This window comes from Drosophila erecta, unplaced genomic scaffold, assembly GCF_003286155.1.
Source record: "Drosophila erecta strain 14021-0224.00,06,07 unplaced genomic scaffold, DereRS2 tig00000126-arrow-pilon, whole genome shotgun sequence".
In the NCBI taxonomy this organism is placed as follows: domain Eukaryota; kingdom Metazoa; phylum Arthropoda; class Insecta; order Diptera; family Drosophilidae; genus Drosophila; species Drosophila erecta.
In genome coordinates this window covers 6479396-6745849 of record NW_020825209.1, presented here as the reverse complement: position 1 = coordinate 6745849, position 266454 = coordinate 6479396, and the positions used below count along the sequence as shown (strand labels likewise).

The 266454-nt window shown below is 44.9% G+C and overlaps 22 protein-coding genes and 1 long non-coding RNA gene across 35 annotated transcripts; 8 read left to right on the top strand and 15 right to left on the bottom strand.

The window, feature by feature from the left end:
- Nucleotides 1-24445: 24445 nt before the first annotated feature.
- On the bottom strand, nucleotides 24446-107921 carry LOC6550466 (midnolin homolog). The gene is made up of 7 exons (XM_001977692.3): nucleotides 107190-107921; nucleotides 101403-101563; nucleotides 61178-61252; nucleotides 44471-44526; nucleotides 37757-38501; nucleotides 36077-37687; nucleotides 24446-24512 (listed from the first exon to the last, which is right to left on the bottom strand). The coding sequence occupies exons 5-6, from the start codon at nucleotides 38372-38374 to the stop codon at nucleotides 36128-36130; spliced, it is 2178 nt and encodes a 725-aa protein (XP_001977728.3). The 5' UTR covers nucleotides 38375-38501; nucleotides 44471-44526; nucleotides 61178-61252; nucleotides 101403-101563; nucleotides 107190-107921; the 3' UTR covers nucleotides 24446-24512; nucleotides 36077-36127.
- LOC113564479 lies at nucleotides 74815-76606 on the top strand. The gene is made up of 2 exons (XR_003408004.1): nucleotides 74815-75116; nucleotides 76520-76606. It is a non-coding gene; the product is annotated as an uncharacterized LOC113564479 (long non-coding RNA).
- Nucleotides 107922-128650: 20729 nt separating the features above from the next.
- LOC6550465 (dual specificity protein phosphatase 3) lies at nucleotides 128651-137597 on the bottom strand. Of its 2 annotated transcripts, XM_015155652.2 has the most exons (7): nucleotides 137418-137597; nucleotides 137035-137255; nucleotides 132019-132078; nucleotides 130544-130713; nucleotides 130359-130487; nucleotides 129854-129951; nucleotides 128651-129788 (listed from the first exon to the last, which is right to left on the bottom strand). In XM_015155652.2, the coding sequence occupies exons 2-7, from the start codon at nucleotides 137050-137052 to the stop codon at nucleotides 129583-129585; spliced, it is 681 nt and encodes a 226-aa protein (XP_015011138.1). In that variant the 5' UTR covers nucleotides 137053-137255; nucleotides 137418-137597; the 3' UTR covers nucleotides 128651-129582. The 2 variants fall into 2 exon arrangements, with proteins under 2 accessions (XP_015011138.1, XP_001977727.1); XM_001977691.3 differs by lacking the exon at nucleotides 132019-132078.
- A 3958-nt stretch (nucleotides 137598-141555) lies between these two features.
- LOC6550215 (succinate dehydrogenase [ubiquinone] iron-sulfur subunit) lies at nucleotides 141556-143551 on the bottom strand. Its single transcript, XM_026981979.1, has 3 exons — nucleotides 142901-143551; nucleotides 141996-142785; nucleotides 141556-141941 (listed from the first exon to the last, which is right to left on the bottom strand). The coding sequence occupies exons 1-3, from the start codon at nucleotides 143139-143141 to the stop codon at nucleotides 141734-141736; spliced, it is 1239 nt and encodes a 412-aa protein (XP_026837780.1). The 5' UTR covers nucleotides 143142-143551; the 3' UTR covers nucleotides 141556-141733.
- Nucleotides 143552-143806: 255 nt separating this feature from the next.
- Nucleotides 143807-148601, top strand: LOC6550214 (fl(2)d-associated complex component). 2 transcript variants are annotated; one of them, XM_026981978.1, is made up of 5 exons: nucleotides 143807-144750; nucleotides 144883-145525; nucleotides 145714-146839; nucleotides 147099-147513; nucleotides 147717-148601. In XM_026981978.1, exons 1-5 carry the CDS (start codon nucleotides 144066-144068, stop codon nucleotides 148307-148309), a joined length of 3462 nt encoding a protein of 1153 aa, XP_026837779.1. In that variant the 5' UTR covers nucleotides 143807-144065; the 3' UTR covers nucleotides 148310-148601. The 2 variants fall into 2 exon arrangements, with proteins under 2 accessions (XP_026837779.1, XP_001977725.1); XM_001977689.3 differs by having other exon boundaries at nucleotides 143807-144771.
- A 755-nt stretch (nucleotides 148602-149356) lies between these two features.
- On the bottom strand, nucleotides 149357-153288 carry LOC6550213 (ubiquitin carboxyl-terminal hydrolase MINDY-3 homolog). Its single transcript, XM_001977688.3, has 6 exons — nucleotides 152544-153288; nucleotides 151596-151729; nucleotides 150815-151538; nucleotides 150556-150715; nucleotides 150340-150499; nucleotides 149357-150259 (listed from the first exon to the last, which is right to left on the bottom strand). The coding sequence occupies exons 1-6, from the start codon at nucleotides 152920-152922 to the stop codon at nucleotides 150113-150115; spliced, it is 1704 nt and encodes a 567-aa protein (XP_001977724.1). The 5' UTR covers nucleotides 152923-153288; the 3' UTR covers nucleotides 149357-150112.
- A 6188-nt stretch (nucleotides 153289-159476) lies between these two features.
- Nucleotides 159477-173491, bottom strand: LOC6550211 (zinc finger SWIM domain-containing protein 8). 2 transcript variants are annotated; one of them, XM_001977686.3, is made up of 8 exons: nucleotides 171701-173491; nucleotides 165754-165996; nucleotides 165529-165692; nucleotides 165090-165400; nucleotides 160262-165022; nucleotides 159845-160183; nucleotides 159629-159778; nucleotides 159477-159561 (listed from the first exon to the last, which is right to left on the bottom strand). In XM_001977686.3, exons 1-8 carry the CDS (start codon nucleotides 171978-171980, stop codon nucleotides 159495-159497), a joined length of 6315 nt encoding a protein of 2104 aa, XP_001977722.2. In that variant the 5' UTR covers nucleotides 171981-173491; the 3' UTR covers nucleotides 159477-159494. The 2 variants fall into 2 exon arrangements, with proteins under 2 accessions (XP_001977722.2, XP_015011137.1); XM_015155651.2 differs by having other exon boundaries at nucleotides 165754-165993.
- Nucleotides 173492-173593: 102 nt separating this feature from the next.
- Nucleotides 173594-175844, top strand: LOC6550209. The gene has a single exon (XM_001977684.3). It carries the CDS (start codon nucleotides 173728-173730, stop codon nucleotides 175195-175197), a length of 1470 nt encoding a protein of 489 aa, XP_001977720.1. The 5' UTR covers nucleotides 173594-173727; the 3' UTR covers nucleotides 175198-175844.
- Nucleotides 175845-176170: 326 nt separating this feature from the next.
- On the bottom strand, nucleotides 176171-177433 carry LOC6550208. The gene is made up of 3 exons (XM_026981944.1): nucleotides 177430-177433; nucleotides 176970-177247; nucleotides 176171-176916 (listed from the first exon to the last, which is right to left on the bottom strand). Exons 1-3 carry the CDS (start codon nucleotides 177431-177433, stop codon nucleotides 176515-176517), a joined length of 684 nt encoding a protein of 227 aa, XP_026837745.1. The 3' UTR covers nucleotides 176171-176514.
- On the bottom strand, nucleotides 177405-179318 carry LOC6550207 (U4/U6.U5 tri-snRNP-associated protein 2). 2 transcript variants are annotated; one of them, XM_026981771.1, is made up of 4 exons: nucleotides 179163-179318; nucleotides 179049-179099; nucleotides 177838-178990; nucleotides 177405-177780 (listed from the first exon to the last, which is right to left on the bottom strand). In XM_026981771.1, the coding sequence occupies exons 1-4, from the start codon at nucleotides 179182-179184 to the stop codon at nucleotides 177525-177527; spliced, it is 1482 nt and encodes a 493-aa protein (XP_026837572.1). In that variant the 5' UTR covers nucleotides 179185-179318; the 3' UTR covers nucleotides 177405-177524. The 2 variants fall into 2 exon arrangements, with proteins under 2 accessions (XP_026837572.1, XP_001977718.1); XM_001977682.3 differs by having other exon boundaries at nucleotides 179049-179102; nucleotides 179163-179312.
- Nucleotides 179319-179782: 464 nt separating this feature from the next.
- Nucleotides 179783-181660, top strand: LOC6550266 (L-xylulose reductase). Its single transcript, XM_001977681.3, has 2 exons — nucleotides 179783-180447; nucleotides 181145-181660. The coding sequence occupies exons 1-2, from the start codon at nucleotides 180140-180142 to the stop codon at nucleotides 181563-181565; spliced, it is 729 nt and encodes a 242-aa protein (XP_001977717.1). The 5' UTR covers nucleotides 179783-180139; the 3' UTR covers nucleotides 181566-181660.
- On the bottom strand, nucleotides 181617-193890 carry LOC6550265 (mucin-19). 3 transcript variants are annotated; one of them, XM_015155650.2, is made up of 5 exons: nucleotides 193463-193890; nucleotides 191014-192883; nucleotides 182499-187616; nucleotides 182215-182430; nucleotides 181617-182150 (listed from the first exon to the last, which is right to left on the bottom strand). In XM_015155650.2, the coding sequence occupies exons 1-5, from the start codon at nucleotides 193466-193468 to the stop codon at nucleotides 181960-181962; spliced, it is 7401 nt and encodes a 2466-aa protein (XP_015011136.1). In that variant the 5' UTR covers nucleotides 193469-193890; the 3' UTR covers nucleotides 181617-181959. The 3 variants fall into 3 exon arrangements, with proteins under 3 accessions (XP_015011136.1, XP_001977716.2, XP_026838322.1); XM_001977680.3 differs by lacking the exons at nucleotides 191014-192883; nucleotides 193463-193890 and adding an exon at nucleotides 188253-188529; XM_026982521.1 differs by lacking the exons at nucleotides 191014-192883; nucleotides 193463-193890 and adding an exon at nucleotides 187841-188007.
- LOC6550264 (probable sulfite oxidase, mitochondrial) lies at nucleotides 188803-190921 on the top strand. The gene is made up of 2 exons (XM_001977679.3): nucleotides 188803-190009; nucleotides 190070-190921. Exons 1-2 carry the CDS (start codon nucleotides 189109-189111, stop codon nucleotides 190882-190884), a joined length of 1716 nt encoding a protein of 571 aa, XP_001977715.1. The 5' UTR covers nucleotides 188803-189108; the 3' UTR covers nucleotides 190885-190921.
- A 269-nt stretch (nucleotides 193891-194159) lies between the features above and the next one.
- On the bottom strand, nucleotides 194160-204381 carry LOC6550262 (vascular endothelial growth factor C). 3 transcript variants are annotated; one of them, XM_001977677.3, is made up of 6 exons: nucleotides 203907-204381; nucleotides 198673-199041; nucleotides 196540-196621; nucleotides 196450-196476; nucleotides 195881-196371; nucleotides 194160-194840 (listed from the first exon to the last, which is right to left on the bottom strand). In XM_001977677.3, exons 2-6 carry the CDS (start codon nucleotides 198991-198993, stop codon nucleotides 194748-194750), a joined length of 1014 nt encoding a protein of 337 aa, XP_001977713.1. In that variant the 5' UTR covers nucleotides 198994-199041; nucleotides 203907-204381; the 3' UTR covers nucleotides 194160-194747. The 3 variants fall into 3 exon arrangements, with proteins under 3 accessions (XP_001977713.1, XP_026838046.1, XP_026838047.1); XM_026982245.1 differs by lacking the exon at nucleotides 203907-204381 and adding an exon at nucleotides 200183-200201; XM_026982246.1 differs by lacking the exon at nucleotides 203907-204381 and adding an exon at nucleotides 199298-199316.
- A 271-nt stretch (nucleotides 204382-204652) lies between these two features.
- On the bottom strand, nucleotides 204653-206197 carry LOC6550261 (zinc finger protein 16). Its single transcript, XM_001977676.3, has 2 exons — nucleotides 205592-206197; nucleotides 204653-205512 (listed from the first exon to the last, which is right to left on the bottom strand). Exons 1-2 carry the CDS (start codon nucleotides 206070-206072, stop codon nucleotides 204935-204937), a joined length of 1059 nt encoding a protein of 352 aa, XP_001977712.1. The 5' UTR covers nucleotides 206073-206197; the 3' UTR covers nucleotides 204653-204934.
- A 315-nt stretch (nucleotides 206198-206512) lies between these two features.
- LOC6550259 lies at nucleotides 206513-222751 on the bottom strand. 2 transcript variants are annotated; one of them, XM_001977674.3, is made up of 11 exons: nucleotides 222052-222751; nucleotides 216506-216777; nucleotides 215211-216220; nucleotides 215043-215139; nucleotides 214070-214985; nucleotides 213497-214000; nucleotides 213032-213139; nucleotides 211756-212019; nucleotides 211538-211690; nucleotides 210389-211474; nucleotides 206513-210302 (listed from the first exon to the last, which is right to left on the bottom strand). In XM_001977674.3, exons 3-11 carry the CDS (start codon nucleotides 215880-215882, stop codon nucleotides 210242-210244), a joined length of 3861 nt encoding a protein of 1286 aa, XP_001977710.2. In that variant the 5' UTR covers nucleotides 215883-216220; nucleotides 216506-216777; nucleotides 222052-222751; the 3' UTR covers nucleotides 206513-210241. The 2 variants fall into 2 exon arrangements, with proteins under 2 accessions (XP_001977710.2, XP_026837399.1); XM_026981598.1 differs by lacking the exon at nucleotides 213032-213139 and having other exon boundaries at nucleotides 222052-222750.
- Nucleotides 222752-223438: 687 nt separating this feature from the next.
- LOC6550128 lies at nucleotides 223439-228788 on the bottom strand. Its single transcript, XM_001977673.3, has 13 exons — nucleotides 228351-228788; nucleotides 228224-228273; nucleotides 227969-228164; nucleotides 226892-227897; nucleotides 226695-226829; nucleotides 226429-226640; nucleotides 226296-226367; nucleotides 225955-226232; nucleotides 225720-225900; nucleotides 225416-225664; nucleotides 224907-225356; nucleotides 224673-224849; nucleotides 223439-224613 (listed from the first exon to the last, which is right to left on the bottom strand). Exons 1-13 carry the CDS (start codon nucleotides 228384-228386, stop codon nucleotides 224461-224463), a joined length of 3195 nt encoding a protein of 1064 aa, XP_001977709.1. The 5' UTR covers nucleotides 228387-228788; the 3' UTR covers nucleotides 223439-224460.
- A 707-nt stretch (nucleotides 228789-229495) lies between these two features.
- LOC6550126 (serine/threonine-protein kinase S6KL) lies at nucleotides 229496-246328 on the bottom strand. Of its 3 annotated transcripts, none has more exons than XM_001977671.3 (9): nucleotides 245704-246328; nucleotides 244187-244296; nucleotides 243908-244124; nucleotides 243723-243846; nucleotides 243560-243658; nucleotides 243345-243503; nucleotides 240969-241057; nucleotides 229887-230174; nucleotides 229496-229830 (listed from the first exon to the last, which is right to left on the bottom strand). In XM_001977671.3, the coding sequence occupies exons 1-9, from the start codon at nucleotides 245968-245970 to the stop codon at nucleotides 229723-229725; spliced, it is 1461 nt and encodes a 486-aa protein (XP_001977707.1). In that variant the 5' UTR covers nucleotides 245971-246328; the 3' UTR covers nucleotides 229496-229722. The 3 variants fall into 3 exon arrangements, with proteins under 3 accessions (XP_001977707.1, XP_015011134.1, XP_015011135.1); XM_015155648.2 differs by having other exon boundaries at nucleotides 244187-244290; XM_015155649.2 differs by lacking the exon at nucleotides 245704-246328 and adding an exon at nucleotides 244504-244648.
- Nucleotides 237123-240557, top strand: LOC6550127 (protein bangles and beads). Its single transcript, XM_001977672.3, has 3 exons — nucleotides 237123-237224; nucleotides 237394-237530; nucleotides 238504-240557. The coding sequence occupies exon 3, from the start codon at nucleotides 238505-238507 to the stop codon at nucleotides 239849-239851; it is 1347 nt and encodes a 448-aa protein (XP_001977708.1). The 5' UTR covers nucleotides 237123-237224; nucleotides 237394-237530; nucleotide 238504; the 3' UTR covers nucleotides 239852-240557.
- LOC26526357 (autophagy-related protein 101) lies at nucleotides 241625-243346 on the bottom strand. Its single transcript, XM_015155968.2, has one exon. The coding sequence runs from the start codon at nucleotides 242930-242932 to the stop codon at nucleotides 242276-242278; it is 657 nt and encodes a 218-aa protein (XP_015011454.1). The 5' UTR covers nucleotides 242933-243346; the 3' UTR covers nucleotides 241625-242275.
- Nucleotides 246329-247645: 1317 nt separating the features above from the next.
- LOC6550125 lies at nucleotides 247646-250000 on the top strand. Its single transcript, XM_001977670.3, has 4 exons — nucleotides 247646-247945; nucleotides 248008-248528; nucleotides 248585-249326; nucleotides 249383-250000. The coding sequence occupies exons 1-4, from the start codon at nucleotides 247866-247868 to the stop codon at nucleotides 249462-249464; spliced, it is 1425 nt and encodes a 474-aa protein (XP_001977706.1). The 5' UTR covers nucleotides 247646-247865; the 3' UTR covers nucleotides 249465-250000.
- Nucleotides 249946-255971, bottom strand: LOC6550124 (coactosin-like protein). Its single transcript, XM_001977669.3, has 3 exons — nucleotides 255611-255971; nucleotides 250291-250614; nucleotides 249946-250219 (listed from the first exon to the last, which is right to left on the bottom strand). Exons 1-3 carry the CDS (start codon nucleotides 255659-255661, stop codon nucleotides 250103-250105), a joined length of 492 nt encoding a protein of 163 aa, XP_001977705.1. The 5' UTR covers nucleotides 255662-255971; the 3' UTR covers nucleotides 249946-250102.
- A 975-nt stretch (nucleotides 255972-256946) lies between these two features.
- On the top strand, nucleotides 256947-264973 carry LOC6550123 (cholecystokinin receptor type A). Of its 2 annotated transcripts, none has more exons than XM_001977668.2 (5): nucleotides 256947-257786; nucleotides 263255-263455; nucleotides 263515-263796; nucleotides 264126-264327; nucleotides 264401-264973. In XM_001977668.2, the coding sequence occupies exons 1-5, from the start codon at nucleotides 257219-257221 to the stop codon at nucleotides 264924-264926; spliced, it is 1779 nt and encodes a 592-aa protein (XP_001977704.1). In that variant the 5' UTR covers nucleotides 256947-257218; the 3' UTR covers nucleotides 264927-264973. The 2 variants fall into 2 exon arrangements, with proteins under 2 accessions (XP_001977704.1, XP_026837592.1); XM_026981791.1 differs by having other exon boundaries at nucleotides 263515-263811.
- The last annotated feature ends 1481 nt before the right edge of the window (nucleotides 264974-266454 follow it).

The window sequence follows — 266454 nt, the reverse complement described above, 5'->3', positions numbered from 1 at the left end:
ATGTGCATTTACTGAACTTCCAACCATTCAATTCGAACAATTATTTCATCTTATTTGCGTTTATTGTAAAGTATTTCAGTTCTTTATATTTTTCTCTCTTTTTCGTTTTTTTCGCAGCAATATTATCAAATTTCAAGGGTATCATTTTCATTAAGCAAATACTAAGCTAAAAATTAAATAATGCTCCGTTATAGATTAAGTTATAAATAAACTATTTGTAAACTCGAAATGTACGCTTTCTAATTTCTAAGTCATTTGAATTTTTCTGCTTAAATCAGCATTTTTTATAAGCGAGTTTTGAATAATCGCCGTTTCAATATAATATTGTAAGTATTATTTATGCTTATACCAGTTCGCAGTAGATACAATCAGTATATCCGATACGTAAATGTATAGCTTTGTCAATTCTACAATAGGCTTTTCTCTCACTGTTGGCGATGGCTATGGCCGAGTGACCAAAGGATGCCCAACAGGATCCCTCGGCTCCTTGGAGGAGGGCCTGGGAAATGTCCTTGGGCGTATAATTTTATTGTGATGAACTGATAATGTGACATTATTGTAACTCATTTGTCAACAAATTACGGCCTCTTGAGGTGGGCGTGGTCCTGTCCCGAGCCTATGTATCAATCAGTGTGCACAAGGATATCCGCACCTCCACCCCCACCCCCACTTCCCCTCCCAGCACGCACACAGCAAAGGAGGGACGCACACCAATACATAATAAATGAATCGTGCATGCATTGGAAAAGATCAAAAGTGTCAATAAAACAAAGGCGGGCAAACAAAACCCAAAGCGAACTGAATCGAACCCCAAAGGGGAAAACAAACATGGGGGTCCGGAGTCCGGAGTCCGGAATGGCATGGAATAGAATGGAATGGAGCCGAGCCAAATGACAAAAGTGGCAAACGTGGCATAAATTACACAACCACCACCCACTTGGGTGGGCTAGTTGGAAAAAAGGCGGCCAGCGGATATAGGAAACCGCGATACGAATCTTACCATTCCCTGTATTCCAATGCCAAGGACGACTAGGCATTAATGATATACTTACGTATTATTATCCCAGAGTGACAAGTATACATGTACAAGCCCTGCTCCATATGTATGTAGATTTGTGACACATATTTCCCGTTGACTGTGTGGCCGTGACTATAGCAATGCATAGCCCTGCAGGGTATCAAAGCACAGGACATCGGAGGAGCACTGGAAATTCCCGCTTAACAAGTGGTCTCCAGTGATGCGCGATAGAACTTCACATGGCCAGCGGGAATAGGGAGCGCCATGGTGAATCGGAATAGAAACGGGAAAGGGAACGTCCACATTTGACAAAGTAAATCAGGGAAAATTAAATGAATTATTGCCGCAATAAATGTGGGCGGATGACAATATAAATTGTGTATGTCGCCACTTGAAAGAGCGAAATAAATGCCAAACTCGAGCTGGAGACGCAGATGGAGTTGGGGACAGGGATTGCAGATGGAATGGAGTTTTCCGACCAGAAACTCAATTCAGATTATCTCGCTCCACAACTGGCAGACTGAAGACTGCCCTTTAAATTTGCGCACCAATTCAAAAGAAATTGTGGGCGTCTTTAAAACGCATTGAATGCAATTTGTGCTTGCACAAAAACTCAAAGGCTTCTCCCGGGAAATTAATTAATTTTATGCACACCTCGCTCTCGGCAGGTGCACAAATACCTGGAGTGTCACAGGCAGCAATAATCCAAAAGCTAAAACAATATCCCGCCCCAAGCCCCCCTTCACTGCCACTTGAGAAAGGACCTTTGTCAGGGCTGCTTTTTATATAGGGCATTTTTTATTTGCCATTTGGACTTTGATTTATTTCAATTGCTTATAATTTCCTGCACGAGTTTTCCGCTTTCCCTCGCCCCCCTTTTTTTCGGCCGGGTGCTCGCGCATAAGTAGAAATAAATAAAAATAGATTAATGGCCGGCTTGAGTATCCACACAATAAATCGCAGGGAGCTGGGGAAAGGCTAAACTATTTGCCTGGACTTTGGTGCACGCAGAGAAAATACAGTGCCTACTGCAGCCAGCATACAGAGGCTTTTCTCTCAGTGCACTGAGTGGCTGACTGCTACAGTTATGGTTCATTTAGCCTTGTCAGCCTCTGAGCTGTGACACCATTTTTGCAGCGCAACGGGCAATCGCTCCTGCAGGATACGCCCAGCCACGCCCCCAGCCCACCCCCGCCCACCTCGAACTGACAACAAAGCAATGCTCACAAAATATCACAACAATAACAACAGGAAGGGGAGCAGCAACGAAAGCTTTTAAGGCCGCATACATTTTTAATGAAACGAAATGCGGCCATTAAACATTCCAGAGACTGACTTCGGAGACGCTCGCTGTCAAGGCATCCGCACTCGCATCCGCACTCGCATCCGCATCCGCACTCGCATCCGCATCCGCATCCTGCACGCCCCGCTCTGCCCGCTGGCCAATGTCCCCCTCACGCCCCCTGCCGTTAGCAACAATTTAAACTTTTATTAATTTTACATACAGCCGAACAGCCAGACAGCCATTGTTGTGGCGGGTTATTAAAAAACAAGCTGCCTGAAAATCTTTTCTTAAATTAATATTTCGTATTCCCCCTCCCCACCCCCCTGGGGTGGGGGAATCGAAACTGAAACTGAAACTGAAAAATGAAGGAAAGCGCAGGAAAGGAAGCTGGCCGACGACTTTTCCGCCGCCTTTGAAGCGGCTCTCCATTTATTTTCCCCACCTCAATCGCGCGTAAGACGGGGCGTATACTTAATGTCGAGTCAACTCCACGGCGGCGTCCTTGGGAGCCAAAGGGGGTCGCTGGGTGAGCCCCTGTAATTGGAAGACTACGGGTAATTCTTCTCCTTATGCACGGGCACGGGCTTAAAACTCTCAACATCTCGACATTCGTTTGAAGTTGCACATGCCAAGCGGCTGTTCTGATGAGCAGGATAATGCGAAGCTGCTGCGGAGGGCTCCGGCTCCGTTCGATGAGGATTCGTTTTCAAGTGTATTCCTTTCCAGGGCATTAGAGTGCGAGAAGCTATGGGCAACTGCACCAGCTCGCTCAAGCTGAAGTCACCTTGAATGTACCGTCCATAGTATCAAAGTATCTCATTTTGCAGTTGGAATCTGTGAGCTACTGTTCAGCTTGAACTATCATAACTTATGCACAATATTAAACACGTTCAAGCTGAGCAAGAGCCCCAGGAATCCCTAGAACGGAGCTACGAAAATGTTCCAGTTTTTCCCAGCATTTCCCGGAACTATCGGATGGTTTCTTTTTGGGGAACGGACAATCCCATATCGTTTTGCTTTCCGCACGTTCAGTTTGAGCTGATGGTTCTTCCTGCAACTCGCCCCCATTTTCCATGACTTTGGCTGCCCAGCCCAGTTCGAGGCATGTCCTCCCATTCCCTGTCCCGTCCTGAATGTGGTCCTTTGTCTTCTTTTTTCCGGGCAGCGGAGAAAAACAACTATTTGTTATCCCTTGTAATTTGCATGGGCGCACCCGAAAACGTCAGTCAGTTGGGAAACGGGGGCCACTTTGACACATGGACGACGTCTCCATCGAGAATGAAGAAAAACCACCCACTTGTGCCACTTTTACTTTCTCACTTTCGCCCTCAACTTTCGCGTTTCATTTTTGGGGTTTTTTTGCCTTAATTGATTTCGCTTAAGTCTCATAATCGTGACACTTTGGCGCCTTTTAATTTGATTTTATTGGCCCTCAGCATGCCACGGCCCGCAGGACCTTCGCAGGACCATTCCAGGACACCCGGACACCAGGACACCAGAGGGGTCTGGAAAAGGGTTCTCGACCAGTTGACCCGCGTCAATTGGCGCATTTTATGACGGCGACCTCCACGAACTTGATTATTTTGTAAAAACAAGACAAGGAACAAAAAATGCGGAAAAACGAGTTTGACACGGAAAAGCGGGAAAAGCGGAGGCTGAAGGGCTGGAATGGGGTGGGGCAAATGAAAATAGGAAAAGGACGCTGTTACTTATTACTCTTTTAAGATATTTTATGCCCATTTAGGTTCTGTTTTTGTTTTGAGCTGCTCGCTTGGGCTCAGTTTCCCTTAGCAGCGCCACATTCTCGTTTTAATTTGCGTAATTGAGTGGCTCGTTTTAATTTGCATTTCCTTTTTAGCGACTTCCCTTCTTTCCGCTGCTCGCTGGGTATCAAGAGTTTTCCAGGCAAAAGGATGTGTTCGGCACGTCAATTTTAGATATTACACGTGTATGCAGTTCGATATTTTATTTTCCCGGACTAGATTCATAACCTTCTCTTACAAGATCAAGTAAAATATGGGTAATCCCCGGCTGGTATACTTCACAAACATTACTGCAAAGCCAAGTGAATGCGGCAAGGAAAAACTGCGGCTTATTAAGTTGCTGCCCCAGTCCCAATGAAAATGACAAGCTGCCAATTGAGTTAATGTGCCATTAATGTTAAGTCCCTCAAAGAAGGGATCTTCCAAGCTAAGTGCCCTGCACTTTCGACATATGGATTTGAATGGAGAGTGCATGGTTTCACTAACACCAGACCCAAAGTTGACTCCACCATGTGCAGCCGGTGGACATTTGGCAGGAGTGCTGGCCACAAAACGGCCAGGGACAAATTAGATTTAATTTAATTCGCCCCACCCACCTGGCCACCCATCCGTCCATGGATCCACCTATCACTCAATGCCCGGGCGGAGCACTCGAGCATTCGGCCATCCATCAGTGGGAGACCGACTGCTCCGGCACATAGCCGATGATGAAGCTGCTCACTGAAGCGCCAACGAGCACTAGTCAATGGCATTGATGATGTCCCTCCATTCCTTGTTGCCCACTCCTCAGTCTGGAGTCCGGGAGTCCGGGAGTCCGGAACAATGCGAGTCCGAGCTGGCAGGATATTTAATTTATTAAAGAATTTGTAAAGCAATAAGTTTGTAGCCAGTTCCAGATCCACTCGTGCCACTCCCACTCCCACTCCCATTTCCATCTATCCGATTGCTGAATCCCTTTGTGCCGAGTCGATAATCGTTTTCATTAAGCCGAGCGACAGGGGGCGCCAGCGTGCAGCGCGGCGGCTTAATTGCTGAAATGCCCCCCCACCCCCTCACCCCCTCATCCCACAGCCCCGCCCATCAGTCAAATGGACAGTCGCACTAAGCGACACTTTTTAATTAAAACGCAAGAACAAAGCGGGAGTGGAAAACTGCTGAGCGGGGGATGGGCGGGAAAATCTCTGGGCGCCTTCAAGAAAATCAACTCATCTGGAGGCGGGGACTTGAGGCCACAAAAATTCAATCAAATCACGGCCCAATCCCTCTCCCTTCCTTTGAACTTCGCCGAGCGGGAAGCGGGAATCCTGTTTGGAGTGGACATAGAATCTATCTTGTTCCACTGGATTGGGTATTTAAGTTGAGGGATTAGTGCACAGGAGTTCTGTATATATTAATACTAATTATGATGTTACATCAAGCTTCAGGATTTTGCAGTCTTTTCGCCACCTCCCAATGTCCAGTCAGCTTGCCCCGGCTTTTTTGGCCACAGATTCAGATTCCTCGACCGCAGCAATCCAATCAAACATTAACCCTCCCACTGATCCCTTGCCCATTTCCTTGGTTGCCCCACTTGCCATCCAATCTCTTGGCCAGGGATCATTAGGCCCTGAGTGGTGGAGCGGGAGGAGCGCTGGGGCAAGGGTTCAGCCGCACTGCAACTCGCTTACACTGCGAGAAAGAGCACCCTTTTCAGCTTAAGCAGTACATAAATCCAGCTGCCACTCGGCTTCCGAATAAATTGCTGCCCCCAGCACAGCTTTCAATTTGAAGCTACTGCCGCCAACTGTAACCTTTTTTTTCAGTGCACATCCGCATAAGGAAGCCATCACCTTCGTGCTGCGGCTGCTCATTTGCGTAATGCACAAATTTAATTTACCAAAACGCAGCCCAAGAAGAAGACGCCCCCGCTCCGCGAACTTTCGCCACGGAACATCAACGGCGAAAGTTGCTTATCCGCAACGCATTCAGTGCGGTCCGCCGTCCGCTGTCCGCCCGCCATTTTCCGGCCCACCCACAACCTTCGCCACCGCCCTTTTGCCAGGATTTTCGAGGGAAAGCTCACGTTAATTGTGTGTATCCTCCAGCTGCGCGCCGTGCGTTGCAAGTGGCGCCTCCCTTGCCCAACTGCGGGGGGCGGGGCTTCAAATGGGGCTTCAAATGGGGCTTCATTGGTGACCCCCAGCGGTGGGGTGGTGGGGGTGGTGCGGCCCACGAGCCGGGCTCATTTTAATCAATTTTTAATTTAAATTTAATAGAGTAACACGCTTGGCGGGCCGACGAAATGGCGAGAGACACGGAGAAAGTGGGAAAGGGAGAAAGGGAGAAAGGGAGAAAGGGGGGAAGGGGGAAAGGGAGAAAGGGGGAAGTGGGGAAGCGGCATCGCAATACATTGGTGTCATTTTACACGCATTCCTAGGTAAATAATCTCCAGAGCGGCACTAATGCGATGACTTTGTGGCGTTCTCTCCAACGGCGAAGGGTGAAAAAGGGGCCAAGGGGGGTTAAGGGGGCCGAAAGGGGGTGGCAGTGTAAATTTGCGCGTCATTGCGGTTCGTGGGGCAAATGTGGGTTAAGGTGTCACAGAGCAGCGAGCGGCGATATTTAAAGGATTAAGTGATTTCCCCGAAATTAACACAAGTAAGAGCGTGGCTCCCATCGATTTGGCCTTGCTGTGGGTGGTGGGTGGTGGGCGTTGGGCGGTGGGTGGTTGGGGGTGGCGCTGTTCGAGTAGCCGTTTCTGTGGGCGGTTGGCCGCCCTTTTTTGGGGCGTTTTGCGGGCAGCCGGCAAATTGCGTGTTATTTTGACCATTATGCTTGGGGCTTAACGTAATTCAATTTATGGCCTTGGTAAGACCCCCCCCCCCTGCCGTTGCTCGCCGCCACTGTCAATTGGTTATTTATGCGCTCCTTTTAGATTTTAGCGGTTAATTAAAGCACATTACGCCTTAATTGCTAGATTAAAATGCTGCTCCTTTTGCCCAGCAGCTTCTTTTTCGTTTTTTCCCCCGTTTTTTTGGTTTTTCGGGAGGTCAAGCTGCGAAGCGCGCGGCGCTGACCTTTTGCCGCATTTTTAGGTGCTTTTTAATGACTCGCAATTAGTAGCAAATTAAAATGAGTGCCGAACAGCAAGTTGCTTCTGCCAATTGAGGCTTCATTTTGAGTCACAGGGAAAAAGTGTGGATTTATTAAGCTATTTTTTAATCAGAACCCCTGAACTTTGGCCGGCGTATTTCAATTATAACGCAATTTGCTTGAATAAACACTTGGTATTTAGTTTTTGTAAGTCAAATGTCATTTAGCATCTACCTTGAATCGCATTCACCGCAAACATTTCCTGAGTGCAGTTCCATCTAAACCAGGAATTTCCTCGAGCACTCGTAGATGGTTAAAAGTGGCCTACGGACGGGGGGCGGTGGGTGGTGGGTGGTTGGTTGGTGGGTGGTGCGGCCAGGTGACTTTGAGTGGCCGTGCACCTGTCATTTGTCAGTTGGAGTCGCACCTTTGATGGGCTGCGTTTGGGGCACGAATGCATTCGGCATTCTGCATTCGGCATTTGGCATTTGGCAGCAAACTGCATTTGTCCATTTTGATTGTCATAATTGCATTTCTTTGTGTGTGTGTGCGTGTGCCGCGAGTGCGCGTGTGTTGGTGCCCAGCCTGCATTGTGTGTACGTGACAGGAAGTCAGGCCGGAGATAGCCATGCACTGGCAGAAAAAGTGTCCACTTCAGCTTGGAGAAACGCACAAGTGACGAAAGGTAAGCCGATGGATAAAACATATTATTTCTCATTATTTTATGCACATTTACTGATTGTTGGTAGCGTATTTCCCAGTGCACGAGTACAAAGGCTGTGCTGTCACAGCCGTCAGCACGCATTCAAGGGGGGAAGGGGGGAAGGGGGGAAGGGGGGAAGGGGGAGTGGTGGGTGGGGCTGGGAGCGGATCCAGAGCAGCGCCAGCCAGCGTATAATGATATTAGTCCGGACTAATGTATGCAAGCTTCTCTAATAAGCGCACTGCACATTATTAGTTATTAATTAGTCAGGTGAATTGCCCAGGAGGCCCGAGCACCCACACACACACACCCACACCCACACACACTTGCCATAAGTGTAGTTTATGGGGCTACATGGGTGCGACTTTTGTTGTAATCGCCCGACCGCATTGAACTCCACATGCAACTGCAGCTTTGTGGGTTTGACTAGAATGGCCGACGGTGTTTTTCGGCTGCTGCCTCAGCTTCCTGAATTATTAGAAGGGAGCTAATTGAAAAACTCATGGCGCCCCACACACACACACACACACACACACACACACGCACACCCACGTAATGGCGTAATTCATCACGTAACGTGAGATGTAAATTGACAGCTAACAAGCTCAGCGCCGCCAAATGCGCAAATCTAGAGCACGGAAAGCCCCAAGTCCTGGAGCCAAGCGATTGGATGACTAATTACCGCACTTGGGCAGAACGGGTTGCCCAAGGCGCATCCGCGGAGCTGAGCTATATTGGGTTTTCGAGTACTCCCAGTACTCCATTCGGACTGGAACTTATTTGGCACTGGATGTGGAATCAAGAGCAAGCTGCTGCACGGCATGCAATAGCTTGCAACAAGGCGTTGCATGCTCTTCGACGCGTTTGTAAGCCAACAACGAGTAGCCGCTGGACGAAGCAGCGCCTCAGGTACGTAACAGCGTAATCTGCGATCCTAATCAGCCACGTAAGCAGCAACAAGCACAGGTGACCAGCGTGGGTTGTGCAACAAGCCCAGTTCATCCGGCTGCTGGGGTTACGCAAAGCCAGTGGCGGGTAGCCATTTGCCAGCGAAGCTTTTGTTTGGCGCGAATATATGGAAACCGCAATTCCGATGCTGCGCCAGAAGTTATAATGACCTTTTCGGGGCGACTCCAGTCCGGAGTCGCAGTCCCCAGACCAATTTCACTGCCAAGCCAATCTGCGCGCCCAATCCCTTTCAGTCCGGTCCGAGTCGCCGTCCAGAAGTCCATTCCCAATCCCAATCCGAATCAGAATCCGACTGCGACTGCAGCTTAGCGCGTAATTTTCTATGAATGCAGCCATGGCTCCGGACCGCAGGAGGTCCGCCGGGCGACTGGAGCCGGGAGACGGACCAAGAGGAGCGGGATGCTGCCACATGTATGGCAAATTAACACCCGCCCCGCCGCCCGCTGCTGCACCGCAAGAAAAGGTGCCCGAATGCAACCAAATGCTTATCAAAAAGCTGCAACTTTGGTGGCAAGTAAACAGCTCAGTTTAAGTGCAGAGCAAATCGCACGGGGTCAGCAGACAGCAAGACAACCCAAGTCCAGTTTCCTTTTTCTGCCAGTGTAGCTGCAACTGTCGCATATTGAAACGTTAATCGCATACCTCCTTGCATTTTCCCGGCAGGACTCCAACTTCAGCTCGAATGCTGGTCAGCGGACGCAGGGTTGGAGCTAAGACCGTCATATTTAGTTTTCCTTGACGCTCGCAGCTCACCCAGCAGGATGTCCTTGCAGGCGCCACCTGCCCCACCCCCATTTCCATTTCCACGTCCATTTCCATGTCCGTGTCCGTGGCCGTGTCCGTGTCCGTGTCCACTCCCCCGGCAGTTCCATGCCCGCCCCGAGCAGCGTTTGCGATGATTACTTTTGGTGGTTGGCCACTGCCGCACCCGCCGCCCTCCGCCCTCCGCCCCTGCGCCACCCCCCGCAACGCCCCTTTGTTGTTCGCCTTGTGGTCAATGACATTTGCTCGGCGGCAGCAGCAACAAATTCAGCAGCAAAGCGAATTCAGCGAAAAATCAATGCAGTTTCTGAGACGCCCACCACCCACCACCCACGACCGCCCCGCCCCCTTTTGGGCCATTTAACCGGATGCCGCGGAGGACTTTTCCCACCTGCAGGCCGCCAAAAAGGAAAATAGGAGGAAAAACAAAACGGAAAAACCAAAAGCGAAGCAACACAGAGCGCTCTTTCAGTCGGCTGTTTTGGCCACATATTTCACAATTATCATAAATTTCTAGGCCAGGCACTTTCCTTTAAACTGGAAATTTATAGGCATAGTTGTGCCGATAATTGGATTTCGGAGTGCCCAGGATTGCCGGCAATTGAGTTGATGGCATCGAAACGCTCCGGGAAAAGCCTTTAATAAGTTCAAGCATTCACAAACTGCCGCCCGTTTATTATCTACCAACTGGCATTCAATGGCAACAAACACAGCCCCATTATAACAATAATTGGACAAGTAGAAATAGTTCCCTTATAGATTCAGTTTACCTTTAATGCCCAGCAACACAGCTATACTTAATGAGCAAAACGCTCTTGCCACAAGATTTTCCACAGTCCAGAGTGTGTATTTTTAATTGAGGGGTTGAGGGCAGGCAGAATCCCCTTGAGTCTTTGCAACCACACGTTGCGCATTCCACTTGCCGCTAATTTCCTTCTGGCTGCCAGATATTGGCTGGTATTCTGCGGCAACTCACCTGCGAGCAAATCAAATTCCAGACATTGTCCGAAGCTTTTCTCGCACTTGTCTCGCCGGAGCGAGGTGGCACATTGCGGTGGCAACAAGTCCGCCAATTAGCCGCGTGCCTCGAGTTTCTCCGCCACTCCACTCCCCCTTTCCCCCTTTAACCCCATAACCCCTTTACACGCAAATCGTGGCACTGGCGCGTTATTTGGCTATCATAATTGACCAAAAAGGACCCAAAACTGCCATTCCCCAGGTTTTATTTGCTCGCATTTTAAGCTCAAAGCCTGTGCATTTCTCTAAGTGCATTCGAGCAAGCCACTGGGCTCAAAATAATAAGCATCTTGCTGTTAGTTTTCAACTCGAAAGTAAACTGACGCACTCATTTTCGGTTCTTAAACAGATTTCAGTTGAATGTAAGGTTCTAGCAAGCTAGCTTTCTTTGGGATTGGCAACTGCAGCTGACTCTTCCGGACATTTTCACATTCGCATTCGGGCTCGGATTCGAGCCGGGCTAAAACAGTGCGAGCTGGCCGAGACGCAGCACCGATGTTGGTGCATCCAATTAGGCGGGCAATTAGCGAGCAGCAGCGCCTCAAAGGAACTGCAAGTCACTCCACGGAGCGGAGCTTCAGGTGGCTGACAGGCAGGTTCGAGAAACTCCTTCCGGGGACTCGTTGCTAACGAGGAAGCTGGGATTAGGGCGGAGGAAATGCGATTGGACAACTGCAATTGAGCTCACTGCAAGGGTAATGCGAGCCACACTTTGCAATTCAACACTCGGCAAAAAGGGGGCACAGTGTACTCTATTCGATAAAAATTGAAGCATTTAAGGGCATTAAAGTCGGTAGAAGTCAATATAAGCTGCAACTGATCTGCAAAGTTGCAAGCGCTGAAATGTTACGCCTTAGTGCCACAAAATGTATTTTCCACTGACCGGAGTTTTTACGCGTCGCAATTAACTCGGTGTTTTTCCACTCATGGGTCGCAAAACGCCGCCCTCTTTGTCATTTAAAGCGATATTTATCATCGTTGTCCACTCCCAGGCTCATTTGCATTTGCCACAAGCGTGCGGGGCGTGGGGGCGTGGCGGAGTGGCAATTTCCATCCGTGTGGCAGGAACGATAAGTTGGCCCTGTTTTTATGGCCCGCACGCTCTGGGCCAAGTTGTTTGTGACCGCTTCGCACTCGCTTCGTTTTCATTTCATCAATTAACCAAAAGGCAGCAAAAATGTGTTTTCGCCCTCTAATTAGCATCTACATAAACAGAGGGAAATCCTCTTAGCATCCGCATCCCGCTCATTACCCTTCCTCGACGAAGTTGTGTAAAAATACAAAGCAACTAAGAAACAAGCAGCCGTAAATGCTTTGGGGCTTATGTGGGCGCGATCGCTAAAACTGCAGTCTTTTCCAGGGGATTTGTGCCTTACCCTTATTCCAAGATTTTACACAAATTAATTGACCTGTGCTGGCTTGAATGCAAGAATGCAATAAGCCCTTGTTTTGGGCACCAAGGTGCGGTCACAATGGGCTCCATCTCGCACCAAACTCGCAGTGTGAAGCCTTCGCCACCTGGCTAATATTGCGAGAATTCTTCTTGGACTGCGGTGACAAAAGAATCTGACTGTGTGGCACCTCGTCATCGCACATGGCAGTTGGGCTGCTGTGTCAACGCCGGAGTTCAATTGCCAGCTCTCCTTGGTCCTGCTCCTGCTTTGCTCCTGCTTTGCTCCTGGCTGGGTGTCCATTGTGCCCACGACCACTTCACGCAGTCCCCGAGTGCCGTGCCAGCCCCGAACGCCAGTTTCAGTTCCACTTCCAGATACGCATCCTGTGGATGCCTTGGAGACCCCCGCTTGTTCGCACGGTACTCCAGGGTTTTACCCTTCGACCTGGTTCCCGCAAATATACGTTTGAAAAACATTTCCCCTGTCAAATGGGCCAACTATGCACTGAGGGAAAAACAAGGGAAAATGCTCATTAATGATAATAAATACCATATTTGATAATAAGTAATGGGGGCTTTGCTCTAAGGCAAAGGCTGAATTCTCAGTGCGAGCCTGCTCTGTTTTGGGTATCTGTTAGTCGAGTCAGCCCCGTGTGCGCACCTAAATGTGTCCATATGCCTCAGATACGGGATACCAAAGCCAATTACCTGTGCGTCAGTCCCCCCCAAAGTGAAAGGGAGAAGTGCGGATGTGGGGGGTGGAAATGGGGAATTGCTGGAATTGGGGGCCAAGGAGGGGGAGTTGTCTGGGCCTGCGGCTGCTGTGGAAAACACACAACTGGCGCTGGGGCATAGTCTCCGTGGGCCAAGCGACAAATTTGACTTTTATGCTTTTGAGAATTGCCTGTGACACAGATACAGATGCGGATACAGATACAGAGATACGGGAACGCGCACGGCTGCCAACGGATACAGATACAAGGATACAAGATACACACACACACACGCGCACGCACACCCATCTATGTGCGATGCAATTACAACAGGTACAAAAACCCAGCGAGGCACTTGATTCGACTCTGATGATGATGATTCTCGGCGGAGGATCGCAATAATGATGATGCTGATAGAGTGTGCCAATGCACTGAGGGAAAAGCCGGTGGGCCGTCCGTATCCGTATCCGTATCCGTGTCCGTGTCCGTATCCGTGTCCGTATCCGTGTCCGCCAGCTGAAATGGACGCCGCACACAACAACAAATTGTTTGCCGGGTAATGCGAGAACTTTTTCGGGGTAAATAAGTGGATGGCCCTCGGCTAGGAGTCTGCAACGGAACGCTCGCAACGCACATCCTGCGCACAGCCCCCACCCAGATGGTGCACTGAGAGAAATGAGCCAAGCTGAAAGATCATTCTTGCAAATACAGCATCACAACGTGGTGATGGATACAATGGTTGGAACCACTACATCATGTGCACTCTGAACGGCAGTTTCCTAAAAAGCAATAAGAACGTTAGTAGTGGAAATTCCTCACCGTGTATGGCCACCCCCACTTGGTGGTGGATCTGTCCGAAAGCAGAGAATTAAAATTCAAATTCCAATTCATCAAGATAATCGCATTTCAGAACTTTTATTTGCCCCCGCACAGAAGTCACATGTGCGAGTGAGAGGCGGCTCTCGTGCGTGCCTCTCGTTTCCACCCACCGCCGCCCACCGCCGCCCACAATTACACACACTCACAGAAGTGTCCGTTCGCGTGCGTGTGTGTGTTTAATTGTGCTGGTGTTCGGTTTTGTTTGTGCAGAACGGGCAGCGGATGTTGTAAATATTTGCAAATAGCCGTCACAGTTCCCAGACCGAAACCCGACCCCAAGAGTCCTGGTTACTCCGGCCATCGTGGGCCATCCTGGGCCATCCTGGGCCGTCCTATCCCAAATCCACGCCCACCGTCCACTGCGAAAAGGGGTTTTTAGGGCCAATTATTATTAATTGCTTTACAGATACAGAACAGTGCTGAACAGTACCGAACAGCCGACTCGCAATTTCCCAGCGAAACACACGACGGGAATAAAACGGCAGGAAAACAGCAAGAAAATCTAGACCAGGAAACGCAGCTTTAATTACCCCGTCAGCTACTTTTGGCACCCCGATGTTTATTAACAGCTCCATTCGGGAAAGTTGTTTCGGTGCCTATTGGTTCCATAGAATCTGAACAATGGCTAACATTTTGTGGGGTATTTTCGATAGTTGGTAGTGCTTGCACGCGAATATTATAATCATAATTAGAATAGATATTATTGACACCCATTCCCAGTGAGCATCATATGATTATACTTAATATCCATCCAGCGATCCAGAGTTGCTCCAAGATACTTTACAGTTTTATATGAGAATCGCATTTTCGTATAAGGGGAATCATGTAGTATAAGAAACTGTTGGATTAACTGTTGATTAACTTAAAAATGAAGATTCAACTATGAAAATAACCTCTTTATACAGCTACTTACGATTCCATTTACCTTCTGACGGCTTTGGGGTTTTAAGGTTGATTTCACTCATCAATCGCATTTTTAAGCACAGTTCGATTGGGAATTGAAATACGAGCTCAATGAGAAATGGCATTCGACATTCAGTTATTATTTTTTAAGTTGTGGCCAAAAAACTGATTATTTTATGTCGGAAAAGCGGAAAAACGACTTTGCCAAATATTCGATATTTCCAATGGGAGTTTTCTTCATAACTTCCATAAAAATGATCACAAAGATGAAAGAATAACAGTTTTGAGCAGCTAATTACCAACGCCAACCATCCCCATCACTTTTTGATGGACTTGGAAAAAATATTTTTTTTTGTTATTTTTGGTAATTTTTTAAGGACTAACATCATCAAAATTTGCAAAAAATAAAAAAAAAATAGAATTCCCATTTTTTAACACAGTTCGGTTGGGAATTCAAATACGAGTTCAACGATGTATAACATTTCATATTCAGACAATTATTTTTAAAGTTGTGGGCAAAAAACTGATTATTTAATGTCGGAAAATCGGAAAAACGACTTTTGCCAAATATTCGATATTTCCAATGGGAGTTTTCGTCATAACTTCCATAAAAATGATCACTAAGATGAAAGAATAACAGTTTTGAGCAGCTAATTACCAACGCTAACCATCCCCATCACTTTTTGATGGATTTGGAAAAAATAATTTTTTTGTGTTTTTTTGTCCTTTTTTTAAGGACTAACATCATCAAAATTTAAAAAAAATGGCAAAAAAATAGAATTCCCATTTTTGAACACAGTTCGGTTGGGAATTCAAATACGAGTTCAACGATGTATAACATTTTATATTCAGACAATTATTTTTATAGTTGTGGCCAAAAAACTGATTATTTTATGTAGGAAAATCGGAAAAACGACTTTTGCCAAATATTCGATATTTCCAATGGCAGTTTTCGTCATAACTTCCATAAAAATGGTCACTAAGATGAAAGAATAACAGTTTTGAGCAGCTAATTACCAACGCAAACCATCCCCATCACTTTTTGATGGATTTGGAAAAAATAATTTTTTTGTGTTTTTTTGTCCTTTTTTTAAGGACTAACATCATCAAAATTTGCAAAAAATATAAAAAAAATAGAATTCCCATTTTTTAACACAGTTCGTTTGGGAATTTAAATACGAGTTCAACGATGTATAACATTTCATATTCAGACAATTATTTTTAAAGTTGTGGGCAAAAAACTGATTATTTAATGTCGGAAAATCGGAAAAACGACTTTGGACAAATATTCGATATTTCCAATGGCAGTTTTCGTCATAACTTCCATAAAAATGATCACTAAGATGAAAGAATAACAGTTTGGAGCAGCTAATTACCAACGCAAACCATCCCCATCACTTTTTGATGGATTTGGAAAAAATAATTTTGTTGTGTTTTTTTGTCCTTTTTTTAAGGACTAACATCATCAAAATTTAAAAAAAATGGCAAAAAAATAGAATTCCCATTTTTGAACACAGTTCGGTTGGGAATTCAAATACGAGTTCAACGATGTATAACATTTCATATTCAGACAATTATTTTTAAAGTTGTGGGCAAAAAACTGATTATTTAATGTCGGAAAATCGGAAAAACGACTTTGGACAAATATTCGATATTTCCAATGGCAGTTTTCGTCATAACTTCCATAAAAATGATCACTAAGATGAAAGAATAACAGTTTTGAGCAGCTAATTACCAACGCAAACCATCCCCATCACTTTTTGATGGATTTGGAAAAAATAATTTTTTTGTGTTTTTTTGTCCTTTTTTTAAGGACTAACATCATCAAAATTTGCAAAAAATATAAAAAAAATAGAATTCCCATTTTTTAACACAGTTCGTTTGGGAATTTAAATACGAGTTCAACGATGTATAACATTTCATATTCAGACAATTATTTTTATAGTTGTGGCCAAAAAACTGATTATTTTATGTCGGAAAATCGGAAAAACGACTTTGGACAAATATTCGATATTTCCAATGGCAGTTTTCGTCATAACTTCCATAAAAATGATCACTAAGATGAAAGAATAACAGTTTTGAGCAGCTAATTACCAACGCAAACCATCCCCATCACTTTTTGATGGATTTGGAAAAAATAATTTTTTTGTGTTTTTTTGTCCTTTTTTTAAGGACTAACATCATCAAAATTTAAAAAAAATGGCAAAAAAAATAGAAATCCCATTTTTGAACACAGTTCGGTTGGGAATTCAAATACGAGTTCAACGATGTATAACATTTTATATTCAGACAATTATTTTTATAGTTGTGGCCAAAAAACTGATTATTTTATGTCGGAAAATCGGAAAAACGACTTTTGCCAAATATTCGATATTTCCAATGGGAGTTTTCGTCATAACTTCCATAAAAATGATCACTAAGATGAAAGAATAACAGTTTTGAGCAGCTAATTACCAACGCAAACCATCCCCATCACTTTTTGATGGATTTGGAAAAAATAATTTTGTTGTGTTTTTTTGTCCTTTTTTTAAGGACTAACATCATCAAAATTTAAAAAAAATGGCAAAAAAAATAGAAATCCCATTTTTGAACACAGTTCGGTTGGGAATTCAAATACGAGTTCAACGATGTATAACATTTCATATTCAGACAATTATTTTTAAAGTTGTGGGCAAAAAACTGATTATTTAATGTCGGAAAATCGGAAAAACGACTTTGGACAAATATTCGATATTTCCAATGGCAGTTTTCGTCATAACTTCCATAAAAATGATCACTAAGATGAAAGAATAACAGTTTTGAGCAGCTAATTACCAACGCAAACCATCCCCATCACTTTTTGATGGATTTGGAAAAAATAATTTTTTTGTGTTTTTTTGTCCTTTTTTTAAGGACTAACATCATCAAAATTTAAAAAAAATGGCAAAAAAAATAGAATTCCCATTTTTGAACACAGTTCGGTTGGGAATTCAAATACGAGTTCAACGATGTATAACATTTTATATTCAGACAATTATTTTTATAGTTGTGGCCAAAAAACTGATTATTTTATGTCGGAAAATCGGAAAAACGACTTTTGCCAAATATTCGATATTTCCAATGGGAGTTTTCGTCATAACTTCCATAAAAATGATCACTAAGATGAAAGAATAACAGTTTTGAGCAGCTAATTACCAACGCAAACCATCCCCATCACTTTTTGATGGATTTGGAAAAAATAATTTTTTTGTGTTTTTTTGTCCTTTTTTTAAGGACTAACATCATCAAAATTTAAAAAAAATGGCAAAAAAAATAGAAATCCCATTTTTGAACACAGTTCGTTTGGGAATTCAAATACGAGTTCAACGATGTATAACATTTTATATTCAGACAATTATTTTTATAGTTGTGGCCAAAAAACTGATTATTTTATGTCGGAAAATCGGAAAAACGACTTTTGCCAAATATTCGATATTTCCAATGGCAGTTTTCGTCATAACTTCCATAAAAATGGTCACTAAGATGAAAGAATAACAGTTTTGAGCAGCTAATTACCAACGCAAACCATCCCCATCACTTTTTGATGGATTTGGAAAAAATAATTTTTTTGTGTTTTTTTGTCCTTTTTTTAAGGACTAACATCATCAAAATTTGCAAAAAATATAAAAAAAATAGAATTCCCATTTTTTAACACAGTTCGTTTGGGAATTTAAATACGAGTTCAACGATGTATAACATTTCATATTCAGACAATTATTTTTAAAGTTGTGGGCAAAAAACTGATTATTTAATGTCGGAAAATCGGAAAAACGACTTTGGACAAATATTCGATATTTCCAATGGCAGTTTTCGTCATAACTTCCATAAAAATGATCACTAAGATGAAAGAATAACAGTTTGGAGCAGCTAATTACCAACGCAAACCATCCCCATCACTTTTTGATGGATTTGGAAAAAATAATTTTGTTGTGTTTTTTTGTCCTTTTTTTAAGGACTAACATCATCAAAATTTAAAAAAAATGGCAAAAAAATAGAATTCCCATTTTTGAACACAGTTCGGTTGGGAATTCAAATACGAGTTCAACGATGTATAACATTTCATATTCAGACAATTATTTTTAAAGTTGTGGGCAAAAAACTGATTATTTAATGTCGGAAAATCGGAAAAACGACTTTTGCCAAATATTCGATATTTCCAATGGGAGTTTTCGTCATAACTTCCATAAAAATGATCACTAAGATGAAAGAATAACAGTTTTGAGCAGCTAATTACCAACGCAAACCATCCCCATCACTTTTTGATGGATTTGGAAAAAATAATTTTGTTGTGTTTTTTTGTCCTTTTTTTAAGGACTAACATCATCAAAATTTAAAAAAAATGGCAAAAAAAATAGAATTCCCATTTTTGAACACAGTTCGGTTGGGAATTCAAATACGAGTTCAACGATGTATAACATTTTATATTCAGACAATTATTTTTATAGTTGTGGCCAAAAAACTGATTATTTTATGTCGGAAAATCGGAAAAAACGACTTTTGCCAAATATTCGATATTTCCAATGGGAGTTTTCGTCATAACTTCCATAAAAATGATCACTAAGATGAAAGAATAACAGTTTTGAGCAGCTAATTACCAACGCAAACCATCCCCATCACTTTTTGATGGATTTGGAAAAAATAATTTTTTTGTGTTTTTTTGTCCTTTTTTTAAGGACTAACATCATCAAAATTTAAAAAAAATGGCAAAAAAAATAGAAATCCCATTTTTGAACACAGTTCGGTTGGGAATTCAAATACGAGTTCAACGATGTATAACATTTTATATTCAGACAATTATTTTTATAGTTGTGGCCAAAAAACTGATTATTTTATGTCGGAAAATCGGAAAAACGACTTTTGCCAAATATTCGATATTTCCAATGGGAGTTTTCGTCATAACTTCCATAAAAATGATCACTAAGATGAAAGAATAACAGTTTTGAGCAGCTAATTACCAACGCAAACCATCCCCATCACTTTTTGATGGATTTGGAAAAAATAATTTTGTTGTGTTTTTTTGTCCTTTTTTTAAGGACTAACATCATCAAAATTTAAAAAAAATGGCAAAAAAAATAGAATTCCCATTTTTGAACACAGTTCGGTTGGGAATTCAAATACGAGTTCAACGATGTATAACATTTTATATTCAGACAATTATTTTTATAGTTGTGGCCAAAAAACTGATTATTTTATGTCGGAAAATCGGAAAAACGACTTTTGCCAAATATTCGATATTTCTAATGGGAGTTTTCTTCATAACTTCCATAAAAATGATCACTTAAATGAAAGAATAACAGTTTTGAGCAGCTAATTACCAACGCAAACCATCCCCATCACTTTTTGATGGATTTGGAAAAATTAATTTTTTTGTGTTTTTTTGTCCTTTTTTTAAGGACTAACATCATCAAAATTTGCAAAAAATATAAAAAAAATAGAATTCCCATTTTTTAGCACAGTTCGTTTGGGAATTTAAATACGAGTTCAACGATGTATAACATTTCATATTCAGACAATTATTTTTAAAGTTGTGGGCAAAAAACTGATTATTTTATGTAGGAAAATCGGAAAAACGACTTTTGCCAAATATTCGATATTTCCAATGGCAGTTTTCGTCATAACTTCCATAAAAATGGTCACTAAGATGAAAGAATAACAGTTTTGAGCAGCTAATTACCAACGCAAACCATCCCCATCACTTTTTGATGGACTTGGAAAAAATATTTTTTTTTGTTATTTTTGGTAATTTTTTAAGGACTAACATCATCAAAATTAGCAAAAATAATGGAAACGAATTTGATATTCAACTTTCGAATACTGTTCGATTGGAAACTTAAACATTTTCATACAACGGGCTTAGAAAACATGTGGCATACTCTTGGGCAAAGTCTGAAGTGGCAGAGCGGCGACTTGAAGTGGGCTTAAGCCCACTTGGCAGATGAAACCCATGCCATGGCATCCTGCAGATGGGGAGTCGAGCCGAGTCGAGTGGAGATGGGTTCTGCAAAAAGTGGCACACAAAAAGCGGCAATAATAATAACAATAAACCAGGGGCAGTAATGGGAATGGAGCCCAAGTGCAAGCTGTTGCATAATGCCGTTGCTCCACAGTTGCCACTGACTCGACTCGGACTAACTGGATGGATGGATATTTGGACGGATGGCCGGGCACTTGGCTCATGGCTCATGGCTCATGGCTCATAGCTCTTGGCAATTGCCAAGCGGATTTTCCGCTCCAGAGCGCTTTTCCAGCCGCCAGAAAAGTCTTGGTAGATCTAAAAGCAGCGTTGCTGAGAAAACTCGGAAAATGCGAGCGACGCACTCAAGCGTTCAATTTTTAATCATAATATTTTAAACAATATAATTGCAGGACTAACAAAAGATGCAGTAAGCAAATGATGATGCACAAATTGCCAATACTTGTGAAAATTGTGAAAATTTCGCAACTGATTGAATCAATTGATAAATTGCCAAATTGGATTATTCCTCTATGAACAGTGGCACGGAGAACAATATGAATTCCTCTTAGATTAGTGCAAGCTTAAAGAAGTTTTAAGAAAATAAATAATATTTGTAGGCAGCATTCAAGAGATGAATAATGTAACTACATTTAAATGACTTCCAAGTAAAAGGATTTGGTGTTTCACAGCTTTGAAGCTGATTGCTTATAGTTCAGTTTCTTGGGGCTGTATCTTATTCAAGCTGCACTACTTAGTAACACATATTATTAACTGGGTTGGTCGCTTTCAAATACGATTGGATTTCTTACCTTTTACCAAATTTTATACCAATTAATTGATCCTCAATAGCAAAGATCCCACCCAACTCGCGGTTGCAGAGGAGACTCCAACCCATGCGAGCGGCTTAAATCAACAAGTCCCGCCGGCCCAAAAGTATGCAATGCGTGTTCGATCGAACGTGCTGCGCACGCAACACGCAACTGCAACGGGGCTGCATGCAACGGCATGATAGAACATGTTCGAGATCCAAGCGGTCCACTGTGTGGATGGCAAGTGAAGAAAAGGTTCGTTTCTTTTGGGGTTTTTCGTTTTGCATTAGATCTTTATTTAATTCTTTTGCGCTTTTCTCGTTTCTAGGCCAAGTTTTTCGCCAAGTTCCACTTTTAGACTTAAAACGTTGTTCTCTGGTAATAATTAATATGAATAACGTTACTTACAGTTTCGCTTAACTTAGTATAATAATATTTAATTCATACAATACAATAATTAATCATAATAAGGTGTAAACTACCCTCGTTTAAATGCCCGTTGTTGTTGGTATCGGTATCGGTATCGGTATCCTATCGGTTGTCTATATAGTTCTGTGCTGCGTTCTTTCGTTATGTTCTTATTAGTTTTTATAAAATATCACATTTTAAGCTTTTTGTTTGTGGGAAATCAAAGTTTCGAACGAAAAATTCACTGGCAAAGCAAAATCGGGCGATGGCAGAAGCAAAGCAAATCTAGTGAGACCCAAAGAACGCCAGCACTCTTGATCGAAATCGAAATCATGATCGGTCTTGGGATCGGGATCTTTATGCCCATATTCGATATACTCGTACATATACTTGGTTGTGGTGCTAAAACTTTGCTTTATTTTACGATTTATCCAATATCTAATGCGCCTTTCTGCGTTACTTCACGTTTAATATTTTATGTAGACATTTAAAAGTCTGCAAAGTGCAGCTTGGGAATTTAAAATTGTAATTTCTTCTTGTAATTCGTATATGCATGTCTGTCTGAGTGTGTTTTCATTTTCTCTGTTACTGTGTGCGTGGTGGAAAGTGCGCCTGCGTTGGGCGCCACTTTCGACAATCGGATTTTCCATTGTTGCTACAACTTGATTCTAGAATTTCCCCTATAGTGCTTCGCCTCCTCATCTTCGTTTGCTTCTAATTGTGGACTGGAAATAGACAGGACTTGGAAAGTGCACGGAAAGTTCTCAAGGCGACCCAGCTCGATTCAGAATATTTCCAGGATACTGAATTTGTAATCTTTGATTTTAACGTTTACTTTAAAAAAAAAAAACCAACTTTTCTATTTAAAATCACCAGAAGAAACTTATTGTGTGCTGTGCTTCAACCTACAAAGTACAAAACATAGCATACTTTCGGACCTTTTTTAGAGGTTTTAAATGGACAAGGAATGATATTCCAGAACTAAACGAAATACTGGGGGATTTTTATCATATCAGCCTCCCTGGTCCGCTGTTTTCAGGAAAACATTTGTGGACGATGCCTGAGGTCTTGCAGTTGGCATTTTAAGAGCTCTTTCATTGTTAAAGTTGATTCGGTGAAAATGGACTTTTGTTTGGCTGGGGAAAGTTTTAGAAATGAAGATGAAATTCTGACAATGTTTCTCTTTAGCTGCGCCTGCTGTGTGGATGTGTGGAGGTGTACATTTACCATTTATCATTAGTATACACATAGGTATATATGGGCTTATATATGCATTTGCTTAAGACACATTTTCAATAAGTAAGTGGAACAACTCGCCAACTGTTTCGGTTTCAACTACATGCACATAAATTACAGATTTACTTTTGTAGGGTTTTTAAATGCTTTTCCATCGATTTGGGTTTCTTTTCGCGCTTTTGGCGCTACTCGATCGTATGCAAAAAGTTGACAGGCATTGACAAATATATTTCGTTTTTGTTTTTATCCATTTCTTGGCTTTTGTTTTTACCCTTTCTTTTATGGGTTGTGCGTCAATTAAATTGTTTATGTGTCCAAATTTATTTACAATTCGTTTAACACTCAGAGCATAGGTTACCAAAAAAAAAAAACACGTTTTATTAAATATTCCTTTTTTTTATTAATATTAATATTCGTATAGTTATAATCCACAATCTTTACTCTATGTACAAGCATTGCTAGGTTATAAATAATAAAAAAAAATCGTATATATTTAGATTTATATATAATTAATGATCATGTTTGCTTTACGCGCAGACAACATGGTGGTGCAATCTTCTAGATCTATTCTCCACGTTCATCCACAAAAAAATTATCGCGCTCACGTATTTCTAGTCGGATGCAATAAAAAAAATTGGCTTTAACATAGTTCGTATGTACATGAATAAATATATATATATATATATCTTTATATATTTGTATGTGGTTGTGTGTGCTTGTGTCTGTGTTTGTGTTTGTGTTTGCGTGTGGAGAGTGCGGGTGGTTACATATATTCTATATGGATATATGCCTAACATACAGTTAATTAGCGGTGCCATATCTGCCAGATGGTTAATAATACATATATTTTGAATATATATATCAATCAATTCTGTGCTTAGTAACGATTAGTTTAAAATGTTCATCGGCCGCCAGGAAAAAAACGTTGGTATACATCTATTCAACATGCGCAACTCGTTCATCGGATATCGATTATCGCTTTTTCGTTAATCGTTAATCGTAATCGCCAATCGCTATAATCGTTTACTTTCTGCATTTCAGGGGGACTCTCGTTCATTCTCTCCATACGTGCTAATTCTCCTTGCTTCATACTCGTTTCCTATTTCATGCATTTCTCTTTTAGTTACTTTGTTGTAGGTACCTTGCGTTTCGCTTTAAAGTGATTCCGTATCTGTATCCTCTTCCCCCTTACAACATGTCCGCTACGGAGCCGTAGTGCTGCTCCTGGCAAATCGGACGACGGCACTCCTCCACGGCGTCGTACTTATAGTGACGCCTCCAGTTCATCTGGCTCCTCTGATAGTAACTTCTCCCTGGCTCCTCCACCTCCTCCTCCTCCTCCTGTTCGTTATCCTCCTCCTCCTCCTTAGTACCCAACTCTCCGGGATCGCAGATATCCAGCTGGAAGGGATTCAGGCGATCCTGGACGAGGGAGTAGCGATGCTGGGGCGGCTGCAGTGATGATGTGGACGATGACGTTGACGCTGATGACGTCAGCTGCTGGTGCTGATGGTGACGACGGCTACTGTAGTTGCTGTAGCTGCTGCCGCTGTTGGGTTGGTGGTAGTAGTGGATGGCATGGCATGAGGCAGTCTTTGTATTGTATTCCTGAAAGGGAGAGCGAAGCAATTTGTCAGGTTTCACATCAATTGATTCATTTATCTTAGACTTATACATAACTACGGCATGTTGTAAATATAATGTTTTAAGAGTTTTGCCTTCTTTTTAAGGTGCACTATGAACCCTTTGAGATAATCGACTGTCTAAACTAGTGAAAGTGTGCTTTTGTGCTGTTAAAATATAGAAGCCAAGCCGAAATAAATATTCTGCAAGCTATGTGGAATGCTCTGAATTAAAATCACTCTGGTGTAAAACTAGTTTTCGCTCGTGTCGAACTTGATTTAAATAACTTTCGTATTTTGTAACTGACCGTTGATGTGAGGGTTTTTTTTGTATTTCAATACTGTAAACTGTCGCTACGTTTTGTGAATTTCATAGCATTTATTCAGCTGCATTTTGGCTTTGAATTTCAGTTCGAATTGAAACCTTTACCGATTGAACTGTGATGCCATACAAGGTTCAACAAGTTCGGGCTTTTGGTCAAGTTAAGTGAGGAGATTCCTGCAATTGACATTTGGCAGCTCCTGCTTTTATCCACCATACCACCCTTGCTACGAGCATGTACTCACTTCCCTTTGCTCGACTTTTCCTAAACCAACTGAATATTGTCTGCGCTAAAATTTGTTGCCACAATTTGTGCAACAAATTTTGTGCTCCAGCTTTTGCTTTTGCTACCTCGACATCTGTGGCCAAGTGTGTGTGTGTGTGTGTGTGTGAGGAGTGTGTGTGTAAATAACCAACATAATGGTTGGAAAGGTCGCATTCTCATAAAGTTGCCGCTGACTTTCAGGGGTTTCCCCCGTCCCCCTGCACTCCTTTGCCTCCCTGCGCGTCGTCCTTCCTGTGCCCCGCATATTATCAATAAATTGCATCTGACTGCCAAGCAGACAACAAAACGGTAGCCCTATCTGCAGACCCGCCCCAAGTGCCGCCCGCCGCCCACCTGACTAACCCTTTATTAAGCGACAGCTTAAACACTGGGCAAATTGCCAAAAAGTGCACCAAACCAAGAAGGCAACTTATATTCCAGTCGCAACTTCAAATGCCTACCTTATAGAACAACATACTAACTTATAGAACATCATATTTGGTGAAGCACCATTCCCAAAGATGTCTAGAAGTATTATCTAGAAGAATTATAGTATTTTCAAAACTTTTGTCCCATTTTACTGCTTATCCCTTTAAACCAGCTTTCTCTCAGTGTACACGTTATATGGGCTTGGGCCCTGTCACACCGCACCTTGTTCTAATTTATTTATTGTTGCATGCATGTGCCTCCATTGGGCGTCCTCCAAGTGGAGAAGGGGTCGGGTCCGGGTTCCACTCCCCCCATTTAACCGCAAAATTTTGGGGGCCAGCGGACCAGCGGACTGGACTTTAACAATTATGTTGTGCCGGGTTGTTCGGTGCGTCCAAAGTCAACAGTGGGCGAGAATGTCTGACAATTTGATGCACTTGTCGCCGGGCAGGCCATTTGGTGCCAAAGTTATTAAGCACATTTTGGGCATGCCAAATGGGGTGGAGGTTAAACCGGGCTGAGCTGACCCAAAACTGGACTGAGTTTTAAAATCGGCTTAAGCAGGCAAATGTATTTCGAATAGGCCACACACACACACACACACAGCCCATTCATGCAGGAACCACTCTGGGACTCTCCCTTCCCTTCCCTTGCCACCTTTTGGCCTTCTTGTTTCGAGTTTATTGATATCGACGTGGGTTTTCATGCCTCGCCAGAGGGTCGGGCCACATGGGCAGGGACATGGGTGCAGACTCGTCTGCAACGTGACAAAACCCATTATAGATGCGACCGCAAAGATAACACTCGCCTTTCGGTCCAGACTCGACTTCTGATGGATGCCCAAACACAAGTGTCAAGCCTTCGGTTTGGCCGGGGCTTTTTGGCTGGTTCTCTGGCTGCGGGCACAGGTGTGTGGGTATGCCAGTGATGCTGCTGGAAAGGAGAGGGCATTATCCTAGCCATCCTATGCGTCGTAATATTCCAGCTTAAAGGCATATGTACCTACATATATGATTCTGTAAAGCTGCGAATAAATGCCACGTGAGTTGTGCTCTTTCTAACTGCTAACTCTAAACTCTGATTAGGTACACAGTACATAAGAGTGGTGTACCTTATAATTCTTTTACGTCATTTGCACCTCTAAAGTCAGCCAGTAATGATTGTCTCGCCAAGCGAAATTCATTAGAATATATATAGATATATAAATAGCAACAAACGGTGGGTAATTTGTGGTACCTCTGCGAATTTGAAAGTACCTACATGCACGTGTACCTAAATGCGGCGCATCACTGGCGGTTCGGTCGGGAAAAGTGCGAAAGTTTCCATAAATTTCATTTTGTAACCATCACAAAGTTAAGTCAACGATAAATTGAATGGCTGCATGATTGACTGAATGAGTGAATGAGAGGCTGTGTTGCAAGTGGGTGGTGGTGGGTGGTGGGTGGTGCTGCGGCTGCCAGTTGCTTGTCGGTCATTGTGTGGCTCGTTGCGTTTCGGCCAGACATCAAAATCCACAAGCGGTCGCAAAAAGTTGGCAAAAACATGAGAGTGCCGAAGAGATAAATGGAGTCAGGGCTAGAAAAAGTGCCTACAATGGTGGCAAAAAAATAGCACAGCACAGGGTGCTAAAAAATAGCTTAGCTCTAATACTTCGATGTTGAGTGAAAATTTGCGGCGGTCTGCCGGAAAACGCCGAAAACACATTGCATTCTGGGTTCCCTTAAAGCTTACACTTTTATTATTAAGTACATTTGGCAAACACATCCTTAGCATATTGTTTATGGCCAGTTTTCCACAAAAAGCGCACAACGTTGGATGCATTAACATAAATGTCGCATACACATACACTTTCAGACTTAAACGGACAATTAACGAAATTATGCAGTGGCTTTGGGCGCAGCGAAAAAAAGCAATCATCAAATGAGCTTATGAAATTGAAATAGATCAGCCGGAATAGACCACAACTATTAAATTGACCTCGGCTGTCTCTGTGCGTAAAAAAGCGTCAATATAAATACAAAGCCGGCGACAACAACAATGCCAAAAAGTCAGAAGGCATCATTCGGCCCAAAGGGGCGTGTCGGGGGCGGGGCCGCCCCATCCGCCCTTTGGCCAAAGGCGTGGCACAGGCATGTGACATATGCCCCCACCTTTGACCCCGTGCTCCAGGTGAAAGGGGAGTGGCTGGGGGGGGATAGGAAGCACCTGCCCAGTTGACAATAGTGCGGAAATATTAAATCTGCGCGTCAGACGAATGGAAGGCGAGAGAAACAATTTCGGGCAAGTGAAAATATTCAGCTAACAAAAGGGGCCGCCTCGCACACAAAGGGGCGTCAAATCACAGAGGGTGAGAGGTCAAGTCAGCGACCTTATATAAAAATGCAATAACCAGGAAGGCAGGAGGCGAACTTAAAACTGATTATGTATTGATGGCACCATCTGCCCCTTTTGCTGACAATAGATCATTTTGAGAGCTTGGGGGAAATGGGAATTTGATTGGGACAATCATTGCAGGTGGTCAAGTGGGGCTGGCCAAAGGGCTTGCAGGCCTTGTAAAATATTAATTCAGTTACTACTGCAGCAGAAACTCAATTGAGTTGGGTGCAAGCTAAATAGGCAGCTCAACCATTCCACATTCTAAGCTCTTATGGGGGGTAAAATATAACGAGCTATCTATTATACTGTCTTCGACTTTTAAGCAGGCAGCGCGTTTAAACTTTATTAATGCCTCTAAATGGGGACACCTGGTGGGTGGGTCAGTTCTTGCAACACCGGCAACGAGCAGAAAGTGTTGCCTACTTTTTGGGGCCGCGCACTTACAGTCGCTTCAAGGCGCCGTCGACGGCGTTGTGTTGGGAAATTTCTGACAGGTCATAAATTGGCGCAGCGGGCGGTCTTGCCACACCCCCTTTTCTCCAGGGGGTGGCAGGCAGGGCACTGGAATGCCTTGCCAAGCCCAAACGCACACAGCCATCCGCCCATCGGGCGATATGTTATATGTATATTCTGATGACCAATTGTCGGCGTTGTCGACGTTGTTTGCTCGCTGCTGCCCGGCAAACAAAAGCAGACCAAACGAAATGAAAACGCATTCCCCACAAATACAAGCGCAAACGCAAATGCAAATGCAAACGCAAGTACACATACCAATGCCAATGCCAATACAAATAAAGGTGTGAAGCGGCACGGCGCAACAACAGTGGCCATTATAATGGCAAGAACAACGAAAAACCAAGTGCCATTCCGCCGACCGCCTTCATTTGCATTCATACATACGACGTGTTTTTTTACAGTTAATGAAGCGACCAAGGACCGGCGACCAAAGTACGCCAACAAAAAAAAACAACAACAGCAGCGGCCAAAGCAAACAGGGAATGCCAATTGCACTCGGAAAAATAAGGGGACCGTCTAGGCAATTTGCAGGAAACTCGGGTAATTGCTAGCAACGCGAAATCTATGAGACGCGAAATCATTGGTATTCGATATTTAATATATTAATATGAAATATTCATTTCATTTGAATATTTTTATGGAACAATATTTCAGTTTGGTCTTTACTAAAATGATATATGTATGATATAAGTTATCATTAGGCAAATCCTGATAGCAATCCAGTTACTTAATAGCCTGCTTTGTAACAACTTTTGCATGAATAAGTGACGTATATGTATATAGTATGCATATATTTTTGATCAGTGCACTTTGGCCAGTGCAGAACCAACGCTTTGGCACCCCTGGCTCCCCAATTTTCCCGCCTCGCACTTCGTTTGCAGCGCTTGTTTATTAGCCAACGCCGTGCAACAGCAGCAGCAGCAGCAGCAGCAACAAAATCAGCTGCAGAGACATGGCCAAAATGGCCGCCGCCGCCGCCGCCGCCGCCGCGCTTAATTGTGCGGCCAGCGACCGGAAACGGAAACTGATTGTGCGGTCTGGCAACTGCTTTGCCCCCGCCCTCGCCCTCGCCCTCCTCGCTACCTTAGCCCCATTGATTTGCAGCAAATCTCATTCACATTAGCGCGGCGCGATTTGCCAGCGTTTTTAGTCGCGCTGGCGGCTTTCCAATCAACGCATTTGACATTTCACCAGCCATTTCCATTTCCCCGCTGGCACCGCTTTCACCGCTTTCCCCGCTTTCCCTCGTTTTCCAGCGCCACCACCACACATTGATTAAGCAAAGGAAAAAAGGGCATGGGGTTTTAATTTTTTTTTGTTGGTTTTTAGGGGCCTACGTCAATCGGTTTGTTTGTTTGCCAAAAAATTGACTTTGAGATTCTATTTGTTTTTTTAGTTTTTTTTTCTGCATTTTTGCTGTTTTTGTGAGCGTTCTGGTCCTGATTGATGGGCCAAGATAAAGCTATGGCTGGGCGTTTTGGCTGTTTTGGTTGGAGGATCTGTCGTTTGCATTTAGCAGTGCTCGCTACTACGCTCCATCTTGGCCAAAAAGCCAAAAAGCCAAAAAGGAGCAAAAGCCGGAATAAAGGACAACGAGTCGCGTTCAATTGAAGCTGCGCCCCGTTTTTCCCATCTTTCCACCCTTCGCCGTAATTGATGTGTCTGCGTTGCGTTTTGTTTTCCGTTTTCACTTACAAGTTTTGCACTTCCTATTTTACTTTTTTATTCGCCGTGGTTTTCTTCTCTTTTTTGCGCAAGCTGATCTGCAAAATTCCGACGAGTTGTGCATACAGCTCTATTATAACTTTCATGGCACGACGATAGGAGCAGAAATAAAGATTATCCAAAGGAGGTCCATTAGCTATTTTTCCATACACGCAGGAAGTATAAGCCGATGCAAAACTGGGCCATTTCAATCGGATTTAAAGTCAATTAACATGCACATTCCACAGCCATCAAAAGGAGTATAGGGAAAAAGGAAGTTATGAGGTCGCTGAAAGCAGCAAGGCTTCGAGTTTTAGACATGAAATTGATATTCTATAAATCATACCTTTTCGCACACCTTTTATCGCCATGAATACTGAATTACTGCATACTCAGTTCAGTAAGTTGCATACGTATAACCAATTCACTGGCCCTTAAATCAACTCGAACCATGAGCACCAGGTGGCGAATGCCAAGTATTAAATGATAGTTCGCTAATCCACATCAATTACGAGCGGTGGCCAGTGAGCCCTTCAATGGCAACGGAGACTGCATAAACCATTTGACAACTGCGTCTCATTTGGCAGTCGAATTGATTGCGCAACAAATGTTCCATCATCCCAGCCGAGTTCATCTCATCTGGCATTATCAATTGCTCTTCACGCACGTTTGCCCGTTGTTAATGTTAATGCAGTCATCAGCTTAAGGCCGCCGAACAATGCCCCAATTGCTATTCCCACTACCCACTACCCAGTACCCAGTAGCCAGTTCCTAGATTTTGGTCCAAAGGTCCAACCCTCGATATGAAACCACGCACAACAACACCAGCTGTGGGCGCAGCGAACCTCAAGTCGATAATTTAATGGTCTCTGCCATTTAATCTGCATTGAATTTATTATCTTGGAAAAAATTAATCTTGATATGTGGCCGGCTTATGGCGGCGACGAGGAACGAACTCCCATTTCCCGGACTGACGAAAATAGCTAAAAAGCCGCGACAAGCACGCGCCACACCCCCTTTTCGCAGCGCCCCCGCAACGCCACCGCCTCGAATATCTCATAAAAATTTGCAATTGTGCGGGTGGAGTGTCTCTAAATCTTTAAAGAATTATTTACTACAGTTCTCGTCTTAGACGGCGAGTGGTGGGTGATTTTGGTTAGACAACCCCCGAAAGCCAAGGAGTACTCAGACTCTTTGTGTGTGCACTGAGAAAAATTGCGTTAACCTCAGGATGCGGATTGTGTTTACTGTATCAGAAATCTTTACTCTTCAAGAAATACTGTATTATACTGTATTAAGCCTCAGCTCTAAGTAGGTGTCTCTTTTTCTCCCAGTGCACTCATACACGAGCGAGCATGAAGGGGAACGCAGGCGGACAATGTCACCACCAGCTACCGTTAGCCACCCCCAAAATTCGGTGTGTGTTATTGCTCTACGCCTGGCATTGTGCTCCGGGTCTGCCGTTACGCCATCACCCCTGTCCGTCCGTTTGTCCGTATGTCCGTATGTCCGTCCGCTTGTCCGTATGTCCTGCTGCTCGCCCGTAGCCATTCCCCTGGACCTGGATCTGATCCGCTGGCTTGGCGCCTTGCCAATGAAAGCAGCAGACGACCAAGAACCAGACCAAACGGGTCCTTGTCCTTGCAAATTTATTGTGCCACCCACGCGACTTTGGCGCCAGCGGGTTAAGATTTTGCTTGCCTTTCTTCCACTCAGCTACACTCGCAGAAATACTGCGCATTGGATTTGGGGATGTCTGTCGGTTAAATGAGACGCGAATAAAAGCTGTAAATGTCGAAGGGGCATTAGGAGCAAGGCGCAATTTACATTAACATGGAAACACTGTACTGGGAGCAACATGGAATAAATGGATGGCCAGTGTTTGTGGTTAGAAACTATCGATTTAGTTTGCACCTGCTTTCTTCCCAATATTAAAAATTTGTTGCCATACGTACGGTCTGTTGGCCTACAAAGTTTTAATTACTTTTGAATGGTTTTGCCACTGAGAGCTGCATTTAAATTGACCGAATAATTGCATTTGTTCAGATGCTACAGCAAATAACGTGCCGTTTTAGTTATAAATAATAAAAATAACTGCAAATACTTGGGGCTTTCCAACTAAATGAATCTGTTCGATTTTCGTCATACATTCACTCTAGTTTTCAAACTTCAGCTTTCTCTTTCCGTGTTCCAAGTGTTGTATGTTGTATAAGAATAAGGCATAATGGCTTTCCTCGGCAGCCCCCTACATTTTCGCACAAGGACTTCGGGGCAAGTTTAACAATTTCAATGTGAGCGTCAGCGTCTCGGGGCCTTCATCATTCAATTTTTAATCAGTCGGGCGCAATCTAGCTGGAGAAAAGTCAACTAGGCACCGGGAACTGGGAACCGGGCTTCATTCAGCCAAACTTCAGACAAATTCCAAATTTCCAGCTTGGCCCCGAGCGGAGTGATGACCCCTGACCCCTGTCCCCTGTTTAAATAGAAATGTTGTTCATTTGAGTACTTTGTGTGCGGCTTGGCTTTTATTACGGCTAAGTGAATGTTTATGCCCGATTTCCCCAGCACATGTGCCATTCAGCCCCAATCCTTCCTTTGGCTCCTTTGACTCCTTCGGCTCCTTCCTTTTCATCCTTATCTCCATTGTCCGGCATTGGAATCCCCAAATCGTCGTCGTTCTTGGCGAGATCCATTTTCATATTTGCCCATAGCTAAAAAGCAGACGTTTCCCCCATTTTCCCATTTCAATGTGGCTCTGATTTCATTTCAAGTTCCTTTTCCTCGTTTTTCTCGTTTTCCACTTTTTTCGCTCCTTTCCCTTTTTGCTTTATTAGCCGGCGCAAGTTTAAAATGTTTTATTATTGTTGGCAACATTTAAACGATTCTCGGCGCAAAGGGAAATGGGAAATGGGTTACAGAGCTACCACCCCCCACCCCACCCCAGAAAATAATAATAAAAGGGGGGAAATGGAAAGCAACTGACTGACTGACTGTCAAATCGAGTGTGCACAAATCGTTTCCAGATAGACTTGCCCAAGGACTAGTTTTGGGTCACATGTATGGGAAAAGGGCCCAAAAAACGGAGGATGCGGATGCGTTGGGGAGTCAGAGGGCTGGGGTCAAGGGTTAAATTCTAATACCGATGATGATGATGAGATGTCTGGGCTGGTAGCCAAACTTGTGTCTGGACACCCAGAAACGAATGCCATCTACAAAGTCGTCTTGAATAATTGAAAGCGGACCCAAGTGCTTAGAAACGAAAAGTTTCACCTTAAACAAATGTTTAACGAATGTTGAGTCAGAGTATAAGTTTATATTTAAGAACGGAAAATGTGGGCATTTATCGCCTTTAATAAACCCAATTCAAGGTGAATGCTAGGTTTCGCATGAATGGCAGAAAGCTAAGTGAATGGGGTTTTGAATGAATGGGAATGCTCGCATTCTTGGCCGATTTCATAAATGACTCCGGAAACTCTCCGCATAAATACGCTGTATAAGCAGCGATTGAATAAGGAGTGCCACATACACACACTCTCGTATGTAGATAGCTCATATGGCATATATTGCCGGGTCCTTATGATCCGCACACTCGCACTCGGTCACTTATTCATGGAGCGGCAATGGACCATTCACACACACTCGTTCGCTGCCTATCATGCTGCCATTCATCCAAACGGCATTGAATGCAGCCGAGCCGAGAGTTTCCCTTTTCAGCGCTTTCCCAACCACCCAGCGCCCAGTTTTCCCTGCACACTCTCCAGTGTTTGGCTTTCTCCCGTTGCGTTTATTTCGCATGCTACTTAACACCCGAGGCAAATTAGTTGCGCCTCGGCGCAGTTTCGAATATAAATCAACACGCGGACAACAGCGAAGGAAGTGGATGCGCAACCAAGGGAATCGATGCACTTGCTACCCTGGAATAAGTTCACCTTCAACTACCGGAACCACTTGATAATGGAATATCACGCATAATCGCCTGTAGAACATTTAATCGAACAGCTCAGTTCCAAGACGAACCAACTTTCCATATTCCTATCTGTGTAATTGGCGTGATCGACTATGGCATACCATAGACGATAAGCTGTACCATCTTCAGTGTATCTCGACTTTATGTGCTAGCCATCATAGCGCCAATAATACCCAGTAAAAATAGTTTCGCCTTCGGAGCCATTTCCGAGCATTCGCAAACGGTTTTTTATGGCAGCCGCCGAAATGCGAGAAGCGCAGGAAGAGCGGAAGGAACGCGAGGAGCGTGCACCCTGCGGCTGCCACACATGTGCGACCCTGCCCTCGAGGGCTGAAGTGTGTTGCCCTCCCACTCCCCACTCCCCACACTCTGCTTTCCACCCCCCGAGCTGCACCCCTTGCGCACCCCGTCGAATTGCATAAAGCAAAAAGCATCCTGCACTCAGAGAAAGAATTGTGCATTAGCAACCCAATTGAACCGAAATACTGCAAGGTACAAACAGCAACAATCAGTGAATTAAGGTAAATAATTCTAAATACACGTTATTTCTAAGTAAAAATTAAAGAAAGATATTATACCAACATAAGCAATGGAACTCCATAGACTTTTCTGAAACATTTTCCCACTTTTAAAGACGATATTCCGTTCTCAGTTTCGATTTCTCTTTGTAGTGAATCTTTGGCTTGTACGCACAATTGTGCAAATTGACAGATTTATAACAAAATGCAATGAATAATGGTATTATTCACACACCGCGTAATGGGGCAAGTGGAGTGAGCGGATTTAAGGGGGTGTTAGAGAGATGGTATGGATTGGTATGGTATGGTATGGTATGGTATGGATTGGTATGGTATGGTGTGGTATGGGTGCATCTCTGGGTCTGCGGACATTTCAACAGGCGCCTTAATGTTCGCCACTCCACTCCCCCCTCGACAGCCATTACTTCCCTTTGCTAACCATGCTCATCGGGGTATTCGGGGTAATCCCCGTGACCATTACAAAAATGGGGGCATATGTGGCCCCGGAGTATCTGCAGCGCTTCCCACAACCAAAAAAAAAAATATATATATAGGCAAGAGAGGAGAAAGAATTGATGAGCGATGCGGATTAGCCCAGTTTCAGTTATAAATGAATTTTTCGTATTTTTCGGTCAGAGCAAGATACAAAAAGTACTGGGTGTGCATGTATGTATGTATTGGGGGAGGAAATCTATGAAGTTCAATCAGTTTTAATTGATTCATTTCGGCGGCGAAGGGATGAAAACATTTTGCCCGCTTCTGCCGGATAATGATGATGTCGGGCCGCTCAGTTAATAAATTTATTATCTTGGGAATGCGGATAGTCTTCAACAATCCCACCCCCCACCCCCCAACACCCAACACCCCCTGCGTCCACTATCCAGGCGTATATATACCTATATCTGACGCGGATCTGCTTCCTCTCCAGCGGAAGTATCTCGTTGATTGTGAAATGGAGCTATAAGCTATGGCCGTGGCCGTGGCTGGAAAACAGGGCCACAAATTTATTATGATTAAAGTTGAAAAGTTGAAATTGATGCCCAAAAGCAGTCGGGATATGGAAGCGAAGGCAGTGGGAAGTGAGATTGGGGTTTCGGGGTTTCGGGGCTTGGGATTGAGTGGAGGGGGTGGGAATATCGTGATGGCGACGGCGATAATCATGCCAGATGATCTTAAATGACAAAATGGCCATAAAAAGTAATCAACTATTGAAAGGGGTTAACACAATCGCAATCACGGCGCTGCGGATGAAATGGACGCCTGGGTATGTGATTTTGTGTGGGAAGTGCCTAGTGATTGATAAAAAAATAAACTTGATGAAATATGTGTTTTCATCTCTTGTACTAGCACCCAAAGTAATAGGAAAACAAACTATTAGATACAAGGATTGGATATAAAGGTATTAGATACAGGATTAAACTTAATCAAGTCAAATTATTTTGGTTGCACTCACCATAACAATAGTCCATTTCTTGTAAATGTGACGCAGCGCCTTTTTGTAGCATCACGGTTTCATGGTCCAGAAGTTCTTCTTGGGTTTCGTGCCCGTGGAAAGGGCTACGTTGCTGCTGCTGCACATGCTCATGCTACCGCCGCCCACGGCCACGCCCACGCCGGGTCCAACGCCCACGCCGGAGGCTATCGATCTGCCCGAGGCGCGCTGCTGGTCCGCGGAGCAGCGGCGTGGATAGTTGAAGGGCGACAATGAACCAGCGCCCCCGCCGCCGGCTCCCTCGTGCATGGGCGTCATCATGCCACCGCCGCCGCCCACAGCCAAGGTCATGCCGATGCCCTGATCCTCGCCACAACTGGCCATGCTGCTCTTCGATGTGGAAGTGCCCGAGGCCGTGGAGGATCGGCAGCTGCGCAGGTTGTGCGGCAAGGTGTTGTTGTTCAGGCTGTGGTGGTGCAGCGCCTGCTGCTGCTGGTGGTTGTGATGGTGGTGCAGCTGTCCGGTGGGCGTGGCGGACTTGTAGTACCGCAGGCTCTCGTTGTAGCTGGCGCCGCTGCTGCTGCCGCTGCCACTGAAGCCGGAGTCGAGGTCCCCCTCATCGAACTCCGGATTGATGCAGCTACTGTGGCCATGATCCTTGAGCTCCATGCTGTTCAGGGTGCTCGACAGATTCTCGAGGCTGGCGTGCGAGGCGGAGCTCGAGTTCGAGGTGCCCCCTGCCCCAGCCGCGCCGCCCAGGAGACCGCCGCGCCTGGGTCTTTGGGCCGTCTTCGAGGGTCCCGCCACCACGCTGGACACCGCCGATCCGCCCACTGCACCACCGGCGGCGGACATCGAGGTGCTTGGCTCATCGGCGCCCATGGCGTGACTGGGACTGACGTCCGGCGGCGTGGGCGGCATTATTAGGGCCTCCAGCGAGAGATTGAGCTCGTCGAGCACCCTAAAGTGGTTGTGCTGCACCCGGCGCTGCTCCTCCTTAACATTGCCCGCACTGGAGCCACTGGCGATGCGGTTGTCGGACAGCACCTTGCGTATCTTCTGATCGCTGACCTCCTCGTACAGGTTCTCGGTGGTGCCGTAGCGCGTGGTGTACGTATGGCGATCCCGCTCCTCGGCGCTCGGCGAACTGGAGGTCGACTGTCCACCATGGTTGGTGCTGCTCTTCGAGCGGAAGCTCTTGGCCAGCAGGGCGCGTATCGAGTTTCGCGGCGGACTCTTCGACTGCACCTGGTGGGCCTGACCCTGTCCAGGACCAACTCCTTGGGCGGCGGGCACGTTGGTGTGACACTTGGCTGCGCCCGGCTCGTAGTAGGCATACGAATAAACGTGATTGAAGGGCGCCGCCGGTGCAGCTGCTCCCGAGCCGCCACTGGCTCCCGATGTCGAGGCAGAGCCACCGCCCACTGCTCCACCGCCTCCGTTGAAGGCGACGTGCAGCGAGGGATTGGAGGCGCCACCGCCATGCGAGGCTGTGGCACTGCTGCCACTGGGCGTCATCACGCCGGCTGCAAATCCATAGTCCAGCGATGAAGTGGACGACGAGGACTGTGTGTTGGGCGTGGGCTCGAAGCGTTCCATTGTGGCGGCGATGTTCTTGCGAGACCACTTCACCTGAGGTTTAGGGAAGCGATATGGATGAGAGCTGTGAAACCAAACCCTTGTCGTCGCCCCCAGACTTACCTGCTGCTCCACATCCATCTTGTGATTGCTGCGCCGGCTGTGTCCCCTCCTTCGGCGCTCCGTGAACGCCTCGCCGTGATTGCTGCCCAAGAGCAACTGTTCTCCGACCCCAAGGCCGTTCTGCGAGGAGGCGGACGAGGAGGAGGGCGCCGCCGGCATGCAGAACTCGATGCTGTCCATGTCGTCGGGAAAGATCAGATGCGAGCCCACATGTCCGTGGCTGCTGCTGCTGCTGCTGTTGTTGTGCGAATGCGAATGTGGATGCCCCAGGGTGGCTGCCGCATGTCCATGGTTGTGCGCCATGCCCATGCCCATGCCCATGCCGTGGTTGTGGCCCATGCCGCCGTGGTTCAGGGTCATCTGACTGGGATGCTGATGGGCCGAGGCCGAGGCCGTCGCCCGCTGGCCGTGACGCATGGACATGGACCCACCGCTGGCTATGGAGCCACCACTCACTCCGGGCGGGGCACTGTGCACCGCCACCGATGTCGTCTGGTGCGGATGCTGGTGCGGATGTGGGTGCGGATAGTCGCTTGCAAACTGCGGCGATCCGCAGCGATTCTGGAACTTGGCAGCGGTCGCTGCACTGCCTCCTCCACTGCCGCTGGCCGGATACATTGTGGATTCAATATCAAAGTCGATCGGAGTTTCGCTCTGCTCAGCTGTGTCAGCTTTCCCAGCTTTCTCAGCTTTCTCGGTGAGAAATTCGGCGTATTTAGCAGCAGCAACAGGAGTCGGGCATCATCTGTGGAGTACGGAAAGCCATTAATCAGTGCGCACAGTAAGGAATGGTCAGGGTGCCAAGGAGCATTGGGTAGTGCTCCTAAAGTGCGACGGCGGGGGATGCAGAGATGCATGACTGACATGCCATGCCAAAATCCCACAAATAAAAGCTGGAATTATGAGCACCGCACAGCTCCAAGACGCGCACCCGCTCCCTCAGTCGATTCCAATTTATTTATGCGCAAACATTGTTGCCACACTAAGTGGCGGCCGCGATGCACTGCGCGAAGTGACCAGGTAGCAACAGGAGAAGATTCAGCGTTCCCACTCGAGTAAGTCATTCTACGCGCAATTCCTGGTTAAATATTTTCATATTTTCTTGGAGTGTTCGAAAGGCACGCATGTAAAACATTTGGCGCTGGCATGCGTTTCGGTTCCACTGCCAGATCCCAATGTGTAAAGCTCCACCCCCTTGCCCCATCTCCTTGCCCCACTAAACTGTGGCCCTTTCTCCACGAAATGCCATAAAACAGCATTAAAGCTATTAACAGCCGAAGGAGAAATGAGCCAGCCGGGAAGGAAAGCCGGGCCAAGAAGTGGTAGGAAAAAAGCTAGTGACGAGAGCCACCCTTAGCCCCCACTCCCTTCCACTCTTCTCCGCATCCCTTACCCCCTTACGTTTGGGGGGAAAACATAAATCAATCAGAGTGGCCAGGCCGCCCTTTATGAGTGCCCCAGCGTGTGGCCAAGATAATCCTAGGAACAGACTGACAAAACCGGAACGCACAGATGTACATATATGTATGTATATAAAAATATATCCATCGTATGTAATACATATGTAGAGGAGTACATATGAGCACTTGCACATGTGGAGTCGGCTCAAGGCCAATTTTTTGGGGGTCGGAAAAGGGAACGGCTATTAACGGACACAATATAATAAAACCATATCAAATATCGACTTAAGATGCCATGGTTATGTGTGCGTTTGTTTGTTTGTGGATGTTATTAAGACGTCAAAGTCCTTATTTACCATACAGCCAGAATTAATAGCCTCAAAGCAGTAAAAACCAGAAAAACAAGCCATAAAATCAATCTCCTATTGGAAACAACATTTTCGAAAGCTATATTTACCGTCAGGCACCTCAACTAAGCAACGTGGCAGTTTAAAACGAATCGTTGTGATCCGTAGATGATGTATTTTATGCCAAAGGCTCGGCAACTATGTATTAAAATAGGCTTGCCACTCTTGATAATAAAAAAAAATACTGATTTGTAACTAAAACTAATTATTATCTTACCGAAACTCTTTCGTCGAACGGCCCCGCCGCCCTCCGTGGGCGTGGCAGCAGCGTACAAAAGCCAAATGAATTTCCCTTCCTCTTGGCTGCATTTTATTCGTGCTTTTCACTTTTGGCCCTCACTCTGATTGATATATCAAATTGATAGCCATCCGCTGCTATATAGCCGAGTGCTCTTGTTGCTGTTTCACTGTAGAAATACCCAATTTCCATTGCCCCATAGATATTTCTATTCCAACCCCACCAATCCGCCAAACGCCGCCAACACCGGACCCGGAAAAGTCTAACGCTATCTCGCTTTTATGTCCATCCCTCTTCCACTTAACAAAGCTCCGACATGTTTGTGCCTGCGTATTTGTCTTTTTTGTTTTCACCTTTTTGTGTTATGTTCGCTTGGCTCAGAGATGAGCGCGTGACGAATCACGAGCTACTCACGCCAGCAAACACTTGCACTAACGTGTAAAAAACCCAACATTTCGACACCCAGAAACACGGAATTGTTAGATTCTAGTTGTGGCAATTTTCTTACAAACAAAAAAAAGTTTTATATCTAACCATTCCAGATGCCAATAAAAGCGACCGCCACGAGCCCATCTTTGGCCAAACATTTTCTTTGATTTTTCCACAGTTTTTCCTCCTTTTTTGCGTTGGCTATTTTCCTCTTTCAGCTTTGCTTTTTGTTTTGGCCGATTGCATTGCACATGCAAATTCTAACGAGTTGTTTGTGGTCTTGTCGAGGCGTTGCCAACAAAAGTAACAACAATTGCGACGAAAAAACAATGATAACACGGCAACAACAATGGCAACTATATGCCGTTTATTTGCTGCATTTTTGCAACATTTTGATTTGCCTGATTGAGTTGGATTGAGATAAAGGAAATAAAAACGAAAAACGATAAACAAAAAACAGAAATTAAAAGAATAGCTTCAAATGGAAACAACGGCCAGTATCGCATATTGATATTCATTTTTCAATTAAGCTTTTGGCCAAAATGCGTTTAAAACACACACCCCTTTACTGCCATGTGTTCTTAAAAATATATAAAAATCGCACTGAAATGCAATACTAATTCGGAGTAATAGATAGGAATTATGTTTATTTTTCGCTGGCTTCCCCAAGTTCTTGGAGCGAATTAAATGGTTTCTCCCTTGAAAACAAAACAGAAACAGATATCTTTATGGATCGATCTGGGTAGTGAAAACAATTCTTCCTCTTCGTGGAAGGCAACCAACCACTTGCCTAATGCAATTTTCGAATGCAATGCCATAAAAATATCTATTTTAATCGAACACTTTGTAGAACTCTTTTGGCAGCAGCTATTTTTTCTATTTTTTCCTCATTTTTTTTTATTTTCCTTATTTTTTTAGCCAGGTGAAAGGGGGCGGCAAAAGCAATTTAAAGTCTGCTGAATCTTGGGTTCATCCTCTTCCTGTTCGTTCTTGAAAAGGCAGCAGCTGCAGACCAGGCCCAGAATGTATCTTATGGATACTGCTCCTGCTCCTCCTGCTCCTCCTGCTCCGCCTGCTCCGCTTCTCATCCATTTTTGCTCTCTGCATTTGAATGCCTCAGCTGCCTGCTGGCAATTCGATTTCATGCTGCAATTTAATTTGCTTCACTCTGGCCACGGCATCGGAGCATCGATTGGAAAAGCAAAAGTAACTCAAGTTGTGCGGTGCTTGGTGCGACTCCCCCAATTGCCACGCCCCCTGTGGGAGTAGCGCACCTGGGGGAAAAAGGGCAACAGGTACAGCGGGCGGTACTCATTAGGAGGCGATCGAGTTCTAGGAAAGAACTCATGAATCGTCGGCAGTCGGTTGCGTTTGTCATTAACACATTTTGTGCATGTTGTGCATCATTAGAGCATCAGACGAGATGAGAGGCGATGAGGATGAGGATGATGTGTGGTGGTGGCTGGTGGCCCCTGTCGATGGACGAACCAATACACTGCCACAAATACCAGCTAGCCGCAGGCAAGCGATTTACACCATCAAAAATAGCACCATACTTTAGGGAACAAATTTTGTTTGATGTTTCATTTAAGCCATTAAAACTTCTGCAAGAGGATTGCATTTATTGGGTTAGTATGAAATATCTTTTGAGAAGCTATAGATTATTCTTCTGTTCTGCGCAAGCACACAGCGTTTCTTGCAGTGCAGCCCTCTCAGATGTTTCGACACGTGGCGCCTGCAGTTGGGCCACACACCGAACACACCCATTTCGGTTGCCCTTCGCTCTGCCAACTGAAATTATTCATTGATGTCAATGCCAAACAGGAGATCTTCCTTGCCATTTTTCCCCCTACCCCCTTCCCCTTTCCCATGCCCCTCCCCCCGTTGCAGCACACCCCTGTCCCCCCGTTGCCTTGAACTCGGCAGCTGTTGCTCCTGCTTTTCAGCTCCTGCCTTTGCTGCTTGGCATGCATATGAAAATTGGCCAATTTGGCGCAGCGTTTGGCTTCACTTTGTAGTTGTTGTTCCAGTTGTTCTTGCTACGTGTGTGTGCGCCTGCCCCACCACCCCAAATCCAACTCCCCACCCGCACAGAGCGCCGGTATCATTATGCACAGCGAAAAATTATCATACTAACATGCTCGGTAGCTCTTTTCTGTTTGTCTTATTTTAACTTCCTATTTCCAAAACTTACTGACGCTTGGCTTTCATTTTTCATAAATTAAATGTGCATCATCAACCCAAAATTATACCATTACACCATAATTGTTCTCGTATTAAATATCCTGCGAGTGAGTTTTGTATTTTTCTGCTGTGCGCAATTCGCAGCCGCTCGCCATTTTGGCTTTTGTTTCCTTTTTGGTGGCGTCCTTCACGTAATGACTTTAATTAATATACACACACACAAAACTTTTCGAGGCACAAGGGGGCGTGGCTGGCCAAGAGAGGTCGGCGTGGCCAAAATGGGGCACGGACAGGTGGGGGATCACTCAAGTGTTAGCTGTTTTGGCCGAGAGAGCCGAGAGCAGCAGCGGCAAAAACAGCCAGAATGTGGGCCACAACTTGGTGGCCAATTGCAGCTGCAACAACAAATTGATGAGCAGCAGCAGCAACAACAGCAACAAGCACTTAATGAAAGGGAAATGCATTCGGCCATTTGTTTTTCTTTCCCTTCAAGTGGGACTGACTCGACTACATGGGACAACATTGAGTGTTGACCAAATGAGTGTGAAAATTAATTAATAACATGGAACAATATCTACTCCTTTGGTTCAGCAAATTGGGTGACCCCGATCCATTGAAACTAAGGCGCGCAAAAGACCCAAGTTTGATTTTCTTTTACCCCATTAAAGACAGCTTTTATTGTTAAAATTGTTTCTGTCCCGAAATTGATTTATTCTAGCAACGGCTATTTGGTGACCCAAGCACACACATTACTCAGTGCCCAGTGCAGGCAAGTTGAAGCTCAGTGATGGTACAAGATGTCATTCGGGCTCACAGGGAAGCCTCAGTTCAACACTCCATAATCGCCTCGATATTTCTTTCGCCCATACCCAGCCCATTTGGGCCACCTGTAATTCATACAACTCATCGAATATTTGATTTCCGGGCTCCTTCATCAAGTCGACTCCCCAGTGGCCACTTGCACCATGAACTCCTGCCCACAACTTCACTTCCTTTCCACCTTTGCGCCCTTCCCATGCCCTTACCCCCTTTTTCCCTTTTTCCACCCACTCAGGCAAATCTAACCAAATGCCAACACAAATTTTGTTTGCCTTTTGTATTAGGTTGACAAAAATCAACAGCCAACCGGGAAAACAGGAGCCAAAAGATGAGCAGGAAAATGCTGGTAGCGGGAAAAGTCGGGTGTGGGGATGGCAGATTGTTGAAGAGATTTATGTTGGCACTACGCCCACAGTAGAACGAGATATGGCCAAGATATGGGGCGGGGGAGCCGAGCTGTTTGTCTTTCGCAAATGTTGGGCAATATTTTGCGGTAAAAGGTGAATTTATTAGCACTAGAAAGTGTGCCAAGGAAAACTCGCTACTACTCCCTGCACATAGCTTATTTTAATCTCACTAGAACTGATACTTGGGCACCACTAAGGAAAATATCTACAAATTTATAGGAAAGTGCAAGAAATCATATCAATTCAGCGAAAGAATCCCTTAAATTTTAAAACACATTTTTCCGGCCCTAAGATCTTGACAAATCATAAACAAAACGCTCGACGGACGACGGCCAGCTGCAGATACGTTTTATATCTTTCCAAAAAAAAAAAAAAGAAAACCTCTTACTCCCAATCACAATAAAAAGCCACACACACGCACACACAGGAGATGCATATCGAAAATATTGAGCTGAAGATGCTGATGAAGAGACAGTTAAGCACACGCACACTGCTAGAAAAATTTGGGATGGGGGGCTTATTTGGGGGACCACAAGATACGCATCTCTCGGATTGTTGCTCTTCGAATTTCCCTTTCTGTTTGCGCTTTAAGCCGATTTCTGGATTGTCTTTTTGTGTGTCTGTTGCGACATAAAACACAATAAAAGTGAAATAAGAAAAATCTGGATGATGACACAGACGGCGGCGGTGGCAGGGGGGTCAAAGAAACTTTCATGTCAGCGCTATCATTTTCGAAATTCCAATAAGTTTAGTATCGACCGAGAGCTGATAGGTTATATTGGATACAAAATTTCCCCAATCATAGGGGCTCCTCTGCACATTCCACTTACCGAAATTTTTGAAGAAGTTTTCCAGTAACGCTTGTTGCTCTCCAACCTTCTGGAATCTGTAAATACAAACACGAAACGAAAAAATATTAGTCAGAGTTGGGATTTAATTAGTATGCGTTTACTTTCCAAGTGGACTGCAGGAGCAAAGTACCCCAAACAAAATAAAAGATACAAAAAAAAAGAAAAAGGAAAAACTCCATCAATGATGGAAATTCTACAGGAATCGGCCAGCAGCAGTATTGTACATCAAATGTGACTTACAATGTCAGAGCAAATGAAATTTTCCCCTGGCTTTCCTTTTCCTTTTAGCTTTAGCATTTTCATCATTTCAAAGTCAAATGTTGGATAAATAAAACTGTTTTCCGTAGTTTTTCCCTCTCCTGCTCAATTTTTGTGTGTGCTTGGCTTCTTTTCTTTTTTTGTAGCTTTTCTCAGAATTCATAATTGAATGTTTCTCTCAACTTTGTGGGGATGATATGGGATTTGCAATCGAATTAAATTCTGATGCCGTTTGTCCATGGAACTTTTGCTCGGCTTCTCCCGATTGGCCTCGGATTTCTGGGATTCTCGTTTTCTGATTGAGATTTCTTGCAGTAAGCAAGGATAATTGTGGCCAGTTGGAGGCCAAATGAGTTTTCCACTTTTCTATTGGTGTTGTGACCAGAGTTTTTTGTAGTTAAAGTTGGCTTTTTGGTAGCAGGCATTTCTAAGACTTTCTAACCTTATTACTTCTATGAACCGAAATACCAAAAGAGCGTGAATTCTTCATTTCCTAATCCGGCTTGGATGACAGCGAATGTCTATATTTTATGCTTGGGGCTATGACCTTTAAGCTCACATTGAATATGTTTTCAAATGCCCAACATATTTCTAGCGCTTCGATGTATCCAAGTGCTCTTTGCCTTTTCCTCTTCATGATGAAATATCTTTTTTACCGGGAAACCCCAAACAGGTATATCAACCAAATTGCTTTCACTGCAACCCCGCAAAACGCTCGGTAATAAAAAAATTTCCTTAAGCCGAATCTACAAAAAAATATGGCAAAAATTGTAAATGGTAAATGGTAATAGAAACCCAAATGGGGAGCGGCTGGTCACAAAAGTCCGACTTTTTCTAGTCCTCCAGTCAAACCGCACAAATGTCATTGCAAAATGTTTTAATTGAGCCAAGAATGAAGCCCAAGAACGACAAAAAGAGGATAAAATAAGTGAAAGCATTTTGCACAATACAAATAAAATAGAATTTTAAACCGCAAGCAAACGTGCGTTATTCATTTTTGAATTTATAACACAATTGGGAGGAATGCGAATGAATGTCGCCGAGAAAATGGAGAAAGAGAATGGAGAATGGAAAATGGGGTGAAGCACTGAAGGAGTGAAAATGCGCAGCAAAAATAACTGCTTGCCTTTTGCCATTTTATTTTCCCTTTTCGGTTTCAGTTTGCTACCGTTTCTGTTATTCCCTGGTTTTGTTGTATTTTCTCTTTTTTTCTCTCTTTTTGGTACTTTTTATTCCTCCCATGCACATAAAAAAAAAGGAATAAATAGAGATGTGTTGTGGTTGGGGAACGGGGAAAAGTCAAAGGAAATCGTGTCGCGGCAAATGTGACAGGCTGCTACCGTTGCCTTTAAGCACCACATCACTCCCACTTCGCCGGGTTTCCCGGCTTTTCCGGCCCTCCTTCAGAATTTTCCACACACAAATGACTTGAGTTCGCGGTAAATTGACAAAAATGTAAAAAGAAAGCAGGCGAAAGGAATAAGCTCCTAAGAAGTTGAGTGTAACCTCTGCAAATGATGATAATGATCATCGTGACGATGCCGCTGCTAAAGATAATGAGCGGCGGCATGTTGCCAGTTGAGTTTTCCAGCACTCACATCTTTGTGCATTTTAAAGTCACCTTTCAGTCAAAGGCGGAGTTAGGTATATTAGTACAAGTATAGATAGTATAACATACGAAACAATAATAAGTTAAAAAGGTTCTCAAAACAATGAGCTATTTATTTGAAACCCCACTTTGAACAAAAGTTCCCCGCTTTTCTCTTCGGCCTACTCTTGCAACCCCCAATCAATGGCCAATTGTTAATCAATGATCTGTGCACCAAATTAATCGTCAAAGAAACCGCCACCGAGCTGAAGTCCTACAGGCAAAGGTCTCATTCGATTCTCCTTTTTTCATACTTTTAGTTTCCGATGTCGGAAGACCCGCAGCTGAGAATCGAGAGCAACCCTTTCTGCGAGCTGCTCTGTGTCATGAGTCATGTTCTTCTGCTGGAAGGGGTTTCTGTTTGCCCACAGATAAACAAACTTGCAGCCCAGCAAGGCATTCCGCTATAAAAAACACACAGCCAAGGTCGAGGCAATAGGAATCCCGAAATTATAAGCAGCTGGTAAATATGAAATTATGCTAAAACCCCACAGACATCACATGAACACCACAAGCGAATACCCTTTTCAGAAAAGGTCTGTTTCTATTATTTTGTGTGTCAACGTAAAGGGGAAGTCGCCTACACTCTTCTTCCCTCCTCGTTTCCACTACAATCAACCAAGACGACCTTGTAGGGGGAAAATAAAATGGGAAAAAAAAAAATTATTGAACACACACTCGGCCACCGTATGAGTGTGCAAATATGTGTGAAATTTATTTGCCACAGCCCGCGCCGTCCCAGGGGTTTAAGGTTGGGTTTCTGTGTACCGCCCGTATCCGTGGTAAGTATGTATATCACCGACAACCCTTTCGCCACGTCCCAGGGGCTACTACTGCGACCCCCAACCGCCGGCAAACCCCCTGGAAAACCCCTTCCGTTTGCTTGTTTAAAAATCACTTGATTGCACAAATGCTCATTGAGCTAATTTTATTTCGTGTACGGGGAGGAATAAAAAACCAGAAGGCGATGGCGATGGCGATGGCGATTGCGAAGGCAACTTGAGCCACGCTTACATTTTATGGGATTCCGATTTCCATATGCCCAGCTAGGGGAAGAAACACGTTGAAGCCGTACTGGCTGACTTAGTCCCAACTTAACAAAATTATTAGCCGGCCACCTCTGACCGCTCGAAAAAGTGCTCAGCAATGTGGAAAAATGTGTTATGTCCTAAAAACAAAAGGAAAAGGGACTGGGGCAGGTGAGCGGGATGGGTGCTGGGCACAGCAAGTTGATCAAATTACCAGACAAGCCCGAATGGTCCTCCGACTTTGATGCACTTGAGCCGTGTCAGAAGTAGTCACAAAGTAAGCAGCAGTACTCGTGTACTGTCCCTTTTTGCTGGCTTTGGCTTTGTTGTTGACCTTTCCCGGGGTCGCTTTAATTAATTACACGAAATGAGTTTTTCTGCGGCCGGAGCAGGGGTGGCCAAATTACATGGCGGAATGGTGGCTGCAGAAGGGACCGCCCTGTAATGGAAGCCCGAAGATGGTTGTCAAGTTGGGTTGGTACATGTCGTCAGGTGAGCTTCGGTCTGGAAACAATTCGTAATTGCTCCATTTTGAGACGGACACTTTTCACTTAAGGCAAATTAAAATTGTGGTACACTTACTCAAAAAAAAAAAAAAAAGCTAGAAAAGAAAAGGGGGAAACCATTTTATGTGGCCTCAATTCTAAAGTGAATTTTTAAAAATTCGAGGTCTCCACTGGACGCATAAAATATGGACCTCATTATCAATAACAATTGGCTTGCACTTTAAACCGAAACAAGTCCCAATGGAAAGCGCACTTATGAGGAATTCATATCCCTAAAAGTCGGGCCATCAACTAATGGTTCAACAAGCTAGTTCGCACTTGAAATTAGTTTCCGAGTGCGTGACAAAGTTTTGCAGCCCAAAATCCATTTGCCAACACATCTCCCTTTGCTGTTTCCTTAGCCCGGCTTTGAACTTCCATTACCAAACTCCAAAGGACAAACAACAAGTAAAAAGAAGCAAAATACAAAAATTCCCTTTACAGCTGCTGCGCCTTCCCTTTTTTGGGCATGTTTGGCAATTAAATCATTTTGACCATAAATCGAATTTCGCAACACTGGATGTGGGTGTGCGTATGTGTGTGTGGGCCTCAGTGTTAATCCAATTAACTTGGCTTGCATCAAACACATTCCTTTCCACCTATAGAACGAAGGCTGACGAAGGAGAGCGAAAATAAATAAAGAAATGAAAACAGTTTCAAAGAAACTGAAACTTCAAGTTTTATAGTTCCAAGCTCCTGGTTCCTGGCTCCTGGCTCCTCTTACTTTCCTCTCCGGTTTGGTTCGTTTTGGTTTGGTTCGGTTCCACTGGCTACAAATTTCATACGAAACTTGGTTGAGAAAAACTTTTCGCAGGCATTTCATTGGAATAACTTCCACCCCCGATCCGAGATCCCGGTAGCCCCATTCCCCAACATCATCCCCATTCCCATTCCCATCCCCATGCCCAACCCTCTAGCAGATTGGCAAGGTGGGCCATCAAGCCAGAAAAGCTTGTCCTGACAAATGTTTTCATTGATTTTTACGAGCAGTGAACGTATAAAATAAATTCACTTTTTTCCTGCGCTCTTTATTTATTTTTGGATTTTTATGCTCTGTGACCAACAAAAAAATCACGACTTTGGTGTAAGCTGAACCGAAAAGAGTCGAAAAAACAAAACTTTACACAAAAATCTCTGGTTGTTTACTTTCATTTGTTTTGCGTGTTCCATGTTTCTCTTATTGTGCCACACCACTATCACGGGAGAGGGGCGGAGGGAGCGTTTGAGGGGGAAGTTGCGAGTGTCAGTTTTACGATTACCATGCGGGCCCCAGCCCCACGTTGGGCGCCATTAACGATCTCACCTTCCTCGCTGACGTGTGCGTGTCCTGGTTGATGTGTCATAAACGCATCATAAACAGCTGGTACACGAGAGCCCACCCTTTCCAGCCAATTTCAACACAACTGCATCATCATCAGAATTATACTTCATATTCACCTTTCTCCTCTCGAAATACTCTTTTTTACGCCCAAGGGCCACCCAAAATAATGGACACTGATCTTTATCAACAGGTGTGGGGATACGAGGGTGTTTGTTTATGCATGGCGACCCCAAAGGGTTGCATATAAAAATGAAACGTGGATAATATACAATATGATGTTTGCTTTCGGGCCGTAGGCTAATTTATGATCCATCTAAATTTCTAAGTGGTTCGTTTTTGGCTTATCATCTTATAATCGTTAAAATTAATATGATATTTTTGAAAGCCAATAAACGGTTCGCATTTAGGTGAATCCATAATGCATTGAGTAAGCCTTGAGATCCAAAAAATGTCTCGTAGACATATAACCACAAATTTTTTAAAGAAAAGCCTCATAAAACCAATTTTTTCAGAAACTTTTGATTGATTTAATTACACCGACTTAATGGAGTCAAACAAATGTGAGGAAACGAAAATAATAATATTTTCCTCGAAATTTGAAAAATGCTCAAGTATAATAGCCATCGTGAAATTAGACAATTGAAACCCAATGAATTTGAATTGCTGTGATTGAAATTAATGACAAAGATAAGCGCAGCGCAAGAAATATGAATTATCTGCTTATAGCTCGATTCCACTGTGCACTGTATCAGCTTCAAGCCAGTGGAAACGCTTTCGTATGTTTATCTTGTCTGTGGCAAAGGTTTGATTAGTCATAAAAACTCACATTCGGTCTGGGTCGTTGTCGTACTTGTTCAATGATTGTATTTCCCCCTCTCCGCCGATTTTACTCGACATTTTATGGCTTTCCCCATCCATCCATTTAATTTTTTTTTGTTTTTTTTTTGGTTTTACGAGCTTTCGAATTTTAAAGTCGTAAAATGCATTTCAGGACAGCGCACAGTGAGCGACGACAGCCATGGAATCTTTTAAGGCCTTGCTGATGGCATTAGCTTATTATTATTAATAATACTGGGCCAAGTGCTTGATCTTTAAACCCTTGCTTATTGAGCGGGGTCGCAAATAAAGTTTGCCGCCCCGCTCGAGTTCATTCCAGCTCAAGTCGAGCCCAATAAAATGTAATTAATTTGCAAAACTTTTTCCCCACACAAGCCAAAAGCCAATAAAGTAAGCCCAAGATGCTGGGCGATGGTGTGAGGCTCAGGATTTGCATGCCAGAGCAGAGCCAAAAAAAAAAGTTAAGAAAAAAGGACGACAGGGGGCAAACAAAAAGCAGTAAGGAACAGAAGCCAACAGCTGCTCGACATAAACTTATAAAAGCTGGCAAAACTCTCTAACCAAACGGGGGGGCCGAGCGGGGAAAGCTCTGGCATTGCTGCATTAAAAAGTTAATAAAAGTGGAGCATGCCACAAGTCGTGCCGCAATTTGCGGCAGCTGCAGCTGCGTTCCAGCAAAAGGATATGGATATGGATATGAATATAAGTAATCCTAGTGCCAAGTCCTTCCCAGAATGTGTGTATAGAGCATAGCAAAAGGCGGACGGCGGACGGAAGGACGGCGAGCGGAACTTGTTGCTCTTCAGGTGGCATAAGCTGCGACTTTTGCACTTGCACTTGCACTTGCTGCCACAGTGCTGAGCTCTGCTGTGCTGTGCTGTGCTGTGCTGCCTCCACCAAAAGTGGCAAACAATTAAAATGCTCAACATGCTGAACGCCCCCCTGCAGCATCGAAGTATTCAAGGAGTTTCGCAACAAAATAGAAGGACAACAAACGCTTTCAATTCAAGCGGTTAGGTAAGGGAGCCTTGCTAGAATTACATCAAAGCAATTCGTTCAAAGGATGAATGTCACTAGAAAAACATCTCTGGCCAGAAGTGAAAGCATTTAAAAATAATTAAGAGGCAGAACTCTTGCTGCATTTATTTATGGGAGAAACAAACACAAAGCCTGAGGCCAGAAGACTTAAAACCTATCCTGGAAGCTTCTTCATTAGTCAGACTCATCCACGTGCCACTTAATTTCCACATAGAGCGCCGTCATAACGATAATCATCATCAATAAGCGTTAGTAAAGATTTGGCCAAGACCCTCCTCATCAGTCGCTTTGCCAGAACGAACACATTTCACTTCTGTCAAATATTACCCACATGGATTTATCCGCATCCTAGGAGCCACACACATCTATATCGCACTAAACTATATGTGTGTTTGCGGGGAGTGCACATTTATATACTTAAGCCCTCGCAGATGGCAACTAAATGCAACTCTGCTGCCAAGTGGCGAGTGCTCACTTCCACTTGCGGTTTCAAGGGTTACTCAGCGCCTGGAGAGCCAGGAGCCAAGAGGCCCCAGTTTGGGGCAAGGCTGAGGGGCGGAGTTGCGGAGGAGCGTGGCTGTGCACTTTAAGTAATGCGGCCAATTGAAAATGTCGAACAAGTGCCACCAAACGCCAACAGCGTTGCAGCTGCCATTCAGCGACTGCAGCTAATTAAGAACGCATTAAAACGATTTGTGGGCTCTCGGCTGCCATTCCTGCCTGGGGGATGGGTGTAGTGTGGCTTTAAAAGGGTCTCAATATTGTCAATCAATAAGTAGATTAAGCGACAAGCGATTATGCAATGGCAACTAAGCCGCATTCAAACGACGAGTGTGTTGCATAAGCCAGGTAAACGCCATGAGAAGCGCGGAGAGGGGCACTCGGAAAATAGCTCATAACTCCGCTAAGCTGATTAAAGCCGGGCCATCGAAATCTTTGCGTTGCAAACACAAAACACAAGGCCGACATAAAGGAAACCCTGAGTTTCGAGCGGTGTATTTCGATTCCAGACTTAACATCATAATAAAAATGTATAAATTACGTTTTTGTTCAGCGAAACTGTGGAAATTTAGCAATATTTTCTTCAATATAAGATTTAATGGATTTATGCACATAGAAATCGGGTTGGCCGTCTGAACATTGATACCACTTTGGGTATTGATACTATGAAAATAAAACTAATACATATTGAATTTCAAATGAATAATGGCAAGCGTAAAGTTTGGGGCTTATACACAAGTACACATATTTAAGCACGCCTTTTTCAATGCGCTTTTATTTTGTGTTGAGCCTGAGAAAGTATAAATGTATTAGATTTCATCAATTTTACGGCAGATTTTACGGCAGGCGAGTAAAAAAATGCTATATTGAATAACTTTAGGCTGCGTTTGGCTGCAGCGGAGACAAGTTGCAACAACAGGAGCAAACAAACCAATCAAACAGATTGCCATACTTGGCCAAGTAAGCTCATTGAGAACCAACCAAACAATGCAAAAACTTTTCCGAGGCCATTAGAAATGTCCAACAACAAGTGGCCATCAAAAAACTACTTGAGAAGGAGCCAGAAATCAGGAGCCGAGCGAAACGACAAAAATGGCTTAAAGTACAAAAATCCAAAAAAATAAAAAAAATCCAACTTTCTAGCGCATGCAAGTGCAAGTGCGAGAGTGTGTGTATGTGCACGAAAATATTTTCAATTACAAATTGTATTTTTCCGTTTAGATAAGCAGAATTTATGGCAGGACTTGCGTCCTCGATCGCTATTCTGTCCCGTCTCCTTCTGAACTCAAAGTTTCAGTCGCAGTCCTGCGGCAACAAACACTTTTGCGCTTGGTCGGCGTCGCAGTTGTAAACAAGGGGCAAATACAAGAACGCGACGGAACGGCACGGAAAATGCCACAAAAAAAGAGGAAATGGGGAAAAAAGTGCCAGCCGAACGGACCCAAGTAAAAACCCCAAGAAGACTGCCACTGCGACGACCAAAAGACGCCAAATAGAAGCTAGGAAAAAAAGTGCAGCCAGAACTTGCGAAAGGCGAAATCGAAAAGCGCAAGAAGCGGTGCAAAGAAACTAGCAAGAGGGGCCGGAAAAGAGCCTTGCGACTAGAAGATACCCTGTGCTGAATATATGTATGCATCGAAGTACAGAAAGTCAGCACACTTGAATACATTTTTGGGCATTAATCAATGCAAGTTCATGTAATATGTTTCTTTTTAATATGGCATTCAAGTGATCCAGAGTTCGACTTAGTTTAGAGTTATCATGTTAAATAGTAAAGGATCTGGAACTGTGGCCTACTATTCGACATTATCCAACTTAAGGTCAAAAGAAATGGAACGAATGGAGCCAGAGCGAAGGAGCGTAAAGATTTACAGAGTATTTTCCGTCTACGTGCTTCCCGGTGGCGCCGCCAAATGTCACGTACGCAGACAGTGGCAGTCAGGAAGGAAGTGGGCGGGGTTCGACCACGGGGGCGTGGCTGCAGGGTTGTCCTGCTCATATGGCCTGTCGCATGAATGGAATTGCCAACTTAATGCGAAGGCAACTGCAACAAACTGGACAGAAGACGCAAACACTCGCCGAGACATCCTCCTAGGGTTGTCATCTTTAAAAAAAATAATAATAAAATAAGTAAATAAATCCTGAAGCAGCAGGCTGCAATTTCAATTGAAATTTATCAAAACTCTTGGGGCGTAACGCGTGAGCGTACTTCCCCTTTTCCACCTGGCATCATTGATATTAAAATTTTTTGTTAAAATGTTCGTAAACGTTTTCAGACAAGGACACAGGTTGTCTTTTGGCTGGTTGTGTTGCAAGAAATGTATCAAGTGGGATATGAATTTCTTATTACTTTTCCAATAGTAGCATCAACGCACCATTTCGAACTTCCTGTACTGCTAGCAACCCTGGACTATCTTTTTTGTGCCATTTTCGGGCCTCTGAATTCCGGCAAAGTTTAATGAGTTCGCTGACTTCTCACCCATGTGGTCCTTAAATAATGGCTTGAGGAATCAGTCGCTAATAGTCTTAGTCTTAGGTTCCCTTCGTTTGAAGCGTGTGAAGCCATCAAAAATGGAATTGACACGTTCTGCCACCAGATGCACGCAAACAAAAAGGGTTCCCCGTCTCGAAATCCACCTCCTCGGCTCGTTTCACTTCTTCATCATCATCATCCTCTTTCCATTCTTCTGCTTCTGCAGCCGTGTGCACAGTGGTGACCCCGACGTCTTCTTATCATAATGATGACGTTTACATTTCAATTAACGGCGAACAACATAATTGCAGCAGTCAAATTATATAATTACACACAAACAACAGGCGCACGCAAAACGAGAGCGATAGAGACGGGCGCAGCGGCGAGTGAAAGAGATGGAGAGCACTCATTTGCCTATATGCAGTTGTATGTATCGCATACACCAACTATGTATATCAACTTATATCCCATTGAAGGCAGCTGCAAATGCAACGCAGGTGTTGCCCCAAGTGTCAAAAAATAATCACTTTGAAATCACTTCAAAAATTCAGACAGCACAGATGAAATATGCGTGCAAGGGGCACCGTAAGTGAGAGACAGAGACAGTGAGAGAGGGACAAGAAAGAGAGGGAAGTCCCAGAGCCCTGTCAAGTGTTCCGGGCATTATATAGTATTTTCGAGCCCCAGGTCGCAAGTTTACCTCCCCCATCCACCCAAACAGCTCCCAATTGGACTGTCTTGTAATTTCATGTGAACGAACATTCAATTCACTCGCTCTCGAATGGACCACAGCTGCAATTCGAATCGATACTGGAAAAAAGGATCGACTTATGAAGTGGAAACTTACGATCACTCCATGGTGCGGTTACATATTCAACCCACTTTTTCCCAGTGCCAAATTGTAAATGTAAATGGCCAACAAAAAATATTAAACTGACAACTTGACGGTTATGAAAAGTGAGATTTTTAATTATCGTTTTCGTGTCAGAGTCGGAGTCAAAAGATTTTTCACCACATTTTGTTCGTGCTTGAAGGAGCGGTACGCAATCCGAACCCAATTCCCACATTAAACCACCTGAGAACTTAACACCGCCGCGGGATGGGGGGTGAAAAAGAAAAAGGAAAAAAAAAAAACAAAAACAACGGGGAAATTTAAGGCGAAAAAAGAAAACACATTGAATTGTTTTCTATCGTGACACATGAGAGGCCTTCATAGGCTCGAGCGCGCTTGTGGTGCATAATTTTTCATGCCACATATAATAATCTCTGCTGGCCGTAATTTATTAACGTTTTCAGTCCAAAAGCCCCATCCCATCCATCACCTCTCCCTGTCGCTCTTGCGTGCCACTTGCGGCAACGGCTGTTGGCGGTTTCGCTTTTAGCGTTTTATTTCAATGCGATTGAAAGCAAATTGAAAGCCGGCACCTGCCAGAGAGCACACGCGGCCAAGGAAACGAGGAAACCCATTTGCGGGCCAAAATGGCCAACAAATGGACTCACTCACACTGCGAGAAACTTTGCCTATTTTCATATTTCCTTACAAGAAATATCTACTCGCTCACTTCGGAAAATAATTCCTTTTTTCTTATTTGGTTGACTCCAATTAACATTGCACCACATAAAATTTGAAGAAAATTGGTAAAAAATTGTTTTCGTGCATCTTTCTATCAAACTGCTTGGCTGGATTTGATGAAGCGCACTAAACAAATAACGCCCCGGCAATATTTCATTAAAAACTTAACGTTCTACCAGCACACAGTGCTTTGTGGCAACACGTAGGGACTTGAATGGGGCAGAAGGGGCGGGAAGGACGAAGAGGGGGCTCCAACTGTAAGTGTAGATAAAGAGCCATTGGCTAATGCCCCATTGGCGTGTGTTGCGCGTTGCCAAAGGGTGGCATTTGATGGAAACAACACAAGATGCATTTTAACCGGAACGGAGGAACATGTTCGCTGATGGCCGGCGAAAATGAACACCTAATGCGATCCTAAATGCTCTTAAAAGTGATTTCAATTGATATCGCATCAAACTGGCGAGAGGAAATTCGTACAAAAAATTGCGTCCACAAGCTTATTATAAATATTAGTAAAATTACCATTGGACTTTGGATTATTTGCTTAGCAACTATAATTATAATAGAAACGAATTCCATTGGTATATGCATTTATTTCCCCACCTAGAACCGTAGCATTTCGTAATTTCCTTGCTTGCATGGCAAGCCTTTGTAATTCTCAATATTTTCCAGTTTAATTAGTTTGAAATTAAACAAACAGCGAATAACCGAGATGAAAAATGCATGAACATTTTTGTTGCGTGTTCGCCATTTGAATTTTCAATTTGCCGTTTGCTGAAATTGACAGTTAAATTATAATTGTTATACTTGTTAGTTGACTTTAACCGCCATTGGTTCGCTGGGCAGGCTTTGTGCTTGTATTATTGTTATTATTACTCTTGTTGGGGCTGCGACATTTTCGGTGTCAATTTGAATATTTTTTGCGGTTGTAGAATTTATGGTAAATTAAATTAGCCTGATTGGTATATGCATTTATAATGATCACATCACCTCAATCAGATCCCATATCAGGCAAAAGCCAGCCTGTGTGCACTAATAAATTAATGCAATAAATGTTTATTACTTTTATTTCATGTGTGCGGCAACCATTCCCTATCCATTTCCAACTCTAGATGCACTTGGACCCTGGCAGGAGAAGAAATACTAAATGAAAATGCCTAAGAAATTTCAATAAAAATTTTATGTTATAATTATAGGCCAAAGACAGACGAAGTCGACGGATGCATAATAAAAATTAACGCCCTTCTCCCCCTAAAAAAAAAAAGAAGAAATTCCCGTGTTCGTGTTTGTGTTTGGGTCACCATTTTTCTATTAGACAAATATGAGTGAGGAGTAGTGAGCGGGAAGAGAGGGAGATGGCATGTTCGTCATGTGCGAGTGTAATAAATTTTATTAAAAACATATACAAACAAACGCATAAACGAGATCCAAGACCAAGTCAAGGTGGAAGCCCAAAACCAGGAGGGGCGGAGAGGGGAGTGAGTTGGCCACACATATGGGCCATCATACGTGACCGGCGATGGAATTTCGGGGCGCGTCCCCTCTCTTTCTCCCCGTCTAGCGCCGTCTCTTTCGCCGTCCAGCTGAGACAACACATAAAACCGAAAATAAACAAAGGCGATGGAGGTAAGTCGACGTTCAAGGAATTGGGATGCAATCAAAGCTCACGATCTGGCAGATCTGAGAATTTTCCCAAAATATTTTGAAACATCCATTATTCAAGTTGAAAATTGAAGAACTATGTATATGTCCCTCCAATCTTAATTTCACCATTTAACATGTAACCTAGAAAATCCAACACAAACAGAAAATTAAATATTCAATAAAGTCGTTTAATTGATATACTTTTACGACGCGTAAATAAGGAAAGCAATAAAATGGCAATAAAATTTTTGTAATTCAGCAAGTCTCAAATGATATTAAATATAAAATTTCTCCTTCTCCAGCGGCTATCCAAACCCCACCAAGAGTTTCCTGCCGCCAAGCGGCGAGTACAGAAGAAAATCTCCCAACCAAAAAGGAAAAAACACATCGAACACAGTTAAGTGTGGCCAAATTAATGGACATCGAATGAAGTTGACCGGCTGTCATAAAGCGTTCATAATTACTTTTCACACCAGGCGGCGGCGAACCAAACGCGTGACTAACGAGTGCGAGGAGTGTGGAGCTTGGGATGAGTGTGAGGTGACCCCAAACAAGCCCACAAACAGTCGTCGGCAAAGAACAGAAAACGAGGAAAATAGGAAAAGATAACAAGGAAAATATTACAAATAAACAATCATAAATTTATATAAATTTTAATTGAAAGAGTTGCGAGCTGCGGGGCAGACGGAGCTGAGTTGATGGTATATGTTTATATTTATAGGCTTAGAGCGTATTGCGCACGACATTTGTTTATTTATGGCGAGTGACAATAAAATTGAATTACTTTGACACAAATAAATTAATTTGGATTTTCCAATATGACAAAATGAAAAGGAAAAAATATAGAAGGCACCGAACGAGGGCGAACGGAGCAAACAAACAAAAATGTGGAAAGCCAAACAAAAGTCAACACGATATAACGTTTTTACATACGTCTGTGCGAGAGGCGGAGGGCGTGGCATAGCTCGACCAATAGGCAAACATATTTATAAAAATATATTTAGTTTGCTTTTTTGACTTTTTTTTTGCATGCTCTTGTGCCATATGCAAAGGAAAATTAAATTAAAATTTACCGAGTTCAATTTACAAAACCAGTTTTGGAAAAAAAAAAACAGACACTGGCCTTTTTTCATTAACCAACACTATGCATGGAATGGAAATTCCATCCGATTCAAATCAACTAAATTAAGAGCTTTGAGATTACCAAATCAAAAACGAAATTGATTTGTCCTGTTCGAGCTGGAGAGTCAAATGCGTTTTTTGCCGAGCATTGGGTTTAGTAGAAAACAGATAAAGTGAATAGTGAATTGACTTTGCGGTAAAAATAAAAAAATGTATGCTAATTCGACCTAGAAAAATGGATGTCGCTTCTGAGTTATTTTTAGAAAAGGTTTAAAAGGTTAGATGGAAGATGGACGAGTTCATTGAAAAAAAAAAGTTATTCATAATTAGAAACCTTTGCTTTTTATTCAGATCTGTCTAAAATAATAGAAATTCCTATGGGCCTAGTCACACTAAATAAGCATAAAACTCATGCAAGCGCTATGAAACTTATTTCACAAAAATCAACTCGTGCAAAGTTAAGAAAATGTGTAACGCCCCACCGAAAACCAGTTAAATTGTCAGAGTTTTATAGTCTTTATGTGTCTACAGACGGGTGTGTGCGTATGCTGGCCACCAAAAAACCGCAATTGAAATGCAAAATATTGTCGACATATAAATATTTGAAAAAAGTCAAAATGCAATGATTGAAAAATGAAAAAGCATTGGGGAAAAACATTAATTTTGAATGCTGCCTGGCCTGACCAGTGAATTGCGCCTATCCCTCTTTTTCACCATAGCTTTTTAAATTGTGACAACATAAAGTAATTGTTAAAGTCCACAAATAACAATAAATAAGCACACAGAGTGCAAGGGCAGGAGCAAAAGCAAAAGCAAAAAGCAATTTGCAATGCACCAAAAACCAAAAACCGAGGCCCAACTCCATGGGGATAGTCGTTGTAAGTAAGAGAGAGAGAGGGAGAGAGCGGGAGAGAGGGAGAGATAGAGTGCATGTGTGTGGAGCAAATTTATTGATTTTCATATATTTATTTGTGTAAAATGCCATAAATTACAATTATTTAACAGGGCCGGACGGATGAGCCCGGCGGACGGGCCGTAAAGTCAACGCGCCGGCAAACGGACACTCGTCCCCCCATTCAATACCCCCCTTTTGGCACTGTGTAGTTGGGTCAGTAGTGCTGCTGTTGCCACTGCTGTTGCATAATTTGTTGGCCAAATTGCAACTCAACAGGCCAGGTACGTAGACGTACGGCGTTCGGAACGGAACTCGACTGAGTCTCTGGTATTGAAAGACCCCAGGAGCCAGACATACACATACACATATATGCATGCGGGCAGAGGATTGAGAGCCAGGCTCATCAAATATGCAAAATTCTGCAAGTCCTTGCAACAATCGCAATTAAGGATGAGCTGCCGGCGAGGCGGCAATAAGGCAAATCACAGATAATGAAAACAGTGACTCATGGTGAGTGTTACTCAGTGTCCAATTAGCTGCTGTTAATGAATAGATGAGTGCTGCGATCCAAACCTACTTATTGCCCAGTTATGTGTGCAACTGTACACTGTGAGAAAAGGTGTCTGATTTTTACTACATGTAGCTAAGAACTATGCCAAGGTATTCCTAATGTATATTTCTTCCTATTTCATATACTGGTACTTAACTTCGATAAAAGAAGCTATATGATATGATTGGCAGAATTTAGTTATGTTTCCCTAAACTAATTCAAATTGATGCCAATAAGAAATCACTACATAATATGCGATTCATATAAGTCATTTCTCAGTCACTGAACCAGTGAATTCACTGAGGCATCTCCAACCGAAAACAGCGCTTTCCTCCCACATTTCCCATCTCGAATTCCTGACCCTTCTCCCAGCGCCAGGATGGCTGGGAGGTCTGGGCCTCCATTCATCTAGCTTGTCCTGATCAATCGCCTGGTCATTTGTTGGCTTTCGGCATGCAGGAGTCGCTCTGCCTTCGCCGGCGCACGCAATGTGTGTTTGGACTATTATGTCCGGAGCTTATTAACTGCGGGTCTCGCAAATGCAATGCAAATAAGCAAATTTGCAATCAAAAGAACGATTTTCATATTTAAGATGCAGCCAGGGGGGGAAATTGCGTGCGGCAGGGCAGGGGAAAGTCCGTCCAAATGGGCGGCTGGCTGTGAAACGGGGCGTGGCTGGAACAGAGGCATGCACTTAATTTGGCAATTGTCTCTGCACAAACACAAACGCACAAGCGTGTGTACGTGTATTGCGTATTGCATGCTTATGTTTATACATGTATACATATATCTATCGTCTCCCGCACTACCACCACTCCATTTTCACAGAACTGCCTGTGTGTGTGTGCGCCTGCCTTTGTCATTAATATTAATTTCGTGTTTAATTTATTGTAATTTACGTGCATTTGATAAATCGTGTTATTATAATCAGTTGACTGGAACCGTGAAGAAAGGACAGGCCATGGAATACACTGAATGGCACTCAAATTTACCAAGAAGGCAGTTTTCTTCATATCGAGCTTCTTATTGCTTCAATAAAACTTAAGATTGTCGAGCTTATATTGTCACTGTGCCATAGTTCAAATTTTAGTTCGATTTCGGTAAAGGGTACTGTCTGAGTCATAAAATTGACAATTTCTTTCCATGTATGAGAAAGAAGGGGGGTAAAATGAGCAGTTATCTGACTATATGGTAGGGTTTTCTACCCAAATGCCAACGACAGTTGTCTGGGCTCTATTATTCGGAGCACTTACCTCTGCACCAACTGCCCCTTCAGCAAGCGGATTCCTTTAAAGAGCAGAATTCCGTGAACAGGAGCGCTTTAAAATCTGCAATGACAAGAAAAAAATAATAGTTAATTTCAGACTTTATGCATAGCAATCGATTGTTAGGGTCTAAACTAGAACTCACAAATAAGCAGTAAACTAATTACAAATCCGTTGGGTAATAATGGGAAATAAAAGGACATAAAATAGATAATATGAGAGATATTCGATTACGGAATAATGCAATCAATGTTTTTCTTACCACCAATTTGCGGTATAAACCATAATTTAGTTTTTTGTTTCCAGACCTTTTGAAGCTTCAAACCTCTAGACAGCGCAGGCAATAACGCACAACATTCGATACCAGCCACGTAATATTTATGAGAATCGCATAGAGAGGACCAAAAACCACTTGAGTGGAATTTCGAACTGAAAGGATGGACGGGGGGATAATGTTGGGGGCAATAAACATTTTGCTCTCGTGTGCGAATGGTACGGAATGCTTGAGGACAAGTGTCGCATAATGGAATACCCCCACCACCCAATTCTTCTGTGTGGAATGCATTTTTATAACAAAATAATTATATTTATGCCACGGTCGCGAGGGCAGAATGTGCATTGGCCATTGCACAGAGCGCATTCAAGTCGAAGTAATGCCAAAAGGCGCATCGCAAACCCGATTCCGATCCCCAACCCCCCCTGGAAATCCACCCCCCAGTCCCGTCCCTTATTCCAACGCTTCTGCACATAACGGCATCCATTACACGCAACAACAAAGCCAAAATGGCGTCTGGGGCGACAATGTGTTGCACGTGTGTGTGTGCGACGCTTTGTGTCTGTATTGTCGTTGAAATTATTTTTATTATTTTACACAATTTTTATATGGAAAGCCAACCAAATGCGAGAGGGAGCAAGGCGAAAAAAATGAACTTTTACAGCCGGGTATAAATATTTAGTATATGGTTCTTGTTGCTGCATGTTTATATTGTTGTATTTAATGAGATTTTTGAACTTTTCCTCGCCATAAGCGCCTTAAGCGTTTACTCTCGCTCTGTGAAAGAAAACACTTTACAGAAGCCACAAAATGGAAAGCAAAACAAGAAGCATTCAAGAAGTTTTTCTTTTTGATGTCGCAAACGCGCGGGGAAGTGTGAAAATTGAAGCAGGGCGTTTGGTAAATTTCTTGCAAATGCAGGATATTAAAATGCTTATTTGAAAAGCAATAAATATTTTGGGTGTGAGACGTGAAACGTGCTCGTAAATTGTGCAACCGATCATATCGTTGCTCCTCATTCCCACAGCTTAATTAACATTAGTTTTATCGAACCCTCTTTATTCCACTCCGCATATCGTTATGGCATGCGTTCCACCTTTTATATCTTAATTCCAACCGAGATATGCAACTATCTCCACATCTAAATGACTTCAAATTGCATTATTACCATCCATAAATTCCAAATCGAATTCCCATAATCATGAAATCAATTTATTGTCATCACATTTAAGCCCATTAGTTTGAGACTCGATAAGATCTCCGATCCTAATCTCAAATGCATTTGTCATTCCCCAAAATCGAATCAGAGCAGATCGAAGACCAGTTTCGGTTTCGGTCTCGGTCTCCGATTTTCCCATCTTGTGTGGGTTGTTGTGCAACCCACCAGCCGGATCGCATAAAATAATAATAATGATAAAGGAAAACCGGTGGCAGAGCATCCAACTTCATTCGACTTCAACTCCAACGCATTCATTAGTTCTCATTAGGAGACAAAACATTTCGAATCGAGACTCGCATCTGAACGATAAACAAAACATTTTTCAATCGTGCGAGTGGACTGACTCTACCGGTTTACTGGCGTCTCTAATGAACCTCTGTCAATGAATAGAAAAGGAAAACTTTACATATCAAAAAAGTAGCCATGGAAATACTTATGGCATTGTCAAACCAAATATAGTATCTATCTTCGAGTTGGGTGGCCGTAGAAGTCGAGTGGAAAATATAGAATCGAATGGGCTGTGCAGAAGAGGTAAGGCTTCAATTTAATTTTGATTCAATGCCCTAATGGCAAGCAATATAATATAATTAGGTTACGAGTAATATATACCGAAACGCACAACCATTTGAATTATCGATCTAAATTCGCTTTCCAGTTTGAAGCCAAGAACAAATACACCCTCGAGCTTAGCGAGAAAGTCAAGCCAGTCAATTAAAGACCTAGAAATGCACCATTTCCCATTTAGCCTATTTATGAATTATGCAGCTGAATGGGGCGACAAGCGGGCCGAAGGAAAATACCCAAATGGGCAGGAATGTGGAAATGACATAAGCGTTTAAATATTTCAAAGGAGTGACTCCGGTTCACTCGACTCGCTGGCATGAGCGAAAAGCTCTATAAAAACAAAACGAAACCAAATATAAGACAAATGCATGCCCGTGGCGAGTTTTCAGAGGGTTGTGAGGGTTATAGGGGGTGCGGAGACTGGGGGGGGGGGATGTGGGGGCTGTGGGGGGACGCAAAGCAAACATGTGACATATGCGGCAATTAATGCCGTTAATTATTAAAGTTAACACCCAAAAGCGACATGCACAAGTCAAATAAATAAACACGCAGCAGGGAACGAAGTCAATGGCTCTTGGCCAAAGCCAAAGCCAAAGCCCTATATACCGCTCACACACACTCACTAACACACACACACATATATATATATATGCGACCGAACCCCCTCAAAAACCCATAAAATGCCAGCCCCCCGCACAAACGCCCCAACAATTAAGGACAATGCGTACTAATTTCAAACGAAAACTCCAACGTGGCCAACTGAAAGCGAAGCGGAAAAGAAAGCACGAAAAAAGCCACCAAGAAATTTAATCAAAATTACGGAAATAAACACCGACGTTTTTAATATCCTGTAATTAAGCTAGCCCAAAAATATGTGCAATCTCAGTTTTGGTATAGGAAACACATCATTAGTTGGAGTTCAGGCAGCTGATTAATATACCAAAATATTTGTTTATCTAATAGTTAATAATTGAGCTAGTTCAAGCTGAAATCCTTTTAATTAGTTTTCATTAATTCATTAATAATTATTTTTAATTAAATTACATTTACAAAAGTTGTCCAGAATAGAATTTGGTTTATTTTTTCAGCAGGATGAGGCCTAATCTCTCGCCCAAAAGTCGCGGCAATAATGGGTTTTATTTATAAACTGACACAAAGGAGTAAAAAGGGCAAAGTGAGGGGCTTAACCCATGCGTGCCGCAAGATGAAGAAAAATCCTGTTGGGGCAGGACAGTTGGCACATAAATAATTTACACACCCGGCCCTCGATTTGCCGTCCTGCTGACATAATTTCTCCCTCTTTCAGCTAACAAAAAATATATAGCAGGGTTACTCACAATTAGGGGCATGCCACTTCATTTTGGGGGGAGGGGGTGTGTGGGGTATATGGGGTGGATTTTTTTTAGAATAAGGGGGCGGATTTGGAGGGCGACCGGTTGACGAGGGCAGTGCAATGCATAAGCAAACAAAACTTTGGCAATTTTGTGCAACTTTTTGGCTTCCACATTTTGTATAGAACACATTTTTTCCTCCTTTGTGTTTTCCATTTGTCCGTGTGTGTGTGTGTCGAGGAAATTATGTTTTTGAAAACAGGAAAACCTTGGCAAGTTTTTGGGGGCAGTACAACGCAACGACGATTGGGGAGCTCGAGGAAGAGGTTATCCCATTTTAGAATAGGCTTTGCTTAGGTCAAATCAAGTTCAACTTTTTCCGAGGCTGCACAATCGAGTTGAGTTCATAACAAGTCGCCGATCGACTTAATCTTTGATTTGAATGAGTTGAGCGGCTTAGAAATGCCTCAAAAAGAGGTTATTATATTGCTTTGTTATTTACGAAAAGGAAGATAAGTTTCAAACTGTTTAACTGCTTCGAATTTTATGAGAACCTTTTAATATCCAACTGCGGGGTAATTTACTGTCAGTATTCACAAGATTAGGCAGCATTTCGAATTTTTCACACCCACTGGGTTTTCTCTCTAAAAGGCAGATTTTGTGTTGTTTTGCACCGTTTCACAGTTTATTATTTTTTATTTTTGTTGAAACGTTTGCCACTTAACGGGCACATAAAATGCCAATAAGGATCGCGGTTTTTCTTTTTTTTTTTCTTATTTTTGGATGGGAAGGAGTGAAAATGTGGAGACAATGACGATGAGCATATGATTTTCAATTTTTGCCACAAATCCCGACAAACACACACAGACTAAACTTTTTGGCCTGCCCTGCTCGCGACTAAATGGCAATAGTACACTCGGAGAAAAACTGTAGATACAGACTTAAAGCCTGCTGGCATAACTCCAAATCCGCTATACACAAAATGCCCTAAAAATATAATATCAATCTTTTTACTATAGATTGATACATTTCAAGTGGCATTTCAAGGCACACATTTTTTTCAGTGCAGCTCCAACTTCACCAGCCACGCCCCCAGCTGCCCCCTCTGTGAACCGTTAAGCGCCATTAGGCGGCTGTGCAGACATTAAAAACAGCTGCCATCGTCTCCTGTTTTCCGTTGTTATTGTAGTTGTTGTTGCCATTGCTGGTGAGGCAGTTTTTTTTTTTTTTTTGTTTTTTTGGGAGGAGTAGGAGTAGGAGGGGTCAGAGGGGCAAGCGACGGGGAGAGGCCCAGAAATTGCCTGTTTATATTCGCAGCGACAGCAAATTTTATTATTATTTTTGTTCTTGACAACGACAACGACAACGAAAACGGGCAACGGAGGAGCAGCAGGCACAACAACATAGCCAGCAAGGCAGGACACCGATTTTTGGGGGTTCCCCCAAAGGGAGAGGGGGGAGGAGTGGTTGGTGTGGCAGGAACATGTCCCGAAGCCAAATACAGGGTGTGGCCATGGGGTGTATTAGTTGGGGCAGTCGCACGACATCAAAAACTGAGGCATTTCTCCAACTTAATTTCCATTCCGAAATCAGTTGAAAACACCACACACACTTGGATATGAAAACCACTTAGGAAAACCAAACAAATTGAACTATAAATATTACATACTGGATACAGTTGTATTCTACATAAGTAACCTTCTAAATTTGTATTTATATTCACTTAAAATGCTTTACAGGATATCAGCAAGTTCATGGCTTAACTCTAGAAAAATGTGTTTCCCAACCAAAAACTATTTCCCCATTTTATTTTCCTCTTTGGTTTTCTGCAAATTTCGCATTTACATTTCGAGGGAAGCAAATCAAAATCAAAGTTATTTGCTGTTGTCCATTGAATGTGTATTGCCGCATAGACACAATTCACATCGATGACAGGGGTTCCAGTTGCCCCCACTCCTAACTCCAGTTCTTGGTCAGCATGGGTTAAAGTTGCGCCGACGCACTGTGTTTAGAAGATTTTACTTCGCTTGCATCGATTTGGTTTCTTTTCTTTTGCATTTTTTGGTCGCCGACTGCGCGCCTCCAATTAAAGAATAATTCATTTCAATTGAAGTCAATCAAAAGAAATTATTTCACGCTTAATCAATTAGAGAAGATGAGGCTCCAGGCAGGGCACAAAATGTGGAAGAGAGAAACCCCACAGCAGAGACATCCCCAAACAAAGAGGAATGTGTGCCGTACTGATTTTTCACTTGAAAAAATAGCCGAAAAAAGCGGCAAACAGAACGATTCCATACGATTCCATACGATTCCCGATCCTCATCATTATGATATATGGGCAGACAGACGGCGAAGGGGCACTGACAGTCATCACTTGAGCTTTGCTTTTAGTTTTCGGAATCCAAACAAATTGATTTCGCCGAGGGTGTTGAAATGCCGGGAAGTGCCACTTGGAGCCCCAAAGATAAGCTTATGAATTGTATGGGTTTTCATGTGGCAGCCTAAGTAGCATTTCTCTTGGTAACGAAGCCCAGACTTTGAGGATCATGTGCCATAATCAGGGCTAGATTTACGACTCCAGTCTCCAGATGGAAAGTGAATTAAACTCAAGAAGCCGCACTTGAGTAACGATTGGATAAGTGATTTAATTAGTTCGACTTGATGGAAAAGCGGAAGAGGGATATTTATAAGGGGGTTTCTCGGTATATTGTATCATAAATCAAAAACCGAATAAATAGGGGCTGAAAAGAAAGCACTTGGTATATGGGAAAATCCAAATAGACACCACTTAAATGCTTGAAATGATATACTACTAGCAAGCTTTTTAGCCGTTTCAATAACTTATGGTTAATTTCCACATTTAAGCATTATTAACATTGAATGCAAAACTAACTCATCCATTAAGAATTCTTTTCGTTGAGAAAAGAAACGAAAAACTGCTACACATGTTTCCACCTAACAATGCCATTATCTCTTATTCTGCATTCCAAATATAGCGCATGCTAAAAAATTACAAATTAGTTGGAAATGTAATGCCATTACATTTTGTTTGATTTCGCGCCGCCAGAGGGCGCCACCGCATCGCGGCACTGGCACTACGTAAACGAGTCTGCTAAAAGCAGCCGCAAGATCTTATAAAGTATTTATAGTTATATATGGATGTGGAGAGCAAGAGTGGGGATGTCGTAAACAATTTTTGCGCTTACGCAACGCCCATCCAAGTGGCGACACCAGACAGACGAGGGCGGTGTGGCAAGGGGGCGTGACTGGGGGCAGGGAGGCAAGCGTCACATTAATTTGTCATTTTGCGCGTGTGTTGACGACGGGCAAATATAGAGAGGCAAGTGCTGGAGGCGGAGGAGGAGATGCAGAGGCAAATGGCAAATAGAAGCCACATCAAGTGGCATGCCACACACACACATCCACAAACGAAAAAAATTATGTTTTCTAAAATCTCACATTTAAATGAATATAGTAACATAACTAAACACTATACGAATAGAGTAATATGTACATAATTCAAAAATATGAGCATTGTAGGGAATTGTAAATTAAGTAGAATTCCTTGCCTTAAAACTTAAAGCCTAATTTCCTATTGGTATATTTGTAATATACGTGAGATATTTTTTTCTGTGCATGCACACTTACTGAAAACTTTTGTTTCTGCTTACGCGCTGCAAAAAAGTTGCACTTTTCCCCTTTTCCATACATATATATTCTTTTCTATCTATTAAAATTCCTTTTTCGCCGACTTCTTTCACAGATTTTGACTTTCGCGAAGGGAAGACCTGAAGAAGAGGCATCCGAGGCGAAAAAAGTGTCACAAAACTTTTATGGTGGCCATGACACGTTGGCAGTTGTTGGTCCCCACCACTGGAACCCCCCACCCCTTCGGAGGAAACCCCCTTCCAGGCCCTTCGTTGCGGTGGCTGCCACTGCTACTTCATTTGCCTGTGCGCTCATTAAAAAAGTTGCGACACATACAAATGCGTACACTCGGCGAAAACGGGTAGTGAATGCGCGCGGCAGAAAAGAGAAAGGCGTGATTTGTGTTGAAAACTAACTTGTAGTTAATGATAGCGTGTAGCTCAAATTAACTGTTAATAATACTATCACAAACAATAAAGATAGCTCGTTATTTGAATACCTCGGGGTATTCCGAATACTTGGCACTTGTGAAAAATGAATTTCTCATTGTGTGCACAATATTCGCCACCTTCCTTGCCCTCCAGTTAACCAATTCTCTAGACAAAGTCAACACGTTTGCCTGCATGTCAAGTGCCAGTCAGTCTGTCGGCTGCTCCAAGCTCCTTTTCCCCATTTCCCATTCCATCCAGCACCACACCCCACAGCATTTCCCAGCCAGGTTTTCCCGCACTCCCAAAACACTTTTTGGCCAAATGAATGTCAAGAACGAGTGAAAATTTGCGCTTAAATGCAGTTGAAACAGGAGCGAAGGAAAAACTATGCACGAGGCCAGCGACCTGTCGCCATTTTTGCATATTTTTCGAGGGTGTAAACAGAAATTTGTCAGTCCTCCTGCCAACTTTGGTAGCCGCTCGCATTTTGGTCATTATACACACGAGCCGAGGCCCGTTGGAAAAAGGCTTAGGGAAGCCAGTGGAGCGTGGTCACCTGGGGAATTCCAGGGGGTGAACGCACCTGCGGTGCACAGGTGAGTCCGCTCGCCAGCTCGGATGAAAAAATGCGAAAAATAGCATAGCAGATAGCTTCATGTTGGCTGGCATACAAATTTTGATAGTATTAAAACAGAATTTTAGGGTTTACTTTAAGGGTCAGTTGGAAGAAAGTTCTCTTTGATATTTTTGTGCTGCAGGTATGCAGATTGATATACTACGTTTTATGCCTTATTTACACAACACAATACTCCAAGGCACTTGTGTTTTATGTGCTTCTTAGGGAAACTTAAAAAAATATAAAATGAGATTAACAAATTATCTAAAATGCCATTAAACTGTTAATGGAGCGGAATTTGAAAACATCTTCAGGCCAGAGGCATAAAATCTGGAAAAACGATAGGCGACGATGAATCTCTGTGCTCTTGGCTCGCTTCATCAAAAATGGGTGGCTCTATATATACGTGTATATAATATATATATATATGTATAGAAAGGCAAGCATTTGGCAGTCTGACTGCCGCCAGTGGCCCTATAAATAGTCCAGATAACACTAAACCAGGCAATCAGCTTAAGGCGAACCTCTTATCTTAATGTGTCGTCGTCGTCTCTGAAGTTCGCGAGACATTTTTGCTAATTAAGCTGTGACCAAGGGAGCCAAGGGGGCGTGGCAGCCAGCAGCTCCTCACTCCCATTAAAAATGTCGCCCAGACATTAGCATTTTTATATGGGGAATATTGAGAGAGGGAGCTGCAGCGACAACGACGAGTTTATCTGGTCAGAGTTTATGTCTGGCAGCGGTCACTACTTAGTCTGATTATTGTTATTATGGCGACGTAGTTTTCATAAATTTCCAGCAAGTTATTTTCCCATAAATTCCTGCAGGACACGCTGCCAGAGGTACAACGTCGCAAACGAGGGGCAGGATGGGCAGCCACCAGGTAAATGACGACGACAGCAAATGACAGACGGAGGTGGGAGGAGACAGGTGGTAAAGGTTGTCCTGTCAAGACCTAGACAGCTAACGAACCAAGGAAATAACAACTAAAAAGACGGTGACTATGGCAAATCTCTTGGCAGGACAGCAACAACCAGTAACCAGAGATGGGAGCCAACAGGGTATTTCTCGCAAAGGTACTGGGTATCACAACGAGGTACAATGTCACCATATTGCTTACTAAAATTTCACGAACTGCATTTGGTTGTACGGGAAGTTTTGCCCTATTTTTCCGTTATGTACCTAACTTTGTGTTCCGAGGATGGTATATTTTCATTGTACCTAAGGTACATGCGCAAACAATTTGTGTTGATTTCATATTACCTCGTACTTACAATACATCATTAGAGCAAGTTTATTACTAAACTTCTAGCTCCTACACATGAGTCGTTTTTTTTCTGTAGAAGCGAATGGATGTATACCCTTTCTACGCCATAACAAGTACAACAAAAATGGTACCTTTCTCATCTCTGGGAATAACCAACAAACGATGCAATGTCGGGACATGTGCAATGTGCAATGTCCTTTGGGTATACAATTTAAATTGGCATTCCACATGACAATATGTGTGGCAAAGTGAACGAGCCAACAGACAGGTGGCTAGCAGGTACCAGGTTCTTAGCCGCAGGAGAAATACGGGAAAAATGCGGGGCGAAAAATGAATTCGAAAGATGGAAAATAAGGAGAAAAAAAGGAAAATAAGACAAATAAGCATTGCGCATCGCGCAATCAGAGTTGATAATTTCCTTGCCGGTAAAGAGCGTTCAATTATCGCTTAAATGCAACCGGCAACCAGTAAACAATGAATTAGTAATGAGTTGCCCGCAACGCGGATTTGTTGGAAAATCGGTTGTCCGTTGCCTTTCGGCGCTGGCTTTTTCAAGTTTTTGCTGAAATTAGTTTTCCCATTTCGCTTTAAACTTTTATGAATTGTGCTGCAGCAGGCAGAAGTAAGAGTTAAGGCATTATGGGGGAAATTCAATTACGTTAAAGCGATTATGTTCAAGAATTTAATATTGAACTATTGAGTTGGCGTTGATAAAGCGCTATGCAGGATGTCCTTTAAAATAATGATATTAATAACACATTAAACACTCAATTTTGCGCAATCAATTTATAAGAAGCAAAAGGCATTTCGCAGGCCAAAGCTCTTTATAATATTAATTATGAAAGGAAAATCACCTGCATGGCACAAAATCAATTGTGGAGCAATCAAAGGATTTAAATACATTTGCTGAACACATAACTAACGCTTTTAATTGCAATTTGAAGAATATTTCCATAACGTTAGCTTGGTAAAATGCAAATTTCCCATAGCGTCAAATTCTTGGAACACTTAATAAAACACTTCAATAAAATTATTATACATATTTCGCCGTCACGCAACTTTTAGCATTCGGCCGAGCCATTAAAACTGGTTCGGGCACCAGGGCTCCTGCAGAAGTCCAGTCATCATCAATTCCATCATCTCTGATCTCTGGGGCATTTTAATGCATTCCCCAGCGCGCTGATTATTATGAAATGTTGTCGCTGTTGTCATTATTATTGCTGAAATCATCGGACCACTTCTCCGTCTCCGACTTTTTCTGGTTTTCTGGGCTGTTCTCCTTATCGCGGTTGCATCGTCATCGGATGTCTTGCAGTTCCCATCGTCGCCGGGTAAACAAAGCACTGGGAACTCTGGCCCGCAACGCTTCGATGGCGTTTTGTAGCCTGTTCCGCTGTCTGAGCCGACTCCTTTTTCCCCGGATCCCGATGCCCTGTACAGATACCCTGTCCCTATCCCTACCCCTGAACATCGCATCCCTTTTTCCTGCCCTTCGTCTGGGTCGACTATCAATTTTAGCACCTTTTGCTGGCATTCGACGCTTCGCGCTGCTTTTCGCTTCTTATCTGGGTGTTGTAGCTACACAAATGCTTCCACCTTGGACGAGTCCATCAAGATCCCACCATAAACGTCACCTTGGGCTTTAACATACCCTTAGTTTGCACAAATGAATAAGCGAGTACACTGAAATAACTTTCTCTGCGCCTTTCGCAAGCTCTAGCTAAGAACTAATTCGTTATGTATCTTTTGCACTTTAATCGAGTGAGAAGACAGTTCAGTGGTATTAGGTATACATTTGTATACTTGAATTGATTTATTCCAGTTGGTAAACTGCTCTTCGATCACAATCTCGCGATCTCTCTGCCATCCTAGTTATTTCTGCTGCGTTGGCCAATTTATACGAGACGATCCACTGATCACTTTATAAGTAAGTATATCATCATTTAAACATGCTCCGCAGATGGCGATGCCATTGGACAGTGGACAGTGGGTAAGAATGGGTGATGCGACTTTGTCTTTGTCATCTCGGCTCGGACATGTCTCGTTTTTACCGTTTTTGGTGTCTGGGGAATGCCAAAAATGTTGTATGGATCTCTCCGAGAATGAGCCTCCGAAATGGAGAAGGGTGCTGGAGGGTGTGTGCCAGTGGCCAGAGCCGAGGCACCGAGAGCCTGAGAGCGTTTTGTACAGATTTGTTGGCCGGGAAATGAGCGGGTGATGGGGATTACGGGGCTGCCATCTCGTTCTGGTCATTTATATTGTGGAGCTTCTTTCAATCCACCCCCCCGCAGATCCGACCAAACCCCCAGTTCCAGCTCCAGCTCCAGCTCCATGTGCATGTGTCAAGTGGACTTGTTTAATAATTTATGATGAGGCCAAAAACGTAGATCGTGCGTTGCGCATTGCCGGCCATTAATCATGGCCAAGAAGGCACAAGGCAAAAGGCATGGCCAGTAAAATTGGTGGAGGGAGGACGGAGGACGGAGCAGCACGGGAACGGGACAGTTGGCTGCTGTAGTAAAAGTTCAATTACCCGCCAAATCAAAATTCAATCTGCTTGGCGAAGAGCAAAAATAAAGCAGGAAAAAGCGGACACAAAAACAAACAAAACTGCAAGAGCGGACCACAGTAGTTCGGCTGGGGAATGGGGAATGGGGTATGGGGTATGTAGCATGGAGCATGGAGTATGGAGCAGGGAGTATGGAGTGCAGCAGGGACCATCCTGCATATTGACTGTATGCCGTAGACTGCAATGTGGCAAAATCAAAAATTCCAAACGCATACGCCAGACAACCATGAAGTGGAGGAGCCGCACCGCACCGAACCGAACCGAACCAAGCTGAGCTGAGCTGAGCTGAAAAGACGACCAGGAAAGCCAAAAGCGAGTCATGTCATGATGGCGGGTGGATGGATGCGGCCAACTGATGGACGGAATTGTTGGGGCAGCGGCGCGGATCGGGGATTTCGGGCATTCGGGGATTGAGGTTTCGGGATCCAGGCTCCAGGTTCCAGGTTCCAGATTCCTGGTGGGGGGCACACGGAGGTTGCAGCGAGGCCACTTAGCCACGCCACAGATCAGATGACAGCGGCCCAAGACGCGACCAGGATAACAGACGGCGCACAAACAGGGAAAAATCAGAAGGAAAAAAGGCAGAGGCACAGGCACAGGCACTAGCACAAACCCAAAGCTGAAACCGAAAACAAAACCCAATCCCAATGCCTGGGAGCAAAACCAATAAAGGCAGGTCAACACGTTTCGGGAATACTCTGCCCGCTGAATCGATTAAAGTTGATCAGCTACTACTCAAACTTACGGGAAGTCAGTTACTTGAGTTCGCTTCAAAACATTTACCATAGCACTTCATCATATCACTGATGCTACTATGTTTCTTTACCTTTCTTTCTGAACGCTAAAAGGGATCCCATTTTTGTGTTAAAATAATGCAGACAAATTCAGCACAGAGGGTTAGCTTTCAGCTGAATAAGCAACCGAAAAATATGTATTTACCCGAAGCGCTTCCTGATCATATCTGTGTTTGGTGGACATCCCTGATATGCAGATATGCTAAACCGACAAACCAAAGTCCCTGACAAAGTTGATGGACATGCCCCCTCGCGGGTTTTTAGCCCCCATGCGTGAGCTACCCACCCGCCCACTCAAAACCCCGCTAAACCGACCTATTCTCTGCGCTCCGGCATCCCCGCTCTGCCATGTCCATGTGCCCATGTGCGTTGGAGCTGCCACGTAGTAGGTGCAAGCATAAGCGCTACTAATCTGCTACTCAGTGGCGTATCAGGCTAAAGGCAGAAGTCGAGGCATGCTACCAAACAAAACCAACAAGCAAACAAACAAACGGATGAGCCAGCCGGTCGGCGAGTGGGGCAAGCGGAGCGGAGTGGAGTGGGGCGACAGGTCGTGTGAGTGATCAGACAGCCACAGATTACGTATACGCCGCGTTGAGGAACAGTTCTGGCCACTTGGCCGGGTACTAGCTGCCATTCAAATTGAAATAAATAATAAATAAGTTAGCTGAACGTATCAGGTTAAATTAAAACAGACACGTTTTTCAAGTATATTAGAAAAAATTGCAATTATACTAGTGAATAATGCTAAATAATAAATAATTTTAAATAATAAATAATTGTAAACAGAAAATAATTCTAAATAGTAAAAAATAGTAAATAATACTAAATAGTATAAAATACTAAATAGTATAAAATACTAAATAATAATACTAAATAGTATAAAATACTAAATAGTAAGAGGTGCCCTTCTCTGCGCTTCTCAAAAGTCCTACCTAACCAAAGTACTTTTTCAAGCCTCAATGTGTTTTTTTTTTTAAATACTAATAATTTTTTTTAGTAATACATTTTTGTGGTAGCAGAAGAAATCAATATTGTGCGTTCGATAGTGTTCAGCAGCTACAACCAGCTGTCAGCTCTGACGTGGAAAGAGCTTGAGGAAAAGGATAAGGAGCTGGGGGAAATGGAGATGGACGCTTAACTTGCTGACTTTTGGCTGCGGCTTCTGTGGCTGCTGCTCCTACTGCTGATGCAGCTAACGTCGGGAAAAAAAAGTAAGTACCCACTCTTCTTACTCGGGATGCTTTTCTTACTCTTACTCGAACTCGTATTCGTACTCGTACTCGTACTCGTACTCGTACTCGTCTTTGATGCTGGGGAATCTGCTTAAAAAGTCCGCTCAGGTTTTGTCTGTGCCGCAGCCAGCCTTCATTTGTTATTCAAAAGTTTCTTGCTTTGCACTCCGTATACTACTCCTGTCCTGTGCCTTTATTTATTTATTTTATTTGCCTGATTTCATTTCATTTTGTTTCATTTCATCTCATCTCAACTCGTTTCATGCCTCACGTACGCAGACAGTGTCCGAAAAGCCCTGCTTGATTTTTTCGCATACTCTCTTCTCTAGTTTTGCGCTTGAAGATCCAGCTAAGTGCATCCAATTTTGGCCACCGGAATTCCCCAAAACGTCCCTGGAATTTTTTCCATTAAGATGACGGGCAGAATAAGTGGAATGCCATGTGGGAATGGGCATGTTGGAATAAAACAAATTAACCAAACTGAGAGCCCGTACCGAAATGCATACAAATGTCTTGACTTAATGGCTCTAATGAAATCAAGCTATCAAACATTGAGTTGGCAATCAAAATATTTCAACATTCCATCTAGCAGTGGAGTAATTTCGGACTGAGGATTTGCCATCTTTACTAAATACCCATCAATACCAACAATTTATAGAGAATCTAATCAATTGCGCTACACCCATTCGAATTTTACTGCCCGCATGGCGAAAATTGGTGGAAAAAAATGGCACATGGATTTAAATATTTATAGAACAGCGCACGCAAAAACCTTTTAATATGTTTTATCTTTATAGAACTGGAGTAGCAAGTTCAATTGCCACAAAATATAGTCATGCCAATGTGTATATGCACATCGGTATACATTTGATTTCATTTGCGAAAATTGTTTGATAAGCATTTTCCCGTAAACAAAGGGAAAAAAGGAACCGGAAAATTTATGAGCAAACAAAAATTTTGTTTGCACTTTTTTTTTTTTGATTTTTTTTTCCATTTTTGTTGCGCTATACACAATTTATGGCATACAGTTTGTGGTATTTATTTTAAAACAGATATTGTAGTTTGTTTTTATTTATAAAGGCAGATAAACAATAGCATTGACAAGTAAAAAAAAAAAAAACGCTTTTTCGTGGTATTTCTTGATAAGCATTTTTTGCGGTCAGATTATTAATTTCGCCATAACCAAAGAAACTGTAGCCGCGGAAAAGTAATGCAAAAAATGGGCGCAGAATAAAAAATAAAAAACAGGACCGCCCCATAATGATGGCTAAATATGTGTAAACACTAATTATGTTAATTATACTTTTTTGCATCTGCCTCTGCCAGCAATTATGCTAATTGTATTTTCAATTATTATATGCTTATTTATTATTATTTCTCAGCTTGCCCTCGCCCAGTCTCCATTGTTGTTGCCGTTGATTAAAATTATACAAACGAGACTCGATTTATGAAAAATTCAGGGGCCCACAAACAAAACAAAAAAAATATATTTATGAAAAAGGAGAAAAATGCCAACCAGAATTACGCTGCCTGAATTTTAAGATGATTTTATACTCGGTCATTCGTTTGCAGCCGAAATTAAATTGATTTTGCCTCATAGGAAAAGGGGCGTGGCCCACCGCCCAACGCCCACCGATTACAATGGCAGTCTGGACATATAATTACACCCACATACACACTCGGACCTGCTGCCAGACATAATGTATTCACACATATTCATTAAATAATTATGTCCATAATTAAAAACCAGGCGAAAGGAACGGAGGAGCTGCGTCTGGATTTAACCCGGAAAACCCATTCGGAAATGAAAGTTTTCCCTCGCCTTTCTGACGCTTTTTTCACACGTTTGCATAGTTTTTCCTACTTTTGCACATAATTATATGACCAGATTAAATGTCTATTAACTTATGATTCGAAAATGATCGTAAAGAGGTGGTAGTGGAAATGAAATAATAAAATAAAAGCGAAGAAGAAAAAATGCAATTTAATGGATATTGTGTGTTTTGTGTGTTGAACCAAAAAAATGTACTTAAATACAGATAACTTTTCAACATTTTTGTTGTTTTTATGCGTTAAAGTGCACTTATGCTTAACAATTTTTATATTAACTTAGCATACACAAATGCAGGTATTTTAATGCTATTAGCTAATTATTCCTGGCTACATATATATTTTTAAGTAGTTATTTTAATTAGTTAACTGGTTTTTAATACTACAATTCTCTGCTCCGCCTACTGCCGATTGAAAAATGCTTTAAATGCTGAGAAAATATTTGATATAAGCTGAACATGCAGCTGTTTTATTTTCTGCTGCTTTTTCAGCTTCCTTTCCATTTTTTCCGATACAATTTGAAATTTTCTTGACTTGAAGGGCTTATGGTGTTTATTAGCGCCACCTGGCATGTGTTAAACGATAGCAGCTGCCTCCGATCTATAGTATATATATATACGCACTGTTTATATGGACTGAAACCGAAGGCAGTTCATAATTGCCAGCAGAACGAGTCCATTTCCATCAATCTGGCCATTCTGTTTCATCTTTTCAGGCTTCCTCGCGATTATTGTACGTTTTTTCTCGATTTTTTGTATGATTTTTTGTATTCTTTTGCGAGTTTTACCCAGGCAGTGCCATCTTAAAATTGAAAAAAAAAAAAAATTGACGCCTTCGCCTGGCATTTGTTTAATTAAAGTGATGACCTCCCCGCACCGACTGCGTCCCGCGGCGGCCAAGTGAAAAAATCAGAAGCCGCTGGCATTATTTAAAATGCAACGCAATGCGGCGCTCGAAATGCAATCAATGTGAATTAAATTCCCCAACTGGGACCAGCACAAAGCGTGTGGTGGAGGCTGGTCTGGCAAAGGCGGGGGAAAATCCGGGGAAAGTCGGGCGAAAAGTGGAGAAACGACAAGGGAGGGGCGCTGGAATCAGAGTCACAATCCGAATCAGAATCCGGCGCAGGTCAGGTCAGGGATTGGGGTCAGTTCAGTTCGGCCGCAAATATTTTATCCAAACTCCGTCAGAAAATGGAGAAAAATATATACAAAAGTGGGAAAATTAAAAAACAAAAAAAAATCTGCAGCAGCAGCAGAGGATAAAATCAGGAAAAATTTAATTGAGCGTAAAATATTTGAGGAGGCTGGGGAAAAATGCACATTCAAGGTGTTTCAGCAAAATGCTTTGTCAATGTTATCTCTGCTTTCGGCATTTGTTTATGCCATAAATAATTTGTAAATCGGCAAACTTGAACCTTTTCATCCGTCCTCAACTTTAAACTGTCTGAGCGGATTAAATCGCCTGCTGAATTATTAAGTTCATAAATAAGCGTTGGCATAATTCATACTTTTCATTTCACAACTCTCAATATCCAAGTGTTGGCTGTTGTCAAGTGTTGGTGTGAGCCACATTTATTGAACTTCAAATGAACTTAATTAGGTTTGCAGCTTACAAAGTAAAAATGCAATAGGTTTTGAATCAATTGTGCGAAACTTAATATTCCGCGTTATTTACGTGTTTACCTATTCCCTCCTAACCCATTTAAGTTATGCAATTTTAATATTTCATTTGCCTCCATCGCCCATTTAAGAAAGTGAAATAAAAGAATTCTTTTTCAATTGCTTTCACTTATTGTTCGCTGCTTTGATTTTTTCCCTGTACTTTGTTTTGTTTCGTTGGTCACGCAATTAATTTCTGCACGCAAAGTTTTGTTGGCTGAGTGAAACAATAGCCTTGGACGCCCTTCGCCCACCCCTTTTTCCAGGGAGCACTAGGCATTGTCTTGGATATTCGCAAACCCTGCCCCCCTTCGCTGTACTTCAACCCCCAAACTGCCGTGTGATCGTTATTATTAGAAAAGTTTTATGCACAATATTTTTCTTGTTCCTTTTGATTGTTGGTACTCTTGGGCTCCTCCGCTTTGTCTTGGCTACTTGTTGTTGCCGTGCTTTGTTTGCTCCTTCTCCTTGACCACCAACCACCCACCACCCACCACCCATAGCCCAGATCTACTGCCTGTTAACCCCCACCAGCCAACTGCTTAACCCTGGACTGCCAGCCATCATACATCGTTTATGTTACGTGACTTGTTTGCCAGATGAATGCAAAATAACAGACCCCGAAGGAATCGAAAAAAATCGGATGGAGATGGCTGGAAAACACATGTGTATGTGCGTGTGCTGTAGGTTGGAAAAACAGCGGAAAAATCAACAAAGAACAAAAAGAGAAAAGAAAAACAGTAGACCCAACAGAAAAATACATCGGGAGGAAACAAAAACATGAGAAAGAGCGAAGAGGTGGCTTTGATAATGAGACCAAATTAAGCAATGGCCCACGGGAGAAAGTAGAGGAGGTGGAGAAAGGTGGCCAGCCCTGCAAGGATTCAGCCAATTTGTCACACTAATAGAAGCCCATTTGAATATTTGATCGCAGTTTCTTAGCCCCAACAAAATTATCCCATGCCCTGCTGGAAAATATTATTATTTTCCTATTCATTTCTTGTCTTGAGTTCGATGTAACAAATAAAATGTTGCACAATTAAAAAAAACGAGAAAAAGATCATATAATCAAATAATATTTTTCCTCTGTGTACCTTCCCCTTTTCCCATCTTCTATTCATCTGAAGCATACCAACTGGCTTTTCCTCAATTTCCATCCAGCCATTTTCAACGTCGCACATTGAAAGCCAACTTTTTTCGCCAAACTTTTAATGTAAACTTCTCCGCTGTCTCCATATCCTTCGCCTTAATCATTTTATCGATTCGTGTTATTGTTGCCGCTGCTTGTTGCTGCTTTTAATGCATATTAAACAGATGTAAAAATTTACACTTCAATTACAACAACTTAAGCGTGAAATACAACAACAGCTGCAAAGGATATCCCAGCGACGGCAACAAAAACAACAGCGCCGGAATAAGGAAAAAGGTTGAGAACTGTAAATGTAAATGTAAACGGCCAGGGAAATCACAATTTAAAACGAAAGACAACAGCAAAGAGGGTAAATATATTGAGGAAAAACAGGAAAAAAACGAAAATACAACTATTGCCTATAATGCCATATTAATGCTATATTAACTAATGATCCTAATCACTTAAGATCCACGCTTTTCAGTTCTATACCCATACGAAATACACTGGACCCATCAGTTTCCGGTGCTGAATGCATTATTTTCGTACCGAATTCGTAACAACTGTTTGCCCAAGATGAAGGGCATCAAAAAGGATCTCCGACTTGTAAGTTGTTTTCGTTGAGGCTAAAATTACAAGTAATTGAACCTCAAGTTGATGCTCCGATGCCTTTTTCCGCTTTTGCTCTTTTTTGGTGGAACATGTGTGCGGCATCGGTGGCAGGGAAAAACAACAATACAAATTGGAAAACGGTTCCGAAGGGAAGGGGGTGTAACAGCAGGATACAATCCCGAATGCCAAAAAAAAAACGAAAAAACATGCCAAGAGATACCGAACATGATTTCATGGGAACAGGGTGCTGTGCACCAAGGGGCGTGGCAAATCGCAACAAAACCTCTGCGGCCCAGAAATAAAAATCAAAACAAAAAATATAAGCATATAAGAACATAGATTGTGCAAGCGAATGAAGAACGATCGGTAGCTGCGGATTTCTCCGCACATTTTTAGCGTAAAATGTTTTTCCCTTATCGAGATCATCGATCATACTTAGTCGGGACATGAACCAGCTGTCGCTTCTTCTCGTTCACCCTCATTTAACGGTAACCATAAACCGCCGGCCGACGCGACACGCCCACTTTGATGGGCGATTGGAGATCGAGCAAAAGGTGTTCGTGAGCCCCCTGCCCAACCCAAATTCTGGATTTCTGTACAGAAATCCGAGCCCGGAAGGGATCCCAATCGCAGAAGGGAACGCATTTTCGGTTCGGTTTCGTGTCAAAATATTTGGTGAGCAATTAAATGCGGTAAATAGGGGATAGCCACAAATCCGAAAATATCGCATGGTTCTCTTTGGCAATATATCATATCATATTTATTGGGATTATATGTGGCATGGGATTATTATTTTGGGATTATTTATTTTATTATATAATAACTAATGGCTTTGCAAGGCGATTCCAATTTCATGCAAAATTGTTTCGCTCTTAATTGTAAAACTATTCTTGTGTAAGACTAAACTTCAAAATACTTTAGTATTTGGCAATAAGCCGGAAGTGTTGGCAACAGAAACCTGGTTCTGGTCAATAAATTGAAGTGGTTTCTCGATTCTAATAGACCCCCGCTCGCCCGTCCCACCTGCAAAGGGATAAGCCGCCACGTCTGGGGCATAAATTCAACTTATTTCTCACAGATTTCAATGTAAATATGCAAAATATTTCTTAGTACCACATTAATGCATCAGCCAAAGGCAGTGGGCAGAGGCGTCGCCCCAAAAGGGGGTTGCGGATTGGAGATTGGGGATTCTGACTGGGTTCTGGTTTTCTGGGGTGTGACTCGCTTGGCTGGGCGACGTCACTCACACTCCGCCAAATGTGGGCGAGATAGCTCAGGAAGCGGCCACAAGCATTAAAATATGAAGAAAAAATCAGGGGAAATATCCAGAGATAGAAGAACGCACCGCTGAATACCCTTATGAAATGATGAGCTCGGCAGTTGTATCGCAAAACGCATTAATACGTGATTATTATGCAAGTGAATAATATTTTTGATATACCATTCTTCATATTTTTAGTGAATTTGCTAAATAACATAAATCCTTCTTTTCCGAACTTGAATTTTAAACAAGAGTCCAAGTTAGATGAATAAAGACAATATTTGTAGCATTTAGCTTACCATGATCCCGCATAGTAACGAAAATCATATATATTATAGTTTGCCGTACTTCTAACCATAATTAAAATACCCTCGTCGAGGGCAAGATAAAGAAACAAAGAGAAAACCCAAATAAAATATAAAAAAAAACTGAGAGCGACACGATATGGGAAGAAATAAAGAAGAATGGGGGCTTCCACAAGTCGGCGAGCTATGCGAAAAACGTGCAACAAACTATGCTTTCGTCCCGCTCCAACTTAGGGTCGGGTGTGCCGCCCTAGCCCCTCGCAGCCCCCCTTTAACCCCACGACGGCTGGGGCCAAGCTTAAATGTTGGCGGCATGTCATGGAAATAACATTAAAAACACATTAAAACCGCGAGTTTCTGGCCAGTCAACAACAAAATCAACAACAAACAAAAGCTAAGCGATGTGAGAAGCAGGGAGATATAGTATATATATATTTACATATATATGTGGGTATATCTACACATAAATGGGAGTATCTGTGTGCACAAGGCGAAGCGACAAAGATGCGTTTTCTTCCTCTTGGTCTGCTGTTGATTTATCCCTTCCAAAAAACCACAAGAAGAAGCCCCCAAAAAATCCAAGTGAAGCAATGCACACCATGGAAATGGGGACGAAGGATACTAACTGGCAACAGGCCCAAGAAGTGGGGGTTTGGATAAGCAGGCGGCATCAACTGGATGCCAATGCTCGAGTGCCGAAGTCTTGAAGGTAAATACTATCGTAACATTTAGGATTCTTCGTATTAATGGGACTTAATGTGTGATTCAGTTAGATGTTGCCAATAAATTAGTTTGCTAATGTTTATAAGCTATGATTTAGCATTTGCAAATTGCGACCCTAATGATTTCCGGAAATATCGGTTATTCACTGGCTAACTGCATTAAGGTTAATGACCCCAACAAAGAACCGCACAAAAAGCGCAACTCGCGTGAATGCACTCTCAAGTAAACAAACACCATGCTATTTTTATAAAAATCTAACAAAAAAAAAGTGGACAGCCCAGTTTGGCCGCCTTATTCGGCCGAAGCTCGGCATTAAAAAAGATGCTAAAAAAAGATGTAATGCATTAATTATAAGTATGGTAAGATGGCAACAGCGAACCGCTTCCGTTTCGCCGACCCGCTAATGGTCAGAAAAGCAATTAAGATGATGATAATTTCCAGGTGGGGGCGAAATCGGAGATCAATTAATTCTGGCCTCCCTGACGGGCGAATCGAATCGAGTCGAGTCGAATCGGATCGATTCGGTTATAGTTAATGCTAACTATATGTTTGGCCGTCACGCCTCATTAACTGCCCCCTGTCAGCAACAATGAAATAGGGCGGTCGAGAGGGGTAAGTGGGGGTGGGGGTGGGCGGAGGAGGAAGGAGGAAGGAGAAGCCCGGGGGAATTGTAAATTTACAGCACGTAATAATAACGAAATTCTCGTTAACAATTTCCAAACAGGCAACATCATCAGCGCGCCAGAAATTAACAATTTTGTTTGCCAATCACACATCAATGAATTATCATTAACAAACCCCATACCATATATACGATACAAGTAGTTTATTCCATGGGCAGCGGCAAGGGGGGAAAATCACAATGATAATTGAGGTTAACCCCAAAAGTGACCTTTCCATTGGCCGATGCAAAGAGGAAAATCCAAATTAATGGAATTACGCCTGACGGAGAATTTCCTTATGGGGCACTACACCTGAATTGTTGGCTTTGGAGTAATTAGTAAACTCACTTTAGGGTTATTCCTTAGTTTAAACACGATGACCTAATGAGCATTCGGCAGATAAGCCGAATAAATATCTACAAGCTTGAGTCACAGTTGCACCCCTTGAAATCAATTTTTGTATACTTTGTGCAAAGTACATAAGAACGCTAACAAGATAAAGAATTGCTGAAATATTTTAGAAATTATTATCAGTGTGATGCTCTCACAGTTCGCTGGTCGCCTTAACCCTCGTGCAGCAATGCCACCACCACCACCATCATCCTTAACCCCTTGCTGCCCCGCGACGGCGGGCTCTAATCAATTTGCTTTGAACTCCAAACTCGATGAATGACTTGCCGCAACAACAACGAAAGTTGTTTGCATAAATATGAATATCATACATTGGCTGCTGCTCCCTATACCGAGTATATACACTATTTATATATATACGCGATATATACATACATATATTGTTTGTTGGCTTATGATTGATGATGCCATTGATTGATGCATGACGCGCTTTCCTCGCTTTTCCTCGCTTTCCTCGCTTTTCCTCGCTGACGTCGTTTGTTGCCTTTTAATTGAATTTCCAAACTGCCGAAAATATGCTGAAACTCAACTTTTGCATGCTTATCGGGGTAAAACACGAAACCAAACCCCACCCCCATCCTTTCCCCAAAGAGAATAAACTTTGTTGAAAATTTATGCGGAACCATAAGGAATTCGCCTCATAATCGTCATCGTGGAAAACATTTTATTGCAACATCATTCGCCGGCTCACCGCAAAGCAAAAGGAAAATGGAAAATGGAAAATGAGAAATGGGAAATGGGAAATGGAAAATGGAAAATGGAAAATTGAAGAAGTGGAAACGAACTTACACTTTGACTATAGTCATCCCTATCTCCTACTGGCCCCCTTTGAATCTAAGCATATTGATGGCACTCCATTTATTAATAATATAAGTTCCATATATTATTCCACATCCTTCTTGTTAATTTGCGCAATTTGAATCCCTAGACCCTAGCTGCGCTTAATTTTAAAAATAATTTTTCATTTCCCTTTTATGCTGCGCGTAATTTTCAGCCATCAAGAGCAGCCAGGGGAAAAAAATGTGAAAAATGGTGACTGCAAGAGGAGGGGCCAAGAAAATTGCTGTGAAAAGTCCTTGAGAATCGCCTTCGATGTCTGTTTTTTATGATTATATAGTATATATAGTCGTGCCCACCCCCAGCAACTTCACACCGAGGCCATGATAAATCGCCAAGGCAAATCAAAATTGTTTATAATTGTCATCTTTTCGTTGGCCCCACTTGGCTCTTTCCCAGCTGCTACTTGGTAGGGAAGTGGCCAGGCCAACTAGCTGAACTCCTCACCTCTCACCTCTCATCATCATCACCATCGCCATACTTTTTGGCCGATAGGGCGTTGTGGCTGACGACTAATGCGGCACCTTGAAATGGTTTTTATGGCCGTGGCGTGCGTTGGGCCATTTCAATTAAACGTCTGCGATGATGATGATGACTGGGGCGGGGTGGTGGAAAATTTGGCCGGAGGGGCGGCTGGCAGTCCCACAGAATAGATGGGGTTTTCCTCATCTTTTTGGTACAGTGAAAAAAAAGCGCTCTAATAACTATTTAATTGATATTACCTTACAATCCCAAGACCATTTGCCAGCTTCATGGAGCTTCACGAAGAGGTGTTACTTTAGCCAGTATAGAAACGTACCTGCAAAAAAGAGCAAATATATAAATTAGTACAAATTTTCGCATTTCAAATTAAGTAAAGGTTAACTCTATTAATGGTTCATATTTCTTTGGTGCCTTTGCTTTTTTTAATATATACATATATAATTTTCAGCAGGTTACGCTGTTGTGTCGTGGCCATAATCGCAGCCACTTTGTCACCCACCCAGTTTTGGCTCACTTCATGTGGGGTCTGAGTGCCCCTGCCCCCGCCCCCGGTACGTAACCCCCCTGGCACATCCCCACCTTGTTGGCTTAATGCAGCTGCCACACGCAAGTGGGGCATAAAAACAAAATGTTTTGCGGGGTCTCTAACTCGAACTACGAGTATAACTCCCGAATCCCGGGACCTGCCCACCCCATCATCTCCTCGCTTCTCGGCTGTTTAGGAAGTTGTTTGCTTTCCTCATCAGTTCATGGCCCTCACTCTTTCTATTGCTCTGGCCGGAAATGAAGATGATGCAGCACAAAAACTATGAAATAAATAAACTACATGCCACACCAAGGTGCAGACGGGGGCGGGGCCAAGGGGGCCAAGGGGGCCGAGTGCACATACACACAGCATACATACAAAGAAGTGGTGCCTTCGACTCCACTACAACCAAAAATATCGGGCCCAACTCAATGTAACAATTTGGCAAACGCAGAATCGCTTTAAAAATAAATACAGCCGCAGGGAAATTGGAGTGAGGAAAAGGCACAAGCACAGGCTAAATGAAATCCGATGAAAGGGAAAATGAAATCGAATGGGAACATACTCTATATTCATTTGCTGTCATTTTAAGACATACCTCTTTGCTGCCCCCATCATTTTCCTCCTTTAACTTTAACTCTGCTAACCCAAATGTTAAAATTTCAATTTTCTGAGCTGGAAGGAAGGAGGAGTCCAGAAGTTAATGTCGTTTGCCATTTTTAATGGTGGAATGCCCTGGAGTTGGCGCTATGCATTTTGCATGCAATTGTTTTCTTTTATGTAAATTTTTTTAATTTTAATTATCTCATTTCTTACTGTAAATGGTAAATGGGTGTGTGTGCTGGTGCTTTTCCCTTGCTCATACATAATTAATTCCATAAAAATAATTTATTTAATTGAAGTTTCGTACGACTTTCAACAATAACAAAAGTTCAGTTTGTCTTTTGTTCAAAGCGTCAACTCGTTGTTTTTTGTTTGTTTATCTTTTTCTTTTGTTTAAAGAACCGAGCAAAAAGCAGCTGGAAAAATGGAAAAAAAATCGTTGAATCGAAATTTTCCAGCATTTAAGCTAATTAAACTGAAAATGCGGATCTCAAAACATGTGTAAGTGCTGTAAGGTATGATACAACTAACTGATACTTTTGGGCACAAGCAAAATGTACTTTTTCTTTTGATTTTCCCTCGAGTTTCCCCGGCAGTCTGTCATACGAAAAGTGAAAAAATTAAGTCAACTTCCAGCCAAATTGATGAGGTGCGGTACTTTACGTGCCCCCAAGACACCCTGCCACATCTCTATCTATATGTTTGGAACCTGCTGGCGACACACTTGCCGCGAAGTCCCCACTTTTCACCATTAGACTTCACCCAGACACCTTTCACCTTCCTACACTTTACAAAAACAGATGACAAGGCGTTTAACTGCACGCTGGACTTGCTGGATACCCTGTAAGCAAGTTGAAATAAGTCAAAATACAAACATGAAACATACATACATGAAGCGGGGTTGGGACTGAACAAATTATAAAAAGTTATAACGAAATACTTTACTTTAAATATGTTTACAAATAAATAAATTCTTTGTTCCTTCTTTCTTTCCTTATTCCGAGTATCCTGAGCATACCCCTTCTACCCTCTGATCAGTGTTTATAATTAATTAGCACCTGCCCGCTTCGTTTCGCTTGCTGCCAGTAGGAAACAGAAAAAAAAAAAAGAAATATGAAAAAATTGGGAATGGAAGGGAGGATGAGTGAATGGCAATGGGCTAGAGTGAGTGGAGGGGCATGCAGCACAAGGCGGTGTAAAGACGGTGGCAGAAAGATGCCACAAAACTGGGACCGTGTCGTGTGGGCGTTCTATCTTAATGATCCGAGTGCCCAACGCTGGAGAAGCAGCCTGTGTCGCCTCATTTTCGTGGGCAAGTGTCATCGAAAATTAATTGCTAAACAAATGTCTAATCTTTGGCATTTAAAAAGCGCATAAATCAAGCGCAAATCAAACACTACAAGATACACGGGCTCACACAGATACGAACGCAGACAGCGACATTTTCAACTTCAGAGGCAAGCACATGACAGTTTTTGTATGTTTTCTCCATCTGTTTTTTAATTTGTTCTCTGTTTTTTTTTTTTTTTTTTCGTGCCTTTTGGTGAATGGCAAGTGACTCAATTGGGGGCAAGTGGCAGTGGAAATTAAAATGAAACAGAGAAACTGAAAAATAATTGGGAGATCTAGAGCAAAGGAGAACAAATTAAACATTTCGTAGCAAAGGGATGTGTGGAATTATAAAGGAAATGGCATTATTTCAATTAGGAAATCTCCTAATGCAAAGGTAAGTTAACTGATAAATATAAACGAAATAAAGACAGCTTTCATTATAATTCAAGAATATCTTTAAAGTAAACATATTGTATTCGAAAATAAACAATGAGTGCATCGATCAGACGATGAATGATTAACAAGAATGACATGATATTGCATGGGAACTACCGATTTAAAATTCGGCTGAAAGTCTTTCTATATTTTATAAATTTAAATATCTATATATGTACGTTGTAGACCTCAGAAGTTCAAAATGAAATCTCTGAGCTGCCTCCGAGTGGCCGAGTTGCCTTTAGACAGAGAGCTGGGAAAAGTCCTGAAACTCATTTCCTATGCTCCTTCAGGAGCAGTTCCCTTCGCCTCTTGTCCACTGCTCGCTTTTCCTTTTCCCCAGGCATCCTTCTCCTGCTTTAGGACACTGCCACGCCCCTTGTCCCCTATGACTGGCCCTCGTCCTTTTGTTGGTATGGACCATCATCCATTTATGATTTAGTCCCTTACTTCGTTCCCTTCGCCGTTCATATATCTCCGTCTCGCTTAGGTTGGTTGCATTTTTATTGCCAACTTTGTTGTTGCACAGTCAACACCTACTCCCTTTTACAGAGGCGTAGGCGAAACTCGCAACAGGGGGTTTACAAAATAAAATACGTTGATTAACCTAAATAACTGTTAGCTGGCCAGATAAGTAGTCACTTCATACGCCAGGTTCAAACCACTTCGCTTTAGGGATTGGAAACTTATGAAACAGAGAATTACACATGTCTGATTTCTTTGGATTTATATTTTGCAAATTCCCAAGTATGTCTTGATTTTTAAAAACTTACCCCTGTCCTACGCCCCTGTAGCTAAAACAAGAAGAAAACCCTTTTATTTATTTTTAGCCCAGTGGAAGTTGCTTTTCCCTTTTATAGAATTTTGTATTTTTTCTTGCCATTTAATTTTTTTTTTTTCTGCCTTTCACTTCGCACTCTTTTTGAGTGCAAAATGTAAATTTTGATGTCACTGGGAAATTCTGCTACTGCTGCTTCTTCTTTTTTCTCTATAGGCCATTGACGAGGACACTGTCCAGCATGGTTAAGTTCGTTGGTCCTTGCACCACCACAGGATCTGGGATTCCCCTGCACTTTCTCTTCCACAATTTCATGCTTGACTCGAGTGTGAACTTCCGCTTTTCGCCATTTTGTTCCTTTTTTATGCTTCCATCAGTTGACTTCTTCGACGCTCTTTCCTGGTTTTCCCTGCAGTTTTCCCCATTTTTTGCAGTAGTTTTTTTTTTTTTTGTTGTTAATATTTTTGTTGCCCTGAGTCCATTGGAAAAATATTTATTTGGACAATTTTTCATTGGATTGTTGAAGAAGTTTGTTGCCTTCTTTTTCATCCTCGTGCCCCTCCTGCTTGTTTATTCGACTACGCCACGCCCACGCCCACGCCCACGCCAACGCCACTGCCGCCCATTACTCTCACTGTCCAATTTTCTCGCTGTGTAAATTTGCATGCAGCTGGCGCACAATTTTAACACTTCTTGTGCAAATTTGATGCAGTTCCTTCCATAGTTAATACATAATACATACATAGGTATGTTTGCAAGTACATACTCGTACAGTAGTTGCGAAATTGGAAGGTTGAAACAGCGAAATTTTGATTTGCAGTTCGATTCTACAGATATTTAATTGTAGTGGTTGCATTTTCAAGCTTTTAGCTTTTGAAGAATTATTATTATTTTTATAATATAATATATTATATTTGGAATCTCTACTTCTTGGGCAGTTTGGGGTTTGGGTGGCAGCTCAAGTGGCTTGGGTGGGTCGACGATTTTGGCCACAATTAAACTTTACGACTGCAATTTTCAGGGAATTTTTTTCGCCGCCTCGCCATCTTGCATGCAACTTGCTCGTTTTGTTTGGGAAAAGTTTTGTAAAATTTAAAGCGTTTGTTTGGGGATATATATGTATGTAAAGTATGTATATATATTTTCTTTTTATATTCAGCAAGCCAAGAACTTGCGGGAACATTTTCGCCGCGCCCCCCAAAGCCGCCGCTTTTCGGGTTGTAAAAATGAACCTCTGGCGGCGACGTAGTCAACAAAAACCCAGCAGGTTGGTGGAAGGGTTCTGGTTCTGGTTCTGTTTCTGGCGATGGCGATGGCGATGGTTCTGGCGATGGTGATGGAGATCCAAGACAAAGGGATGAGCTGCGAGACAAACGGATGGAAAGTCTCTAAGTGAGTTCCCTTCGCGGAACGGGGACTTTGACGCCCTAATGGAATGCGGAAGAGTGAATGGCCACGTGATTGCGGAACGGAGTGGATCTGCTGATGCTGAAGGAATGGGAAAGAGTCCATCAAAAAGTGGCACTATTTAGGAGGGTTTTCCTTCGGGCAACCAGCAACCAAGCCGCTTAAATCTGCACAAATTAATGAGCAACGGAAAATGTAAGTACAATATTTATTGCTGAAAATACATTTGATGTGTGCAGCGCAAAATGAATGTTTTTAAATTCCACATCTTTAGGATCTTTAAGAGCAACCCGCTTTGTCCGCCAATCCACATTTCTGTGCTTCCACATCCGCAGTTGGTCGCGCAAAAAAGGATTGACATCTAATCCAAATTGATTGAATCATTTGCAACATCCGATTCCAGTTCCTTTTTTCTGCATCCGCCTCCGATTTCTCTTCTTTTTTTTTCGTTAACTGACGATGGAAGGAGTGTCGCTTATGTTTCTTTCTAACCCTTTTCCGGAACAACTTCTTTTTGCTTTTTGCCTTGCCTTTTCGACACCCGAAGCTTAATTAGACCACAAAGTTGAAGCGAACTTTTTCGCAAAAAGATAGTGTGAGATAGTGTCATACACACAGACAAAAAATATACTTGAAACTACACAGTATCCAGTCCATAGATGTACCAATTTATGTTGAGGTTTCCAGGAAAATGGATTTTTACTGGTAGTTTTCACACTTTCTTCCTGCCTAGGATCTTGATACTAACTATTAGGCATGAAATAATGTCATATATTATGTTAATTATGTTAATTTGATCAATTGTTCCGGGTGCAGGATGATAGTACCGCCTCCATCTCATTGATATTTGATTGCAGGGCCATGTGGCCCGTGAGACAATGAGACTTTTGTCGATAGACCGTTAAAGGTTCTGCCTGGGACTTGTTCCTTTTCCGCCCTCCTTTCTCCATACCCTGCATTCTTTCTCTGCATTCTTTTCTTCTCCGGCGGCCTCCAGACATTTGATGTTCGGTTTCGGGCCTGCGGGAGGTGAGGAGGCGGAGGAGGATGGGCGCTGGTTGAGGAGACGGAGGAATAGAAGGAAGCTGCGCGGTTCCAGCCTCAAATTTCAATGAGCATTGAGCCACTTAAGCGGTGAGCAAAGGTCGTTCGCCGTGGGTTACTGTCATTCGATATTTACCCAAAAGTAGCTCAGGTAGTCCTGAATCCGGGTTTCTCTGGGCCCCGGCCACTGATGTGAGGGAGGCAGAAGATAAACGCACAGATAGATATGTTTTATGTATGCCTACACCGGGAGAAATCAAATGACGCTTAACTAACTAACCAAACTAACTAAATATTTTGGGTATTCATTCCGTTTCTGTCATTATTTTTTTTCTTGAAATACAAGTTTTTTTTCAGAATTATACCTTTTAGCTTTATATTCTCACATATACTAATTTTAATAATATAATACTTATAGTAATAAATGTCAAAACAAAAGAAATATATTTGCCTCGGCCTTTGCCTAGTTTTTCCAAGTGTAGAGGCGGTTAATGAAGCATTAAGAATGTTTTAAGGAAAAATCAGGCAAAAGGGAGAAATTCAGAGAAAGAGAGAGTGAGTGAGTCGGAGAAACGGGAAAAGAGAGTTACTTTGTCTCTGGGCCTCGCCTAGAAGCGGAAATTGCGCTAAGTGCCCCGACACGCAAAATAAACATTGCCCACATTTGCCACTCTCAATTCTCAAATTCTCCTGCTCGCCCCTTTCTCACTTTCATAATCCCCATCTAATTCCCGTCTTCTCCTAGTGGTATATATAATTTTTGTTATATAACAAAAAAATTGAACCTTTTTTATGTTTTTGCGGGTGCAACACACTCTCAAGTAGTCGAAGTGAGTCAGTGCAGTTGGCAGAGGGTTTCCCACTGTGTTCCCCCATTTTGGTGTTTTTTTATTATTATTTTTATTTTTTTATTTTCTTTTTTTTTTTTTGTTTACTAGGGGGTAGGGTTGCCCAGTGTCGGGCAATAACCCCTTGTTGAAGGGGGCGAATAAAAAAGCAACAGCAAAAACAACAGCAAAATTGTAGCCCCATCAAACCTTCCAGGGGTGCAAAAAATTATTGTCCAAAGGAAGATGCATTTAAATGGTTTCCATGCTCTTTAATGAAAATTATACAATCTTTAAGCCTTGTTATTCAGAAAAATATAAAATATACAGAACTTCAATATATATAAAATGAACGCAACATTTTCCTAAAGTTATCTTGCTTTATAGAAGCCCAATCTAAATTCCTTGAACGGTTACGAAACGGTGAAGTATCGGTTATAAATCGGTTAGGAGCAGTTTCGAAGCCGCATCCTTGGTCCAACTCTACAGTTCCCGCGGGAAAAGTAATGTCGAACCGCAGCAATCGGGGAAAAACAGTCATAAAGTTACCCGAAAAAAGAAATCGGGCCAACAACCGCAGTTGGTTTCCCTAGTTCCCAACTGTTTCCTCATCTTTTTGTCGCCGCGGCAGTAGTAGTTCTCCCCCATTTTGGTAGTTTCTGAAACTCCCCTTCATTTTTTCCCATTTTGCTCCCTGCCAAAAAGGGGAGCTCGAGTCCAAAGTCCCGGCGCGGCTTTGATTGAGAGTACCCAGTCACAAAAGGCACTCCCGGCTAAAAGGGAAGTTGTGGGAACGGGATTGCTAGCGGGAATGGGAACGGGAACGGGAACGGGAACTGTGACTGTCACTGTGACTCGCAGTGCGGCTGTGGCTCAAGTCATTAGGCTCGCCTTCGCCCCACCTCGCTGCTCATTCAATGCCACCCCTTTGGCTTTTGTTTGACAATTTCTGCGAGGGTTCCTCGAAGAAGAAAAGGGCTCCACAGCCCCAACCCTGAAATGAAACACAGTCATTGTGTCTTTGCCTGGCCAAAAACTGGCATACCCAAATGGGCAGGAGGAAATCAGTGAAAGGCTTGACTCTTCAGGCTTTAAGTCGCAAATCTAGGCAGGTTTTAAGATCCTCTGGTCCCAATCTATTTTAACCGATCGGTTATACTAGGATAATCAGAAGGTTAATCACTGCGTGATTTCGTTTAAAGAGAAAACACGTACGTCCATTTCCAAATCAACCTTTAAATATTGTCGGAGCGCCAACTAGGATTAGCTAAGATTCCTAAAGTATCATTTTCTCTTCCTTCTTTCCCAAAAGGTCTAAAGCAGGACCTTTTCCTTTTGATATCTACCTCTCGTTTTTATTCCGCTCTTTTTGCTGAGCGTTCCAAGCACTGAAAGCGAGCCGAAAGTCAAGTCAAGAAGGGAATTACATACAAAATATTTTATAATAAATTCCAAAATGGCAAAAGGAGCAGGCACTTGCACACACATGCAAATAGGGTGAATGGCGAATGGCGAGGAGCCGGGAAAATAAAGTATTGCTGAAAAACTAGTTTGCAAGCCCACTCCCCACTCCCCACCCCCCTGGATTTTCCCCCTCATGTGTAGCAGGAATTATGATGACATACAAGAGCAGGGGCGGCGGGTAATGTTGGGGATTGTTGGATTGCATGGCGCTATGTTTTGCCAACTTGTCTACTTAATCCTTACGTGAGGGAGTGGCTACAAAAAAAAGAAGAAATAAAAACATAAAAATACATACACAACATGGGGAATAGGGCAAAATGTATAGTATATAAAAAAATTCGTATTTTTATATACATATATACATATATTGTTTGTGGGGCGAGGGTCATTCATTTTAATATGCCAACGCCGGCCACGCATGGGCGGCAGGGGTGCGGTGGGCGTGGCAGGGCGATTGCAATTGGCCCCCACCCGAACCACACTCAAACGTAGTGGCGGCAACCCTAAGCGGCGTCTCTGATTATATGCATAAATTAATTAGAAAAACGTTTTGCCTTCAGCAGCGTAGGAGTGTGTGTGCACACTTTTCGAAATTTGTAAAACAAATAAAAATGTGCATATGCGATTCAATATGAAGCAAGCTTCCCAAAATTATTGTTAACACATAACCATGGCAACTCTATTGAAAAACAACTATTACTTAGCCGCCGAAATGTAATTGTGATATGATTGTAAAGTTGGTCGGGAATTTTCCAAGTGTGTGGCGGTATCCAAAGTGCGTATCCAGCCAGGGGCGGTGTGCTGGTGGCGATGGCGAGGGGGGTAAGGGCTGCGGGGCGGGGGCGTGGCACGCACATGAGGTTCGCCAAGGTAAACTTTTTTAATTATGAAAATTAAGTGCAGCGACGACGGCTGCAGCATAAGAACGGCAAAGAGATGAAGAAGCGACACCAACTGGGGGGATGCATTCCACACGAGTGGCGAAAGGGGTGCGGCGGTCTGTGGAGAGGGGGAAGGGGGGTTGCCGCACGGGGGAGTCAACTTTATGCGAGTGTCGCTGGCAAGCAGATGGCTGCATTAATTGGATCTGCAGATTTTTGCAATAATACCAAAGGAAAACTGAAGAAAAAGTGGAGCTTGAATAATATCGAAGAGTTACATTAAAACGTACGCACTTCCAGAACTTGCTTTTAATAAATCGTATTCAAAATAAGATTTGAAAAAACCAAAACTATCAATTTACTTTGCAATTTAAATGCACCTTTAATAAATCATAATAAAAGTGACTTAAAATCCTGATTTAAAAGTAAGGAAACTCAAGAGGCTTATTTACTTGATGATTATGAATGAAATTAAAATGAAGGCGCATAATGCACGATTTTTAAAGAGGATAAATAAAATGTCCCAGTATATTTATGACCAAATTAACAGTGGACGCTCTAAAAATATTGAAAATGACTTTATGGCTCGTATTCCGATTCAGTAGTCATTCCTACAACAGTTCGTATTCATTAGCATATATTCTTTAATCTTTTTTCCAAATATTTATGTTTTATTATTGGACGCGAGGGCAAAAGCATGATTTATGTTCCGAGGACTCGTTTTTTATTTCATTACTTTAGCGTTCCTGGAATGTCATTCTATCCGCTGCTGTCCTCCGTGAAGTCGGATCCCTGCTGAAACGAGCGCTTTGGCTCTTGGCTTAGCTTCCAGGAAAACTAATTTCGCCAGGAGGGCCTAGAACCCAGGAAACCAGTCCGAGTTCGAGTCTTAACTTTGGAACTGTGGCGGAGATTACCGCGCCAGTGGTAATTCATTTGGGCCATTACCTGCGCGGATTTAACTGTTTTTCGCTTGACTCGAACGTGGTCTTAACACACCGCCACCACCACCGCCACCGCCACTGGCCACTCCCATTCCCATTCCCATTCAATTTTGGGCAAAAAACAAAAAACAAAAAAATCACCTGAGAAAAGCACTTAACATTCCACAATCCTCGGCAATGATTGCCCCTTTGAAAAAATCAGCGTCAAACGCTTAACGCATGCGCAACAAAAGGCTGTCTCCCCCTCGAAAGCCCCCCGAATAACCCGTGACTTCTACGCCTCTGCTCCGAGAATCGGAATCGGATCGTTGCGCAAAAATAGCTTTTTAAAACGCTGTAACTCATTTCGAGATTGTGTTGCTTGTGCTGCCTTTACTTTTTGCTTTTTGCTAAGCCTAATTAACTGTTAAATGAGCATTTTGTCCCGAGTGTGTAGGTGTGTGTGTGTTTTAGCCACCTATTCCTGAAATGTTTTAAATCTACCTTTGATATTCTGCTGTCTACATCTACATCTCGATTTGTAAAAAAAATTGTTTGGTGTCGTTATGCGGGTAATTTTTAAATGGCAGTTAAACTAAATTCGTAGTTCACTAACAACTCAAGTCATTTATTTATTAAGCAGATAAACAAAAACTTTTGTGATAAAACACTTTGTTGATCACTATGAATTCAATCAAGTCGAATAAAATAGAGATAACAAATTGCGGGAAATATCTCCATTCAATCGTTATATTCTTGCAGTGTACTTCCCAAACTCCTTTTGCTTCTTTGAGACACTTTCACTTGCCACACAAATGGAATTGTATCATTAGTCGCGCGCGCGTTTTGCACGCGTTTTGCTGGCGTTTCGCAAGCGGTTACATTTCGCTCTGCGTTTTTTGCCTTCTGCCAATCGAAAGCGTATTTTCCTGCACCTAAAGTTGTTGTTGTTCCTATTTTTTCTGCTGTTACTGTGAAACCGGAAATTTTTGTCATTAGCTGGGAAATTTTATGTTCGCTTCGTTTCATTTTCGGCGATTTTTCCCCATCCGCTTTTCCGCGTCTGTTTCGAGGATTTGTAAAGCGTTTTCCTGACCTTATCCTCCGAATGGACTCCGGAAAAGAGGAAAGTCGCTTAGGACTATAGTTGGAATTCCTAAGGTTGGGAGTAGCTTAGCTACCCTCTAAATTATGAGTCATCCAATTATTTGTTGTATTAATAGCTTGAGACAAAACTTTTTACTAATATATGGACTAATATGAATCTGCTGTTCAATATATAATTTAATAAATATATCGGTACAACATATTTGTGGAAAATAATTAATTGTTTTAGGCAATTTTGTAAGCTTGAATACTGAACCTAAAACCTTGTTAGGGTTCTAGAATGTTTTTAAAAAATGTTTCTAATTACAGGGTACTTCCATACTACATTTACAATGTGCGACAGTTTTTTCTGTCTTTATATCATTTTTCTTTTGGCAGTTTTCGGGCTTTTCCACATTTTTTTTTTGTTCGCCTCACAATTTTTATCGAGCTATGCGAATTTTCGCTAGTCGCCTTCGTCCTGGGCAGCTGCCACGCCCCCGTCCAAGCCCACCGCCCCTCGTTTCTGGCTGTTGCTTTATCATTTTTCTTCGTCTGGTTTCCCCCCTTCACCGCCCCGCTCCACTTCTGTTGCCATATCTCTCGCTTTATATTTGGCCAAGCTTAGTTTTTGGGTTCGAAGGCGACTTGCACTGCCAGCGACATATATATATTCAACCGAAAAAACTCTTTTAAAAAAGAAAAAATAGAGGAAATGGGTGGGAGGGGGGAGGGGGCGTTGCGCAATACATTCGCATTTTGTATCATTCGGAGTGTGTGTGTGTGAGGGGACAAATGATAAATGAATTTGTGATAAATGAAGCATGTGGCCAAAAGTTGAAAATACTTTTTACACACAGTTTTGGAATCCGTTTGGTCGAAGGGCAGCGGAAGGGGGAGGGAAAATCGGGGGTTGCCAGTGGCCAAAAGTCTATCGAATTATGAATGGAAAGGCGCTTATTGTCAGTTCAAAACTCACAAGTCCGACAGTTTTGGACAAAGACCCGCTTCATTAACATTGGCTTTTCACCAACCACCCACCTCTCTTTTACCTGTTTTCCAACCCACTTTTCGCAAAGCACCTCCCACTATTGCTGGCCTTTATTTTGTTATGCAAACTTTTCTGGCACTTTTCAACTAATGAAAGAGCAGATCTTTGGGTTCTGCAGCTGATAGGCATGATTTGCTGATCGATTTGTGAGCAGGGCACTTTGTGGGAAAACGGAAAATAATAATATTCTGTTAATTTGATGCAGGCCAAATGTGAATAAGCAATTAAGATGTAGGCTGTTTAAAATGTCCGTTGCTTAGGCAATTTACTTGAATGTATCTATCTATCTACCTACTGTGCTATCTATCATATTACTTAGTTTGTTCGCATAAATATCTCTACCATTTGGTTCAGTTTGTTCGCATAAATACTGAGCATTGATTACAAGTCTCAGGGCTTTTTCTTCAGTGATATTTCCACTCCAGTTCCAGCTTCCTCCTCGTTTTCGTTGGGAAAGTAGCCAAACAAGTGAATCATGGAAGGAGGAGCACAAGGTGTGGGAGTGGAAATGGGGCAGTGTGAGTGGGGAACCAGAAGTGGAGCGATTACTTGTGAATAGTTTAACAGCTGTTCCAAGTGACTGTGCAATGGGGGAAGTAGCAGATGGGAGGGGGGCGCTCGAAAAAGTGGGAGGATGCAGTAAAATAAATGGTCAAGTAATTGGGAATCGAGATTGGTTCTGGGATTAAGTTGAAAATGAGTGGCTATTTTTCACACCGCCTTAATGTTGCTTCGGAGCTGCTTGAAAATGCATTCTCATGGCAAGACTCGGGAATAGAACTAAGCAAAGTGCAACGTGTGTATACAGAATATTCTTATTAAGTCTAAATAACACTCATTATTAAATTTACCAAATGTATCTATAGCATAATAACTATATGTATCTATAGCTTACGTTCGCAACCCACACAATAGTTTCATCTTGCCAAATGTGTTTCTCTTCCCCGGAAATACACATTTTTCCTGGCGATTTTCCAGAAAACTTCCCACTTGATCCATGTTGAGTCCACAACACCTCCATCCAACACCATCCCGTTCCCGATCACCAGACTCTTTTCGAGTCCAGAATGACTAGACGGGGGTCTCGAGGTGCCCATTGTTTTGATGGTCAGCTTGTGTTGCCATGTAAATCAATGCATTATTTTCCCACGTCGTTTTAACAAAAAAGCCAAAACTCATTTATCAGAGGCGGCATTTCGAAAACAAAAATAAAACAAAAACAGCGGCCCACACACAACAACAACAACCATAATAACAAAAAAAAAAAAAATAAAAAAAAACAGCAAAGCAAGAACAACAATATCGAACAAGAAATGAGCAGCATCATCATTTATATAACCCATAACCATTGCCCATATAAGTCGGCATTCGGAATTGTGTGTGGTGCCTGCGTAAACAATCGTATGCTGATGATTATATAGTGTGATGGCTATTATCGCATCAAATCGAATTCAATCTAAATAAAACCCAGAGTTGGGTATAAAACTAAGAGGCTGGTGGATGAAGGTCTGAGTATAGGCAATATCTTGATTAATACAATCCTTTCGGAATCTTTTGGCTATTCAATTTGTGCATTTTATTGATATTGGTATAACCCTTAGCATAGCAGCAGTGTAATTAGTTTTCCCGACCAACTGCCAGCCACTCCCCTAAGTTTGTGGTATTTCCCAAGTTGTCCATTCGAATATTTTGATTTGCTTGCCTTTATGGTGGACAGCAAACATTTAATTTATGGCCAACATTTAATTGCGAAAACCCGGCTTTCCAGGGCGTTATCCAAAGCATAAATACGCACGCACACCCATCTATCTGGGTGCACATACATATATTCTCCTCTACATATATATATTTCAAATAATGACCACAAAACTGTCATTAGACACGGCGCATAAACAGTTGAAACAACAATATGGCCGGGAAAAACAAAACACAGAAACGAAAAAAATAAAAAACAACGAAAATTAAAGTGGATGGCAAACAGAGCGCATCGATGGCATTGAATAATAATATATCACCGCTTTGCCAACTCCTTGAGAGCAATATATACCATGCCATACAGCCATATAGCCATATAGCCAAACAGGCATAAAGCCATATACATAGAGATAGCCCCATCCATATCCATACAATCCTCCGGTGCTTCTGCTTCTTCCTGCTCGTCGCCGCTGTTTGTTCATAATTTGTTTGTATGGAGTGTTTGTTGGCCTGCCGGGGTTTGCCTTTTATTTTTTGAGCAGTGAGCTCTGTGCATATTCCATTGGTTTAATTGATTCCAAACAAAAAAGAACAAAAAAAAAGGAAGAGGAGAGAAAAAATTCAAATCACGAAAGTGTTAAGAAATCGAGCGAACGAAGCCAGAAGACTCTTGGAATCGTAACCCTTCCCGCCATCTCTTTCTCCCTGCCTGCCCAGCAATCTACACCAGCCCTCTGTCTCTTTCTGTTTAAACAGGTTCGGTTCTGTCAGCGAACTGTGAAGAATTCTTTTTTTCGTGCACCGCAAAAAAGAATTGCATTCATTGATTAGGCAAATAATAAACCATTGTTTGTTTTCTGCAATGTTGAATATATTTTTCATTTGATCTCTCGTTGTTTTATGTTATTATATCAATATCATTATGCTGCCACTATTATTTTACATATATAAAAGGATGTCCAAGTGTACTCCAAGTTTCTGCGAGTGTACCAGTTTGGTTTTTGTTTTTTCCTCTTTTTTTTTTTGAACCTGCGTGCCCAAGAGTCAACATTCCTACTCCCTAAATCGCTCCCTCTCGCTCTGACTCTGTTTAAAGTGGAAACCTGTTTTCTCAATAATAAAAACTAATTTATTTACTAGTTGTAGGTACAAAGAACAACAACAACGACAGCGAGAAAACGGCTGAGAAATACACGCCGAAAACCAAGGGGACAAAATGAAAGAGCGAAGGGGAATGAAGGAAGAAAAGGTTTTCGAGCGACGGGGAAAAAACTGCGTGTGTGGCTAATCAGAATCAAATTGATTTAAATTTGAATGGTTCGACGGGTAAAGTGCGAGGAATCCAAAAATCGAGAGAAAAAAACCAAAAGAGAAAAAACACACAACAAAAACAGGTGAGAAAAGAAGCGATAAGTTGTTCCCGACTTAAGTGTAGTTTACTCTGCCCTCCGCTGTTTATCTGTAATTTCTGATTTCTTGACCATTTGGAATTTTGATCCCTTTTTTATCGGGTGCCTCTTTGAAAGTCACGCAAAAGTTCGTTCAGGCGTAAGAAATATGCATAGCATACATGAATTTTCAGTGATATATTTTGGGTATTTTAAATTGATTCAACACCTTTTTTTTCCCCCGCTCTGATGCAAATTACAATCAACTCCAAACTGTTGGAGTTTCCCCTCTAACTAGACAAACAGCGAGGAATCACAGGTGAGCGCTAATTGTAGTGGCAAATATTTGTCGATCGAGTTGTGCAGGAAAGAGAAGACCCGAAAATGAAAACCCAGATGGAGGGAAATTTTCAAAGAGTTTGCAGCTGCAATTGTTGTTTTTCCTCCTGTTTGTTGTTTGTTGGAAAATTGCAGGCAGCGAAAAGTATTTAAAGGTAGAAAACTGAAACTGAAGCTAAAGCCAAAGCCGAAGCTGGGCAAAGAACAATACCCGAAATACGAAGAAAGTATCTTAAAGATAGCAAACTGCACGAAAGCCAAACAAAAGCAGCGGAAGTAATCGGATGGCGGAGGGGTATGGGTATAAGATATAAGGTGGCTGGTGCAAAGTATCTACAAGTCGAAAGCGCAAAGTTTTGCGCTCACTTTTGACACAGTCGACAAGACAAGATACAGCACGGCCCGAAAAAGATACAGAGATACGGATGAGTCACAGGATAGTAGTAGTCGGATGGTCAACAGTGGACACTGGCTAAATAATAAATAGAGTGGACGGGCGCTGAGTACTAGTTCCCCCGGTTGACAACAGGTGGCTTCACTCCACCTCCACCTCCACTTCCACCTCCACTTACCTGTCTGTTTATGCCTTACGCTCTCCAGTTGTTGTTCTTCTGCTCGCCGATGTTGGCGTTCAATTACACGGACCTTCTACTTTTGTTTTTCCACCTGGTCCTGCAGTCCCGAAAGACGGACTCTGTGCATCCAGCAGATGCCCCAAGTTACCAAATTTATGCTGCAAGAAGATAGCAGGAGTGAGTGGTGGGCCATTGCAAATTTCGAATTATAAACAATAACAAGCGGGCAGAAATTGGTAAACACTTTTTCGGTTTTCTTTTCAGAAAACTTTCTGATTTCACAATGCACAAAACGCACACTTGAATTTAATTGAACTCTTTTCATGCCCTTAAGCAACTAAGTGTAATATATTCCACACTTAATTGGAATCAAATCAAATTTCGAATTAAATTGCTTTGAAAACTAGGTAATTAAAATTTCAAATATTTAACTAAATTCCATACAATAACCACTCGATTTGTGTTGGCAACGAATTATTTTGACAGCCAATCTCGTTTACCAAATGATTCACTCGCCCATGAATATTTATCATATTTGTTCTTCACTTTAAAACTTAAGAAATTAACACTTTTTGTGGAGAATCCAGTTTCGCTCCGGCCTAGAATTTGAATTCTATTCAAAACTAACAACTTTCTGAGTCATAACAGACGACCACAAGCCGAGATTTATAGATGACAGAGGATACCACTTTTTGCTGGCCCTTTAATACGATTTTTTGTATAGCCATTCAGGCCTTTTTTGTCGGCCAAAGCCTTTTCATTCCTGAACCATGACCCCGGGTTAAACCTTTCTTGGTTCAACCGTTGCAAACTTGCTTCAAGTTCAATTTTCTTTTGTTCTATCGAAAAGGAAATAAAAAAAACAGATTTACTAAATAAAGTTGAATGTGCCTGCCGAAAAAGCAGATCAAACTTTTGCTAGTCTTCGCAGAAAAGTAGTATTCATTGCAAAAAAAATTAAGTGGAAAAAAATCGTAGTTAAATGAACGGTCTGGTGCCCATCTTCATCATTGAATTGAGTAGTAAATCTATGTTTTAAATCCACGTGAATATTTTGAAACTTAGGTAGTGCATATTTTATTGATGGTTTTGTTTATTTAATTTTTTAATTAAACTTGAAAGTCTTTTTTTTAATCCAATAGTAAAGTCACATGAATTTAATGTGATAAATATTTTGAAATCATTTGTTATCTCTTACACTCAGAATACTGTTTGCTACCCATTGCCGTAAGTTCCAAGCCTCAATCGGATTAAAATGCATTCGAGTAGCAATGACACTGACACGCCCCCCCGCCTCTTGTGCCTCAAAAAAAATAAGAAAAAAGCAAAATACGCAAAAAAATATGAAGAGAAAAACCAAAAGAAAAGATACGAAATGGCACGGCGGCGGCAACTTAAACTGTGGCAAAAGTTATTGTAACTTTTGCCCGCCGGCAAGGCAAGGCCAATCGAGGGGCTGAGGGGGGAATTCCGAGGGTGTGGCAGCGGGGGGGTCACGCTTGCGGGGGTGGGGCAGAACTGATACTGTGACCGAGGCGCCACGCGCCTACTTGCCACGCATTTCCCTCCGCATTCCCGCCCGAAATCTTTTGGCTCTTTTTTTTTTCGGTGACCTCAATCTTTAGTTCAATGTGTGACCAAGGGGGGCGCGTTGGTGGTGGTCGGGTCCAGAGACGCGAAATCTTGCCAACTGTGACTTTCTTATAGAACAACGAAAACTTTTGACTGTTTCACAGGACAAATCTATATATAAAAATATATATAAAAATGGAAAAGATTTGGGAAGCCGAATAAATGAGTACGCTTGTAGATTGAATATTTATATGACAGCTCATAGGTGTGTTGTGAAACTTTGGAACGTTTTGAAATATTACAACAATTAAGTAAGTTCTTCCCTTGGCAGCTTTTAAAGCCATGCTTAAACATCTTTCAACTGCAATCTAAACTAGTACGTTCAACACTATTACTAAGAAATGAATTCACAAGACAACTAAAACCCTACAGAATTCAGATATTTCTCCTAGCATAACAAACGTCCTAAATATATTATAATCCCATCTTTAAGAGTATAAGTCCTGAGAGTAATGTCCAGAAGAACTGAAGGCACTTTTTACTTTATTCCTGAGAAAGATGCTGGTATGGGGATTCGCTTACAAAGATGCTTTTTAAATGATTAAACGCTCCGAATTGCCGAGTTTCAGTTGTGTTTTTGGCCAAGTTCTTTTGCTTTTTTTCTCTGCCGTTTTCCGCTGCCGTTTCGTTCTTTATTTCATTCTTTTTTTTTTTTTTTTTGCTGAGATATCACATGGAATGACATTAAGTCGGGCGAAAAATCACGCAGCTCCCTGCTCATTAACATTTACCATTTGGACTAATCGATATGGGTTTTGATGTGACTATTTGCATTTTAATGCGAGCATCATAAAATTAAAATTCCTTTGTGAAAATCGTTTAATATGGAAACAAGCCGGCAATGTGTGGGCCAAAAACGAAATCAAATGATAAGACAAGATGAAAGAACTTTGGATTGATTTCATTTGATTGAATCGAGTTGCGCCAAGCTTCTTTCTATGGCTTCACTTTATTTGCTTATTGTAACATAAATGTAATTAAAATAAATTCAGTATTTTATAGTTTCACTTGGAAATCTAATTAAAATATGTACTTGCATTTATTGGACCGAGCAAATTCTGAGACAAAAGAATGAAAATGTCTTAATCCTTGCTTTGTGTTTAAATAACTTCACTCAATTTAGATACTCATTCCAAAAACCATTTAAAGACTATATATGTTTAATGTGTTTCCAGTTTATAAAGCATTTTATTCCCTGCATTTTCCCATTCAAAGAACAGAGAATTTTGAGGAAACTTCCAGAATTCACACGCAGTCAAGGGAAAGACTTCTCATTCTCCGCATGTCACGGGGTCGGCGACATATCAAAATTAAAATTATTTCTTCGAAAGATAATTCCGACTGACATTTGCTGCTTGCCCCAGCAATTCAGAGTTCCAAAACGTTGCAAACTTGCTGACATGAAGTCATCAACGTGGTCGAAGGAGTGGAAATTGTTGGCCAGGTCAAGTGGTTAACCGTGAATGGGCGAAAAAAAAAAAAAAAAAGAAATTGGAAAATATAAGAATGGAAATGGGCAGACAATTGTCATATGAGCAGGAGCATGACAAAACTGTTTTCATTTTTTTCTCCGCTTTTCTCCAGCGAAGCGCGCAGAGAAAACTTGCCACACACAAGACTCAAAGCAATTTGTCGATTATCAAAAAGGGCGGAGGGAAATTCTAAAGGGAAGGGTGTTTGTCCGGTTAGCCAGAATTTTTTCGTGCAAACGTTTATCAGCCGAAAGCAATCAAAGTCAAGTTACCACGGGCGGCCAGCGTTTTTCCCTCTCACCCCTTGGAAAAGACACTTTTTCCCCGGTTCTCTATCTCTGCACAGATTGAAAAACCATTTGGAAATTTAATATCTTCAAAGAGTTGAGCCTTTTTTTCGCTCAATTAAAACGGCAACTTCTGGGAAAACTACGAAAAGCAGAAACGAATAAATAAATAGAAGAGAACAAGTTCTTATTAAGTGTAAACATTTCTCCGGCTTAAAAGAATAAATAAAAACCTTCTTGGGAAAACCACAAAGCTCTTTACTGTAATGAAACTAAAAACCAAGCAAAAAATGGCAAGGACTTGGAAACAACGATTACAGTATGAAATCTTATCTATGTAAGAATATAATATTTATATGTGGTCAATTAGGAGGAAAAATTGGAATATTTTCACATTTTCGATTTTTCAGCAAAAATAAATTGTATTTTACTAATTTATTCAGTGTGTAAGCGATAGCTTTTATTATTTTTCCTGCTGGTGAATGAAAAGCAAATCTGCTTCAAACTTGCTGAAAAGTGAAATCCAAGAGAGCAACCTTTTTATTTTATTTTTTTTAATTTTTCTAGCGTTTTCATCTTCATTTCCCGTTTATTTTCATTTGTCGCACGCGGCGACTGCAATAAAAGTTGAATAAATATAACCTTAAACGGAAGACACCACACCAAGCAAACAAACAAACAAACAACAAAAAAGCTTATGAAAAACAGTAGAAAATCATAAGGCAAAGAATAAAATGCAAATAACAATATACAAGAAAGAAACAAGAAACTTCAACTGAGGCCCTCGGCTATTTAAAGGCAAAAAAGAGCTGAAGATACTTCCTAATATCTCAAAAAATTCGCTGTAGGAAATGATTTAATCTCGCTCTTTAATTCGCAGTCTTCAAGCGGTACTATCTGTCCTATATCTCTAGTTCGATTTCCCTGTTCCCAGCGACACTCATCCCATCCATCCATTCAGCATCCAACTTCATTTGGCTCGTTTACTCCGTTTATTCCGTTTCTGATCCGGATTCCCCTTTTGTTTTTATAGCCTGTCTAGGCTCACATAATTCTGGGCCTTCTTTTAATTCCTTCTTACAGTTAATGGCGATGTTAACTAGCCTTTTGTGGTCTAAATGATTTATTCCAGCATCTAAAAAATGTCGTGTACAATTTTCAGCTTCGATTTCCGCTGCCCGCTGCTCTATTTTGTAAAAAAAAAGTGTAGTTTCAATCTTAATTTAGGAAAACGCATCTAGTGAAATTCACTTTGAGGAGAAGTTACATAAATGTATCTGAACAACAAAGCCTTAAGAATTTGTTGGGGTTTTCCAAAGCCAGTTGCTTATAATTTTCGCTAAAACACAGTGCAACTATTTCGATTGCATTTTGGGCTTAGTTTCCCCGGGGGGACTTATTGATCTGCAGCTAAAATAGACCGCAAAAATGTATATTTTTTTAGATTCCAACTAATTGGCACTCGAATTGGCTGCCGCTAATTAGCCCCCCGAAATCACATTGCATGGCACTTAACAATGTCGCAACCCAACCCCTCCCCCTCCCCCTCCTCGGTACAGACCCCTCACCCTATCCCTGTTTTCCCCAATGACTCCCCATTCAACCCCCCCCCTCCCTTGCCAAAGGCCATTAAAATGTCATGCACTTGGCGCGCTAGAAACTAAAACCAAAACGACGGTCCAAGTTGACTAAATCGAATTTTATGGGAGCGAAAATGGTTTTTTAAACATTTGAATAAAACCAAAACTGTAGATTGGTTTTTGTGTATTCATCGTTGTTTTAATTCGGAATCTAGTGCCACATTCATTTCAATAAGTTGTGGATTGAATACACCACTGATGCGTTTTAAACTTAGGAAATTCAAAACGCAAGTCAAAAAAATAAACAACTAAAAAAAATCTACATTCTTTAATTAACACACATTTTCCACAGTTCCTTTATATTTAGAGATACATCAGAATAATGATATATTTGAAATATTAGAGATTCGAATAGATTAAAATTTATTTAACCTTTCAATGTTCAAATTAAAAAGATTTATAGCACGGATGCTTATGTAAAATGTGAGATCTGAATAGTTAGCCTTTTCTTAAGGCAACGGTAAATGAAGTGAAGTAAAATATTCAACGCTGCAAGTACAACGTGCGAAAGGGACAGCAAGTACAAGAGATGTAGGGTTTTGTTAGGAAGAAACCACAAAAGAGGGAACGATATTGTAATGCAAAATGCATAATAAAGAGGAGGCCAAAGAGAGGGAGAGGATCTGATCCGCCGATCCTCTCTCGAGAAAGAGACGATCTCCCGTCTCGTTCTCGCTCGCGCAAAATGCAAGTGAATGGTGCAACAACAATTCCAATTTTACCGTATTCTCCTTCTCCGCTTCTAGTGCTCACCTTTCTTCTTCCTTTTTGTGTCCGTGAGCGTGAGTGTGTTCTCTGCTATTAAAATTTTTCGGTAAATTTGCAACTTTTGTTTTGTTTCTCGTATTTCTCTCACTTTTTGGCACTGGCTTTTAATTCGCAACTTTATCTCCTTGATATCTTGCACTCACTAATTCGTTGGAATTTTTCGCATTCGTTTTGGGGCACAGTAAAAAAAATTGGTTAACTTTGCAATGCTACATGTAGTCTATGTAGTTATGTAGTTTGGTTGTTATTACTTTCGCACCGAAAGACGGGTGGCCAAAAACCGAAAAGAAATTAAAATTGCGCTGGCGAAACGAATTCGAGGCTCGGTTTCGATTTTGGTTATTACGAATGACGAAAAGGCAATTGCAGGCGAGGAGGAAGAAGAAGAAGAAGCAGAAGCAGAAAAAAAGGAACCGGTTTATTCTTTTTTCGATTTCGTTTTCTTTTTTCTTTTTCTCTTTTGTATTTGTTAACAATTTCTCCGTGGCTCAAATGCACACACACACCGACGCACCGCAGCAACAATAATATCGAGACACACACAGACAAGCACGCGCGCACCGAAAGGCCGAAAAGCCGAGTTCCGAAATGTTAAATTCCTTTCCGACTTTTCCGTGTTTTCCCGTGTTTTCTCCGACGAACGCCTCTGGAAACGTCCCCTGCGAAGTCCAAATTCGATTTGACTCGCGAGCGAAACACCATTTGTACGGCAACTTCACTTTTCGCGTCGAGCGTGTTGCGTGCGACGTCGCCGTTCGCGTCGAACTAGTTGGTTGGAATCGAACGGGTTCATGCTCGAATCGGGCAGGCTCGTGCTCGAATCGAACTCAAGGCCCAAAAATATTCTTGGTAACGAATTTTCCTAACATTTCGTTTTAAAGCGCGTTTACCGCATTTATTATTATGTTTCTTTAGCCTTTTACTTAAATATATAAATGGAATTGGGTGGAGCCATTTGACTTTTAGTTTCATAATTTGTTAAATTTTTACGATTTTTTTATTTATTGTAGCTATTAATATATGAATAGATCGAGGTTGTGTGTTCGAGTTGCCAGTGTGGACCGTGTTTGAAGCACACAGAAGAAAAGCAAATAAGTTTTAAGGGAAAATGCGAATAAACCGAAATAAACTGAACAAAACGAGCGGAAAACACGAAAAACAAGCTGCTAGTGCTGCTGCATCCCATTAATGCTTACAGCCAGGGTATGTGCAATAATTGAAAAAATGTTTGACTTGTTAGAAGAAGCTTTGTTTTTAAATTTGATGTTTAACCTTAAAATAAATTGTTCCGTTCAAAAAGACTCTCGATAAATATTTCTTTTACTTCGTATAAATATTATTATAATTTAAAATTTTCAATAAATAATTATGAGCTTAGTGAAAATATTCTTTAAACCTATTTTTCTAGAAGAAATAACCTGCAGGAGCATGGAATGAATATTATTTTGTTACTATTCATATATCTAGGTAATCCTTTAAGTCCCTTTAATAGGTAACACAAAGTCCAAAAAAAGCGCTGTAGAATTCCGACTTGTGTCAGTTTTGTGGCTTTATTTTTTGTGGGCAGGAGTGGAAGGCTAACCGGTTCAACAGGATGCAGGAGAGCACTGCAAATCGCTACCAAAACAAAACAAAAGTGGGAAAAAGGAGAAGAGTTCCCAGGTCCCTGCCGTCTCAGTCGCACCCTGCACTCGCCATCTCGCTCTGGCCATCTTTTGCATTTTGCCAAAGAGCAAACCAACCTGACAACAATTTTCCTTCCTCTTCTCTCGGCCAAATGCAACTAAAATGGCAAACAGAACCGGTTGAGGCTCGTTCGCCCGAGGAATGCACAAAAACAAGAAGAAATAAAACTAAAGCAGCACCAGCAACAACAACAACAACAACAGAAGCAGAAACAGCAGCAAAATGCAAGGCAAGAAAAAATAGCAAAAGGCGCAAGGCAGCGACTACAGAAGTACAGGTCAACCTCGATGGAGTACGAGTCAACCTCAAAACGTAAGTTAAATAAACTAAAGTAAACTTATAAGCTAAGTGAATTACCGTAAATTCTGTACTTAATACAAATTTCTAAAATTAATTAATAGATTTAATTTACTACCTTAAAAGTGCCTGAGCATTATTATTTAATTAGGGAAACCTTTTTCCACTTTTTTACCATTATAACATAACATATTAAGTAAGTCCGGGCATCTTAGCCAAACCCCACTGTAATCCAGCAGTTTCGGTCAGTCGAAGACTCTGGCAAGCCCCCTTCACCCCGCTGCGCTGGCCGTGCAAAATGAAAACCAAAAGGAATGACATAAATCTGCGTGGCAAACAAAAGACTCAGGCAACGAACGTGCCACAAAAGCGTGTTGCAACAAAAGCTCAAAAGCCTGCAACTGGATTACTGTTACACGAATAGGTGCGAAAAGGACGCCAATGGCGAGGCATGGCAGCGAGCAGCCAGGAGCGAGGAAGACAGCAACACCGGGTCAAATGTTGCGGGTCCGCGAACTTTTGTAGGTGAATTGACTTCTGCTCGAGTCACCCCAAAATGGTAAATGGGTGGGAAGCAATCAGCGGATGCGGCAAGGAGCAAGCAAAAGGCGGCAAAAGGGGCAGCGTCAGAGCGAGATGGCACAGCCATGAAAGACGTCTTCTAAAAAAGGGACTCTTAAATACAATACCACGAAAATTAAGCATTACGAATGGCTATTCTCCAAATGTTTGAAGCACATTTTCAACTCATCAACAAGGCCATTTACGAAATTTTTCAGCGTGCCCAGTTAATTCATATTTAAAATAGCTTTAAAAATACGTGTACTCCATATCTAGTAATTATTTTTAAAAAGCGTTAGGTGACATGCAAGAATATCAGTAAAGTCCAACGTAGAAATGCAACGAAGCGTAATATTTAACGTATAATTAGACAATAGTAGCACAGTAGTACCTAATTATGCAGGCTAAATGTGGTGACTTATGGCACTCTTAATTGGGGTCTCACATATCATATTTCGTTATGAGGCATAATGTGGGCCAAAATAGAATCAAATTCAAGCTAAGCTTAACAGAAAGTGTAGTTGAACTAAATGCAACGAAACTGAATTTGGTTTAATTGTGTCGGCTTTTAACCCTTGACCAAATTCTTTCTACTGTTGTTATATTTGTTCAAATTTATTGCAACTTATGGGTGAGTTTAAGCTTTCATTTAAAACATTTTAAGCCCGCATACTTTAAATATAGATACTGTATATTAGGGCTAAAATGATTGATTACCCACACAGCGGTTCAAAGTTAAGTTTCCAACATTTCAATGCGACTGCCGAACTATGAACAAAGTCCCAATTAATACACTAAGCAAATTGAGAAATTGCAATTATGTGAACTGCACAATTGGCAGATATATAGGCAAAAGGCAACAATCCCACCCGCCCGCGCCTACGATTCCCACCATTATTTGGGGTGACCATTAAAGCCCCATTTGGAGGCCGAACTCTGAACTTTATTGTTTCTGCTGGCTGGTATTTCATCGTATCACTCGAGTCTCATTTATTGTTCTGCGGTTTTGTTTCCCCATTGACTGCGCCCGCTGTTGCTTCGCTTTTCTTTTCCTTGGCCACTTCGAAGCTGCCACACAAAACGCTCCGGCACTCGGCCGGCGCAAATTTGCTGCGCACCACGAAAAAATATATAAAAATATGACCCACAATGAGAAGGAGACAAGCGGCCAGCGAGAAATAAACAAAATGAAAAAACCGCAAAATAAATAAGACAAAAATTATGCAAAGCGCAGACAAATGCGCAAATTTGAAAAATGCCACAGCAACAACAATGCCAGCAGCTGCGCTCCAAAGCTCCCCCTAAAATTACAAAAAAAAAGTGCGGGCTCCACATGCGACGCAAACCTCTCATCGGCGATCCATCGATACCCTAAACAAAAAACTACCATCCTCAACTCTTGAAAAGTACGCATTTTTGCAAGGATTTTTGAAATTCGAAAAAGAACTATTGATCGAACGAAATTATCGAAAGTCGAGTATTTTATATCTAATTCTTTTACGATTTGTAGTTCATATAAAATTTGAATTGAAGTTTTTATAGCAACTAAATCGATTTTTCCGAAACAAACCCACTTGATATGTACATTCGTGTAAATATGTAAGCAATTAATTTCCCCAGACTTCGACGGATGTTTTAATTTTCATATACTTGCAATGCTTTTACAGGGTATCTAAGATCGGCGCTAGCTTAATTTGAAGCGGCGCTTGACTTTGCTAATGGGTCTCATTCAACGACGTTGTACCTCTTGGTGCGGTTCGTTTTCCTTTTCGATTTCTGTTTCGGTTCTTTGGCTTGGGTTTTGCTTTTGTTTTGGTTTTGGTTTGGGTTAACTTGGCCAAAATGGGCGGGGGCGGGCCGACAAAAAAGGGCGTTGCTGCTGCCGCTGCCACTGCCGCTGTTGCTGCGGCCTATGTTGAACAAATATTACTCATGGCTCTTGGCCTGGCCCGATCATGTTGAACAGCATAGCTAACACCCAAGAACAACGTGACGAACAACGAACAACCAACAACGGTCGCCGATCGCCGATCGCCGATCGTCGAACGATGAACGATGAACAACGAAAAGCGAACAACGAGCGGCAAAGTTGGCCCAAAGCTGAATTCAAGTTGTGCTGACTGATTGTCATGGCAAGATAATGAAATAACATTTCCATACCCTCACCAAAGCCAGTCCCATATGACCTGTGCCTATCCAGCCTACACGTAAGATGATTAAATTGCAAAATAAGAATGCTTTTAATGGATAACGGCTGTACTACGTTATTGAATTCAAAACTATTTCGTTAGCTAGAACACTTAGCAAAATAGCGAGGTAATCTAGTTAAAATGATATTAAAGTCCCTGCCTTTTATCATTTAGTCGCAATACTTTTATTTAATGTTGCATGTACACAGTTTCATAATTTTTGACCAATTCAAGGGCGAATATAGTTATTAACTGACTGCTGTTTAAGCAGAATTGAAGTGACCCAGTGAACAAGTGTATTTCAAATTTCGTCCCTACAAAACGTGCCTTCTTTTCTCAAGCTTTTTTCTTTTTTTGTCGGCCTTTATGGCGTATAGATTGTTTGTGCAGCATATAGTTGGAATATGTGACTTTATGTGGCATAGTTTCTTGGACAGAGACCAGCTAAAAAGAACGTGCAGCAACGCAAGGGGCGTTCTTAATACGTTTTCTTGCTTTTTGTCAGTTTTTTTCTTTTTTTATTTATTTTTTTTTGTCAAACGACTGCGACTTTGTGGGATCTTCGGGGTCTGCTCTTTAGAATGCAGGTTGCGCATGCGCAGGGGAAAATTCGAGGGGATGGGGGTCTTACATGCAGTATGTGGTATCATAATCATATTATTTATGATTGTATTTGTTCTGCGCCCGGCTGAACGGATACGTCGCCTCAATGGCAATGTGGCAACGTAATTGCCGTTTTGTGGTTTCCACTCGCTGCTACATGATGCTCGTGTGGTGTTGAATGTTGCCAAGTGGCACAGTGCCTACAATTTTTGTACAAGCACTCGAATATTATCACGTAATTGAGCCGGTATTTTGCGTATGCAAATGACAGAGCTTAAATGCTAAGTGATTAGTAAATGGCAATTAAAAGTAAATAAATCATTAATTTACCCATCTCCAATACTAAATTGAAAATATTTCAAATACTGTTCCAAGAATCGATGTGAAACTTTGTAGCCGCAGTTCTAAGACCTTATGCGTTATAAAAATGATCATATTTGATTTGGAAAGACCATAGTTGCGCAACTTGGAGTTCCTGCCTAATGAGCCCACTGTGCCATTGCTGTTGCTCATTTTGCCAGGCATCTTTTGTGTGCCACTCACTTCACTTCACTTCACTCCAGCTCACTCCACATTCACATCCACATCAACTTCAACTTCAAATGGACTGGCGACTGGCCACAAAAGAGCATGGATCGATGGAAGGCTGCAGTTCCATGGAGCATGTGTTTTTGCCATTTTCAAGGGCACTCGGTGTCTCGCTTCAAGGCAGAAGGGGCGGGGCTGTTAAAGAGGGGGAGTCCAGTTGACCAAAGCTGTCCAACCCGTTAAAACGCTTATCGATCGGTGCCTCGATTTCCATTCCGATTCCGAGCCTATGAATCATTTGTCAATTGTTCCAAACGAAATGCAAATTGCTCTGGGCCTTTCGCCCTGCCTCCCTCGCACAGCCTGTTGCTTTCTCTCTCCCACATCCGACGTGGAGTGTGAATCATATGGCCGCCCATATATCTGCACATTTGTGTGTACTGGCCCTATGCCAGGTAAATGTGATTACACAATTGGTAACATGGCGAATTATTCACTCTAAAATGGTTATTTGAATATATTATGGCCACTGGTGAAATAGTGTTTCATATTTCTCGTTCAGGTATGACAGCTTCATCGTCGAAATGGATTTGCTGTGTCGCATGTAGTTTATCTATGCATTTTACTTAACCAAATATTTCACTGCCCATCTGTTTGTTGTATTCCACGGACCACAGACGAATAGCATATATAGAGAGGCCGAACCTAAAACGCTGAAAAAGAAGCTAAGATATGGTAAATTATTGAGAAATTATGGGAAATATGCAGCAGAAGAATAAGATGGAGCGGAAAATGTAGCCATGCAAATATGCGTGGCGATAACGGAGCCTTGACTCGACACCGAGTTGAGAGGGCCCCACCTCCGGGCTACACGCGGAGAAAAAACGGGAATGTCACGAATCCAATTGAAAAGCAAGCCCAAGTATTGAATCACATCAAGTCTGATCAAAACAGTGGATTCATAAGCTTTATTTCTGCAATTTAAAAGTCATTGGCAAAACCTTAAAAGTAAGGAGAGTTTCAAGTGCACTTATTTGTGAAAATGACTAAGAAATGAATGCTACAAAAAACCAGTATTATTTTAACTGAATTAGAATTTAATTTTTTATTGGTTCTCAATGTGGTTTTGTCGTTTTTACATGGAGCACTGCTAGGTTAGCAATGCGATTTCGAACTTTCTATTACATCAACGCTGTTTGTGCCATTTTTTCCTTGCTTTAAAATGTTGAATCAATCATTTGTAATATTAAATATAATTTAAATTTTTCAGTTGCAAAGATGCCTTAAAATCGAATCTCTGTAAAGTACACTTAAGCTAGCTTTAAGCAAAAATATTATTAAAATGGTATGATAATAAAGCAAACTCATTAATTAATTAAAAAAAATGCATTGCCATTTTTGCGCAGTGCAACGCCAAGCTCATGGGAGAACTTTTCTTTTGGGGCCCCGCCGGCCCTCTTGGCCACAATTCATTTGGTTCCATTTCCATGGGCCAGTCTGGCGATTGAAGGCCACTGAGCAATGCACGGAGATAACTCCGCCTGATTCCAGTCGGAGTCGGAGTCGGAGTCGCAGTCGCAGTTCAGGCCCGACTTTGGTTTCCAAGTCCGAGTGGCGGTCAATGTTTCTGGCTGATGGCATCATGCTGTTCACAGCCGCGGCAGTAATCTACAAACATTTTTGGATGCAAAGTATTCAGAAAGGGGCTCGGAGGGGCTGGAAGGGGCTGAAGGGGTCAAGATCTATGCATATTGGTCCACTCGGCTTGTGGCCTCAACCGCGCACAGTGGGCCGCCGTACAAATTAAAAACACATTTCAAAAAGCACTCGTAGAGAAACACGAAACAAGAAACACGAAAACAACACTAAAATCCAAATTGAAAATTTAATTATGTGGATAAGGCGTAGCTTTGGACTGATGAAATGTATTTGACAAAATAAGCCCAGTTAATCCAGATTACAGTTGCCTAAAGTGGCCATAAACGATGCTTACAAGGCGACTTGAGTGGAAAGATGAAATCAACCAAATAAAAAACAAAACGAAGCCTTTTGGCCGCGAAAATAGCAAGAAATGCATATATTTGTAACATTTATTTAAAGTCCAAGACAATTTTGAAAATAGCTTAAGAGCCGAATCACAAAATTTGTGCCGGAACAATGTGAAAAAACTGTTGAACATGAGGAATACCTATTAGACCCATCTTTTATTCTAAAAAAAGAGGTCTAAAGTCTGAGTTTCAACTATATCACATGATATTCTAGGCCAATTCATTAGGAACTTTATTAGATTTTAATGACTAAGTGAAATGTGCTTAGTTGAAAGACTATTATAATAATTATCTAACATATAAAACTGATATCATTTGGTTAATCAACTTTTTTTCATCAGCGCTGGTTCGCCTTTTTTCGTTTTGAGACCCATGTACATCAAAACGGTCGGTAATCAAATTTAGATTGGAATTCAAGCCAATGTCGAAAGGTTTAAATGTCACTCAAAAAGAATTGCGGAAAGGCATTTTCGACCACAATCGCTTGAACTTTATTCGCGGTACTGAGCAACTGAACAACTGAGCAACTGAACAAGTGAGCAACTGAGCAACTGAACAACTGAGAAACTGAGGAGCCTTCGGTGGGTCATGTTCAGGTTCTAGGTTGCCAATGAAATGGCAAAAACCACTGTGGTGCGAAGTGAGTTCGTGTAATGCGATTCAATCAATCCGTTCATCGCATTTCGCAATGCAGTTGGCTGCAGTTGGGTTAGGAGCTGAGTTGGCCGCCGTTCTCCAATGGAGTTGGCTTATTCACTTGCGATCGGTATCGTGGCTGCTGTGATCTTGGCCTGGTTGTTAGGCCCCCACCCCCTGACGGCAAAAGCCAAATTCTGCCCTATACCCTTAAAGCCAACCAAATCGAATAGGTGAAATTCTACGAATGATTGCACAGGCTGTCCACCTAAAAGCATGTGGCTAATGTATTCAAAACGAATATTTAATTAGATCTCAAGATAAAAATTTAATTTAACGCTCAGAATTAACTGCTGATTTATTCAGAGCAAATATTCACTTAGTCGAACTCTCACTCCTGGTTTTTCACCTGTGTGCCATTCACTCGTCACGCCCACCATTCCAACCATATGATTATCAACTAAATTGTATAATTTACTCCACTTGCAGGCGGGGCGAGGGGTTTATTCACTTCAAGTCGCTCGGCAAGTGCTCCGAAATTTGCTTTCCGATTCGGCTTAGTGAATGGAACTAAACGAACATAAAAACATAAATAAATTTACCAAAAATAGAGGCAGAGACTGACAGGTTGTTGGTGTTATTAGTGGACTCGAAGCAGAAATCGTGAAATGTGGGCACTAAATGTGTGTAAAACCAATCGAATGAATAATCGAAGCAAATCCGAAACTTCAGCGAGTGTTTGAATAATCACATTACCTGCACTTGTGCACTAAAATTTTAAGTGTTTCGGAAACTATTTTGCGAACTAACGATTTTCACAAGTGCAGATGCAAATTGAAGTGTCACATATTTATATAAATTTTTTTTGTAATTTCAGAGCTGCTCTATTTTCCCCCTGTTGTCAATTTCAAAAACAGTTGTGTTTCTTATATTAAAATGCGCTCTTTATTCGAAAAGCCTAAATTATTCCAAATGCAATTCCAGTATTTGTGCATTTTTACCATTTTTGATTGCTGGTTGGCAGTGCGCTTGCACCGCGAGTATAAATCAAAGGCAAACAATTAAACATTCTTCGGCCGATTCCCAGACAATGTGTTGCACCACCAACACCCTCCCCCCCCCCCCTGCAAGCACTACCCCCTCCAGCCAAGCCCCAACCATCCCCCTCCACAGACCCTTGATTATGTCTTGGCTTAATTGCTGTAAATGTGCGGCTGCAGTTGGAGTCGCAGTCGCAATTGCCTGCCCATAGTTGGGTGTTGCACTTGGACACACTCTCACACACACCAGCACGCCAATGCACTGGGAGAATAAGTGTGGGCAATGTTAACATTCTATTTAAGCGCCAATAAAATTCTCTTCACATTCAGCCTCATTAGCAAGCAGACTTACATGCATCATACATCAAATCAAACCAAATTTTTGACTTTTTTAATATTATTATTACTATTATTATGAGAATACTGAACCAAATGAATTAACACTGCTTTAGTACATTGCAGAGTGAGGAACGACAGCTGAAATGGCTCTTTTCTCGCGGTGTAAGTTGTGGATTGTGTCGCAGTCTGAAGTTGTCTAAAATTTGACAGTTGTATGAGATTTATGACGCCGCGCACTCGATCATATTTGACTTAATTGACAGCGGCAGCCACGACAAACTGCCATCGGCATCTGTCAGTCGTCGCAGCAGCCGCAGAAAGAGAGGCAAGATCGGGGTGCGACAGAGACAGAGGCAGAGGCATGGCGTGGGAGGGGATGGGGATGGTGATGGGGTGGAGCGGAGGGGCGGTGGCGTTGAATACTTGTTTGTCCAACGCAGCTCTAATTTTAGTCTGTCTCACTTGATTGCGAGCTCAAAAAAAAGGTGTAAAGTACCGACGACCCCAAAAACTGCTCGCCCCACAAACCTTATCATCTTCTTCTTCCCATGCTCAACCAGCACTTATTGCATACCCTGTACTCATACGGGACTGTTACGACTAACCTGTGAGTTATTATATTATAGATTCCGGACACCTCATAAAGTATTTAAACAGGATGGAACTTTTAATCAAGGTTTTTCGTATGGTGATAAACAATAAATGTATTCATTAATCTCATTTATCAATATTACTACTTATTGACAAAATGTAACATGTTATATGAGTTGTACAATGAAACTCGTAAGCAAACTTAATGTGCACGGTATGCTTAAGTCGCCATAACTTTTTTGAAATTTGTAATGCCTCGCGCGCATCAAAGAAATCAATTACAATGAAATCAGATTTTTTCGTGTTGCTCTTGGTTATCTTTTTGGGCCCCCTCCCCCAAATCAGCGTTGGGTCAAGGGGGTTTTTTGGGGGGGAGGGGGCCTGAAAGTGGGGCAGGGTTACTGCACTTTGACTAAGTGCGTCCGACGAGCAATAAAAATAATAAGAACGAGACGAAAGAGTGCGAGTTTCGTGGCTCAGAGTGCAGGCGAGGGGGTGGGGGGGGATACATGGAGGGATCGCCAGAATGTGACCAACCCCATCCCCAACCCCTCCCCCGCCACACCCACTTATTCCTAGATGCCATTCGCCCACCATAAATTGGACACATTGTTGATAAAGCGCAACTTTATACGCTTTATATGAAGCTTTCTGTGGGTTTGTGTGCGTTTTATGTGCCTGTGAGCACGGAAAAAAAAACAACAACATTACTCTACTTTTTTAATCAAAATGGTTTACCAACACAATAATCTCCATTCTACCAATGGAAGCAGCAAACCTAATGAACAGATTTCAAAATTATTATGCAACTCAAAAATGCTTCTTAAGTCTGGGTAACGTTTTTCTAAAGTGAAATGTCGAGGTCACCAATGCAATATTATAATGTTAAGCATGCCGATGAACAACTTGTACTCTTGCAAAGATACCACATAATATTAAAAAGTTGATTGATATTGTTAACAAAGATATTGTATTTTATACGTTAGTTTATATTTACAAATTCTCAAGCTTTTTCTTTCGTTAACTCGAGAAAATCAATCGAAACAGCTGCTCCCTTTTTCTGCCAGTGCGTTTTAACCAGACGCCATCATCATCATGATGATGAGCTCCATCGACTGCTTAATCATAGTCCGCTTTTGTCATCATCATCAGCATCATCATCATCTCCATCGTGGACGTCATTGCTGCAGGTCCCATCAATGGCTTTCATCATTCAACATTGTTATCAGAGTTGGCGGCAATGGCAACAAGAAGAACAACAGCACTTGTGGTGCCACACATGCCCCAAAGTCCTCTGATTTGCCACCCGTTAGCTGGGCTATGAAATTACGCTGCAAAAATAGCGAAATAAAAACCAAACACCCAAAAAGGAGGAAAAAAACGATATAGAAGCAAAGCAGCCACGAGACGCGAATAAATGCTGATAATGTTGAATGTGCCGCATAAATGGCGCTCAAATGACAGCCGCACATATCCAGAGATACAGCCAACGCTATAGCCGCACTTAGATACAGATACTTCTGCTCCCATGGATTCCAAGTCGACTCTTGATGAACTGCAGCGAAAAAGATGCTGAAATGGGTTTTGGCGCAATGGGTTTTCACTTATAGTAGGTGAAAAATAGATTCTTGGAATCCAAAGTAGCATATTATCACGTATTTAATATAGCAATCAAATATAAAATGAACAAAGAATAGCTATAAGAGTTCAAGTAACATAAGTATGTGCTGTCAAAGTAGATTTTTAAAACATTAAATAATACGAAAATAACACGGAAATAAGAGTAAAAACCATTGAGAGTTCGAAATCAGTTTGAACATATGATATGAAAAACTGGTAATTTAGGTAACCAAATGTGTTTTAAGGTTTCTTTCCAATGAAAATAACCCGTTTAAGATATCGAAATATTAGTGCAAAAAATATATCTATCCTATAAAAAATATATCTTTAAGACTAAAAAAAGCACTATCACAAAATAGTTATAATAATTTGTTATAAATTGACACAAGATAAATACTTTTAAAATGCTAAAATCCATGTTGCCATATTGAGGAACCATATCGGATGAACCATATTTTGCGTTCACAATTTGCTTACTTTTTAATGGCCAAACGCTTTGTTTTTCGATTTATTTCCGCTGCGTGATTTGGCTTAATAAATGTTTATTTGCATATTCTTCTGGCATTAAGCCCTTCATTTTTTGGCATTTATTTAATTGGTATATTTGTCACTCACACAGACGCAGACAGACGGACACTGAATACAAATTGTTATGGCCGAATTTTTTATTAATATTTACATAAATCCATTTCTGCTCAGTTTTCGTTTATATGGCTGCCCGCAATTTTTTCGGGTCGCTTGTTTATTTCATCATTCCTTTTTTTTTTTTTTTGTTTCTGGTATTTATTTGCTGTTTTGTTTTAATTTTTGTGTGCAGTTCGCTTCCTTCTGTTTCTGTCTGCAGGCGTTTTGTCGGTTGATAGATTGCAGCTGGTCGAGGGTATCTGGTTGCCCCAACTGCTTGCATACCCATTACCAACGTGCTGGCGACGGGTCTGCTCGGTCCCTTGACTAGAGAATATGATGCATATTTTTCATTAATGCTCAACGTTAAGCTGTAGTTGCATCAATTGAAGTTACTTACTTCCCACTATAAATGAAAAATGCGTTAATACTTTTATGAATAGTAACGAAGTATAAACAAAGTTATACCGCTTAAAAGTGTGTGGGATGCTCCACGCAATTTGGTTAATAAGTTTCTTGCCTTGAGTTCTGGCCAGAAAGACAGAAGACTAATAGAGTAGCCAACATGGCGGATGAGTTTTTTTTAACACAGCATCAGACAATTCGATCAGTTTCCGCTTCCTGTCGCAGATTTCTGCTTCTTGCCGCGCTCTTTTTTTATGCGTTCCTGCCAATTTTTCATACATGTGTGAGTCGAGTCCGTCTGGATGTGTGTTGGTGTGTTGGAGTGTTGGAGTGTTGGAGTGTTGGAGTGTTGGTGTGTTGGTGTGCTGAGAAAATTGCCCAGCTAATGGCTATTAAGGCAGACAGTAAACTGAAAACTGAACTGCACACTGCAAACTTCAACTTCAACTGCAACTGCAACTGCAAACTCGAATTGGGCCCGAAGTCCTCGTGAAATGCGTTCCCAAATTGCATTTGTCGCTCGTTGAGTTCTTGCTCCATTTGCAGTTCAAATTTTGTTGCTCGTCTGACGCGCTTTTTCTTAGCCAACTTATTATTGAGACTCGTTTTCCGCTGCCTGTTTGGCCCATCTGTCAAGCGGGCTGTCAAATTATTCAGCGTTACGCGGACATGGCTTCTGGTCAAAAGGATTCACCCACTTAGATTTGCAATGCGTTCTATAATGACTTCAGTGGGGTATATAAACTTCTACAGAGTGTACACAAAGTCGTTGATAATTAAATTGCATAATTAAGCTATATGCCAAGAGTAAACAGTTAAGGTACATTAAATTGGTACTGTTTTATTTATATGATCTTACCCGCCAGTTGGTTAAACCTATATTAAATAAAGTAAACATTAAAAATATATTCAACATTTAGGTTGTTATATAGTAGTAGTTAGCTAAAGGGTGTGCATCAGTGCTTAAACATACACATATTAATGTCGTTATGTAAGAGTGCAACGCACAGAAGGCAGTCAAAGCCCCAAGATTGATCACCATTAGGAGACCCCGTCCTTTAGCCTTTCATTTCATTTCACTTCGTTTCATTTCGTTTTATATATATTTGTATGTTTCCTTGAGCTTGTTGCACTTTTCAAAGGCTGCACTGCGTTTTCAGGGGCATCTTTGCAATTCGTCAGCGGAGTGGACAGGCGGGGTAGGAGGCATGTGTGGCAATTAGGGGAAGAGAAGGGCTCACACTTGACCGTATACAATCGACCAGCTCCTACCCCCTATACCCCTTCCCCTCCTTTGTTCACAATCCGCAACGCAAGTAATTCATCAGCCACGCATACCCATTGTTTCCCCTCTTGACTTGCCGCCCCCGCCCCCCGCGCAGCCCGCCCTTCCAGTCGCCTCTCCGCTGACGCATGACACCCCACCTGTCCGCCCCAATCCCCCCGGCAACCCACACCCCCGCTCCCGCCAGAAAGACGGATGTGAACGCGGAACACGCACTTGCCGTCGATTTGCTTAATTAGTGAGCGTAAGAAGGCCGCAGGGCCACACAACACAAATTTAGCTAGAGTTTGTACCGCCATCTCTATTTTATAAAATAATCGAAAAATAATAATCGAAATAATCGAAAAGAAAAATATATTTTACAAAAATGTTTGATTTTTAAGGAAAGAGTATTTAGCTTAAATACTATAATAGTAAACAGCAAACTTCTGTTCTATCAAATTAAAAAAAATATATATTTTACAAGAATCAATGATTTTTCAAGAACTCTACATATTTAGCTTAAATAAGATTTTCAAGCACAGCGTACTTGAATAAAATAGCAATCCTATTTGTGATGCATTACGAATCCCTAATAGGGACAGCAACTTTTAAGATTTTTTCGCCGTGTAAGCCTGCTATTTTAGCCTTAGGCCAACGAGTCAAACATAAAATTAGCAAGTAAGCTGAAAAGTTTAGTGTTTTCTTAGTTTCGCAAGGGATACAGAACAGGTAGCACAGTTGAAAAGGAAAGGGTATCATTTTACAAGTCATTTTTCTGAAGCTCTCGAATTCCACGATACTTTCGCAGACTAAAGGTGTGGTATTCCTCCGAAAACTTTCCCCTTTTTGGCATTCATTATCTACTTTAAGTATTTGTAGTTTCGCCCGCAGGGTCCACAAAGTTCCGTGTGATTCTGATTCTAATTCCAATTCTGATTGTGATTCTGATTCTGGGTAAACCTAGATATCCATCTCAATTTTATGCGCTCTGTGGTCTTCAGTTTCTCTGGGGCTCTTGTGTTAATGGGTCTTGGGTCTCTTATCTCGTAGTGTCGTCGATCAAACTTCGCCGGGCTGCACTCAGAACATCTATCTTGCTATTTTCCCATTTGGTTTTGTTTCTATGACTATTTCCCCATTTTCCTATTTCCCTATTCCTCCCTCGATTCCATATCGCTTTGTCGCACGCGTTTTTCATGGTCGAGAAAGGTGCGTGTGAAGTTTTTAATTTTCAACATTAATTCAGAGACAATTCGTTGTCTCCCCCGTCTCAAAGTTTTTTCCAAAGGCGACGAAGCGTGTCCAATTTTTTTCTCTTCTGTTAGTTTGGTTGGACACCTACGAAAAAAGAAAAAAAAAAAGAGAAGAGAAATTAATGAGCAGTGCTAAATCCACAGAATGTCAGTGCAAAAATCAACAGTGTCAGACAGAAAGGAGGTTGGAGTCCGCAGTCCATAATGAGTCCTAATGGCTCCAGTGCCAACGGCAGCTGTTCCAGATCCCTGACTCCCGTCCAGATCACAGTTCCCCAGCGAAGTTAGGTGTCAGCAGGCTGATCTTCCCCCAGGTGGGAGTGGGCGTGGTCGCAGTCTGCTCGGTCCGAGGACTCAGGTAGCAAGCTCCACCAGTTCCATGCCATGTGGCAGCTCATCCTCGGTCTGCTTGCCCCACCCTGTCCCGGATCGCCTTCCTTCGATGGTCACCTTAGCCTTGGGGCACGTGGCTATCATTTGGGTTCGGGGTCAATGCCTGGCGATGGATTTGGATCCCGCTTTGCAGGTAATGTAACTACAAAGGACTTTCAAAGCTAACAGATCCAAAGGCTAAGCTGGAACTTCAATTTCAAGAAGCTTCAAGAACATTTCAGCTTATAAAATATTTTCCAATATGTATTTGTGATTTGCGTTTACTGTGTCGACTAGTGTTTTTTTAAAGCGTTTCGGCTTGAATTTTTTTTAAATTTTTTTGATGTTATGTTGTGGAAATTCTAAGAAATTAAAAACTTGCCCAAAGCTGAAGTTCTAAACTCCATAACTCAGCTTATCTTAATCGGATTTTGAAGTGGCATACCTCTAAATGTTTCTGGCGCAATTTCTAAAAACATGCATGCATTCTGAATGCCCACCCCGACGCCCATAAACCGCCCAAAACTGTCACGCCCACACTTTTGAAAAACGTTGTGGTATTCTTTCACTTTTTTATATATCTTGTAAATTTCTATAGATTTGCCAAAAGAATTTTTGCCACAATCCGCACAAAACTCTCACGCCCACACCTTTAAAAATTTATTTTTAAATATTCTCTTCATTCTTGTAAATCTTACTAAATCAAGAATAAGTTTTAAAGAATTCATAGTCAGATAATTTCAAAATGTATAACAATAACAAGAAATCATCACTAATACGGGTGCGAGAAGTTTCAAAACAACTAATTTTTTATTTTATTAAAATATTTATTATAAAAATAGCATTATTAAAATATGTTTACCTATAATACCCTTACCATAACAGATCGGGGTCACCAGACATAAGAAGCAATGTCTTTGACTATTGCTGTATGTTTTGGGATACCATAAAATATTTCCTAGACCCAGAGTGACCTGCATTTTTTCTCCGTGCACATCTGGGGCCCCCCTCTTGCCCAGCCCCCCGCCGCACCCCTCGGTCTTGTCCGGCACTTTGCTATCTGGCTGTAGATTTATTGTGTGAATTGGCATTGACAAAGTGCATTTGATTGGTTCTCGTGGCGATGCGTTCGGCTTGCGTGTCCGTCCAGCTTCCACCAGCCCCGCCCCCTTGCCGTCCTCTTACCGCCCCAATGCCCCCTCCCTCCCCTGCTCTCGTACCCCCTCCAACCGACACTCACTCACTCATTCTGCTTGTCTGTCGTTTTTAATGTGTTTTGATAACAATTCCATTAAAAGTGAAGAAGTTTATAATAATAATTTCGAGTAGCCGAGAGGCTGGACGGCCTGTAGCTGCTTTTATTTCTTTTTCTCAGTCAGTTGATGCTGCTGCAGCGCCGTGTTCCTGTCAAATTGCATTGATTTTCCTGGTTTTGTTTCGCTTTTTGTCGATACACTGCGAAAAGAATGGGTTCTCGGGTTCATAATCGGAGTATAATGCGAACTTCATAATAATTACTTTTAAAAGAGGTTGCGTAATGAATAAATTACAGTTGGATTTGGCTAAATACCACGACATATTATAATACTATAATTATTATTCTAGTACACTCAGTGCTCAAGTTACTGCTGTTACCACAGGGTATGCTTTAGTCGCGCTAGCTCTGCTACTCCGTTACTCTTCCCATTTTTAATTGATTGTTGTCTGTCCATCACATCACACCGAGCAGATAGATGGCCATATAGGATATAGCATAGCATATATCTATGGCTAAGTGCGTGCTTCCGATGGGCGAACATATATATATATGTATATATATGGGGTTCGTATCGGAACGGTGGCATGTATAACGCTTACGTACATGCTATATAAGTTAACCCACATGCCATGTGCTTTATTGCATTCAATTTTCTGTTGTTTGTCAATTAGTTGTTATTGCATTTGTTGTTATGTGCATGCTCATGTTCATTTGTTGTTGGCCATCGCAGTGTTATTGCTATTGGTGTTGAATTTGAAGCCAAACAGCCAAAGTTTTAATTGGCTGCATTATTTATTGTTTTTCACTCGGTCGAGCATCCACAAATTTCTCATCTCGGCTTTTGCATCGCATCGCTTTCATCTGGGATTTTCCCTTTTGAATTTGCCCATTTTCGTTGAATACCCAAAATGCATTTAATATTTGCTCAAGTTGCGTTAGTTTGTGCGCAGTAAGCCCATCCAAATTGCTGCGATTCCCAGAGCTCCTGAGCTCATTAAAAATTTCGCAAAAATAAAATAAAAAATCGCTTTACAAAGCGCTCGAGTGTAAAAATGAATTCAAATTTTCTTAACTTTTATTATTTTGTGGGCACATTAAATTAACGCTGTCAATTGAACATTTCTGTGCTGAATGTAAATGAATACCCCGAAATGCATCACTATGGACGGCCGTTCACGTAGTGACGAAGCGCACCTGGAGAGAGCGTGCTACTATAAATATTTCATTCCGTGGCTCATTTTCTGTGAGCAATCGGGTAGGCCCTGTGAATATTTGGGCTTCTGTCACCTGTCACAGCACAGAGTTTTGTAGAGTTTATTCCAATCCTCGAAAGGGAACGTATCGTGTCTGTGCTCTCTGAAATCATTCGTAATCTTTGAAATTCAAATTCAAGTCAAAAGTGCCACAAGTTACTAGTTACAGTACCTAAACTCCACCACATTTTCGATCCGAAAACGAAACCAACCTTCGAACACGAACCGTCAGAATGCCACTAGAGACCGATCCTCAAGATGGCTCGTTCGGACGAGAACGGTCACCAGCTCATGGGATCGTGGGTGGAGATGGGATGCCTCCGAGGGAGCATGCGCAGCGGAGTGGATGGGTAAATGTTCTGAGGATGTTCCCGTGGTATTCGCTGCAGGATAAACGTAGCAGATCAGTTTAAAAAAAGTGCAGAATTGGGAGACTTTTGGACGGAAATGTTGGAAGTAGATATTGGACTTGCTGAAATTATTATGTGTTGGAGGTGCGATCGTCACTAGGTTTTAAGCTCTTCACGAGCACATTTTGGTAAACAAATTTATTAAAAAGACTCAAAAAAAAGGGTTAGTCTTCGATCTGATTACTGGGTGAATATAACTTGCACTGTTACAGAGTTCCTATGACAGGACTACATTTAATTTCGCATCAATTCAATCCGAAGGATATCTGCGTTGGCACGGATATAAATAACATTACAACACACATACAGGTTCCGTAAACAATTACAGGTGCTCAAACAAACCAGTAACAAGGTAATTCCAACTGTGCCAACGGAAACCTGGACTCATCGTGGCAATCTATCTGCTCCTGATTCGCCGGGACACAGCTGCTGGGCCATCAACTATTTGTAGAGCTTAAAAGGACAATTCGAAGGGGAGTATAGTGGCGAATACACCACGAAAAATGTGTATAAACACGTTTTCAATGTTTATTTTCATTTTTGAAGGCATGTTGTATTATTTAAATATGAAAGCTATTTGGGGCCGCCCTTCCTCTTCTAAAATCCGAGAACATTGTCCATCTTTATTGGCAAACCTAAATAAATAATTTGTACTCTTTTTTTTCTGTGTACAGGCGGCTTGCCATCCGCACACCGCGCGTGAGTAGTGTGTGTACTTATAATTATTTAACTCTTTCGCATGTAAAATCCTCCCCTGAAACCAGCCCCTCCCCATTCCCCACATGGAGAGGCAAACATAGCACCAGATGAAGATTAATTATGCGAGAGGAAAATTCGTAACATTTTTCATGCTTAATCTTATAACGCAATTCGAAGGAACGGGCAAACTGGAGAGGTGGCACGTGGTATAGAACAAAACTAGCTTATTAATTATAATAATTGTTTCATGTGCATAGAGTCCTCATCCATTTACCCACTCCTGGTCTGCGTATCCCGAGCATGTGTCACCCTCTGGAGCGAAGGGACATGGATGTGGATGGGGACGTGGCCATAGTTAAGTATGGTCCATATCGCGGGCTCGAGGGGCCAGCTGTTTCATGAAGTGCGGGTCTTAAGTGTGGGCTTTGAAAAATGATTTCTAGCAGCTTAGGTCGAGGCCTGGGAAACCGAGAAACTAGTTTAGCCATGGACATTCCCGAAAAGGCCAGTCGAAAATACCAACAACGCCGCTGGACATCGTCTCTGTTGCCATTTGACCTGATCCGAAAACAAGTAGCTCCTCTACGAATAAGGAATGCACTTCACCTACCTTTTATAGCTTCTTACTTCAGAGTTTATGTATGCATACCAACTTACATGGATATTATTGCACTAAAAGCCGAGACATGAGGAAAATACATCATATTGTAGTAGGTTACAGAATATGACTACGTTTCCCAAGATCGTTTGGACTAGTGACAAGATTTTAATTTCCCTAGATACCCCCAATACCAGGCCAAGTTCGTGACATATCAAAGTGACTACCACACACAGTGCTTTGATTTACTGTTTATAACACTTTTTAATGTATTAGCACCCCGCATACCAATTTTCCTAGATATCGTATCAGCCAAAGTCGAGTTCCATCAGCCTAGTATGCATACCAGAGGCATTTGTGCACTCTAAACAGACTGTTTTGGTGTCTTATGGCTGGCAGAAGTGTTTGCAGCCAGAAGACGGTGTTCTGTTGTTGTTCCATTTGTTGTCCAACGACGCTTAACAACTGCTACCTGTTTAGGGCTTAGAGGAATTCCATTTCGGGACCACTTAAGTGGCACCCGCTGATCCCAACCTAGCCGAGAGCCCCTTGAACTTCGTGAACCCCAGCGGAGACATTAATTTTATTGTTTTGACTGTGCGCACGATCGAAATCTTTGTGGTGACTTCGTTGGATTCTGTGTTCTGAGTTCTGAGTTCTGAGTTCTTCTTGGTTCTGGTTCGCCAGTGTTTTGGGTCAGTTCGCCGCAGTTATTGATAGTTTCAAATTAGGGTCAACTATGCGGTTAGCAGCAGCCCCAGTTCCAGGTAGCCAATATCATCTGTTTTAATTACGCGCCTAGCTGAGCCTGGTGAGTCCAGAACCTCGATAAGAAGATGCCTCTGCAGGTGTTTCCAGGCAGTTAGCAGGCGCAGCTAATGTCCGAGACCCCACAACACCATCAAATCGGATGGGATTGGGATTCGGATTGAGATTGGGAAAGGGTGGGAACTGGGGAAATCGAATTCAATTTCCTTCACACTTCAGCAAGGTCTCTATGTGATTTAGGAACTGGAGCAGTTTTGCCCTTTCGAAATCTACAAAAACTACAGCAATCTTACCACAGTAAGTACAGATTCTTCAATACATTTGGTTTCATTCCATTACATTATCCTATGTGGATTACAAACTTCATACTTTTCAATGATTTTGTTTTTGCTTTTGTTTTTGTTCTTGTTTTGGTTTTTATTATTAATCACTCCTTAAGTTTACTTTTAGTTTAGTTACTTGTTCTGCTCATTTGATTTGGTTTAGTTATTTGTTTCGTCTGCTCTTAAACATCGTACATGTTCTAGAAAATATGAATTTGGTTTTATTACATTGTCCACACTTGGTGTATATAGTATATATATGGTATAGGTGTATATAACGCATGCTTGTATATCCGTTACACAGTTATATATCAGTATATATGCATCTGGTTACGTTTGTGTCCGCGCAAACATTGTTCATGATCTAGTTTCAGCTCTTCTTATATGTACATCTACATATATGTTTGGGATATGGAGGATTTGGGCTTGCTATAGGATTGGGGGATTGGTGTATATGGGATTGGTGTATATGGGATGAAACAGAACGCTAACACAGATGAGAGCCTTAGAAAAAATACGCATAGATGTGGGTCCGGAATACATGTATAGTATATAAATCTGTACGTCTAGGTATAGGCAAGGTATATAGGTTGATCGCCTCGTATGGCTTCGATCGTGGCTCTACTACCAATCTAGGTCTCTAAGTGTGTGTTCGAGTGAGAGTGGAGATAACTTGATTCCCTTATGGCTGGCTGTGTATACATTAGTCCTACAATATGGGTATGCCGCGATTATACAGTTTTGGGGATGAACAGTTTATATATCAGAAGACCAAGTTACCATTATAAGTCGTTAGCTTTGTAGGCTTCCATTTCTTTTTTTGTTTAGAACAACGATTTTCAATTTTCAATTTTCATTTCATAATTATAAACTCTGTTTTTTCTGTTTTCTTTTGGTTAGTCGCCGGATCCCCTCAAGATCCAAGCCGTTTACCCCCGTTATTGCTCTCCTGGATCTTTGGTTGTCTCTCAGGCTCCCCGTCCCAAATCGCAAGTCGCACAAAAAGGGTATTAGTAGGGATACAGGTTCTTGCGCTTTAGCTCCATGTCCAAGTCGGCCAGTTGCTGCAGGAATCCGTCATTCGGCCGAATATCGCGCCTCATCCGCACCGTGCGTATCGCGTCCACCGCCGACATCTTCCGGCAGATCATCAGGTAGGCCAGCACACAGGTGGCCGACCGCGACATGCCCACCAGGCAGTGGACCAGGATCTTGCCTACGGAAAGAGAAGCGCTTTAGTGGGGATTCCCATCATTGTGGTAGAGGAGCCACATCACTTACCGCCGCTGCTGATGGCGCTGTCGATGAACTTGGAGGCCACGTAGAAGTAGCGCGAGATGTCTGTCGTGGGGGCATCGACCATGGGGAAGCCCATGTATCTAAAAACACAATCCTTATGGCTGCGTCTATTGCACAAACAAACACACACAGTACACACAACAAACAGCAACAACACAGTTGAGCCAAAATCGAGGTGAGAATGGATAATGGTGGCGATGTTTCAGTGCAATACAGTGATAATGAAGAGTGGCACGGATGTGTGGCACGGATGTGTGGCATTTACGTGGGTGGACAAAACGGTAAAAGAGAGAAAGAAAAACAGCAATAGTTTTTGAATGAAATTTTGAAATGCATGGGTGTGCAGCATCAAGTCGAAATCAAAACTGTGTGCGATTCAAAACAAAATATGAACAAATTTTGAGCGAAAGTTGATGCCACATTGCCTTCCTTTCGCTTGTTCATGTTGTTGCCTCTTGTCGGTTCAGCAAAAGCACATTGGACTAACCTGATGCTGGGCATATCGCGGTAGTAGCTGTGTCCAGTGTCCACCTGGCCATACCGACATCCCTCGGCCGCGTTCAGCACGTGGGTGATGCCCATCATCCGCAGATACGTTTTGTTTTTGGCCGCCGCACTAAGATCAAGGTTAAATATCATTAAGGAGTGTTAACCAATTGGCCTGCCACTTACGCATCGCCAATGTAGATGCCCGGGTAGACCTCATCACAGTCAACGTCGTGGATGGCGCACTCGGCGCGTCTTAGTCCCGGAAGTGCCCGGCTAGGAGCCATCGAGTAGTGGAGGACCCGCTGCAGCTGGCGGCCTGTGGTCTGTTCGGAGGTCTCCAGGCGGCTGGGCGACTGCAGGACGATCGAGGACATGCATAGAGGGATCTCATTAGATTGGTTACATGTTTCATGGGCAATGCAAGTGTGTGTGCTTTCCATCCAACGATACACAGTTTTAGTACATGATAAAGCTATTAGACCCATCGATTTTTCCCAGCCTGATCAAATTTTGATACAAATAATAACGTAGTAGATAAGCCAGATACCTAATTTGCTTTTAAAAATATGACCCGGATAAGTACAACATGAATTTAAGACCGCATGGTAAGGTATTAAAGCTCTGGCAATTAAAATCGATTCACCAATACCTAAAAGTCCTTCGGTAATTAGATTTTGTGTACATTCTTGGCAGGCTTCTGAGGATTCCCCCACCCCACATGACATCATTGTCCTGGCGACAATTGCCGAAAAATAAAAAAAGAAGAAACAAAAAACCGGGAAATAAAATGCCTTGCCTTGCAGATTTATGGCAAAGGCGAAGGTCGCAATTTGCTTACAAAAGATGACAAATCAGACGGATTGGGGGAGGTGGGATCGGAGGTTTTCTTATATATATACATATATACCCATTTATATGCCGTTTGTTGTCTGCCAATTTCAGGGACAGAAAGTGAAAACTTTGTCTTGCCTTTTGCGATGTTTTATACTCTGTTTTTCCCTATTCGAGACCATTTTGTTGGCTATCGGCTGTCTGACTTGTCATAATACCATCATCTGGGAATCGGCTGCCTTAAGGGGCACTGGGGGCATTGGTGGCATTGGTGTTCACGTTTCGGAAACTTTTGCTTTTTGTCGCGGCATGCGACCCTGAAAAAGCGAAAATAAGCGAAAAACGCTGGCGGGATCGAGAAGGAAAATCATTTATATAAATTTAAGGCATCTGTCGCCAGAGTTCTTTAACATTTTGCCACTGATCTATTGTGACTGATCTATGGCACATAGCGCTCGACGTGCACATCTTTATATTTATGCCTATATAGTATATATGTATGCGCAAGGTGTGTGTGGGTTAATTGTTCTAAATCCGTTGATGAAGAGCGCACAAAATGCGGACATTATTTATAGCATTATTCTCGCCGTGGCCCATTTATCTGCCAGATACGAGTGTTATGTGCTGGGGCACTAGAAGTAAGCGAAAATGAGTCTTCAGCTTTGGTTAGTTTCGAAATTCGAATAGGTTTCGAGTATCAATGTCACAAAACAGCGGAGATTAGGAACGCACAGTTACAATTACTCTGCAAAATTATACACTTTAGACAGCACAATTTGCACATTCAAAAAACTCATGCAAAGATACATTTCCGGGTCTGGACAAACCTGATAATAGTGGGGACTATATCTATCGCCGATACTGCTGCTGTATCTGTCTGTGAGAAGCTGAAAGGTATTTGAAAGAAACCATAGGGATAATAAAATAATGCAAAAAAATGGTAAATAAGTAGATGTGGCATGTCTAGAAATAGCTAAAAATAAAGAGATTTCTTACTATGAGATATAAGATACAATGATTGCACCCTATTTCCCCGTGAAGTATGGTAACACAATACGGAATGTATCTGCAAAATAAACCAAATACAAGTGTATCCCAGCCATTCTGAGCATCAGGTGAAAACGGAAATAGAGGCAGAGCTTTCCTCAGGTGAGTGTGAAGCTGCGCCTTGACCTTGTGCCCCTTGCCAAGAAAATTGCGCTCCCACCCACGCGTTCGCCCACCGATTTGCATCTAAAAATAGTTGATAGAAACAAAATTACTCACCGATGTATAGTACGATGAAAAAGCCAACGGCAGAGGCACAGAGAAAATGTGTATTGGAGCAAGTGGAACCCAGCAACGAATTTGTTGTCTGTGACTCATCCCACGCCCCCGCCAAGTATCCCCGTACTACATATACTATATTTATATATATATATATATGTATATACGTTTGTGAGGCCCGCATGACAAGACAATTAGCTGGACACGACAAATCCAAAAAGGGGGAAAACGAAATGCCAGATACGAAGGCGCAACAAAATCGAAAAGCGAGTGAAAAACACTGGCATGATTGAATGTCGGAGCGGTGCCCCAACTAATCGCCAGCATACATGCACGGATATAGCCCGATATATAGCACTTCCATGCCCGCTCCGATACTCCCCCTCCTCGCCCCCATGCCGCTGAGCGATTCGTGCGAGTGCATCTGAAATCTATTGGCAACTGAAAGCGTTCGTATCTTATTATAGCCGCTTTCAAAACAGTCGACAAAACACCTGAGAGGTGTATTTTCTAGTTTTCGAGGGTGGAAACTGCGAGGAAACTGCCACTTGTAACTTTTCCGCCAATTTTCCGTTTGCTGTTTCACATGCCAGCGGATCAGAATCGAACTTAAAAGGGACCACCATTCAGTAGAAGACACTTTCCTTCATCAATTCTCCTGGGCACTGCAGCAAAATATCGAAATACAATCTGTTTATGAACTAGTTCTCAATGGGGGCTTTCCACACTGCAGCCACTTAATGATGTCATAATCTCGTTGCGATTGCGATTGGGATTGGAATTGATGTCCCTTGGCGCCGCTGGGTGGGTCAAGTCAACCAGTCAAGGATTGACCCACATCCGCACCACATGTTGCGGCTTGCAGGTGGCAACAGTTGGGCAACTGCTTGACCTCTGGGCCTGACACAGTTCTCTGCTTTGGATCCGATTGTCTTCTCCGACCGCAGGAAGTGCAGCCAGCTATGTGGAAAATGGAAAATGGAAAAACAATGCCACTGTGCAGCAAAGTGGGGCACGAAGGATGGATGGCGGCTAGACAATGCAATCAGCTAAATAAACTTAACTAACTAAGGAAGTACGTGCCACTTACTTTTTTTTGAAAGGCTTGCCTCAGGTTTCATTGCTACTTCTGAGGATTCAGTACAATAACCATCAACTGTCTCAAAAAAAAGTTTAAGATTTAATATTCGTTTCTAAATCGAAATATATAAGCAATATTAGGCATTTTTGCATTAACTTTTACTATTCAATTAATAGTTCACCCAAATGCAAATTAATCTCATGCGCATCTGCGGATGTTTTCCATCCATATGTTTATGAAAATAAATATATTTTTGTAATTTATTCGCGATTTACTTGCTCGGCCTTGAGCACAGAGATGCCCAGAAATAGAACACAAACAACAATTTTCCCAAATTCATTTCTCAAGTGTGAAAATGCTCGGCAGCAAATGTTGGAAATTAAAGCAAACCAAAATCAAGAGCAACAATTAATTTTCGACCAAAAAGAAGAAACGAGCAATTTACATTGCTTTTTTCGTCTGGCCAATGGCATTGATAAATCCGTACATATATGTAGATATGACACATATGCATATAGCTAGCTATCTGTCTGGGCATTCATCTATATACATATTTGTATCTGCATAATCTGCATGGTTTTGGGGCACTCGACAAATGCAAATCGCATTGACATGCAAGCCAGTATCCTGCAGTAACTTTTTGTTATTGATTAAACAGTCAACGAACCAGTGCCCCCAAATGGGAAAATGTAAACAAAATTCCCCAGATAATTATGAGAAAAACTGAAAGAGACATTCCTCACTCAATTTCCCAACATTGAAGGCAAAAAACTTTGGCAGCCATTTACCATTTACCACATTGCAAAACTAAATTTCAATTAAATGCGCAATTCATTCGGTGCTTAATTTGCCTTTTAAGGCGAGCACGTTTATGGCTTGCGAATGATATATGTATCTACACATTCCGCGAGTATCTCATCAAAAATAAAAAAAAGGCGATCAGCAAATGTATGCATCTGCCATGCAAATGAGATGGGCTTGAGTGGGTTAAGGATCGCCATTAACCGATTTATCCATACAATCATAGGGTATCAAGTATCTACAATGTTGTCGAAACGGGCATTGTGTTGCATTTTGTGCTCTTCAGTGTTCAATATTCTAGCTAAATTTCCAAGCTGCTCTTATTAAAATATTATACAAGGGTGTATAACCTATATATATATTATTTTCCAAAGTTGTATACACTGCAATGCAAATATGGGGTGCTAATGATTATGCGCATTAAAATACCATAGAATTTGTAATAGGGAAATTTCCCCAATACTCTTCCATTTCCGAAGGCCGACAACAGATCGTCGATCGACCTTGAGCTTGGGAAAACCGCATTCCCCCGTTTTGGGTGGGTTTCTAGCTCGCTCCAAATGGGAAAACGCTTTCAAGTCGCCGCCATTGACTTCAGCTTCTGGCGCAGCTGGCACAGAGAGAGAAAAACTGGGCACGAATCGATAGAAATGTGCGAAAATCGGCTCTATGATAGCTGCAGAATTACATTGAATATTGCGTAAATATTTTAAAGATCGGTTTATAAATGTAAATATATAACAATAATGCGCTCCCAGCTCGATGAGATGTTCGACAAAAGATGGCATAGAAATTAAAGTGATAATATCCCCGAAGAGTTCGCAGCTCGATCTGCTCCCGGATTATTCTCAGTGCAGCTCCAAGCGCTTGCCTTTCGCTTTCTGCTCAACCAGGCGCAACAGCTGCGATGCGACACGCCCACAAACGGCACAAAGCGGCTATATATAGTATTTACCAACAATACACACAATATGTGGGCCCAAACAATGCTCTATCGATTGTTCAATTAGCGCTCTCGATGGGCTTGACACTGAAAAAAGCGAAAAGCGGCGATGACATTGGCATTTTAGCTAAGCTAAGCTGGTATGTGTCTATATACTCGCATCCATATATACTTTACACCCATGTCTACATAGACTTTACAGCTCTTCACAATGGAATGCCCATTACACGGAAGCCGGGCAATTAATTTCGAGTCACCGTTTATTTGTAATGGAGGAAGTGCTGGCAGGAGCTTAATGCGCTTTACTGCCTTTGAATTCATTAGGTTTTCGCATTCGATTTGGAGGCCTCAAGCTTCTGCTGTTCCTGCTCTTTGGCCCACTTTACTTTCCATTTTATAATCAACCTAATTGCTCCACGCGGCGTATGTGTAATCTTCTTTAGCCCGCCCACAAACGCCGAAAGCCTACTACCAACGATCCGCGCCTTTTGGGTCAATCAAATCCAGCGCAGCGTCACTAATTCGGTTAGTCTAATGCTAATGCCCAGTGGTTAAGCTCTTGGCTGGAGTTCTTCAGTTAGAGCAAGGGGTCTCCATTTCATGGGCCTTTTTTGCGACAGTTCCATGGAACTGAACACTGAACACTAAACACTTGAAGATCGATCTTGAACTGGTGGCACGTAAATCAAACCAACTATTTCTAGTGAATGTGTATTATTTTAGGCATATGTAAACGGGCTGCCTATGTTGTGGGACCCAAGGACATGGTGACCCAGCGCAGCGTGCTGTGGTGACCCAAAAAGTAGGCGCCAAAAGCGAGTTAATGCCAGGATAATCGCCTCATAAAGGCCATAGACAAAGATGGTTATTTAACGACCCACATGTTGGGTATAGTTTGGTGGGATTTTCGGGTGGTTGGGTGGTTAAGTGGTTGTGTGGTGCGCTGCCACGCCTTGGAAAGGCACTTGAACTTTGCATTTGCATTTGGAGGCCTTCAAATGGGCGGTGGGTGGTGGGTGGGGTGCACATGTGCCAAGGCCTCTGTCCCACAGAAAATAGAACAAATTCTATTTTCCTTACACTGATTTTTTGTGTCGTTGTTCTTTGTGTGTTATAGGTGAAGTGGTGGGCGGTTGGGCGGTTGGTGGGTTGCATGGGATGGGCAAATTAGGTCAGCGGAGCGGCGGAACGACATGGCCAAAGATTGAGGCAAGTCAAGGTCATCATCATCGCTCGCCAACGCCATCGTCGTCAGCTGTTTTTGACAGATGTCCGAAGTCAGCGTCGAAAAGTCTGCCACGCGGCACTTGACAAAGCAGCACGTGCCACGCCCCCATCCACTCACTACACTGAGCAAAAACACTTCAAATAAAACTCTTTGTTTCACCAAATACATATGTATCTAATGACTGGACTTTAAATGGCTATTTGAACATAATTACTGCAGCAATGTAAATATATCAACAAAGTAGATAAAAATGTATTGAATTTTAATATCTATGTTGTTTGTAGGAATTCAAAATTAAAAGTTAGTTAAAAGGCAGTCCACGTAGTGACGAAGGAGCTACTACTATTACGTGTATGTTACTCATATATTCCAATACTATACCAATACAGTAATTTCTTGTACTATGTCTGCATTTTCGCTGAGTGTTCTGTACTTTATTACTACCCTTATCCGCCCACTCTTCCTGTATTTTCTTTAACCCTAATTCCCACCTTTCCCGCTTTCCCCATTTTCCTTTTGCTTACCGCATATCTCCATGACATCTTTGTGGAGTGTGTGCTTTGGGTTTGTTGTGTTGTTTGCTGCTTTCGTCACCGCTCGCTCCTGGATTCGCGGATATCTGGATTGACTGGATGGGGATAGTTGGCTGGATGGACTGATGGACTGATGGATTGATGGACCGATGGACTGATGGAGGGGGTCGCACGTTTGCGGGCAGCGCTTTCGTTATCCTCTCGGCGATTTCCTTGATTGATTCGGGTAAATAGTGATAAGTATTAGGATCAAAGTGCAAACAACAAATAAGAGCAAGAAGATTCTGCCAGCCACACGCACACGCACACACACACGGGCACACGGGCACACACAAAACACTCTCTCACTAAAAAAAAATGCAATTCTTAACTACCTTGATATTGTTTCCTTAACCAATTCGATTTTTGTGGCAGCTCTCGCTTTTGGCTGCTTCTTGTCACTCTGACACTATTTCTACCTCGAGTCTATTTATTTATCTCAATTGTTTGCTGTTTTTTCAGCGTTCTGGCGACGGGCACTTTTTTGCGACTGATTCGCGGTGCCGCTTTGGGGTTGTTTTCTAGGCGCCGAAAGCTCGCCCGCCCCCTAAAAGCGGCCCTGTGACGTAGGCACTGCCCCAAAGCTCGCCGCTCGGCTCTCTTTGGAGCTGAAGCTTTGCGGCGCTCGCACGTGGCAATGCGCTCACTACACTCGCAGAAAACACTGCAGAGTAGCGGAGCAAGAGAAATGCAATTCACACGTTCGCTAAAATGGTCGCCATATTAAGTAAGTGTATCATGCTAAAGATGTGCATCAAAACAAATCAGCTCATTAAATAACAGCCGAAGATATATTTTAGCACATTTAATCTATGCATAATCTATAATCTATAATCTATATCTATATAATCTATTTCTTGCCTGCCAAATTGGTAAAGATTCTAAGCAATATATCATTTTGTGACACCTATGGTATCCGTAGAATTTCCCGTTTCTTTGATGGCTTACCCCAGTGATTATGTTTTTCTGCAAGTGTAATTCGTGTGTGGGTTGCCGACACCCACTTACGCATATGTAAATATTTTCGTAGTTACATTAGCTATTTACGAGTAATTCATTTACATATCCAAGCGATTCAGCCGGAGAGATTTGGCAAGAGAAAGGGGCAGAGAAACAGCCCTCGCGGGGGCCAAAGCTTTGTGGCAAAAAGTTATCGGCCAAGTTCAGATACTGAGGCTCGAATTTAACGGGCCGGCGTATCGATAAGTTATTGCCACTCAGCAACAATGTATCAACATTTATCGATCTCGTTTAAATGCATGCCTGTTTGATCAATATCATTAATTATGGGCTATGTACGCTGTTTATATGCCAATTTTTAACTCTGTACTCTTAACTCATCAATCATTTGGGACTTAATTAAACGCAGTTTTATTATTGCCAATTATTGAAGCGATGAGATGCATTCCTAATTAATCATCGCAGCATCAATCATATGTTATTAGGTTGAAGCAATATACTCTGAGCAAAATGAGTGAAAAGCTTTTTCAATATTATTCGGCCGATGCTCTCACCCTTTGAGCAAAATGACTGCGAGATTCGAAAATAGAATGGAACAAATTTTAGAGTTGAGAGATTAAGCAGCTTGGGGAATATATTAATGGACACTGCTTTTCATCGATCTCAACTAAAGTCAAGTAATTAAGCCGACTTGAAGGTACTGGCAACTCAGTTATCCAAATCAATGCAATCGAAAGGAGAGTTAAAGAAAAGTGACTGTCAGCGATAAAAGGAGAAAAGGCACTTGGAAGGCCATCAAGACATAAAGTATACAATCAGTGGTGGACATTTTTTATTGAAAACTTCATTTTACAAGTGACTCTCCTCGACAACATTCCATGCCAAATGACAATTGATTTGTGTATCCGCTTTTGTCTCTTCATGCCAGTAATCTGGCAGATCCCAGCATGAATGCAAATTTAAAAGCCATAAATCTTGGGGATTTTATATCAACTGTAACTATGGCAACAACAGCGGCCCAATCAAATTAACCATCAAGAAGCAGGAAACTGTACCCATGCTGCTCTGCTGCTAATGTGGAGAAGAATTTAAGTAGAACTTCGACCTAAGGCAACGGATTTGATAAATTTAATTGCGAATCTACAGATGCTTAAAAATGCAACAATAATAGTGAGCATAATATTAAGTAATAGTTTCAAGAGAGAAAGTTAGGCCACTCTAGTCACCTTTAAAAAGCTAGAAATGCAGGATCGGGGTCACCGATATACTGAAAATGCAGGATCCGGGTCACCAATCTAATAAATAATCCACATAATATTAAGGAAAATTAATTAAACTGACAGTTTTTTTGCTAGGGATAGTTAGCCTCTAGTTAGGCGTTTTGTTCAGGCTCTACTCCCCTCTCTTTCGCTGCCCGACTCCCCCTCTCTTTCGCACGCGGCTAATTCCAGCACGCGTCTATGATGAAATGTGCCTGGAAAATGCCTGTTTCTCGGCACTCGGATGCTTCGATTCCTATTCCCCTTGCCACCTGTCAGCCGTCAGCGGCGGCTTAACAGCTTAAATTGTGAGTTGCACGAGTTGGTGGGGCACATTGCTCCACATTGCCACCGGCCCAACACCTTGGAAATGCGACAAAGGAGCAGCCGGGGACCTTAGTCCAACATCATTTGCTCCAAGTATTTCGGAGGCTGCATGTGTGAGATGTGTTTATTTTTTAAGGGCACTGCACAATCAAATTTTTGGACTTTGTCATAAGGTTGTCACCAATTTAACAAACACAATGTACTTACTTTTTTTTTAAATATTAATATAAAGTAACTAAATGATAAAAAATAATAAAGTTGCATTAACAACTTAATTTAAATAAAGCACTAATTATGTATTTATAAGTCAGAAGACCTAAGGGATATCACACATTAAAACATATTTTTAGGGACTCGCAGCCATAACCGATTGCAGTGTTCAAAGAGCAGTGTATCAAGTGTAGATCTACTTGTGACAATATATATTAAACTTGTTATTTGCTGACTAGTGTAATCATCGTGCTCGACTGGCTCACTGTTGACAATGTCGTTTGTCGCTGATATCTGGACGGCAGGTGCAAACAGGCGCATTGCTGGAATCGCCTTTTAATTGTCTCCCCGCCTCGGCACGCGGTTCCTGATGGCCTAAGCCTCTGGAGAATCGGCCGGGATGATTCTCCAGCGGCACAGAATGGGATGCTGCGGATCAACTGGCTTTGGTTAATCTTGAAGAGCCCTTGCCGAAGGCTTTTCATCTGATTTGTGCCTGTCAGCTTGTGTCAAGGCGATTGAGTGTTGTCGCACTCCAAGAAATAAATACCCGGCTATGTGACGAATGCTATGGGCGAGGATTTCGATACTCTACTTCATTAAAAATATAAATAAACCTGTACAGGCCTCAAAGCTCGTAAAAAGGCGTAAAAAGTAGGCTCTAGTATTTCTAGGGTCAAAAGTCCTGCGACGTCCAAAAAAGAGGAACCACTAATTGGAGTTTTTCGGAACTTCAGAACTCTGTAAACTCTGAAATTAAAGGTGTATTGACATTTCCGTGCTCCCCGAAATGCTCCAAGCGAAGTACTCGTTGGAAGGGTATTTTAGAAAACCAACTGAAACAAGATGAAAAGTGCAAGTTGTGTAAACGAGAGCGTGACAAGATTTCCCGCTTTTCTTGCTTTCATTTCCCCGTTTTCGCGACGGCTGCTGACAAGTTCGGAGGGCCTTGTTATTTTTAAAGAAAACAACATCGAAGTATTCCATCCCGAACTCGAGTTACTCCCTCTCCGATTCTTCTGCCCGGCGGAAGATTTGCGGTGGCTTATTTATAGATGCCCATCGAGATCGTTTGGACCGTTTTCACAGTTGGCTTCATTCACTGCCCTCCAATGCTCCTTCTCCAGGCCAATTGGAAAACAAATCCCCTTGCCTGCACGGCAAGAAATTTGAGTGCTTCAATAAGATCTATAGATCTATATAGATCTACAGATCTATAAGGATTATTCAATCAAGGAAGTTTGCTTTTCGAATGTGTACCAAAAAGACCGCGTCATTTTTTGAAGTGTAGGAAGTGGCTCATTTCATCCGATTCCATTCTTTATGTGATTTGTTTGGATGGGTCTGGTGCAGACACGAACATTAACATCCACATTGCTACAGCATTTTCCCACTTAATTGCAACGAGCGGCAGAAATAGCACGGAATTGGAAGATGCGGATTGGAAACGGGAACGGGATCGGGATCGGAATCGGGATCTATGTGGCGATGACGAGGGGCATGGATATGCTGGAGATTCATTGGAGTGTTGGGCGTACTTGGTATCAGTTGGCTTCATCTGTCCAACTGCAATCCATCTGCCCGACGATCTTGTTTTATTTGTACCCATGCTGACATTCGTAAGATTGTTTTCCAATTGATCAATTAATAGACGACTTGATTTTCCCCAGCATTCTCTGCAGGAGGAGAAGAAGTTCGACATCCACTTTTAAGCAAATAGTTTCAGTTCCGCATTTATTGTTTCCGACCTAACTATCGTAAAGTCCATAAAGTCCTGTGTTAAAATATAGTGTGATGGGATGTGTCGTTGGTATATTGCCCGCTGTGTACAGATTGGTGTAGCATTCCTACACAAATCCCATTAACGTTATGTCGACATCTCAGTGTGCCGTTCCCTATGCCTTTCCCGCGAAGAGGGCGTCGGTCTTTAGTTGGGGCTTCCCCTTCTTCTTCAGACCCACGAGCAGCTGCTTCAGCTGGATGATGGCCCGAGCCGGATTGAGGTGCTTGGGACACGTGTTGGTGCAGTTCATGATGGAGTGGCAGCGGTAGAGCTTCCAGGGATCCTTGAGGAAGTCCAGTCGCTGCTCGGTGGCCTCGTCCCTAAAGGCGGAGCTTAAGCACGTGGGGAAACTGGCAGCACCATGGCCAACTCACCTGGAATCAATGACCCAGCGGTAGGCCTGCATGAGGACGGCGGGGCCCAGGTACTTGTTGCTGTTCCACCAGTAGGATGGACAGGAGGTCTGGCAGCAGGCGCACAGGATGCACTCGTACAGCCCGTCCAGCACCAGACGATCATCCACCGACTGCAGATACTGTGCCGTTCCAGCTTCCCGCTTGAGGTCCTTGCGCTGCAGCCACGGCTGGATGGAGCGGTACTGCTCGTAGAACTGGCTCATGTCCGGCACCAGATCCCGCACCACATACAAGTGCGGCAGTGGATAGATGCGGCAGCACTTGCTCTCATTCTGGTCGATGGACGACACGCATGCCAAGGTGTTCGTTCCATTGATGTTCATCGCACAGGAGCCGCAGATGCCCTCGCGACAGGAGCGCCTGAAGGTCAGCGTGGGATCCATCTCGTTCTTGATCTTGATCAGGGCGTCCAGCACCATGGCGCCGCACTGCTCCAGGTCCACCAAGTAGGTTTGCGTCTGCGGCTGATCCCCGGGCTTCCAGCGGTAGATCTCGAAGCTCTTCATTCGCGGCTTCTTGGCTTTCACGGGGGGTGCAGATTTGCTTGCTGCAGGTGGGGGAGGTGGTGGAGGAGCTGGGGGAGCTGGTGGGGCTTTGCCCGAAGATGGCTTTCCGGTGGACGCTCCTCCGGGCTTGGCGGATCCGGAGTACTGTCTTCTTGCGGCGGTTCCTCCGGCGGCTGATCCTCCGGCGGCTGATCCTCCGGCGGCTGATCCTCTGGCGGCTGATCCTCCTTGGGCTCTTCCTCCTTACATGAATATAGAAATGTACTCATATGAATTACGTGAAGCCAAGTGTGTGAAATGCTGTCTTTTAAACAGCCAAAAAAGACGAGTGTGAGTGACTCTTCGCTTCGAACACACCTGCTCCTTGTCCTGCTCCTTGGAAACGGGAGTGGGTGCACTGGGATACCAGGGATACGGCGGATACTGCGGATACTGAGGCGGCGGCAGCCAGCGCTGGTCCGGATATCGATAGGGTGGACATAGGCGCCGCAGGACGGGAAACGGATTTGGACACATCCCCGCTGGCCACCACGTAATCCCTCAGGAGCCACGTGCCCCGCTTACTTAGCAGCCGAGGCTGCCGGCGCAGCAAATTCATCGGTTTTCCCCCGAATGAGACTGGTAAGTTAGGGTTTCACAAGAGGTTGAAAATTGTACTTTTAAAGAATGTAGTTTTACTCTATAAGTTGGGAGAGAATGTGAAGTGATGTGTTGAGGTGTCGACCCATGTACCAAAACTGAGGAAAAGCCGGAAAAATGCCAGTAATACGACTCGACGCTAGAATCACAGCCAGCTGGATTGAAAAACCTTTTGGCAATAAAAACTTCAGTTTAACCAAGTGGTAGATCAGACTGCTTCATACAATGTTTTGGAGGCGTGGAATTTGAATTTAATGGGCTTAAAAGTTCTTTTAAAACTTAAGCTGTCGAAAGTATGAAAGAAAACGAATTCATAATGCTCAAATAGGGATCGGAAATCTGCCCGGTTAGCCAAACAGTTGCAAAACCGGGTAGATACGCTGAACCGGTATATCGAAATCGAAACCGTAATTCAATCCAGACCGGTTTCATTTTACCCAGAAACTGTTACAAAAACAAAGAAATAGAAATATCCAAAATATTTCTTATACTTGCCAAAAATTTGTATTTATATTGATAATTATAATTATATATTTGAATTTGGTTGCTCCCAAAACAAATTTTAAACAAATTATAAACAAATGATGTTTCATTTCGATTGTCAACCGATATGTATCGCCGTGCTGACCAACACTGTTATCGAAGCGCGCGTGCTCGTGTGGATCAACTATCGGCAACACTAACAAGTAGATGAAAATAAAGAAGAAGAAGTAAGGAAAACGCCAACAAACTGAAAACAAAGCAAGCCTTCGCCTCCCAGCAAGGACATCATCAGTTAGTTCCCGCAACTAGTCATAAGCCGCACAGTCGAGTCGAATTTTCCCCAAGGCACGAAGAGAAAGCAGACAAAACGGAGGCGCGCAGGCTAGCGGAGATCGCGGCGATGGAGAAGAAGGCCAAGGAGTCGCTGCGCCGCTACAAGAAGGCCGCCCGCCACAGTGCGACGCACTCGAGCAGCTCGGACTCCACCTCGGACTCGGACAGCGGTAGCAGCTCGTACAGCAGCACGGACAGCGAACAGGGCGTGGGCGGAGGTGGTGGCGGCGGCGGCGGGGGAGTCGGCGGACCTGGTGGTGCCGGTGGTGCCGGCGGCAGTGGCAGCGTCCACGGGCATTCACATCCCCACGGCCATGGCCATCATCCGCGCTCCGCGGAGCGTCATCATCGCAAAAAGAAGAGCTCACGGCGTGGCGGCAGCTCGTCCGGAGATGAACAATCGTCGTCGCGTCGCAAGCGAGACAAACGGGATCATGTGCAAAAGAAGCTGGTGGCCAAGCGGAATCACATCAAACGGAAGCTGAAGGAGGCGCGCCTAAAGAAACGAGCTGCCGCCGCCCTCAGTGGTCACGTCCATCGTTCCCTGTCGCCGACCACGCGGGCCAAGCTGAAGCGGCTGGCTGAGCGGAAACGGCTACGGGCCGCCAGCAAGGAGCAACGGGAGCGGGACAAGCTGCGCGTCGTCCAACGGGACAGGGAGCGAGACCATCATCGATTGGGCAGCAGCAGGAGTCCGCCGAGCAGCAGCACCACCACCACCACCAAGATTCGCATCCACCAGGACATCGTGGGTAAGCGGCAAAAGAGTCCAGGTAACCATCATCATGACATACAATATACACATTTTTATGTACACCTAATTTCATACTAAGTATGATACTTTAGTTATGTCTAGACTGAACCCACTGTTGCTTTGCTTTCAGGCTTAGGTTCTGGCCTTGGAGGCGGCAGTAGCAGCTCGTCCTCGCGAATGCATCACCAGTTGATGTCGCGGGAGAAGATCATCATCCAGACACGCGCACGTGGACGTACTCCGTCCCTGGAACGGGAGCGGGAAAGGGAGCGTGAGCGAGAACGAGAAAGGGAACGGGAACGGCACGATCTCTCCTTGCGGGAACGAGATCGTCGGGATCGGGAGCGCGAGCGTGCGGAACGGGAGGCAGCCAGGGACAAGGAGCGCGCTGAGGCCTTGGCTCGCTGCCAAGAACGTCAACGGGAGCGGGAACGCTTGGCTCGCGAGAAGTTGCGACGCCAGGAGGAACAGGAGGGCGGCAAGCGCAGTGGTCCCAATCGAGACTTGGATCTTCCGCCGTACGGCAGCCGGGAGCGATCTCTGGATACCGTCGAAAGGGAACGAGAGCGTGAAAGGGGCGGTCGTCATGTGCGTGATAAGCGGGAGTTGGATCCCTACGAGCGCGAGCAAGAGTATCTAGAGGAACGACATGGCCACGGCCTGATCGACGAGATGCGAAGGTATCGGCGCAGAGACCTCAGTCCCCTGCCCGAGCACTATGCACCCAGGATGCGTGATCCGCGGGAACTGTTCTCCGAGGAGGAGCGGGAGAGGTAAATACAGAGTCTGCCCTTCACTATTCCGCGGCAACTCAATTTCAGAAACTGTACCATTTTCTTAACTTTTTTCTCTTACCTGAACTTGGATGACTAGGTAGCAGAAAGTAAACCGTTCTCCTTTATGTTTATAGCCCTGAAATCTGCATAACCTAATCCATCATTTTGGGAATTCCTTATTTTAGGGCCTACAAACGCGCCTATCTGGATGCCCGCTACTCCTCACGGGAACGTGAAGCCTGGCTGGAGGCACGCGAGTTGCGGGAACGGGAGCTGCAAGGGCGCGAATACCGCGACCTCGAAACGGAAGACACCCTCTATCCAGACGAGCGGGAACGTCTTATCCGGGACAGGGAGCGGGATCGGGAGCGAGAACGTGACCGCGAAAGGGAGCGCAATATTGGACCCCGTGGCGACTTCCGACCGGAGTGGGAGCGCGAGTGGGAGGAGCAGGGCGCCGGTGGCGGCCCAGGTGGGCCGAGCGGAACGCCTGGTCGACCGGGTGGCTTTGTGGGCTGTCCCAAGCGGGGCAAACCTCCAGCTCATACGGGCGGAGGACCTCCACCACAGCAGCAGCACCATTCTGCTTCGGAGCCCGACTGGGATGCGGACGAGCGGGAGCGAGAGCGGGAACGAGAACGTGAGCGCGATCGGGAACGTGAACGAGATCGCGAAGATCGGCCGGACACAGGAAGCGGAGGCGCTGGCGGCGACCGGCCGTCTATAAAAAATGAGCCCGCTTGGTTGGAGCACGATCAGCGGGAAAAACCACGCACCTGGCAGCAGCAGTCGTCCAATTCTGGAGGTGATTGGCGGGATAACGATGATGCCCCGCCAACACCATCCCATGCACATCCAGCTTCCCCGCACCACCATGTGCATCCGAGGGGCGAACGAGGATCTGGCAGAGGATTCCGGCGAGGTGGACACGGTCATGGCGATCACGGCGAGCGGTCCGGCTACCGATCCCATCCGCCACCGTTGATGACGTTGCCGGTGCAACCACCAGGCGGCTATTCCCGCGGATTTCCCCATAAAAGACTACCCTATGGAGCTGCCCGAGATGGCGGCGCACTGGGAGCCCGGGACGGCGGTCCGCCCGGATCCTCCACTTTCCTCAAGAAGCACACGCACGCACCGCTGGTCTCGCCGACGCAGACCCCGCTCCTGAATCCACTCCTCAATCCGGCCAAACCGAATGCAGCCGCACAGGCGAGTGCTGTGGCGGCGGCCACCACAGCAGTGGCAGCGGCAAAGGCGGCGGCCCAAAGCGCTGCCAATGCCACCACTAATCCCGGAATACTGGCTCAGGTGCGATTGATTTTCGTTAACTTCGCTGCAGTGTCACCGGATGCAGCACATCATATCTATGGGCTATGGTTTCGTCTTTGTTTATAAGTTTAAGCATGCGTTTCTGTTAACTGAGTGCAACGTTCATCCATTTGAAACTGATTATTTGCTAACCACTGTGCAATAACGTAGTCATTTTCTTCAGCGGAAATGGTAAAACCATCATACTCAATTAGTAATAAATTTCTTTTATCGTTGTTTCCCTCAATCGTTGTTTAAGGTGAGCAAACTGAACACCGTGTGCATCAAGCAGGAAGATGCGTCTGAGGACTCAGCAGGTACACCCGAATTGGGCGCCCAGGACTCGCCGACCCAGAATGCGAGCCTGAACCAGTCGCTGACTACCGAGGGCAATCCAGTTAAGCAGGAGCCGATCCTCGCCAGCGCCGCCGAGGGTGAGCTGAGCGAGATTAGCGACAGCGACGACGATATCCTCAATAAAACGGACAAGGTGCGGCCCAAGAGCGAACTGCCAACGGAGACGGAGCAGGAAACGGACACCAATGCAGAGGAGGTGAAAAACGAGGGACTCCACAGTGTGGCAGGGCATCCGATCAAGGGCGAGGAGGTGGACGAGGTGCTGGACTTTGAGGAAATATCCGATGGCGAGCTGGAGGAGGATGCACGGCACAAAGGTGAGAAAATGCGCGCCACGAACGTGAGCCATCTATAAACATTACATATGTGTGTAAATACTTTTCCTACCCGATGACAGCATGGTGGCAACAATGCCTGTCCATCCTGTACACTTAGTTTGATGTTACAATGTTAGGGGAAGAGGTTGCAAGATTTGATTTAAAGCCGATACTAAAATGTAATTTCCCATCACATTTCACAGGCATTGGTGATGCTTTGGGCGTGGACTGGCAGGGATTGATAGCGGAGACCCGTCAGCAGGCCACCGAAGCACAGGCTGCGCAACAGGGCGTGGACCGCGGTACCTCCGCCAAGCAGAGATGGCAGCCACATCGTGTGCTCCTCGACATGGGCATATCGTTTGGAATGGCGGGCGAGAGCTATGCCCGTCGCGTCATGGAGGAGGCGCGCCAGCAGTTGATCCAGGAGAAGGAGCAGTGCCAGAAGCGCGAAAGGGAGCGCGAGCTGGATGGAGACCAGGAGACGCCGGCTAAGATGGCCTCGCCACTGCTTGACTACCGCGAATTCCTGGCCAGCCAGCAGCAACTGGAGCCACTGGCCTGCGTGCAGATGGGTCTGCGCAGCGCCGCCGTCGAGCGCCAGCGATTGGTGGGCAATGTCTGCGGTCCGGGCAGCCGAGCCCTCAGTGCTCGCCAGGATTTGCGCTTGCGCCGCCAGCTGTGCGGTCTGCCGGCCAGGGAATGTGAGTTCCCCCGAAGTGTTCCCATCGTGGGCGAGGGACTGCGCAACCTGGCCATGCAAATGTTCCAGCGCAAGCTATTAGATGTCAAATGAGATCCGATGCCCGGCGAGCGGCCACGTCACTATCGACTGGATATACAGATCTTTATGGGCGGGCAGGAGGGCAAGGAGCCTAAACGGAAGCACTACTAGATGGATTTCAGGAGTAAGCTAAATTTGTAAGATATAACTTGATGCGTGGATTATTAATTGAATTGTGGAAATTGTGAATTATTTGTGGACTATGAAGTGGATTAAGAGAATTGTGAATTGACAATGAATTATACAAAATTGTGAATATCAACTGCATTAATACATGTTCCAATAAAAAGTGTCGTCCTATAAACAGAGTGTATTTTCATATCGCTCTTAATCTCAATGCATTGTAGAAGTTCTGAAAAGGATGTGATGCTTGTGGCAGCAAAGAAAGGATGGTAAACTTTTGTTATTTTCAATAGTAGATTTATTATATCGTCGTTGGAACAGTTTTATAAGAAACCTAGTGCCGAAAATAATGTTAAATTATATGTTACTTCAGTAATTACATTCAGAATGGCTATCGTGTATGTTAGGTTATTCGTAATAAGCAACTCAGGCATCATGGAATAATCTGTAAACATTTTACAATTTAAGAGCTCCTAACTGATTAGCGCTAACCAATCTTCAGTCCTAATACTTATGTGCAAGGATCCTAGACTGAAACATTTTGGGTTTGGTGTGCTGGGTTATCACATGCGATGGAAAAGCTGTTCCAAAGAAACAAAGCAAGATTCCGGATCTCCAGATTTTCTTTTCGCAGCCAAATGCTTGAGTCAATCCCCAAGAAAACTTGGGGACAGGGACGTCTATTTGACACACTGAATGCAATATTTATGATCACTTTAGAAAGAAAAGTGGGGAAATGTGAAGGTTCTGCTAAGAAAGTAGGGCGTAAAAATGGCTGTACGGAAAAAAAATGCACAACAGTTTGTTGGGATTTTAGATTTTTCTTGTTTATTTTAAATTGAATTAATATTTTTGTTAATTTATACTTAGTTTTTGTTTCACTTGAAGTAATCTTTGCTTTGCTCTCTCTCCCTCCCTCTCTTTCTGTCCCTGCTCCCTGTCTCTTTCGCTTAGATGTTGGATTTTTGGATTTGAAGATGCCCTTTTCTGCGCCCTGTTTTTAATGCATCTGTGTTTATTATTTAATTGTATTAAATTCTTTAACACTACAAGTAATTTGTTAAAAGGCCAAAAACAAACTTTTTTCATACTCTCGCTTTTGCTTTGTCTAATGCTCAATAATGACTTCTTCTTTTAGATTTTTAGTTTATTCATAAAGGTATATTTGTGTTGCCTGTATTTTTAGTTGAGTTTAGTTTTTGCAATGCAAATTTAAACGTACAATGTTCGAAATTAGATTTGAGTTGTTTCTAAGATGTATCTTTCTTTTTTTCCCGAACGACTCCTTTTTCCATTTCCATGCTGCATACAGCTATGCATATATGGGTTATTTTCTTGGGGTGTTTTGTGTGGGTGAACGCTTGGCGTAAATCTTCTACTCTCCTGCGGTTTCTTCAACATGGCTGCAGCTTTTTTCCGAAGCGAATCTGTTAGTGTTTAGCTGCTATTTTTCTTTTAAGTTTTTATTTTGTTTGTTTTTATGTTTGTTAATGGGTTTGGTTGGTGCGTTCCACTCCAGCAGTTTTTAAAATATTTTCAAGTAAATACAAAAAAAAACAATTGAAGTGTGTGTGTGAAATAAAAACGTGCAATCGCGTCTTCTTGTTTATACAGCATTGGTTCCTCCACCACAAAATGTGCATGGCACTGGTCAACCCTCTGCTGCGATTTTTTCTGACCCCCTTGACGTCGTCAATTCAAGGAGGGCATGTGGGCGTCGTGCCAGCTTATCTCGATGTTTGGCCACTTGGTCTGCAGGCAGGTGACCATCGGGTTCGAGGTGCAGATCGACTTCAGATCGCCCTCCAGCAAAATGGCCGAGCCGCAATAGTAGCGCACCTGCAAACAGCAGTCGTTAATAGGCGCTCCCAAAATAAATTGACGATCACAGTTAACGACAAGATTTGCAAACTACTTACCTTGTTATTCTCATTGGAGCCCGGTATGCCGTTGTAGTGCATCAGCTCAAACGTATCCGGCGTAGAGCGGCGCTCCAGCGGGAAGAACTCGTCCATGAACGCATTCAGCAGTATAATACCCAAGTTCTCCGGATCAAGACGCTTCTGCATGAGCGCCACACTGCAAAATGAGGGATTATTACCCGACCTTGGGAAACGACTCTGGGTTAAGCTTACTAGGCCGGCTCGCTGACCAGATTCAAGACTGCCAGAACTTCGCGCAGCATAGTTGTCGATATGAAATTGTTGCCCTCCGGGTCGTAGGATTTGAAGATGCGACGACCAGTTTCCGAGGGCGTCTCTGGCGAGACAAGCCTCTTTTCGTTGCTGAACAGAACTGGGGAGAGATAAGAACACTGCAATTAGTACGAGCCCAAGGGCAAAGGCACAAAGACACAAAGCGCTATCTATTAGGGTAAAGTTTTGGATGACTAACCGGTTAAATGCGTATCGGAACCCATCACCCATACGGGAAAGCGTGGGTTCTTGAAGAAGGAACCCACTGTGCAGTAACGCATCTGCTCCATCAGTGTTATGAAGCCGATGTCGCTCTGCTCACAGATGCCACGCAGCTTCAGTCCGCCGACATCCTGCTCATTATCCCAGACATGGGCAACGGCTCGCCCAGTTAACATCAGGTTAATGAGCGACTGGCCGCCATAGCCGTACGTGCTGTGTATCAGGGGCTCCGACGTGTCCGATATATCGGCCGCGACCAGCTCTGCGCCCTTGGTGAGGAACACCGAGTACATGAACAGCAGTACGCCATATGTGTGCGACAGCTGGTCGTAGTTCTCCATATAGTAGCGGGCCACGGCGGCGATATCCTCAAAGTGGAGCGTGTGCAGGCGCTCGTGGAACTCATCCGGCGACAGTTCGCGATGCATATCCTGATCGAGCTGCAGGACCTGGGATAACTCGTTGACCGAGGCGGGAGTGGCTTCAGCCGCCACCTCCACCTCTTCGGAAGATCCTGCCGCGTGGCCAGCTGGAGCAGATCCTGCCTCGCCGGTCGGTGAGCGCTCTTTGGTTGATCCAGCCTCTGTAGCATTTCCACGGCGGCGCAAGAGATGGACGATGCGGTAGCGCGGCGACCGACAGTTCTTCAGGATGTTGCACAATGCCTGGATCAGCAGGTTCTGCGATTTGTCGAGGGTAATCTGTTTAATTGGGGAGATTAGTGCTTAGAGAAGTTGACCTAGTAGAAGTTGACCCACCTCCGACAGCTTGACTCCTGGCAAGTCCATGATAATAATCTTAAGCAAGTACGCCTGCACCGGCGCTATCACAGCACAAGGACCGCCCTGCTTCTGCACCAATGCGGACGGTTCCACTTTACTAAACTCGAATCCTGGTGGGGAAATTAGTGTAAGTATAATTAGAAGGTGTATACTGAAATGTGAAAAGTATTATGGGAGCGAATTTAAAGACATAAGCTGACAATAACTGCGGTAATCTGTAGCAAACCTTTATAAAGCTACAAAATCGTTTATATTCATATCTACAATTGTGTGCGCCCAACCAGCATTACTTATGTCTAATCACCTATTCATTTTTAATAGCAGCAAAATCAAAGGTAATGTCTATGATAATAGGGAGTGGTACTTAAAAGATAACATTTTTTACTCTTATCTTAACTAACTTTTATCTTGAACAAAGAGTATAGAAATTAGAATTATTAATCTCAAAATTTGATGACAGGTAAACTGGTTTTAACTTGTCTTTGTCTCTAATCGTAGTTAGTCATAAATAAATAACTATAACTACTTGTAAAGGAAATAATCAATAAATGCCTAATTCTAAAACACTCAGATAAAGAAGAAATAAATCTTGGGAAATACGACGTAATAAATCTTGGTAGTGATTTGAAAGATATGGAGTATTTACAATCTTCATGTTTGTTTCTTGGCAGGAATACTTTAAACATGACCTGGGATAAGTTTTTATTCTTAGCGAAAAGGAAATCGATTGCAGTTAAAAAGCAAGAGTAAATATGAATGAACATGACCTGGGCCAAGTTGAAGATAGAAGCGCCTATTCCAACTGGACGCAGTTTTGCTGAGAGCCAAAAGGGCGCGCTTTTTACCCCACTGTGGGTGGTGCTGCACACTATGTGCATGGGGGATGAGGAGATGGGGAGACGGGGCTGTTTATTGGGTGGTTACCTTGAGACCAACGCTTGAATACATCTTCGCGCACATTGTCGCCCCACAGCAACTGCTTGATTTCGCGCAGCTCGCGCATATCGGTGGCATTCAGCAGGGGCAGCTGCATAGCCTGCTTCTCCTGCCCACTGGACGCCGATGCTGATACTGATGCTGATGCCGATGCAGATGCAGATGGAGAGGATGGCGAGGTGGATGCACCTGCTCCACTGGTGGGGGGGTTGCTGCTGGCGGTTGTGATGGTGGTCGTCGTGTGCGATTCCAAGGCCGCCGAGGCCAACGTCATCGACGCCGACGCCGCTGCCGTTGCACTTTTCGGAGAGACGGAGGATGAGGAATCCTCGCCACCGCGCTGCTCCCGCACGATTTCCTCGTTCATGTCCGCTAAACGGTGAACTGAACGCTACTCTGCTCTTACCGCTCTGCTACGCTCCGCTCGCTCGCACGGTCGCTCCTCCACTGGTCCACTGGTGGTCAGCTGCTACTCCTCCTGCTGCTCCTTGTCCGCGATTTCCTTAACTGTGGTTCAAATTCACTCTTTTAGCCCACCAACTTGGTTGGCTTTTTCGGCTAGCCCAGCTTTTTATTCGCTCCGCGCTTTGCGATTTCCTATGTACAAATCTATTTAATAAACTTTATTTTTTCTTGATTGATATCGATAGCAGGAGGCGTTATTTGACACAGCCTATCGGGCTAATCGATTGGCTAGTGCAACAGTGTGGGGTAGTGTGGCCAAAGTGTGCACAAATCCCATAACAAACGATTAGGCGGGCACAAAATTCAGAAATTAAGCTTACTAATTTAAAGAGCAAGAGATAATTCAATTTAAACCTTTCCTTTTTAACCTTACCTTCGGCAGAAAATAAATGGGACTAGATAAAACAAATGGATACTTATAGATATCATATTACAAATAGTCCGTGTTCTGACATTTAAACGATTTTTAATAATCGGAAAATATACTAGATTCTGTGCAAATATCGACAAAATAGTTGCCACTATCGGAGGATAGTCTCAAACAGGGTTGTCGCCTGATCCAAACTTAAACTAATAAATGAGAAAAACAAACAGTTTTTATGTTTTTTTTCTTTTGTTTTTCTTTTTTATTTGAGTGTTTTTTTTTTAATTTTTTCTGTTTCGTTTTCATTGTTTTAAAATGTGTTCATTTTATGTTCTCCTTTGCGGTGTATATTTTTATTTTCCTCGTTCATATATCTGTATTATTTTGTTTTTTTTGAAATATAGTAGATATATTGCATATTAAATTAGTTAATAATAATGCGCTGCTCTAGCCCTTCTCCTCTCTCTCCCTCCCTAACTCTGTGTGCTGCTGCTTCTTGCTCTTCGGATCATTTGAAAACGAATAAAATTCGAAAGAGACTGGTTCAAATTCTTTACATGGTTAAAAATCATTCATATACACTATATTTCGGTTCGTATATAATTTAGTTCATTAATGGTCATTTTGGTTTATTTTATTGTTGTATGTTTGAATATATAAAATAAGCTTTTTAATTTCCATTCTTGTTATTCGTTCTGCTCATCAACTCGTTATTCAATCATTTATGTATAATTAGTTATTTTCGTATTATATTCTTGTTTACAATTTGTTGCTATTTTTTAGAGAAGATTTCTGTTTTTTATTTTATTTTTATTTTGTCGTCTGTATTAGCTTGATTTTGGCAGAGTTCTTGTTTTCTGTGTTCTTGAGTTTCGTCTGTTTGTATAAAGTTTTCAAATTTACTTAAGAGAAACATATTTTTTATGTTTAAAGCACTTTTGCATTGCTGTGTGGTTGTTAGTGTGTGTGTGGCAATGAATTAAAGCTTTGCATTGTAGTGGTGTAGGTTTCAGGGGGCGTGTCTGGGGGCTCTACCCGAATAGTGGAGACAGTTTAAAATAAAAAAAAAACTCAAAAAAGCCCGCCAGAAAATTTTGTTGCTTGATATTTACAGCGATTGATAAAAAAAAACATATTTGCTTTTGTAAAATTAAATATACAATTAAAAATTTGTCGCTCACCCATCTGTTTTTTATATTCAAACTTTTAACTCGCCGCTGCTTCTCAGTGTATAAATATTTTCTGTTGCTTAATTTAATATTCTATTTTTCGCTCTCTGTATTTATTTTTATTTATTTTTTTTTTCGTTAAAAAGAACACTTTTGTAGCGTTTCTACGATTGGTTTTTGGTTTTATTTTTATTTCCGATGTCGAATAAAACGCTAAAATACGCAATGTAAATAAGTATTGTATATATATATATTTTTATATATGTATGTATATATTTTTTTTGTATATAATAGTTTTTTTGCATGTTTCTGTAGGCGTATATATAAATAACGTCGCTTTATGTATGTATATATTTTATGTTAAACTTTGCGCGTTTTCCATTCGTTTGTTTAAACTTTTTTAGCAAGCAATTTATATATTTATATGTTTAATATTTTATTTTTACAGTGCAAACATGTACAAAGAGCCATGAGTAGAGAAAGGCGCCAATGGGGGATTCCCCGGGATGGGAGATAATCCTAACCTCCAGTTCTTCACAAGGAACATCCCGTTTAAACTGCACTTTCCCTCGGTTTCCCTTTCTCTCTCACAGCTGAAAATCATAGCTGCTATTCGTTTCACAAATGATTGAATTTCATAAAGCCTAAGTTCGATTGCTACAAAAAAATGGCCTATATTTATCGTGTAAATGGTATATAATCTATATATTTTCGAGTGTTCTACTTGTAACTGTCTTCATAAGTTTTTAAAGTATGAGGTAATGTTTTATTTCCGACTTAAGATTAAATATTAATTTATGTCCTCTTCAATTTTATATATGTATCTGTAAATATATATGGGAGTTTTCTATATATGTATGTATGTGGTGCAGAACCGATCGTGAAGTTGATTCGCAAGCTACATAGCTAATATAGCCGCACTCTATCCACATCACGATCAGCTCCGGATGATCTAGTGTATGGCTATATACACGCCAGGGTGCAAGGATAATTGTATGCATGTCTTGTGGGGATTCGTGGAATCCTACGACCAAATTGGTGGCAACTGAATCTTGAAATGAATACCTCTGACAAGCAACTTACTATCCTTGACATCGGCATTAGTTTCTTGATATTGTTCTAAAATGAATCTAATGTCAGTGGCAGTTAAATGATATGGGACAGATCTTAAAAATCTACACAATGTCGAAAATTTCGATTTTTACCATTACACGAAGGAAATTAATTGCTGGATTTTGAGATTTTATATATGTGATAGTATGGTATATAATTTTTTCGAATTTAAAACTTTACTACTTAAGATGATGCCTTGGAGTTTAAACTTAAACCTCAATTGCCTTGGTGTAGGTGGTGATTTATGGATCTGTGTAGTTGGGGTTCGTGGAGCTTTAAGGTTTATTTTGGGAAATTGTTTCACTACGCTTGTGTAAAATATGCGCTATATGTGATCTAAAGGCTAATCGGCTACGTTAACATTATGTTCGCATTTATTATTATTATTTTAGATCGAATTTTGTTGGTTTGTTCGTTTTACTTATCAATTATTGTTATTGAGTGAGTGGTTCGAGTCAATGGGTAATGGTCTTCATTTGTCTGCAAGTTAAGTTGCTATGGTTATATTTCCACAATTCGTTTTCGATCGGTTTGCTAATTGGGGTTATTGATATTTTACAAATATTAATGTTGAACAAAGCGATAAATCCTCTGCCTTCGTTTCTAATTGGGTTTTACTTCTTTTTTCACGGAAAAAGTCAACTATAGTGTAATTTAAAAACATGTTAATTTTCATTTACAGATTGCGTTTGTTTTAGTTTATATAAATAGATTAAGTTGCTCTCGGCATTTTTTTTTTTGCTATTTTCTTTGTATAAAACACTGCCTACTAAAAGTTTACAAATTACGCGATTGCTTACAGAATGCGAATCCAAATCGAAATCGGTATGGACTCGATGTAATTTCATTTTTTTACGCATTATAATCGGTTTCTGGTTGCTTTACTCGTAATTATACAAAAACACAAAGGACTTACAATACTTATATAAGACGTCGTCCGTATTTACAACCATTAGCGGGGACTGAGGCGTTCCGGTGGCTTCGATACCAATCCACGGAACCGAAATCCCGAGGAGCTCAGCTCAGGCCGCCTGCACTCGAGGAATCTTCAGGTGCTCGCGATCGTGTATAACTAGTTATGTATAATATTTATGTAACATTACTGAATCCTCAAGAAAGGGGCAGTTTTCCTTTATAGTTTTGCGTTGGATTGGAATGATGGAATGATGGGGTCGGGTTGCAAAACCGCAAGAAAATCAATTAAACTATAATAATACGAACTCAAAAGCAACGTTTAAGTTAAGAAATTATGTGATCTGAAAAAGAAACCAAGAAAAATAAAACCAACATAGATTATTTTGTTTGCTTTTGTTTTTTGTTTCGTTTTTTTTTCGCTTTTCACTGCGTTTTGAAATAAATCCAAAAAACCATATTTATTCAAAACAGCACTGTTTGTATATAATAAAAAAAATTGTTTGTTCATCTTTTTTTTTCGTTTGCTTTTTGTATCTTTTGTGTATTAATGGTTTAATAATAAGAATGTTTTATATGCGTGGATATAAAACCAATAAAAAAATAATTAAAAAGGGTTTTAAAATATAAACAAAATTTGTAAAGCAAAAAAATATATATTTTTTTCATTTGTTTTTGTAGTTTTTTGTTTTTTTTTGTTTTGTTTATTTTTTAAATGTAAAAATAGAAACTCCTCTTCTGATGATTCAGCTAAACTCGTTTGATTAACCAACAAAAACCATTTTCTTTCAATAGTTGTATATCATAAAAAGTGTGTATGTGCATGTGTGAGCATAATGATTTGCGTTATCTAGAAATCTGTTCGATCTGCTGTCTTTGCTCGGTTGTTATCATCGGGTAAGACGGACACACATCGGTCGAAGCAACAGAAATCCGGGCAGTTTGTTCCCAATATTCGCTATCTATAGTTTAGCTGTATAGACCTAGATATACATCCATCAGATTCAGCTGTTTGTGGGCTTGGCGCTGTCAAATCATTTCGAATTTCCTTTTTCGGCACTTTCGAAACGATTTTAATGCTTTCCATTTTCACTCTGCCCGCAATTTTCGAACGTAGTACTTCTTACACAACTGAATATGTGAGGATACTTTAGTTGAGATCGTTTGCTAGTTAAACATTCAAAACAAACTGCTCAGCGGAGAATTTCTAGTGCATCGATGGGGTTCGTGTGCTTTGGATGTTGTTGGTCAAATAAATTTGAAAATCCTAAAAAATTGCTTAACCACAGGTATTAAATATGTATAAGGTATATAAACCGTTTCTTTTCTTTATACTTAAGACTACAAAATATATATAGAAGAAGATTGGTATTTTTACGTTTTGCGAAGCTGGTGTTAGTGAAAATGATTTAAAGTTAGGTTTAGGGATCGTAAGCATATATGTATAAGTCCAAGTGTTTTTTTTTTTAGCTGTAGGTGTAGAAAACTATTTGATAGATCGTCTATAAATACGTTAGTTTAACTGAACACATTTCTGAAAAATCAAACAGAGCCTTTTCATGTTCCAAGGTTGTGGGTGTTGTTGTTGTTGTGCGCGGGGTGTGCGTGTGTATGGCCATCGGTATATGTTGTTGTTGGCAGATATCTCAGTCTAAATGTGCGCGCACACACACACACACCACGCCTGAAAAGTGGCTCCATAAGTATAGATTGATTAAACACGAAAAAAAAAAATGCCTAACGAAAACTGAAGATACAAATAAGAACTATGTTTAACATGAACTAAGTGCGGTGGTTCTCGGGAGGGGAATGGCTGTGGGTGTGGATGCGGATCAGAGGAGGAGCATCAGCAGCAGCGGCAAGCCCAGGACCAACAGCAGCACCAGCAACACCAGCAGCCACAGCCAGAGCCAAGTGGCGATGGTTCCCTGGGCAGCCTCATCGCCGACAGGCACAACTTCCGCTGGCTGCTGCAGTTGCGCCTCCTCCTCGTCCTCCACATCGACCGACGCCGTCGCTGCCGTCTTGTTCCTGCGACCGACATAGCGACGACGCTGCAGCAGGAACAGCAGGCGCACCAGCCACTGGTAGCCCGTGCCCGTGGGCAGTGCCAGCGACACGTTGTTAAAGTTGCTGATGGTAGTGGCTTAGCGACTGCAGTTGGTACTGATGGGGGTGTGGGTGCGGATGCGCGTGAGGATGCGGATGTGGCTGGGGTTGCTGGTGGGGATGGGGATGCCCGTGCTGCGGCGGGTGCGCATGACCCCGGGCATGGCCATGCATGTGCAGCTGCTGCGTGCTGGGATAGTAGTTCGGCATCAGCGATTGATAAGCGAGCGCTGCGGCCGATCGGCCGTTGTTGTTGCTGGCAGTGGACAGCGCCGGTGGTGCTCCCAGTAATGGTGGTCTTCGCTCTGATCGCTCGCAATTAGCCACGCTGGTTGGAGGTGCTGAAGTTGCTGCAACTGCAACTGCAGCTGATGCCGTTGACGATGTTGTTGCTGGTGCATTGCCAACCGGTGCTGCTGCCACTGGGATTACTACTGCTGTTCCTCCTCCTGCTGCTGCTGCTGCAGTTGCTGTTGCTAATCCCGCAGAGGTGCTGGCCGGCGTTTCCAGCAAATGATGATGCCTGTGGTGATGGTGGTGATGATGATGGTTGTGTCCGTTCACAGAGTCGCTGATGCCGATGTTGGTGTTGCCGCCGTTGCTGTTGTTGTTGTTGGTGGTGGTGGTAGCGCCGCCGCTGCTGCTGTTGCCGACGTTGTTGTGATTACCAGCGCTGTTGTTGCCGCTGCTACTCGCAGCCACCGTTGTTGTCTTGCACTCAGCCGTGGCCGATGTCCCTGCTGCCGCCGTCGTCGCCAATGCCGTTGTTGCCACTGCCGTCATTAGATTGCAGGAGTCAAGTCTTTGTCATTTGGAGTTGCTCTGTAGGGCCGCATTGATCTGGGTCCACAGCTCTTTCTTGCACGACTTCGATCTGCCAATGGATTAAAGCACCCAATTTAGTAGGCATACAGCCAGCTCCACATCGCAGGATAACTTACCGCTTGATAGACTGCAGCCAGTCCTTGAATTGCGCGCTCCCCTCCGGCGTAATCTGGAAAGCGGCGCGTGCCGCCACCACAATGCTGGCAAACTCCTCATAATCACCCTGGGTTAGATGGTACAGCTTCTGGTGGATGCATTGGATGTACCTGCCACAACGGAAAGAGTCCACATTAGCTTAAGATCATTCGCACAACAGCACTCTGAGTACTCACATCTGCTGGCACTTCTGAACGAGAGGCGTGAGCGCAGAACGCAGGTGCTGCATCACCATCTGGTGATTGTTCCTGCCCAGGTAGTGGGCGGACTCAATGGCCACGTCGTGCAGCACGAACGGACTGACGATCGAGTTTACCGCACAGATGCAGAACTGGTGCAGATACTGGGTGCCCAGTTTCTTGCTGATCCGCAGTAACCATTTCACATCCTCGCCGTACGGTGGATTCCGGGCATACTTCGCCTGCGGCCGATCGTCGTGGACGCGTCGCGCCAGTGTCTCCATGGCCAGCATGCCTACGTTATAAGCAGCCAGCAGATATCGCAGCTGGGTGGGTCTACAGAAAAGAAGTAGCAATCAGTTAATGACGCCCTTAAGCTGCCCACGAATGAGGCTTATGGTTGGGATTACTCACGTAAACTGATGCGGCTGTCGTTGTCGCACGGGTGGCTGCGAGGGCGGCGGTTGTTGCTGCTGCTGTGGTTGCGGCGGCGCCTGCTGCATGAAGGGGTAAACGGGATGTTGGTGCTGATGCTGGCGCATTGGCATCACGCCGACTCCAACACCGACGCCCACACCAGGCGGTCCGTTCGGAGGTGGTGGTGGGGGTGGGCCATAGTAGCCCTGAGGCGGACCCATCGGCGGGCCTGGAGGACCCGCTTGCATTGCCTGGTAGGCCTGCGGCGGCAGCGCCTGGAATGGCGGTGGTTGCTGCTGGAAGCCAGACGGCGGTTGGCCCGGATGACCTTGCTGCCCGGGATGACCTGGTGGCGCCTGACCTCCCATCTGAACCTGCTGCTGTTGCTGTTGCACCACCTGCTGCTGCTGCTGCTGCACCTGCTGCTGCACAACCTGCTGCTGCTGCTGCGGATTGGACGGCTGCTGCGGCGGCGGCTGCTGGTATCCACCGTATGCTTGAGGTGGTGGCGGCGGTCCTGCCGAAATGAACATTTGCATCTGACCGGGCGGATAGCTTAGGTTGTGATGGTGCGCATACAAGCCCTGGCAGAAGCTGTAAGGTGGATATGGCGCCAGTCCGAGGGGAGCCAGTGAGGCGACGCCCACGGGTTGGAATTGCGCCTGCGGATTTTGCACAGAACCAACTACTGGTGGCGGCACTGCTACGGGCAGCCCGGGTCCGGGGCCAACGCCGCCTGGCACCACGGGATTGGGCATGCCAAGCTGTTGTTGCTGCTGCACCACCTGCTGCGGTTGCTGCACCACCTGTTGTTGCTGCTGAACCGCCTGCTGCTGCTGCACTGCCTGTTGTTGCTGCTGGAGCTCATGCTGCTGCTGGGACTCGATCAGGGCGCTCAGACTCACGGCCGAGTGGTCCATAGTGTCGTCGTGCGGCTCGAACTCGCTGTTGTTCGGCGTGTTCCGCATGTACAACTCGTACCAGTAGCGGGCCACCTGGAACAGGACCTCCGGATAGACTCCGCCGCCCTTGGCAGCTGTCTCCACCGTGAGACAAGCCCGCTCCAGCATCAGATCGCTTTGCTCCTTGCACTGCAGGATCGCACGCTGGATCTCGTTGGGATTGAGGGCAGCTGCGTGGGGCAGAACGGACAAGGCCAGCTCCGCCGCCGGATAAACCATGTTACTGTCCCATCCACGTGACGCGCGATCCGCCATGCCAGCCGCCTCGGGAGGCGTGAGGTGCGCCTCCCAAGTGTCAATTAGAAAACTAATCGCCGGCGCACCAATCTCCATGGCTTGACCCAGGATCCAGGAGACGTGCGACGAGTACGTTCTCGATAGCCAATTGGGACTCACACAGTTATGCAGACCGAGGGCATACAGCCCTAGTTGGAAAGCACACATGTGGAGGGCACGGTGAGGTCCATGGTGATTCTGGCTGGTACTTGCCTGGGTGAACAGCGATGTGGAACTATTGCCGCCGGCCTTGGTAAGCACATTCTTGGCCAGCTCGAACATGAAGTGGGCACTGGCTTCCGATGGCTGGTTAGGTATCGAGGGATATGCTCTCTTTCCCTTGTAGCGGCTTTCCTTGCTCCGGCTACTGGTGGAGCCTCCACCTCCTCCTCCACCACCACCGCCGCCTCCTCCGCCATTGCCACCACCGCCATTTCCTCCTCCACCGCTGCCACTGGGATTACCATTGGGATTCTGGCTCCCACTGGCCGTCGTGCTGCTGGAACTGGGTGTTCCCGTGGTTCCCGCCGCATTCGGTGTGGGCACCATGCCTTGAACGCCTCCCGATTGACTGCCACTGCTGGCCATGCTCAGGGCGCACATGCTCAGTTCCAGTTCGGCACTCGTGGAGCTGTGAGGTCGACTGTTTCCTCCCACACTGCCGTAATCCGCCGGCAGGAGCTCACACAAATTGGCTACCGGATTGCAGCTGGAGGAGGCACATCCAGTGCCGCCTCCATAATCGTGCTCCTCCCTGCGCGTTGGCTGATTACTTCGCGTCCTCACAGGCGGATTACTCGAGTAGTAAGCGGGCAGGAGTGGCGCATTTAGAAGCGTGTGTATGTCCCTGTCCAGCAGCTTATCCATGATCTTGGCTATCTTGCGCGGCTCATCCTTGTAATGCGAAAGCAATGTCAGGGCAAGATCACCGCGCTGCCGGCGGGTTCCTTCGCACAACAACGGATGCTCGGCTTCCGAGACATTGGCTTTTAGTCCTAGAGCAGCGACAGCAGCATCGAATCCAAGACTCTCGTCGCTGTTGTGCTTATAGAGCAGTAAACGAGCGCCTGAATTGACCATAGATTTGCCAGACGCACTTGATACACCGCTAGAGGATGCCACTCCAGGGACAGTTGTGGATCCGCCAGCAGGGCTAAGGGTAACCAGAGCATCGAAAATAAACGTGGCCAGGTTAATCGGCAACAGGGCCTCTCCTCGCGTCTTAAAGGTTCCGCTGCGCAGTTGCTCAGCTCGCTCTCGGATTACTTGCAGCTCCGCGGATCCCAGCGGCAGACGCTTCAGTAGAGCCAGTATGTCCGCCTCCTGGTTGGCCAGCTTGACCTCCAGGGGCTTGGTGCTTGCTGGCGGTCGCGGCATCTCCAAGGCGAACAGGCATATCCGAAATCCGATGTGGTAGTGCTCAGAGTTCTCCGACAGCACTGTGCAGAGAAAAGCACACTTGGACAGCGTAGCAGAGGCCACAACTGTCAGCTGATGCGAGATGGGATTCACGTTTTGCTTCTTGCCCTTCCTCTTGGGCGCGGGTGGCAGTTCCAGAAGAAGGTTTGGCGGATTGGCCAGCATTTGCTCCGCCAGGCGAACGGCCAGGATGCAAGCCTCACCCCCGTGACCGTGGGCATGTAGACCCTCGGCTCTGGCCAGCAGTATATCCCAGGCATCCTCTGTGGGCCGGACATTGGAGAATACATGCGGCTTGTCGCTGGAAGCAGCCACTGCAGCTGCCAGGACTCGTGCTGCATGCACGGATGAGGTGCAAGGCTGGTCTGGCGAAGCACCCACACCCAGCACTGCCAAGCCTCCAGCGGCGTTGGTTGCGAGATGAGATGAAGTAGAAATTACGGGCACCGTGGAGCTGGCGGCCAAGGCAGCTCGGGCAGCTGCCGACGTGCTGGGCACCGGCGTCAGATCTCCGCCAGCTGTTGATCCCGCTCCTCCCGCTACTGCGTCGCCAGCACCTGATCCGCTTCCACTGGAGGCCATAGCCACTCGACCTGCTGATCCACCCACGGCCCCTTGGTTAAACTCGTCACTACTGCTGCTAAAGGATTCATCCTTGCTGAGGCGACGAGGTGGTTGCTGCACAGCGCCACCTACCCCAACAGTCGCCTCCTGTCCAGTCATCAGCATGGAGGACGTGGAACTATTAGAGCTCCCCGAAGCTGTAGAAGCAGATGAAGACGAGGAGGAGGCCGAAGAAGTGTCCGATGTGGAAAGAGCTTGTTCAACGCCCACTGCCACACCCACACCTCCGACTGGTGGCTCATCTTTGCTCTGCTGCGAAACTGCATCGAAGCTGCTCTGCGAATCCGATTCCGTGAGTGCCGATTTCTGGCCAGGCACAACCGCCTGTCCAGGTGGACAGTAGTTGTGACTACTGCTGGTGTCTCCACCGAAATCGTCGTTTTCGCAGAATCCCTCGCTGCTGGCACTCGAACGATTGCCATCCGTTGCAACCACCACCTTGGCATTTGCCGCAGAGCCACCGACTCCCGCCGAGCCACTGGGCATTTGCTGCTGCACGGCATTTACTTCGGAGCCCGCTGACCCTCCAACAGAGTTGTTTACTCCTCCGCTTATCTGGCCCAAACCTCCTGCGCCAGCTCCTCCCACAGCAACGGAACCCAGTCCCGTGGAAAACCGGCCAGATCCTCCGGCCGCCAACGCTGCTCCTCCCTCCAGATCCGCCGGATTTGTATAAAATCGTGACTCACGAAAAGGCCGGTCCAACCGCTGCTTGAAGGCTCCTGCGTGCATGCCATGATCGCTGGAGGCACTAAAGTAATTGTAGTGCTTGTTGTTCGACATCAGCGCTTGGGTGGCATTCAGCTGGCCGGGATTGTTGGATTCGCCCTTGAGGTCCGTGTGCTTAAAGCAAGTGAACGGCGAGTAGTAGATAGGATTAGTGTCGTGGGTGTGCGTCACTCCCGGAATGGGGTAGCCCTCCCAATCCAAGTAGCACGCTTCGATTGCCGGTTTAAAGCCGATGAACAGTTCCGTCTCGGATCTCGAGTTCTGCTGGTGCTTGTTGGTGTACGACGACGGCATCATCCTGCTCTTGACCACACGGTCAAGAATCTTTAAATGCCAGGCCGTGAACTGGGCGTGCAGCATATCCCGCTCATCCGGCGCCAGGCCGGGATTGAGCGCTGCCAATCGCCACAGTGCAACGATTTCGTCGCACAGCGAACTGCAAGCATGCTGCAGAGCCGTGGAGTTGGAGTGAGTGTTGGAGTGCTTACCGCCCGAGTGCCCGTGCGAGCCCATCATCAGCGCCAGCTTTGTCTGGAACCACCAGATGAGTATCTGATCGCAGTACAGGCACTCCTCCGTGATAATCTCCAACAGACGCACTGCGTTCCGATCGCAGCGCCTGTACATCTCGCGTACGATCGATAGTAGATTCCACATGCCCTCCGGCTCACGTCCTCGCAGCGGTCGGAGTAGCGAGCTCCACTCGGCCGCCGCTGGGGGAGCTGAGTTCGTCAGATAGTTGACATCGCTGCGGCGATAGGGAGGGCCATAAATTACCAAATAGTTTGGGCAGAAAGCAGTACAAGAATACTCACCTAAACACAATCGGGGCGGGCAAACAGAACTTGATGAGGATCCGTTTAATATTGTTATGCAGCGTCTTCTCGTCCAGATACCAGCTGGTCTGGTCGTTGATCGAGGCTCCAGCCGTGGGATCGGGTGCACCGCACACAGTGTTGATCGCCGTGGGCTGGGCGCTGAGCAACTCATCCAGGAGCCGCTGGGCTGTCGGCAGGATCTGCTGAGGCAGCTCGCTGATCAGATACTGGGCGAACTTTTGCAGCTGGTCGCGTTGGAGGCGAGTCAATGATTCCGATACCGGAGCACGCAGACAGACCTCCTGGGGCTGCAAGACGAAAAAATTGTAAGTTACCCTTTTAGATTATACCCTTTGAACATGATTCCAAGTTATATGATAGCACTTGGGAGAATCAACAAAAACCCATTTAATACTTGTGTTCCCGCCATACTTACGCAATGGATGCGATGCAGACAAACGGCGACTACATGGGAGCACCAGTAGGCGGACGAGGTGCAGGTGCAGTTGCAAGAGGAGATGCGTCGGCGATCAAAGGTGACGGCCACATTAAAGTAGGCACGCGGCGTCTGATTGACCACGCTGGCCGAGAGGTGAAAGCCTGCAATTGAATGGGTTTAGTTTGCATCTAGCATTTATCGCATGGCGCTGGACAAACATACCTATTTGCAGCGGATCCTTGACAGCTCGCAACCGAAACAATGAGTCGCCGCGATTAAACTCGTCCGCCGAGCTATTCGCCAGGCAGGAGTAGAGCCGGATGTCCTCCTCGTTGTCCGGAAAGCTCCAGAACGCAATGCGCAGCTGCAGCTGCTCCGGCACCGGCGGATACACGTGCTCCACCAGCTCGAACGGTATGTAGGAGGCCACACAGCGGGCTGCCAGTTCGGCCAGTGTGGATACTTCTGGAAGAAGGCGAACGGAATATAGAAGGCATCTGATACTGAGTAAATGGCATTTCAAGGCAGTGACACAATCAAACTTATACTGGTCAGTATATTCTGTTTAGTTCCTTCTTAGTTTTTAGTTTATTTCTCACTGTTTTAGGCATATTCCATTTGATAACAGTCAAAACTGTAGCACAGAATTAAGCAACCAGTTCAACAAAGAAAAACCATAACGAAACGGAGAAGCTGCCAAACGACTAATGCCATATTTCCACTACACACATGTTCCAGTTACACATGTCGGGCATTTTATTAATTAAAGAACTTTTTCTGAAGCCAACGGCCAATGACCAGCGCAAGGGAGGTCAACCACGAGGTTTTTGCAGGGGTAGAAACGAGCACATAGCCCCAACAGGTCAACAAAATGTAAATTAGATTGTCTAGCAAAGTAAGCGTAATCATATTAGTTATGCCGCATCAGAGCCCCACAAATATTTTGGGATAATTAGATTAGTGCAATGTCCTAAATATTATAGGGATTTGGATTGCTTATATCCCATTCTACATATTACCATCCTTAAAATATATAATTTCTGAGAGTCGCATCTGTTATCTTTTTATACGTTATCATTTACATTGCTGAACCTTAGCTATATCATTTCTGGGTTATCTAGTATTCAAATAAAACTATAATCTGCTTATACCTTCCCTATATCATATCAAATTGATGACACATCCTAGCCCCAGTAAATATTTAAAAGTAACTCGATTAATGCAAAATTAAGAAAGATAATCCTCCGGTCTGAAACGTAATCCGTCTTCCAACGCGACTGTTTAAATAAACCATAGGTTTTCTGCGATGAGGTTGTCGTGGGAAAACACGGGAAACTTGGCCACGCAATTTTACCCTGCCTAAATCAATGTCATTATCTTTGCAGCGCAATTGAGTTGTAGATAAACAGAAATCCACTGAATTGGCATGCAAATAAATAAATGGCAATGGAAGAGGGGACTTGCATTTTAAAGGTCTCGTTCCCAATGCCTTTAAAACGCAGAACGCAGAACACAAAAGACAAACAAACAAACAAACAAACGAAAACAAAAAAACAATGACCCCAAAGCTCAACAAAGAGTAGCGAGCTTTGTTATTGTATTTTGTATACACACACAAACGTACATATGTATATGGTGTGGTGTTGCTGATGATGCAGCCACCAAGAAAAAAAACAGGGTTCAAGTTCACCCACGCAAATAAAATATTTGAGCAGGAGGATAAACAGATCTCAGCGATTTCACTTTCAGCTATTTGAATTATTAGTAGGGTATCGACAAATCGCAGTTCTAGTCGGATCTGTATTCGAAAACTATCGTGCAACTAACCTAATTTGGAAGAAAACATAATACATACACATAAGAAATATTTCTAATCAATATAATCAAAGTTATTTTAGTGTGTATGCTTAGAATGGCTTATATTAGGATTAATTCCCACTTGTTATAACAAAAAATACTTATTCATCCATAAACTCGAAATGTATATAATATTTCTTGTAACATATGGTATATGGGCTCCATAAAAAGAGAGCCAAATCGGCAGCACTGAGCGAAAGAGCTCATTGTTTTGTTTGTTTGTTTGTTTTCTTTTGCTCGTTCGTCGGCTCGTTGGCCCGCTCCCATTCTTCGTGCTTCGTCCCCCTCCCCCCACCCCCCTTTACTCTGTCGTCGCTTAATTTTCAGACACTTTGGCACCATTTTATTCAAAGTCATTTTCCGCAAGCGCTAACTTATTGCTCATGCCTGTCCGCTATGCATACACACAGCTACAGCACAGGCTAGGAGAATAGCAGTGCCTGTTGGCACTTTCGAAATTGCAATATTCAGCCTAAATGTTGAACTATGAAATATAATAAAGTTACCTATGATAAAAGTATTTAAAATTGAAAGTATTTTACTTTCCATTTAATTTCCCTCTTCTTTGAAGATCCGACAGAACGCAGACATATTACTCTTTCCATGTCACTCTCAACTTCTTTCAGTTTTAATTATTTTAATTCCGTTTGACTGACGAGAAGAGGAAAGGAATCCAAGAGCAACAGCTTATTGCATTTGTCAGTTGAGAAATTCAGTTAAAAGGGACTTCGTGGAATCCGAATGGCCGCATGAGTCAGATTGGTTTGATTGAAGAAGGCTTAATAACTGATTCACGTATATGTATATGGTATATTCCTTTTTTCCCATTGATCTTATTTATTGCAGAATCAAGGCTGTTGCTGCCCCTTTAAACTGGTTTGCTCTTGCGTCTTCGCCATCGGAGTTCTTATTTGCACTTTAATTTGTTTTCCATTTTCATGCGTTGCACTTACGAAACGTGCAACAATAAAAAGGGAGAATATGCAACGCAAAGACTCATGGTCCAGTTATTTGTGTTATGCCGTACGAGCCCCTCAAAGCAAAGTAAAGTAAAGCAATAGGTGCCAAAGTGAACCCCTACAGCAAATGCATTCGTCACACTACCTACGACTATTTAGCACTCCGATCGGTGTTGTTTCTTGAAACCCCTATAAATACGTCATACATATGTATCACTTAACCAAAGGGATTTATCTCGTGAAGTCTAACCCACACTAAATACATATGTTATCGAAATGAATATGTTTTCTCCACTCAAAACCGTTAAATGGTCATGATCATGATAATTTACAAGTCTGTTGAAGACCCTTAGTGATAAAACTGAGTTACACTGAAAGAAAGCATTGGGGGTTCTTTTCTAATCATAATTGATATATTGAAAAGCCTTTCCATTAACTTCCTATGCACTTGTTAATGTGCTGAAAATATACAGAATTTTTTAATTTCGCCAACGACAAATTCAGGTTGTTCGGCACAAAAACCAAATAACAATAAAAGGGGTCAGGTCAAAGTGCCAGCAAGCATTTCTGCACATGTGTGTGCTGCATATGTTGGTGCAATTGTTTTGGCTGCGGAAGTGCATGAAACCGATATGCACGGCGAAAAGTGAAAAATACAGCTGGTCGCTGTCTCTGTATCTGTATCGTCACAGGCATCGCCATAGCCATCGGTATCTGTTTCTGGTTCGGTTTCAGTTCGAAATTGACACCGAGCGAGCCTCGACCCACTAATTAGATGATGACATGTGGCAACGCCGGCCACTCAAGGCACGCACACACTCGCAGCCCGCACACCTCTCACGGACACGAAGTTGCATTGTCAGCACTGCAGCGTGACCATTCCACGGTTTCGGTTTATTCGGGGTCATTGTATAGCATCGACGTTATGCGTCCCACGTTCCACGTTTATGCGGGGCGCACTTGGCGAACGCTCTTCATCTGCGTTGTTCCTGTCATCCCCTGGATGCCAGCTCTTAATGCGAGAGTTATGGAATGGAATTTATTATTATTATTGGGGTCACCAGAACATATACATAGCATCATACAAGTTTAAGGGGGATTGCTTAGAATCCGTTTCTATTTTAAAATGCTGTTCTATTCTTTTAAAGAAAACTTGCGTTGTGGGAATAAATCGGGGTCAGCATATTCAGTTAAGTAATGGTCTTAATGAAATGTTGTTTAAAATCAATTTCAATCTGAAAACAAGCTTTGCCATTTGCCGTTTAATTAAATCAGGCAGGGAAGCAATCAGTACGTTAATTAAATATGTATCGATCGGTGTCACCATTTACTATTTTCTACCGAATACCCATGGGTCATGTGCATTTCGGTATAAAAGGCATTTCAATTTCCTTTTGACGACAACTGACAAGGTATTTATCAATTAGGGCCAAATATTCAGCCAAATACAAATAGGGTTGTGATGTTGAATATTCAGAATTCATTTCGATTTGAAATATACTGATACTGTTTAATGATTTCTAATGGCATCAGATAAGTAAGCAAGTTAAACATGAACAGGTCGGGGTCACCAAACCCCCTTACCAGCGCACACAATAACTTGGTCCAAAACATTTCAATTATGGCATGTAAACTGCTTGAATGCTCAGGTGTATGCTTATAATGTGTGTGTAAGCCTCCTACCGCATCGCAAGCCGTTGACAATTCTGGATCAAATCAATGGGCTTCTTCCGTTCCAACTATCTGAAGAACTACCATATCTGGGGAGACACAGCAAACGCGGCGGAGGAGCTGCAAGGTGCGAAGGGAATAATGGACTCTCGTCCGTGTCGTCGTCGTCTTTATTTTTATTACATCCCCTTGGGCAGGTTGTGGTGGTATCCTTGAAAAGGTTCTTTGACACAACAAAGCGAGGCTCTCGACGCCTCAGCATCGACGTTGAAGTCGATGGCGAAGTCGAAGTCGGCGTCAGCGTGTTCAGCTGGCAGCAGCAACATCGTTTTGAGGCAATATAGTTTTTTGATGCGGTTATTATGTCTTTCGAGCATGAAAATGCAGCTGGCTGTGCCCCTGCACACACACCCAGCCGTAGGGCTAGCTCTTTAGCTGTTTTCCCGCCAAAGGAAAATAGCTTGAGCTATTTGAGCTTGACTTTTACAAACGTGGCATACTCATTAACCATTGATACTTTAGTTAAACAAACCAACTGCCTATGTGCATATAAATAAATATTTGATTTATTCGCTAGTACACCATATTGTATTTTAAGCAATCAAGAGCAATCAAATCAACAACCTGGCAACCCTGGCAATCAATGAATCCACAGAAAGGACAACTGGATGGTTGGAGGTTACTCTTGATTTTGCCCCTCTGCTTAGTCCTTTGACCCTTCCTAATATAGTCCTTTTTTCCCCCCCACATGAACATTGCTCGAGCGAACAAAGGGAAATACGCCAAAGAATGCAGTGGATGGGCAAATGACGAAGACGAATGGAGAAACGGAGAGAAAACAGCGACGAGGACGAACTGCGCAGTCGCAGCCAGATATCCAGATATTACATGATGATAGTGCTGCGACGGCGCACAGGATACCGAAAACGTGTACGGAACGTCTCTTAGCAGGCCCAAAAACAAAAAAACAAAAAACAATGGCCCAGCCACATACACAAGCGTAATGAGCCACAGGGAAAGACAAAGGGACGCAGCAAAAAGGTAAAAAGGAAACTCGCATAAACGAATGGAAATAAAAAATGTTGGCAGCCAATGTCGTGATTTTGACTTTAGCGATAAGTGGAGGACTTCGAGGAAATGCGGGAAAACGAAAAAGACAATTGCAGACAGAGGGCAACAACAATTACAGCCTGCTCGTTGTTTTGCCTAAGCCAATTTTACAGAATTTATCAAAAGCGAAAAGGTCATGCGTATAATTACAGGCAGCACTGTGTGGCCAGATGTGCATTGCAAATAGCTGAGTGTGACCGAGTTAGTAAAAACATGGAGCGGAAGAAAATCACTCTACACAAAATCACATAAAAAAGTATAGAAATTGATGATGATTCAAGCAATGAATTAATTATTTAATATCTCTCATATGCGACGTATGTCGCTTTTCATATGAAAAGTTAGGTTACAAGCATTTTTCTAACTAAAACGCGTTCTAATTTCCGAATAGAAGGGGAAAATATTCGATACCTTCTCCTCAAAAAGGTGAAAAATAGGTGCTCAAATCTAAATCTCTTCAATACAGTTAAGATTTGTATCTCTACTCCACAACTGTAGCTTCACTGGGAATGCTGAATGGTCCGATTGCACTGACTTACATCCCGCCCTAGCAACATGGAGATGCTACTCACCATAATGTCTGCCGCAGGTTGATGTGTTGGCCATGGCCATTCCACTGCCGCCCGGTGTACAGGAACCGGAGGCACCAGCTCCTCCGAACGGCGGTGCTCCTGAACCGCCGGCCACAGCCATTCCACCCATGCCGCTCAAGCCGCCATTGCCTGCGCCGCTGCCCGCAGCGGGCTTCTTCCAGCCGCGCCAGTTGTTGCACAGTGATTCCGGTTCGGAGCTCCAGCTGCAGAGGGAGTCCTCCTCGAAGCGGATGGAGTCGTCGAAGCTGAAGCGGTCCATTTCCTCCGGATTCCATTCGTTGGCCGCCGCTCCTGCAGCGTCTCTGCCCGCCGCTCCGGCTCCAGCGCCTCCTCCTGCTGCTCCCTCGGCGCCAGCGCCGACTGCAGCCGCTCCTCCGCCTCCTCCATTGTTGTTGTTGTTACCGCCGCCTCCTCCTCCTCTGTTGTTGTTGCCGCCGTTGCGATTCGCCAGCGTGAGGCTGAGATTTTGTGTGTTTACAGTTGCTCCTTCTACTGCTGAAGTTGCTTCTTGTTCTTTTTCAGCTGCTCCCCCGTTTGTTTGTTTTCCTCCTCTTCCTCTCTCGCTCTCACACTGTTACTCTCCTCTCTTTTTGGATGGATGTATAATGGATCTCTGCCAAACGCTCAATTTAAAATCGTGTAAAAGGCGAATTTCTTTTGAGCGTTCTTCTCTCCCTTTTTACTCTCTCACTGTGTTCCTCTCCTTCACTTCTCCCCTTTCTCTCTCACCACTCCTCTTGACTCGCTTGATTTTAATTAACTTATTAACTGTAGATTTATGCTTAGGGCTTTAGTTTTAACTTTTAGCTCTAACTTAAGGTTTAGATTTAGATTTGGGGAGTTTAAAAACTATTTTTGTTTATATGTACAAAATACGTTCAGTGCGCCGCGGTCTCTGTCGCTGCCTCTGCCCGCGTCGACTGCGACTGCTATTGTTTGTTGTCGTTGTTGTTGCATGTGAACTTTTTCGTATCCCCCAACAAAAGAGGGAGCGAGATGGGGCTATGCTATGCGACTGCCGAAATGAGAGGGCCAATTTGTAGTTGTAGTTATTGTTGTTGATGTTCTTGCTGCTGCTGTTGTTATTGTTGTTGATGTGGTTGTTATTGTTGCAGGGGACCCCCAGTCGTTGTAATTGTTGTTAACGCTCCTCTTTTATCCGGTCTGCGCTTTGCACTCCGCTTTGCCGTTAATTATTTTTTCACTTCTTCGCTTTGTGGCTCATCTTCGGTTTATCCTGCGCGCACCGCACTCACTCTTTCTCGTTCGCCCTCACTCCCTCGCACAGCACTAGCAGCAGCAACAACAACGGTGCACACAACATCAATATATTGGATATATATCAACACTTTTTCGCCTGCGTGCTCGTCAGTGTGTGTGTGTGCATGCGTGCGCTTGTCGATTTTCACTGCCTTCTTTTCTTTGTGTGTGTATATGCGCTGCGCGTTGTGTTTGTCAGCGTCTGTGCGTGTGTTAGGTTAACGTGTGTGTGTGTGTTTGTGAGTGAACAAACGAAATGCGTTTAGCGAACGTTTTTTAAAAAAAATCCTGAATTTTTTTTTGGATTTTGGCGATTACCGACACTTGAAACGGCACTGCACGCGCGTCCCCAAAAACAACGGCACCTGGATTCGCTGGCCGAGTTACGATTTGTTTGATGCTACGCACGGTTTTCGGACACTTTTACACGGGGCTTTGTTTTTACCCATCGCATCGTCGACTCTTTTACTCCTAAACGTTGTTGGTGTTAGTGGTCAGCGATAGTGCTCACACTCGATATCGGTTTTCGATCATTTTCAGCTGAATATTCGATAAGGTCGATAATAGTATCGGTATTCCGCGTACGATTTTCTAGAACCCTAATGACGGTCACACTGCATTTTGTGCTATCGCTTCTTGTCAATCGATAATTTCTGACAAGTAACGCTCTTAATATCGAACAACGATAGGCCCATTTTGTTCCTGGTACTTCCAATCTTTTCGAGCTTTTTCAGGAACTGGTTAAGATGCCGTTCACCGGGCTGTGCATCGAGCTACGCCCCAACCTACGCAGCGGCGTGGTCTTCCTGCAACTCGACCAACCGTTTTCGCAGAGACACGTGATAAGCGTTTTTATTCGGGACTACAATGTTTTCATCAGCGAGAAACCTAACAATCGAGTGATCGACTTGGATAGCTCCGATAGCGACAGCGAGGACGCCGAAGAGCTGCTGCTCATCCGGCACGACCAGTACGGTATGGACATATGCCACCTGTCCGCGTTCGTGGTCAGTGGCTCCATCTTCTGTTTCCGCATCAACTATAACCAGATTGATCTGACCAGCATGGATGGGAGCGCCGTTGAGGTGCCGCTGGCTCCACTGCTCCCCTCCTGCCAGGAGAACGAGGCCATCACTATCAACTGTCGGGATTGTCGCGCAGAATTGGTGGCGGCCCAAAGCTATCGCAGGCTGAGGGAGTTCCCCAGCTTTGTGGTGGATCCCAGTGAGTTCTTTTGCCACAGTCATGGACCAGCAGGAAACACTCAACCATTTAGCTTGGTGCCTGCCGAAACGGATCTCTTCTATGGCCTCAACTATGTGGTCATAAACTTTAGCGTGGCAAATTCGCGCATGCTCAATCGCGAGGATCACTTGTACTGCAACCGCTGCATGCGTTATTTGGGGCAGACTATGTTAGATGGCGCCGCCGCTCGCATTTGGGCAGATGCAGTGCGTTGGCTTCCCGCAGGAGCGGCGGCCACTGTCCCTGAGCGCCACTTCTTCCAAAGCTCCACGCTGACGCAGCTGGTCAAGCGTCTGCTGCACTCACTGTGGCCTCAAGCGCTGCCTCAGTTCTGTTTGACCAGCAGTCGTGCGGTGCTGGTCACCACGCTGCCCAACCGGAAGCAACAATACATGTTTTTGCACGTGGTGGAGTCACAGCTCCGTGTGCTGCGTCGCATCCGCCCGGACTCGAACGAACTGCGCTGTTTTCGCGCCTGCAAGCTGTACTACGGCGTTTTTGGAACCAATCCACCGTTTCTGGAGAAGTGGCAGGCGGAGCAGACGCTGCCCCAGATGGAGATTTCACCAAACATGTTTCTAGAGATTCAGCAGCGACTCGAGACGAACGGCCAATTGATTCCAGACGCCTTGCGCTTGAACTGCGCGGACGAGCGGCTGCAGCTGTCGTACTTCTTCTATGAGAACGAGGAGCAACCTAACGGCGTCGTCGTCACCTTGAATGTGTCTGCGGAACAGATGAGCCAGCTGAACGACAATCAGCAGAAGGTGGATGATCCGTACGAGACGGATGCAGGACATGCCAGCGAGAGCGATGACGAGTACTCGGATACGGACACCGCTTCGGAGGATGCGGCGGCTCACTCGGTCGGCAAGCGGACACTGCTCAAGCGAAGCCCCACCCCGCCGCGGTCTTGCGTCAAAATGGCCACCTCCTCCCCGTCCACCTCCACCTCTTCGGAGGACAAGTAGTACCCCAACGTAATTCAAAATTCTAGCATAGCTTGTAAGTCAGACACTATGAATCGTGGTCCACTGTCAAGAATCAATCCTAGCCGACTTGGCCCAGTAACTTGTCAACACTGATTTTAGGATGATTTCTTTAAGTTAACCCATGATAATCAATTCCATCCATAATACTCTGCTATGCCTTTATTTCAAATCTTCATATCCTTTGCTTTAATTGTTTGTTGTATATAGGCTTAGTATCAATTAACAGAACGCGGAATTGATAACGCCAAAGAATACTTTTTGTTGTGTGGAGAAAAATTAGATTTGATTTTATTGCTTGAGTCGATCGTTTCATATATATATTATATAGTTTAACAAACGTTTTGCAACAAGTATTAGCTGGATAAACGACTTCTAAGTGGTGAACAAGTCTTCCCTATATGTATGTATTTACTAGCACAAAGGCAGTGCGTTCCGTGGCTGTAAGCCCAATGCGACTTGTAAAGTCTTGGCTTTACAGCTGCAAAACACACTGCTCATGTTATGAAAAAAAAAAGATTTTGCTTTTGTTTACACTTTGACGTTCCCACTTAATTAAACTAGAAGAATAGTTTCAATGTAAAATTGAATTATTGAAAATATTCAATTTTAATATATTTCCAAAGAACTGAAAAAAAAAGCTTTCCAAAATGTGACTTACCAAAAAAAAAAATGTATAAAAACTAAACGAAAGAAAAGTTATTGTTTACGAAAAACATATTTTATGTATATATGTATATGCATCAGTTAATTTCCAGAAACACGATTAAAACAGAAAATGTATGAACTATGATTTAGCTACACAAATATTTCAAGAAAACCATTATTGTCCAACATTTGTAATTCTGTTTTTAACTACACATGTCAACGAATAGCCGAGAAAATGTTATATATTTTTGAAAACTCTGATGTAAACTATATAAAACACCTATTTTATGTATATATAGAGTCAACGGGATGAATGTAAGGAGGAGCAGTGCGCGCCGGGACTGTAAGACGGTAGACGGTACTGCAGACAGTCATGACTTGCACTGTCTGCACACTCGAATAATGTGATTGAAGGCGCTTTGGGTAATCTCAACTTGTGTTTAGTTTTAAGCGAAACTCATGTGTTCATCCAAACAAAGAAGCAAACAACGGGACAAAAGGCTGCCCAGGATCAGGGGACGAGGATCACCTGAAGAGGGAGGACAAATAAAGTGGGAATCATATACACATTCATTTCATGAAGCCAACGAGTGTTTTTTTTTGTGGGCTTCGCGGATCAGCAATGGATCATCACCCGCTCCAAGGGGCACTTCACTTGGCCAAGCGACGCATCTGCTGGGTCTGCTCACTCATGGCTATCTGAGCGTTGTCCGCCTGGTTGATCAGCGCATCCAACTTATCCAGCTGCGAGTCCATGCGCTTCTGCTTGGCCGCCTTGGCGGCGCTAACCTCGGCAGCCGTCGGCGGGGGCTTGGCCAGCGGCTGTTCCTGTACGGGAGGACGCTCCTCCTGGCTGGCGATTGAGCCCGATCTACCAATGCCCGCCGAAAGATCCACCGAGCCCGAACTGGCCCGGGCAAATATGTTGGTCAAACTGCCACAGGCCGTTTGCTTGAATCGATTCAGCTTCTGCTGCGTGCTGGACAGGATGCTATTGAGCTCGCCCAGCTTGCCACCCACATTGCCCAGGCTTTCGCCTTGTTGCTCCAACAGCTGGGGAGCGAAATTTAGTTGCGATTTGTGTGTGGTTAGAGGTCAGAACATACCACCGCCTCAGCGGCCTCCTGCTCGGCCAACTCGTGCTCCAATCTCGCCTGCCGCTTGCGCTCGAATTCATCGGGATCCGGAGGCTGGATGCCCAACAGCTCCGCCCGTTGGCACTCCTGCTCGTAGCTGGTGTTCTCCGGCTGCTCCGACATGCTTCCGAACACTCTGTCACCCAACGACTGGCGATGGCATCGATTTTTGCTGGTCGTGGCCCCAATCCACCCACTTGGTCGTGGATGGAGTGGGCACAACGCATGCGCAATCTGGCTGCTTTGCCCTACAGCTGATGATGATGCTGAGGCTTAAAGCTTAAACATCGGTGTGTTTTGAGACTTCGGGTGAGTCTTAAGTCTAAGTTAGTGTAAGATCGAAGAATTTCAAAATTGAGCCCCCCTATCAGCATTTTCCTTTTTCAACAGTGAAACACATTTGTCTATATTTCTCCTATTCAAGGGCCACTCATAGTCGCTATACTCGACTACAGCATATTTTACTTTTGGATCGTGGAGTTTGTTAACCGAAATACAGCTAGGAGTAACTAAAACTCAGGTGGATCATGAGGAGTCCGCACAGCGTTCGTAGATTTGGATGTAGGACTCGGTGAGCGTGATCATCTGCGGCAGAATCTCGGTGACATGCAGGTCCTGCATCTCGTACCACTGGCCGTTGGCCTTGTGCAGGATGTGGGCACGATAGGTGCCCTTCTTGGGATCGCCGTCATGTACAATATTGGCCACCAGATTGTACTTCGTATCCTTGACATCTTTGTCGCGCTGCCGCATGCCCAGAATGTCGCCAAAGTCCACGTTCCTTAAAATGGAATCAAGTTTCAATTATCATAATAATACCTTGCGTTTAACCACTCACTTGATAGGGAAGTTCACGATGGTGGGATTCTTTTCCAGGAAGAACGTGTTCTTGGTGAACCGCTTGATGTACAGAATTATGAACTGCGGCAGGCGGGTGATCTCGAAGCGCTTCATAAAGTTGTCCTTGTAGGTTTTGTACTCCTTTTCGGCGGAGCCATTGAACTTGCCCAGCAGCTGGTATAAGTTCACCTGCGGTATGATGTTCTCGCGGAACTCGTCGGTGAATAGCGGCGGCGGTGGTAGATCGCAGGTGAGGTAGATGAAATTTGTGTACTCCACCTGGTCCTTGTACTCCTCGGTGGCCAGCAGTTGCGCCTTGGCCGCGTCGTCCAACTCGACAGGAGGTATCTTGCGCGTATAGATTTTCATCTCGCCGAGAAAGATCTTGTAGAGTATAGAGGAATTTGGCTGTTTGTTGCCCTTGAGGGCGCGGTGCAGGGTATTGAGGAACCAGGACAGAAAGTCAATGGGATCGCCTTGCTCCGTGATCTGGAAACGCTTGCTGGACCAAAGCACCACAGCTTGAAGCATCTCGTGCGGCGATACGTGCGACTTAAAGTTCCGCGGATTCCACATCTTGCGCATTAGCTCGCCGAAACGTTGCACCAGAGTGAACATGGAATCACCAGGTGGTCGCTTGACATGCGCATAGCTTTGCTCCCGCAGGAAGTAGTCCCTGAGTGGACCGACGTGGGAGAGTGCATGCAGCACCACATTGCAATAGTCGTTGGCTTTGATGTTGTTCAAACCCACGACGCCGGGTAAGTACAGAACACCGTCCACGGTTCGCGAATGCTTCGGCTGCAACTGATCCAACTTGCTGATCTCCTGGCGTGTGAACGTTGGATTCAGCACGTATTTGATGTCGTCCAGCGAGGAGTCGATGATCTCGTAGTTATCCGGCAGGCAGTAAAATCGCAGCGTATGAAGATTGAGAAACACGTGATGCGCCTCGCCCACCGAGTGCGTGTAGGCGTGGGTGTTTGTGCCACGCCCCTGGAAGTACTTGCCGCACACCAGGCACGCATAAACATTGATCCTCGTCAGCGATATGGAGCACAGCTTCTCGAAATCGAAATCCAACAGGTTCCGATTGATAGTGTCCAAGTAGGGGCACACCCTGTACTTCGGATTGAACACAGAAGGCGTATCTACAGATGCAAACGTGGATTAATGCCCTGCAAACATGTTTGTCTCCCCAATAGTTACCATCCTCCTCGACGAGATTCGCCGGCTTCTTCTCCAGCTTCATGCGCTTGGCTGCTAAATGGTTGTTTCAGACATGAAATTAATGTGGGCTTGTTGGAACGACTTCGAAGTTACCTGGTGCTTGCGTTTGCGCCATTTGTTCCAGCTGATTTAGTCAGTAATTCATTTATTCCTAAACTAAAATTAAGATTTGTTTTGTTGACTGCTAGTTCGACTGGTCGCAGTTATCGATTATTTGGCTAATCGATAAACCCTTTCGCGGTGGTGTAATAACTGTTTCCACTGTCACATCCAAAACGTTCACACAGCTAAATATCAAAAGTTCACATTTAAAGTTGAATAAAAATTTAAAAAAAAGTTCAAGCTGAAATTTAAGTTTTAAAAAATGTTTGTTAAGGGTCAGCGAACAAAAGCCTCAGTTCGACACAACTTATATACTTCATAATTTAATTCATTTTGAATTTACAATTTTTTCGAATGTTATACCATATAATAGATCAGAGTTATCAAGTTGAAATATACAAAGATGCAGGATATTTAATCCTAACTTAATCTCTTGAAAATTATAAGAAGTCTTTATAACTAACGGAGGTGCAAAAAGTAAGAGTTGCATGCAGCTAAAATATTATTGAAATGAAAAATATATACTATTTAATTATTTTTATTTAGCTAATTAGTTAGTTTAGCTCAGAAACACACACTTCCAAGTAGGTAGTTCAGATGCAAATTGATAATAGGTGCTCCAACTAATTGAGAAACAGGTTGAGCTTGAAGGAGCACCAAGTCGTTCATGAATCCGGATTCTTGGGCTTATCGTTGGCTCTATTTATAACCGATCGTTTATCAGCTTAGGGGGCCACCCCACTGCCACCCCCTGGAGGAGATCCGCTGCAGATCTGCGATCGGAAAACGACCTTAAACGCCCTACCGAAGAGAGCCAAAGCTCCCCGGCTTCGGATTCTCCAAAGAAAGCTCTGGTCTGTCCGGCGATTAGTGGCGACGATAAGGTGTAAAGAGTATTTCCAGTTCAGTTCTCCCAGCGATCCCCTTGCATTCGGAACGGAACTTTCTAAGACCTAGCAGCTATCATCATGTGGACAGATCTCGCGGGCAAGGTGATCTTGGTGACCGGAGCCGGGGCCGGAATCGGCCAGGCGTTGGTCAAGCAGCTTGCCGCCGCCGAAGCCATCGTCATCGCGGTGGCCAGGAAGCCTGAGCAGCTCCAGGAGCTGGTGGCCTTCGATCCGGTGCACATCCGGCCGCTCCAGTTGGATCTCAGCGGCTGGCAGGCGGTGCGCGAGGGACTGGCGAAGGTGCCTCTGCTGGATGGGCTGGTCAACAACGCCGGCGTGGCCATCATAAAGCCTTTCGAGGAGCTCACCGAACAGGATTTCGATACGTAAGTGGATGGTTTTCCTATTGCCAGCTAAATTCTGATAAGCCTAGCTTCGGGATTCGAATTTTCACACTTTTGGGATCTATGACAAAAGTAGTTTGTTTAAACATCCATATTCATCAAATGTAAATTCCTGGCTCATTTAAATATTAAATGAATAGAAAAGTGTTTAGTTGATATACCTCGAAAACACAACAATTTAATCAACCTTATCTTATGTTTATAACTTTTTATTACCGGCAAACGTCTCTTAGCTTATTTGATATTCAGCTTTCCTCACTAAAACTAAAAATAAAAATAAAATACATAATATAAAAATTGATACATAAACAAGATCAATTTGGATAAGCTATTTTAAACTACAGCTGCATATGTAGTGTATTTATATATTTCTGACTTAATTATCTAAAAATCATTCAAATTGTAAATTTCATAATGTTCATAACTAAACGATACTGTCGTTCTTATCAAAAGTTGGTTCTGTTGCTTTTTGGAAGATCACGATCACCGAATCGTTAAACTATGATAACGATTATTATGATCAGATTATAAGAAAGGGCAACTGAAAACCCACTCTAATTGACCTTCAGTATTCATTTCAGCATTAAACTATCTGAAATATATCTCTATCTTACATATGTTATGGAAATACGAATTGGATCCAATTCTAACTCAATATATGATTTCAATTTCCTTAAAGCCACTTCGATGTGAACATCAAGGCGGTGTTCAATGTCACCCAATCCCTGCTGCCACGCCTGAAAGATGGAGCCTCCATTGTCAACGTGTCCTCGATAGCGTCGTCCCGATCCTTTAACGGCCACACGGCCTATAGTGCCACGAAGGCGGCCCTCGATTCGCTGACCAAGTCCCTGGCCTTGGAGCTGGGTCCGCGCAAGATCCGCGTCAATTCCGTCAATCCCACCGTGGTGCTGACCAAAATGGGCGCCGACAATTGGTCGGATCCCGCCAAGAGTGGGCCACTGCTGGCCCACATCCCCCTAAATCGCTTCTGCGAGGTGCAGGAGGTTGTGGACGCCACCGGCTATCTGCTGAGCAGCAAGTCGAGCTTCGTGAACGGCCACCACATCCTGCTCGAAGGAGGATACTCCGTTTCCTAAGACTCCCACGTTCATTTCAATGTGTGAGCCCGAAATTTGATACAAATGAAATATGATTGAATAAAAACTGTGGAAGTTCCATGATTTTATAACTATTTCCATACAATAAACACTAAAGTGAGGTAAAAAAATGCCATTTTGTTGCTTACGAATACATACATCTTTTGAAATGTATTTATACAGACAATTTTGTGCTTAAACCTTAAGTTTTGTGCCTAAAACTAGAGTTGGAAAAATATCCATAGATACACAATTTCTTTTTATAATAATCATCCGTTTACGATGATGAACGATCTGCAATAGGCTCTTCCGTCGGTCTAAAGTCGTTTGTATTTGCACAATATTATAGTAGAGAGTCGCTGCTCAACGCATGCTGGTGTGGATGCCACCTGAGCTAGGCACAGATCTTGCCCTGCTGTTGGCTCTGCATTTGCTGCTGTTTCTTCTCGCGCTCACGGCGACGCAACTTCTTGCGCCGGCGATCGATGACCGCCAGTTCGCCCTTGATGGTGTTGTAGGCCTTGCGCAGATCCTGGATCTGTTTGCGCAGGATCGTGATGCACTCGTCGGAGCTGAGCGCTGGATCTGGAGTGGTAAGCGGACTGTTGAAGCGAAAAGAAGCGGCGCAGGAAATTCACTTTGCACTTACCCAGCTCAACGAGGAAGTTGTACGGACATGGACGCACGCCAGAAGAGTTGGTCGACTGGATTGCCTGCTGCAGTTGCGTCTGCTGCTGTTGCAGCAGTTGCTGTTGGGCGTTGCCCTGGGGCATCATCTGTTGGCGAGCGCTCTGCCGTTGCTGCTGCTGTTGTTGTCCTGCGTTCGGCGCTATGTTATCCGAGTTGTCGTCGGTATCGGAGCCCGCTGAAAGAGAAGCACATGTCAATGGGCTTGATCAATTTGGTTAAGGGATAAAGTTAGCGCTAGCTTACCGGTGGCGGTTGTGGTTTTCTGATTGCGCATTCCGGACACCTGGCGTCGCCTCTTGCCCAGGGATTGGAGCTGGGCCGCCACGGCAGCCGCCGCCTGGGCGCTCATCGGTAGTGGTTTGCGTGTGCGTTTGCGCTTGTTCAGCGCTCCCAGTCCGGTGGAGTCCTCGTGCTCGAGCTCGACATTCTTTTTCGTCTCCTCGCCACTCTCATCCTGGCTGGCCGAGTCCGGCGAACTGTTGGGCGCCGAGGGATTGACCTCTCCCGTCTTGGCCGCCTGCTGTTGCTGGATGGCAGCAACTGGTACGGGTGGCGGCGTATCAGGCGGCAGAGGCGTAATGCCAACAATGGCTAGCGCCGAATTCACGGCGGTGGGTAACTGATCGCTGCTACCGTAATTGGGCGCTGGACTGCCGGGTATGGTTTCCTCACAGAGCAAATTTATGGAATCGTTGTGAAGATCGCTGATCAACGGCGAGCTGGCCGCCGGTGCAACCACATTGAACAGTTCCTTGCCCACGGCGTGCATCACAAATGGCCGCGCCACCACTGAGGCACTGCTGTTGGGAGCATCGGCCATCTCGGCGTCTAAAACGTAATTGGCGGGCATCTCCGGTGCCGCTTGAAGCACGCTAGACTGCTGCTGCTGCTTTTGCGGAAAATTGGAGATGACAGTGGGTGCTCCGCCGCCGGCTGCTGCTATTACGCTTCCGGCTGGTGCTGCTCCTCCTGCCACCACAGCTCCGCCCACTCCTGTATAGGCTTTCAGCAGCAATCCACCAACTTCCCCCACTTTTGGTGTGGTCAGGAACGTTTTGGGAGAGATCAGGACGGGTGCGGGCGAGTTCGACGTGGAGCCAGGACTGTGACGCATCACTGTGGCGGCGGAGGCCACCATGAGGGCTGGCGTGGCCACCACTACAGAGGCGGGGATCTCGGGAAGCACAATGGGAATGCCGAATGAACTGATATTCTTCGACTGGCCCTGAGACGGACCCATCTCCTCTTGCTGCTGAAGCTTGGCCAGCGGTGGGGGTTGAGCTACCCCGGAGAGCTTGCCAGCGAAGGAGCTACCCTCTGCGGGCTTCAGAGGAATGGGTGCTTGGATTCCTGGCATAGCCTTGGCACCCAGTTCCAATTTAACGGGAGTAAGAACCGGTGGCGTGGGTGTGCTGCTGCTGGTGCCCTCGGTTTCGGCGGTAACCGCCGTCGCCATAGTGGCTGTGTTAGTTTGACCCTCCTCTGGCTGGGATCCCGGACTCTTTTGCTCGCCCGTTGTTGTGGTCGTTGTGTGCTCTTCCGCTATCACATCCTCGATGACCAGGCGCTGCTCGGAGTCGGTGCTGTCCATTGATTCATCTGAGAATCCTGCTCCTGCAGTGGCAGTTGAGTTCGGAGTGTGGGCGGTGGGTGGAGTACCTGCCGTAGAGCTGGCCAGCGAGAGGGCTCCACCAACCGGCGTCTTTCGCTGCTGGATGGCACACTCCAGTTTCTGAATCGTCTCGCTCAACTCGCTGTTCTTTGCCGGAAGCGAGGACTCCAGAATGGATTTGGTTTCCGGACTGCTCGTTGCTGGTCCGGGTCTGTACAGTTCGCCCAAAAGTGGTCCCGTTTGTATCTTGAGTGGTTCGCTTAAAAGCTTCAGGGTGTCCAGCTTGATGGCACTGCTACACAGCTCCAGTTTGGCCGTCGGGCTTGACACCACCTCCTCACGCCCTGGTGTCTTGGCGGTCACGGCGGGTTCCACCGGTGGCTTGCTCTTGTTGTTCTCCACCTCCTCCTTTTTCTGACTAATGGCCTTCAGCACCTTGTCCGCTATGGAGCTGGTCTTCTGCTCATAGTTGCCGGCATCCAGGTCGAAGGGCCCCACAGCTCCTGCCAGTAGGATTTTAACGTTCTCCAGTTTCTCAAACTTGTTGTCCTTGGACTCGCCCGAACTGTAGCCACTGCCTTCGTTGGAAGTGCTCAGCTCGAACACGTTCCTGGTTTCGATGAAGGGGCTGCCCACAATGTGGGGAGCAGGCGGCTGTTTGCTGGCATTGATGGCCTGCGGTGGTGTACTCAACTTGGGCGAGGCCAGCACTGGGTTCGCACCCGTGGGTGGTGTGCTGGGACAACTCAAGGCAGCTGACACAGCTGTGGGCGTTGGCGTGATCACTGGCGTCACTGCAGTTGTAGTGGATCCACTTGCCGAGACGGGCGGCGGGCCAGGCGTAGTTGGAGGCTGCAGTGCATCCGTTAGCGCTCGAGTGGTTTCTTGCACAGTCTGTGCCAATTCCTCGTTCAAAGCGGTGATGTTCAGATTAAAACTGGGCGACTTCCTCAGGGCATCGAAGGGTGTGGCATGATGCGGAGTCAGTTGGCTGTAAGTCGAAGAGGCGGACAGCTGGGCGTGGCCGCTTGACGTATTTGGAGTACTCAAGGGGGACATGGCTTCCGGTGTGCCTGCTGCGTATGATTCTACTGTCCCCGAGGTGGCTGGTGCTTGTTGCTGAGCCTTCTGTTCCACCGGCTGCTGGACTTGATCCTTATCCAACTTGTAGATCTTCGACTTTTCCAGGCACAAGGCTGGCTCCTTCAGTGGAGAGCCCCTCTTTTTCAGCTTGGGCGCTGTTAAAAGGCTCAACGATGATGTCATACCACCGTAGCCACGCTCGCGGCCAGCGGTGGGACTTTGGTGCTCCAGGATGTGCTGAATGGCGCTGGCCTTGAGAGCTTGCTTCCTGGCCGCCGACCCGACCATCACTGGGGCTGAAGCAGAGGCACTTGCTGCCCCACTTGGTCCGGAGACTCCTGGTGTTGGCATCACTGCCGTGATCACCGAAGCAGCTCCTGCAGTCGCCATAGCTCCGGCTCCAGTGGCTCCGGCACCTACAGTTCCGCCCACAGAGGCCATTGGAGAGATACGCTTTTCAAACTCAAAGGGCTCCGTGTCCTTGAACTCATACACATCCGAGGATAGCAGCTTTCGCATGCTTATTCCCGAGCCTGCAGCAGCTCCTCCACTGCTGCTGTACTTCGACTCCTTGGCCGCACCGGACGAGCTGACCTGTGTGGCATTGGCTGGCTGCGAAGCCGCTGCTCCCGGCGTCGCTCCTGAGACAGTGCCACTGCTGATCTCCAGCTTGCTCATATCCGGTAGGGAACGAGTGGCAGAACTCGAACTCACCGCAGATCCTGTCGAACAGAAGGAACTGGACGAGGAGGAGGACGACGAGGGCGAGCAAGCTGCCGGCATTTCCACTTTCAAGCTTGCCACAGGTTCTGCAAACTTCTTTGACTCCTGGCTCGTCAAGGAAGAGCTAGCACCTGTTCCGCCAACTCCACCTGATTGCTTCTTGAGTAGCTCTGCCTTCTTGGGCACATGCTGCTCCACTGACTTCTTGCCGCCAATTGTAAGGGGCTTCTCCACGATCACCGATGTGTATTTGGCCGTAGTAGAGCCCGATCCGGATGAGTTGGCTGCTTGGGGAGCTGAGGTATTTCCGAATCTAGCTGGCGCTATCAGGGTCGTGGGTTTGATGTCCGCCCCCGACAAGAAGGGTTTGCTCTTGGCCTCCTCCTCCTTAGGCTCCGTTTTGGGTTCGATTTTCAGAGGCTCTTCTTTGACAGCCAGTTCCCTTTTGGACACTGGATCATGATGTAATTTGGAGGGAGTGGCTGTGGGCTCCTTTTTGCCTGCTCCAGATACCTTCGGTTGTTTGCGGTAGTCGGAGGATTGCGAGTCCTCGTCCGCATAAGATTCCGTTTCCGACGACAGTTCCGTAGAGCTGCTCTTGGCTGACGACTCCAGTTTGGGCTCCTTTTTGATGTCCTGCAGCGCTGGCTCATCCGAAGGCTCTTTCTTTGCAAGATCCTTGCGCTCCTCGTTGCTCGCTGCGTTCGTCAAGATCTTTGGCTGGAATCCCTTAAGCTCCGATCTAATCTCGCTCAGATCATAGTCACGACCTTTGGCGGAAGCTGCGCCACTGCTCATGGCACGATTGCCTCCAGCGCGGGATCCCCGCAAGGCGGCAGCCTGTTGCTGCTGCTGCTTGGACGGAGCTGCTCTGGCCGCCGAGGGTTCCTCTTCCTCATCATCTTCCTCCTCGGAATCATCGCTAGGATGAGCAGCGGGTGCCGTGGAGGAGGCCCTGCTGGCCACGCGTCCCTTTCCTGGCGTCTGTGCTTTGCCCGCTTGTGGTTTATCCTTGGTGCTCTGTCTCTTTGGACGCCGCACCGGCTCATCGGAGTCTGAATCGGATTCGGAGGCCATGGAGGCATCGGAGACTCGACGTGGAGTGGTGGTGCCGGGAACAACTCGCGTCGGACGCTTCTTCATCTGTTGCTGCAGTTGTGGCTGTGAAGCTGCCGGAGACTTGGTTCGACCAGAGTGCGCCACCACCGATGAGGGTGTGGTGGAACGCGGTGGCATGGAGTCGCTGCGTCCCCGTCCGCGCTTGGCTCCTCCCGTTGTCGGGGTCTTGACCACAGTGGAGAGCAGCGAGGGTGTGGAGCTGGCGCCTCCCAAAGATCCCGACTGTGATGGAGCTGGAGGGCCACTTGAATTTCCCGATGAGGGTGGCATTTTTGAGCTGCCATCCTTGCCTGGCTGATGCTTATCGGACACTCCTGGCGGCTGTGTGCCCTGCACCGAAAGGGAACCACCTCCACCGCCACCACCACCACTGCCGCTGTTCGCACTACTGGTGCTGATGGTACGAGTTTTCTGCTTGGATCCCTTGGTCAGGTTCTCGGCAATCCGTTCGCGTGGCACCCACTCATCGTAGCGATTGTTCCAGCCTGTGTAGTGGACCAGGTACATCGGCACTCCGCGCTGGACGCTGATCTCGATGACCTTGGCCTCGTAAGTGCTGCCATGCGAGCTGGGCGACTTCTTCTCGTGGTAGTTCACCTTCAGCTTGTCCCCGATGCCCACCACAAAGTCGCCGGTGTCGATCTTCTCCACGCTAATCTTCTCCTTCTTCCGCTTGCCGCTGCCCGCCTGCTTCTCCTCCTTGTCCTTGTCCTTCTCCTTGTCCGCCTGCTTGCTCCGCTGGTGCTTCTCCTTCTTGGTGGACGTGGGCTGGGCGGTGGCAGCTGCTCCGGATGTGCTTGTGCCAGCAGAGGGCGGTGCAGCGACTGGAAAAAGAAGGCATATTTGTTAGAGAACGTCCAGTCTTCTATAATTTATTAATAATTAACATGTTACTTCTGGTTATTAATTAATTATTGGTATGTATACATATATGGGTACACTTTGTTTAAATACTTTTCACAGCATTTCTATCATTATCATTCAATTACTTGAAAACAAAGTATTTAAACCAAATAAACCAACAGCAAAACAATTCATATTTATTTACAAACGCCCTCGCGCATTTTCGCATTTTATTTATAAACATTACTGAGACATCTTTGTTCGAAAGAGAGGGAAATGCCAAGGAAATATGCCTTCAAAGACAATAAATAACTTAATCAACATAAAAGCATAATCGTGCTTGTATTCCTACAGATATATCCACGAAATACACGGAAATGTATTTGATAAAAAAGCGTTTTGAAAAGCTCCCCAGTTAGAAAGAGAGGGCTGATAAATTAATTAATTTGCATTTTCACATTAGTGAGCCATCAACACACCATAACTAACTTGCTGGTGTTAAGCAAAGGAGCATTCATTAAATATCTTTCTTTCTGCTTTTGTTGTTTAGTCATACCATAATACCTCGAATCAGAGGGAGATGGAAGATAAATCTGTTGCTTATCAAATCACCATACCCATAAAAACAAACAAAGCAACAAGTGCTTTTGTCAAAGCTTTCCATCTGCAGATATGAGTGTTTTAACGAGTTCAGTTCCTCTTTTAACTTGCATTTTAGCTATTCACTCTTGGCCGACTACTTTTGCTTAAGTATCGATACTGGGAATCGATACTTTCAGGTGTGCTGGCGACCATTTTGCGCGTGTTGAAAACAGGAAAGCGATAAAGTCGAATCTCACACATCCTTTATCTACAACTGAACTCAATAAGAATGATGCCAAATTTGACTAATTAAATGGCAGAAACAAACAATATATGTATATGAGATTTCTGTAAAGCAGCTTTTACTACCCTATACATATTAGTCTTTAGCGTTGCCAATGTAGCTACATATGTTGTATCAATATTTCATATATGATACCCAAGTAAAGCAAATGATCTCTAATCTAGGAGAAAGTTTTGTTTAGCAAAGTTCAGATTATAAGTTAATCTCATCGATTGAGAAACACCAACGCGATGGCAAGTGAAGCTACCCGCGGCTAGGGTATGGAAAACAAACCAAAGAAACAGGGTTGCCAGCTGCGAGAAATATCGCATACAGGCTGTTGTGTTGTCAAGAAGCGGCTGGTAAACAGCCGAATTAGCGCTCCAAAGATTGCTTATCAATTAAACCAACGTCGATCGGGGGCCAGAGGCTGCTGGGGCCAATGACGCCACTGGACAAACACAAGACATATCACTAGGAGGCCACATAAAACCGCAGTGAAACCGATTCACTGGAGCGGCTAGAAGCAGAGCGCGGGGGAGCTTGAGATTGGTTTGCATTTATTTCGAAAGGAATCGACTGATTTACCGGTGGTCAGTTACATAACCATGCGCTTGCTCAGGCCCAGTTGGGCGGGATTGGTGCGTGGTAGGCACCACCAGCACCACCGGCGTTTTCTGCTGACCACCAGTCGCGGGAGCAATGGAGAAAGGGAGGAGCAGCAGCAGCACAGCAAATGGAGTACCCCCGGTAGCAGGTCGGAGCAACTGCTCTATGCTGCCATCTGGGCAGGTGGCCTGTCCCTGGGCTATCACTGGCTGACCGACAAGAACAACCATGTGCTGCTCGAGGGGCAAAAGGTGCCAAGCGAGGAGGAACTGGAGGCAACGGCCCGACTGTGGCACGTGACCACCAGGAAAGAGCTGCCCACCTACAGGGCCGACCAAGTGGAGCAGCACAACTGCGCTGAGAAACGTGTTTGGGTCACCTACGGCCTGGGCGTTTACGATGTGACAGACTTTGCCGAGAATCATCCCGGTGGCGATAAGATCCTGATGGCTGCCGGCAGTGCCATCGATCCCTTTTGGGCCATCTACCAGCAGCACAATACGCTGGAGGTGCTGGAGCTTCTAGAGGGCTTTCGCATTGGCAATCTGGAGGGTCAGGTGGTGACCAATGCGGAGGATGAGCTGGGCTCACCCTGGTCGCAGGAGCCGCAGCGCCACGCCCTGCTGAAACCAGCCTCCAAGAGACCCTTCAACGCTGAGCCACCAATTGGCCTGCTGGCCGATCAGTTTTACACACCCAACGATCTGTTCTATGTGCGCAACCACCTGCCAGTGCCGGTCATCAATCCGGCGGATTACGAGCTGGAGATCGAGGGTGGCGTGAAAGAGAAGACCCTCACTCTGGAGGAGGTCAAGGCCCTGCCCAAGCACTCGGTTACAGCGGCCATTATGTGCGGTGGCAATCGACGCTCCGAGATGACGAAAATCAAGGCCGTAAAGGGTAAGTCGTCTGTTTGGGTATCTCTCTGATTCCCCTAACTCCATTTGTTTCTATTCCAAGGACTTTCGTGGGGAGCTGGCGCAGTGGGCAATGCCAAGTGGTCAGGAGCTCGACTGTGCGACGTACTGAGGGAACAGGGCGTGCAGCCGGATGAGACCAAGCACGTGATCTTCGAGGGTGCCGACCTGGATCCCACTTCCCACCCGTATGGAGCATCAATACCACTCGCCAAGGCACTGGATCCCCGGGGAGATGTCATCCTGGCCTACGAGATGAACGATGAGCCGCTGAGCAGAGATCACGGCTTCCCCATTCGCGTAATTGTGCCCGGCACAGTGGGCGCCCGCAACGTGAAGTGGCTAACGCGAATCGTGGTGGCGGATAAGGAATCGGACTCCCACTGGCAGCAGAACGACTACAAGGGCTTTAGCCCTAGCACCGACTGGGACACGGTGGACTTCAGCAAGTCGGATGCCATCCAGGCCATGCCGGTGACCTCGGCCATCTGTACGCCACAGCCAGGGGCCAGGGTGAAAGTGGACGACAACGAGGGTCACATCACGGTGAGGGGATACGCGTGGAGCGGCGGCGGCAGGAAAATCGTAAGGGTGGACCTGACCAACGATGAGGGAGTAAGCTGGCACGTGGCCGAACTGGAGCAGGAGGAGATGCCCGATGGCAGACACTACGGCTGGTCCCTGTGGACCGCTCGCCTGCCCGTTTCCGAGGCCCAAAGGAAAGCCGGTGACGTGGAAATCTGGGCCAAGGCCGTTGACTCAGCGTACAATGTGCAGCCGGAGAAATTCGAGCACATCTGGAATCTGCGTGGCGTGTTGGCCAACGCGTATCACAAAGTCAAAGTGAAGATTGTCTGAAGGGGAGATTTCTTGTAATACTCAGATGGGAGAGGACTTTGGGAGCGAAACTAAGAACAAAGCTTGTCTACAACAAAAAATAAGAAACAAGATTTTGGAAGTCATTGGTTAAACTTCGTTTTCACTTACCCGATGGTGAAGCATCCCGACTGCGCTGCATCTCCGCGGAATTGGCCTTGCTGGAGGCGGAGGCACTACTGCCCGAACTGATGTTGGTCTCTTTTTCCATGCTGTGCCTGGTGGAAGCGGCCGCCACAGCCGCTGCCTTAATCTTGGCCAAGGGCAGATCCGATTCGGCATCTTTGTTCATTCCCGTGGTCGCAATGGCAGCTGAGACACTTGCCGTGGCTGATGACGAGTTGGTCGGGGTGGAAGCAGCTGCCGAAGTGATTGGCACGGCTGTAGAGGATCCGCTGGCTCCCGATCCGGCCACTGATCCCGACGATGTTCCGCTGCCTTGAACTACGGTTGACTTTTCCTCGTACTTCTCCACCAGACTCTTGACCTTGCCCTGTTGACTGCTGGCCGCTGAGCCCTTCCTTTGCTTCTTAGGTGGCTCCACCACCACGCTGGATTCGCTGGTATTGCCCGACTCCTCAGCGGCGGACTGCGAGGCGGTGGAGACGGCTCTCGCTGGCGTAGAAGAAGCTGCCGCTGCTGCTGCTGCTGCACTGCTCGATGTGGAAGCCACCACGTTTGTCTGATTGGGCTGGGCCAGTTTGCTGATCGTCTCCGTTTTCGTGGTCTCCATGGGCTTGGGAGACGCCACTGAATTGGCTCGCACCAGGCTTCTACCCTTGCTGCGGTTGGAGTTGCGCGAAGTCATCAGCATGGAGCAGCCCAGCTTTCGATGAAAATCGCCGTATGGTTGCAGGAACTTCTTGTACGCCTGCTTCACAAGATTCATCACACTCACCGTGCAGGGCGTGAAGCCCAGGCGCATGGCAATGAGTTTCCACTGATTCTGCGAGGTAACGCGGTTGTAACCACCTCGCTTCTGCACCGCACGGAACAGACGGTACAGATCCACATCCCGGCTTAGAATCGAGGGCACCTTGTTCAGCGGTGTGCCCCGGTCATCCATATACTTGTACAGCTGGGCCACAAAGCGATCCTTCTCCTCGTGCGGCTCATCGTCGGAGGAGTCCGAGTCAATCTCGCCCTCGTCATCGCTGGAGATGTTCGTGAGGCCGAACAGCGAGTCCCTGTCCCAGTGGGCAGGCAGAACACTGCTGTCCAGAAACTCGAGAGCCGCCTGCACAGCAGGCACATCCTGCTTGCCCGCCACTTCGCGGGTGAACTCGGTGGCCTCCTTCTTGGGCACCGTGTAATAGCGGCCGTCCTTGAACGAGCGCACCAGGTATTCGTCTTTCACTCGGATGCGAACGGTGGCCTGCGCCGTGGGCGCCACCACCAGAGCGGGGAACCACTTCTCCTTGTCTTTCTTCTTGGACTCCGTCTCCACGCACACCACCTTGCCGATGTTCTCCTCCTTCTCGTTCACCACCTCCTTGGCATCGCTTTCGTCGTCGTCCTCGGAACTGTCCTCGTTCAGGTGCCCGCGCCGTCTGCCCCTTCGACCACCCACCACGGGATTGCCAAAGTGTTCCGGATGGGTAAGTGGCAGCTGATCCAGCGTCTCGCTCTCGTTAAAATGCCTGCCGCTCTTGAGGCACAGAGCCGTTCGCCTGAGAGTGGTGATGTCACCATCGTCGAAGACCACCGTGTACTGTGAGCAATCCTGGATCTTCGTGATGGTAGCCTCCACGAGTTCCTTGCGATCCGGATGACGCACCTCCACGACCGCACCGACGCGCAGTTGGCCCGTTGGCGCTTTGATGGCATCATCGGAGACAATGCCGGATCCTAGGCCCTGCTTATAGGCCACCTTCACCTTGATATTGCGCACCACCTTGCTGACCTTTGCCTCGCAGAAGGCGCCCTTGTACTTGGCACTCACCTCCGTGCCCACGGGCAGCGATGGTGGATCGTCCATTTGCTGAAAGACAAAATAAATCCGGATTCAGATATGTAAGTCCACTTGGATAAGTAGCGGCAGACCAGCTTGGGCTACGGATATACGCTGATGAGAATGGCTAGCACCTATACCTTCTTCGTCTGCTCCTTGTCCTTCTGGCTTCGATTATACGATAGCATAGCGATTCGCGAGTTGCTTTGATACATTTTGAATGGTTTGAACTTAGTCGTTTAAAGGAACAATATTCTAAATACGCTTTCGCTGACACTTAGTTTAATGGACTACTGTGCTGAATCGTGTGCCACAAAGAAAACATGTTTACGATTTCGTATGCTGGCAAATGTGAGAAAGTGACAGGAGCCATTTGCTTTCCAAGTTCAAATGACGAGGGATCCTAACTTAAAGTTATGAAGTTCAGTGTCATACATGTAGAAGTGCTGGTCCCATTGCAACTACTTGTAGGATTCCACATGATTTCATGACTCCATTGAGTAGTTGAACATGGAGCAGTGTTATTATGAAATATTTCCCACTGACTACGCGTAATTAGATCAATTGGCTGGCACTTTGGGTGTTTTGTTTTGGTCTCTGACCACTTACCTGCATCGTAATCTGTGGATTTCTGTGTTGCTGGACCAAGTTTAGGGATCGCTTCCACTAACTTTCGCCTGGCATCTTGTCCAGGTGCCCGATTTAATCCTTTTTTTCCGGGTTTTCGATCCTTTTGTTTATCAAGTGGAGCGCAGCGTTGCCGCTCTTCTTCTTCCTGCGCTGCTGTACCACCCACAAGGTGGAAATTTCGTTTTCCCAGCCGCCTGCGCCAAGGATGCACTGCAGCCGTTCTCGAAATGTGATGACAACGGTTTCAGTTTGTGGTAGCGCAGTTTTTTGGGCAGCTGGTCATCCTCGGTCTTAGTTTATTCCCAAAGATACTCGTTTAGTTTACGTTTTTGGCGCATGAAATTTTCGTGAAATTCTAAAGATGACAGAATACCGATAGCTCCTATCGGCGGCAGTGGGTAAGAATGTGTGTGAAACAGGGTTGTTGGATGTCTATCGACATACACCAACTGGGGCGATAGATGGCGCTAGTACGAAGTTGAATACAGTGTTAGTTGCAACCCATAGATGGAGCTATAATCATACATTTGAAATGCCCATAGATGGCGCCATCAATAATCAGTAGATTCGAAATTGAATAACAATTTTTCGTAGTAGATCTGCATAATTTGAATCTTGTTTTAACTTTGGCACCAGTTGCTCCCCCAAAAATGCTGAGAATCAAAACACATTTGAATAATTCAATACTTTGTCTGCATTTTCTTTACGTAAACTTAAGTCTAACATTTTTTTTACAAAAAAAAGTTACATACAAATAAAGTACGGCGGATTATTGTTTAGCTCTTAATTTGTGGACAACTCATTTTGGATGACTTAAAACTTAAACAAACGGAAATCAACAAATGTGTACAAAGCCGTGACAAAGTGAAAGGCGCTTAAAATGTTATATAAACAAATTCATAAAAATTAATACACAGGACTTGCGCAGAAATCTCGAAAGTTCTAAAATACTTCGAAAATATATCTAATAGTGCACTTTTCTGTGGTCTTTTACTGGCCAACCAACCAACCCATACACTTTTAGGTAAATATCCAATTGGCAGAGATTTCTGCGCAATCAATTAAAGATTTTTCTTTTTTTTGTGCCGCAGATGGAATGGGAGTAAATACTGTGTGTTTAGTGTAAGCGGATTGCAGTTAAAGCCTAGGTTTAATCGATAACTATAAATAATGTAAAGTACACGGTGCAATTCCTCGGCAATTACCTTCTCAGTACTCGGGAATTCACCCCGCTAGGAAAGTAGGCGTTTCTACTTCGTACTCCTCAAACACTGTACAGGGTGGTGTTATCGGGGTCCACCTGTACCGCCTGGACAATGAAGCGCTTGCGGTCCAAAACATCGAGGGGTGCAGCCGGCTAGGAAGGGTAAATCGAAAATGAATTAATTAACAAATTGCAGTTTTTATTAGGCATATGTGTGCATAACTCTAAAAGCAGGAAATTGGGAAATCGGGTCATCAATTACATTTTATAGAGAAGATTAGACATGCAGGTGGGAGATATTAGCATTTCTTAGCGGGTTCAAAAAACATAAAAGCAGGACAAGTACTCACACAATGCAACTCCCTTCTCCCTCTTTTTGCCTCAACTCAGCTATATTTATTTAATGCATTTCATTTATTTGTCAATCCTTAACCAATCGCTAAGCAGAAGATGCTAATTAAAGTTAGTTTTTTTCGAGAAAGTTAATTTAACAGTATCACAAGAGTTTTAGGTTTCTCAATCGAACAAATTTGTGTGTTGTGTGTGCTGTGGACTGTGTCTTGTGGACTCTAAGAATAATACTCGACATTTTTAATCTAAAACGAAACACAAAAGAAACAGAAGTAAGAACATACATTTATACAGTGACTTAAATTACGTAAAAGACATAGAGTGTGTGCTAGCAGTTGAACAAACAATAAAGTATTAATACAGTCTACTCTAAGATTAAACAAAAACCAAAAACAAGACAGTGGAACCTGAGACCTGTGAACTAATTCTAATAAATGTTTTTCACTAATCAATTGCTTAGAATTACGCTTTAGTTATTTGTAATTCTTTTGTTTGAAGAACTGGCAATAGAAATGGATCCAAAAAAAAGTAAACTCTTAGGCGGAAACTAAATTGCTTAAGAATTCGCGCAGAGTGAAGTTCTATTAGCTTTCAAGCTCTATTATTTATAATTCTGTAAATTGCCAAGAAACTATCAACTGTGGGGAACAACTACAATAAGTAAGCGAGGAACTTGTCGGGACAGCTTAAGCTAGGGAGCCACCACCAGGAAGCAACCGCCAACCAACCAAGGACGAGCACAACCGATCCCCAGCCCAGACCAGACCAGATCGAAACCAATCCCTGCCCGCGGAGCCTCCGGGGAGCCCCCGGATAGTTGTGTCCTATCGGGTGCCACTCACGTCGGTGCACTTGCACTGCGTCTCGTCGAAGACGGTGCCGGTGGTGCAGCTCTGGTTGTAGCGGCAGACGCAGGTGCAGTTGTCGTCCACCCAGTACTTGTTCTCGGCCTGCTCCAGGCACTTGTCCCTGGCGTCCGTGTTGTGGCACTCGCAGCGGCACAGATCCTTGCGGTACGACTGGTACACGTTGCAGTCCTCCGCTTTCGTGCGGCAATCGCAGCGGCACTGCGTGTGCTGCTCCACGGTGATGATGGTGAACGGCCTCCGTCCGCCGGTCGCCGCCCGGTCCACCTTGCGCACCCGCAGCTGCACCTGCTCCACCTCCGTCGGCTGGCAGGAGATCAGTGTGGATCCGCAGCACCCATTGCAACGGCTGATCCGCGTGCACGCGGGCATGTAGTAGTAGTTCGCCTCGTCCTCCGCCGGCGGCTTCAGCTCCACGATCGTCGGTTGCGGGGAGCAGCTCGCCGGCGTCGCATTCCTCACGCTTGCTGGGGATTGAGGATGGGCATAGGGATCAACTAATTGGTAGATGCCCAATGATCGGGTATTTGATTAGTTATGCTTACATTTCATGATGCTGCGCTTAAAGTTTTCTGCAAAGAGGGATAGTTTGTGAATGCAGTTGTAATGCCGCATGGAGGTGTCCCAGTACTCACCCTTGGAGGAGGACATCTCGCCGGAGACATCGTAGTCGGCGCTGGTCACGTTGGTCAGCTCTGCGGACACGGCCAGTGGCAGCTGTAAGATGGATTGGACATGGTTTCAGTTCATCCGCACATTCACTTGGACTTAGTCACAGCCCATTCAAATCGAACTCCCCGTCGAATTGACGCCAAGATTCCATTGAAAAACGGACGGCAAATGCATAGAAATGGTTTGAATAAACATCACATCGACGCCATCGTGCGTCACCTGCTCATTTCGACTGTTTTCGATCGCGATTCGGCGGTAGCCGTTTCCAGCGGCAGAGGAGCAAGTGAATCCGCACCGTAGCCACGTGCCACCGAGTTCTCGGCGTCGTCGACGACTTGGTTTCGGCCAATTTGCACGTTCGCACATATGTATGTATATTTGTGACGTTGGCCGTGCTCTGGGCCATGAATCATTAGCGACATTTGCGACTCCAGTCGCTAATTGTCCAATCTGGCGGAGATCGGGCGGAGATCGGAGATATAGAAAACAGCAACAGCAACAGCAACAGCAGCTGCGTCACAATGCGGAGAAAGTTCAAGGGCAAATGACAAACGATCGCCGAGGAAATGGCATATTTTAAAAGTTAACTAACCGCCGCGATACTAACGATCGTAGAGAAAGAAGCTGGGGTAACTATTTTCACAGTGGGGTTCACTGTTCTGGGTTCAGATTAGCAACTAACAAAGGCAATACTAAATTTATTACTGTGTTTTTGATTATCAGCCTGAGTAATTCGTTTTAAGGCAGAAAATAACTAATTTCCTAACTCAGAACTAATTCCCAAAAAGAATGCTTACCACGAATAATAGATTCGTCAAGCCAAATATTTATTCATTGATTAGCTTCCAGGAAGCGAATTGCAGTTGGAACACTAATTGCCATCCGATATCGGAACTGTTTTTGTTTCGACTTCTGCGTCCAGTGGGTATTTGCCGAGTGCCCAGAAACCGATCCCCACTTGTTTACCCAGCCACTGCGACTGCTCCACCGTAATCCCCAAAGAAAAGGAACCCTTCCACCTAATATATGTACATATGAATGCACACATAAATCTTTTGTTGATCTGGGCACCGGCGCAAACAGAACTCTTGGTTTCCATGGGGGTGGAGTTGGAAACTACTGGGTGTGGGGGGCAGTGAGTAACGGGCAATTAAAAACGTAATGCGAATTATTTGTTTTGGAATCAAGGCGGCACTCGTTATCAATGCCAAAGACGCAGACAGAAGCAGAAAGGCGCGCACTGAGCGAAATCTGGTCTACACTTTGAAATGGTACTGGGCCGGCAGTGGAAACTCCTTTAAAAGGTATCCGTAACTTACATGTATTCTATTCTACATACATAGAGTTCTGCTTTGGTTTCATTTAATAAGCAGATTAGCGCTACTGATACTCAGTAATCTTAGTTTTAAGGGAGCTACAAGTTAGTAATTTAATAAATTCAGCTAAAAATGCACTTCTGGTGCTATTATTAGTTGCTATTCCTTTTCGCTGCGTGCGAAGATGCGGAGACAACGGCGCCACTGTCCACCGACTGCTCCCGATCTTTGGTGAGGTTTGGGGTCTGGGATTGGGGTCTCAAATCTGGGATCTGGGATCTGGGATCGGGTTGGGGTTACTGCTGGGGTTGGGGTGTGCAGCGAGGCTGCGCCTTATCAAGCTGCAAACAAAACAGCGGCGATGATGCTGACCCAAATAGGCGATGTCTCTAGGCGTCGCAGTGGCGCCATCTAGATGCAGCCAGATGTTATAGCAATACTATCTAAATACAAGACTAACTGCAATTCTTCACTCCTGGGATTTCGCAGGATGGTTTATGTTTGCAGAAGCGATTCTAAAGTGGCACGTTCTTGTTTATTTTAGAAGAAATGTAGAAAAACCCAAAAATAGTGTAATGGGAATGCCCCTTGGTACTCAAAAAAATTCCAATTCAATTATATCACTCGAACCCCTCTGATAAACCCCACATTTTTCAACTTGCTTAGAGCAGCTTTCAAATATCTGAACTGGATCTTAATCTTTTTCGATAATATACGTACATAACTCCCAATATTTCTGTATTTTGTTGGATGCTGGAGGGATTGTAGCATTTGGCTTACCGTCAATGGTTTTCCGGATTCCGCGGCCGCTCCTTGGCAGCAGCTGCCCTCCAGTGCACCCGGCGCACCCGGCGCACCCGACGCACTGGGATCGTCCGCCTGGCGGAGCAGGCGCACCTTGGTCTGCGAGGAGAAGGAGGACGTGGCGGCGGCGTAGAAGAAGCGCTGCGATGGCTGCCTATTGTTCGGGGAGACCAAGGAGCCAGCCGCTGCCTCGCCAACGATCAGGAGGAGGAGCAGCAGTGGCAGGAGGAGCAGGTTCTGCTGCATGGGCTCCAGGATGCGGTTTCGCATTCGGTTTCGGATTCGGGACATGGCCATGCGGATGTGATGGAAGAAGGGCTGCCAATGGCGTTTGAAGGCAATTATCTGAAGCAAGGGGAGAATACATGGTTAATATCGAACTTAACTTAACCGACTTTCAGCTCCTACAACTCATTAATTTGTAAATACTAATTTAAATTGAATTCCGGCGTTACAATAAGCGGAAGTGAACGATTGGAAGGTGATTCATGTGTTAAGCACACACAAGACATTTCCGGTATCTGGAAACTCGGCTAAATTTGGCTTGGAAAATTCTCTCCAGCCGCGAAGATTCGAGATTTGAAATTTTATATTTTTTAACTTTTTATGCCGGGAGAGGTGTAAAGTCGCCCTTTGTTTCCAGACTCCCTCTGACTGATTTACGACTTGATGCACGGGTCGGGTTGGAAGACGACAGCCAGAGATTCGTATTGTTTTCCTAGGCTATCGTCTTGGTTTATTTGCTTCCCCTGCACAATGTCAATTCTTCGGGCAGGTGTGTTCTTCGGGTGTGGGTGACAGGTGGGCGGGCACGTTTTCCATTCGAATTGGGGTCAGTGCGGTTATGAGCGCGATGTTGACCAACTATGAAGGCAGCGAAAACCTGCGACGGCCAACTTGACATTGATACGTCTAAACGTCTTATCACTCGAGGGTACGAAATGGTGCGTCAGGCATATCAGTGAGACAATCAAAAACCGGACGTTAGTCACCAGCTGCACTAGATAAACAGCCCCCTTAATCTCTATTGCAATCATAAAGTTTTCAACAAATATCTAACAATGCCGAGTAAACAATGGGTAAGCTAGTTCAAGACGGTTACAAAACGACTGAGGTGACCAATACGCTCCCTTGCGCACACTGCTTACACGGTACTAAACAATGCACTGCCACTACCACTACCACTTCTGGCCATGAATGAGTCGCGTTTGTTCGACGGCTGTCGAAACGGCTATGTTTCATTCGATATGAACATGCCCTGACTCGTAAATCAGCTACAGTTGTGGCCATTGGAGCCCTCCAAGCCGGCAAAAGGCGGCAGGATTCTTGTGTAATCGCCGACAATGTGGAATACTCGATTCTCCGGGAATTCTTCAGTCGGTTTCCTGTTTTAGGAACTCCACTTTGTATGCTAAGTGCGTAGGCAGTTTAATATTTCCTGCATATGACAGTAAGCTTGGCTCGATGGAAAAGAAATCCCAGGTACCATGAGCCAACTGAAGAATTCGCGTTCTACTTGTGAGCTGAAGAATTCGCGTTCTGCTTGTGAGCTGAAGAATTCGCGGTCTGCGCCTTCAGCTGGTAAGTTCACGAATTTATTTCCAGTGCAGGCTCCACTGTGGCTTTGGCATTTAATGCATATTATTATTATTATTTGTTTTTATTCTCGTCACTCCCTTGCGTTCGTTCGCATATTCTTGTTCTTGCTCTTGTTTCTTTTGCGTACTGCTTAAATGTGAAAATTCTTATTATAGGTCAGTTCGCGTTTCCCTTTCAGCTGCTCAGCTTGTGCTTCTTCTTGGGCTGTCGATAACGAACCGCACGCCCAGTGATAGTGATAGGTTCCAGTAATACATATCTACATACTAATGTACATATAGACAGATTTGTGCATAGCTGGCTGGTCAAGGCGCTTTATCAGCCTAGTGAATAGCAATAAAAACAAATAAATAAATGGCTATTGTAAAATCGCAACAGTCGTTCATTCATTAAAATGCAAAACAAAACAAAATAAGACGAAGAAGTGAGGCAGATGTAAACATAGCCATATAATATGCTCCCCCATGGATAGGATATACATACATACATACATATGTGTAGATTGGTTCTGGGAAAAGCGTCTGAGTTCAGGAGCTTGATTCGCTATATGGTATAAACAGATTGATCTAGGACCTTTAAATAGTTAATAGATCAGTTAATAGATCATGGCATTGCGCTATGAAAAGAGCAGCAAATGCTTTTTATTGTAGCATCGTTTTAAAGTCGAAAAGCGATTTGTAAGATACAGATAATAATTAGAATGGGGCAAATTGCGGGTATAATATAATATCATATAAAGTTCTCAACTTTAACTGATCCTAACACTGAGCTGAACAATTTGCGTGGACCTTTTCGAAGCGATCCTGATTTCGTGCAGTGCACGAGGGAAGACGAAGAGAGCAAAGTGAGAAGAGAGTGATGCAAGCAACAACACAGGAAAGGAGATAGCAGAAAGTGTGGGGGAGGTGCTGAAAGGGGAAGGAGAGCAAGATCGGGTGGTGTTAAAAATAGCTTTAAGCTCGCCTTGTAACGGTACTCCTCTGCAGCTTCAATTTGTGTGTGTTTCTGCACTTGCGTGTTTCGGTGCAGCGTGGGTGTGCAAGTGTTTATTTGTGGGTGCAATCAACACACACTCACGCACACAAGAAAGCAGCTATCGCTGTTTTCCTTTCTGTTTTCCTTACTCTATTTGGCTCTTTTTAACAGTTAAACAAATGCCTATTGATATGACAGACCCAACGTTTTGTTCTTTTCCTCCCGCTCCCTCTCCCTCTCTCTCGCTCTGTTGCCAGGTGTCACGCACCTGAGTGAATCATCTTGACATTCCTGTGCCCTCTTGTTGTTGTTATTCTGTTTTTCGTTTTTGGCGGCTGCTGCACAAGCTTTGTGTGGACTAACAGCTGTTAAGCTAACAGTGGATGGACAGCATCGGGATAAATTCCAATTGGATTTGCGAAAGTATACAAATTGTTCACTACTCTATCTGAATAACATTTCATTAGATCCCATTTCGGCGTTTGGAATGAACGCGGGTTTGAAAATATGTTTCGAAATATATGGCAAATTTTTGAACTCTGGATGATTGCACAACCTGTCGCATCGAAGGTCTCCTCAACCCCATTCAACGGTTAATATTGCGCGTCTAGTCAGTTATCAGTTATCAGTTGTTGTTGTTTTTGCTACTGAGGCATTTCGTCAGCGCAGATATTGCAGATCGTCAAGGAGTGAGAGAGACGGGGAGGGAAAGATAGAGAGAGAGAGAGCGCCAGGTACTGACTGCGTACAGATTACAAAATTCAGCACGTTTTTAAATTATAAATATGAACGCGAATACTTATTGCGAAAGCGCCAGGCTTTTGTTACTCCTCCTACAGGTCGCTTTCAATACCCCGTACTGAAAAGGTGTGCTAACTTCAGGGCAATCTGGTCAACAATGAGTATGTGATAGGTGGCAGCTAGTGTGCCAAAATACGCAATTAAGACACTGTTTACAAGCTTTATTCGAAGATGTTGACCGGGGAAGAAAAGATTGAACCTACAATGGTAATTTGATCTATGCCACAGGTATCAAATAGTCTATAGAGCTGTATCAAGTTTGCGCAGGTGCCAGCTGTATTTACTCTCCCACTTTCGAGGCATTCCTTCCCGGTGCGTCACCCGAAGATATCAACGCATATAAAGTAATCTCAGGGAGGAGATGGCGAGAAACCGAAAGGAATCATCTCGGGACCGCGATCCCCACTTGGGCGGTCCCCAATTACGCGAAGGGAGTTCCGCCGACCAGGCAATTGCTCCCTGCACAAGAATTTCAAAACAAAATGAAGACTCGAGCGTTAATGATAAGCCTGCGGAGGCGGAGGCGGCGGCTGTGGCGTCGGCGGGGGCGTGGCAGATCAGGGAACAGGCCCAGAGCTTGTCTCCCCGTCGGGCTATTCGCTCAGGCAAATCAATTACAATATAGACATGATAATAACTCCACTGCATCCATGCATGGGCCCATGTGGATGGGGAGCAGCAGAGCAGACAACAAACAAGTAACGGCAAAAGTTGGGGCTACAGGAGGGCAATGGGCAATGGGTTCTACAAGTTCTACAAGATAAATTATGGATTTGCTCCCAAAGGGCTTCCAAAGGGATCGGGTCAACGGCGACGTCTGGAATGCGAGCTCAAGCTTAACCGATTTCAACTTTTGGACGGCGGAAATATTGAAAAGTTTTTGAAAAACTAGAACATATTTGAAATAAGGTTTCTGGTGAAGGTGCAACTTTATCTAGGTATAGTTTCCTTGTAGGATATAAAAACTTTCTAAACTGTAGGTCTAGTTTTTCCATGGAATATATACTACATTTGCACACAACTTTATGGGTCATTTTCATGTTGCTGAACGTGATTGTTTTACGTAACAAAATAGTATTAAAATAGAATCATTATATATTGTATTAGGTGTGACTTTTGTGAGCCAACTTTATCATGAAACGTGTTTCCTTTTAATAAATAAAACTGCAAATTTGCATAAAAAACAAAATTATTTTTATAAAATGGCATCTAAGAACTTGAGCACTTTAAATGTTTTCACTAAAAAAACACAAATCATCGCCATCATTAGTTTGTTGAACTTTATTGACGATTTATCCGCAATACTCGATGATAAACAACTTGATATATTGCAATTTAAGGCAGCGACCACATTTAAGCCCAGTTCACTTGCATTAGTGATTCACTAATCTGCGATTCGCATGCGATTTGACGGATTTTGATTTGAATACCGATTAAGCCCGGCTTAGACTTTGTTTTCAGTCGCGGGGGAATTCAAGCGCAACAGTTTTCACATGGGTTTTCCACAGACCCACTGGGGTAACTCAACAGCCAGATCAAAAAACGTTAATTGCAATTGTACTTTTTGTATCATTTTTTTTTTCGTTTGCATTTGTTAATGATAATACAGTGTTCTGGTTTTGGTCGAAAGCTATTTGGAAAAAAAAATATAACAACTGGCTGTGCGCTGTGGAGAGCTTTTTTAAGGCCCGGCTTCAATGGGGCAGAAGTGGAAAACATATAAACAATAACAAAAAGCAGGTTCAGTTTAAATGTTAGTCGCAGTCGAGGGTCGCTGGCTTGAGTGTTTACGGTGCTGATTTGTGTTGAATTAATTTTGAGAAGCCACCACTTACTCTATGGACACACTGCTCGAAAATTCGGAATATTCTGTTTCATACGGAGATCACCAGCACAAATGGTTTAGTTAGCACGAAACGGAAAACAAACAAAAAAAAATATTGTGCACAAATTGGGTTTTGTATTCGTCGTAGTCGGTGGCGTTAGCCTCGCGGAGATCGGCGCAGCTGCGATCCAAACACCAGCAAGTTCCGTTCAAAACTGTCGAGTCGTCGGTGTGGGCCAAGTTACTGCGCCCCTATCACAGTCGCCAATAACAGTAGCAGTAACCAGCTGTCGCAGCATTGCGCTCTCCACTCCGCTCCGCTCCACTCACATCCAATCCGAGCCGCTCCGCTCAGCGCTCTCCCTGCTTTGGGGCCTGGAGCGGATCAGCTGGCAGCTAACAGTGGTTGCACGAGATCAAGACCACTGTTAACGCTGGGAGACCGCGGTCCGACTCACGCTTTTGAAGTGGCATACCTCCACATGTTTCTGGCGCAGTTCTCTAAACATCTGCAATCAAATTTGGAAAATTTTTTAAATTCAATTTTTTTTGTAATTTTTTTGTCAGTTTTTTGATGTTAGGATGCTGTAGATTCAAAAAAGTAAGAAATGTCCCAAGTCTGAAGTTCTAAACCCCATAACTCAACTTATTTTAATCTGATTTTGAAGTGGCATACCTCTAAATGTTTCTGAAGCAATTCTCTAAACATCTGCATTCAAATTTAGAAATACATTTTTTTTTTAATTTAAACCAACATTTATATATTTATAGTACCAGTGAGTTCTTAAGGTGTAAATTAGGTCGTCTTGTAAACAGTTATTTTACAGCAAAAATTCAAACTTTCAATTCAAGTTCACTTGGAGAAACATTTGCGATAACACGAATAGTAACTTTAAAGATCTATACAAACGAAATAATAAAGATAATGAAACCTTACATTTACTCTTTTCATAAGTAGTTATTAAGCGTAATTCCAGACGTGAGAAGGTGTTACTTATAACACCGAAGGTACCTACGATGCCCGCTAGGATGACTGCCCTACGGATGCTTCTTAATCACATGGCGTTCGAGATCGATGGCCCGAAAGAAGGGCCACAGGCAGAGTTGGCAGACGTACTTGCCGTGCCCATGGCCGCGATCCGTGGCCAAGTGCTGGATGAGGTGGCACCGCTGGGCGAATCTCTTGCCGCAGGTGGGACACAGATGCGGTCGGTGGTTCAGGTGCTGGCTGTTCACGTGCTTCTTTAGATGATCGGCGGTGGCGAAGTCTGCTTGGCAAATGCTGCACACATGACCGCGCAACAGAACGTGAACACGTTGCAGGTGCGATCGCAGGGCTTCTCGGCTGCCATGGCTCTTGCCACAGTAGCAGCAAACCAGTGGACTGCGCTCGTGAACCTGTTCCAGGTGCCGCACTAGGCTCAGACTGCCGGTGAATCCGTTGGCGCACAAGGGACACACAAAAACGCTCGGCTTCGCGTCCACAATACACGACTCCTTGTTAAGGCCCATGGGCCAGTCAAAGGTGAGATCGTCGTCCCAGTCGATGCTGGGCAATATGTCCTCGATGTTCTCCTCCAGCATCTCAAGGTTCTGCGTTTCATCAACTTGGCTGCCTGCGGGTATTGTATTGAATATTATTATTAAACAGGCTATATCATTAAAACCACAATAGTTTCTTAGCAGGATACCTACCTGCCTCACTGGCGGTGGACTCCAGGGAACGCAGGCGATGCACATCCTCGGCGTGCTCCTGAAGCTCCAGCATCCCGCTGAAGGTCTTCACATCGTTGCAGTTGTCCGCGCACATGGCGCAGTAGAATAGCGACTGTTCGCCGTGCCAGCTGACCACATGGCGGTACAGAAACGTGGCGGACGCGTACCGCTTGCCGCACTGGAGGCACAGGAACTGACCGTCGACGTGCTTTCGCTTCTGGTGCCGCTCCAGCCGGGCCTCCTCGCCGAAGAGCGTCAGGCAGTGGCGGCAGACGAACAGACGCCTCAACTTGGCTGCGCAATGCTGCTCGTGCCGCTTGGTGGCCAAATGACCAGGGAATTCCGCCAAGCAAACGCCGCAGTGGTACATGCGCTTCTTGGCCGGCTTTTTCGCCGCCAGCCGCAGGGCTCCGCAGTTGGCCTCTCCTGGTGCCTTTGGCCGGATGGCCACCGGTTCCATAGGTAAGTTTAACTTCAATTTGTGTTATAATTTTTATTTACTTTAAATTGTGTTTGCAAACAAAACTATTCGCTGTCTTTCGATAACAGAAGGCGCGATATGTTATCGATTGACCGCAAGTGCCGCGAACCCAACAGTGTGACCGCACCTCGAATGCAGCAATTAAATATACCAAATATTTATGTACGCGCCCAAAATTTTAAATTCAATTTGTTTTATTACCATTAATATAAAGATTAACAACAACAGTACATACAGAATCAGTTTAAATAATCAATTCAATCAATCGAAATATTCCCATTGAAAAGAAGCAGCCCGTACATTTTCGTCACTTGAATATTTATTGTACTTCATTTAAATCATTTTGTATTTGAATTTTTTTTACATACTTTTATGGTTTTTAATTTCATCAGCATAATTCAATAATATATGTTTTTTTGTATAGTATAATAATTTTATAACACGTTTTTCTGCACTGTGCAAATAATTTTCCCATCAACTTCTATTCAATTTGCGAATTTCCTTTTAGTTATTTGCGTGATGGAGTGTTGATATTCAAATTTCCTTGAATTCTTTAGTACAGTCTACATTAAATTGTTTTACATTTGATTTCATTTACCGACTAACATTTTGTTGTATATTCTTTTTGGGTTTTTTTTCTCAAAATAATTCATGTTTTTAACACTTTTATAATAGTATAAGCTGTATACACTTATAGTAAATGACTTGAATACATAATAACAAACGCCTCGGTTACATTCTTCAATCTTCAATCTTCACAACTGTATTCATGACCCAGAATTTACATGGCGTTACTAAAAGCTCTGGAATCTTATGTATTAAGCATATTGTTTTGCGCATTCCTGTCCTCTAATCAGTGATATGAGCACTAATTATCCAGAAATTAAAGTAAATATTTGTAGGGCAATGCCACCCACCTGTCGCGTGAAGTAGTACATACTTATGTAATTCATTAAACATATATTAGTTATCGAATTCTTTGTTCTTTATTATCAAAATGGCGCTATGGCGGCTCAATCAATCCATCGGACCTCGAATGGTTCCTTAGTTCTATGCTCACCCGATACTCAAAAATCCAAATAACATAATGGTACGACTAACATTCTTGGTTTCGAAATTCCAACGCTACAGTCGAAAAATCGGCCAGAGTTCTAAAAAATCATTTCTGGATCATTACGAAAATAGCTTCTTCAAACTGAAAATTAATTAATTTAAAGTTAAATACTTGAAATTAGATAAATATTCCTTAGTATGCGAATGTTTGATCTTGTATTTCGATTTCCTATCAACTGGGACGATTTTTATTGAATGTTATGGTTGGAAAAAGCTTCAAATGCCCAACGAAACGTTGAAATATAGCAAAGTGGGATAAAGTTAGGTAACAATTAAATACGATCTAATAACACGATTCTCCATTAGCTAAAGTCGTTCCATGTTGCATCAATGAATCAGTAACTTATTCACTTGTTTTACTCGAACATTTTGAGTACCGGGAAGAGTAAAGTCGACAGCCGCGCTCTTGTGTTATATTTGTGTTTATTTAAGATTTCTGTTTCGGCAAGGAACCCATAAATATGCATGGGAACACTTAGTGTAAGCGATTAAAAGATATTCTCCATTGACTACTAAAAACATTCGGAACTTGTTCTTGCGATTTGCGTTTAAAGTAATTCATATCTTGCCTGCATTTGAATCTTTTGTTGTAAACTCTTAGTAAACTATTCATTTTTGGCATATTTGACTTACAACAACGGTAATACAAAAAAGTAAATGTACATAAAAAACAACAACAATACAATTTTCCTCTGCATTTACTACAACTTCTTTGGTGTTGTTCTAAAAGCTGCTATTATATTTCGACAACAATTTCGGAACTATTGCTGCTGCTGGTTTATTCTGTTTGCTTTAGTTATTCTCTTTTCATTTCTCATTTTTCATTCTCATTTGTATTTCGTATTTTGTATTTTGTATTTTGTATTTTATTCTTTAACTCTTTAATTGCTCGGCTCGCATTAAGCAAAGTTAACGGTGGTTTCATGTACACATTTTGTACGCACGCCCTACACATCGGCTCATCGTTCCTATTTTTCTATATGCTATATAAGTTCAATATGTATGTACTCCCCATCATACCATCGTAATGTTTCGTAATATCTATGCAATACTTGCTTTGATTTTTGGTACGCTCTTTACATTGGATATCGTTTTAGGGACTTACGGATCTCGGATTTCAAGTGTTACTGCTCTGCGTTTTCGTCTCGTTAATTGAATTAGTTCAAAAATGTATGTTTAGCATAGAAAGCACAAAGAGAATTCAGATATTCAGATACTCAGATATCCCATATAAAGATTGTTTACCAGCAAAACGGTTTTCGACAGTAAAGTAGCTAATTCATATGCACAATGAAAATAGAAATATATGTACTTAGATTGTAATAGTTCTTCGATAAGTTATCATCTTTCGATTCATATAAAGGTATTAGTCGCGAACAACCAGGATTTCATCTTAATTTGATTCTCTAATTTATTTGTTTATCTGTTTCATATATTCTTGTACGTGTATTTGTAAGATTCACTTTAAGTTAAGTTAACACGTTCGAATCGAACACCAATTTGATCTTAAAGATGCGCCCCATCTCGCCTCACTCCCATCGATGTTGGCTCTAAGTGGTTAGTGTAATACGGCATAGCTCGATTTCTGCGATTGTTTGGGCGGGCAGCTCAATACATTTCTAGTCGAATAGAGAAAATTACTAGGTAGTCGTAGGACGTAGGTATATAATCTAAAATGCACAAGTTAATCGCGCAAGTCAGCTTCGCATCGGCAAATACTCGTACATAAACTGGGAAATATAATATTACATACGCGTATATAGACTTTGGTTGGCTAGGGCTCTATGCGTTTTTCAAACTGTGTTTCATTTTCACTGCACATCAATTTGGGGCTCGTGAGTTCGGGCATGTACGCGTGAAATGAAACGGCTTTGCATTAAACTAATTGCATTTGCATTAAGACAGACGACTTCAAACAGAGATATCAAGTGGCAGCTACTTGCGCAGCAACTTGTGCATTTAATTATCCGAGGGGATTCTATTCCGTAACACTTATAGTTGGTGAATCGGAGCCATGGTTACATAGGCCCAACACTTTGTACTACTAGCTGGATAAATCTTGGGTTCTGGTGTTGGCATTGGCAGAGGGCAAGGATGATCACCATTACAATTTCAGATAGTATTGTCCCCATCACTGACCACCAATCGCAGGCAGCTCTAGCGCAAGGCACCGAGAATACAGTTTGGGTATAATTCCAAGTACCAGGTACCAGTACCAGCTTGCCCTTTACCAGCTCAGCTTGGGCTCGATGTCACAAATCTGCTGGGATAACAAGAGCTTTTCCAGGGAAAAATACATAGAGTTGATCGCAGATGGATTGTGAAAACTGCTCCCACTGCTGTCCTAAGTTTATAATACAATTTATGGTCTATTCATCTCGATCTTGATTACTGTTTTTTGACTTTGAAGGGGACTATATATGTATAGCTTCGAATTAACTATGGAAAATTGTTTCTTATGCACAGAAAGATCATATACATTGTATACATTAAAGTGTTTCTGCTGTGCCGAATCTAAGCTCCGTTTAATTATCGTTTTTACAAGTGATCAGAAGGCGGCACTCGCGACTTTAAACACATTAATATCCATTTAGTTGTCATCTGATTTTTTTTGTTTGTTATTCTAGTTAGCCATGTTAGCCACGTTAGCCACGTTAGCCACTTGGTTTTGTAAATAAGTATGTTCGTCTGTAGATAAAGTATGTACTTTTGTAGCATTCATAGACCGTTTTCATTTCATTTCATTTCAATTCAATTCTTTTCATTTGATTTCATTTCAATTGAAATTTTCAGCAATAAACCACTGCGCCTCGTTTGATTCAATGGTTTGAAGAACTTGAGAAGCATTTAACATTTACATATGCATACACTCAATTATTCAAATACTTACATTTACATAATATGTATGTTTGCATGTACGTATTATAATAGATACTCCGTATAATAAACTTAGCTACCCAGGCCTGGCCCTACTTCTTCAATGGCTTCCTATTCAGCAACTTGTTGACCACCGTCTTGAACAGATTGGGCTTTATTCATAAGTATCCCAGTGTGGCATATGTCTTCACGAAGGTGCCGTCGTTGGTGCTGACGTTCCTGTGGATGAGGATTGGGTGGGAGCAGAAGGAGAAAGCGGACTTAGCCAGGATTATGGGTGGTGAAACGCATGGCTTTATACTAACTCGTCTTCCCATGGACACACCGCATTGTGGTCAGTTGCATCCATGCTGCTGCCGCCGGCCCTTTCGCGCGCCTCCTTGTCCTTTTCGTCCTGCGAGCTAAGTTTCTTGCCCTCCGGGTTTCGCTTCTTGCGCCGCTTGCGCGCCTCCTCGTTGCTGAATGTGGGCGTGGCCGTGACCGAGGCCGAGGCCGAGCCGGAGGCCATCACCAATTCCCTGCTGCTGCTGCTGCTGGGCGGAACAGGAGGAGGAGGAGCGGGCGGGTCGCACGGCTCGCAGGGCTCGTCGTCCACGGTGTCCACGTCCAGTTCGGCCAGGGGCGCCATTGAGGGCGCCGGGGTGGGTGCTGGCGGTATATAGCCAACGTCTATGCTGTCAAAGTCGTCCACTGCATCCTTGGCATCGCCAAACTGCAGTCCCTCCTGGTACTCGTCGGTGGTTGGTGAAAGCTCGTCCAGAACCGTCTGCTCTAAGTCAGCGACCTTTTCTGTGTCGTCCGCCCGCTCTGCTTGATCCTCGGTGGTGATGGTGGCGGTGGTTGCTGTCTGTGCCTGATCCTCGCCCGGTTCTGCTGCTGCGATCTCAGCGGACACGGGCGCACTTGCTTCTAGCACCAGGACCTTAATGGTGGGCGGACTACCTGGCTGTGTGTGGAGACCACTGCTCTGCTCGATCAGTTCGATTTGGACCTCCTTAACCGTGGTCACAGTCGCTGGGGCCTCGCTGAGCTGGTTGGCTTGGGTTGAGCAGGAGCTTTCCGGGATCTCGGTCGAATCGACCACCTGATCCGCCTGATTCTCGCATTCTCCCGGTGCCGGCGTGATCTTGGTTATGGGCGGCGGGGTCTGTTCGGGGGTGGGTACCACTAGAAGCGGCGGTTCCGATGTTGAGGACTCGCCCAGGGATATTTTGTTAAGTTCCTCCTCCAATTCCGCATCGACATCCGAGCCAGATGGTGGATCTTTGGCGATGCCTTGGCCACTGCCGTACACAGCACTGCGAGCCTGCAGCGGAGTGGAGCTGCTGGGCGCCACAGTGGGCGAGGAGGTCGTCGTTGCAGTGCGTCCTAGCTGGAAATCCGGAGTGGGGCTGCCAAGGAAAAGAGGAACGCATTCAAATTTGAGATGGCTTGGTGTGAAAGCACTTGATTACCTTGGTGTAAATGAGACCGATGCCCGACGCTGCTCCGGAATGTTGGGAATCAGACGCTTTATGCCTGCTTCGCCGCTGTCCACGGTGTTCTGATGGCGAATGCCCAAATTGCGCTGCATTCGATCATTCACATCGCTGTTGTCCGAGGAAGTGCTGCGCATAAAATGTTGATTACTTGCTGTCCAAACATCCGGAGTTTCGGGTTGTTGTGCGCCTACCTATTCAATCGCAGTGGTTGCCCGGTGGAACTCAGGATCTTCGACGCTCCACCTCCCACTACTGGAGCCGCTGCCGGCGGCTCTGTGGCACTATCCAGTTCCCAGGGACACACGGATAGCTTCACTTGCGCCGGCGGCGGCGGAACTGGTTCGGCTGGCTCATCCCACGGGCAGACGGCACTGCTGGCCGCCACAACCAGAGCTGTGGACGACGATGTGGACTCCGTGGCGTCGAGGACGGTGGTCTTCGTCTTTGGCGTTTCTCTGCGGGACAAACCATGGTACATATATACATTATGGCAGTTCCTGCTAACCATATGCTCTATACACTTAGACGGTGGTTAAAAGGAATGCTGGTGTTCAACACGTAGACTTACATATATGCATATGTACAATTAGTAACATAAAAGGGCAAGAGGCGCATGGGAGAAGCATCCGGAAACGAACAGTCAAATCGGCCATATTTAGCTTATGTCCAAATGGTACATAAATAGTACAGAACACACACAATATAGTATAACAACAGCAAACATTCGAGCATAGCAACGATTGAAACTATGTATGTATATTCGGAGACAGTTGGTAGAGTCTGGAAAAGAGGCGAGGCAAACAGGATCGCAGTGGTGACATACAGACTCCAGGGGCAATGGGAACTCGCTGGACAGATGACAGGAAACAGCAAGTGGGTATGCCAAAGTCGGTGCGTCCGACTTTCCTCTGTATATCCGGTACTCGCTACTTCCTCTTGGTGAGATCAATCGGACTGGGTTATGTCCTGAAACAGGTTAAGTACACAACTAGATGGAGCCTCAGCCAGAAAATGGATGAATAGCATAATAAATTGTTCAAATCGTTCAGAAAAAACGTCAGGCTGAAGTACCGGTTATAGTTTTGGCATTGCGGTGAAGTTAGACAACAAGTTTACAAAAGAATTGGATGTCGCCCATTCCCCCAAGCAATTGGAAGCCTTTCCGTTATCTTAATTAATTATTTATGTAATAAATATGCAAGTTATATCTGCCTAGTAGCTTTCAGTTGGCTTATTTCGAAACTGCATCTCAAAAATGGGCAGAAGAGGCGACAAGTCGATGGAAACAGAAGGCAGGTAACGCAAATATTGGATGGGTGTGGAGGTATGGGGCACAGATCGAACGATGAACAAAAGTGGTGTGGATAGGAAAAAACTAGCATTACGTTTTAGGTTTGGAAAGAGTTTAGTTAGTACAAGTGGTAAGTAGTAAGCGTTTCGCAAAACCAATCAATAAACATGTCTTACGGAAGTGCCTGCAAACTACTTTCGCGATTCCCGTATGCCGCATATATCCCAATATCCATGATCGCCATGTGGCGCTGTGGCATATCGCCTCGATAAATTGAATCGCTACTGCAGTGCGTGTGTGATGTAAATTGTATGGCATATATATGATATAATCAATTGTTATAGTATCAATTGTTCAACGAGGGGTTTCGGGTTGTTGCTTGTTCTTTTCGATCTTTTCTTTTTCGTTCTAAAGGTCTCGTGCGCATCGTGAAAGAGTTAGTAGTATATAGTAGTATATATGTTGTATGTAAACCAAAAGCTTGGTAGCCAAAAATCAAAACGATGTTTTTGCTTAGCTTGGCTCTTTCAGGCAAATTAAACATTGCGAAAAATTAGTAAAAATTAGCTCGCTGAGCATCGATTACATCGATTACTGAACTGACTCACTCAGCACTACTTCCGGTCGAGATCTTCACTTACCTGAAGGGGATTTCGCTGAGATTACTCTGGGAATGAGAGTGCGGTACCTTGGAGCCGGCATCCTTGTTCACACCGATCACGGCCAGCTCGTGGGCGGAGCCCGTCAGACTGCGATCGCTGCCACGACGACGGGCGAGATTTCCGGGCGGCGGAGCCTGCATCATGGAGCTGCCGGCGGATGTGCCGCCGGGTCCTTTGGCCGCATCCCCCAGATTCGGCTGGCTACTCAGCGCGGCTGTCATTTTCTTCTTGGCACCGCTCACGCCGCCAAAGTTGAAAAAGCGCTTCTTGTACGACGGCTGAATGCCGGTGTCCAGCAGGCGTTTGTAGTGCTCCGACCGTATGAATCTCGGGTAGCAATCCTTCTTCAGCAGCAGCATGTATATGTGCTCCGATGCCGAGTCAAACGTGAACCGCGATGGATTCTTCAGGCCCTTGAGCACGCTCTCCATGGTCTTTCCGTCAATATTAATCTCGCAAGGTGCGCCGGGCTTCAAGAACTCCCTGAAAGAGCACACATATAAAGGTGATTAAGGAGGTGGAACATCGAGTGCATGGAGGGCTCATACTCACTCGTAGATTTCGTTGACCTTTCGCGCCACTTGGGAGTGGGCGGAACGGCGCAATCGATTGACTGCTATCCAGAAGCGGATGTTCTCGTGGGAGTACTCCTTCTCCAGGAAGCCGGTGAACTCCTGCAGACCAGTGGGATCGGAGACGAGCTCCTCGATGGAGATGGCCCAGCGCTTGACGCGCTTCTCTGTGGGAATGTCCACAAAGGTGTTGTTCAGCTGCCAGAAGGCAATATCCTCGGTGACCCACGGATTGGAGGGCAGTGCCGGCTGCAGAAAGAAATCGTATTCGGAGAATGTCTCCGAGTAGCAAACGAGCGACTCGCAGGCCTGCGACATCTTCATCCGCGTCCGATTGAGCGACTTGCCCAAGTAGTCAACGTCGCGCTGCATGTCATCGACAGTCTTTTTTTTATTGGGCTTGAGGCCCTGACGATCGCGCGAAGGCACTGGACAGGGCTCCAACGGAGTGAACTGGCCAGGTGGTGGACGGTGAACTCTCCAGTAAGCACGTTCCTGCGAGTCTCCCACGATCTTGTCACCTTTCTTGCGCTCCTTGGCCAGCCGCACCTGCTCCTCGGCCTGCATCGAGATGAAGTCCCACTTGCCCTTCAGGTTCTTGTGCAGGGAGGCCAGTGCCTCCGCCTCGTAGTCCTCCAGTGCATGGCGCTGCTTGTTGCGCAGCGATCGCTTGGCCAAATAGATGGCGTACTCCACGTTGTCCGGCGCCTTGTGCTGCCAGGGCCAGTAGTAGGGCGTTTGGAATCGATACAGCGACGAGTCGTCCTTAACGGTCAGCGTCTTTGAGTCGTTGACCGGAAAGAAGTAGCCGTGCAGACACAGTTGATTGGCAATGTTCAGGGCCTCCGACTCCTCAATCTGCAGGCGATCCATCAGCCATTCAATTAGATCGTATCCTAAAAGTGGGCAACAATCAATCAGCGATTAGTTAAACGGTCTGCTTATCAACTCACCCATAAACGCATATGGTATGGAAGTCAGAAACATCTTCTGCTGGCGCACAGGCACGCCATGTTCCTGATCCTGCATCTCCCGCACCAGCATTTCCATCTAAAGAAATGCGTAATATTTGTAGGTAAGTTCAAGCTTCAAGGTATAATGCGCCTGGTCATTTAACCCACCTTATCGAAAGCCATGGGTCGTGACAGCTTCTCGATGGCCTGCTGTTGGTTGCCACTGCCGCCGCTGGAGCCGAGTAGTCCACCTGACCCAGTGACCGATATGGAGCCGTGATGGTGGCTTTGTGGCGCTGTACTCGACGCACTGGCCGGATGCGGTTGCTGGAGCTGGTGCAGTGGCTGTGTTTGTGGCTGTGTCAGTGACTGGGACTGTGACTGCGACTGCTGTGGGGCATGCGGATGCGTGTGCTGGTGGTGGTGCTGCAGGTGGTGGTGACCCACCGAGCTGCCGCTGAAGGCGGTGGCTGCCTGCGTTGTGGCCGATATGGCGGTGGCGGTGGAGGCTAGGGCGGGACTGCTGCCGCTGTTCGCATTCCCGCTGCTGCTGCTGGTGGCGGTGGCGGTGGCGACTGCGCTGTTGGCATTGTTGTTGCCGCCCGCCGACGGCGACAATTGTTGCATGGCCTGGAGCACGACATGAGGCTGAAGACTCAGACTAGTTGGCTTGCTGGGCACCAGCGACAATTGGGCATGTGCCGCTGGCTGCGGGGTGGGCGTGGTTGCAGCCGGTCCCGCGGGCGGTATAGATACGACCACGGGCACGATGGCCGCCGACTGATTACGGAGCACCAGCTGCCGATCCCTGTCCGGCGGCACTCCGCCATGTGGTTCCATAACCGCTGTGCCCGCTGGCGCGGCGGCGGTTTCGCTGCCGTCTCTGGCCCGTCGGCCTCGTCCGCCTCCTCCTCGTCCGCCTCGTCCTCCTGTTCGTCCTGGTTCTTACTGATCCGCTGGGAACAGTTCGGTTTGGGTGCTATATATCAAAGTTGCTTCGTTCGCAAGTGTGCTTTCATTTACGCGTTCTGGAAATATCCGTTCGCTTCATGATCTCTAACGCGCTTTTTAGCCGCTTAATGAAGTATTCGGTGAGTGTGGCCTACTTCTAATTGTGTGCGTTGCTATCGGTTTCAGTTACCCGAATTCCATCATGTCTTTGTGTATGGAAATATTTGCTGAAAATATTGTCACGGTTACTTCATTTCGACTATATGAATAATCAATGCAAATGATATAACAGGAAGAACTCTTAGCAGTTTGGTCGTCTCCCATAAGTGTCCAAAAGTATGCTCACTTAGCAAGTCTCATCATAATGATTCTTATTTTCGCTGCATACTTTTAGACACCTGCCAAGTGCATTGAGGACAGTAAACATTTCTGATTAAATCGCTACGAGGAAAAACACCTCACAATATAGCGCTTCGAGGAAAACTCGTCGATTGACTAACAAGCAAACTTACAATGTTTCATGGTTCGGTCGGGTTGGCTTCTCTTTTCCCTCCGTTAAAAGTGACGACCCCAGTATCGCCTATCGCCTATCGCCGGAGAAGCCCTTCTGGAGTGCCCTCTTCTCGTCCAGCTTGCTGTAGCAACCACCGCAGGATGCTGAAGTGGTGTTCAAATTGATTGGGGCGCCTTTTACTTATTCTATCCATAAATATCCTGCTTTCATGGCCTCCAAATGGCAGGTATCAGCGTCAGGACTTTAAAGGCGGTGTGTGCTGGTGAAAACCTGCAAAAGACGTACAGAAAATACATCAATTTATATGCAGCTACTGTTTGTACACATTGCCAACTTGATCATTTAAAGCATTTATTCCAAAGGACGACGTCATTTCTTATTGCATACTTTCAGACACCTTTTTAAGTTATTTTAGCAGTCAGGCGCAGTCTGTAACGCCCACCTTAGCCCGGAACTTAAGCGGAAATACGTTTTTCTGGGCCAAGCTGAACCATTTACCCCCTTTACCCCTTTCAAGCTGGTTTATGTGACTCCCCTTTCGTCACAGAGAAGCAAGGATACTATGTTTTATCCTTGAGGTTACCTCGCTAGTTTCTCTAGGGCTCTGAGGTATACCCATGGCCATATGGACCTTATCTGACTATATCCTATATCTGCAGCATAAATAGTCCAATTTAGTGGCCTCTCTACATTATTTTCGTACTAATAATATACAAAATTGTTTTGCAGCTGCGAGGGTGTTCGACTTTGGGCTCGTAAGTAAGCAAGTAAGCTCTCCATTCTTGTTATTTGTATGTGCGTGCCCGCGGCACACTTGTATAACCATTTTGTCATTAACAAACGCACTTTGCCCTATCGACCTCTTTCCGTTCCAGTCAACTATAAGTAGAAATAGAAGTGGAGCGGCTCGCGTGCGACTCCAATGTGCCAGCTTTACTGCGCCTCCTTTAATGATAGCATTTAAAAATAACAATGGCTGTTGGGCTTACATTGGCAGAAATATGGGCTTGTGACACCAATATGGCGACCACATATAAGATGCAGGCGAACAACGCCCCTAAAAAACAACCGGGAGTAGGGAGTTTTTGGAAGTACGCATAATACATGGATCGTTGGGAGGGAATTTTGGCAAAACACCTATGAAGGTGTGCAAAAGTATGCAGTAGCTTAGTTTGACGGAGGTTTCACTTTCGTTGCATACTTTTTGGCATACGCGCAAATAATACTTGTTTTCAGAATATATGCTACACATAGCTTAATTAAAGCCTTCAGGGAGTTCCCATTGACTGTTAATAGTTGGCTAAAGTCAACCTAAACATCCCCGGGCAGTTGAATCCAATCAATAATGCAATTTGCACTGTCTTTTCCCATCGATTTGTTCATTTGTCAATCAAGCGGAGCTCTAGGCCCATGCACTGCATTAGGCGCCCACCTTATGCAAAGAGCACCCGCTTCTAGCAAATTAAAAAGGATTTAATTTAATTATGTAAGATACGCCCGGTGCGTAGTTAGCGATGGCAAACCGCTCCAAGGACACATGCAATTGCGTACTTTAGCCATTTGCTTGTTAGCTCGGCGCCTTTACGCAAAACTTCGATCTCTCGAATTGGTTGAGTTTGTAATTCTGCAAAAATCTGCGCAGGTTCAGGCGAAGGCAGTACGAATTGCCATTCATGGCGGCTATTTTCGGAACGGTTTCTTGGAATAACAAGAAGGCTGTAAACTCATATTTCATCTTCATTCCTAATCAGGCAAGTTGCTTTCAAAGTGGCTTAGACTTATCCAGAAAACCCTCAACTAGCTTACCTGCTTGCACTACTTGCACAAGCTTTAGCTGTAGAGATTAAGCGCGCAAATAATCTATTTCTCGATGCAATTGCTGCTTGCTGGCCATTTCTCAGTAATAATAATGGGCCCGCTTTATTCCGAGGCATTATAAGGACCATTAATATATATGCATATTTATAAAAGGCAGAGCGGAGGCACAGTTTGCTTTACTATATTTAATTTGTTTGCCGAGATTTGCTGTTCTAATTTTGATAAGTAGCGCTGATTTCGTTGGGCTTTGTTGCCGCCTCTGCTGAAGCGCTTGCCACAAGCCCCGCCCACGTGAAGTGCCCGCCCCCACCCGCCCATTCAAATGTGACTTTTGTCATGCATTCGTCGCAGGCGGCTGCCCTTGTCGTTGTCGTCGTTACTGGGCCGGAAGTTGGTTTCAAACTGTTGGCAAATGAGTTTCCGTTTGCGAGGGAGGTTTCCTGCCTGCAGTCCATGTTGTTGTTGCTGCTGTTGACTCTTTGGCTGCCTTCTGCGTTAGCTTCTTGTTTTTTGTGTCAATGTTACATGCTCGCACAGTTAGCAAAACTTTATTAATTTGCTGCACATCGGGTTTGCCCACTTTTTATTACATACGGGTATTATGTGTCCTTCTTGACCCGCCCAAGCACATTTCAGGCGGCTTTGCCTCACTTTGGCAACCCAAAGTACACTTGCAATTGGAACCTGAGTCTTGCAGCCGATGAAAAATGGCCAAACATAATAAACATATCGGGGTGTTTCGATTGTCTGTCCGTCCGCACCTGTGCAGCTCTTAATAAGCGATTGTACAAATAAATAAGTACTTAATGAGCTGGTCAATGTGCATTGGGTCTGTTTGTGAGATAGCCACGTATGTACTATTCTTGGTATATATACTTATCAAATCTGATTGCACCGCCTACCTGCTACTCAAAATCCGGATGCTACAGCCGCCCTATATGCGCCGCAATGCAGTGAACAATAAGCCCTTAAAGTAAACAAGTGCGAGCCTCTTGGAGAACTTAACCAACTCGTAAACAAGGCTGAATTAACTATGAGTAGGCACACACACACACATCCTCGTATTGCGGGGCACACAGAACACAAACGTGGGATGCAAATCGTCTTTGAAGCAGCATTTAGTCATCCCTCGCAATGCTGAATGCTGCACCAAACCCTCAGCCCTGACTACCGACTACCGACTACCGCCTACCGAGTACTGGTTACTGGTACTGGTTGCCGAGGAAACTCAAGATGCCCACGGTTCGCAGCGAAAGGAGCTCATCGTTGCATTGATAGTGATTACCATCTCGTGCACGGCGCAGTTGATGCGATTACAGCTGCCTTAGGCAGGGGGCATTGTTAAAGGATTACTTTAAGATGCCCCATTGTTTACGTTCTTCTGAGGGCTTATTCCTCCCGCACATTAATTTGGCCAAGGCCAGCGCTCCAGTGCCTCGGAACTAAAACTGTAAAGCACTACATATATATAGGAACGGCTTTCCTAAGCTGATTGGATAGAGATCCTGGCATTTGCCCCTCGACCTGGGCTGCATGGGCATTGCAATAGTGGTTAACCACTAAAGAGGCCAATTCTATCCCAAAGTGGACTGTAATTTGGAGTTCCAAAGGGTTTAAGACTCAAGAATTCTGTGTCTTATCACAAATGCAAGTGGAGTAGGAAATATAAATGATATGAGACTATATATCATCTGATGGGGCGGCGTGGCCCTATTCGAGTGAACTGGACTGTCTACAGATGAGTGTAGCGGCGATCGGTCCGCCGTTTTCCATCAAGATCTGGCTGAGTAATTACGCCGTAAATGCGAAAATAACAGTGTGCAGTGTAGAATGGGGAATCAGCACTTTCACGTCTGGATTTGGGATTTGGTATGTACATATGTACATATGTACTTGCTGGCCGGGGCTAAATTTGTTTGTACTCTTTCGATATTCGGATGCCATAAAATACGGCCAAGCCATCAAACTTATTTGGCCAGACATGCGATAATAGAAGCACCATGGGTGCTATTCACCATTCACATCGATATCGAGCTACTTACTCGTGATATAACTTCAATTTAAGGGCCGTTTGCGGATCGACTAGACGCTCAATCAATTTTACCCAGGGAGAGTAATTGGCTGTTTTCTATAACTTATGACTACGCACATGAACTCGCACATCTGGGAATTTGCTGAAAAGTATTTCACGTGCGTGCGAAGAAGAAAAGATAAACAATGCCCGCTGGGGATCAGTGTAGTGTACATATATCTAATAGAGACGATAAGGCAAGGAGATAACAATTATTCGAGGGTTACACAGAAATTACCCATAATGGTGCGCGAAAGTATGCAACAGAATGTTATTGGGCTGCGAATGTACACAGGTTGGCGCCTCGTTTTGTTGCATACTTTCAAACACCTTTCATTTCGATTTCCATATACCGCCTATCCCTTTTAAGTTTATGAGGGGAGTCATCTATGATCACTGGTGATTATCTAGAGCTGCAACTGACTACGTGATCTCTGATATCTGAATAGTAAGGTGGCAAATAAAGCAGCAATCAAGGAACTTCATGTTAGCAGTTCCTGAACAAATCATATTTCGGCTTCACTTTGAAGTAATAAGCCAAGAAAGCCCAGCAAACAGTATTCACACCAAGGTTAAGTTTGGAGTTCCCCCACCAACGATGTTTTGGTGCTTCGCCCAACCGAGCCAGCTGTCTGCCATTCATTTTGGGGTCGGCCATCGTGAGTCAAGCTGACGTAAGGCCAAAAGCGTCGATCGACTCGGCCAGGCTCCACTGTAGATCGAGTCAACAAACATTTTTACACACTTTCTGGCCAACTAACACCACTGTGGAGGGCGGAATACGAGCTAATAAACTAAAACGGTACAGTATCAGTGAAAGTGTGCCTATAGAGGGACTATATTTCTATGTGCGCACGTGTGTGTGTGTCGGGTGAGGGTGCGGGTGGGGGTGCGGGTACTAGTGCATGTGTGTGTGAGAGAGTGTGGGCGAAGAGAGAGCTTTGATAGGCGCAAGATAGCACACACACGCACACACTCTCCGCTTTTTCTATGGAGGGGCGTAATTGATGATGATTTTGCGAGGGTGTCTGCGTATGAGCGTGTCTGTGTGCAACTACAATATCAACAACCAGATAGCAGCAGCAGCAGCAACAACAACAACAAAGTCAGACAACTTTGCGCAAAAACAGTTATTCCACTTGGGGAGTTCGGGATTTCGCTGCTGCCACTGCTGCTTTTTTTGTGATTTTGTGGAACTCTCACACCTTTGGCGATTCGAAATTCGTTTGCAATAACATACAATAAACAAAAATCGCCAAGTACACACATTTCCGTATTTTTATACAACGTGTGTATAGACATATGTACATATGTATGTACGCCCATTGGGCAATTAAATATTTACGTCCGCCGAGCCAGCTGGTTCGCAACTTCTCCCGCAACTCTCACTCTCTTCTCCACCACACCACACACACCAAATTGTGTGTGTTGGTGTGCACACTCGCAGCACACACACTCATGCACACACACACACATACCAGCGTCTGGGTCAAGTGAAAATGTATTATTGAGCACATTTCATATTTTCACCATGCAGACGTTTTCGTATTTTTCACATTTTCACTGTCAATGTTAGCATAACTAACGGTGTTTCCACTTTCGCACACAAACAAATACATCGTTTTTATTTTTTGCATTTTTTTTTCTTTTGCTACCTTATTGCGCTGCCTTTGCTTCGTTTTCGCCTTTCCTTTTCCTTCTCCTTTTCGTTTCTATGTATGGTCTTCTCCTTCGGGGACTCTCGCGATTTTCTACAAAAAATCGTTTTTGCGTATTCCCTTTCGTTGCACAGCACTCTCACCGAAATTGATGAAAAAAATACGAGAAAATCTCACTAAACAAAAAGAAAAAACCAGGCATCTTTCGAAAATGCAACACACCACACAAACCGCAAAGCACAGACAACACTCTATAAATCGATTCGAAATTCCAATTGTGCTATTGCAAAATACAGAGTTTTCTATTCTTCTTCTAGATGGGCTTTCTTGTTATTCCGCCTAGCTGGTGGTTATGTTTCCATGTTGCCCGATGCCCTGAACCTAGCACAAAAAACACCGTCAGCGCGAGCAAACGACGCACGCACGACAAGGACGTCCGCCGCACACGATACTTTGAGCCAGTGTCCGCATGTAGGAAAATGGAAAATGGATTTTCCTGCGCCAACAGCGCCAGCAGCAGCAGTCCCCATTTTTCGGCGACCCGAGTGGCAACGAGCGAAACGAATCAAAACGAGAGAGAGAAAGAGAGAGTGGCGAGAGCGGCGGTGGCGACGACAACGAGAGCGGGAGCAGCAGCGAGAGCGAGAGCGCCAGCGCCAAGTTTCTCGGTTGGAAAGGCTGCGGTCAGCCCTTTGGCGACGCAGTTGCGAAAACTAGTGCCCGCGGCCCGCTGGAAAAGCGAGGCTGCCAGCGAACTTTGCCACTGGAAGAGGGAAATTGCACGAAATCGCCACTCCTTACAACTATCGCTCTTTCGTCCATCTCTATGGCGAATGTAATTCTCGTTATTTCAAACTTTTAAGCTTCGGCGACTTACTTGATGTAACTTAACTGAGATACTCGTTACGTCAATTCCAGCAACTTATCGAATATGTATTATAAGGCTTGTCTGTTCCGGAGTTAGTTTAAACGCTATATGCCTATAGGCAACACAAAAAATGGTTAAATGCATCCCAACTACAAAATGTCTATCAATGTATAACTAATCTTACTCCTTACTGCATACCCATAGCTTCATTACGTATCCCTTAATTTGGCCGTTAGGATATTTAAATATGTGAACTTTGAACTTTACCTGTGTAATACTCGTTACTACAGTGGCAGCGATTATTACTCATCCTTATGTATGGGCCGTTAGAAATTTAAGTTGTATGTTTGTATGATATAGTTTGAAATGATAATGTTTGGCGCATTTTGTTAATTTCGTTGATAATCAGTATGTCCTACCTGCCTTTTATCATACCATTCAAAAATTGCCTTCTTACGTATTTATTACCAATAATACCTCCCACAAACTGCTAAAACAAATGTTCATTTACTTGCATTACTTACATACGTACATTTTTATAATCTGTATCTAATAAAAAGAGTTAGGTTGTGATATGTTTTAAAAAGACAACAAGGAATGTATTGAATTAGTACAATAATATAATTTACACATAATATTTGTACACATATTTTGTTAAATTGATACGCTTTCAAGTCGAATGAAAAAAATACGCTGTTGTCGTTACATAAAATCCGCCGAATTTTCTCAAAACACCTTATGAGAATACGTCACGTGGTAAATAGTCTAGTTTTAAATTTAATATGTGTCTATATGTCAAAATACACTAGTTAGTTTACAATAGTGTAGCCCGGAATCTTCGGTGAACCGAAAATATTGGTATTATGTATTTTGTCAATATTACGTTAGCCCAATACAAAACAATTATTCACTTTGGCATTTCCAAAGGACTAGTTTCTACCTACCCGTCATCAGAATATAAGTGTACAACTAGCCTACGTCACAAGTGGACCTCAAAACAGAAATAATTTCGAAATAGGGAGTGTTTTCGAAAAGTCTTTCTATGCTACTCATTTGTGTATTTACATAACGTGTCAAATGGCTAATACACCTATTCTCGTTCTATACTTCTTCGATCTTTTGCTGTAATCGGACAAATTCGACTGCTTGAGTGATTGGCTACATAAATGAAAGATAATAAATTCGAGAGAAAGCATTTAAATTATACGCCAAAATCCTATCTACCTACTAGTGAACTAAGTGAACTAAAACTCATTAAAATCAGGTCATGTTTGCCCATTTTGTTTGGCTTGATATTTGGGAGTACTCCTTCTGTTCCGGTGATACATTTCACCAAATCGGCGACGAAAGGACGAGCCCCGGTCATTCCTGTAAGTGTTTGTTAGCAATCTTCTCGCCGTGTATAGTCTAAAATCCTGGCTACCATATTCCTCTCCCCGCCTTACTGACTATTTTATCCACCTGATAATGGATAGCGAAGTCTTCTAAAATTATCACAAGAAGTTGGCATTCGTGTGTTCAATGGCGCTTTGTCGGCGTCACATGTAGGAGGGCGAGGACTTGCGCGATCGCGAGCGTGGCTTCGAAGGACTCTTGAGGCTGTGGCGCGAGCTGCTCCGCGGCTTGAATCCGCGATCGTTCCACGGCTCCGAGACCCGTCCGAACCAGTGTATCAAATCCATAACCTCCAGCTGAAAGGGTGGTGCATTAGTATGATGCCTGTATCGTTCACCCGAATCCAGATGCTCACCTGAAGTGTCTGCGGCAATTCCTTGAATATGTCACACTTGGTCAGTTGTGCATGTTGCGAGAGAAAAGAAAGGCATTTCGACTTTAAAGCAGTGGCCATATAGCGATCGGCTATTCCCAGCAGGCAGACCACGGAGTCCTCGTCAATAAGGGAGTATAGGGTGTTTTCGCACAATTCCTGTTCGATTCACAGACGGTTATTGTACATGAGATTGCCCAAGTACCCTGCTCTTACCTTAAGATCATCTATAGAGTAGCGGTCTGCCAGGAGCATCAGCTCGCACACCTGCTCGGCACCAACTGTACGATCGATGGGAGCGCCGTAGAGATAGAGGAGCAGGCGCCGAAAGATCACGGGTGAGGTGTCTGTGATGATGACCTTCCGGTTGATCGACTCCTGCATGCCCGACATCAGGGCCTTCTTAAACCACTCACAGCGCGCGGCAACGATCACCCGATGCGCCTTGAAGCTGTGCACCTGCTGGGCTTTCGCCGCCGGCTCAGCGGCTTCAGAGGCAGCTTCGGTTCCACCACCTGCCTTGCCAGCACCGGGCGTGGGTGCGTATGTGTGGACCTCGAACTCCATGTCGGCCAGCTGGGTGGAGTGGAGCAGGCGCAGGGCGTTCTTCGAGAGATTGCTGCTGGCGGCTATGGGCGGCTCACAGAGGTGCCGAATGAGGTTTAACTGCAGGCAAAATCGCAATCGTTAGCCAGATGAGTGTCTAGAATGTGGCCATTCATTACCTTAATGCTATTATAATCATAGTATTGTTTGCGATCCAGATACATTGCATCCTTGTCGCTTAGGCCCTGATTTAGGTTGTTCTCGTGATCAGCCATTTTCAAATTGTTCGACAGCAGATAGGTGTCGTCCAGTAATCCCAGCTCAATCACGGACTGGGTGAACTCCTGCTTTCGCACCAGCATACAGATCTGACTGATGGCGTCTCGCAGCGCTTCCTTGTGGTCCAGTAGCTTGGCAATGACGCCGTTCTGTGAAGTACAGGTTAAACTGGAGGTCTTAGCCATTCGCCAGTAGTGTGCTTACTATCTGACTGGTGGCCAGCTTGAAGCAGAACTTGAACTCCTTCCAGCCGAGCTTGTCGTCCAGTCGATCGGACAGGTTCTCCACGATGAAGATGTAAGCGGGAATGTCCATAATCAGTTGCTCGAGGTTCTGGTTGATTGTGCTGCTTTTGCTCAGGAAATCCATTTCGCAGAACGTGGTCCTGTAAGGATTAGAGATCATCAGTTGGGATAGCCCGTGGCCCACGCCCACTCACTTTTTGTCCTTGATTATTTCGAGTGCCGCCACAATCCGGCCGTAGATGTCGCGCATTTTCCGCACCTCGTACATGTAGAGCACAAACTTTAGGTCGTTTTCCGCGGAACTCAGGCGCTGCTTGTCCGAGAGATTGTCGTAGAGCGTTAGACCCACGGGAGCACCGCGACGAGGACGTGGCGAGGGCTCGCCTCCATCGGCAATCTGCAGTTGCATGACAATCGCGTCGTCCGCCTGTTGCTGTTGCAGGGGCAGATCCAAGTGGGAGCATTTAAGGTCCTAAGTGGGTAATATGGTTAGTATGCAGCTTAAGGAGCGCTTGATAGTAACTGGCCCACTCACCTTACACATGATTTCCAGTGAGTTTTTGATTTCCTCTATCACAGCGGTCAATACAAATAAGGTTGATTCGATCTGTGGGAACGAACGGATTAGTTCTCCAGGCTGCAGTGCAATCACTTGCATCCCAACTCACTTCAGGTACTAGGTAGTTCACCAGCTCGGCCTTTTCGTCCGCACTCAAGCCCACAAAGACTCCAAGTACGTTCTGGAGCAACTGCTGAACTTGCGACATGAAGATGGGAATGCGGGTGCGGATGTACTTGACGATTTCGTTCTTCTGGTATCGCGTCATGTGAGCGGCATCCGTGATGAAGATATTGCAGAACTGCAGCACCTTGGCGCAGCCTTAAAAGATGCAACCTCTTATAGAACCGGACAACTGATAACCCAGTGACTCACCTATGGCACACTCGCGCAAGGAATCCTGAAAAGTGGCATAGAGTTTCGCCGGATCGCGGGTAATGTTCCCGGGATTGATGCACTGTATGACCCGATTGAGTATGCCGTGCAGATCCATGGTAACATTGACCACAACTGCAAGCAATCGGTAAGGAGTTACTCCGATAGTTACAGGACATAGTCTGTGTGATGCTTACACTTCTTGAGCCGTATCAGCCGGAGGTACTTGCGAGTGGGCTCCACCAGCTTGGTTAGCGAAGGCTGCAGTTCCGCAAAGCTGATGAGCTTCTCGCACACATCCTCGTCCAGGTCCGGCAGCAAGGACTCCGTGTACAGCCAGTGCAGGATGGGGCCCAGCAGGAAGTTGGGCAGGTTACATAGCACACCCACGGGCGTTAGGGGCGACGACGGCGGCGTGTCCATGGAGCTGGGAAAGGGCGAGGGACTGCGGGCACGGTACGGCGATAGCGGCGGCCTCCGGATGCTACAGATGGCCAGGCCACTGGTCGGTGGCAGGGGCGTGGGCGTGGGCTGCAGCATCAGATCCTGGCAGAAGTTAAAGATGTTCTTGCAGTGCGACTGCGATGCTTCCAGGTGCGAATCCGAATGCGAGGTGGGCGGCAGACGGTACATACCGCCACCGCCACCGCCGCCACATTCGAGGCTCAGCAGACCCGTGGTCCTGACCACCGACTCCGAGTCCCCGGCGTTGCCGTTGCTCAGGCAATTGAAGCTGCTGCTGAACTGATGCACTCGCTGGGCGCCCAAGCCGGACGACGGCATGGTCTGGAAGTCGCACGGCGGCTGCAGGTAAATGGGCGAGAGATTCAGGCGCGGCAGGGACTTGTCGTGCCCCTCATCGTTGGCCGCCGGCGCCACGGAGATCCTTATGGGATTCGGTGTGTTCGGTCCGCTGTGGCAGGACCTCGTCGCAGGACGAGCAGCAACCGATGACGGGGCACTGTTCACGCACATGCTGCAATCGAAGCCATTGAGCCGCAGTATGGAGGCGTGCAGGGCGTACTCCAGGCCACTGGAGCTCTTCACCACCACGTCGCTGAAATAGGACTCCTGCAGCGCCTCGCCAAAACTCAGTTGCTTCTCCTGACCAGCGGCTTGGTTGTCCTGCAGACGCTTGCACTCCACGGCATACCAGTTCTCACAGTTGAGCACTAGCGTATCGGTCGGCGTCAAGGTGTTGGTCTGCGGTTGGGAAAGGTCAAAGGTTAAGCCAAGGGCTCTGCAGCCGTTCCATGTACCTATGCACTACTTACGCTGAACTCGATGCTGTGGCCGGCAAAGGCGCCGAAGACCAGGCGCGGATTGATCTCGTGGACATCGAAGGTCTCGCAGCTGAATAGAACACTGGCCGATTCGCAGAAGGTGCCGCAGTCCTTGGACTCCGGAAGCGGGCTGACCAGGTCGTTGTACCAGGTAATATCACTGGTGTCGTCCAGGCGGAACTTGATGCTAAGTAGGAGACGATTAGGATGGCTATGCACTCCTACCGGATTTCACCCCCAGCTTACCCCTCTAGACCGGACAGCTCCCGCTTTCCCTCGAACGTGCAGCAGACAATCTGCGATTTTTGGAGTGTGTATAGTTAGATGGACAACCGATCCAGGTAGTTAATTGGAAAGTAAGAAAGCAACTCACCTCCCAGGTGCCCAGGAAAGTGTGCACCAGTGCCATGGCGGTTCTTAGTGTCCCACTTGGAGTTGCCTAATCTCGCGTAGAGTCACATACATTCCTGGCCGAGTGAGTGTATCCGTGTGTGTGGGTGTGCTCTTGTCCTGCGACGTGGAACTGCAGTTTCCCCAGCACCAGCGGCGACCAATTTGCATGCTCCGCTTCTTGGATGCGCCAAGGTGTCCTGACCACTGACCACTTTTTCCTTTTCCTGCCTCTAGAAAGGACCTCTTCTGGATACGGATGTCGCTGCGCCAGTGTGCATGTGTATGTATTTGTTGTTGCCAATAGCTGTAACTGCGCTGCCGCTGTTGCTGCTTCCTCCGCCACTCCGCCGCCAGGACTCTCTGCAAGGTATCCCTACACCAGCGAGTGCTGGGAACACGCTCGTTGCGAATCCTACGCGCTCTCGCTGGCGCTCTCGCTCGCTCTCCTCCCGGCTGTTCGTGCCCACATCCTGGCGCGAGCAGCAGCTGACAAAGCTCCGGAAAAAGGGGCAAAAGCTCCGGGAAATACGGAAAAGCTCCGGGAAATACGGAAAATCTACGTGGGCGGCTATGTGTGACAATGCCACCCACGTTCCGCGAGCTTTCTATTTACTCTTCCATGAAATGTTTGGGCAAACACAACGCACGCACCTAATGACGTTGGACAGGAAACTCATTTGCCGTCACTGATTTTCACACAGCATTCGCCGTCACTCAAAAAAATAATTAGACAATACGAAATAGATAGTCCTATACAAATCATACACAAACTAGCAGATAGTTTTTAGCAAATATTATCAGTGCGCATTTACGTTAAATATAATACTCCAAGAAGTTTACATTTCTTGTTAAGAGTACAATAAATCCTATACAAGTGCTTAAAATAGATTTCGAATGGAATATCTTTCCAGTTAAGATAAGTTAAAATAGTTATCGTAATAGAACGAACCCATATAAAAACATACATATTTAATTTTTAAGACAAGGAAAACATTTATTTTGGCGCATTGGACTAAAATTACTCTTCGAGCTCGAAAATATAATACAAACATAAACAGTGTGAATATCGCATTCGAAATGTAATAAAACGCAGCATATAAATTTAAAATTTATCACTGCAATGCATTTGGAATATGGAATATAATTTATTGGCAACCATTTTCAGTTTGTTCACTTTTAAAGAATGCAAGCACTATTTCTTCATATTAAACGCATTAGTTAATCGGTTCGAGAGTATAACATTTTTGTACAACTTGTTAATTAAATGGAACGTTGCAGTTTAAATAATACCAAAACAAGGGGAAACTATATGGCTGAACATCACCTCTTGGTGATTTTGTTTGAGTTGGCCCCTAGAAGTCCAGGAATGCATCGATGGCACACTGATTGGTCAGCTGGTCGAACTGCCTGTCCTCGTAGATACGGATGGCATCCCTAGCTATGATCTCCCGCGGCGAGAGCTGCAAATGGCAATTGGATGACTATTCCATAGCATAGTAAGCTTAATTTGACTTACACTCAGCAGCTGCTTGGAGCTCAGATTGTAGTCCTTGTAGAGGGAAATCCTCTGGAGCGCCATCACACTGCGGATCCGCTGGCGCGGCTCGATGGTGAGCAGCTTGCGCAGCACATCCCTGCCCTCGTGGGTGAGCTGCTGCACCTCCTCCGGCAGGAAGTCCTCGCCGCCGCCGTCACTGTCCTGCAGACAGCCGTTGATCTGGGCAATGGAGGGGGCATTGGACAGGCCGTCCTCCGGCTCCACACTCTCCCGCCGACGCAGCAGGTGGCGCTTGATGTTGGGCGACTGCAATGGGGTAGCATTACCAATACCATAACTACATTCATCCCTTTGAGTTAATCCCTTAAGTCGAGCATACTTTTCAGCGACCCTGGAAATTAGCCAAGTCGCAAACCCTCATCGCAGTACCTCCACCAAGTTATACAGCTATACTTATAGATATACAAATAGAATCCGTGTGTCAGAACTTCTGATTCCCAACCACCGAGTCTGCAAGAGATCACGGGTAGTCACCCAAGCGATGAGCCACACACCTCTGTGTATCTTCTCCCGGGCAACTATTCCAAAAAACAATAATTAGCGTCCGGTGACAACACGATCAATGGTAGCGCCCTGAATCACATCTAAATAACCAAACAATTTGGCACAGACGCATCAACACGCAAATACGCAAATCACAAACGTCAGCTTATTGACTGAGCCAACTAACTACTTGGCTCGGTATTTTTTGTTTTTTTTTCGCCATGGAACTCAATAAACTGGAGTAAACAGAAACTGGAAACGAGACTTGGTGCATCAATATTTCTACTGAAAATTCTTGAAGAAAATCAAGTATTTGCTTTAAATAGCACCACAGACACCCTTTGTTCACATGTACCCGCCAAAATGTACCCTATCTATAATAGTGGAATCTAAAATAGGCTAACATCACTTTATTACAAGAACTATGCAGTTCTATCGAGAAAAGTCCAATGGGTCAGCACAGCTGTAAAATGTGTGCCAGTGGGATAAGCCTATAAACGCAAACAAAGTCTAAACAGCCAAGTGCCACGTTCTAATTACAGAACTAATAAAGCTGAATCATAGTATAATGTTCATAACAATACCTATAGCAACAAAGAACACACATAAAGAATACTCTGGAACCTCTATAAGAACTTCAGCCTCACTTGTAGGTCCCTATTTTAGTCAATCGTGCAAGAGAAGCAGCAATTATGTTGATTACAATGACGGTGGAAGTCTAAAGTCGGAAATCTGGATACCCGACTTGGATAAGATCCATGTCTAAGATCGGCTGTGCCTAACTAGCCCGGCAAAGCTCAGTCGGCTCCGCGAGCGCTAATGCATGCAAATTGGATTCAATTAGCGGCTACAGCTTCTAAAATAGAAATAGACCATTTTTGTCCAGTTGATGGATTTTGCTGATGCTGCTGATGCTGCTGCTGCTGGACTTATTGTCGTTGTCGCCATGGAGAGTGCTGTAATACTCGCACTCTCACTTGCCGAGTACGTCCACATTTGCGGTCACTTGGAAGGGAACGATGGGGACTGGCAGATCGACGGGCGAATACCCCGCATGCCAGCGCCCATGCTTAAGTGTACTGTGAGCGGAAAAGCAAGGGAATATTCGTACAATTTCGGTGCAATTGATATGTCGACAGCCCAAGGGAACTACATACATATGTCTGTCGTTCTATTCGATCAAGCACATTTGTGGAATACCATGTGCAACTCCCCATTGAATAGCTAAATTCATGCAAATCTAATTTGACAAACGCAATTGTCATGTAAAAGCCACTTACTGACACTGACTAGCTGCTAATTACAGGGGCTGCACTTGAATACTCGCACACATGGTACTCGCACATGGCATGGACATGGTAGTCCGGGTTCGAGCAATGCACGCACTTGAACTTAACTTGCACTGCACCCGGACACCCGGAGAAGTGGCCACCTCGCACCTCGCGGGCGTGACCCAAAAATGGCATTCATGTCGCTTTCACGGCGGAAAAGCGCAGGTGGCGAATCGCCCCTTAGTCATCCAGATTCATTCCCAGACCCAAGGTGAGCGTTGCCTGAGCACATGTTTGGTATGTGTATCAGTGGATAAAAGTCCAACTTAGGATGCATTGAGTGGTGGCCTAATGCCGAGAGATTTCGAAAGGTTTGACCTGCATTTGGAGCAACAAATTAAGCTTAATCAATGCGGCTGCGACCGCCAACTGACAAACAACGAAATGTTGACAAAGTGAAACAGTTTGGGTTGTGCTTAGCTTAGAAAAATTAAATTAAATCACAGACGCGCGGGGCGAGGTAATGATCATCGGTGGATCGGGGTAGATCAGGCCAGAGCACGGCCGGAGCAGGGCGGAGCAGGGCCACCTTCCTGGTTCGTTGATTCGAAAACAAGTTGCGAAATGAGATGAGTCGAGCGCACCACTGATTCTGCTCTGGTTCCCGCAGACGCTGCCGATCTCCGTATACATAATGGTGATACATAGTATCTGCTTTATCGCTGACAATGTGACGCATGGTAATTGTAATTGCCGGCACGTGAGCTGGACGCTGGCCTGACCGCCACCAGCTGTCACTCCATCGGAACTGCGCTACAGTGGGAACTAGAAGTATTCCAAACGCCCAACCGAGCAAAGTCGCTGCTAATCACACTTTGCTTTTGGCCAAAAGCATTCGATCAGCGAAGAAGCTAGCGAAGCTAGTGGGTTTAGTTGGCTTCCAGTCCATCCAGTCCATACATTCTTTCTCTCCGTGTAGTCAAATCAGCTGGAATGCGACTGCTGCGTTGGATTTGGCCAACTAGATCGTAGAATCATGCACAGCTTGGGTTTGGGTTGGGTTTGGCCCTGGCCCAGTCAGTCATGGGTTGCTGGAATCCATCTTCCGTTTGAACTAGCATAGGTCATCAACCGCCTTCCTTCTCCAGCTGCCATTCGCGCGGTTGGCCAATTATCGTCGCGACAAAGTTTAGTGCGAGCAAAAAGCTTGATAGTGATTATTATTTTTATATTTCCCAGAATTAATGTCCAGAGATAATTGTCTTAATCGACTGTACATCGCATATTGCACAGTCAGCCAACAATCAAAACACAAAACCCAGCAGAGAGGGAAGCGGACAAGAACGGATTGACAATACTGAAGTGCGCAGCAGCGCAGCAAAAACCGAAAACAATCTGCAAGATTTTGGTTTTCGAATGACCATTGCGGTTTTACGAGTGCTAAGCTGGCCGATGAGTGGCGTGGCCTCCACCGAGCAGACCTAAACAAACGCGCCAGGAAGTGCTCTTCGACCTGGCCAAGATGTGGGCAAGTTGGCTCGCAGCCCATGGCGCAATAGGTTGCTCAATCGCCGGATTGAAGCTGCATTTATTTAAATGCACATGCACATCCATATCTAGCCAAAGACCACTGCGATCGCCTGCCACATGACCATGATGGGAGGATGGGCCCTTTTCAATTACAGTCATTAAAATGCGTGCCTACTTTAATTACAAATTTCAAAACAGAAAAGGCGAACGGCGCGCATAGATTTTGCAGTTTTTCTCCTGGGGGAATGGTAACGCCGCTGCCCAGCCAGCAGTCCAGTCTCTAGTATCCACCATCCACCATCCACTGTCCACTGTCATTGTCCACCAGTTGGACAGGCTGGACGAGCTGGACAGGCGGCGTATTATGCGACAATGACCTCTTTTCCGTGCTTAGGACATTCAAGGCCAATAACAAAGAGTTATGTATCCATGAGATACAAAGGCGACTTGGCCGCTGTTCTGCTGCGCTGCTGCTGCTTTGCTGCCTTGCTGCGCTGCTGCCTTGCTGCCGATCGCAGGTCTAGTACTGGGATGTGTATATGCACAAGTATGTGGCACGCTGTGAGTGTTGCATGCAGCAAGCACTGGGCAACAAGGTGCCACAAAACCAAGCAAAGCAACTCAACCCATGTTGCCCTGTGTAATTACCATTGCCAGGATGATAATGATAATGATGATGGTAATGCTCCTGCCTGGCGATCTATGCTAGTTCTCCCTCCTCGCCTTCGTGTTGACGACCAGGACAATGTTGATGTTGATTGCAACGCATGTGCATTTTATATTATATGATAGGCCGAGCGCGGCCATTCCCTCCGCGATTCCCACTTCAGCCAATCTTAAAAGGCAAGTCCATATCCATGCCCAAGTCGTGTCCGCAGCGCACAAATTTATTGCATTCGCTGCTCCGCAAAGAGGCTGCAGAAAATCTACGTCCAGAAGAGGTTCCCTTTTGCGGGCTGCGCAAATATTTATGCAAGTCAAGAGCATAAAAATGTCGCAAGAAAATGAGAAGACCAGTGCAGCCATTAACTGACCACTTGGCCCAGCAGGCAAGTGCTTATGCATCCTGCCCTGCCCTCCACCTCTAAGGCGCCGCATTCCCACCTCTTCAGATCGGACGGCGCACGAGGAGGATCGGTGACCAGCTCACAGAGCAGTGCCATCCCGTGCCTGGCGGCCAATTTTCCACCATCTCCTCCACCAGCGCCAAAAAGTTGCATTTGATTTGGCGTTGGCATGGATACCCTTCCCAATGCACAAGAAGTAATACCCATAGTAAAAAATAAAACCTGCACTATGTACTTCAGCTCTGCCAGGGGATGGGCTCCATCTTCAGGAGTTCCCGAAGCTGAAGCATTGGAAGCCAAGCATCGTATAACTTAGATATTCGATACACAGATCTTTGCTCTCAATGCATTTAAATACAAGAGTTCCCCCAGCGGAAAAGGCACAAGAAAGGGTACAACTACTTCCAATCTCACATTTTTAATAGCATCGCCTACTTTGGATGGGGCTCAGTGGTTCAGGTTTTCTTCTAACTTGGTTGTTCCCCAGCGGAGCTGAGGTTTTTTATTTTGATCGAGCAGTTAAATTTCTGGTGGGGGATATTCTGAACTGAGTGTGTAAGTAGTATACATATGTATGTATGTACAAGGACTTGCAAAGTGCCATGGCAAACCTGAGTTAATAGAAGCTCCAACTAAACTCGTAAAAGTGCGATTGAAATCTTAGCTAAGTTTAGACTATTAGCACAGTAGTCACACCATTGGAATACGTCATATTTCCCCACGAACACAGTTCGCATAGGCAGCCGTTCATCCATGGAAATCATTGAGCAACTTAATAATTGCAATTATGCATGATTTTTCTAAACGCAAATATCTACAGATTGTGAGATTCATTCGTGACGAGATCTACAGAACTACAGAACTACAGAACTGCAGAACTGCAGAAATACGGCGCTGTAGATCGACCTTCAAAATTGGCAAGCGACTGGTGGTTGTGGGTCATAAAGGTTTTCGGGTTCTGGGTATTCGGTTTAGCCATCCATCGGTTTTGCATACACTTTACAAGTGCCTAGGTACGCAACAACGTGGCCAATCCTAAAATATAGACTCAGAAAAACAGGTAGACAAACAGCCCAGGACAGATAATCCGTAGGCCCATAAAACCCAAAAACCGAACCCAAACGGGTCGTAAATAAACAGATGGGTCGCGTTCAAATATTTTCGACAGCGGACTTAATGTGGCTTTCCCTCGTTTATCTCTTCCATATCTATCCATACTATCTCGCACCATTAGTATCATCATGTGCACTCTGAAATCAGACTCTTTCCAAATCCAATCAGAGCACGTTTAACTTAAGAGCTCTCCCAGAACTTTTCCGCTAAACGATTGTCTGACCTTAGAGATGTATTGTATCTTCTATAAGGCACTTCGTTTCCATGATATGCTGTTAGATTCCCCGTAATTTTATGTACGAACTAGTAAAATTCTTCAATCCATTGGGCAATTAATGATTTACAGCTGTTTTTAAGACCTGAACTATAAACGATCGCACGATCGTACGATGTGAGATGATCTGTTAGGACCTGAAGTATATTTTACGAAACATACGTATTTACGAATCTATTATTATGCTCTATCTATTATATTATATTTATGCTCTATATACATGTGCAGCATATAGATTAGGATTAAAATCACGAAGAGCACTGGCTTGATTGGATTTTTTCGGGTGTATAGCATATACCTTTAGTGGACCAATTTGGAGGAGCCGAAGAAGTCGTGGACGTGGATTTCTATGAGCATGACAACTACGGATTGGGCAATTTAGAGCACCCACACCCACAAGTGTGTAATATCACTTTCTGGCAGGGAGTGGAACTTTCCACCGATCTAAACTCATCTATCCTTTTTGGTGCTCGGGTGTACTATACATGTGTACATATATCTGGTGGCAGTCTATAAAAAGAATCGGCAGGCCTGTTTGGAGCTGCCCCAGGGCATTTATCATTCTAAGATAATCAACGATCGGAAACCCCCTGCTTTGATTATGTTAATGATGTTCCGCGGCGGGATCGAATGCAGCCTGGTCTGGTCTGGTTTGGTCCTCTTCTGGCCACTGGCTTAGTTCGTCTTTGGCTCGTTTGCTAAAGTTCTTGGTGGTGCTGATGGTGCTGGTGGAACTAGCAGGCATGTTGGCCTGCCCCCTAACCGCGTCTCTTGCACAAGTTGATACCGGTTTTTGGCCAGGCCAACTCCTCTGCCGCCTCCGAGCTGCCGAGCAAGCAACCCCGCAAATTGCATTGAACCACAATTAAGCATTTTTCTTTGGCCCTGGTTTATTGCTGATATTATCATCGTACCAACTGCATTTGAAAATCGTGCTGCGTTTAATGACGCTTATGGCAATCGATCAGCGGCCAGGCGGCCGGGCAGCCAGCGATCCTGGCTAGCTCGATTTTATAAATAGATCCTACCGCCAGTTGCCAGTTACCAAGTACCAGATACCAGATACCAGGTACCAGGTATCTGCGGTCTGCCAAAGAAGTCTTTGCAGAAGGCTTACAAATTGCATTCGCTTTAAAAATAGACAGCGCACAGTGAACAATTTGCCGTCTATTTATGGAGAAAGGGTTCTGGATGGGAGCTGGGATTGGGGATGGGGCGCTGGAGCGGCTTAGAACGCCGAACTAAAAATATCCATATCCGCGGGATCCTTGCGCGACTCTCACGTACGCACTCCCGCTGCCCCATCCTCCAAAGATTCTGCCTGCTGTGCCTGCTGCGTGCAGCGTCTTGATGCGGCTGCTGTTGTTGCTGTTGCTGCTGCGCCTGCTGCCGCCGCCGCTGCTGCTGCTGCTGCGACGTTCGTGCCTAGCACGCTGTCTATGGCCATACCGCCGATGCTCTGCCGACGTCGACTTCGGGCGTTCGTGATCCGGCGACGAGTGTATATAAACGCCCCGGCGCGCTGGCATCCAATCAAAGTGTTTCTTGAAACTGACCGGTGAGAACACGCGGCAGGCCAGGCCAGCAGCGCAGTGGATTAAGAATATACCTACCTACACCACACGAATCCTCCACATCGCACACACAATTATATATATATATTACTTTTTTTTTAACAAAAATCTACTATTTTTTTTTAACTCTGTGCGTTGTGTGTTTTGTTGCAGGGCGCGAAACGAAATCCCAGAATATTCTCAAACTAAAACTGCAAAACCGCAAATCGTTAACAATAAGTGTATCTGTGAGATACGCAGTGCCAAAGCAAACTCAGTTTTTAAATCGACGTAGCCGCTTCAATCAAAAGGTGAGTGCTGGCCAAGGCCAAGGTATCGAAACAGTGGTGACCCGGGTGGAATCCTTAGCGCTAGCAACGAGCCTGCCTTATCTGCATCGCTGGGCTATCGAAGTGGCCAAATGGGTGAACCAGCCGATTGGGTTTCGCAAATCACCGTCAGCGTCACCGTCTCTTAACGAGTTTCGATTGCCAAGTCTTGGCGACGACGTACCTAAATGCAGTTTTGGCCAACAAGAGCCGCTCGTAAATTATAAAGATCGTATCATGGCATGGGGGAACCATGGCTTCTCGCCCAGACGGCGTTGCGTAACACCCACGAAATAATGGCCAGACCAGCAGTCGAATAGAGGAGTTGTGCAGCCATACAACACAATGCATTTTATTTATGAGGCTGGGCTCAAGAACCCCATTAGATTGGAGTCCGAACCGTTATATCTGATATTTTTCGTTGAATAAATTGGGGCTTATCGATGGCCATAAAGCAGCTGAATTAATTAGCATAAGGAAATGAGCAGATGGCCGTCTAGCGGCGTAAATTTGCAAGTCAGTCGTTATCAGATGGTCCGAAATGGTCCGAGATGGTCAGCTTTGAGAAACTAAAGTGATCACCGTTTAAGTGCCGCATTTGAATAATTAAACAACGCTTTCAATGTGGGCCAGTCGGCGCCGGGAGAAAGGAGGCATCATTAGATGCACAGCCAGTGGGCTGCCAGTGGGATGCCAGCAGGACTGGCCGCCAACCGGGTCTACGAACTGCCGACGACAGCCAATTTAATTCAGAGGTAGAATTTCATTTAATCAAATTACAAAAGAACCAAACGAACCAGAACGTAATTCCGCGGAAGACGAAACGATGATTGGGGAATTTAAAACGGAATAGAAAGTCCGGACGACTAAAAAAAAATCTCAGTGAGGGTCATTGTGCAGCCGAGTGCTTTGTGGGTTCTAAATTAATGTCCCCCGTCTGCCGTTTCCATTCCAGAATGAAGTGCCAACTGCTTTTCGTGGCCACCGTGTGCCTGGCCAGCGTTTGGGCGCTGCCCGTGCCCGACGAGGAGGTGGCCATCCAGCCGGAAAATGCCGCCAAGGCCGAGCTGCTGACCAAGACCGTGCTGCCCACCGCCGTTGAGCCTGCTCCCTTGAAGCCCGAGGTCGAGAAACCGGCGGAGACCAAGAACATCGAGACCAAGGCCGCCGTTCCGGAGCAGCCCGCTGCCGCCGCCCCCGCCACCGCCGCTCCCATCACTCCCGCCGCCGAGCCAGCCAAGGAGATCATCAACAGCGTGGAGCTCAAGTCGAGTGCGCCAGACGTAGAGACCGCTCCAGCCATTCCCGAGAAGAAGACCCTGCCCGAGGAGACCAAGCCCGCCCAGGAGACAGCTCCCATAGAGGCCGAGAAGAAGCAGGAGAAGACCGCCCGCACGGAGGCCGAACCCGCTGTGGAACCCGCTCAGCCCCAGGCCACCAAGGCAATTGAACAGGCCCCCGAAGCGCCAGCCGCCAATGCCGAGGTGCAGAAGCAAGTTGTCGAGGAGGCCAAGCCCCAGGAGCCCAAGATCGATGCCAAGTCCGCCGAGGAGCCAGCCATTCCCGCCGTAGTGGCCGCCGAGAAGGAAATCACCGTGCCCGAGCAGCCAGCCCGCCAGGAGAGGATCAACGAAATCGAACAGAAGGAGGCCAAGAAGGATGCTGCTGCCCCCGAGGAGCCCGCCAAGGCCAAGCCAGCTGAAGCCGCACCCACCGCCGCCCCCGAAGCCCCCAAGTCGGATTCCAACATCCAGGTGATTGCACCCGAGAAGAAGTCCATCGAGTCGTCCCCCGCTGCTGCGGCTGCTTCTCCTGCTGCCCAAGCCGCCCAGGCCAAGTCCGGTGAGGCCCCCAAGTCAGTTGACCAGCAGAAGAGCACCGAAACCGTTGCCGAGTCCGCTCCCGTCCTAAAGACCAATGCCCCATTTGCCCCGGCCGGTGCCACCAAGCTGACGGAGGCCGTCAAGGAGCTGGAGAAGGAACAGCCAGCCGCTGATACCGCCGCCAAGGTCCTGCCAGAACAGAAGAAGTCGGAGGAGACAGTAGCCCCAGTTGGAGCACCTGAGCCCGTCGCCCCCGTCGCCGCCACTGCTGCCGTGCCCGAGGCCAAGAAGATCGACGAAGCACCAGCTGCCGAGCCAGTGGCCAAGGGCCAGGAGGCCATTGCCGAGCCCATTGCCCAGGCACCATCGGCCGAGCCCAAAAAGTCGGAGGAGGAGAAGTCAGACAAGTCCGAGTCCAAGGTCGATGAGTCCTCGGAGTCCAAGGAGTCAGGGGAGAGCAGCGAATCGATGGAGAACTAGGGATAGTAAGAGCTTTACATCTACCACCTTGCCTTAACCCGCACCCGCACCCGCACCACTAGCACCACCAGCACCACCAACCCTCCCGACCATCGCACCACTGCTACGCCTTGGCAGCGCCTTAATATTACGATCGTAGTTAGTGGTATCCTTAGTTGTAAATGGAGCAGAACGAAATGACACACAAAAAATCATACAATCATACAATGAATATGAAGGGCAGAACTGTGGAGAGGATGGCGGCCCAGGATCAATAGAACCAAGTGGATCGGAAGGTAACCACGCGTAGGCATAACAAATCAAAACACACAACAAACAGGACAAACCGCTAAGATGGCATAAAGTAATACTTATAATTATAATTTAATTAATGTAATCTTAATTAAATCTTAGTCATTGCACGACAACCACCCGGTACCCGCCCGTCCCCAAAACTCCTAGATCAGCCTATCCATGTCCGAACCAAGACCAAGACCAAGTTCAAGACCAAGTCCTTTCTACAAATAACACACAGAACGAAGCCAGCAATCGATGAGTATCGCCTATGATACATTATAAATGAAAAAAACCTTTTTTTTTTTATTTGAGCTCTAACATAATGAAACTACATTTAATAACGATAGTGTTATAACGTATATATGAGAAGAAGTATATATGCTTTTATATAGACTGAGAAAATTCTTAAATAAAAATCGAAAAACTAAAACGCAACGAGTACTATCTGGGGAATGGAGTCCCCAACTTGGGGGAATTGGAAACGTCTGGTCCTGAACGTGGAATAGATAAATACAGACTTCGAATTGAATAGAAAAAACACTTGATTATAGAGCTCCGATTCTGACGGCTAGTCCAATTATAAACGCTCGGATTATAGAGCTTCATGGTGGACATGGGGTAAACACACCGAGTATTCCCCACAGATGCAATGCAGCAAACCAGTTTCCCAGTTTCAGATCTGCTGAGACTGCACTATGGATATACTCGTACATAGTAAGGCTAGCTAGAGCTATCGCTATTGCGTCGGAAAACCAATCGGATCGCCGAGATGGCGCATGCTCGCATTCTGAATGGTTATTACCGCCGATTGAATTACCGACTACCGGATTTGGTCGCTTACCTTCTGCGTCAGCATCTGACAGGCAATGACGCCCAAGGCCCACCAGTCCACCGCATGGCCATAAGGTTCCCCGCACAGAATCTCCGGGGCTGAAACGATACGAGAGGGGGAGAACGTTTTACCCACCCGCAAACAAATGGTGCAGAGGCAATGGTTTGTTCGGCGCGCCGAATTCGGATGACATGTGGGTATACGGACATGGGTATATGTGGATGCGGTATACGGACAACACAAACGGACAGCTTGGGGAACTTGGAACTTGCAACGAGACATGGCTGGTCGAGATGATTGGATGGATCATTGGGATAATGCTCGCAAAAAGGCCAATTACATTTCTACTTTGAACGTGTGCTTCAAAGGATTTATTCTGCTTAATTCGATTTTACAATAGTAGTTAAGTCGTAAAGTACATTTATCGATTACTTTTATAGCTTGGACATACAGATAAACATTGATTTACATACATACACGTCTATATATTGGATCCCTTGATCCGTTGATCCATTGATACATGGAGTCGGTACTATCGTTTAATCACTACAAGTACAATCACAATCTTTTATACATACATTTCTACCGCCTCACCGCCACTTGCTTCGATCTCAACATTAGTTTTAGATGGGTTTTGAGTTCGTTAAGGTTGCTTACTTCTGTTCTTCTCTCGCACACCGCGTACAATTTCATAGCTTGCATCATTTTCGTTATTTACACTGGCGATTAAGATATAATTAACACAATAAATTTGCTCGGCTGACAGCTAACTGCTTGCTAGTGGAGCTCAAAGCTTGTTTCTGGAACGTCTTGCATGGATAATAACGGGGATATAGCTTATACATTTGGTGGGATCTGGATAGCTAATGGTGGCCTATGCAATCTACAGCCATCTCCTTTTGGCATTCCATGGCTATCAACGCAGGTCTCCCTTCTACTTTTAAGTCCTGCCGTGGACATGAGTCCTCAATTTACCCATATCATGCTCGGGGATTAAGCGGTGGTCAATGGAACCTAATGGACATCTAAGGCAATAATAACAACTAAAAGTATTAAGGCAAAAATGTTAAGATGACAGCCTACACGTAAAACGATCTAGTTCAGCAGGGACGTGCCATAAATAATTAATTACTGCGCGTTTCATCTTATCATCCTGGTCTACGACTCATTCTTGGTCATGGGCAACGAAACACTAGGAGTAAACGGTTGAAAAAAAAGAATCTACAAATAAATTAACTCGCGAGCAACTAAGCAATAATCACCGAAGTGACCCAACTACACAATGATGGAGCGATCACGATTCCCCCGCCAGCCCGTCACATTGCGAGGGTCTCTTTGATAATCTTCTTCATGGCGTTACCCATGGAGGGAGCAGCCGAGCCCGAGGTGGAGTAGTCAAACTTAAACAAATACGGCTGCACGTCCGGAAAGGATGTGTCGAAGATCAGGTCCAGTTCGCTCTGGCTGGGCGTCTTGGGCACGTAGTCGTGCCGATTCATCAGCTCGGTGATGTATATGACCTTTTCGGTCAGGAGATCGGAGACATTCTCGCGGCACAGCTGCCTCTCATCCTCGTTTTCGTGCTTGATCAGATCCAGGTGCACCGTCCACACCTCCCACGGGATCGACTCCTGCGGGAAGGGCCAGCGGTTCTTCTTTTTCTGGAAGAACTCCAGACTGATCTGGCCGGAGCCGCAGCTCTCGTTGGAGCGCAGTTTCTCGCTAAACGAGTTGATGGCCCGCTTCACCTTGTGCGTCAAGCTGTCCGAGGTGCAGCACACGTAGGTGAAGTCGATGAAGTTGCAGTCGACGTCCGTGTAGCCGACTGTGCCAATCGAGTACTGGGCGTCGCCCGTGTACATGTACTTGCCCAGGCAGCGGTGGAAGAGGACGGTGTGAAAGATGGTGGCCACCGCCTCGTCCACCTGACGACCCTCCATGGTCAGATCAAAGACCTGTGAACGCGCGTTCATCGCGATAACTTCTGTGTTTGTGTGCTGTGCTGCCTATGTACAGTGTTACGTCGGTATTGTGACTTTGGTTTGCCTTGTTCCCTAATTGTTCCCTTACCTGCCTGCTATGTTATGCCTCTTAATTCTGACCTTGGTTCTCCGATATTTTTACTGGCTCACAGTAATGTTCGTAGTTGAATAACCTTTCTCATTAAATGTACATATGTAGTTTCATGCTTAAATAGTAGTATCCTAGAGTAACAGGAGGTTATATATGCTCTATTTTCCTATACTGCTCTGTTCCCTTTACTTTTGCTGGGCTTTCGTTTCGAAAATGCCTTTGAACGATTTGGATGGCGATGGATCGGTGCGCCTTTTAACAGCTAAATCTATTACTTAAGTATTTGTATGTTTAAGTTGGATTAGATCGTACCCATGTATTTGAAAGTGCCACACATGGTGCGCGTGTTTGCCCCCAGTTTGAGCCACTTGCTAAGGCCGAAGTCGGTTAGCTTTATGTGAAACTGTTGAGTTAGCAGGATGTTCTCCGGCTTCGCATCGCGATATATAATCCCAGCGTTGTGGAGAAAATCTGAAAACAGCGTACGTGAGATTTTGCTAAGCTGGCTTAAGGCCTCTTTTACTCACCCAAGGCAAGTGCTATCTCACCAATGTACAAGCGAACCAAATCAATGGAGAAATGGGTTATCTTTGAGAACAACTCGCCGTTCGGTACGTACTCCGATACTGCAGTGGATTTAAGTATTTAGCATATACATGAAATCGGTAATATAGTTTTATCACAACGTACGAATATGGAGGTTGTGACGGTTCTGCCACAGATCAACTTGCTTCACGATAAACGGATGATGGCCGCACACCTTCTGAATGTCCGCCTCGTCCTTAATCTGCCGCACGCTGTTGTCTTCGATGAGCTGTTGGAGAAGTAGCGGAGTTACTAAATATGTGCAAGTATGCAAACTGAATGCTAACAACCTTTGATTTCTTCAGCACTTTTAGGGCGTAGCACAGACTGTTGTCAGTCTTGCTGGACACCTTGAAGACCACACCGAAGGCTCCCTTGGCCACCAAATGATCGATACGGTACAGATCGTTCTTGCTGGACTCCTTAAAGTGCGAGTTGAAGATTGAGTTGGTCAGAGGTCGGTGCCACTGTGTCTTGCCACGACGAGAGCCATGAAGTGAGGTCAAGCTGGAAGAAATGTTGGTATTTAAAATATGGAAACTTAAGGAGAGGAGTCTGAGCAATTCTACCTCTTTCGCGTGGCCTTGTTTCGATGACGAAATGAGCTGCGGGCGCCGGAGAAGCTCCAGTTAAGTCGTCCTCCGGTAAGGCTGCCAAGACTCCAGGTGGAAAGCTGTTGCTGAAACAATGCGAATCATTAGCTTTTGGTATTAAGTACATAATTCTTGCCCTTCACTTCTATCTAACCCATGTGTATCTACATACATTGTATGTAAGGTATTTATACATTGAACACGCGGCGAACTGCTCGTCTATTGAATGACCACCAGTGCTGAAGCCAACAAAACGGCATGAAAGCAGGCTCAGCGGATTTATTACGGCTTACCTGCGTCGTTTTCACTAGCCCTAGCCCTTTCCGCAGGAAAACTCAGCTAATGAATTCGCAGAACACTGTCTAGCAATCTTTGAATTTCTACGGAGGCGTAGGAGACGGTTCTGCGATGTTCACTGGGCGACGACACGTGCGTTATGGCCTGTGAATATTTGCAAACAACGCCACCGATGATCAAACAGCTGGGAACGGAACGCAGAAGTGAGCGAGAGAGCAAATCGACACCAGCTTATACAGTCGTGTCCACCAAAAGTGATCATCTGTTGTTCGGCAAAAGAAAAAAAACCGTCGCTCTTCATGAAATTACTGATTTGTAGTTAATGCCAAACTGGTTAATATAGCGAACGATTAAATGTTCTTACCACGAGGTATATAATTGAATGTTCTTAAGATGAAGTATACTTCCTAAACGAATCAAAACAAATTTATAGCTAACACGTTGATTTAAAATTTGTTCTTCCAACAAACGTTTGACAAACAATGCACAGCTGTTATTTTTGCCAATCTGAAAATTTCATAAATAAACTACTGCTGAAAGATTAATACATAAGTTTTCGCCATTAAAAGTCTTATCTCTTGTTTTGTACGCTTTTGCAAAACATGTACCAATATGGTTGCCCGCGACTGTGGCCAGCGTTTCTTAGCTTGAGGGTCACCATTCCGTATGGCTACACACACGCATGTGGGGCGTAATATACAGATCTTTGGATCTGGATCTCCGTGTGGGCTGTGCGATCCTCAGATTCATGCAGAGAATACAGAAGGGGGCACGCGGGCGGGCGGATTTGATAAGGGGGCGCCAGAATTTGCGCAGCGGGAGGCTCAATTGGCATGGCCATGAAATCCGTATGCGAATGCGGAAATACTCGGGGCATTTAAAAAGTGCGGAAAAGAGCGCCCACACACGTGCTGCTTTTGGGGAGCCCCGAGGAAGGAGGGGGGTTTTCATGGGGGGTCAGGGGTCAAAAGCCGCAGCGTAATTGAATGGGGAAAACGCGAACCCAACACCCATTAATGACGCAGTACTTATTCGCGCTGACGAGGGCAAACATGGCCAACAAATTCTACATATTTACGTATGTACATATATATGTACACATGTGCCTATGTGGGTTGCCTTATCAGCCTGTCCTATATACCACAACGCCCACCCACCACCCACTCCACTTGCGACTCTTCTTACTCATTACCTACCTGCTGTGATTGTACAGGCTGTTCCTCCTCGCCCGGAGGATTGGACTGGGTTGGGAGGTTGGTATGGGCCTGGAACTGGATTCTCCTGCTGCTCTGTTGCTCCAGCTCCTGTTGCTGCTGTTGTTGCTGTGGCTGCTGTTGCTCCTGATGCAGCTCCTCCTGGTGGTAGTGGTGATCGGTGGCTGTGGCGCCTAGTTCCGCTGCGCCTTGTGGCCACTGCGATGTCCTTCTGCTTCTGCTTGCATTACGCGGTTGCGAGTTGCCCATCAAAAGCTCCACTCGTCCCAATCAATTCCCGTTGTTTCTGCTTCTGTTTCCTTGTCGTCCGTTTGTTGTTTACACACACACGCCGCACACCACCACACTCGTTCCACTGGAATTGCGCAATCACCGTTCGTGTGCGTGTGTGTGAGGGGGACAGCCGAAAAATCGCAGTAAAAAGCGCGCACTTCGCAGCCGGGAAAGGTGAAATTCTAATATAAATATTTGGTAGCTAAGGCTGGCTCTATTTTGCTGTTTTTTCTGCGTGTTGTTTTTGTTGTTGTGCAGGCAGCAGTGTGACCAGTCGTCGGGTGGCACCCAATCGCAAAAGTGCAAGTGAAGGGGCACATTGTGAATTAGGGACGCTTGATGTCAGTGAGTGATTATGTTTCCTAAGGGTATTCGGAGCATTGTGGGCTGACAAGTAGGGATGTCGTGATATTAACAAAATATCGTATAGATGTTATTTTTTTAATCAAAAACAATGATGATAATATTTAAAATATCAAAAAAAAATGTCGATATATTTAAAATTTTCGATTTTTTTTTGTTTTCAAACAAAAATATATAAAAGAAATATAAAAATATAAAAGATTCTTATTAACTTCATGTTTCTTATTTAACTGCTTATTTAGCTACCCGGAGTGATCAGGAGGTATACAAAGTGCTACTAAATTAATCTCGAGCTGTAACTAATTAAATAATAATCTATTATTTTGTCATAATTATATTAGTGAGCGAAATAGTGAGGTCTTTAAAGTGAGTAGTAAACATTTTCTTAAATAAAGCCTGAAGAATGTTTAACTTACTGTTGGAACCCATAGTTATTGCCGCTTTTAATATTTGTTTGGGAAGCATATTTTCTTGTAGCCCTATAATTCCCAACTAGTTCTAGCTAAGACTGTAAGACATGTCTTCTAATTTAGAGCAGTAGAGGTCGAGCAGTGAGTGTAGTGTATGTATAGTGTATGTGTATATGTAGTGTATGTGTAGTCACTGTATGTGTAGTCACTGTATGTGTATGTGTATGTGTGTATGTGTGTATGTGTGTGTGTGTGTGTGTGTGTGTGTGTGTGTGTGTGTGTGTGTGTGTGTGTGTGTGTGTGTGTGTGTGTGTGTGTGTATGTGTGTATGTGTGTATGTGTGTATGTGTATGTGTATGCGTATGTGTATGTGTGTGTGTATGTGTATGTGTATTTATTTTTTTTTGTATTTTTTTTTGTAGTGTATGTGTTCTTAAGTGTGATTACTTGCAAGATCACATTGGCATCCCTCTTGAGCAAATAACCAGGCAAATGTTATTCATACAAGTGTTTGAAATGTTATCATATTTATTTTAAAATGTTTATTCATAAAAAATATTCAAAATACAATATAAAATCAGTACTGGAAATATTCAAAACATCAATCATCTAGAACTAGCGTTTATATTTAATTTGTTGTTAATGTTGTTGTAAATTTACATAATTTGTTGTCTTCATGTAATCTTGAAACTGATTTTGTTGTCGTAAACAGTCCTCCTTTTTTACCATTGGTATGCCATAGCACTATATTAGTATTTGTAGTATATCAGTATTAGTAGTATATAGTATTATTTCTATTAATAATAATATTAATATTTCTAATACTACTATTATATGATTACATATATGATTTCTTCTATACAATTTTATTCCTGCAGATATTCATAATTTTGTTATTACAATAACACGAAAATATTTAAAAGCGATAGTTCCTATCGATAGTGCAGGGCGATAGTACAAACAGCATCCCCGAGTTTCACCAGTGAAACGCCAGAGTTTTTTTTTACAAACAGAGTACGAGTTATCAGGCAAATTCAAAGGATTTTTTCGTAATATATATAGCTTAGAAAAGGGTGTGAAAAGCAAAAGCCGGGAGCCATGGACATGGAACTGAGTCTGGACGAGATTATTGAGCGGAAGCGCGGGCACGGCGGTTATCGTCCCATCGACAAAAAGTTGTAAGTGCATTTGCCGGACAGCCGAAAAAATGGCGTTGCACTCAATGTGTTTCTTATTGCAGCAATGCGAACTACTCCAAGCCGCGCCGCTTGCTGAACAAGCCTTCTTTCAAGCCATCGGGCGCAGGAGGATCCCTGTCCGATCCGCCCACAAAGCACACCTTCGATGCAAGGAACAAGATCATCCAGAAGGCACGTGCCAAGATAGGTGATGCCCGGGATCTGATCAACCAGAGCATGCGCGATTCTGGCATCGATGCCCGCCAGCTGTTGCTGGATCGGAAGAAGGCCCGCCCGGCGGGCCCAGTGCCTGATGATGAAGAAGAGTCGTTCAAATCATCACGTCACGCACGCGGAACGGGAGTGCACTTGGGTCGGTTCGGTCAGCGCACCATTAGCATGTCAAATCGTCCGGGCGGCACCATCCAGACGAAATGGGACACGGACGACGAGCTCGTGGGACTGGGTGACCACAGATTGGCGGGTCTGCGTCGTTCCTTTGGCCCCAGATCCAATCAGCCGGGCAAACCCTTTGCTCCACGGGGCTATGTTGATCATGACAATATGCAGGACCTCGAGGATGGTTAGTTAGTGCCTTTTCCGCCAAGCCGTTCTTTAAAACCACTCTTCCAATTTCAGAGGAGATCACCCGCACACTTCACTTTGGCAGCTACACTGGCCAGCAGCAGCCGCCACCGCGCTACACCTTTGGTGGCTTCGACCTGAACCGCGATGATGACGTGGAGATGTCCACAGCTCCACTAAAGAACAATATAGCTAACGATCCATTCTCTATTTACGAGGTGGCCCGCAATCGCATTGAGCGCCCTTCGTTGCCCACCCCACTGGTAGTTGGACGCACGGATACCAGCGAGAAGCTATTCGAGCGCCGTCATCGCAACAAGGTAAACACAAGCAATCTCCCAGAATCGCTGCGGGCTCGTCTGTTTGGCGGTGAGCCGGATCGTCGCGTTTCACATGGGATCTACGCCAACGAGAACCGGGGACAGGTCGTTGGTGGCGGTGGTGGCGGTGGTGTTGGTGGTGGTGCAGCTCAATCGATGTCCCACCCCATGACAATGCGCCGTTCACCACCCACATTGCCGTTGAGTACGTCGAACAGCAAGGGTGGATATCGCCTGCTGGTGAGCAATTTGCATGCTAACGTGACCACTGCAGATATTCGCGAGCTCTTTAGCGACATCGGCCCAATGTACGACGCACATGTGGTGCGTCCCGGCACCGCCGAAGTTATTTACAAGTCACTGAAACACGCCGAGATGGCCGTAGACGCATATCACCATCGTGAGTTCGATGACCAGCCAATGCACTGTGTGCTGGTCAATCCGCACTCCTCCCTCCGTTCCTCGCACAACGCCAGGTGAGTGAAATGCTTAAAAGATATCAAGCAGTGTTGTTCAACGTTCTCGTCCGTAGCTCTCGCACCGTGACCACAAACTCGTCTGGCGTGGAGGTGGACATCGATGCACTTCACTCGGTACTCTTCCGCGACCGCTAGGCACTAAGCAGTCCTAGACAATCCCGGGAACTAGACAATTTTCTAGACATACCACCCATTTTACCATCTCCTTAGTAGTAAGTTCATTCTCACTTTGGGCGCGCTTACCGACGTTCGTTCAGAAAACTACACAAGTTTAAGTATAGACACTGTTTCAAAATAGACAAGAACATTGTAGAATTCAAAGCATACATTTCTTTTTGTTTCGGATACTATTTTTTTTTTTTTTGTACTTTCCTAACGCATAACCTGGCATATCTGTATTTTTAATTGTCTGTCTCCACTATACGTTGATTTAGTAAAAACTGAACAAACTCATTGTATCATCATCAATGCAATTCAACACCCAACTTAATGTATGGCATCTAAAATGATTTCACATCCGGTTTTGAAGTTGAACATCGGTATTGAAACATATTCTCGTACCATTTTTGTCTTCTTAAAACCAATAAGGATGGTGAGAAAAACCAAGGTGACCCAGTAATGTTACAATTGCTTGTATAATATTACATAAAATGTACAGTTTTTAAATTTCATAAAATTAATTCATAATAATTAAAGAGAAAGGAGCAGTTTGGTAAGAGTTAAGAGTTGCAAAAAAAAAATTGTATGTATATATAAAGTAACTTGGAGGACGTTTAGTTGTCCCGGATGCCCGTTCCGTAGTTTGCACCGCCGGCACGGTTCAGAGCCTCCCGGAAGAGCTCAATGTCCAGTTCGGCCTCCACGCCCGCCTGCAGTTCCACGGCGAAGTTCTGCAAGTGAGTAGAGATTAGAGGATGTATTTCAGCATCTGGCATCTAGCATCTAGCTACTGGTTACACACATTAAGGACATCCTTGATCAGCGCCTTGTCCGTGGACATCTTGGCCCGCTGGATGACGCCCACCTCCTGGCCGATCCACGTCAGGAAGATGAACTTCTTGCGCTTGGACATCTCGTCACCCATCTGGATGCGTATGTAGCCAAAGGCACGCTCCGAGTCACCGAACTGCTGTCGGAATTCCTCGAAGCACTGACCGCGTGCATGGACAATGATCTGGGCGCCATCGAACTTGAATACCGCCCACTCGGTGTCCGTCAGATCGGAGCGCACATCCTCGTACGCCTCGCGAATCGAGTCCTTCTCCAGCGACGTGGCCAGCGGCATCTGGGGATTATGAGCAAGCGAAAAGGGATTAGGAACCACTTCCAGTCGGAAGTATATATCTTAATTATGTATTCCAAGTCCGCCTCGTTCCGCCAAGGCAAATCACCATATCGATAATGAATGTATTAATCACTCAAATGCACTCAATCCGGGGCCAAGTACTCTTGACGGCGCCATCTATGAGTCAGATTTGATCGGGGCTTTCGCTTTCGATGGTATATTACATTCAATTCGACTTATTTCCGTGTCAGGCAACCACAAAAACGCCCAAGGAGACGGCACGCCACTGCATCGCCCACTTGCATTACGTGCGGGCAGATTCACGGAAAGCAATTTGTTGCCACTTTAGTGCTTCGCAAACACAATACCAGCGGCCCAGTGCAAAAGTAGGCAAAATAAAGCAGTTATTTCGAACCCAAAGGCTTTATAATGATAAGCTTGAGCATACCCGCATTTTATATTATACAATTTTTTGATAATATCAGAATAGTACAGACATATGAGGGTACCGGTTCAAAGCCCATGATATTGTAAAATTATTGATATGTAAATGAATTTAAATTGCTTGATAAGTTCGATTGCTCGATAGGGAACTTTAAAACCGAAGATTACTTTTAATTGTGATTTATTAAGTGGACTTTGCGGTATCATAAAAAGACATCAACACACATTTCTGTGCACAAAGTTGGGCGCAGCTTAGGTGCTTGGAAAGCGTGAAAAGCGATCGGATCGATGGGTTTGCTATAGTACATATAGAGCCAAGTACGTATGGTTCGGAAAACTACCCTTTCACGGAGTGCACTCTGTGGTTGCCCATATTGTCTTAAGCGGATCGCCGCATTGAAATCAATTAACGCGTGACAATTTTCAATCAGTAGCCGACGGAAAGCAGGTCAGAGATTTGATAAGTGACTTGGGGTCGTCGCAACGGGATGACAACAAACAAAGGCAACCGAACTGCTGCTGGTACAACTGCCACCTAGCAGACCGGGCTTGGAGTCAGGAACAAGACTCGCGTATAAATAGACATTGAAGCCGGGCCAGAGATACGGCTAGAGATACAGATACAGCTAGAGATACAGATACAGCTAGAGATACAGATACAGCTACAGATACAGATACAGATACATATACAGATACCGATGGGAAGACGGAGATAGAGATCGCTCTATAATGCGTTCAATGACCGGAGAGTACGGCGTCTGGTGAGAAAAATCAATTAGAAAAGCGACGACTGCCGAAAATATCAAACGCCAAACAATTAAACCCAAAGATGATTCGCGCGACGACTTTCACAACGCAGCGCAGTGAGAACTTGGAGTTTGTATATGGATGTATGTTGTCCATGGGTCGCATAGAACTATGGAACTTGTCTGAAGCTCCCGTTTCGTGGCTCTGAATTAATTAGTCGGAAGGCGAAAATGAAGATGCGGACGCAAACTGTGCCAAAAAGAGCGGACGACCAAGAAACCGTTGCAGCAAATGACCCACCGAAAATACCCAACAAATTTTCCCCCAAACAACCAGATAGCAGATACAAATGTATATCGGTGCCCCTCCTGCAACCTCCATGGGTACGCGGGCCAATTTGTTGGCTAAAATTAGCTGAAATTAAGTTTCCAACCGATAAGCCTGATAACGTGCGCACATATACTCGTAAACCTACACACTTTATGAATATGGTCATATCTCCTTCTCTGGAACAATGACAACACGACAAATTAGATCACTCCGGTTGGGCTGGGAGTGCACCCAAAGATTGGATAGGATAGTCTCGGATAGCCCCTCCTCCGGAATTGACGCAAGTATATGGTCCCAAAACACTGATAAGAAAACTGTCGCAAAACTATACGAATTGAAATTGATTTATTACAGAAAGTTCTTGGGATCGCCCGGGCAATTAGTGCCGGGTAAGTCGAGCCATCCCCTCAGCAATCTGGCAATCTCCAGGGATCGACTGTTCCAATTTTGCACACCATAAAAATCCACCAGAGGTTGGCGCTTAGTCATAGGAATTGAGATATTGGGCTTGCTGCTGCAGGGTATCAGAAGGGGAGATTAGTTCCAGAGTGCGTCATGCTCGAGAGAGCCGCATAGACCCCGACCATAATTGATAAGACAGGAAATATATACATGTTTTCCGTTTCATTTGCAACAAACAATAATCATAACTCCATTGAGTTAGCCACCTTCCCAACAGGAAAGCCATCTGCCAAACATTTCGCTCCACTCAAATGGCATGCGGCCATGTCCGATAGATACTTATACGTAATGAGCCATATATGCCCATATGTGCATTCATACAGCACGTTGCATTGCCACTTTATATACATAGGTGTATATCCATCGATATCTGGCAATGAGCGAGCCGGCGATGCATCAAACGCGGCTATAACTGCAGCTAAACGTAACCAAGCATAATACTGCAAATAAAATTGCTAACGAAATTGCCAACGAAAACGAAAACGAAACCGAATCGCCGGCCAAGTGCTCAAAACTGAATTGCCGCGTAACTCAAAGCTGATACCCTTGTGAAAGGTATCTCAGTTGCAGCTCAGTTGGAACCCAAAGTCAATGGGGAATAGCTGCAAGATATCAGTGAGTGCATACTTAGAATAATTGCACTTCTGCTAGAAGCCTTAGGAGAAAGTGTTCCTAGTAATTAATAGAACACCTATTAAATCAGAATATTAAACCAAAGGAAACAGCCAGCGATCGCAGAACTGAAGAGTTAAAACACTAACTTCGCAGATATTTTTCGCTCAGCGTATTATATCATTTGATGTGTGTATGTGTGTGCACTGGCATTGTTTCAAAATGATATATGCATCATACTATATCTCAAATATCCCATGCTCATATAAAGCGTGAGCTCATAAAGCAAATACTGATGCATGGACAATCAAAGTAAGAGTATTCGCCAAGTATAACTTTCGACTGCACTTCACATTTTGTGTTTCATTCGCTTTCGTTATGTATGTACAAGTGGACCGAAAGTGTTTTATGTTGACTAATGAATTTCAGATAAGCGACGGAAAAAATTCCAAATAATACGATCGGGCGTGAATAAAGCGAAATAAAGGAGAGGCCATGCAGATATACAAAATGTGGCACAGTGAAGGCACAATATGCGGGATATTCTTGGGTCGATGCAGCTGACTCACTGCGCTGAACGCCGCATCAGTAAGGCAATTGAAAAATAACCAATAAATTGCAGCGAATCGGTTATTAACCGCTTCGCCTTGGCCAGGCCAAAACGAAAAATAAATAAATAAATCGCGATGTAGTGACAAATTGCCAGCTGCCGCAGCCCCGTCCCAATGACGTACTTGCTCCGGGTCTGGGACCGCCGATATGTCAATGTTCTTTTCCCTACTTCACTTTACTTAATTTTATTTCATTTTACTTTATTCTGTTTCACTCGCGACTCCACACGCACACACAGCGTGTGGATGCAGCAGTGCAGGAAACAAAGGAGCAAACTGTTTTGTGCCTGCTCACGCCCCAGACGCCCGGAGTCGGGGGATCTTGGATTCCGGATGGGGATGGGTATGGGTATGGGGATGGGGTTGCGTGAATCATGCCGCCTGAAGGTGACGATGCCGATGCCGATGACGACGACAACGACGACTCGGGGAGCGGATGACCAAAATTGGCGCGTCAGGAAGCGATTTCGGAACATTGGAGGGGGTGTGGAATGGCTAATATGCCCACCCACTCCTTTTGCTCCCTCCACTTGGAAGCCTCGAAATGGAATTATTTATCAACCTGCCTGCTGGGCACAAGCTCTTTGTCTGGAGCCATAGAGATTAGGTTTACGAACAAGTGCTGTGCACCAAAAGTCACATGAATCGCAGATCTCGCGATCAGCTGAACGAAGTACCCCAAAGATAATGGCGCTGCAACTGTTGCGCCGGCTCCCATTGCCCGCCAAACGGCGTAATCTGGAAAGCTATACGTGTTGGCCAAGGGAGACGGAATCCGCCGCAGTAACCACAGCGCCTTCGCTGGGTATCGATGGTGTCTGGAGAGCCGAGAGCAAGTGCACGGAAAACGCACTTGAACTTGATATGCAACGCATCGAAGGCGTCGCGTTCGGATTCCGATTTGGGCTTGGACTTGGATTCGGAGTCGCCCCCGCAATCTGCATCCGCCCCCGCAATCGCATCGAGCCGAAATGATGCCCCTCGAGATTCGGTGCCTGTCCCTGCCCCTGCCAGAGCCATAAAACCCAGCTGCCACCCCGCCTCCTGGACCTCTGGCCCTCTGGGGCCGGTTCTTGTGGAGCGGAGTCGCCGGCGAGCCAATGCCAGAGTTATTTACAGACACTCACGCATGCCCAGCGAGATACACACACGCCGCATGGGCCTGGGCTTCGGCAACTCCGGAGTGTACACCGCGAGAAAGCCGTATGGCATCTGCTATTTGAAGGGTTCTTTATTCCCTGAGCTAATGTCCGAGTTCAATGCCACTGTTGGTAATTGAACGTTCATATTATTGTAGCTATTTCAAAAATGGCTATATGGTGTATGTTATTATTAATCCATTTATTTTTTTTTTTTAGATTCTCAACTAAACTAAATCTAACCAATTCTCCCTGCTCATAAGATGTGTATGTTATTATTAATCCATTTATTTACTTCTTATTTTTTTAGATTCTCAACTATAAGATGAGAAGATTAATCCATTTATTTATTGTGTATTTTCTTTAGATTGGCAACTAAACTTTCCTCGATTTTCAAAGTTGTCCTACCGGATTGACGCAGCATATTAGGTACACGGTTTCTTTCGGTGTATTTATAAGATGTCTCTCCGGCCGCTCTCTGACTCTCTGGACTGCCCCATCCAATCTTTTATAACTCTTAATTTTCGGTCGTCCCCTGCCTGTATACACACACATTTCATGGACCCTGCCCGGAGCAGGACTACCGACCCTGCTCTGGCTACCCACTGCCGCTCCAACTGGAACTCCATGTGTGCCCACCCCACTACTCACCCTTCTCGGCTTGCTCTCCACCAACTGCTCGACCTCGATGCCGTCCGACATGCTGGTGCACTGTGTTCTGGATGTGGATGTGTGGATATGATATGGTTCTAGATGCGCAGCTGGGATGCTGGTGCTCTGGGAACTGCTTCCTGGGATCGCGAGTAAGTCTGGAGGGGGATCGGAGCGCTGGTCCGGCGGGAAGAGCGGACCGTTTGCAAGGTGGACAAAGTGGCAGAGTGACAACGAAAACAAAAATACACAGCGCCAGAGAAGGAACACAATGCAAGCACAAAGAGCACAGTTCCAGATATCCAGATACCAGAGCAGCCACTGAACTTCGTCCGACCACCACGAGTTGTATCTCACGAATGCGGCGGTGCCGGCGTCTGCAACTCCGAATGAAGTGCCGACCGTCGTCCGTCGTCCGTCGATCGCCGAAGTCGGCGGCGCGGTCGCCGTGGGTGCGAGCGAGATGCACTGGGCAGAGGCCCCACGCCAGCTGATGGCCATACAGCTGGTGCGACAGAGACAGCTTGCCGGGGAGCGAGCGAGAGAGCGCCAACTGCGACGATGTCGCCGCATTTGGCTTTATTTTCAGTTTCATTTGCAGTGCAGGCATTTCGAAAAGCACCAAAAAAAAGCCAGATGTTGGCTAGTGTTTTACTCGTACACCGCGAGAAAATGCTGCACCGCCACCCTCTATCCATATGCGCAGCCATTACGCCTGGAGTACAATTCGAACTCAGAGTGGACTCCCCAAGCTGGCGCAGCTGAAGCTCTCGAGGAGGAGCTACAAACTGAATCCAAAGCGAGGAGGCTTTCGAGGAGCTGGGAACCAAGGATTCCATCGCGACGCCTGGCCAAAGAGTGGCCCCAGAAAGGACAACGACAGCACGGACACCTGTGGCACGTCTGGCCAAGTGGGCTTCATCGAAATGAAACGCCACATACCCAAGACTATGGCTAGATCAGCACTGATCCCTGCCAGCTTGCCGTCGTGTCGGCTGGAATTAGCGCAGAACATTTGTGCAAATACATAACGAGCCGAGATTGTTTGCTCGGGCACTCAAGTGGCGTAGGAATGCGGCTGACTTGATGATTTGCGTGGTGCGTGGGCCGGGCAGCTGCGGCAGCTGCAGCAGCGCCATAAAACGCAGAGGAGGATGCAGTGCACCGTTAATTTGTCGCAATCGCGGAGGGAACGTCCTCCGCGCAACATGGGAGTTGCTCGGCAACAGGGCTGCCCGGCAGGATGTTGCTGGCCTCAAGTTGCCGTGGTGAGTTTGCGCCATTCGGCATCGCCCACGCCCACGCAACATGTTGCGGCAACTGACCCAGCAGAGCGAAGGCGTCTTCCTCGTACGCCAGTCGTCAGTTGCCCACGACGCGTTACCCGCAGCGGTAGCAGGCGAGCCCTCTCCTGGCAGCCATAGCCGCCACCTCGTGCGCTCGGTACCTCCGAGCTAGCTTCCATAACAGAATCCTCGCCAGCCTGCGCGCAAGCGTCACCGTTTCAACTGCAATTGAGTGAAGTTTGCATCTTTTTTTTCGGTGACCTAAACAGACATGTCGCACGGTGGTGGCCAGTGATTGCCACGAATCACCCGGCCTTCCGGGATGTTCAACTACGAGGAGGCGGACGCAGACCAGGCGGCCATGGCTGCGGCGGCTGCCTATCGGGCACTGCTCGACTACTATGCCAATGCGCCCAGTGCGGCGGGTCACATAGTGTCGCTCAACGTGGACCCGTACAATGGGACTGGAAACGGCGGCAATGCGACAGACAAGGAGGGCTATATGGACAGCGGGCCGAGTGACTTGGCCACCGAAATGGCCTTCTTCCTGGCCACCAGTTCCAGTGGCAGTTCCAGTTCTAGCCCAAGTGCCGGGTCCGCCTCCACACCCGCTCCCGCCTCCAGCTCCAGCAGCTCCACTGGCATGCCCGTCTGGCTGATACCCAGCTACAGCATGATCCTGCTGTTCGCCGTGCTGGGCAACCTGCTGGTCATCTCGACGCTGGTGCAGAACCGCCGGATGCGGACCATAACCAACGTGTTCCTGCTCAACCTGGCCATCTCGGACATGCTGCTGGGCGTGCTCTGCATGCCCGTCACCCTGGTGGGCACCCTGCTGCGCAACTTCATCTTCGGCGAGTTCCTCTGCAAGCTCTTCCAGTTCTCCCAAGGTGAGTCGCCTCCTCCCACCACACAGCAACCACTAAATGCCTAAATGCCTAAATGCCCAAGTGCCTAGTCCCACTTAACGACCTGTACCAGTGGAGCTCCGTTCTCCGACATCATAAGTAACCGCCTGATATTAGCTTAGTGGGCCCAATTCCCCCATCTCCTGCAGCCTTCAATTAGCTGGAATTACAAATGCATAAGTTGAGGGCCCTGTTTATGGTGCATGTGAGTGGGGGCCACACGAATTCGTAGTTTCCTTGGCTCCTAGATTCCTGGGTTCCCAGGTTTCTGGGTTTTTAGGTTCCTGGGTCCCTGGGTTCCTTGGTTGGGCATTAAAATAATTTTTTACGATTATCGCCGCATGTGGATCGCTTTATTGGCTCTGTCACGCTGCCAAGTTGGGTAAAAGGTGGGCATACATTGTCCTCGTTTCCGTCTCCTCCGGCTTACCCCTTTGGTGTCATATCCATAGCCCTGTGCGTGCCGCGTTTTCCAGGAACATGAACATGAAAATGAAAATGAAAATGAAAATCATCGTTTTGGCCCGCCCATGCTATTGACGGAGTGCGCAGGATGCGGATACCGGATACCGTGTATCCCTAAGACTCCAATGGCCATCGCATGCCGTAACTTCAAATCAAGCGCGTTGGCGGGACAGCAGTTGGACGTGATTAAAAAGACATTTGTCGGCGCTACTTGGGGGCCACGGACATTGGAATGGGCTTTCTGGCCGAAAACTGGCAGCTCGTTCTTTTTGTTTATGTGAAATGGCGCATTAGCAACGGAGTGTAAATACATATTTCAGGATTTCAGGATTTCCGGATTTCCGGATTTCAGGACGTCGGGATTTCGGTAACGGCTGCCCAGTGCGTCACTGGGAAAGTTGTCACTGGGCGAGATGGCCCCGACATTAGTGGCTTCCTGTGGCTCCTGTGGTTGCTGTCAGGCAAAAAGCAAACGCAAACGCAAACGCAAACGCAAACGCAAACGCAAATGCGTAGCATACTTGGCTGCGCAATTTAAGGCAGCTGTGTGCAGCGGCACTGCATACTTTTGGCCCCAATCCCCGCAGCAGTCGAGTGCAGTCGAACCGAGCGGCGAATTAAATAACCATTTCAATTGGCGCGGCCCGGGGAGGCGGGCCGGGATGTAGCTGCTCCTGGTGGCAGGTACAAGCGTCACGAACCTGGGGAACATGCAACATGCAGCACAGCATACCCATGTGACATGGCTCACATGGAGGAGGAGGAGGAGGAGGAGAAGGAGGAGGAGCTGGCGGCGGTTCTGCAATTACAGGCAGAACATCACAAACGCGGTCACAGTCCCCTCCTCCTAATGGCGCCAGTGGTTGCCCTTGGGAAATGTGGAGCATGGGCACTAAAAAAACAAGAGGGTCGGAGTCACTGGGGCGCAAACGGCGTGTGGGCGTTTCTGAAACCGTGGTGCCTGGGAATTCGAGGTGTCCAAGTGGCGCCTTATTAGCTCCAGGGTTCGGATGGCTTTTATTTTCGTCCTCAAACGTTTATTTCAGAAATTCCAGAAATATCGTCCTTGCTCGCATTTTCAGCGTCAGGTATTCCAGATTTTATTCCACGAAACCGATATTAAGTTGAAAAGAATTACTTTCATTTACTTTAAGAATTAGTTAATTATGGCTGAAATAAACTCAAGGCTCTAACTACAATAACTTTTTCGAGAGCTGACCTTTGCCCCATTGATTTGAGTGCATTAATGTTTGGTTCAGCATTCATGATTGGTTTGCCAAGTCTTTCAGTTGGCATTAAGGTCTGGAAAACTCTTGGCCAGGAGCACTTGCTGTTTCCCAAGTGATCGGCCGGGATATAAACAAGTGTGTGGTTTTTTCGACTTGGGGGCCATTGTGCCCACTCCCCAAACAGACGCAAATGAGGAAACCCCAATTTCGTCGCAGTTCATTTTAAACATTTTTCCATTAGCATTTGTGCCCGCTGCGGGGGATTCTTTGTTTTAGGCTATACGGGGAAACATCTGTGGCAGGAAACAGCGGCAGGATTTCAGGATGTGGGGCGTCATATGCACACATTGTGCGAGGTGCAAAAAGTGCCATTTTAAAGTAAAGTGGAGCCCCTGGAGCAAAGGGGTGCCAGCACTGGCCAGCCAGTGGAGCACTTGTGCTGATGAGCAGGACTTCTGAGTGTTCCTTGACTAATTGTTGTTCATAAATAAGAGCAAAGATGTTTCCGGGAAAAACTGCCTCTGGCCAACGCTGTGTGGAGGAAACTAAGTCGTCCAACTTTGTCGCTTTCGAGGGCTCTGTTTTCGGAAAAGTTTGCTGCCTTTCGGGATTTGTTGGGCATGAAGTTTTTTAATTAATGCACACTCGTTTCGGCAACGGCAGCAACTTTCATTTGCCCCGCATGCCAACTGCACGTGCCGTGCAAAATGCGAGATCTAAAATCTGGATCTGGAATTCGTAATGAAACACTTGAGAACAATATTAATATCGCAAGGAGGGCCACGCTCGGCTGAACCTGCTCCAGACATGTGAGGATTGGCCAGGATTTGCGGAGAGTTGTGCCTCTGGATGGGATGATAGCTTAGCCGAGTGGGGCGCCCAGCCAGCCACCTAGCCACCTAGCCACTTTGGAGTACTTAATTCGATAAAAGGCAACTTTGCTTCTTTTGCAACTTAAATAGAATGTCTGGGCAAACTCTGATTTCGTTTTTCATCAAACTTTGCCAGGCTTTCCAGCGCATACCCGTGCTCCACTCAGCTCCCGGAACACCCCACTATGTACATACATCGCGAGTGGAAATCCCCGCATTAGAGCGAATGCATTTGCTGGAATCGGATTCATTGAATTTAAATCAGTTTGGAGCTGAAAATCGCTTTGATTCCTTTGACATGGAGCAGCAAGCCGGCTGTGCACCAATTTCGCTGACAATGTGCGCAATTTGGAAGGGAAATGTAGCCGCTTTTACTTAAAAGCCTGTGGCTGGTCATGCCAACGATGCCACCGATGCCACCGATGCCAACTCGGGAGTGCGAATTCTCCGCCCTGTCACTTTCCCGTCAGCGACCGCATCTGATTGTCTGTCACTCGGGCTGATGGCTAACTAATTTGGGGACTTGGCCCAGCCACCAGCAGTTCTAATACAGGCAGCATTTCTGGCCAGGCTCATGGGCAGCACATCCTGCCCCATTTCCCACATTCGGGCAATATGTTTCATCATCTGCGAGAAGCACTCAATCTGCTCGGTCGAGCGACAGGCGACGCGAACCCGGACCGCCTGCAGGTGTAATCTGAGGACCAGGAGCACGGAGCAAGTTCCTCTAAGGCGACAGGCACGCAAGCGTTCTCCTTCCTTTGAGTCTGGTCAAAGCACATTTTTGTGGTCTTTCTGTGCCTTGCATACACCTAAAGAAATTGGCCAAGGCAGAGTACTTTCCATATGGAGTTGGCAACTATTTCCTCGGCTTTGCGCCACAAATATTTGTGTGCCATAAAACTCAGTTTAAATTTCTCCCAAAAGTCGAACTTTTTCCAAGTTCCACAGCCGCCGAGCTGTGCAACTAAAAGTCATAGCCTGAGAAATGTTGAAGTAAATATTTGTACACTTTTGCTCAAGTGACAAGCACATGGTTCCTTGGACAGCAGACTTAAGTGGCTCCATAAGCATAAAAAGAGCTCTGCATTCGCACTTCCACTTTGGACAATTGGGGGCACACTTTTTTGCTGAGTGTGGTCGTTTTTATTTGCGGCAATCAAATTTTATCACCCAACTGACGCTTATAAATTCCGGCCTGTCAGAGTCGCATATTTATGCGGGGCTCGAGGACTGCGTGTCGTATGCGTAATATGCTCAACACGTCTGCGTTCCCATCGCCATCCTAGTCCTTTTGCCAAGTCCTTTTTCTGGCCTTTTTCAAAGGCGTGTGTGGGCTGCTGCCCACTCTGCGCACAAATCAAATTCAATCAGTTGCCAAAAGAAAAACATAAGGGGGCGGCATCGAATTCAATTTGGGTTCGTCATTTGCTGCCGTCGCCGCCCTATTTGCCGTCAGTTTTGCATTTGCCAATTGAATTACGCACATGTATACGGGGTATACATAGTCCATACACATTACTACATATAGACATACGAGTGGCTGTAGTATGCAGAGCATTTCAGCATCTGCAAGACTTTGGCGGCTTGTATTGGCATCCCGCAATGATTTAGTTGTCAGGACTCGGCGCGCGAATCAATCAAGCTGCTTAGCCCAAAAGCCTTAAAGTTGAGCTGGCGAAAACCAAAACCCAGCCAAAAATGGATATGGAAATGGAAATGGAAGTGCTGTTTGTTTTAAGTTTTAGCGCACACATGCCACTGCTGCGTGCTAGTATTTCTGGCTTAGAGCGCCGCACACAGCCGTCAATCAAAAGTAAACTTCAATTTCGGGGGGTTAACTCGGCAAACGCGTTTGGGGGCGCCTCCAATGTGACAATGCAGCTGAAGGGCGCGCCGCATTGGGGTGGACCCTGGCTGCCCACTCCCATTAGTTGCGTGCATAATTAAAACATAAAGTAAACAATTGCAACGCAAAGGTAATGCAATTCAAGGCGGCTTTGCCCCTCAGCCCCATCAAAATTTTCCTGGACTGTGTAGCAGCTAGCTGAGGGAAAGGGCGCATTAGGGTGGACCTTAATTGCTTGCATGGGGTGTCGGGCTCGGATGCAGGCAGTCTTAATTACTGATTTTGGTTCAATTGACCTCGCTGCACCTGGCTTTTGAGTCCGATGCGTATGCCTTAATTAGCAGACATATACTCGTATCTGCAAATTCAGAAATGTATCCGGCAGCACAACAATTAATAATTTCGGATACCTAACAGCTTATTGCATTCAAGTCTAACATATATTTGCGAATTTCACAAATGTTTTGATGTACAAAGCGGATTATTGCATGCAAACAAATTATGATTTCATTTGCCAGTTCATCAGCTGAATTGGGACAGTTTTATGTGCAAACGTAATGAATTCAGCTTTTCAACTACAGAGTATATACTCTTTAATTTCGGTCAACCTCTTCAATCGAAACTTTTTTCCGTGTACAGCCGATTTCCAATATAGGCTTACCCACACTCGCAGAAGTGCCTTTGTGTTGCACCATCGATACTCGCAGGATGAAAGTGCGGCTGTGGGAATTCAAGGGCGGAAAGGAAGGGCGTGGGAGCAAATTGCTTTACAATGGGAAATCCCCCAGCCGGCTCACATGCAAAGGAGTGGCTGGGGAATTGCTTAATTGCACTTTCCGCAAATTGCATCGCGCACTGTTTGTCGCAATCTAAGAACAGGCAGAAGTGCGATGAGCGTTTGTCCGCCTGCGGTTAATATGCAAATTGTGTAATTAAAATGCGACGAGTGCGGGCGAAGGAGCCGCGCGACAGGAGCTAGGTGTGTCCAGCGTGCTCCAAGGCTGGCTCTAAGGTTACCCGCTTCCTTTCTTGCAGCCGCCTCCGTGGCCGTTTCGTCCTGGACCCTGGTGGCCATATCCTGCGAACGCTACTACGCCATATGCCATCCGCTGCGCTCGCGATCCTGGCAGACAATCAGCCACGCCTACAAGATCATCGGCTTCATCTGGCTGGGCGGCATCCTCTGCATGACGCCCATAGCGGTCTTTAGTCAATTGATACCCACCAGTCGCCCGGGTGAGTGGACGCCAGCTGGCCAGTCATCCTCCGCTCCTTTCTAACCCCTTCGGTTCCAGGCTACTGCAAGTGCCGCGAGTTTTGGCCCGACCAGGGATACGAGCTCTTCTACAACATCCTGCTGGACTTCCTGCTGCTCGTCCTGCCGCTTGTGGTGCTCTGCGTCGCCTACATCCTCATTACGCGCACCCTCTACGTGGGCATGGCCAAGGACAGCGGCCGCATCCTGCAGCAATCGCTGCCTGTTTCCGCTGCCACAGCCGGCGGAAGTGCATCGAATCCGGGCACCAGCAGCAGCAGCAACTGCATCCTGGTCCTGACCGCCACCGCCGTCTACAATGGTTGGTATCTGCAAGGTATTCCTAGTCGTGTACGAATACTCACAAACCTAAGGCTTTTTCCATATTAAATGAGGCATGAATGAATGCATTATGAATGCATTATGAGTGCATTATGAGTGCATTTATGAGTGCAGGCAAGTATTACTTCGTCAAAGAATGATTTTTGTCGATTTTTACATTTGCCATAACATAATATAGTGTGGGATAATACTTTAAGCCGATGTGACACAGATTTACGAGGAAATGCACAAGAGGAAATTCTCATTTTTAGGAGTCTTAAATATTGGAGCAGATGAGTTACCACAAATGTTTGGCTTATGTGTTCACAGAAAATAGTAACAACAATAATGGCAATTCAGAGGGATCCGCAGGCGGCGGATCCACCAATATGGCAACGACCACCTTGACAACGAGACCAGCGGCTCCAACTGTGATCACCACCACGACGACGACGACGACGGCGACGACGGTGACCACGCTGGCCAAGAGCTCCTCGCCCAGCATTCGCGTCCACGATGCGGCGCTTCGCAGGTAGGATTCGCGTCTGACATCCGATCCGGTCCGGTCCGCCAAACCGATTTTCCCCTGTCCACATCCAATGCAGGTCCAACGAAGCCAAGACGCTGGAGAGCAAGAAGCGCGTGGTCAAGATGCTGTTCGTCCTGGTGCTGGAGTTCTTCATCTGCTGGACGCCGCTGTACGTGATCAACACGATGGTCATGCTGATTGGACCGGTGGTGTACGAGTACGTGGACTACACGGCCATCAGTTTCCTCCAGCTGCTGGCCTACTCCTCCAGCTGCTGCAACCCGATCACCTACTGCTTCATGAACGCCAGCTTCCGGCGCGCCTTCGTGGACACCTTCAAGGGGCTGCCCTGGCGCCGTGGAGCAGGTGCCGCTGGAGCTGGTGGTCTCTCCGCCAGCCAGGCGGGTGCCGGAGCGGGCGCCTATGCCAGTGCCAACACCAACACCAACATCAGTCTCAATCCCGGCCTAGCCATGGGTATGGGCACCTGGCGGAGTCGCTCGCGCCACGAGTTCATCAATGCGGTGGTGACCAGCAACAGTGCCACCGCCGCCGCCGCCGCCGCCGCCGCCGCCGTCACCGCCAACAGTCCTCGGCTCTAAGCTGTAGAGGATTGGCCCCCAAGGACCCATTCATAGTTCGCCCGGAATCAACGAGGAGCGGTGTAAATATGTACGATATGCGAACTGCGTGTGGTTTTTTTGTGTTTGTTTTTTAAGTAAGGGAAATATGGATATGGATTTTTTTTACCTACTTGTGATTATGATCGTACTCGTAAAATAACTCAGACGCTAGTCTATTGGTGTTTCAATTGAACTTCCTAAGGTTGCTGCAAATAAACAGAGTAAAACTTAAGCCATCACGCCGGACGCCTTCATAGTTGGAATCCTTTTGGGCGAGTACCTGGGAATTAAGTGGACGCCACTCAAGGGCTGGACTTTTTAGTTCTCGGCCCCAGCTGCTTCGTTCACAATTTATAGGGCCCAAGTGGGTATTTTAATTGCGAGCTAGGAGCAGCTCCGAAAGGCGACAGTTGAGTGGAGCACAAGCCGCTTATGTCCGGGTCCGGGTCCGAGTCCCGGAGTCCCGGACTCCATCCGCTTGCCATTACGGCGCTGCCAGGCGCTCGGTTCGTCGCCTCGTCGCCTCGTCGCCTCGTCGCCTCGTCGAGTACGCAGCACAGCAACTGAGTTGACAATTAAGGCCCAGAGCCACCGCAGCCTGGCCAAAAAAGGGGGCCATGATGATTATTTTAAAGTGGAAGTGGGCGCAATCCCTTCGCCACTCCACGCTGCTCGAGGATACGGAAAGTCCGAGTGAAGGACTTGCGGTGCTCGTACTTTGTGTTTTTATGTTCCTTATCAAATGTTGACATTCCGGTGTTCCTGCTTATCAGCGCCCCAATTACTCATTTAATTAATCAATCAGCAGCAATGAAAATTAAAAAGAAATAATAGAAAACAGCGGGTTGAGTAAGTAGTGTGTATCTGAAAGCTTCTGGGTTTCTTAGGTTGCAAGTTTGAGTTATTTAAGGGAAACGTAAGTCTTTAAGAGTCTTTAAAACAGTTGCCTCCTCCCCAAGTTGACGACCAAATCATTCCATTTACTCCATGATATAATATTTGTTGGTTTTCATGAGCTTGTGCCTGAGCAGCAGATTGAGATGCGAGATGGACACGTTAATTAATATCGCATTATGCAGCAGCGCGCCGCCAGATAGGCCGCTCAATTTTTCATGTCGACAGCCTGGCAGCCAAGTTAAGAGATTGGCCCAAAACAGAGGCCCAGATTAATGAAGCGTTGCGAATAGCTGCAATTCGTTTTATTCATGCACATAACTTTGGCTTTGGCAAAGGGCAAATGTGCACTGACAGGCCGTCGGCGAAAGTGCCGTCGTATGCAGAAAAGTCCGCATCCTCATTCTGAAGTCCCGGGTCGGGCATGTTCCGTGCTCCGTACTCCGCATTCCGGAAGATGTATGGCCCTAAACGAGCTGTTGTCAGACGGCGCGGCACGGCTCGGTTCGCAAATCTGCTTTGGGCTTTTGGGTAATTTAATTTATGGCAAATCCTCCGCAGCAAAGGCTGCTCCTGGCCAGAAAAAAGCGGGGAGGAAAAGCATGCGAGCCAC

Bases quoted from the DNA above. Each gene is read 5' to 3' on its own strand.
- LOC6550211 (XM_001977686.3), bottom strand. From the start codon at position 171,980: ATGGACCGCTTCAGCTTCGACGACTCCATCCGCTTCGAGGAGGACTCC. The intron at 165,693-165,753 runs GTATGTTTGTCC...ATTCAATTGCAG, and splicing joins CAAGGATCCGCTGCAAATAG to GCTTTCACCTCTCGGCCAGC. The intron at 159,562-159,628 runs GTAAGTTATCCT...ATCCATTGGCAG, and splicing joins TGGCTGCAGTCTATCAAGCG to ATCGAAGTCGTGCAAGAAAG.
- LOC6550215 (XM_026981979.1), bottom strand. From the start codon at position 143,141: ATGAATTTGCTGCGCCGGCAGCCTCGGCTGCTAAGTAAGCGGGGCACG. The intron at 142,786-142,900 runs GTGTGTTCGAAG...TATTCATGTAAG, and splicing joins AGGAGCAGGACAAGGAGCAG to GAGGAAGAGCCCAAGGAGGA. The intron at 141,942-141,995 runs GTGAGTTGGCCA...CTCCGCCTTTAG, and splicing joins CGCTGGGTCATTGATTCCAG to GGACGAGGCCACCGAGCAGC.
- LOC6550128 (XM_001977673.3), bottom strand. From the start codon at position 228,386: ATGGCACTGGTGCACACTTTCCTGGGCACCTGGGAG. The intron at 227,898-227,968 runs GTAAGTAGTGCA...TCCCAACCGCAG, and splicing joins GCCACAGCATCGAGTTCAGC to ACCAACACCTTGACGCCGAC. The intron at 226,368-226,428 runs GTGAGTTGGGAT...TCGTTCCCACAG, and splicing joins TGAACTACCTAGTACCTGAA to ATCGAATCAACCTTATTTGT.
- LOC6550213 (XM_001977688.3), bottom strand. From the start codon at position 152,922: ATGAACGAGGAAATCGTGCGGGAGCAGCGCGGTGGCGAGGATTCCTCA. The intron at 150,716-150,814 runs GTTAGTCATCCA...ATCTCTCCCCAG, and splicing joins TTCCGATACGCATTTAACCG to TTCTGTTCAGCAACGAAAAG. The intron at 150,260-150,339 runs GTAAGTAGTTTG...TGCTGTTTGCAG, and splicing joins GCTCCAATGAGAATAACAAG to GTGCGCTACTATTGCGGCTC.
- LOC6550208 (XM_026981944.1), bottom strand. The intron at 176,917-176,969 runs GTATGTTCTGAC...TTCGCTCCCCAG, and splicing joins AGGAGGCCGCTGAGGCGGTG to CTGTTGGAGCAACAAGGCGA.
- LOC6550266 (XM_001977681.3), top strand. From the start codon at position 180,140: ATGTGGACAGATCTCGCGGGCAAGGTGATCTTGGTGACCGGAGCCGGG. The intron at 180,448-181,144 runs GTAAGTGGATGG...ATTTCCTTAAAG, and splicing joins ACCGAACAGGATTTCGATAC to CCACTTCGATGTGAACATCA.
- LOC6550214 (XM_001977689.3), top strand. From the start codon at position 144,066: ATGGAGAAGAAGGCCAAGGAGTCGCTGCGCCGCTACAAGAAGGCCGCC. The intron at 145,526-145,713 runs GTAAATACAGAG...TCCTTATTTTAG, and splicing joins TCCGAGGAGGAGCGGGAGAG to GGCCTACAAACGCGCCTATC. The intron at 147,514-147,716 runs GTGAGAAAATGC...CACATTTCACAG, and splicing joins GGAGGATGCACGGCACAAAG to GCATTGGTGATGCTTTGGGC.
- LOC6550209 (XM_001977684.3), top strand. From the start codon at position 173,728: ATGCCGTTCACCGGGCTGTGCATCGAGCTACGCCCCAACCTACGCAGC.
- LOC6550261 (XM_001977676.3), bottom strand. From the start codon at position 206,072: ATGGAACCGGTGGCCATCCGGCCAAAGGCACCAGGAGAGGCCAACTGC. The intron at 205,513-205,591 runs GTAGGTATCCTG...CAATACCCGCAG, and splicing joins GTCCACCGCCAGTGAGGCAG to GCAGCCAAGTTGATGAAACG.
- LOC6550126 (XM_001977671.3), bottom strand. From the start codon at position 245,970: ATGGGCAACTCGCAACCGCGTAATGCAAGCAGAAGCAGAAGGACATCG. The intron at 243,659-243,722 runs GTACGTTGTGAT...AATCCACTGCAG, and splicing joins CCGTCACAACCTCCATATTC to TATCGGAGTACGTACCGAAC. The intron at 241,058-243,344 runs GTACGATCTAAT...GTATCGTTTCAG, and splicing joins TGGCACTTTCAAATACATGG to CCCCGGAGATTCTGTGCGGG.
- LOC6550465 (XM_015155652.2), bottom strand. The intron at 130,714-132,018 runs GTTTGTCCAGAC...ATCGTCCTGCAG, and splicing joins ATAGTCCCCACTATTATCAG to TCGCCCAGCCGCCTGGAGAC. The intron at 129,952-130,358 runs GTTAGTCCAATG...TTGTGTTTTTAG, and splicing joins CGCGATATGCCCAGCATCAG to ATACATGGGCTTCCCCATGG.
- LOC6550124 (XM_001977669.3), bottom strand. From the start codon at position 255,661: ATGTCGGACGGCATCGAGGTCGAGCAGTTGGTGGAGAGCAAGCCGAGA. The intron at 250,615-255,610 runs GTGAGTAGTGGG...CATAATCCCCAG, and splicing joins TGGAGAGCAAGCCGAGAAGG to ATGCCGCTGGCCACGTCGCT. The intron at 250,220-250,290 runs GTGTGTAACCAG...ACTCACTTGCAG, and splicing joins TGATCAAGGATGTCCTTAAT to AACTTCGCCGTGGAACTGCA.
- LOC6550259 (XM_001977674.3), bottom strand. From the start codon at position 215,882: ATGGAACCACATGGCGGAGTGCCGCCGGACAGGGATCGGCAGCTGGTG. The intron at 211,691-211,755 runs GTAGGCGCACAA...TTTTATGCGCAG, and splicing joins CAACCACTGCGATTGAATAG to CACTTCCTCGGACAACAGCG. The intron at 211,475-211,537 runs GTAATCAAGTGC...TTTCCTTGGCAG, and splicing joins TCGGTCTCATTTACACCAAG to CCCCACTCCGGATTTCCAGC.
- LOC26526357 (XM_015155968.2), bottom strand. From the start codon at position 242,932: ATGAACGCGCGTTCACAGGTCTTTGATCTGACCATGGAGGGTCGTCAG.
- LOC6550466 (XM_001977692.3), bottom strand. From the start codon at position 38,374: ATGTATCCGGCCAGCGGCAGTGGAGGAGGCAGTGCAGCGACCGCTGCC. The intron at 37,688-37,756 runs GTAAGTCTGGGG...CCTAAACCTCAG, and splicing joins AGATGGATGTGGAGCAGCAG to GTGAAGTGGTCTCGCAAGAA.
- LOC6550265 (XM_015155650.2), bottom strand. The intron at 187,617-191,013 runs GTAAGTGAAAAC...TTCTTTTTCCAG, and splicing joins TCGGGATGCTTCACCATCGG to TCGCTGCACCGCCCTCTGCT. The intron at 182,151-182,214 runs GTAAGTGCAAAG...TTACCACTCCAG, and splicing joins CAACTTCCTCGTTGAGCTGG to ATCCAGCGCTCAGCTCCGAC.
- LOC6550262 (XM_026982245.1), bottom strand. The intron at 196,477-196,539 runs GTGAGTACTGGG...CCCTCTTTGCAG, and splicing joins CGAGATGTCCTCCTCCAAGG to AAAACTTTAAGCGCAGCATC. The intron at 194,841-195,880 runs GTGAGTGGCACC...TACCCTTCCTAG, and splicing joins CGCAGTGCAAGTGCACCGAC to CCGGCTGCACCCCTCGATGT.
- LOC6550264 (XM_001977679.3), top strand. From the start codon at position 189,109: ATGCGCTTGCTCAGGCCCAGTTGGGCGGGATTGGTGCGTGGTAGGCAC. The intron at 190,010-190,069 runs GTAAGTCGTCTG...TTCTATTCCAAG, and splicing joins GAAAATCAAGGCCGTAAAGG to GACTTTCGTGGGGAGCTGGC.
- LOC6550207 (XM_001977682.3), bottom strand. From the start codon at position 179,184: ATGGCGCAAACGCAAGCACCAG. The intron at 178,991-179,048 runs GTAACTATTGGG...TTGCATCTGTAG, and splicing joins GAATCTCGTCGAGGAGGATG to ATACGCCTTCTGTGTTCAAT. The intron at 177,781-177,837 runs GTGAGTGGTTAA...TTCCATTTTAAG, and splicing joins ATCGTGAACTTCCCTATCAA to GAACGTGGACTTTGGCGACA.
- LOC6550125 (XM_001977670.3), top strand. From the start codon at position 247,866: ATGGACATGGAACTGAGTCTGGACGAGATTATTGAGCGGAAGCGCGGG. The intron at 248,529-248,584 runs GTTAGTTAGTGC...TTCCAATTTCAG, and splicing joins TATGCAGGACCTCGAGGATG to AGGAGATCACCCGCACACTT. The intron at 249,327-249,382 runs GTGAGTGAAATG...TCTCGTCCGTAG, and splicing joins CGTTCCTCGCACAACGCCAG to CTCTCGCACCGTGACCACAA.
- LOC6550123 (XM_026981791.1), top strand. From the start codon at position 257,219: ATGTTCAACTACGAGGAGGCGGACGCAGACCAGGCGGCCATGGCTGCG. The intron at 263,812-264,125 runs GTATTCCTAGTC...ATGTGTTCACAG, and splicing joins CAATGGTTGGTATCTGCAAG to AAAATAGTAACAACAATAAT. The intron at 264,328-264,400 runs GTAGGATTCGCG...CATCCAATGCAG, and splicing joins CACGATGCGGCGCTTCGCAG to GTCCAACGAAGCCAAGACGC.
- LOC6550127 (XM_001977672.3), top strand. From the start codon at position 238,505: ATGAAGTGCCAACTGCTTTTCGTGGCCACCGTGTGCCTGGCCAGCGTT.